Raw genomic sequence first — 288,358 nt, 5'->3', positions numbered from 1 at the left:
GCCATGGCCGCTGAGCCTGCGTGTCCGGGGCCTGTGCTCCGCAACGGGAGAGGCCACAACAGTGAGAGGCCCATGTACCGCAAAAAAAAAAAAAGAAGTGTGGGTCCTCTAGTTTTGTTCTTTCTTTTCTTTTCTTTCTTTTTTTTTTTTTAATACAGCAGGTTCTTATTTAGTTTTGTTATTTTTCAAGATTGTTTTGGCTATTTGGGGTGCCTTGAAATTCCATGTGAATTTTAAGTTGGGTTTTTATATTTCTGCGAAAAAAAATGTCATTGAGATTTTGATAGGGATTGCACTGAATCTGTAGCTAGCTTTCAGTAGTATTGACATTTTAACAATATTAAGTCTTCAAGTTCATGAACATGGGATGTGTTTCCATTAATTTATGTCTTCTTTAATTCAGCAGTGTTTTGTAGTTTTCATTGTACAGGTCTTTTACCTCCTTGGTTAAGTTAATTCCTAAGCATTTTATTCTTTTTGATGTTATTGTGAATGGAATCGTTTCTGTGATGTCCTTTTCAGGTTGTTCATTGTTCATGTATAGAAATGAAGGTGAATTTTGTGTGTTGACTTTGTATCCTGCTACTTTGATGAATTCACTTATTAGTTCTAACAGTTGTTTTGTGGAATCTTTAGGATTTTCTGCATAAAAAATCATATCTGCAAACAGATGATTTTACTTCTCCCTTTCCAATTTGGATGACTTTTCTGTGTGGCCTTTTATGGCCACATAATTTTCCACTGTATAACTTGGCCATAATAATTTTACCAATCTTCTTTGGATAGAAATTTTGTTTTTTCCCCTTCAGTTTCTTTTTCTTACCTAATTGCTCTGGCTAGAACTTCCAGTACTATGTTGAATAGAAGTGGTGAAAGCAGGCATCCTTATCTTGTTCCCAATGTTAGAGGAATCACTATCAGTCTTTCATCATTGAGTATGATGTTTGCTGCAGGTTTTTATTATGTGGAGATAGATTCCTTCTATTCCTAGCTTACTGAGTATTTTTTTTTTTGAAAATGTTGGGGGTAGGAGTTTATTAATTAATTTATTTATTTTTGCTGTGTTGGGTCTTCATTTCTGTGCGAGGGCTTTCTCTAGTTGTGGCAAGGGGGGGCTACTCTTCATCGCGGTGCGCAGGCCTCTCACTATCGCGGCCTCTCTTGTTGCGGAGCACAGGCTCCAGACGCGCAGGCTCAGTAGTTGTGGCTCACGGGCCCAGTTGCTCCGCGGCATGTGGGATCTTCCCAGACCAGGACTCGAACCCGTGTCCCCTGCATTAGCAGGCAGATTCTCAACCACTGCGCCACCAGGGAAGCCCCTGAGTGTTTTTATAATGAAGGGATGTTCAATTTTGTCAAATGCTTTTTCTGTGTCAGTTGAGATGTTCATGTGGGTTTTTTCCTTCCTTTTGTTTATGTGGCGTATTACATTGGTTGATTTTCCTATGTCGAACCATCCTTGTATTCCATGAATAAATTCCATTTGGTTTTTGTTGAAGATTTTTGCATCAGTGTTCATAAGGGATATCTATATTTTTCTTTTCTTATAGTGTCTTTGTTTGGCTCTGGTATCAGGGTAATGCTGGCCTCATAGAATGGGTTGGGAAATGTTCTCTCCTTTTCAACTCTAGAAAATTTTGAGAAGGATTGGTATTACTTCTTTAAATGTTTGGTAGAATTCACTAGTGAATATATATATATATATATATATATATATATATATATATATATATATATATATATATAATTTTTTTTTTTTGGCTGCACCACATGGCATGTGGAATCTTAGGTCCTTGACCAGGGATTGAACCCACGCCCCCTGCATTGGAAGCACAGAGTCTTAACCACTGGACTGCCAGAGAAGTCCCTCTTTTCTAGTTTTAGTAATTTGAGTTGTCTCTCTTTTTCCTTAGTCCATCTAGCAAAAAATGTGTCAATTTTATTAATCTTTTTGAAGATTTTTGGTGTCATTGATTTTTCTCTATCGTTTTTCTATTCTCTGTTTTATTTTTATTATTTCCTTCCTTATGCTAGGTTTGCATTTAGTTTGTTCTTTTTTTCTAGTTTCTTAAGTTGTAAAGTTAGGTTGTTGATTTGAGATCTTTCCCATTTTTTAATATAAATATTTATAGCTATCAGTTTCCTCCCTTAGCACCACTTTCACTGTGTCCCATAAGTTTGGCATGTTGTGTTTTCATTTTTATTCATCTCTGAGTATTTTTAAATTCTCCTTGTGAATTCTTCCTTAATACATTAGTGATTTAAAAGTGTGTTGTTTGGGCTCCCCTGGTGGCGCAGTGGTTGGGAGTTCACCTGCCAATGCGGGGGACATGGGTTCGGGCCCTGGTCCGGGAGGATCCCACATGCTGTGGAGCGACTGGACCTGTGCGCCACAGCTGCTGAGCCTGTGCTCTGGGGCCTGTGAGCCATGGCTGCTGAGCCCGCACGCCGCAATTACCGAAGCCCGAGTGCCTGGAGCCTGTGCTCTGTGACGGGAGAGGCCACCGCCGTGAGAGGCCAGTGCACTTCAGTGAAGAGTGGCCCCCGCTTGCCGGAACTGGAGGGAGCCCATGCTCCACAGTGAGGACCCAACACAGCCAAAAATAAATAAAAACTAAAAGAAAAGTTTTTAAATAGTGTGTTATTTAATTTCTGCAATTTCATGAATTTTCCAGTTTTCCTTCTGTTATTTATTTCTAACTTCATCCCACTGTGGTTAGAGAAGATACTTTGTATAGTGTCTATCTTTTAAAATCTCTAAAGACCTAATTTGTAGCCTAACATATGGTCAGTTCTGTTAAAATCCCATGTGCAGTTGAAAAGAATATTCTCTTGTTGGGTAGAGTATTCTGTATGTTTCTGTTAGATCTAATTGTGTTAAGACTTCTATTTCGTTATTTGTCTTCTGTCTGGTTGTTCTATGCATTATTGTGAGTGGGTTATTAAAGTATCCAACTATTATTGTGGAACTATTTCTCCCTTCAGTCCTGTCAGTTTTTGTTTCATATGTTTTAATGGTCTTTCATTAGGTATATAATGTTTATAATTGTTATAGCTTCTTGCTGTTTCGAATCTTTTATTAATATAAAATGTCCTGCTTTGTCTCTTGTAACCTTTTTTGATTTAAAGCCTTTTTTGTCTGATATCAATATAGCTTCCCCTGCTCTCTTTTCGTTACTATTGTCATGAAATGTAGTTTTTAGTTTTTTTGGGTGGAGCCATGCTGCACGGCTTGTGGGATCTCAGTTCCCCAACTAGGGATTGAACCTGAGCCACAGCAGTGAAAGCCCGGAATCCTAACCACTAGGCCACCGGGGAACTCCCCATGGAATATCTTTTTTTTGTTCTTTCATTTTCAACCTATTTTTGTCTTTGGATCTAAAGTTAGTCTCTCATAGACATCATGTAGTTGGATCACATGGTTTTCTCCATTCTGCCAATCTCTGTCTTTTGATTAGAGAGTTTAACCCATTTACGTTTAAAGTAATTGCTGATAAGAAGGGCCTTACTTCTGTCATTGTGCTATTTGTTTTTATTCTGCCTTATTACTTTCCCCCCTCATTTCTTGCATTACCGTCTCCTTTTGTATTTAGTTGATTTTTTGTACTGAAATGTTAAAATTCCTTTTGTGTATATATTTTAGTTATTTTCTTTGTGGCTACCATGGGTTACATTTAATATCCTAAAGTTATAATACTCTAATTTAAATTTATACCAGCTTAACTTCAATAACAAACAAAAACTTTGCTCCTTTACAGCTCTGTCCCCACCCCTTTTGTTTGTTGATGTCACAGTATTACACCTTTTTTTTTTTTTTTTTTTTTTTTTTTTTTCTTTTCTTTCTCTTTGCGGTATGTGGGCCTCTCACTGTTGTGGCCTCTCCCGCTGCGGAGCACAGGCTCCGGACGTGCAGGCCCAGCGGCCATGGCTCACGGGCCCAGCCGCTCCGCGGCACGTGGGATCCTCCCGGACCGGGGCACGAACCCATGTCCCCTGCATCGGCAGGCAGACGCTCAACCACTGCGCCACCAGGGAAGCCCTATTACACCTTTATACATTGTGTGCCCCCCAAACATAAACTAATAATTTAAAAAAATTCTTTAGTCTCTTATATTATGTAGAAAACAAAATTTGAAGTTACAAACCAAAGATATAGTAATATTAGCTTGTACACTAATAATTGGTTTTTTTCTCTAAATATATTAGTATCTTAAATCATGTAGAAAACAAAAAGTGCAGTTATAAACCATTGTTACTAGCGTTTATAATTGCCCATGTGTTGACTTTTGTTGAGATCTTTATTTCTTCATATGACTTTGAGTTACTACTGTCTAGTGCTCAGGACTCCCCTGAGCATTTCTTGCAGGGAAGGTCATGGTCATGAACTCCCTCAGCTTTTGTTTATCTGGGAATGTCTTAATTTCTCCCTTAATTTTTTTTAATACATTTATTTATTTTTATTATTTTCTTTTATTTATTTATTGTTTCTGGCTGCATTGGGTCTTCGTTGCTGTGCGTGGGCTTTTCTCTTTTTGCGGCGAGTGGGGCCTACTCTTCTTTGCGGTTCGCAGGCTTCTCATTGTGGTGGCTTCTCTTGTTGAGGAGCACGGGCTCTAGGCGCACGGGCTTCAGTAGTTGTGGCCCATGGGCTCAGTAGTTGTGGCTCGTGGTCTCTAGAGTGCAGGCTCAGTAGTTGTGGCTCACGGGCCTAGCTGCTTCGCGGCATGTGGGATCTTCCTGGACCAGGGATCAAACCCATGTCCCCTGCACTGGCAGGCGGATTCTCAACCACTGCGCTACCAGGGAAGCCCCTCCCTTAATTTTGAAGGGCAGTTTTGCTGGATATAAGACTCTTGGTTGATAGGTTTTTTTCTTTGAGCAATTTGAATATGTCAGCCTACTCTTTTCTGGCCTCCAAAGTTTCTGATGAGAAGTCTGGTGATAATCTTATTGAGGATCCCTTGTGTGTGATGATTTTCTTCTCTCTTGTGGATTTCAAGATTGTCTTTGTTTTTTGAAGGTTTGATTATAATGTGTCTTGGTGTGGGTCTTTTTGAACTAATCTTACTTGGAGTTTGTTGAACTTCCTGTATGGTTTACAATGTATTTTTTAAATTTTTTTTAATTCATTAATTTTATTTACTTTTGGCTGCATTGGGTCTTCATTGCTGCGAGTGGGCTTTCTCTAGTTGCAGTGAGCGGGGGCTACTCTTCGTTGCGGTGCACGGGCTTCTTATTGTGGTGGCTTCTCTTGTTGCAGAGCCCGGGCTCTAGGCATGCAGGCTTCAGTAGTTGTGGCACGTGGGCTCAGTAGTTGCAGCATGCAGGCTTAGTAGTTGTGTCTCGTGGGCTCTAGAGCGCAGGCTCAGTAGTTGTGGTGCACGGGCTTAGTTGCTCCGCGGCATGTGGGATCTTCCCAGACCAGGGCTCGAACCCGTGTCCCCTGCATTGTCAGGCGGATTCTTAACCACTACACCACCAGGGAAGCCCTACGATGTGTCTTTATGTGGGAAAAACTCAATGTGCAGAGGAGAATTATGATGGGATACCTTTATGTTTTAAAAAGAAAATGGATACTGCTTTTGTCTGGCTAGAGATTAGCTGGAAATATTTGACAGTGGGATTAAGGAATTGTTTCTTATTTTGTGAATTTTGATTGCTTAGATTTTGCTAACTAATGTGTATTGCTTCCCCTCATTTAAATAGATTGCTTATAGAATTATAAAAGTAAAACATTAAAATCATTTAAATAATACAAAAGTAAGTAAAGTATATACCTCACTTCCACTCCCCAGGGGTGACCTCTTCTAGTTGATGATTTTTTTTTTTAAGTAGGTGCTAGTGCAATAGGGCAAATGAAAGAAATAAAAGACATCAATATTGGAAAAGGAAAGAATAAAACTGTCACTATTCACAGTTGACCTGACTGTATACTTTGAAAATCCAAAAGAATCTACAATAGAACTATTAGAACTAATACATGAACTTAACAAGGTTTCTGGACACAAGATCAATACACAAAAAGATCAGTTATATTTCTACTTACTAGCAACACTCAAGTCAAAAGTAAAAATTTTAAATACCATTTTAAAAATCAAATATATAAGAATAAATCTAGGGACTTCCCTGGTGGTCCAGTGGCTAAGACTCCACGCTCCCAATGCAGGGGGCCTGGGTTTGATCCCTGGTCAGGGAACTAGATCCCACATGCTGCAACTAAGAGTTCACATGCCACAAATAAAGATCCCACATGCTGCAACAAAGATCCTGCGTGCTGCACCTAAGACCCAGCATAGCCAAATAAATAAATAAATATTAAAAAAAGAATAAATCTAGCAAAAAAATTTGCATGACCTCCACATTGAAAACTATAAAACAATACTAAGAGAAATTAAAGAAGACCTAAAGTAGGGATTTGCCATATTCATGGATTGAAAGACTCAGTATTATTAAGATGATCTATAGATTGACATACCAATCAAAATCCCAGCAGGCTTTTTGGAGGGGGGTGGAGTGGGTGGAAATTGGTAAGCTGATTCTAAAACATAAACAAAAGACCCTGAAATAGACAAAATGATCTTGAAGAAGAAGAACAAAGCTGAGGACTTACACTACACAATATCAAGACTTAGTATAGAGCTATAGGTATTGGTCAAAGGGCAGACAAATAGACCAGTGCACTAGAATAGAAGGTCCAGAAACAGACCCACACATATATGGGCACCTGATTTATAACAAGGCCTCCACTGCAATTCAATGGGCATTAAATTGTGCTGGCTAATGGGATATTCATATGGGAAAAGTGAACCTTGACTTCTACCTCACACCGTACACAAAACATTAATTCAAGCTGGGTCATAGATCTAAATGTGAATGCTAACACAGTCAAGCCTTAGAAAAAATACAGGATCAAAATATCTTTTTAGGGCTTCCCTGGTGGCGCAGTGGTTGAGAGTCCGCCTGCCGATACAGGGGACATGGGTTCGTGCCCCAGTCCGGGAAGGTCCCACGTGCCGCGGACCGGCTGGGCCCGTGAGCCATGGCCGCTGAGCCTGCGCGTCTGGAGCCTGTGCTCTGCAACGGGAGAGGCCACAACAGTGAGAGGCCCGCATACCGCAAAAAAAAAAAAAAAAAAAATCTTTTTGAACTTGGTCTAGGTAAAGATTAAACAGAACACAAAAAGCACTAACCATGAAAGAAAAGAACAGTATATTGAGATTCATTAAAATTAGGAATATCTGTTCATTAGAAGACAGCATTAAAAGGTGAAAAAGCAAACCATTGACTAGGAGACAACATCCCCAACACATTAATCAATCAGTAAGAAACAGACACCTGATGATAAACTGAGCCAAAAATTGAAAGAATGTCACTGCAGAGAATATCATTAATAATCAGAAAATGAAAATTAAGATCACTCTGGAAAAATGTTTGGTAATGATAAGACTAAATATGCATATTTCTGTGATCCAGTAATTTCCCTCCTGGGTATATACCCAACAGAAACGAGTGTTTATGTCCACCAAAACCCAGATCAGAATATTTATAGCAGCTTTATTCATAAACTCCAGAAGAGTGGAAACAACCAGTGTCCATCAACAAAAGATTGAGATTTTTGGGGGAATGTTCATACAATCAAATCCTACATCATAAAGAAACAGAATAAGCTACTAATATCCTCAACACTATGGCTGACTCTCTCAGACATTGTGAGTGAAAGAAGTCTGACGCAAAAGAGACACACTCTTGTGATTCCATTTGTAGAGAGTTTAAAGTCAGGCCAAACCAATCTGAAAAGATAGAAGGCAAAGTAGTGGTTACACTTGGAGGCGGTTCTGACTGGACGGGGCATGAGGGAGCCTTCTAGGGTGCTGTAAACTTCTATCTACTAATCTGGATGGTGTACACACAGGCGTACACATATATAAACATCCACTGAGCTCACTTTACTGTCTAAGTTACACCTCAATTTAGAGAACGTGATGCTAGCAGCTATCTAAAAGTTCAAATGTGTGTAAACCAAAATGAAGCACTGTTACTGCAGCCTCTTAGTGCATGAGCTGGGACACTCAGGCCTCTGTCCTGCTCTCAGGGCGATGTCAGGGTGTGGCCCAGGGCTGGACACAGCCTCCTGCATTGGATGTCCAGGTACACCCACCAGGTAATAGACTATGCTTTGGTGGGGGTGGGGTGCTGGCCAGGAGTACACAGGACCATGTTGAAGAAGGGCCAGGCTCAGTGCCTCTCAGCTCTGGCAGGACACTGTCTGGAGCACTATATATTTTTTTAATTTAAAATTTTTATTGTGGTAAAGTATACATAACATAAAATTTACTATTTTAACTATTTTTAAGCATTCAATTCAGTGACATTAAGTACATTTATAGTGTTGTGCAACCATCATCACCATCCACCTCTAGAACTTTTTCATCCTCCCAAATGGAAACTGTGTACTCATTAAGCACTGACTCCCCAGCCCCTGGTAACCACTTTCTGTTTATATGAATCTGACAACTCTAGGTACCTCATGTAAGTGGGATCACACAGTATTTGTCCCTTTGCATCTGGCCTCTTTGAGCATGTTTTCCAGGCTCATCCAAGTTGTAACAGGTATTAGAATTTCATTCCTTTCTAAGGCTAAATCATATTCCAGTTTATGGATGGACCACATTTTGTTTGTTCATCCATTCGTCAATAGATATTGTACTTAGGTTGTTTCCACCTTTTGGCTCTAGTGAATAATGCTGCTGTGAATGTGGGAGTACAAATAGCAGTTCAAGGCCCTGCTTTCAACTCTTTTGGGTATATACCCAGAAGTGGAATTGCTGGATTTTATGGTCATTCTATGGAGCACTATTTTTATTTTTTAATTTTTTTAATTTTTAATTTTTTTGCAGTATGTGGGCCTCTCACTCTTGTGGCCTCTCCCGTTGTGGAGCACAGGCTCCGGACGCGCAGGCCCAGCAGCCATGGCTCATGGGCCCAGCTGCTCCGCGGCATGTGGGATCTTCCCGGACCGGGGCACGAACCCGTGTCCCCTGCATCGGCAGGCGGACTCTCAACCACTGTGCCACCAGGGAAGCCCTGGAGCACTATTTTTAAAAAGCCACTGCTTAGCCCAACTGTGCAGAGATTTCACTGGTCTGGGGTAGAGCCCGTACACAGTTGCATTTTAAAGCTACCCAGGTGATTCTAATGAGCAGCCAGAGTTGAGAACCACTGGGCCAGAGAGAGGCTAGGAAAGTGACAAAGAAGCGACAGCAGAAGGCAAGAGTGAGCAGGAGGAAGAGGCTGGCCTGCGGGTGCCTGGGAAGGTGGGAGGGCGAGCTCCTTGCCTCTGGGTCCCATCAGCCACTCAGCAGTGGGGCCAACATTCCCTCCTGATCAGACACCCATCTTTCTTGCCCCACTGACCTCGCCTAGGGTTGCCAGATTTAGCAAATTAAGATACAGGACACCCAGTGAAATTTGAATTTCAGACAAACAACAAATAATTCTTTTAGTATATCTTATGTACTACTTGGGACATACTTATACTTAAAAAAAAACCTCATTCTTTATCTGAGATTCAGTATTAACAGGGTGTTCTGTTATCTGGCACCCCTACTCAGGCCCCACTAGATAAGAGCCCCCCCCCAGCCTGGCCTTCACCTTTGGACACCTTGTTCTAACAAGAACAGAAGAGGAGACCCCAGCAGTTGGCCCAGGAGCCACACCATTACCATGACCTCCCAGGGCCAGCAGCGGCTGAGGGTGGCTACCTGGCCACCTGTGTGGACAGCCCTGCTTACAGCCCCAGATGCCACCCTCACAGGGTGGAACCTACCACAGACTTCTGAGCAGGGTGACGTCTGGTGGCCACACATGCCACCAGGGACAGCCAGGTAGACTGTGCCCAGTGTAGACAGTCTCTGGTGAGCAGCAGGAGGCCTGAGAGCCCAGCTTAAAGGGAAGAAGACTGAGGGAGGGTGGGCCTTGGATCGCCTTGGGGGCTTTTAGGGCCAGAGGGCGGTCAGTCTGCAAAGGGTCTGTGCTGTAGTGGGCAGGGCAAGGCCAGACGCAGGGCCAGGGGTCCACGGCCACCTCCCTGGAGTAGGGCTTCCCCGCTCCCATGCATCCTCCAGTGCTTCATCCATGGGGCAGGACACAGCTAAGGGCTTGCGTGCCCTTGTGCTGGAATCACTCAGACCCTGTCCCTCAGGCTCCACAGCTGGGCTTCTGTCTCATCCCTGAGGCCCAGGCCCCGATTTCCTCATTGTCTCTGCCAACGAGGCCTGGCTTGTCCTACGCTTTCCTTCCACGGGCCCCAGTCCCATCTGCCAGGCCTGTGTGAGAGCAGCTGGCCTCTGCTCTGCCCACCTGCACTTGGTGACTGTGGGGCCTGCAGTGCTGCCCTCCCTCCTGGGCTGCCTGTGTCCCAGGCCACAGCTTCTCGGATGTTCCTGTCTCCTGACTCCTGCCCCCACCCCTGCCCCCCAGGGCCCGAGACTTCAGTTCTCAGCCCTCTTAGGTGGCCCCCCTGACCATGACCGCTGACCACCTGAGACCAAACCGCCTTCCCCAGAGGAGGGAGGAAGCAGTGCCTTCACCGTGAGACACGGCTCTCCTAACTTCACTGCCCTGGAACCCTCTTGGGGACCGCAACAGGCTCAACCCTGGGGATCCTGGCACCCCTGGGACAGAGGAGGAGGTGCCCAGCCTGCACCCCCACGTGGGAGCCAGCTGCAGGTTTCCCTGTAATGGCCAAGGGTGAGCCCTAGGGCTCAGGGAAAGCATGTGTGTCCTTTGAGGGGACGGGGAAAAACCCTGGGACCCAGGAGCCTGGCCGCAGGGGAGGGCCCTATGACCAATAGCCACCCTGGACCAGCTCTATGGCGCCTCTTCTGAGAAAGCCTCTGTGGTTACCATCCCTCTCAGAATGATGAACCTCACCTCCATCCGAGGGCGCAGCTGGGAGAGCACCCTGGGGACTGCTCACCCAACATGAGGGCGACATTTATGGAGCAGGCACTGGGTGATAGACCCAACCCCACCTGCACCACCTCCCTTGGTCCTCAGGACCCTGAGCAGGTCTGGTATTGTCCCCTCCATCTTAAGGGAGGAAGGGGGATGCTAGGATGGTGCCCAGGTCTGCTGATTCCAAGTTTAACCACTGGGCTGCACTGCTCAACATCACCTCTGCCTGCCTGCAGCACTTTCCAGCTACTTCCTGCTCCTCCTGTCCCATCATTGGTACCTGGGGTGCTGGGCTTTGTCGCCTTGGCCCATTGTGGGCTGTCCTTAGGCATCTGTTTGCTTATTTCACACCGTTATCTAGTCATTCCCAGCAGCTCCCGGCACCCATGGGGACACCTTCCTGAAGTTGCCCCAACCACCACTCCACAGAGGGGCTCAGGCCTTCAGAGTCATGGTCCTTTCTGCCAGCTGTCTCCTCTTCCTCCTCCATCCTGCACTGAGGCAGTCTGGACTCGACTTACCTCCTGGGCCTCATTGCTCCAGGGATGCCAACGCTGGGGGGCTGGGGGGGTCCATCCCAGCGCTCCTGGGCTCAGCCCTGCTCCAGTGGACAGAGGCAGCTGGGTGGGTGTGAGGATGTCCTGGGAATCTCTGTGACTGGTCAGCTGGTCCCCGAGCCGTCAGGATCTGTCCAGGGCAGGAGTGAAGCCCTGTCTGGAGGGATCAGGAGGTGCTTACCGTGCAGGGCAGCAGGGGCGCGGCCTGCCAGCTCCTGAACTCCCCCGAGCCCACCGGCTGTCACGGCAGCCGGGGCTCCTCACCTCTTCCTGTGCCGGGCTCCACCTCAACCCTCCTTCCTGTCTGATTTCAAAAGCCAACAGCCTTACAGACAAATCAGTGAGCTGCAGCTGCCTCGGGCCAGCTCTCTGGCTTTGTCACCACCCTGTAAGTCAGAGGCAGGGGTGATGCCAGAGTCTTGTTTCAAGGACTGAGTGTCCCTGCAGACCTGATGCTCAGGGGAAAGTGGTCCAACCAAGGCCACAAAGGAAAAGAGACTCACCATCAGCAGACCTTTGCTTTTTGGGGGGTGGTAGGGAAACCAGACAAACGTGGGGGCATTCAGTGACTTCCTCAAGGCCACACAGCAGGCAGCTGACCTCGCTGGGGCTGGAACTGCGTCCTGCCACTCTAGGCTGGCACGCTCTGATACAGTGTGTGGCCCTCCTCACCCCTTCTTCTAACCGCCCTTGCTTTCCTTCTCTCTAGCACCCAACAGGCACCTTTACCCCGGCTGTACCCCACAGTGTCTTCCTGAGTCAAGGGCCCTCAAGGCAGTCAGCTGCACCTGAAACAGCAGAATGTGGCAGTTCGCTCAGGCCCCTGGAGGTGGACCTCAGCACGTGTGCTGCATTGATGGGGAAGGACACAGCCCAGAGTGAACAACATGAGAAAAGTTACAACAGAGGAAAAATACAGGACAGACTCTGGTGACAGGGAGCAAACCACCTCATGTGAAGCCACTGAGAGAAGCAGATGACGAGCTGGGAGCAAAGTGATGGGGCCTCAGATTTTCTCAGTGAGCAGGTGGGAGCCAGCAATGGTTGTAGAGCAGGAGAGTAGTAGGTTCAAGTGCATGTAGCAGCTTGTGTGTGAGGGGAGTTGGGAGGGGGTGGGGTATGTGCTTGTATTAGCCTGTCCTCAAGAGCCGCGTGGGTGATGGAGGGGAGGGTACCAAGGCGGCAGATCAGAAGTGCTTCATAGAATGCCATCCTCCCATTCCCCCCTCACTCCCTCTGTCCCTTCCATCAGTGCTCGCCAGGTGCTGGGGGGACACATGGTGGCTACCCTGGAGAAGCCTGCTGAGGCTTCATGCAGGCAGAGTGAAGACTGGCGGCTGCAGCCCTGGCCAGAGGTGCAGCGAAGGCGTTTGAGAGCAGGCCGCCCACAGGATGTTGGAAACCACAGGGGCTGGGTGGGTATGTGTCACACAACAGAGGCCAGGAGGCCCCTCTGCTCCTCCCTCCACGGCTCAGGGTCGACGGATCCTGAGCACAAAAGGAAACAGCATCCTCTGTGGGGAATCTCGGGGCACCCCTGAGTCAGCACTGCCCCCCACCTTTCCTCCCCACCTAGAAGGGATGTCCCATGGCTGGGTAGGGCTGGGCCCCAGGCTCCCTCTGTCGGCTCCTCTAAGAAGTTCGGGGCCTTCTCCTGACTCTCCTGGGGGTTTTCGTACGTTTGGGGTGAGGTCTCCTGTGCTCGTTCTCACTCTGGGCCTTTCTGTCCACCCAGAGTTGTGGTCAGCTGGGCAGGCCCTTCCCAGCTCAGCGAAAACCTGAGGCTTCCTGCCTGCATGGGCCTCTCTGGGGTTGTGCAGGCTGCAAGGCCCCCTTGCTGGGGCCCTGCTCAAGCTGGGCTGTGGCTGTCCTTTGATTGCCTTGAGTGACCATGTCCAGGCCGAGGCCAGGCCACAGGAAGTGGGACCGGCCCAGGAGGTCACATCACAGTGAAGCGTGGGTGTCTCATCGTTTTCGCTGATGGGTGAATGTTCCGCTGCCCTGGAGTTCAGTGCATGTTCTTCCTATGCTGAGTCCCCGTGGCCACTGGCAGAGCTTCTGCACAGGAACGCCTGTGCCCGCTGCCCACCACGAGGCCATGGCCACTGGCTCCTCCAGGCTCCCTGTGGGTGCTGGGAGAGGGCAGCTCATCATCGGCTCCTTTTCAACCAGTTAGCTGGACCTAATTCTCTAGTTCCTGAGTCAGGTTTAAATCCTCTGTAAAGGTCATGCTTTCCAGGGTGCCGCCGATTCTCTGGCTGTGGTGGTTTCTTTTCTTAGTGGCTGGTTTAACCCTCTTTCCTTGCTTTTGCACTGGCCGAGCCATGGCCAGACCCACTGCTGACCCCTGCTGGCTCCTGGGGACACGCTGCACAGACCCAATGGGCCAAGGTCTTCAGTCCCCAGGCCCACCTTCCCTCCCTTTACCTGCTGGTGGCTTTTTATCCACTTTAACCCCTCCCCCAAAACCTCCTTTTCCACCTGGAGTTGGTAGCGTTCTTGGAGTCAGGACACTGTCCGAGGAGTGAGGCTCCCAGGCCTCCCCCCAGGGAGTGCACCCGAAGCTGTATGGTCTCCCCCGCGAGCCAGTGAGCAGGGTAAGGACCCTGGGTCGGCTCCCTCCTTCCTAACTCCACTTCATTTCCCTGACACAGCCCATACTCGGGAGGGGGCGTCAAGCCCTTCATAGAAGAAACGCATGGTAGCTTCTAGAACAGGCCAGGCTCCATCTTCAGTCTGATCAAAGCGGTGTGATCTGAGCCGAGGCTTCCCTCTAGCCGTCTGCTCTTGGGCAGCAGACACGGGGAAGGCTGGGTCCCCTCCACCTGGTCACAAATCAGGAAACACGGTATGTGTTCAAGAAGCCCCATTTCGCCTCCATGAATGCTGCACACCGCTGAGGCCCAGTTCACAAACCCCCTCTTCCAGGAAGCTGTCCCTTTGGGCCATCTGAGCACTGCTGGCACAGAGGAGAGGCCAGTCTGTCTCCTCCACTAGATGACCCGAAGTGCCGGCCTATTCCCTTTTCTCCACAGGGCCCAGCACACAGGCCAGAGCAGGCTTCATAAACTCATCCTGTTAAAATGCAGATTCTGACCCAGTGGGTATGGGCGGCCCAAGCCTGCATGTAACAAACCCCGGGCAATGCTGCTGGGCCTTGGCCTCTCCTGGATCATCGAGGGTGGGAGCTCAGCGCCTGCTGAGGGCTCTTAACTGTAGGTGTGCGGGGTTTGGGGTGGGGTCGCAAATGTGTAGATGAATGAGTACCTAAGAACCAGGGGAATGAGCAGCAGCAGGCCTGGGCTCCCCCTTGAGATGGAGAACAGGCACAGGCCTTCGGCAGACATGGGTGTGGGGGCAGCAGGGGCACTGTGGGTGCCCTCCCCACGGCCTGTTTCCCTCTTTATTTTCCAGAGTACAGCATCCAGAAGGTTTCTATAAAGACTTTTTGTTTTTATTGCACATCATATAAAATGAACTGCACTGTATTTAAAACAGACAAGACGTTCGCAAGGACGCAGAGACCCAAACAACTTTTCTTCTTTTCCAGCCCTCACCTGCACTCCACAGGCGGCTACAACACATACTGGTGGAACCAGTTAACAAAGAACATGCTTATTTTGGGGGCTTCAGAGCTGTACTGGGCCTTCTGTACTGTCCAATTCAAAGACTGCTGGTGACAATGACAGGTGTCTGGGCAGAACAGCTGGGCCAGCAGAGCACCTGGGGCCTGGCAGTGCAGGGCCTGTGGACAGCTGGTCTGCTGGTGGAGGCTGGGATTACAGCCCAAGTGCTGAGAAGGAAGACATGGGCAGGGGCAGCCTGGACCCAGACATCCACCTCAGGACACGGACACCTGTGACTGGTGGGCAAAGAGAGTGGAAGATGCGGCTGAATCAGGCCTTGCCCTGGCCAGCTGGCAGTGGCCCACCCCCTCCTGAAACACATGGGGTCCAAGGGGGTTAAAGGGAGACCAACTGTGGGCACCAATGGAGGGAGAGGCCAGGGCCCCTAAATCCAGCAGATGACACACTCCAAAGGCCACTCTAGGGTATGAGGTCAAGAGGAAGCTGATCTGGGTTGGTGCTGCCGTTATTCACAGGGGGAGCGGTGTGGTCAGAAAGCTCAGAAACACTGTGGGGGCCTGGCTGGCTGACGGAGGCCGCAGACCCTCACAGGCTGCTGATGGCCAGGGTTTGGGGGCGGGGGACAGGCCCACCGGTTCTGACCCCCGTCTTCTTGCCCACGGGCTGCCGTCTCTTCCTCTCAAGCTTCTCCTTGCGGGCGGCAGCTGTGGTGAAGGTGATGCACTGGGTGTCTAGAAAGTCCAACAGCTTCCCCGTGGCCACGTGGATGCCTTGATGCTTCAGCTCAGCCTGTAGCTCTGCCAGCTCCAAGGGCTGGTACAGCAGGACCTTGCGGTAGAGGGCTGGCTTGGAGCAGATGTAACGCCTCACGGCCTCCTCTGTGGCCGCTACCTGGATGGCTGCCTGTGAAGCACTGACACCCTCCTCGTCCTCCTCATCTTCTCCTGCAGACTCCAAGGCTGCTCCAAAGTCACAGGAAGAACTGAAAAGAACCAGACAATAACATCTAGCAACACCCCTTCTTTCCGGCCTCCACCCCGAGACCAGGAGCCTCTTTGAGGGAAGGAGTGTGTTTCTTTGTCCCCTGTGGAGCCCAGCCCGTGGACAACCCCCAGGGCAGTAGGAAGCCCCAGGCTGCTGTGTCCCTGGCACTCTAGCCGCCGGCCTGAGTGGGATCGCACCCTCAGCCAGAATCTAATGCCGAAGGCAGCTGTGCTAGGCTGGCCCTGCTTGTGAGCGAGGACGTGGGAGCCCCAGAGGTCTGCCCAGGAGGCCCACAGGGGGCTGACCTTTAACCCCACCTGGGTCCCCGGTCGTTCAGACCCAGAGACAGCTGGGATTTCTGAATGTTGGCCATCAGGCCTCGCTTATGCCAATTCTCAAAACTCACTTGTCAGAGGACCTACAAAGCCACTGGCCCTGTCCTTCCATCTGGTTACCTTTGTGAGCTGCAGGAGCTGTCACTGCTGTCTACAGAGGTGGCCACGGATTCCTGGGAGGCCGGTAGCTGGGTGTCACCATCAGGGCCTGGAGGGCCCTCCTTGGCTGGTGACGTGCTCAGGGCAGGGACGCTTCTACCAGGCTGCGTCTTTTGATGTTGGGGGCCCTTGGTCTTAGCAGGTCCCTTGGACCTTTGGGAAACGGGGCCAGAAGTGGCCTCCAGCTGGGTGCGGCCAGCTGCCCTTGAAGCCTTAGAGGTCTTGGTGGTGTAAGTCTGGCTGCGAGGAGCCTCCAAGGGCACCTGTGAGGACTGGATCTCTTCCTCGGAATCTGACTCCAGTGTCTGGTGAGTGTACTGGAATATCTCCTTCAGTTTCAGGACCATTTGGCGTTTGGGCAGAGGGCGGACCCCAAACCTGAATGGGAAAACAGGTGAATGTCAGCAAAGAGCAAACAGGTATCAACTAATTAAACGAGTGGCTTTATGTAACTGAATCTTAAATGCCTGACTTATGAGCATTCAGAGGTCGGTGTCTATCCTGCATACCCACTGAGCTGACTCAGGAATATTCCAGAAGGACCATTCCCCCTGAGTTCTGAGTGGTGGTGGTAGCAGTGACCTCCCCAGTGTCCAAGGCAAACAGGAGAATTCATTGGAATGTGAGTTTTGATATTCTTTTAAAAAATCAGGTCTCCCTCCTCAGACTGTTAAGGCAAGGGTCCCATTCCCATCCACATGGCACATGGAGGCCTGCCACCTGATGGGTGACCTGGAGGAGTGTCATTTCTTGGCCCTGAGTCACCTGGGGAACAGTATGTGGACAGCTGGGAGTCATGCACGCCCCCCCACCAGCCAGAGGCTCCTGCCACCAGAGCCTAGGGTGCCGTTCTGCTCCCCGCTTCACTAAGCCTGGACAGAGGCGCAGGAGGGAGGGTCTGCTCAGAGCAAGCTTTCCAGAACAACACCAACCTGTCCAGTTCTTTCTTCAGCACCGGGGTCTCCATGATGGAATACCTTGGCATTGGGGTTATGGGCACTTCGGGGGGCAAGTTCTTCTTCCGGTTAGCACCTTCTGGGTAGAACAAAAGAAACACGTTTCAGCACGAGGGCCCTGGATTTGCCTGTTCTGACCCTGATAGTGTCACTTAGAGAAATGCTGCCCTCGCTCCAGGACAGCAGTGATGTCCATCCTTCACTGTTTGACTCTGGAGTCACGTCTTCCCATTGGAAAGCATCACACAGCACACGGTGAGGGCCACGGGCTTACACGGTGCTGATGCTGTGAAGGGCTTGAAAGCAGGTAGGCGGTTGCCAGGGGCTGGGGTGAAGGGGCAGTGGGGCGACTGCTAATGGGATGGGATTTATTTTGGGGTGATGAAAACATCCTGGAATTCGACAATTGTAGAATACTGTACTAAAAAGCCATTGAATAGTACATTTGAAAGGGTGAATTTTATGATATGTGAATAACATCTCAATAATGCTGTTATTTAAAAAAAATCAGTATTTTAAAGGCAACTTAGGGACAACTTAAGTACATCTGGACTTTGGTTCTTATCCTTTTTATGAGCATGGAGTCCTTTGAGATGCCAATGAAAACAACAGGATCTGTCTTGTGAAAAATGCACAAGATTCTTTATTTCATTTCAGAGTCTGTCACCCTCATGAATCTCCCCTCAGATTCTGACTAAGGTCCCCTGGTCTCAGGTCTCCTGCAGTGGTTCTCACACACCACCTGGGAACCTGTTAGAAATGCAAATTCTTGGTCACACAGCAGACCTCCTGAAGCAGCAGCTCTGGGGTAGAGCCCGGCCACGTGTGTTTTAAGAAGCTCTGCAGGCAATTCTGACGCCCACTCAAGGCTGAAAGCACTGGTTAGTGATGCCCAGCTGGTCTAAGATTTTAGGGGGACATGAAATGGCAGGACACAGGCAGATGCTCCGCCCATAGGCTCTGCTTCCCTGTCACCAGTCACGGCTCAGTGTCGCCTGGTCCCTTCCCAGACTCTCCCTGGATCAGTCCAGCTGGGGGGTAGCAGTGGGGCAGCAGCACCTCAAGGGGCCGACACCAACACCGGGGGCCTTGATTTTCCCCTGTGACTGAAATGAGGTGGGAAGTGGGGTCCCTCCACCAGTGGGGCCAATAGGGCTCACAGCAGACCTCCCACACTCACCCCATCTGGTCTTTTAATTGAGATGAAATTCACATAACAAAATTTTAAAGTGAACAGTAGCACTTAGCACATTCAGTGTTGTGCAAACACCACTCTTTCTAGTTCTGAAACATTTCATCCCCCAAAGAAAATGCCATGCTCGTCACTCCCTGTTCTCCTCCCCCCCCAGCCCCTGGTGATCACTCATCTACTTTCTGTCTCTATGGCTTTGTCCATCTGACAATGTTTCATATAAAAGGAATCATATAATACGTGGTGGCCTTTTGTGTCTGGCTTCTTTCACTGAGCAGCATGTTTTCAAGGTTCATTCTGCTGTATCAGTGTCAGTGCTTTATTCCTTCATATGGCTGAATAATATTCCACTGTATGTGTGGATGGGCCACATTTATTTATCCACTTATCAGCTGATGGACATTTGGGTTGTTTCCACCTTTTGGCTGTTGTGAATATTGCTGCTGTGAACATTTGTGTACAGGAGTCCTGATCTCAAATCCTTTGAATGTATATGTAGGAGTGGAATTGCCTGGTGGTAATGGCAATTCTGTGTTTGACTACTTGAGGAACCACATGTTTGCTCTTAAGGTGCACCTGAGGTGCCTGTCACAGCCTCTCGGAGGTGCTGGTCCACTATTCTGGAGCAGAGCCACAGACAGGGATCTTTAACAAGTACCCAGGCGAGCCACAGGATGCAGGCAGGTTTAGGAAGCCCTGACTTACTGGCTAAGGAGTACATGTTTGACAGCAGGCCGATCCTCCCCAACTGCGGAGTGGGGTCAGGCAGGCAAGGGGAGGGCTGGCCACGGGTCAGCAGGCCCTTTAGCATCACTGCCCCGCGCTGTCGTTACAACCCTCCACACCCCTTAGTGTAAAACAGTGTAAAAGGCAACACCCTCCCACTACTCACTTGGCGTCTGTAACTCTTGCAACTTCTGGGCTCCATGCAAGCTCGGTGTCTGGGGCAGAGGAAGAGCCTCTGGCGACTTCTGTTCTTCTCCATCCCAATCATCCCACAGATCTGAGTTCAGAAAGCTCAGCCTGCTGCTCCCAGGGGAGCCAGCCCCAGGGGATTTCTCTTGAGCCTTCCTCTGGCCAGTGCAGCTTCCTCGGATGGGGGTGGTGCCCAGCAGTGCTGGGGGGCGGCAGTCACCGCTGTCTGGGGCCCCCTCCACCCTACTGCCAGGGCTACTGGTGCTCAGGGGACCGGTCCACTCGAGGTTCAGGTGGTCGATCGGAATTGGTGAGAGGGGCTCCACGTGCCAACACCAATCGTCGGCTGGAATCGGGGGGTCACTATCCGGCAGGGGGATGTTGCTCGCCTTCCGGGAGGCCACCTCCTGCTCCTCCTCACTGTCCTCAACCTCCACCACTTCACTCGCAGTGGCCTGAACCCCTGGGCTCGGCGCAGGCGGCGGGTGCCTCTGGAACTGCCCAATGAGATCAGCGAGGCCTCCTGAGCCGGGACGGGGAGCCAGAGGAGAAAAGTACTGGTGGCATCTGGGGTGGGGACTGGATGGGCTTCTGCAGACCTGCCTTCTGCTGTCAGGGCTTCCGGGAGCGACGGGGCTCAGGAGTGAGGATGATGTCTGAGGCACGATGACCGAAAACTTACTCATGGCTTCCGGTTCGTCCCTGGTCTCTAACAGGGCCCTGGGCTTGGGCTGAGCCAGTGGGTCTGCTGAAGGCCTGGACCTGAGGCCTGTGATTTGGGTCTGCGATGAACAGTCGCGGCTTCTGCTAGCCAGTGGGGTGGCAGGCACCAGCCACGAGGTATCTGTCGTGCTGTCCTCGTCGCCACTGATCTTGGGGTTGCAGAACAGCTGGGGGGTCCCTCTGCCCCCGACAGAGCCCCGGTTCCCCAGCGGTCCCTCCACCTCCTGCTGTAGCGTGGGTTCTCTTCCTGGTGGGCTTTGGGAAGGTTCCTGCTCCGCATCGAGGTCGATGATGGAAAACAGCTCAGAGGACTTGGTGCTAACTTCAAGAACTTTCCTTTCTTCCGAGGGACCGTTCAAAACTGACTTTATTTTGATTTGTTCCAGCTCCAGCTCTTCATCTGAATCCAATAAAAGGATAACCTCATCTTCTCTGTTCACGCTGGATGGGGAGTTCTGAGACCTGGCACTCAAGCAGCCAGGTTCTGACTGGGTTAGATCCATGGGTGGCGACTTTTCTGGGGAGATCAGTACCCCTTTACCTCTGTGTTCCAACACAGAACTACATTCCTTGTCTTTCTGGCCTGGATCCTTATGTGACATGGGAAGGCTTCTGGCCCTCTTTGGCTTCAGTGATGAGTTCTGAGAGGCCACCCTGGAAGCCATGCCCTGCAACTGGGGTGTTGGCAGGGACAGGTCACTGGTGTGACGAGAACGAAGATGTGGCCGGCAGGGACTCCTGCCTTGATGGGGCTGTGATGGGAAGAAGGGTGAGTGTGAGGGAGGTGCCTGCTGGTGAGCAGGGGGATGGGAACTCTCTATCTCCCTTTCCCATACGGTGCAGTTTCCTTCCTTGCGATCACTTGTCATCTGGGAGGGTTCAGGGTATCCGGCTTGAGGCAATGAAAAGGACTGTTCATCATCATCATCAACTGAGCACAAAATGGTACTTTCCTGCTTCTCTGCCCGACCCCGGGCAGGGCTGGAAGAGTAGGGAAGAGCCAGTGCTTCCTCTGGGGACTCTGCTTTCTCCTCCCTGTCCAAACCCTGGTCCCCGGGGGGCAGGAGCGTGGACTGTCTCATGTTTTTCCATTTGTCTGGGGCCTCATCTCTTCCTTGCCCAGATGATTCCATCTGCTCTGCATTTTCTGACTGTTCTTTATTGCGAACACTTGTGAGGATTCCCTCAGAAACTGGACCGTCCTCCCTGAGCTGGTCAGCTTCTTCCTCCATCGCTGGAGGTTTCTCCCACTGGAGCAGCTTTCGCTGAGTAGCTGCAAATTCATAAATTTCTTCCATCTCTGCCTCATTCACCTTTTCTCTGTCTTCTTCTCGGCCCTCGGATTTCAGCAGAGCCTCTGCTTCCTCCTCCTCACCCCGCCACACTGACCGCAGGAGTTCTTGGAAAGTCTCCACTCTGCTTTCACAATCCTCGTCTTCCTGCTCCTTCTGCTGTCCACCCTCTGCATCCATCAGGACGGGCACCTGTTCGCACAGGTGAACAAGCTCAGTCACGCCAAACCTGCAATGGGAAAGCCATGCATCACCCCACCCTGCGCAGAGGCGGCAGCTGGGTGTCCAGGTGCGGAAGGCTCAGGGCAGGAGCCCTCAACGGGGAGGACGGCGGTGACTCACCCTGGCCTTTCCCCTGCTGCCCTACGGAGACGGTTCCCGTGCTCATGCCCAGCTATGCCCCAGGCTGCTCAGTTCTAGAAACAGAGCCTTCAAGGAGGGCCAATAACCCTGCTGTGCAGGCCCAAGTGCAGGCTGAGGGGAGATGGCAGGGATGGGTGGTGCTGTGACCGGGAGAGCATCCAAAGTGCTGTGACTGATGCAAACCGGGACACCCAAACCTGTCACAGGTCAGCCAGGGCCACACCAGCCTGCCACCTGCTTGACGGCTCTGTGGTCTAATCGGTACCTTTGAAACTCCAGAGGCTGAGCCCATCCTTCCCAATAATGCACCTGAGAGGTGAACAAGGTTTCATCCCAGAGGCCCTCGAGCCTTATCAGGAAGTAAAACACCTATTTTTGCTGAGCTACCTGCCACCTCTCCTGAGATACTGGTGTGGACAAACCAGGTAGGTGCAAATTCATGGGAGTTAGATCAAGCATCCTACTCACTTCCATTTTCTGGGACTTGGGAAAGGACAGCTGTTGTTCAGCTTTGGTGGCAGAACCACCAAGGAGTGGCAGTGTTTGGGGGCTGAGGTTGGGACCACCCTCTCATCATGCCCAGGGATCGAAAGCCACACGGCCCTCCTCAGCCAGCACTTGGCTCTCCTGCAAGTGTTCATTCTGGCCAGACTTCCAGTCAATACACCCTGTTCAAGGTCACCACCGGGTATAAACTGGGGATTAAAAGGTACAGGAAGGACTCAGCCCTGACCTTCCCACGGGCCATCAACCAGATAATCCTTGTCAGTTAATGTCAAAAGCTGTGAAGTAAATGGGAAGAACAATCCGGACCTGTGGGCCAGAGAGCTCAGGTCAGGGGCCAGTTGGGGAGTAAGGGCAGTGTCCGCAGCATAGAGATAACGCAGGAACACCCGGGCGGCCTCAGCGCTGACGTCACTCAGCAGAACGCGCTGGGTCCTCATGTCACCATCTTCTATTGCAAAGAAGCCTTCACTGTTTACCTGAGGGAGAAACGCATGCAGAAGAGTTACCGATCGGACAGTCGCGACTTGGGGCGAAACAGACTTCAGGGAGGTTCTGGGAGCCTCTGAGCTTGTCCCAGGACAGGTATTAGCCAGTGTCGCTCCATTTAGTTGGCCAGGAATTCTGCAGGTTAGGCCACAAAACTTGTCTGCTTCCAAAATCAAGTCAGTGATAGATGCTCAAGAACCCAGTCAGTCCCCTCTTGACAGGCATATCAAAGGCGCTAGAACTTTCTGAGGAGACTGACAGCAGTTTCTGGGATTCCTGCAATGTGATGTTCAAGTCAAATGCACAAAGGCACAGAAATGTCGCAGTAGCTCGACCTTAACAAGGTTGATTATAAGACTTTACAATTATGCAAAAAGAGGAAAAGGAAACAATTCTGGGGAGAAAAGGATTTTTATTCAACAGAACAAGAAATCTGATGTTTCCCAAAGCTTATCTCCTCATAGAGCTTCCTGACCTCAAACCTGTCTTCTCCATAGAAGCATAACCTTGATGGCAACAGAGGAACAACATTCCAGGACAGTGGGAGGAGAGCCAGGGTTGGGGGAGGAAAGGGGGCAGGAAGACAGAGGGAGAGGCAGGGCACAGAGGGCAGAAGAGGGGAGGAGGGAGAGGAGGGGGGAGGGAAGGGGGTGGGGAGTCAGCTTGACTGCACACTTACGTGCTGCATGAGAAGTGGGCATCGGGCATAGAGCACAAACTTGTGGGCATAAAGCACCTCCCCGCTGTCCATCTGAAACTGGATGTCGCTGAGGTGTGGGTTGTTGACCATGGCCCCGAAGTCGGCCACCAGCAAGCCGAGGGCGAGCTGAAATGAGAGGGGGAGAGCGGCCACTGCCACCTGTCGCCCGCCTAACTGTGCAGGCCCAACTGATGGGGTGCGGGTGGCCAGTCAGGGCCTCGTGCTGCTCCCCACAAGGTCCAATGTTGGGCTCCACCTTTAAGTTACCTTTAGGCCCTTAGGGACACGGAACAGCAAAACCCAGTCCTTTCTAAACATCTCCATCACACCCAATTCCCTGGCCTAAATGGGAGCCCCAGCCCATGGAGAGGTGTGCTTGACAGCCTCACCAGGACGCGGCGGCAGCATCAGCACCGTGGGCCAGGCAGTGTGTGGCCCCACAGGAAGCTACCAGCCCAGCCTGCCGTGACAGATGGGACCTGAGCCCAAGCAGTTACGGGGCCGGCCGAGGAGCTCCGTGTCCCTCTCTGACACGTGCCATGTCTCCAGGGAGACCTTGGCGAGAAGTGCTTGGCTGATACCAATGCACTCACGGGATGACACCCACCCTAAGGAAAACCCAGCTTCTAACCCAATTCGTCAACAACACAGAACACAAACTATTAGCTGGAGGCCTCCAGGACTCACACATGAGGGCACAGCAAGTCCTGAATGAGTGAATGGAACTTTGACAGATGGATGCACAGAGCCGTCGGCTGAAGTGAGGCACCCTCACTGAGCAGGCCCTCACCCCAGGCCCCAGGACAGAGCAGGCTCCCAGGGCCAGGCTACTGAGGTGCCCCAGGGTTCAGCAACAAAAGGGACAACAGCCTCACGGCAAAGCCCCGCTCAGTTCAAAGGCTGTCAAGGGGATCAGTGGACTCAAGCAGGGGCCTGGAGGCTGGCAGTGAGCTGGCAGCACTGAACACACAAGCCCTTGGGCCAAGGCCATGGATGGAGCCAGGACAGGGCCAGACATTCTTACCGAAGCCTGGCCGCTCCTCTCCAGGCACTTCTCCTTGGCTGGCAGGACAAACCCAGTCAGTGGAAGGCTGCTGGGCGACAAGTCCATTCCTGAGAGGAGGATTCGCAGGTTAAAAGAACAGCACCTCCTGGCAACATCAACCACCAGGGAAAGAGCATCACCTGGGCTGACCCGAGGACATCTTCATGGAAAGCAAACTGCCCACAGACCACCCGCCCCACCACCCCCTCCCAACAGAGAGGGACTTGGGAGATAAAGAGCCCTCATGACCACTCGTTCTGGCAAAAGGCTCTGTCCTTAGTCAAAGTTGAAGGAAGACTGTGACAAACTCACCTAAATCACATTCACCTTTGAGGAAAAATGAAAGCACCTAGTGAGACTACATTCTCCCTGTCACATGGGGATGAGCCTGGCAACATCGGATCTGAGCAGCTGTCACGGCCCTGGTCCCAGGGAGGAGAGGCCCCGATGGCCAGTGTCTCACCTGTGGCCCCTCCTGAGCCGGCCGGGCCCCCGCTGCAGGGCCACGGGCTGGCACTCAGCCCCTCTCCTGCCAGGTCCAGGAGGTCCTGCAGGGCCTGATGCTCCCTCTGGCTGGCGGAGGGCGCTGGGCTCAGGGGTCTGTGGCCCACAGGGCGGGTGCCATGGATGGCCAGGGGTGTTTGCATGCCAGGCTCTGGCTTCTCAGGCAGCTCCAGTGGCAGCGTGGGCTCCTGTGTGAGGCCCTGAAAGAAGTGGGAGAGCCAGAGTGAGCGTGTGGACTCCACAGCAGGCTCCCCAAGGGTGTGAGCCCCAGCCCAGAGCGACCCTGGGAAGCTTGTCACCATTACCACCTGTCAACAGGCTCGTCTGTCACGGCAGAGGCCATGCCTGTGGCCTCCACATCGGCAGAAGGGTTCCCAGGGCCCCCGCCCTCCTAGTATCGTCTGAATTGCTTCTAGCGGGTGAGTACCAATTCCAGACATCTGCACAGACCAGTCTGGTTCCTGCCCCCCAATCACAAGCAGGTCATACCCGGCCCGGGAGAAGGCCCTGGGACCCTGCATTTTAAACTCTCCAGGAACATAACACACTTGGGAACCAGTGGTCTCCCTGTTCCTACCAGGGGAACCATCTGGTTGCTGCAAAGAAAACACACTAGACCACACACAACGCTCCTTGGCTTCCCCCCCACTCCCATCTTCCTCCAACTTTCTGCCACCACCCTCTCTCCTGAGCCCACCCGTGCCAGCTCGGAAGGGAGCACACCTCGGCGGGCCGCTGGGGCACCAGGGGAGGGACCAGGCTGGCCGTGTAGAAGGATTCCAGAGCCCAGGCCCCGGTCAGGGCACTGCCCTCCCACAGAAATTTCTGCTTTCCTCCAGGTGGTCGAAGACCCCGCCTGCCCTTTTCCAGCTCTTCCTTAAAAATTCTGCTCGCAGGAAGCGGTGGCGTGCCAGACAGCTCCAGCTCCTCTGCCAAGAGCTGGGCCACGCGATCCTCCATCTGTCTCCCTGTGGTCTCCGCGTCCTGGACTAACAACTGCGGGGGCGTAACGGGGGCTTTCTTCTTGCGACTTTTCTTCTCTAGAGCTAAACAGAAGCAACACGGAGTCATCCTCCCCCCGAGGCCCCCAGCTGCTCCTTTAGCGGCTGCCGTGCAGCGAGGCTCCCCCGGCACCACCCTTGACCACACGTACCTGCTCCCGGTCTCGTCCTCTCAGAAAAAGCGTTTCCCAGCCTGAGTGCCGCCGGCACAGCCTCCTGCTCCATCTCGGACCGGGACAGAGCCATGGCCACCAGCAGGTCCTCGGACGGCGCCTCGGGCTTGGCGACCTTCCGCCTCTTCTGCGGCTCCTTCTTGGCAGTGGCTCTCTTCCGCTTCAGACCTCCAGTGTGATCCCTGAGGCTTAAAAGGCAGCCACACCGAAAGGTTAGTGAGGCTAGAGGTGCGAGCACTTCCTGTTCTGAGGTGGTCCCCACTGGACCCGAGAGGGGTCACCCTTTCTCCTTGGCAGGGGGGGCAAGAGAAAAGGGATTAATGTGCAGACAGAAGCATCAACGGCTTCTGTACTCAGTCACTGCGCTCACTCTGTGCCTCACGTGAGCTCGTCTGATCCTGGGCCATGAGTTCAGCACAGTCCAGACACGGGAGGGTCTAGGTCCTTCCAGGTGATGCTGCCCAGCAGGGTTCTTGGCAGACACACAAAGCCGACAGCAGCAGCCGCATACCCCAGATGTGGCCAAACCCTGCCGGTGGAGTCAGCTCTCCGGATTCCACCCACTTCTGCTCATCCATACCTCAGATGCCCTGAGGCGGACCCAGCCACATTGGCCGTGAAAAGATCCCTTCCCTCCTGCGGGGGCCCTAGGGCGGCACCTCTGCCCAAGGCCTGAAAGGCCTCCCAGGTTAGGCCACCAATATGGTCAGCTGACTCAGAGGTCAACGTGCAGCATGTCATTTGGGTTGGAGGATATTTATTTAAAGGACTTTCTGGCTGGAGAGAACCTACACTGCCTGGTGAATTCCAACAGTCTGGGCGAGAGGTGGGAGGTAAAGGTGAGACAGATGGAGATTGCAGACCCAGGACCACCTTCCCTGCACCTCAGGGCAGTGTGCGGGAAGCACCTCTGGTTTGGGTAAAAGCTCGTGCTCTCCACCGGGCCAGGGATGGCTCCGGAATCTCAGGTATCACCTCAGAGATCTCAGCGAGCCCTAATTCAGTTCCAACCTCCTGGGAACCCTGCACGATAACCACAGCCTCCAAGATGGGAAGGAGCCACCCTAACCTCCAGGCCCTGCTGGCAGCTGCTGCAGACTGTACCTCGGCCCAGTGGGCAGGGCCTGGGCTGAGCTGAAAGCACGCAAGGGGTGCAGGAGCAAGTGGGGTGCTCTCACCAGCATGTGTGCCCTGGCTGGGGAGCTCTGACTACCCCGGAGTCAAAATGCCCTGGGCTTGGCCGTATGGCAGGCAAGGCTCTTCGTTTGCTGTGGTTTTCTACTCTAACAACCTTCCAGAAGGACCCACACACATCTTGTCTCACTTCTTGGACGTATTTAAAAAGCAGATATATTTTATCTGAGTAGGTAGCTTCAGTCTAGTCCTGCCAAAAGGCAAGCAATGGCTTAGATGACATCTATTCTAAGGACATAAGGCTTCTGAATCTGTGATGCTAGTGTTGATGTGCTAAAATACGGACAGGCTTGCAGCTAAGAATCGACCACCCAGTCTCAGCACTGGCCCCCTTCAGAGGCCCATCACCTGTGTGCAGGCAATGGCTGGAACAAACAGAGAGCCACTGCCCTTGGCCTTCCCTTTGCCCTCAAGAGCTGCCGAGGGAAAGAAGTCCTGAACCTACAGAAGTCCAGGGCCCGCGCTACTCTGTTCCCTGTAACACTGGGACCTACCCAGGCATCCACAGCGGCAGAGGCGATGTGGAGGGAAGCAACCCTCTGCCACTTGTTTGCCTGTCAAGCACTTGTTTCTGGGTATCAGCAAGGCCTCCTATTCAAACACTTAAGCATTTAATTCATGCAAAAAAATAGGCCTATGGTCCTGTCTCATCAACTTGTTGAGCTATGCTGAGTAATCTTACATTAATAGTATGAAAATCGGACTACACTGAGCTGGAAGCCATGCTGTACCCCACACGAAATGGATGAGGTGAAGAGAATGATTGAATTCTTAGCTGCTCAGGATGGTGGGGATGGGAAAATCTCAGGAAGGCCCTCGTGGAAACCAGTCCAATCCAACTGGTCCATTTCAAAGCCTCCGACGATAGAGATCTGTCCCCTCCTCAGTCCCTGTGGAGACTATGCCCAATCTCCTCCCAAAATATTTCATCTCCAGAATCAGAGAGGGCTCTGTTGTCCTCCAACACTACGAAAGGCCTTTTTTCTTTTTTTTTTTTTTAAACAAATCAGAGTACTTTGATTTTTCTTCCTTTTCATCTGACTCACCTCGATGCCAGTGTGCCAGAGGCCCCCTCGGGCTCAGCTGTCTGCAGCCGCACGGCCTGGAGCAGGAGCTGCGGGCCGACCTCCATCTTCACCGCACACTGTTTCAAGTGACTGATTCTGCTCTTTGGGGTGAGAAATGGCTTGCCGCAAATTGGGCATTCAGGGATCTGAGGCACAGAAGGTTTCAGTGCCTTTTCAGCCTCGTCCAGGCACCTGGAGGAAGACAGCAAAGGTAGAAGAACCATCCTCCCTGGTAATATGATCGTAGATAGGGATTCATGTCAGCGTGGACGTGCTGTGGGACAAAGCCTGTTCCCCCTGAGCTGATCTCTCCACACAGCCTACAGTCAGCCTCCAGACATTGAATTCAGGTTTCTGTTAGCAAAGGTGTCTGAAGAAAGCAAGGATACACTAAACATAGAGTCATGGGAGTAACCATATGGCACAGTGATCCTACTCCTAAGTATATGCCCCAAAGAGCTGAAAGCAGATACTCAAAGGACTTCCCTGGTGGTCCCAATGCAGGGGGCCTGGGTTCCATCCCGGGCTGGGGAACTAAGATCCCGCATGCCGCAACTAAGCCCGCGTGCCACAACGAAGAGCCCACACGGCCAAAATAAATAAATACATTTAAAAAAACAAAAAAACAACAGATACTTAAGCAAATACATGGAAAGCATGTTCACAGCAGCTCTATTCATAAGACCCAAAAGGTGGAGACAAATGTCCACTAATGGATGAATGAATAAACGAGATGTGGTCCATCCATACAGTGGAATATTATCTAACCTTAAAAAGGAGAAAAGCACTGACACAGCTACAATATGGATGACCCTTGCCAACACTCTGCTGAGTGAAGGAAGCCAGACACAAAAAGCCATATATTGTGTGAGTCCACTTATGTCCTGAATGGGCAAATCCACAGAGACATAAGGCAGATCAGTGGTTGCCAGGGGCTGAAGAAAAGAGGGAAATGGGGGTGCCTGCTTAATGGGTCCGGGGTTTATTTTGGGGGTGACGAGATGTTATAAAATTGACCGTGGGGACTTCCTTGGTGGCACAGTGGTTAAGAATCCGCCTGCCAATGCAGGGGACACGGGTTCGAGCCCTGCCGCGGAGCAACTAAGCCCGTGTGCCGCAACTACTGAGCCTGCGCTCTAGAGCCCGCGAGCCACAACTACTGAGCCCATATGCCACAACTACTGAAGCCCGCGTGTCCAGAGCTCGTGCTCTGCAACAAGAGAAGCCACCGCAATGAGAAGCCCGTGCACCACAACGAAGAGTAGCCCCTGCTCACTGCAACTGGAGAAAGCCCGTGCAGAGCAATAACGACCCAACGCAGCCAAAATAAATAAATAAATAAATTTACAGGGAAAAAAATTGTGGTGATGGCTGCACAACTCTGTCAATGTATTAAGTAAACACGATTTTATTGTTCACTTTAAATGGGTGAATTGTATGGTATACGAATTATATCTCAATAAAGCTGTTTAAAAAGAAAAGCAAGGATAGATTGACACCGATACTGAGGTACTATCTCAAGATTCCCACCATGGCCACAGGAGCCCTGGAGCTGGTCACACCCACGGGAGAGGTGACTGCAGACAGGTGACGGCCAAGCTGCTCCTACCGGTTCACATGCTGCTCCCTCCGTGTCACAGTCATAGCCGAGAGGTTCTTTTGACAGATCTGGCAAAAGAACAACCCCTTCTCCTCCAGGCTGTCGTTGTGTGTGGATGCCTGTTCTGGCCCAAACTCATGCTGGAGGGCCAAGGCCACTGCAGCGTCGCTCTCTGTGGCAGGGAGCCTGGGCCCAGACCCTGTGGAGGCACAAGGACCCATGAGGACCAGCTTATCCTCAGAGGTCAAGGAGCACAGACACTGGGCGTATCGTGAGGAATCCAGACCTGGCACCACTTGGCTCATGCGTGGCCCCATCCAGGGAGACTGGACACCTAGTGGGTCCCTGAGAAGGGCACTCCTTAAACTTTAACAGGTACAGGGACCCCCAGAAAGCTGGTTAAAATGCAGGTCTGGAGGCTGGCACTCTGGGGGCCCAAGTGGAGCCTGAGATTCTGCATTTCTGACAACTCCAAGGCGAGGCTGATGCTGCTGGTCCAGGACCATTCTCTGAGCATCAAGGTACTAAAGAACTTGCCTTTCTTTTCCCATCTCTGCTAAAGTCGGCAACTCTGGGCATTCCAGGTTCATAAGGCTTCTATTCCAAAAAATCTAAGTTTTCTCTTCAAAGCTCAACCTTTCCTACTACTCTGACTTTTTCTTGCCCATCCTAGAAGAACCAGGTCAGAGTGAAATGCCATTCTCGGTTTTTCTCAGCATCAGACCAGAGGATGGACTGACTCTAATCTTGAGATGGCTCTCAAGGTGGTCATGCCCACTGCTGCAGCCCTCTGTCACATCTGACGTTGCTGGAGCAGACCCTCGGCACTCATGAGGGATATGCCCTGAGAACAAAGCCAGAAAGCATCATACTTCATTTTGGTCAATGTTTTTCTTAAACAAAGAAATGGTTTATCTCTCCTGAGTATTCCTGGGTATGATGGGATGATTTATGGAAACAACTGAGTCGCATGTACGGTAGGTGCTGGGCTTACGCAGTGGCTGAGTGACTCCTCTGCACCCCTTGGTGCCACGTGGACCAAGGACCAACGCCACAGCAGATGTCACATCACTATGTCACCTGCATGGACCTTCGGGGTAGCCTGAGAATCCTCAGTAATCCTGAGGTGAAATCTGCAGGTAGAGTACCAGGAGACTATGTATTTACTAGCCGTCTGTCAATATAGTTTTTTCCTATTTCTTTTCCTTTTGTATATTTTCACCAGGGATGAAAATTCCTATTGTTTAGGGGATAAAGTGCAGTACCACCTGACATTACAAGCCTCAAGAGGTGGTGTAACATGCAGTGCACGGCGCTTCCCTGCAGGAAAAGGTTAAATGACAGCAGGAGGAAACAAGCAAATCCAGAAAGGGGGGAATTTTAAAAGACAATTGTCCTGGACTTTTCAAGAAGTTAGTATCGTGAAAAAACAAGGACAAGACAAGGGGACTGGTCTAGAGTCTAGACCAGAGAGACTACTGAGCCACAGCCACACGTGTGTGACAAATCCTCATTCAGAAAGAGAAGGAGTCCAGCTACAGAAGCTATCCTTGGGACAACCAGGGAAATCTGAATGTGAACTGATACCAGGCAGTGTTATGGAATCATTTGTGTTTATGGTATTGTGATTATATAGGAGAATCTAGGAGTGAAGCGTCATGATGTCTATAACTTGCTTTCATATGGTACAGAAGAAACGTATATTTATAGAGACAAAAAAATGTATGGCAAAATGCTGACAATTGTTAAATATAGGTTGAGGGCATAGGGACTTCATTGTAATATATTTTTCTGACTTTTATGAATGGGAAAATTTTGTAACAAAAAGTCAAAATAAAAAAAAGAGGAAGCTGTACCTTGTCAAAGAAGCTAAATGAGAAATGACCCAAGGGACCCTCTGTTCTCTGGCCAGACAGAGTGGCAAAGGTAGAGCGCCACCCCCAGCAGAGACACAATGAACATGGGCTCCTTCCTGACTCCCTTCCCCGAAAGTCAACCCTGTTGGGAAGACAGAGGACTCCCATCATACCGTTCCCCGCCATCATCTCTTGAGGGCCCTCTGGGACGTTTTCTTCAAGTGCAGCCTCTAGGGAGGACCCTTCTGAACCATGTTTCAGACGCTCGGGGTCTGCTCTCTTGAACTGCTGCATTCGCTGTAGCACCAGCTCTGCCGCCCGGGGTTTGGAGGGACTGGGCACCATCGCAGTCAGACAGGAAGGAGGGGGCTGGGAGCGGCTGTCAGGAGTGCCCTCTGGCAAGGAGGAAAACATTCACATGCATCAGTTCTAGCCGGAGGAACCAAAGACTCTTCCAAAGTTTCAAACACCTCAAGTTTCAAAGGGGTCCTCTACTGACTAGTTTAGGTTTAAGTCTTAAGTGTGAATAGTACTGATTGTTTTTTGGTAACCTCACTGTTTGTGGTAATATAAATACCCCTGTCATAAATATCTATGACAGGAGGGGGCATGGGGAGTGACTGCTATTGAACATGGGGTTTATTTCTGAGGTGGTGAACATGTTCTAAAATTAAGTAGGGGGGATGGTTGCACGACTCTGTGAATATACTAAAATCACTGAGCCATACACTTTAAAAGGGTAAATTTTATAGAACGTGAATTGTATCCCTATAAAGCTGTTATTAAAGAAATATTAATGACAAACACTTATATCTTTCTAGGTCAGAAGTTCTCCTTTAACTTGGTGTCTGTAGATGACCTCCGGGTGGGGGGGATCCACGAAGCCCCTGAATTTATATGTCAATTTTGCAGGTGTGTTCGGGGGTGCAGTGTTCTGGGGGAAATCAAGCATAGCTTTCACTAGACTCTCAAAGGGAGCATGAAGACCAGTAATGTTTCAGCAACATTAACGAAGCCTTACAACGGTTTCTTTACCACCACTGCACTGGGAGGTCATGCTGACCACATATTATTTAAGATCAGGAAGTGAAGGTGAGAAAAATTTAGAAACAGAACTCAGGAGCCCAAAGATCTTGTGCTGTATTATATATGCAAGGCTGGTTTTCAGTTCTGCATGAAGAATGTATGCTAACCATATGGTTTAGTACACCAAGGGCAGCAGGATAAGAAAGCTGCTTTAAACGAACAAACCAAAAAAAAAAAAAAAAAAAAGAAGAAGAAGAAAAAGAAAAGAATAAAAGGTGTTTGGAGGAGAAAGGAAGGACCAGAATATTCTCCTGGGACTCAAACCCACACGGCACCCTTGTTCTACCTTTCAGCAGCCTAACCAAATTGGCTGGCCCACTGCAACTTAACCACTTTGGAATGAACTCAAGAAAGTGAGAGAAAAAAAAAAAAAAAGAAAGTGAGAGAAGCAGCATTATTTTCATGTTCATGTAACTCATGTCAACTGAGTGATGTAAACATTAATAGGAAACTGAAAGAGAAAAGGGTCCCAAATATATCATGTAGAAAATTCACACAGGTTATATTTTTTATGACTATAGTTTAAGACAGGAGTTGGCAAACTACGGTCCTCGGGCTGGCTGCTTGTTTTTGTAAGTGAAGTTTTGCTGGAACACAGCCCATTCTATTACATACCGTCATAGGGAGTTGAGTAGTTTGCGACAGAGACTGTACAGCCTGCAAAGCCAAAAAAATTTACTAGCTGGCCCTTTTCAGAAAGTTTTCCGACCCTGGTTTAAAATAGTACAAATCACTTCTGGTTTCCTCTCTGGAAAAGTTTTGGCAGCTATTTCAGCTGGTTACCTGTCTGGGTGCTCCATGCACTGTCTTGGAGCACAGCAGAAGCATGCACGCCTCCCTCTCCATTTTCAGGGGGAGCAGGTTCACTCTCTGGCCACTTGGGTGCCCCTTGCTTTTGAGTCCGCAGGACCTGGCTGCCAGAGCGAGTTTTCCTCTCAGCGGGGCCTTGAAGGGTTTTGCTCTTGGAAGCAGTTGGTTTGGTCCTTTTCAGTTTGCTTCTTATCTGGGTGCTGTTTGAGGCCTTTTGTGTCTTCCTTTCCCCCGACACTTCCTTGGGGCCATTCTTTTTCACCCTTTGGAAAAAGCTGGCACAGAGTTCCTTAAAGTCATCGTCTGACTCATCCATCATCTGACAGGTTTGAAGGCTTTCAGGCTGGTCTTCGGAGGAGTGAGGGTCAATCTGGGGGCATGTGGACAGATGAGAAAGTGAACCCGAGTGTGAGCCTAGCCAGGCCTCGTTCGCACTCGCAGCTTCATTATGGTTCCTCCCTACTTCTCACTGAGGTACCTGGAGAGTTTGCACAATTGAGCAGGAAGTACTGCTCCCCCCTCCATAATGATTTAAAATGTCTTTCTTCAAATTGAACCTGTGTTAAACAGCACGTTTAAAGCTTACCTTTATTAAAGTTCACAGATGAGAGCTTCTGAGAGTACATGTGACCTTGGTGCTCAGGTGATTCTCCAAGATCTCCACGGTGATAAAGCACATTTGATTCATTTAATTTTTCACTCGTGGAAAACCAAAAGCATCTAAGTGTAATTAGACAGATATTGTCATTTTATGCCATTTCTTCCAGGAAGGTACAAGAGCATGTGGGGTATGAGAAAAGTCTCCAGAGGAACAATACTCCTGTCAAATAATCAGCTATAGCCTGGTTAGCACAAACTAACTGTCCTACAGGCTACCACAACACAACAGGGGAGAGGGATCTAAAAACCTGTCAAAGCATGTTCTTCCACAGGCAGAAAAATGTGTGCATCTTGGAAGAGTATAATTTTATTGAAGCCTAGGGAATAAATCCCATGAAGAGCAGTCACCACAGAAGCAAGATGGCCCCGGAATCCAGCAAAACTCTCTCTTAGGCCTGTGCTGGTCCAAGGCCTCCAGCTCTCAGAGGCTCTATCAGCAAGCAATGTAATGAGAGAGAGAAAGAGAGAATATGTACTTGAACGCTCACGAAGAAACAAAAGATAGGAACATAGCAGGCTCTCTTTCACTGATACAACCAATTTTTCCAAATCAGAAATAGGTCACTTTTCTCCATTCTCTCACCCCAGCAACTCTCCTAACTCAGGTGACTAGAATGCTGCTCATATGCAAAGGTTGGGCCTTATGGGCATGATTATTTATATTGGCACAGTTTAGTGGAATTCAGAAATCAAAACTGAATAACCCAGTGGTAGAAAGTTCATTTCAAATACCATAATTAAATCTCCACTGTCTAAGTAATCCAATTAATCACCTAGTTTTCCAAAGCTGGGCAGACACACATACCTAAAATCTGCTTTGCATGGCTGGCTCATTCTCATCTTACATCTCCTTAGAGAAGCTTGCTCTCCGTTTTTATCTAAGCGAACCCTCTCCACTCCCATTATTTTCTATCATTACACACTGTTTTCACAATGGCACTTATCACAAGTTATAATCACATGTAATAGGTTTATTGAATGCTTACTGTATGCAGGCAGTGGTCCCAAGTGCTTTACAAGTCTAACTCGTTTAATACTTACAACAACTCTACTGGGTACAATCTATTGACGCCCTTTCTTTACAGCAAGGAACCAGGCACAAGAATGAGGAACTGACTCACATTGACACAGCTTTTCAAGTGGCAGGGCTGGGATCAAATCCAGGCAGTGTGGTTCCAGGGCATCAGCTCTTATATTTTTATTCATTTACTTGTTATCTGTCGCCTACTAAGCTCAAAACTTCAGGAGGGCACACACTCATCTCTATTTTGTATTCTCGTTGGCTGACAAGGTGCATGACTTGTAATAAGTGCTCGATAGTTATCTGTTGAATTAATTAACTGCAAAGAGTTTGGTACAATAGGGAGCGAAGAGGAAAGTGGTGGGAGAGAAGGCTGCAGGGAGAATCCGTGGCCTGGGACGTTAGGCCAAGCAAACTGTTGGATGTGGGAGCTAGAGCAAACTCCACCCTCCACATTGCCTTGAGTCGCCACATCTCTGCCCATACTACTTTAAAACGGTGCATCTCCTATACGTGCTCAATCAGTATCTGCTGAAGGAAGTAATGGATCCTACGAGACGGCAAGTTTCCAGAGGGCTGGGGACTGTGCCTACTCAGCTTTGTACCTACCGCGGCCGGGCTCACCGCAGACGCTGAAAAAAAGAATGGGCAGATGCGGGGCTGACCCCCCGCCTCGCCCAACCCGGTGACACACGGGTTGTCACCTGGGGAAGGGCTGCCAAGGACTCTGGCGGCTATAAAGACAGACGGCGAATTCCGATCGCTAGTCAGACCCCCGGGCTATGACCCGTGGGTATCCGGATCCCCCCAACCCCCCTTCCGTTCAGACAGCCCTGGGCTCCTCCACCCAAGCCCGGGTCCTGGCTCTAACCGCGGCTGGCGGCGGGCGAGAAAGCCTCTTCGCCCTCAGAAGAGCGAGAAAGGCCCGAGGTGGCTGTACCTCCTCTCCCGGGTGCAGACTCCCGGCCCCGAAGCCCGGCCCCTCCTACCTCCGGCACCGCCGCAGCACCTTCTCAATGGAGACCAACGCGCCTGCGCATGCGCCGCTTGGCGCCCCGGCGGCGAATTGCGTCTGCGCAGGCGCAGAGCGTTCCACAAGGCTCGCTTCCCATACTCCTCCGCGGCCCGGGCGAAAAGCAGAGAGCCTGCGGACATCGCGCAGGGCGGGACTAGGTGGAGCGCGGCGCACGAGAGCCATGTGGCTGCGTTTCTAGACGGCGCCCGGCAAAGTCTATTAAGTGTTGAGGAAGAGTTGGGGTGAGTTTAGGGCTCCGCCGCAGTTTTAAGTTGAAAGTTGGGTGCACCACGGTTCACACAGGAAATGTATGCGGATTCATTGGCGGCCCCTCAGAGCGTACCTGCCTGAGGAGCCGACGGGTAAACGGAGGCGCCAGAGCTGGGGGCGGGGGGTGGGGGGTGAGGGAAGATCTTTCTTCCCGAGACGCTTGCGAGCAGGTTGAGGCCTGGAGGGCGGGTCGCCCAATGCGGGCCGGGGCCGCCCAATGCGGGCCGGGGCCGAGGCGATACCCACCCTCTTTAGGCTGCCAGGTGCAGGCTGTCCGGGCGTGAGGGGAACGTGAAGCCGGAGAGGTTCGCCGCGGGCTGAAGTCTGAGAGACTTTATAAATCTCCTAAAGGTTCTAACTTCAACCTGGGGTCATTGGGAACCGGTAAAGATTTTGTTTTTAAAGGAGGTTCTAGTTGCAATGTAAAAATTGATCTGGAGAGGCAAGCCCGGAGGCCAGGAGACCCATTAGGAAGCTGCTGTAATGAAGGCGAGAAATGAGCGCGGCCTGAATTAGGAGTTGGAATGGGGGAAGGGAGAGATATTAAGACGTTTGAATGCCGTGACCTAATTAGTTGTTAACATTTGTAGGTTTTTGGGGAAAAAAATAGGTTTCTGGCCCGAGCATCTGAGTAGAACGTGGTCCTAGTTACTGAAATAATGAACATAGGAGAAAGAGTAGTTTTGGAAGGGAGCTAATACCTTTAGCTTTTTTCCTTAAGATATAATTTACATATTTTAAAATTCACTCTCGAAGTGTTGGTTATTAGTATATTCACAAGGTTTTGCAACCATCATCACAATCTAATTCCAGAACATTTTATAACCCCAAGTAGAAATCTCTGTACCCCTGAGCAGTTACTCCTCATTCCTCCTTACTCCCTCTGGCAACCACCAATCTACTTTCTGTTTCTATGGATTTGCCTAATCTGTATATTTTATATAAATGGTATCGTACAATATGTCACCTCCTGTCTGGCTTTTACTTAATGTAATGTTTTTAAGTAATGTAATGTTTTTAAATGTCATCCATGTAGCATGAATCAATTCTTCAGTTCTTTTAATGATGGGATAATATTCCCCTTTCTGGATATACAACATTTTATTTATCCATTTATCAGTTGATGGTCATTTGGACTGTTTCCACGTTTTAGCTATCACAGCTAATGGTCGTGTGAACGTTCGTGTATGAGTGTTTGTGTTTTTGTTCTCTTGGGTATATACCTAAGAGTGATTGCTGGGTCATACAGCATTTAGTTCTGAGTGTTGAGTTTCAAACGCTAATAGGACTTCGAAGAACTTTCTGTGTATGAAGGTGCTAGGAGGTGTTACTTGCTCTCTGGTTTTGGAAACCTAAGTTAGTTTGTAATATGGTTTCCAACTGGATTAGCTAAGTAGACAGCACAAGAGTGGTAGGAGTGGAGTGTCTCATCTGTACCAGTGGGATATTAATTTATAAGAGGTGACTGTGTGAGAACACAGAGAAGCCAGTGCCATTGAGAGAAAAATGTATTACATTTCCAGAGAGAAGAGGGCATGCCATGCCACACAGGGAAGGTTTTGGTCAGGAGGCAGAAGCAGGAATGAGGGGAAAACCTAGGTTGGAGTCTTATTCACTGAAAAAGGCAAGGCAGGGCAGGGTAAATAGTTTAGGACTAGCTAGTTTGAGTAATTACGGTGGGCTTTGGGCTACAGGGATGGTCCCTAGTTGCCTGGTACCTGGCCTGGGATGATTCAGGGCAGGGGCAATATTGACTTCATCTGTGGGAGATAAAGGAATTGATGAGTGTGCATATGAGAGGCTGCTCCCAAGTAAATTGATTACTATCTTTGGGAATTAGCTAGTCCTGGGAAGGTTAGTCTCTCCCCACCAGCGAGATTTTTTAAGATGTCAAAATATCATACAGTGCAGGGGAAAAAATTGATTAATGCATGGGGACATGGCTGGGATGATGTGAAGGACAGTTGTGAAGGTGATGCATATTCTTCTCTAATTTAGGATTTATATCTCTTAGAAGCCTGGGGAAGAAAACTCTGCTCCCTTTCTCCCCTCTGTCACCTGTTCAATCTGGCCATTTTAAGCAAAATGAATTATTGAAGTGTAGTTTAGAGAGGGGAGTGTTCCTTAAACCTTAGCTTCTTAACTGATTTACCTGTGGAATATTTTAAACTGGAATACTTGGACACCACCCTTAGACCTGCTAAATAAATCTTGGGTAGGGTTCCCAGCCTGTGTCTTTTGAAAGTTTCACAGATGATTCTGATGGTCTCTAAGTTAGAGGCTAATGGTCACTACATTTAGCCATTACCTACTGAGCAAATCCTATAGGCTAAAAGAGATGCCAAAAGCTGAGTGAGGGGTGATTAGAATTTAGAGTTAGACATGATTCCTCCCTTCAAGGAACAAAGTTCTTGGGCAGCTTTCTCTTTGACCAAAGGTGAACCATGGGAGCCCCCTTGACCTGGACCCAATTGTGACTTAGCTCCAGCAGAAGCTCTGAGGTTCACACTCTTCCACTGGAATTACAGGAGTCACCCAGTGTGACTAAGCTGAGGGACAGTATCCAAAACCAATGTTATCGAGTCCATGTTATTTCAGTGGGAACACTGCATGTTTGCTCCCCGCCAGCATTTGTGGCAGAACTTCCCTGCCAAAACACTAAAGCCAGGGACATGAAGGAACATTTAATATATTAAAAGGTCAGAATTGTCCTTATGTTTAATAAACTTTACATGGTTTTTCAGAAAGAGAATAGATGCAGAAGTGTGGAAAAATTGAGACACAATGTAAAGAGTGTTATTCCAAGTAGAGGCTCTGTTTTCCAAGCCCATATAAGCCCATAGGAGTAGATTTGGGGTCCAGGGGAAACAGGCAAAGGTTGAATATGCTATGATTATCACTTCATTACCCTCCTGGAATATTTCCTTTTTGGAAACTTCTGGCATCTTCCACAGAGTTAATGTTTTAAACAGTTCTGTGGAAGAAGTGAAAGGCCCTTTTCCCAGGTCTGTGGTTTGGTTATAAATCACAAAACCAAAACCTGCCCAGCTGCCTCTCATTTATCTTGGCAGGGGTTGGGGAGAAGGCAGATTGAACAAGGGAAGATTTGTCTGTATTCTCAGTTCTTTGGTCATGTAAGCTTTTATTTACTGTTGTATAATCCTGTTTCCTACACTGCCAAAATTGTTGAAATCCAAAGGGGAAATGACTGTTTCACATGTCAAAGTGTACAAAAGTCATTCTAGGTTATGCTGCATTTCTGTCTACCACTGCTGCCATTTGTGTGATATGTACTTCTGTTAATTTTGCTAGATGAGTTTGAGGGGAGATTGCATGCAGACATACTGACCTCAACTGCAGAACAGCATTCTCCTTAATAAAGTTGATAATGCCACTCATAATTTTGATGTTAAAATTAAGTCATCTTCCACTTAATGTTGTTAAGATAGCAATACTCCCCCCAAGCAATCTACAGATCAGTGTAATACCTGTCAAAATCCCAATAGCCTTTTTTGCAGAAATGGAAAAACTTGAAGTTCATATGGAATTGCAGGGGGTCCTAAATAGCCAATCTTGAAAAAGAACAAAGTTGGAGGATGCACACTTCTGATTTCAAAACTTACTTACAGAGCTACAGTAATCTAGACTGTGCTACTGGCATAAGAATAGACATTCAGATCAGTGGAATAGAATTAAGTGCCCAGAAATAAACCCATACATTCATGGGCAATTGATTTTTCACAAGAATGCCAAGACCATTCGATGGGGAAACAGTAATTTCTTGAACGAATGATGCTGGGACAACAGAATATACACATGCAAAAGAATGAAGTTGGATTCTTACCTCATACCATATAGAAAAATTAACTCAAAATGGATCAAAGACCTAAATGTAAGAGTAAAACCATAAAACTCATAGAAGAGAGCAGGTAAATCTTCATGACCTTGGATTTGACAGTGGTTTCTAGATAGAGCACCAAAAGCACAAGCAAGCAACAAAAGAATTCAGTAGATAAACTGGACTTCATCAAAATTTAAAGCTTTTGTGCATCAAAGAGGACTATCAAGAGGGGAAAGAAAACCCACAGAATGGGAGGAAACATTTTAAAATCATATATCTTATAAGGGTCTGGTATCCACAATATACAAAGAGCTCTTACCACTTAACAACAAAAAGGAACAACCCAATTAGAAAATGGGCAAAGGGACTTCCCTGGTGGTGCAGTGGTTAAGAATCTGCCTACCAATTCAGGGGACACGGGTTCGATCCCTGGCCGGGAAGATCCCACATGCCACAGAGCAACTAAGCCCATGCACCGCAACTACTGAGCCTGTGCTCTAGAGCCTCTGAGCCCTAGAGCCCGTGTGCCACGACTACTGAGCCCATGCGCTACAACTGCCGAAGCCCGCGCGCCTAGAGCCTGTGCTCTGCAACAAGAGAAGCCACCGCAATGAGAAGCCCACCCACCACAGTGAAGAGTAGTCCCCACTCGCAGCAACTAGAGAAAGCCCGTGTGCAGCAGTGAAGACCCAACACAGCCAACAAATAAAATTTTAAAAAATAATAATCTTTAAAAAAAAAATGGGCAAAGGGCTTGAATAGACATTTCTCCAAAGAAGATATATAAATGGCTAACAAGCACATAAAAAGATGCTTAACATCATTAGTCATTAGAGAAATACAAATCAAAACCACCATGAGATACCATCTCTCACCCATTAGGACAGCCATTAAAAAAAAAGCCAAAACCCCCAAAACAGAAAATAAGTGTTGGTGAGGATGTGGAGAAATTGGAACCCTCATACATTCCTAGAGGTGCAAAATGGTGCAGCTGCTGTGGAAACCAGTTTGGTGGTTCCTTAACAGGGTAAACATAGAATTACCATATGACCCAATAATTCTCTTCCTAGGTATTTGCTCAGAAGAGTTGAAAAAAAAGGTGTTCAGGACAGAGTGGTGACTTCCAGGCTCCTCACATGTGGAACTAGAAACCAGAAGTCCTGTTGCTGGTAGATAAGAAAGCAACTGACCCTTGTATATTAACCTTTTTAAAAATAAATTTATTTATTTTTGGCTGTGTTGGGTCTTCGTTGCTGCATGCGGGCTTTCTCTGGTTGTGACGAGTGGGGGCTACTCTGTTGCGGTGCACGGGCATCTCACTGCGTTGGCTTCTCTTGTTGCGGAGCACAGGCTCTAGGCGTGCAGGCTTCAGTAGTTGTGGCTCGTGGGCTCTAGAGCGCAGGCTCAGTAGTTGTGGCGCGTGGGCTCCAGAGTGCAGGCTCAGTAATTGCTCCGCAGCATGTGAGATCTTCCCGGATCAGGGCTTGAACCTGTGTCCCCTGCATTGGCAGGTGGATTCTTAGCCACTGTGCCACCAGGGAAGCCCCTTGTATATTAATCTTGTATTGTCCAACTTTGACATAGTCATTTATTCTAGGAGGTTTTTTTTTTATTGATTCGTTGGGATTTTCTACATAGAGAATCATGTCGTCTACGTACAAAGACTATTTTATTTCTTCCCTCTCAATCTGTATAATTGTTATCTCCTTTTCTTGTTGTATTACCTAGGACTTCCAGTAATGGGAGTGGTAAAAATAAGGCATTCTCAGTAAGAAAGCATTCTGATCTTAGTAAGAAAGCATCTAATTTCTCACTGTTAAGTATGCTGTTAGCTGAATGGTGTTTCATCGTGATAAAATACATGTAACATAAAATTTACAATTTTAACTATTTTTAAGTATACAACTCAGTGGCATTAAATGCTTTCCACACTGTTGTACAACCATCACCACTATCCACACACTATCCATCTCCAGAGCTTTTTCATCATTCCATTCTTTTGGGTACCTAGAAGTGAAGTTGCTAGATCATGGTAATTCTATGTTTAATTTTTTTCCACTGTGGCTGCAACATTTTGCATCCCTATCAGCAGTGCACAAGGATTCCAATTTCTCCATGTACTCATAAAAACTTGTAATTTTTTTTAATGATAGCCATTCTAATGGGTGGATAGTGATAGTTCATCACGGTTTTGATTTGCATTTCCCTGCTAATTAATGATAATGAGCATTTTTTCATGTGCTTATTGGCCATTTTGCATATCTTCTTTGGAGAAATGTCTATTCAAGTCCTTTGCCCATTTTTTTTTCTTTGCCCATTTTTAAATTTGGTTGTTTGGGTTTTGTTGTTTAGTTGTAGGAGTTCTCTATATATTCTGAATACCAGACTGTAATAAGATAAATGATTTCCAGATATTTTCTCCCACTTCATGGTTGTCTTTTCAGTTTCCTGATAGTGTCCTTTGATGCACAAAAGCTTTTCATTTTTTTTTTTTTTTTTTTTTTTTTTTTTGCGGTATGCGGGCCTCTCACTGCAGTGGCCTCTCCCGTTGTGGAGCACAGGCTCCGGACGCGCAGGCTCAGCGGCCATGGCACACGGGCCCAGCCGCTCCGCGGCATGTGGGATCCTCCCGGACCGGGGCACGAACCCGCGTCCCCCGCATCGGCAGGCGGACTCTCAACCACTGCGCCACCAGGGAAGCCCAAAGCTTTTCATTTTAACAAAGTCCAGTTTACCTATATTTTCTTTTGTTGGTGATTTTGGTGTAATATCCAAGAAATCACTGCCAAATCCAATGTTGTGCAGTTTTACCCTATGTTTGCTTCTAGGAGTTTTATAGTTTTAGCTCTTACATTTAGACCTTTGTCCATTTTGATTTATTTTTTGTTATAAAATGAGGCAAGGGACTAAGTTTGTTCTTTTGCATGTGGACATCCAGTTTTCCCAGTACCATTTGTTGAAAAGACTGTTCTTTCCCTGTTGAATAGTCTTGGCACTGTTGTTGAAAATCACTTGACCTTATGCATGTGTTTATTTTGGGGCTCTTTATTATATTGGCTTATATGTCTGTCATTATGCTAGTATCACACCGTTTTGATTACTTTAGCTTTGTACTAAGTTTCGAAATCAGGAAGTTTGAGACACACCTCCAACTTTGTCCTACTTTTTCAAGGTAGTTTTGGATATTTGGGGGTCCCTTGAGATTCCATATGAATTTTAAGACGGGTTTTTCTATTTCTGTGAAAAGAAAAGTCATTGAGGTTTTGATAGGGATTGCTTAAATAGGTAGATAGTTTCAGGTAGTACTAACATCTTATTAACAATATTAAGGACTTCCCTGGTGGTGCAGTGGTTAAGAATCTGCCTGCCAATTCAGGGGACACGGGTTCGAACCCTGGTCTGGGAAGATCCCACAAGCCACAGAGCAACTAAGCCCGTGTGCCACAACTACTGAGCCTGTGCTCTAGAGCCCACAAGCCACAACTACTGAGCCCATGCACCTACAGCCTGTGCTCCACAACAAGAGAAGCCACCATGATGAGAAGCCCGCGCACTACAACGAAGGGTAGCCCCTGCTCGCTGCAACTAGAGAAAGCCTGTGCACAACAACGAAGACCCAATGCAGCCAAAATAAATAAATAAGTTTATTTTTTAAAAAAAAATTGTCTTCCAATGCATGAATATGAGATGTCTTTCCACGTATTTATGTCTTTTCTTAATTCCTTTCAGCAATGATTTATATTTTTCAGTTTATAAGTCTTTCACTTCCTTGATTAAGTTTATTCCCAAGTATTTTTTTAAATTTATTTATTTTATTTACTTGTTTTTGACTGCATTGGGTCTTCGTTGCTATGTGTGGGCTTTTTCTAGTTGTGGCGACTGGGGGCTACTCTTCGTTCCGGTGCATGGGCTTCTCATTGTGGTGGCTTCTCTTGTTGTGGAACACAGGCTCTAGGTGCGTGGGCTTCAGTAGTTGTGGCACATGGGCTCAGTAGTTGTGTCTTGTGGGCTCTAGAGCACGGGCTCAGTAGTTGTGGCGCACGAGCTCAGTTGCTCCGCGGCATGTGGGATCTTCCTGGACCAGGGACCAAACCCATATCTCCTGCATTGGCAGGCAGATTCTTAACCACTGTGCCACCAGGGAAGTCCCCATATTCCCAAGTATTTTAAATCTTTTTGATGCTATTGTAAATGGGATTGTTTTCTTAATTTCATTTTAGGATTGTTCATTGTTAGTGTATAGAAGTGCAACTGGTCTCTGTTGTTTTGTTTTTCTCTATTACCACTGTACTTTTTATTTCCTTCCTCCAGCTAGCTTTGGGTTTAGTTTGCTTTTCTTATTTCCTTAAGGTGTAAAGTTAGTCTATTGCTCTGATATCTTTCTCTTTTTTTATGAACTTATTTATTTATTTTTGGCTGCGTTGGGTTTTCGTTGCTGCGCACGGGCTTTCTCTAGTTGTGGCGAGCGAGGGACACTCTTTGTTGCAGTGCACGGGATTCTCATTGCAGTGGCTTCTCTTGTTACAGAGCACCGGCTCTAGGCGCATGGGCTTCAGTAGTTGCGGCATGAGGGCCCTAGAGTGCGTGGGGCTTCAGTAGTTGCAAGCATGGGCTCAGTAGTTGTGGTGTGCAGGCTCTAGGGTGCTCGGGCTTCAGTAGTTGTGGTTCACAGGCTCTAGAGTGCAGGCTCAGTAGTTGTGGCGCACAGGCTTAGTTGCTCCGCGGCATGTGGGATCTTCCCAGACCAGGGATTTAACCCGTGTCCCCTGCATTGGCAGGCGGATTCTTAACCACTGCGCCACTAGGGAAGTCCATCTGTTTACTTTCCTTCGTTCTTTTTTCTTTCTGATCTGCAAACTCAATAATTTCATGTGTCTTCAATTTCTCTAATTCTTTCGTCAGCCTGCTCAAATCTGCTGTTGAACCTCTCTCTGAATTTTCTCATTCGTTTATTACATTTTTCAGCTCCAGAATTTTGTTTGGTTCTTTCTTATAATTTCTCTCTTTGTAGATATTCTCATTTTGTTCATAATATCATTTTCCAGATTTGCTTTCCCTCTTTGTGTTTTCCTTTAGCTCTTTGAGCATATTTAAGACAGCTGTTAGAAAGTCTTTATCTGGTAAATCTGATGTTTGTGCTTCCTCAGGGATAGTTTTTGCCAGTGTATATTGTTCTTTGGATGAACCATGTTATCCTGTTTCTTTGTTTGCCTTTTATTGCTTTTGTTGAAAATTAGATACTTGAAAAAAACAGCCACCTTTCCCTGTCCTTGCAGACTGGCTCTGTTGTGCCTGGGCAGTCCTTCACTGATTGACTGGACTTGCTTTGAGCGTAGGGATCAGCCCAGGTGAAAGCTTAAGGTCGTCTCTGAGGATTTGTTTTGCCTGGGTCTGTGTGTGGCTTTTTTCATTTCCTCTTTATACACAGCTGTTTTTGAATGTCTTAACTTCCCAAGAGTCTCATCTCCAGCTTCTGTTTGTGGCCTTAGGTTATCTACTATATGTCTTCACTCATAAGCTCTTGCTCAAGGCATCTCAGAGTCTGAAATCCTTGTAGCCTTCATGATTAGTGCCTGTTGATTTTCTCTGCCTGAGATTCAAGTTAGGTGGACAGAGATCAGTCCTTCAGACAGTCCCAAGACTGGTTAGAACATTACAAATAAGGTCAGTTCTGCTTCCTCTGATTTGAGGGAGGGAACTGGGAACTGGTCTGCTGCCTCCTCTAGACACTGCCATGCCAAGGCGGGTGGGCATTGATTGCACATTCATTTGGCTGCTATAGACATTTGACTGTTCTCCAGATCTCCTGTAAAGTTAGTTCAGCCAGTTTTGGATTGTTTTTTGTTGTCTCTGTGGGAACAAGGGCTTAGAGCTTCCTAGTCCTCCATTTTGCTGATGTCACTCCTTACCTGTAGGTTTTTTGTTTTTGTTTTTTTAATATTTATTCATTTATTTGGCTGCTCCGGGTCTTCGTTGCGGCGTGCAGGATCTTTAGTTGCGACATGCAAACTCTTAGTTGTGGCATGTGGGATCTAGTTCCCTGACCAGGGATCGAACCCGGGCCCCCTGCGTTGGGAGCACGGAGTCTTAGCCCCTGGACCACCAGGGAAGTCCCAACCTGTAGGTTTTTTTGTGCATAATCTTTATCATATTAAGGAAGTTCCTCTCTATTCTTAGTTTGCTGAGTTTTTATGGTTTTTTTAAAAGTATTGAATTTTGTGAAATACTTTTTTTTAATGTGTGTTGTTATAATCATGTGATTTTTCTTCTTTGACCTGTCAGTGTGAGAATTTATCTTAATTGATTATTGAATGTTGAGCGAGCCTTTCATACCTGGAGTAAATTCCATTTGGTCATGATGTGTAATTCTTTTTATACAGTGTTTGGATTTTATTTTATTTTCCTTTTTAAAATTTATTTTTGGCTGCGTTGGGTCTTTGTTGCTGCTCATGGGCTTTTCTCTAGTTGTGGCGAGCGGGGGCTATTCTTTGTTGCGGTGTGCAGGCTTCTCTTGTTGCGGAGCACAGGCTCTAGGTGCACAGGCTTCAGTAGTTGTGGCACGCAGGCTCTAGAGCTTAGGCTTAGTAGTTGTGGTGCACGGGCTTAGTTGCTCCGCGGCATGTGGGATCTTCCCGAACCAGGGATTGAACACGTGTCCCCTGCATTGGCAGGTGGATTTTTAATCACTGCGCCACCAGGGAAGTCCCTGGATTTTAATTGTTTATATTTTGTTGAACGTTTTTGTATCTATGTTCTTGAGAGAGATTAATTTGTACTTTCTTTTCTTGTAATGTGTTTTGGTATTAGAGTGATGCTGATGTCACAGCATAAGTTAGCAAGTATTCCCTCTGCTTCTACCTTCTGAAAGAGACTGTGGAAAATTGGTATAATTTCTTGTTAAATATTTGGTAGAATTTACCAGTGAACCCATCTGGGCCTGATGCTTTCTGTTTTGGAAGGTTATTTGTTCATTTCTTTGGTAGATCTAGGCCTACTCAGATTGTCTCTTTCTGTTTGTGTGAGTTTTGGCAGATTGTGCTTTCAAGGATTGGTTCATTTCCTGTTAAGTCAGCAGTCCCCAACCTTTTTGGCACCAGGGACCAGTTTTGTGGAAGACAGTTTTTCCACGGGACAGGGTGGGGAGGGAGGGTTGGTTCAGGTGGTAATGCAAGCGATGGGGAGCGATGGGGAGCGATGCAGAGCAGCAGATGAAGCTTCGCTTGCTCGCTAACCCACCTGCCTGCCTGCCCACCTGCCTGCCAGCCGCTCACCTCCTACTGTGCAGCCCGGTTCCTAACAGGCCGCAGACCAGTACTGGTCCGTGGCCTGGGGGTTGGGGACCCCTGCTCTAAGTTATTACATTTGTGGGCATAGAGTTGTTCATAGTATTCCTTTATTATCTTTTTAATGCCCATGGGATCTGCAGTCATGTCCCCTTTTCATTTTGGATATTAGTAATATGTGTCCTCTCTTTTTTTCTTAGCTCAGCTAGTGGTTTACTGATGATCTTTTCAAAGAACTGTCTTTTGGTTTCTTGATTTTCTCTATTTCTTGTTTTCAACTTCATTGATTTCTCCTGATTTTCATTATTTCTTTTCTTCTGCTTTCTTTGGAACTAATATGCTCTTCTTTTTTTAGTTTCCTGAAGTGGATGCTTAGATTATTGAGTTCAGATATTTTTTCTTTTCTAATACATGCATTCAATGCCATTGATTTCCTTCTAAACACTGTTTTCACTGCATCTCACAAATTTTGATAAGTTGTATTTTCATTTTCATTTAGTTCAAAACATTTCTTAATTTCTCCTTTGATCTATGTGTTATTTGGGAATGTTTTATATAATCTCCAGGTGTTTGGAGATTTTCCAGCTCCTTTTCTGTTACTGATTTCTGATTTAATTCTGTTGTGGACTGAGAGCATACATTGTATGATGTCTGTTCTTTTAAATGTGTTAACATATATTTTATGGCCCAGAATGTTGTCTATCTTGGTGAATATTCCATGTGAACTTGAGAAGAATGAATATTCTTCTGCATGGAATAGTCTATAGATGTCTATTATATCCAGTTGATTGATGGTTTTGTTGAGTTCAGCTATGTCGTTTTCTGCCTTTTGGATGTGTCCATTTCTGTCATGGGGTGTTGAAGTCTGCAGCTATAATAGTGGATTCATCTGTCTCTTTTTGCAGTTCTGTCAGTTTTTCCTTCATGTATTTTGAAGCTCTGTTATTAGGTACATACACATTAAGGATTATTATGTCTTCTTGAAGAGTTGGCCCATTTATTATTATGTAATGCCCCTCTTTTTTAAAAAAATAAATTTATTTATTTATTTTTGGCTGCATTAGGTCGTCTTCGTTGCTGTGTGCAGGCTTTCTCTAGTTGTGGCGAGCGGGGGCTACTCTTCGTTGCGGTGCACGGGCTTCTCACTGCAGTGGCTTCTCTTGTTGCGGAGCATGGGCTCTAGGCACATGGGCTTCAGTAGTTGTGGCGCGTGGGCTTAGTTGCTCCATGGCATGTGGCATCTTCCTGGACCTGGGCTCGAACCTGTGTTCCCTGCATTGGTAGGCGGATTCTTAACCACTGCACCACCATGGAAGTCCTGAGTTGTGTGATCTTTTTCAGTGTTGATCTGATGTTCATCCCATACTGTGTGTTTTTGCATTTCAGATATCTATACCATCTCTAAAAGTTCCATTTCAGTCTTTTTATAGCTTCCATTTCTCTCATTATGCTCTTGTTTCCCTCTACTTTCCTGAATTTACGAAGCATGTTTATAATATCTGTTTTATTGTCCTTGTTTGATAATTCCTTTATATCTGTCACTTCTAAGTCAGTTGCTATTGATTGCTTTTTCTTATGGTCATAAGTCATATTTTCTTCTTTTTCACATGCCTAGTATAGCAGTTGTCAATCCACCCTTCATCGCTGGCTTGTGACACTGGAACATTCCTCCCTTGCCAGCTAGCCTGATACTAACCTTTGTCAGTGGAGGGCGCTGGAGGAGAAAGGGCCTGTCATCCTGGTTCTTTGTGCTTTGCTCATTCCTGTTTTGTGACATTAGCTCACCCCCAGTGAATTTCTGTGGCACCTTCTCAGGCAGCTTCCTAGCTGCAAATTCAGCAACACTTGCCTGGGTGCTGACGATGAGGCGCTTTATATATTTGGAAGGGGGTAGGCACTTGCATGGAACCCAGGCAATTTCCATGGGTACCCCAGCTGGCCTCCTGGCAACTCTCTAGTGAGTTCATCAGCACCTCCACCCTGGTGACTTCCCAGCACTCTCTGCAGACAGCTTCCCAGCTAATTCTGTTGGCACCCTCTCAGGTGGCTTTCAGCCCCCAGCCTTGGCCTGGGACAGCCCAGTAAACTTCACCATCCAGTGAGCTGTGATCTCGCAGCTCTGAGTCGTTCTCTTGTATACTTCCCTTCCCCCTAGGGTATTCTATAGAGTTCTCTTTTGGTTCCTTTTAGTTAATTCCCTATAAATAGTTAATTCTTTATACTAAACTTCCCTTGTTTAAAATACCATGTGATATCTGTCCCCTGGCTGTACCCTGATCGATAGACCTGGCAATTTCCTTATTGGCTACTAGACATTGTAAATTTATGTTGTCGGTTACTGGGTTTTGTTGTATTCCTTCAAATAGTATTAATCTTGGTATGGCACCCAGTTAAGTTCCTTGGCATCAGTTGATCCTTTAGAGGATTGCTCCCGAGCTGAGTTAGGGTGGCCCAGAGCTGCCTTTGGTCTATAGCTAATTTAGCCTCATTACTAAGGGTGATGCCCTTCTGAGGATTCTACCCAATACCCTGTGAATGAGGAAGTCTTTCCATGGTGGCTTGTGGGAACACAGTTTATTCCCTTCCTGTGTGAGCTCTGGGGATTGTTCTGTCTGCTCCTTTCCAGGGGTTCTTGCCCCAGCCTCCTCACATAGTTTTTCTTACACAGGTACAGACTTGTCCTTAGCTGAAGACACGAGGGAATCCTCTTTGGATCCTGGAGCTCTGCTTTCTGTACAGCCCCCTGCTCCCCAACATTTTGCTGTACGCATTCTAACCACCTGGGCCTCCCTGACCTCCTCAGTGTGTCGTCCACTCAGGAGACAGCCAGGTCTGAGTTTCCCTTCCCTGCACTGTAGCCTAGAAACTGCCTCAGCTATGGCTGGTCAGTCATAGGGCCCAGAGTTCCCTGGCGGTCCAGTGGTTAGGACTTGGCGCTTTCATTGCTGTGGGCCCGGGTTCAATCCTGGTCAGGGAACTAAGATCCGACAAGCCACACGGTGCAACACCACCACCACCCCGCCCCCTCCACAAACACGCAGAAATCATAGGGCCCAGTGTGTTGGCGTCCCTTCTCCCTGGGATCACTGTCCTGTATTTATCCAGTGACTGAAAACCATCACATCATCTCTTGTCCAGCTTTCTTGTTGTTTAGGGCCCCTGTTACTCCATCTTGAATGAGTGAATAAACACACAAACAAATGAAACAGCCTGATGAAATTTCAGGACAAGTTGGTACCCTGTAGCTAAGTTGACTGACATTATTAACGCTCCCTTTTTTCTTCTTTTTAAACCAGTCACGTGTGAATGGGAGCAGCAAGATGGCACAGGCTGCGAGGGAGTGACATGGTGGCAGTCTGGTGTTGGCTCCCCAGCAAATTTGCATTTTACCAGCTTTCCCCACTGTGTCATTTGTGGACTGAGGCACCTGCGAAGATCAGTGCCTCCTCACAGGAGCCCAAGTGAGGAAACAGCCAATTACCAATGCATTTGCGTAGGCCTCCTCTATGGCCTCCTACGACTTCAGCAGTCTTTGGACGATGGGGAGCCAGACCAACAAGGCACCCGCCTCAAGCCACTCTGGCCTTGGCCAGAGGACCAGGTGGGAGGGCGCTGGACTGGGCTCATTCCTGGCATCCTGAGGTCATCGCTGCTCCTGCCTGAGGCCCTGTCCCTTGACTGGCAGCTGTGCTTTTATGCAGGCCCTGGGGAAGAGAGTCTGGAAAGCCAGCCTCACAGGTAAGTGGACATGTTTTCTAAACTGGTATAGAAGTGGGGTGACATCCAGTGCCATTCCCCAGAGCCCAGAGCCCTACTATTCCTGAGGAGGCAGAGGTCTCTGTGGCTGCCTTTCCTGTTCTCCTGTTCTCTTCTAGTAGCCGGGAATCTACATGCCTCAGGCCCCCTCACTGGGGCAGTGTCTGGACCTTTGGGTAGAGAATTGGGGGCAGGGCCCTATGTCTGCCCACATTTGGCAGGCCCTTTGGGGAGCCCTCACTCTTGTGGGGGGCCTGGGCAGGACAAGCGCAGCACCCTTCCCTCACAGCAGGCCCAATGAGGTGACTGCCCTGGAGGCTAGGTAGGGGGAAGCTGAGGTGCGGGGGAAGAATGGTTCAGTGGGAGCCTTTCTCCTCACATGACTGAGCCCCCCACAGGCTCTCACTGCACGTGTCCCCAGCCCCAAGAGAAGCTGAGTTATAGGAACATTACAGCTCACAGCTTCCCGTGGTAGTGGTGGGCAGGGAGAAGTACCCAGGAGAGCTCAGGGACTGTGGTCTTCTCCTCACTGGTGGGGCCACATTGCTCAATGTCGTATACTCTGAGGTCTAGAGATGCTTAGATAATGGAGGGTGAGCAGAGGCTGATGACTAGTAGGCACGGTGACCAGGGATGGTGGGAAAGACATGGTACCAGCCTTCCCTAGCTGCTCATCCAGGAAGGAGTAGGCAGAGTTGGAAAGACACACTGCACTTGGGACTCAGGTCTGAGGGTCTGTGGTGGGAGCTGCGGTGGCTACTACATTGTGGGGCTGTACCGTACACGGGCATCGGCCCCTGGGGCCATAGATCCTCGTGAGTCCTGCTGGGCTCCAGCTCAGGCATGGGCAGCCCCCTCCTCTCCATGGAGACGGGCCCGTACCACCTCCTCTCTAGAGTCAGTCCTCAGCTTTTGCCTGGGACTTCCATGACAGGGCGGAGTTGTTCTGAGCTCTCTGCTGTCTGGCTGTGCTTTACCTGAGTATCGTTCTGACAGCCACTTAACCCACGGGAAGCCTCCCTCCCCTCTGCTCCCCTCCTGTTAGGAGCTGTAACTTTGGTGCTCCCTTATCACTCTTGGTTACGTGTCTCCATCCCACCAGGATTTGGGATGTGGAGGCTGAGGAGCCTGGGCCAGTGGCAGAAGCCTGTTCTTTTAGTCATCAGGGAGGACCAAGTCGGGCTCCTCTTGTGTTAGATGCTCACCCTTAAATGGGCACAACCAGAGCAGCTGAAGAGGTTGGAGCATCTAAAGACATTGTTCTGTCAAGGAAGTCCCTGCCCGACATTCATTTTTTCATTCAGCAAGTAGTTGGTGAGCACCTGCTATGGGTCAGGCCTTGTTTAGGTGCTGCTACATAAGCCCCAGCTCTTGTGGGACTTATGTCCAGTAGGATGAGACTGACCATACATTGTATGTTAGATGTGATTGTTGGGCAAGAAAAAATAAGCAGGGTAAAGGAGATAGAACAGTGGGGCAAAACTTGCTACTAAGTAGGATGCTATGGTAGGGTGACATCTGGGCAGAGGCTCAAGTCAAGGGAGGGACAAACCATGTAGCTATCTGGAGGCAGAGTGCTCAGGTAGAACAGTGCAAAGGCCCCGAGGCAGGATCCCCTTTGGGAAACATTGTTGAAACTGTCAATGTGAAATAAACTATAGTGTCTATAGATAAACCCCGTGGCTGGTCCTGGGCAGGAAGCACAGCAGGTACTTCCAGTTCTCAGAAACCAGCATTGCCCATCTGGCTAAGGGTGCAGAGTCCCCAGAAAGGAAACAGACCCGGAGCTGGCAGTCTGCAGGCCCCAAGCCTTCTTCTCTAGGAGTGAGGTAGTAAATCTGAGCTGAGGACAGCTGCTCCATTCTCTGAGGAGCTATAGAACAAGCTTATGGAATATAGAATTGCTGTGTCCTGGCACTACGCCATCTTCACTTTTAGGAGTGAGCTGATGAGAATAAATGCTGTGGGTTTCAGACAGGATATGGAGATCTTCAGTCCCAGAGACTCTTGGTCGGGCAGGAAGGGATGTTCGGTTTCCCTTCTGGCTGCCTCTTATTGGGTGGCATACCTCTGCACAGGACATTTATAGCTCAGAGATGTCCACGCGGCCTGCTAGTTGGACCAGCTTGCCTAGTTATCAACCATATCCTCTCCAGCTCTCTACTTCAGTGACTCATTCCAGGTAATGAAAACAGACTGCTTCTGGCAATGGAGTAGCTTACGGCAGACCAGTGCCTGATGAGGACTCAAGGAACTGGCCATAATTCAGAAAGCATCTGCTTGTAGGACTGGAGCACTACCCCAGCACCCGCAACTCAGAGGGGAGCTTGAAGAGGTGAGTCCTATTTCCTGCACTGGCTTCTCCCTTTGGGGCTGGGCAAGGGCAGCTGCTCAGAGGCAGAGAAGCCAGAGGAGCTCCGCGTAATCTTGCGGGACTGGGGAGACTGAGCTGGGGGTTTGGGCCTGCTGAGGCAGTGGGACCTGAGGGCCAAGATCCCTGAGAGGAAGGAGGCCAGAGAAGCAGAAAGTGGCTAAAAAAGCAGAGCTGGCTTTTTGGCAGTTTCATGATGCTAGGGAAGAGTTCAGAGCCTGCCAAGGAGGAATGGCCCTAAGAAATACCAGGCTCTCAGCTTGGACCTTTGGGGACCACAGGTAGATTGGACTTTACAAGGACTGTGGAATGAGTTTAGCATTAGCTGAGCCCTGGAGTGGCTTGAGGTGGCCTTCCCCTCTGCTGCCCACCCTGGAGGGAGACACCATCCTAATCCTCAACCATCTGTCACACACAGTGCCTGACACTCTGTCAAGTTACTAGGTACACTGAGAAACAGGATGGGGGAGTCGGGGGGGAAGAGTGACAGACCCACAGGAGATAAGATATTGGAGTTAGCAGACATGGACTTTAAAATAACTGACTAACAGGGCTTCCCTGGTGGCTCAGTGGTTGAGAGTCCGCCTGCTGATGCAGGGGACACAGGATCGTGCCCCAGTCCGGGAAGATCCCACATGCCGCGGAGCGGCTGGGCCCGTGGGCCATGGCTGCTGAGCCTGCATGTCCAGAGCCTGTGCTCCGCAACGGGAGAGGCCACAACAGTGAGAGGCCTGCGTTCCGCAGGAAAAAAAAACAAAAAACAAGGCTTTCTAAAATAACTGACTAACATATTGAAATAGGTAAGGTGGAGAGTTTCACAGAGAATTAGAATTCATAAAAGATTAAATGAAAATTCAAAGTGCAATAACTGAAATTTAAAATTCAGTAGGTGGATTTAAAAGTAGATGAGAGACAGCTGAAGAAAGGACTAGTGAACTGGAAGATAGATCAATAGAAAATATCTCTGCAAACCCCACCATGACCAGCTCACACTATCCTGTGAGCTTCCTTGTCCTGGGCCCTCTGAGCCCTTCTGTAGACCCGTTGGGCAGTGGCAGGGGGGCCTGCTGAGGAGCCTGTTTGTGCTTGGGAGAGACTGAGGGGGCTTGGGAATTTGGAGATCGCTCTCCATTGCAGCCTTGTTGGAAACATTACCAGCACACTGGGAGTCTAGTCATTGAGCTCCATGACTCTAGTGAAATCTTTAAGGGTCTCAGGCAACAGGAACTTTGTGCTCATGGGCTCAGGCTAAAGGTATGCTAATCTCTCCAACATACACCTTAGAAAATGCCTTTGGTGGGACAGGGAACCAAGGGAGGCTTGTCTGTGATTTGCAAGGGGCGTGCACATTGTTACTCAGGCTTGTGGACCATGGAACCTGAGTGCTGCCTGTTCCACTGACATGATGGGCACTGGTATAGCTGGGGGTGAGGGAGCAGGGTCGGGGCTGTGCTGAGCTTGACCTTGAAACTGTTGTGGATTGTAGCAGTTCACATACATGTTCTGAGAAATTTCCCATCCTGGGTTAATGATTTCCTTATAATGAACAGAAATAAATTCAAGAGGGATGGTGAGCTAAGGTGGGGTCATGGGCCCAAGGCCAGTGGCTGTGCTGAGAGATGACTGCTGACCTGCACGGGCTATCTAACATGGATTAAAGCAATGTCACAGCAAAGACATCGGCCTTTTATCTCAAGTAAAAGATGAAAGCCCCTTTGTCCTCTAAAATGCTCTGTCTTGGGGCCAGCAAACACCCCTTTTGAGGGGAAAGGAGGAATCCAGGTCAAATCTGGGTGAGGGAGGACACAACAGCCACTGGCTCCTGGGAGCTTCTGGACAGCTCAGACCAAGTGCCCAGAAGACACCTGGACACCCTGCAGTGTCTCCTGTGCTTCAGGAGAGGAAACCATGCTGGGTTCTCTCTGGAGGGTCCATGAGGAGGGGACGTTCCTCTCACATGGGAGGTTGCGGGACAGGAGGTGAGGAACAGGTGAGCACAGAGCCTTCTACCTTCCAGGCATTGTTTTAGGCCTGGTCAGTTTCATGGACGAGATAGACAAGGTCCCTGCTCCTGTGCAGATTGTGTTCTAGTCCAGAGGCCGCCTTCAACCGGTGTCAGCTAGTAAGAGCAAACACTAAAACAAGGAAAACAAGTGATAAGGGTCATGGAAAAGATGACATTGGGACCACGCTGGTGGCAGGGTTGGGTTGGGGAGAGTGCAACCTCCCTGAAGAGGTGATGGTGAGCTGACCTGGAATGATAGGGTGGGTAGCTCTGCGTGCAGAACGGCGCCCTGAGCTGGCAGCGCACAAGTCCTGGTAGGCCCTGGCTTTCCTCGTAAGGACAATGAGAAACCGATGACAGATTTTTTTTAAATTGTTTATTTGTTTGTTTGGCTGCATTGGGTCTTAGCTGCAGCACACAAGAACTTCATTGCGGCATGTGGGATCTAGCTCCCTGACCAGGGATCGAACCCAGGCCCCTTGCGTTGGGAGCATGGAGTCTTAGCCACTAGACCACCAGGGAAGTCCCCTGATGACAGATTTTTAAGCAGGAGAAAAAGGTGATCCGATTGCACATTTACAAGATGTGCTGCGTGCTGTGTGGATACTGGGATTGTGGGGAGAGTTTCTGGGAGCAGGGAGACCAATGGGCAGATTTGCTTGTGTTCAGCAAAGGACAGGTGTCGCAGCTGCAGAGCCAGAGGGGATTGTAGACTCAGGATGCATTTGGGGTGGGGCTGAGAGAAAGCAGGGACCCAAATGAGCCTCAGGTATCTGAGCATCTGGGTGGAGGCAGGGCCATAGTGGGAGGGGGGCATACCCACTGTGTATGTCAGATCTAGAGGTCCCCAAACTTGCAGTTCAGAGCACCTCTAGTTAAGGTTCAGTAATTATTTTAAGGGACTTATAGGCCAAAAGAAGTACCTAACAGTTCCATTTTTAAATACATAAGTCCAAACAAGTTAAGTATTGACATCCTAGCAACTTACAGTAGATATTTGGAAAATAATGTAAACTTAAATTTTTTTTCATTTCATTTTTAAGTAACTAATTATTTATGGGTGGAACGTGTGCCTGTCGGCTCTTCTTGAATCTTGGAATCAGATTGGACACTGCCACCCTTGTTGCTTTTTCCACATTTATTCTTACACAGTAATTGCTTTTTCAATAACTGCCAGAAACCTAGCTTTGCAGACATGAAATAGTGGAAAGGAGTGTAGCAAGATAGATGTTGAAACCATGAAGTGTTCAGAGATGTTTAGTATCACCATTTTCCTCAAAAGTAAAAGGCATCCTGCTGTGCCTGCAACTTCACTGTGGGCTGGGGGTTCTTCAGTGCATTGTTTAGAAACTGCAGCTCTGTGCCCTTCCCTTTTCCCTCTGGGTCTGTGGGCATCCTCTCTCCTGGGCCACATGTTGGTGTGCAAGTCACCCCCCACCCCCCCAGCAATTCTTTGGGATGACTCACTGGGTCTTGTGGCACTCACTGTTGCCCTCACAGCCCAACAGCCTGCACATGGCAAATGTCCCTTTGAAGCTATTGTGTTCCCAGCTTCAGTGCTTAGAGGATTTTTTCTTTATCCTTTGATTTTTATTTATTTATTACTTACTTATTTATTTATTTATTTATGGCTGAGTTGGGTCTTTGTTGCTGTGCGCTGGCTTTCTCTAGTTGCAGCTAGTGGGGGCTACTCTTTGTTGTGGTGTGTGGACTTCTCATTGCGGTGGCTTCTCGTTGCGGAGCATGGGCTCTAAGCGTGTGGGCTTCAGTAGTTGTGGCTCGTGGGGTCTAGAGCACAGGCTCAGTAGTTGTGGCGCACGGGCTTAGTTGCTCCGTGGCACGTGGAATCTTCCTGAACCAGGGCTCAAACCCGTGTCGTCTGCATTGGCAGGCGGATTCTTAACCACTGTGCCACCAGGGAAGCCCTATCCTTTGATTTAAAACGCAGAACTCAAGACCTGACTCCAACTTAATTACTGCAGTGTGATGCATCATTTCCCCTTCCTGTATCTGAACAGGTTTAGTTTAACTAAAGAGGGTGGCAGACTCTCAGGGTTGATGTAAAAATAGCTCACCCTGATCAGAGAAAGCGGTCTGCTGTCTGCACCCATTTCCCTGCTGATGTGACATTGAAAAATGCCAGCAGCACTGGGCTTCCTCCCTTCCCTGGCACCCATTCTGTCTCCACTGTGGAGCCTGGCGTGGGAGGAGTGTACCCCTGATTCTGCCACTGGTGTTGGGTTTGGCCCTGTCACTTGCTAAGACCAAAAGAATGTGGGCAGAAGCGGCAACATGCAGATTTTGAGCCTAGGCTTCTGGAGGCATCATGTATTTCTGTTCACCTCTCTGGAAGTTTCCACCATCCACCATGTTAGAAGAGCATATATGCTAGCTGCAGCCCCTTCAGCCCAGTGCCTCCCTGCCCCAGAGGGAGGCCTAGGGAGCAGAGCCCTCCCAGCTCACCTACAGACCTGTGAGCATGAGAAAAAAAATGCATACTGCCATACATGTTGAATTCTGGGGTTGCTTGTTACACAGCAACAGCTGACTTATACAAATGGAAAAGAGGTCCATGAGGGAAAGTTAAAAGGGTGATGGAAATATAACAGCTGAGAAGGTTACTGGTCTTAGGGATAAGATGAATTTTTAAGATGTGAAATGATTCTTCTGTAGAATAATGTTATGTCTGTTGATCCTTAAGACAAACCCAAGAGGAAAGCAGTGACAGTTTTATCCCCATTTTATAGATGAAGATATTGAGGTTCAAAGTGGTTGAAGGTGCACTGGGTGAGCCTGGTCTGGGCCCCAAATCCCTGACTCCTGGGCCAGGCTCCTCCCGGCTGTGCTGCCTGCCTCTCTTGTGGGCCTGACTTAGAGCAGCCAATATGGCAGCAGAGCTTGGCACTTCGTGCAGATGAGGCCACCGTTGGGACCTTTCTTCTGACAGGTTGGGGAGGGAGGACACCTCCCAGAGAAGGGGCAGCATTTGGTTGAGAGGGGGACAGGGGTGCCAATAGACAGGTGCCTGTGTCCCACATGCTGAAAACTGGGGGCTCTGGGTGTCTTCTTTGTGAGCCATGGCTCTGCCGCCTACTGGTTTGCTCTCATGCTCCCCTCAAAAGGTCTGGCAACTGTGTGTCCAGGAAAGATACCTATGGAAGAAAAGTGTCAAGGCACCTACACTGAGTACATTGATGGTCTTGCCTGGTGGTTGGGGTCTGGATTTTGACACACTTGAAGCCTCGGGGGTTTTAAACAGGAGAGTCAGCAATCAAACCTTTGCAAAAGGCTGCAGTGGGGCTTCTGGCAGCTTGAGGGCCAGGCCGTGACCCCATGTTGTAGATGCCATATCAGGGTACACATGAGCTGACTGGCATTCCTACTGACTGCTGGAGCTGTCTGTCAGCACGTTCTCATTACTTCAGGGGGTTCTGGTCTTGTTGAAGTTGGTTTACTTTCTGAGTTGTTTTTAATCCCTCTGTATCCTCCTACTTCATGACCAGCTGACCACATCCATGGCACTTTGATTTTGACCTTGGCTCCTGCTGACTGCTCCCCTCAGGCCCCTCCTGCTCCCTGACCCCCAGTCCCCCATAGCCCTACACTCCCCTTTATACTGCAAGACCCTTCCTTTCCAGGGAGCGACCCAGCCTTCCCAGTTGCAAAGCTGTCCTTGGAGACCACAACCCCCAACCCCGAAATGGGGCAGAGCCCCCATGGATGGGGTGATGGGCTGAATAATACCCCCCAAAATATATCCATGTCTTAATCCCTGCAAACTATTAACTTCACACGGCAAAAAAGGATCTCAAGATGGAGAGACGGTCCTGGATTATCCGGGACCCTAAACTCAATAACCTGTATCTTTGAGGGAGGAGAATCGACACAGAAGAGAAGGCAATGTAATGATGGAGGCAGAGACTGAAGTGATGCAGCCATAAGCCAAGGAACACCAGGAGCCTCCAGAAGCTGAAGAGGCAGGAAGGGTCTCCCCCAGCGCCTCCAGAGCATGTGCAGCCCTGCCACACCTTGTTTCAGCTCAGTGAAATGGATTTTGGACTCTGAGCTCTAAGATTATTAGAGAATAAGTTTCTGTAGTTTCAAGCCACCAAGTTTGTGCTGACTTGTTACAGCAGCCACAGGTAATGAATACAAATGGGAAAGCCAGGGATTCCAAATGAAATGACTGGACCCAAGGCCTGGCATGGACCCTCAGCTGCTGCCTGACAGTGTCCTTATGACCCGGCCACTCCTGTCACCTGTGCGTGAAATGCACAGGCTCTCCACAGGAAGGTTTCCTGCTGCCTTGCTGGCAAGTGAGGTGGACTCTGCGGCCCCTGCCCCTCCCTGGTGCCCACAGCCCTGCAGCCCCCGATACTGCATCTCAATGTGTGCCCAGTTGAGAGCCCCAACTCCTGGCCAGGGTGCTTGCAGCCGTCACGACTGAAGGATTAGGAAGCAGGGGTTGGAGTTGGTGAGAGATGGGGTCCTGGGAGAGCAGCCACCATGGGCTCTATTTGCAACATGGAATGTCTGGCTTTGGCTGCTGGCTCCAAGGTCACCTCAAGTCCTGCAGCCAGGAGTAGCCAGGGCCCTGCCCTCCAGTGCATCTGCTCCCCACCCCTGGGAGAGCAACTTGGGCAAAGGACACAGAGCCTTTGGCTGTTTTTTTTTTTTTTTTTTTTTTTTTTGACTTTTTAAAACCAAGTGCAAATATCAGGTGCTCTTTACAGCAACAAGGACCTGTATGTACCTTTTGAAATAAACACATGCCAGCTACCCACCTGCTGGGAAAGCCACACAGGCAGCGCTATTGTTCTGTGTCCTCCAGGTGGTGCCCTGGGAAAGGTCACAGCTGCCTAAACCTTTAAAACCCCAGGTGGGACGAACATTCCCTGTGTGAGGATTTGGAGCTGCAGCAGCTCACAGCTGTGTTTCTTAACACTTTGTGAATTTTTTTCTTAAAGCAGCGAAAGGAGAAAATTGGTACCGAAGAGTATCAATTCTTGATTCTTGGCAGAATTCCTGTCTTTGTGAAAGTCAAGTTTCAGGTGAGTGTGCCTGGTGCCCCAAGGGCTGTGTGACCCGTGGCCTATGGAAGGTGGGTACCAGCCCAGAAGCCCCGTGGAGTCCCTCTTGGTGACCGTGGCCACCCTGGGAAGAGCCCTGGCCAATCCCAGAGGGGAGGGTGGCTGGAGTGGGGAGGGCGGTGAGCTGGTGCCCCACCCACAGTGCCAGGGGCTTCCTAGGCTGGCGACCCTCTCGGGCTCATCTGCTGGCAGGTGAGGAGTGAGAAGATCCAGCGTCTGTTACTTGGCGCTTGGTGTCTGGCTCTCTGCACGCTGGTGAGAGGGCTCAGAGGCTCACCCTGGCCTGCTCGGCATAGCCCACAAAGACAGGGTTTACTCAGCCTTGGGCTCTACTAGCTCTGCCCAGCTGGACTCAGGGAGGCCAGAGTGCTGAGTCTGCCACCCTCAGGCCCACATGTGAACATTTCTCCTGATCCAGAATGAGGGGTGTCAGGCTGATGGGGGTGCTGCTCACCCTGGGTGACCTGCTGCAGCAGGCCCTGTCCCTGAGAATAGCAGCCTTCAACATCCGGACTTTTGGGGAGACCAAGATGTCCAATGCTACCCTCTCCAACTACATTGTGCAGGTAAATCCAGGCTGGCCTGTCCCCAGGGGACTCAGGGTTGGGGAAGGGGAGGGCCCTGGGAACCCTGGGCCAGTGGTCAGTCCTGAGGGTGATCAGCAGTGGTGGTGATCGGGGGAGAGGATTGAAAGCCTCTGGTCTCAGTCCACCTGTCTGTCAAGGGGACAGGTCCTTGTCACTGCTGTGCCGTCCACCACGGCTGGAGGTGGTGGGATGTCTGGCACGTCCCAGACAAGTCACAAGCCAAGCTGTGACGGGAAGGTGTCTGGGAGGAACAGGTCAGCCTTGTGACTCACAGCAGGCAGGCTCAGATGCCTCAGTCTCCACCCAGCCTGCCCCACTTAGCAGTACTGTGGCCTTGTCCCCAGATCCTGAGTCGCTATGATATCGCCCTCGTCCAGGAGGTCAGAGACAACCACCTGATGGCCGTAGGGAGGCTGCTGGACAAACTCAACCAGTGGGTGACAGTGGGGTCCTGGGGGCGTGGATGGGAGAGGGTATGCCACTTCAGCCAGGCCCCAGAGATAGGGGTGTGGGCAGGAGCCCTGCTATAGATGTATAGGTGGCAGGAGGGTCCCCACGGACTGCCCCCGCCCCAACTGGGACATTTGTTTCCTCAATCCAGGGATGACCCAAACACCTATCACTATGTGGTCAGTGAGCCGCTGGGACGCAACAGCTATAAGGAGCGCTACCTCTTCCTGTTCAGGTAGATTGGGTCACCTCCTCAGAGGGTGCTGACAGGAGGCTGGGGTGTGGTCTAGAGAGCCTGTGAGCCCCTCCCCCCTGGGTGTGGGGGCGAGAACTGGGGCCACAGAACAGGGTCCTGAGCTGGCCTCACAGCCTGTGCAGAGGCAGGGGGACATGGCAGGAGCTCCGGGCCAGTGGGTCTGTGCGGTGCTAAGGCCGGGCCCCCTGCCCACCTGGACATGGCAGAAAGTGACTTTACCAAGACAAGGTGGCGCCCTGGCCCAAGGCCAACTGCCCTCTGGCCTGGCCTTCTGCAGACCCGACCAGGTTTCCGTGCTGGACAGCTACCAGTACGATGATGGCTGTGAGCCCTGTGGGAATGACAGCTTCAGCCGAGAGCCAGCTGTGGTCAAGTTCTCCTCCCCCTTCACACGTGAGTGCCCTGCCCAGCCCTTCCCAAGACACCTGGAAAGCTGTCTCGTGCTGCAGCCCCACACTCCGTGCTTTGGTCTTACATTGGAGTTACTCAGGAAAACATCCACCCTCGAAGACTGGCTCATGTGTCCTCCACCCCAGCCCGACTCCTGACTGAGCCCAGCCCACACCAGCTCAGTACGACTCCTGTTTCCACAGAGATCAAGGAGTTTGCCATTGTTCCCCTGCACGCGGCCCCATTGGGTGCAGTGGCTGAGATCGACTCTCTCTACGATGTCTACCTGGATGTCTGGCAGAAGTGGGACTTAGAGGTGAGGCAACCACCCCCCCACCCCTAGGCTCTGGGGCCCCCACTCTGCCCCGGGCCAATCAGTGTGTGTCTCCTGGTAGGACATCATGTTGATGGGTGATTTCAATGCTGGCTGCAGCTACGTGACTCCCTCGCAATGGTCATCCATCCGCCTGCACAGGAGCCCCCCCTTCCAGTGGCTAATTCCTGACACTGCCGACACCACTGTTACATCCACGCACTGTGCCTACGACAGGTGAGCGGGGCCCGGGCCCACACTGAGCCCCCAGGCAGGGATGAGGGAGCCTCCATGACCAGCTTCAGAAGTGTTCCCAAGCCCTGTGACATGCACCCTCCTGAGCTTCACTCAGTCCACTTAGGAAATGGAATGAAAGGAGCAGCATTTCTTAGTTTGGGGGTGAAGCACATTTAGGGATAACACTACACTTGCGGGTATGTACGTTGGTCAGTGGTGTGCATTTTGGGGCGACAGTGAGCCAGGACCCGACTGGCTCTATGGGAGCATTTGAGAGCAGTTGGGGAACAGTGGAACTGTGTGACATTTACCATACCAAGAGGAGCTGGGGGCGCATGCTGGGATCCGAGGTGTAAGTGCACAGAGCTAGACAGTGGGCTGAAGGGGACCTTCTCGTGTCTGATGCTGCAGGATCGTGGTTGCAGGACCTCTGCTCCAAGGTGCTGTGGTTCCCAACTCGGCTGCTCCCTTTGACTTCCAAGCTGCATACGGATTGAGTGACCAGATGGTAAGTTTCTAATAGGGGCCTGGGACACAGGAACATAGGCCTGGACCCACTGCTTTTCTTCATTGACTTGAAAGAGCCACTTGCCTATGGCCCTGGGCGCCTCTTGGTCTCCTTTTCCCAGGCCCAAATCCCGACTGGCCTCAGGAGCATGAGTGCAGAGTACTAGATGTCTGGGTGTCCCTGTACTCATGGCTGTCTCCCCACAGGCCCTAGCCATCAGCGACCATTACCCGGTGGAGGTGACGCTGATGTGAGTGGGGCCTGGCCGGCGACCCCCGCTCTGCAGCCTGTCACCAAGAACTGAGATGACACAGCCAAAGGCTGGGACAGAGTTTAGGAAACCAGTGCCTGGTCCTGAGTGCCCCTGCCCGTCACCACCACCATGGCAGCTGGAATTAGAGGAAGGTAGGCTTTTCCTCACTGTACCTGCTTCCATTGTAAGCTTGGAGGTAGTGTCACCAGAGCACCCCACCTTCTCAGTCTGGACAAAAAGTCTAAGAAATACATTTTAAGTAAATAAAAAGCAGGTGCTCTTATCGGCAGCATCCAGTCCTTCCTGTGTCATCGTCCCCATCCCCCCCTTCCCCCCCCGGCCATGACTGGTCTCAGGCTGCCTTGTCCCACGGTTCCATCTGTCCCCTCTCCTGCAGCCCTAACACTGCAGGAGGACCTGGGGCTTTCACAGCTGTCAGTGTCGGTCCAGGGCCTTGATGAGTAGGTGGTTCAGGCGGCTGACCATGGGTCGGAGGTCGTCGACAAGCCCCGCTGTGACCATGGCATTCTCGTAGATCTGAAAGGCAAAGGCAGCATCTCGTTGTTAGTGGGAGGGTGAGCAAGGCCTGATCCCAACCCAGGGACCTCAAAGAGAGAAGAAAGGAAGAGCGCTGTTCTGTTTAAAACAGGGTTTTAGAGAAAACCTCAAAGGAAGAGGCAGCCTCCTGAAGCTGACAGCCCAGTTTACTCTTCGCATTCCTCCAGGAGACTCACCTGATCCACCAGCAGCTGGGCCAGGTCAGGCTCGCTATCTCTCAGCTGACTGAGCTTCTTGATGAGTGTGTGCCTGAACACAGAAACCACCAGAAGTTATTAGCTCAGGGCTGGGGGTGCACACACAGCCTGACAGCCTCTAACTTTGTGTTCAGTGACTTTTCTGAAATGTTGGGGTTATCAGGACATGCAAAAAAGGGTAATAGAAAGGTCCAGTATAAAAAATAAAGCACATAAAAAATTTAAGAATGATCAATTATAGATTATATACCCAGAAAACCCAGCAAAAATTTTGATACTAAATTGATATAAATGAAACACTACTAAGGTAAAGAAAGATGAGTTTAATATATGAAAAGACATGTTAGTTCTTGGATAAGTGGACCATAAATAGAAGTGAAACTTTCCTTAAATTAATCCATGTTTAATAGGATTCCTTTAATCTAAAACTAGTATAAAATGTATAAAGAAAAGTAAACATGGAAGAGCAGTTAGAGGAGGAAGTCCCAGTTAAAACATAAAGCTCCAGTAATTAAACAGTTCTGGAAAATGAAAAGGTAACAACAGCTCAGTGCAACAAAGTGGACAATATATAAATGGCCCAATTCATATAGGAATTCCGTTAGTACCTCATAAAGACAGGATAACTGGGCCGCACCCAGGAAACAAGTTGGATTCCTACGTGATTCCTTGGACCAAAATAATTTCCAAAGGGATCAAAGATTAAATATAAAAATTAAAAGCAAAAAAGTATAATACTAGGAGAAAACAGGAAAGAAGTATTTTATAATCTCGGAAGGGGAAAGCCTTTTTAAACAAAATACGAAGTCAGAAAGAAAAGAATAACTGACTACAAAAAAACTTTCTGCACGGGAAAAAATACAATGGGAAACACATCAAAATTATAAGGTATAATTTTAAGAGAATGGCAAAAATTGATAAGTTAGATAAAACTGAAGGCACTGGGGAAAGGTTCAGAGGACTGCAGGAGTGTCTTTGGTCCCTGTCTGAGACGAGATGATTCCCCCCCCTCACAGCGCTGTTAAGAGTATCAAACACTTTACAAAGCAAGGTGAGCACACTGCACAGCAAGTGTACCAGAGGAGGCCCCGCACAGTGTCTCCGAAGATACGTGAGGAAACTGGGGATGGGCTGGGGGGGTTTCACCATGAACTCCCTTAGTTCTTTCGAATTCTCAACCGTATGAACTTATTAACAAATTTTAAAGCAAATCTGTAAAATAAGAGTCTTTTGGCAACAGAAACGAGCACTCTGCACAGCTATCTTACAAAACCGCTTTTGTGTCAGAAATAGTTAAGGCAACGGGGTGTCCAGTCAGCGTTCATCTCTGTTGGGGACTCACAGCTGGGAACTGTGTGCCCATTACATAGGCCTGCACCCATTATGCCAACCTGCCAACCAGGACAGCTCCTTTGAGAGGCGTCCAACGCTCTTTGTGGCCAGCCATGAGCCAATTCAGATCTTTCACCCGGTAATTGTGTCACTAGTATTTTGGCTCAGAAACTGGAAAAGGCACTTCCCCCTACTCCCCAGTAGTTTTAGGTAAATTAATGGTTCTAAAGCAACATGGAAAAATATTTATAGATGATGAATAAAAAAATTGGACATGTACTATATAAAAAAACCAAAACCCACAATAAGACAAAAGTCCAAAAGAAAACATACCAAATAGGGTACAGTGACTGTGGTGGGGGTGAGACTATGGACTTTTCTAGCGTTTTTGGTAACTTGTTTAGGTAACTTCATGTAAAAAATTACTGCTGTATACAAAGTCAATTTCCAAAAAAGAAACTGTCTCCATATACAACAGTTAGAAAATGAAATTTCAAAATATCCAATAAAAAAGACACATCAAATAACTATAAAAAATGTACAAACTCTAAAGAAAACAAACATACGTTTCCAAGAGATACTTATCTGAGAAGGCAGCACAGTTAACGGTGTGGGCAACAGGGTGTTCACATGGAATAAGAGGAGACTAGAACCCCCCTTAGCCCCCAATCCCAGACAGGCCAGTTAGAGATGGGCTCAACCAACATGAAAGGCCAGAACTATACAGCTTTTAGGACATGCAGGAGAAGAAACTCATGTCTAGAACAGATGCTTTTTGGGGTCTTAAGAAATCTCTAACAAATGTATATACATTTGATTACATTAAAATTAAGAACCTCTCTTCAAAAGACACCTTTAGACAGGTGAAAAGACAGAGTGAGAAAAGATATTTGCAGCTGATAAAGTATATAAAGAACTACCAATCGATTTTTTTTTTAAAGCCCAACGGAAAAAAGAACAGTAGCCTTCTACCTTGCAGGGACCGGGGTTCCCATGCTCTGCCCTCTGGAAGCAGTGGGCCTTACTCAGCCCAGCTGAGGATAAGGTGCTTTCATGCCTGGGCACACATCCCGGAGAAACACATGTGCAGCACCAGACGGGGGACAAGAATGTTCAGAGCAATGTGTTCCCAACAGCCTCCAAATGGAAACTACCCAAATGTCTATCAAAATAGAATAAATAATTGTGCTGAGTAGATTCATACCCTGTGATTCAGCTGCGAACAAGAACAAACTATAGTCACCCCCACAGATGAATGCATCTGATCACACGCCGAGGGAAGAAAGTAAGGCTTCAAAGGGAACCCGTGCACAGGGGTCCATTCACGTGAAGTTCAGAAACAAGCAGAACTGAGCTTGTGTGTAATGACGCACAAGTAGCCGAAAAACCATAAAGCACAGTGAGGAAGTGACTGACGCAGAAGTCAGGACTGTGGTTCTCCCTGGAGAGCAGGACAGAATTCACGTGGGAGGAAAATAGGAGCGTCTGGGCACCGGCAAGGTTCAGTTTTTTTAAACGTCACATAGGTATAGTTTAATACAGTTCAATTACACGGGTGTTTATAAACATTTATCAAACTGTCCAAAAGCTTTATGCACTTTTTATGTGTTAAATAAAAGAACACCCACTCACATACAATTTTAAAAGATTACCTGGCAGGTCAGAAATGAGCATGCCCATCCCCTGGGCATCAAGGGCCCTGGGCCCAAGAGGCCTGGAGCCAGCAGCCTCACCTGGGGTTGATCTCCAGCGTGGGCTGCAGCAGCTGAGCACGCTCCTCCTGGGTCTTGGCCAGCTGCTGCATGCGCAGGAAGTGCCTGGCGGCCCCCATCTCCAGCACCGTGATCATAGCAGGGTGGGTGTCCAGCCGAAGAGTCACCTGCAAGCAAAGCCGGGGGTGACGGGGGCCCTGGCAGGGTCTTGACCAGGTATAAAGCTTCCCCAAATGACAAGACAGGAGAACGCAGGTCTCCAGGGACGTACCCTCAACCAGCAGTGCTCCTCCCTCCTTACCTCCCAATCACCTGCTAATGAATCGTACCCTGCTTGGGAACTCCCTCCTCTTCTACACCCCAAAGCTACCAATTTCTAACCTATCAGTTACCATCCAAGGTCCATCTTGCCTGGTGTTATCTGCACTTCTCTGCTTCACAGGGTCCACTTCCAAGTCCTACAACAAACTGTCTTAAGATCCACCAGGACTGGCCACCCCATTTCCCCTGGCCCAGCATCTCTTCCTCAATCTTGTGTCCATCTTTCCTGCAGACGGTGCTCTCACCGAGCCCCACAGGCTTTAGGCCTCCTGACTTAGGCCAGAGACTCTCCTGGGCCCATGGCCGCCCCCTTCCAGGCAGCACAGTAAGGATCCAGCTCCACGACTTACTGACCTGCGGAAGCGCTCTGCCTGTTTCCCTCATGGGATACAGATGAGAATTCTACCTACCTCCTAAGCCATCTTAAAATTTTGAGTCACCACTGTAAAGCATGGACACAATATGTGTGTTACATAAAGAAACCCCAGCCACACGCCTTGCTCCCTGCCAGGAAGCCCCCGCCTCCCTCAGAGACCCACTGCTACCTCCCGTGGAGCCCTCAGGTCTGCCCTCCTCGGCTCTCAGCCTTCCCTACCCTGCACACCTGCCTGTCCCTTTGGGGCCCCTCCTGAACATGTCCCTCAGCCAGTGACACCTGTTCCTGGTGACCGTCTTTTCTCTTGCAGCTCAGAGCTGGATCAGTGGGTTCCTAGCTCATTAAAGCCTACCCAGAACCCCCACTGAGAACCCAAGCTGGACCGTACGCCCTTGTGTCCTCAGCCACTGCAGCTCCTCTAGGCCTGGACGAGGATGGCCCTGGGGAGGCCAACTGGGAACACCTCTTCTCTGCTTCTGCCTGCCCACCAGGCCCTCAGCTGCTCACCTTCCACTTTCTTGGTTCCAACTGCTCTACAAAGTGGAGGCGAAGCCAAGCTTGCCCGCCCCGCCTCAGCAACTCCCCAGGCACATGTGGCTACATGTGCTGCTCACGAGCGCACACATGCAGGAGCGGCAGCAACCAGAGCCAGCAGGCTGGCCAGCTGTGCAGTCACCAAGGGCCATGGTAGCTGGGTGGTGGCCCGACTTTGGGAGGCCTCACCTTCACATTGGTGACACGGGACCCTAGCGCGTTTCTCATCCAGGCCATCAGGTCCTCTGTCTCCTTCTCTGACAGACGGTCGCCAGCTACAGGAGAGCAGAAGGGTGAACTCAGAGGCCGTCTCCACAACTCCCTCCCCATAGGCTCCCATCAGCAGGCTCCCACCACCCTGCCAGCCACTGGCACAATGACAGAAGCTACCAAAACACTCATCTAAAATTAAGCAGATAAATTTGGACCCCATAAAGGATACTTTTGATTGCCTGAGGCCCACATAATTTTGTTAGGGCTTTAAAATGTCTGATTCTCTTAAGCTTTATCAATTTTAGGGCGGCAAGCTGTGAAAAGAAAACCCCATATAGGCCCACTGTTGCAGAACGGAAGAGGCCGTGTAGCAAACAGTGCCAGCTCCCTGGGCCTGCCTGGCCTCACCTGCACCCCAGGCCACCATCCACACCTGTGCCCAGAGAGAAGGGAAGCAAGCCGACCTGGGGAGCCATCCTCAAACTTCTCCTCCTTGTAGTGGTCAACAACGATGTCCGTTTCCACAGACATCAGCTTCTTCTTGTCAAACTCACGAAGGTGGAGCAAGGTCAGCTCATCGAACTGCTCGTAGCAGAAGAGAACCTGTGAGGACCCGAAATGGCTTCCATCAGGCCCAGGGAACCCTCTGCCAGTGACAGGAGAGGGACACGGAGCAGGGGCTGGGGCTGCGGGCTGGGCCCAGCATCTGAGGGCCATGCAGGGGGTGCTGGGGTTCCTGGGCCTTGCGGATGCAGTGGTTTACAGACGGCTGGCTCTCAGGGAGGCTCTGGCTATTATCTTAGAAGCAGTGATGCTATTTATAGAGAAATCCCTGTGTCACCTCCTATAAAGACCCAAACTAGAAGGCAGGCTTGGGCCCGGCCTCTGTGACCCTGGATGCTGACTCTCACTGCTCAGCTCTCCCAAATCGTGGGCACATTCAGCCATTCCCCAGTGAGCATGGGGACCCTCCTTCAGTGCTCAGACCCCCTCGCCCTCTGACCTGGCCCCCAGGGAAGGACAAGTGCAGGGAGGCCCGGTCGGGGCCAAGGCCTGCCCCTCGGCTCACCCACCTCGGTGTTTTTCCACTTCATGGCCTCATAGTAGGGCGAGTGCTCCGCCAGGTGCCGGTTGGGGGCACACAGGTAGTAGATGCTGCGGGTGCCGGCCTGCATGCGGCTGGCGTAGTCTGGGAGGCTGGTCAGCTGCCCAGCAGGCAGTGCCGACGACTCGTACCGCAGCAGCTTTGCGATATCCTCCTGTAGAGAGACAGAGGCCAGGTCACTGCTCATTCCAGGTCCTGGCTCTGAAAGCCTCCCGACAGCGGGGCACAGACTTCGGGAGCCTTCAGCTAAGGGAGGTAAGGCTCTGGCTGGCCTCACACCCGCCTGGTGACCGTGTCCTGCAGCCAAGGCAGCTCCATTGGGAGCCTGGCCCAGGGATGGCGCCCTGGGCTTGCTTGGGCCCTGGGGAGCTCTGGGGGACCCCAGTGCTGTCCATTGGGCCCCATGTCAGAAGTTCAGGGGACCTCGGAGAGCACATTCCACCACAGGTGGCCCAGGGCCTTGCTGAGAGGGCCTTTCCAGGTGAGCTGCACAAACGGTCCCAGGAGTGGCTAGGCCCTGTCCGTGGCAGAGCCCACTCTGGACCCAGCATCCTCCCTCTGTCTCGAGTCACAGACCCTGTCTCTCGCCAAGCAGGGGACACGGGTGTGAAGTCCACACTTCCCAGCCCTCCTCACAGCCAGGGGATGAGTCCTGGCCCAGGGGGTACAAGCCAAAGTGGGGTGTGTGACTCGGAGACCAGGCCCTGAAAGGAGGGGCTTGTCCATCTGCTCCTGTCGGCTGAGATGTGTGTGTGACTGCTGATGGCATCTAGACTCCATGAGGGAGTCGCCTGTAAGGACAGAAGCAGCAACAGGCTGGGGCCCAGCTCCCTGACACACCAGCCTGGACGTGACCTGACAGTAAACTGCCTCGTCTATGCCACCGACTCATCTCCAACAACCCACGGTGCCCAGAGGGGAGGTCCAGATGAGAGAGTGATGTGGTGGGGATGAAAGGGGGACGAACAGGCAAAACCAGGGATCTGGGAGCCCATCCGGCGAGCCAGGCTCTAGGTTTATAGGTTAAGCTCATGCTCTTGTGCATGTTACAGATCCTCATTAACTGAGTCAGGGGCTTCCCTGGTGGTGCAGTGGTTAAGAATCCGCCTGCCAATGCAGGGGACATGGGTTCGAGCCCTGGTCTGGGAAGATCCCATGCGCCGCGGAGCAACTAAGCCCGTGTGCCACAACTACTGAGCCTGCTCTCTACAGCCCGTGTGCCACAACTACTTAAGCCCATGTGCCTAGAGCCTGTGACCTGCAACGAGAAGCCACCACAACGAGAAGCCCGTGCACCACAACAAAGAGTAGCTCCCGCTTGCCACAACTAGAGAAAAGCCCGCGTGCAGCAACGAAGACCCAACTCAGCCGAAAATTAAATTTATTTATTTATTTATTTATTAAAAAAAAAAAAAAACCCTGAGTCAGTCAGTGTTTATAAAGCACTTAGAGGGCTTCCCTGGTGGCGCAGCGGTTGAGAGTCTGCCTGCTAATGCAGGGGACACGGGTTCGAGCCCTGGTCTGGGAAGATCCCACATGCCACAGAGCAGCTAGGCCCGTGAGCCACAACTACTGAGCCTGCGCGTCTGGAGCCTGTGCTCTGCAACAAGAGAGGCCACGACAGTGAGAGGCCCGCGCACCGCGATGAAGAGTGGACCCCGCTTGCCACAACTGCAGAAAGCCCTCGCACAGAAACGAAGACCCAACACAGCCAAAAATAAATAAATAAAAATTTAAAAAGAAGGCTCAACATTTTAAAAAAAAATAAAAAATAAAAAAAATAAAGCACTTAGAAAAGCCTCTGGCACCACCTGGGTCCTGCTACCTACAAACATGGAGAGGAATGAGTGGAGAGTCTGAGCAGGCAGCACTTGGAGCCACTGGAGTCCTTGTGCCAACAACCGGGGTTAGGAGGGCCCGGGCCTGGGGGGAGCAGGCTGGTAGCCTCAGCGCCTAGCCCCCATCCCACCCTCCCTCACGGCCTGCAGAACAAACCCTGGGACCCCAGACGGTTGGTCACCCTCCTTCCCTGCTGCTTTTCTGGAGCAAAAGATGAAACACTGGCGCTAGGAGTGACTAATGGGGACAGGTGTCTTTTGGGAGTGATGGAAATGTTCCAGAACCAGGTGGTGGTGGACATACAACCTGTGAAGGTACTAAATGAACTGTTCACTTTAAGAGAGTGAATTTTATTGTACGGGAACTGTATCACAACTTAAAAATGGCCAATAAATGTTTATGGAACAATCTCATCAATTTTTAAGTAATTGCACAATTAACTGACTCCTGGCCCCAGTGGTACAGTGTTGATGGATTTCTACGGATCACATGATGAACTGCCCTGACTACACACACCTCACCTGCCCTCCCCACCCCGTGAACCAGGCACACCTCTCCTGTCCTGACTTCTGTGACCTCCCCAAGCCCCCCAGGCACTTGGGGGAAGAGACACTAAATGCCCACTCCCCTCCACTGAGGGGACTGGAGCTGGACATGTGCTCAAGTGCACGCCAGGCCTGCTCGGACCACCCAGGGAGTCCAGAGGCCAAAGGCTGCACTTCCTGACCCCTGGGAGCAGTGACTGGGGTGCCTGGCTATGCCATCATCATGTCCTGGGAAGCTCAGGTTTCTGATCTCCAGCAGCTTCCTCCACAGCCCAAGGCAGCCCAGAGAAAGGCCCAGAAACCCAGACCCTACCTTGACCTCCTGCTCAGCCGTGGTCACAATGCCCTCCCTCATGAACAAGCCGTAATCTTCAAAAAACTTGGCATATTTCTCAGCATCTTTTTTACTCTGGTCAATGAAGAATTTTATCAGCCTCTGCTGTAGAATGCCCTGGAGTTTCCTATGAACAGAAAAGCATTTATCACAAAAGAGCAACTTTCATGAAATACAAACAGCCAGAAGGATATGAAAACATGTTCAATCCCACTAATAATTAGAGAAGTGAAGACAACATACCAGAAAGTTACCCTTGGCCAACACCAGTTAAGGAGACACGCGCCCCCTAGAGTCAGGGGTGCTAGCTGACACACACACCACGCCCAACCTTGTGGAGAGTGACAAACTATGGTTCTGAGATTACTCCTTCATGAGTCACCAAGATTTATGGACCAGGAATTTCACTGTAGCACATAAAATAGAAAACAATTATGGGACTTTGCTGGTGGTGCAGTGGTTAAGAATCCGCCTGCCAATGCAGGGGACACGGGTCCGAGCCCTGGTCCGGGAAGATCCCACGTGCCGTAGAGCAACTAAGCCCGTGCGCCACAACTACTGAGCCTGTGCTCTAGAGCCCGCAAGCCACGACTACTGAGCCCACATGCCACAACTACTGAGCCCACAATGCCGCAACTACTGAAGCCCACATGCCCAGAGCCTGGGCTCTGCAACAAGAGAAGCCACCGCAACGAGAAGCCCGCGCACCGCAACTAAGAGTAGTCCCCAGTCACCACAACTAGAGAAAGCCCACGCACAGCCAAAAATAAATAAATAAGCTCTGAAGCAAGTTTAATTACAGAAAAGAAAAAAAGAAAACAATTATGAACAAGCTCAGTGTTCAACTGCAGAGAACAGGTTGAAATGAATGATGGAAAGCTACACGGCCATTAAAGATCAACATCCTCTAATGATATGATCCTTAATAACATGAGAAAGTGCCTAGGTTGAAAGAAAAAGCAGAAAAATCCCAATATGGATAAATTACAGGGTACATATAGTATATAAGTACGCAAAGACTATACATACTACTTGCTGTGCATTATATTTTTCATAATTAGGATCAATGCTGTATAAACAATGCATACACTTTAACTTGGGTTTATACTGGATATACGATATGTGCACTACAGTTTTGTAAAATTGGGATCTTCTGTATCAGGGTGTTTACCAGAGCACTACATAATGGCATAGAATCGTGAGCAACACTATTAGTGGTATTAGGGAGTATTTCTTTGTATTTCCTTAATATCCTGCCTTTCCTTTAAAAAAGGTGAAATTACCATTTGTTTCCTTAATAATCCAGGGTAGGGGAACAATAATGTTTAACGTTCATTTAAACTTATCCTCTTCCACTCCCATCCTGAATAACTCAGTCCTTCAGCCAAAGGGCAGCACCCGCATCTATGGTGGGGCAGCCACAGCAGCTAGGATGAAACGAAGAGGGTGTCCATGCAGGGTGAGGGTTGGAGGAGCCTGGTGTGGAATGTCAGAGCCCAAGGACCCCAGAAGAGGACATCCAGACTGGGGACAGCGAGCAGCTGGCAGAACGGCTGGCAGACACCCCCTTAGCCCACCGTGTGGCATTGGCATCAGGGCCCAAGCAGGTGAAGGAGCAGGGAGCTGGTGGGGCAGGGGGGGCAGCAGCGATGGCAGACTGGTAACATGGAGGGGACTGGTCAGAGGTAAACACATTAGGGATAATCAGAGGCAGATTCCTCACTGTCAAGGGAAGCAAAGGCCAAGACCACGGCAGTGCTGGTTGGTATTGGGTGAACTCAATACAGAAGTGCTCAAAGCACAATGGGAATAGGTCAAAGGGCAAAGGAGTCAGCCTGAGTAGGTTCCTGCTAAATCAGGGACAGTTTGGGCATCAAAATAAACAATGACAGTAACAGATTATAGCCCTTGAATAAAACAGGAAATCAAGTCATGCAAATCAGTTATTCAGATATGAAGAAAAGCACATGCATATTGTAAGAAATGAACACATAGCTGCCAAATACCATCCCTTTACATAACATCATTACTAATCACAGAAGGAAAAAGAGTAACTTCACGTGAGCAGGCTGGCAGACACCCCCTTAATCAAGTGTCAACATGAACATCACCAGTAAGGGGACAACTCTTAAGTCGTGCACCACCTGACAGGATGCATCACTTTGTGCTACTCCCGCGCCTAAGCATGAAGGAGCATCACAATCCGAGCAGAGGGCCATTCTGTAGAATCACTGGCCTGAAATCTTCAGAAGCATCCAGGTCGTGAAAGTCGGGGAGACTGTGGAATTCGGCCAACCTCCAGGAGACTGGAGAAACATGACAACTAAAGGCTTGTGTGACTCTGGACTGGACCCTCCTACTCTAGAGGACGTGACGGGCACAAGTGTGCAACGTGGATTGGTCTGAGGATGAGACGTGGCAGCTGCACCACGTCAACTCCAACTGACGGCTGTGCTGGCTGGGAGGAGACCGTCCTTGTTCTCTGGAAACACACCCTGAGATACCTGGGGACGATGGGCATAGAGTGGACAACTTACTCTCCCAGGTTCAGGGGAAAAACATACTTTGCATCAAGTTTCTACTTTTTCTTTCAGTTTCTTTAAAAAATTTCATTTAAGTCTGACTCTGCTGGTCAAGATGAGTGCTCAGACTGACAACCTAGCCCTAGAAAACCACCAGCAGTGACCAAGTGGCCGGACACACCCCCGCCTTCAGCCTTGCATCCTGCCAGCGTCTGGGTCAGCCCAGTCCCAGCTGCTAGGGCCAGAGCACATGCCTGAGATCAGAAAACGTGGGTTCAAATACAGGTTCACTCACTGGCGGGTGTGACCTCCCTGTAACTCAGTTTCCACAACTATGACATGGAGACCTAGTGGCTCCCACCTGCAAGGATGACACAGGCTGCACAGGAAGGGCTTGGTACAGTCTGGGTGAGAATAAATGCTCAGTAAATAGCAGCTGCTGCCATGATCAGGATGGGGGAGGAGAAATTCGGCCACCCCAGCTCACGAGGATTCCAAGAGCGATGTCTCCAGAAGAGAGTTCAGTGTCCAGCCCTTGTCTCCTTCACACCATTAGTGACCTTCCTGGACCGAGGTCAGACGTTCTCCTGGCTCTGGGGCCGTCCTTTGCCTCGTCCACCCAGAGACAGCCCTGCATGAAACTTCCCCTGCCGCAGCTGCCCCGGGAATGAGTGACAGGGATTGGCCAAGGGAGGGAACATCTCCTGGAACTGGCAGCAATTCTCCTCCGTGTCAGTCTCCAAACCCCTCTTACAAAAGTGTGAAGTAAAACATGGGGCAAAGCACGCGTGACCTGTTCATATTCTCCAGGCCCATAGCTCCCTTGGGCACCTTCAGCTCCACCCTCTGCTCTCAGCAGCTTCAAGCCCGCCTGGGCCTTCCGTGGCAAAGGCGAACCCGGTGAGGTGCCCACTGTGTCCTGCAGCTGCTCACCTGACCAGCGCGCTCTCCTGGAGGAGCTCCCGGCTGAGGTTCAGGGGGATGTCCTCGCTGTCCACCACACCTGTGAGACACAGGCCGAGTGCGGGTAAGAAGGGAGGACGCTCGGGGGCTCCTCCTCCCAAGTCCCTTGTCTTCCTAGAATTCAGGCAGAGCCCAGGTCACAACCATGGGGTCGATAGGAAAGCAAGCAAGGCCGGTGAGCCTTTGCTGGGACAGTTTCTACGATTTCAGCATCAACTGGACCCTCTTTCAAAACTACCTCCTGGGTTTTCTGTTCAAAATCATAGTATATCATGGATAAATCAACCAAGACTAGTGTTTGGAGACAGGAAGCTCCCTGGGAGGTGCCACACTGTGAGGACTCGGCTCACCAGCCAGCAGCTGTGGTGACTCGCCCTGACCCGGCACTCATCAAAGATGAGCCCTTTCTGATGGTGTTGGCATCTGGAGCAGGCAGCTGCTCCTGGGCCTCAGCCCACACAGCTGGGCACACACACTGGCACCGAACCTCGAATGAAGCGCAGCCACGTGGGCAGGATGTTGGTGGCCTTGGTCTGGATGAGGACCTTGCGGCTGTACAGCGAGACACTGGAGCCCAACTCCCGGCTCACGTCAAACATGGTTGGTTTCTGGAGGCAAGGAAAGGGCAGCGTCAGGTGGCAAGAGCAGAAATCCGCGGCAGCCCTGCCAGGAGGCAGAGCCTGCAAGGCCACGGGGAACCCCTTCCTAAGGCTGCCTGGGCTGGGAGATCTGAGGCAGATGTGCGGTGTCCTGCCTGTGTCTGTCTGTTCAAAAGCCCAGAGGGGCCCGGGGAGGCCGCTCCCACCATGGCTCCGGGTGGGGTAGGGGGCCCTCTCTGGGCAGCTGCCGCCCTCCCCATAAAAACAATGACTTACATGTCCCTGCGAACAGAGCCAAGCCTGCTAGGGGTCAGGGGTCAGCAATCTAGAGCACACAGGCCAAATCACCTGTTTGTATAGCTTAGGATGGCTTTTCCATTTTTAAATGGTTGAGGAAAAAGGCAAAAAATTACATTTCATGATACGTGAAAAATACATGTAATCCAAATTCCCATGTCTACAGTTTTCGGAACCCAGCCACACGTGCCCATCTCAGTGTGGCCCGTGAGCCTCCGCCACAAGGGCAGAGTCCTTGGTAGTACAAGGCTGCAAAGCCCAAAGTGGCTGCTGTCTGCCAACCCTGCTCTAAACCAGCGCCTCCCAAGCTGCCGTTGGCACACACACCACGTTGGGATCTTGTTAAGGTGGGAACTGACTTGGGGGGTCCTGGGCCCAAGCCTCTGCACTCCTCATGGGCCCAGGGGAGGCTGGGGCTGCTGGTCTGCAGAGCACACTCAGCGGGAGGGTAGAACAGCTCTTTCCAAGATGGGTAACAGGCGTGGGGCTCTAGTCAGTTAAAGCCAGGAAAGCAGGGTTCAACCCAAGCAGGTTTCCCAGCTGCAGGATTTGGTGGGGCCTTCATGGTGCTGCCCTAAGCCATGCAGAAGTAGGGAGAGCACACTGCATGGAGACAGGACACCTGCACCCGTCCACAAAGCCCAGGCCTGCCGGGCCAAACATCTCTCTGTTCAGCACCCCTCACTTCAACTTCTGTTCATCCGCTCAGACGCATAGGATTTTCTTTCGTCCTGATGCTGCTAAGGCAATTTTTGTGATGTCTGTGCTGAGCTGTCACCATTCAGGGGAAGTGCTGCTGGTGTGTAAACCCAGGGAGCAGCGGACAAGTCCCTGGCAGCCCGCATGGCAGGTCTGCGCCCGGCTCACCGTTTCCGGCACGTAGAAGAGGCTGCGGATGTTGAGAGGTGCGTCCGTCTTGTAGTGCAGGGTGTAGCGGGGCTTGTCATGGGCCTGAGCGATGTAGCGGTAGAATTCCTCGTGCTGACCCTCGCCCACATCCTTGGGGTCCATCATCCAGATGGCCTGGAAATGGAATGAACAGGGACGTTATGTTTCAGATGCATCCTCCCAACAACGCGTGGAGCTGACCTGGTGGAGCTCGCGGGGCCCGGGTGCTGGCAAAGGAGCCCTCAGCATGACTGAGGGTCGGCCTCCCGGGCCCTCTGTCTCCAGCCCCACCCTCTCCAGTGCTGGTCAGAGAGACACACAAAAGGCTCTGGGAACAAGCACCCTGTCCCCAGCACAGTGTCAGGAAGAGCAAAGCAGGAGGCAGGGTCTGGACGAGCCTGCATGACGTCATGACGCTAGCCACCAACAGGTGAGCAGCTCGAGAAACACGGTTGAGCCACGCGCCGGACAGTTACTGAGCCGTGAAAAGGAACAGAGCCCTGATACACCCCACAACCAGCGTAAAAGCCCTGAACACAGTAAGAAGCTGGACACAAAAGGCCACACAGTGGTCGACTCCATTTTTAGGAAACGCCCAGAATAAGCCAATCCAGTGGACTGGTTGCCAGGGGCCAGGGGCGGGGAGTGGGAGTGACTGCTGATGGGCATGGGGTCTCTTTCTGGGGGTGAAATGTTCTGGAACCGACCACGGTGATGACAGCATGACTGAATACACTCAGGAGCACGAAGCGTGTGCTGTGAAGGGTGACCCCCTGGTGCACATGGACCTGCCTGCACCCACAGATCTCGCCTCCCCCAGAACACCCAGTCCTGGGGCTCTGACAGCAACGCCCAGTCCCACCTCTGCCCCGCCAGCCTGACGTGGAGCAGCTCATCTCCACAGCCACCTGAGCCTGCAGGCAACCAGGCCTCACCTGCAGGGTATTAAGGCGCCTTCCGTTCAGGTACAAGGGGAAGCTGACAAATTTGCTGTACTTTGTCACCACATCTGGAAGAGACAGAAAAAAGCAATGAACACAGGAAGCTTCTGTAGTTGAAAGCTCTGGAAGGTGCTGCAGGGGTCACACAGCTCTGGGAGGCCTCGGCCCTGCCCTCCCCGCACACAGGGAGCAGAACTCACTCCCAAACCAGATCTCGAGGCCCAGGCCACCATGAGACACGATGCCTTCTTGGCGGCATAAACAGGGTTTCACGGGCTAACGTGACCCCTTGAAGAGCGCTGGGCACCTTCAGTAGCATCCAGTGAGACCTGGACAGAGAGGAGCGCCTCGCAACTGCACCCGCTCTGGTTATCCGGAAGCCTGGACTCAGGCTGGGTGGGCGGGCTGGCAACATCTTACAGCACAGGCAGGACGAGCACAGGACCCTGCGCCACCAGCAAGCGCAGTGGAGACAGTGCTGCTCGAAAGGAGGGCAAACCTGACCCTGCCCCAACCCACGGCCAGCCCTGCGCCTGCGACCCCCGCCCCAAAATGTCCTAAAACGCAGTGGCAGGAGGTACCGCACTGACCCACGCACACGTCCCCAGAGGCCCAGGCTCCTGCTCACCTCGAACCCGAGCCTCGCTGGTGAACTCTCTGCTGTCTGCCCTGAGGTGGATGATGATTTTGGTCCCGGTTCTAACTCCTGAGGCTTCGGCGATTTCAAACACCCCAGAGCTAAGACACGCGGGAGAAGGAAGGCGAGTTCCACCTGTCAGTGCTGACAAGTCCCACGTGGCAGGCAGGACTTGCATAGAAAGGAAGCTGGAGTGTCCCCCAGGCCATCACACCTCCGCCAGGGACAGTGGCCGCTGGGGTTGGGGCGCGGGGCTCCCCGCTCCTGAACACAACCTCTCAGTCTCACATTCCCCTGAAGCAGCCAGGTGAGCGCCAGACTCTGGGAAGAGACCCCCGTCCTGTGCTAACTCCAAGCGCTCCGGACCCCTGGCCAGGTGCCTCCTCCCAAGAGTAGAAGCACACGAGGGGCACCTTGTCGATTCCTCGGCCCTGGTGACTGTGGGCCCCACTTTCACTTTTCCTGCGGGAAAGCAGGATTCAGAAATGAAGTTTGGCGGCCTGTGAGATACACACTTAACCTTGGCTATGGTGGGTGCCATCCTCCACGAACAGTCAAGGTGTTCCTGGACATCGCAGGCCCAGGACACGGTGGAGACGGCGGGAGGTGGGGCAGCCAGGGAGCCAAACCCTGACCCTGACAAGGAGTCAGGGACACGCCCTCAGAACAAAGGCACCCGTCCCGGAGCACAGAGCGGGGACCCACCCGGCAAAAGAGTAACGGCTTCCCGAGTGTGGGGCTCAGGCCTCCCATGAAAAGCCCAGAACAGCGCGCTGGCGCTTTCCAAGGAGCCTAGCTTCCCAGACCAGGCTGCAAGCTCCAGCTGAGTCCCACTCTGCATGGCAGGCGACACTTGCCTCGATGGCCCCAAGGCCTGGGGACACTCCGTGTGTGACGTGGGACCTGCTCACTTACCCGTCTGAAAGCCACTGGTACCCGGGGCTGCCTGCGTCCACCGAGCGAGAATAGACCTCGACTCTGTCAGCCACCATGAAGGCCGAGTAGAAACCCACTCCAAACTGGCCGATGATCTTGCTGCTGGCCCCCGCCTGGCTCTGGAGCGCATCCAGAAAGGCCTGTGGGGCAAGACTGGTCAGAGGGGGGCAGCCCTGCCCCGGAGACCTGCCGACACAGTGAAATCCTGTGATAAAGGGTCCCCAATGCCAACAAGCTCGTGCCTGAGGACATTCCTCTGAAGCTGGTGTCCAGAGCATCTGGGACCTACCCTCTCTGGTCAGAACTGCCCTTTGAGGGGAGACCCTCGAACCTGAGAGGGGGAACAGCTGCAGCACCTGAGGAAAGGGCAGCGGGTGGCTTACCTTCGACCCCGACCTGGCAATGGTTCCCAGGTTGGACACCAGCTCCTCCTGTGTCATCCCGATGCCAGTGTCCTGAGGAGAGAGACAAGCTAAGCACCCAAGCGAATGCACCAGGGAGCCAGGATGGACGTGTGGGGACACCCAGCACGAGCACATCAGTTACACTTGCCAGGTGGGCCCAGCAAAGTAAGAACACTGTCACCAGAAAAGGCGAATTCCAGCCACGTCAGCCAGGCCTCACTGGAGAAAACCTCACTAGAGGATAGACACATAGATTAAAGGGACAAAACAGAGTCCAGGAAGAGCTGCACAGACATTGTCACGTTATTTTTGACAAAGGTTCCAAGACAAATCACTGGGGAAAGGAAAAACAAATGGTGCAGAAACAATGGGACAGCCACAGGCGAAAAACAACTCTTAGCCCTTCCCTTACATAAACACAAAATGATCACAGATCTAAGTGTAAGAGCCAAGGCTGTAAAACTTGTAGAAGAAAAGATAGGAGAAAATCTTTATCACTTTGGAATAGGAAGACTTTTTCGATAGGTCACTAAAAGCATGAAGCATAAAAGGAAAAAGTGATAAACTGGATTTCATTAAAAACTTCTGCTTTTCAAAAGCCACTACTAAGAAAATAAAAAGGCAAGCCACAGACTAGGGGAAAATATTTGCAAAAGTACATCTGATACAGGACTCGTATCTAGAATATACAAAGAACTCTTACAACGCAATAAAAAGACAAACAACCTGATTAAAAATGAGCAAAAATCTGAAAGACATTTCACAAGGAAGATACACGAATGGGAAACACATGAAAAGATACTCAACACCATTAATCATTAGGGAAATGAAAATCAAAACCACAACGAAATACACTGCTCACGCACCAGAATGGCTAAAATTAAAAAGACTGACAGTGACAAGTGTTGACAAGGATGTGCAGCCACTGGCATCCCAAATGCTGCCAGGAGTTACGCAGAATGGGACACCTGCTGTGGGAACATTTGGCAGTTTCTCATAAAGTTAAACAGACACTTTGCTTACAACCCAGCAATCCTATTCCTAGGTATTTACCCAAGAGAAATGAAAATATATGCCCACTCGAAGACTTAAATGTTCACAGTGGCTTATTCCTAACATCCCCAAGTGCTCACCAACTCGTGAATGGATACGTAAAACTGTGATGCCTCCACACAGCTGAGCACTTCTCAGTGACAGAAAAGAACAAACTACTGATACATGCAACAGCGTAGAAGAATCTCAAAAGCAACTGTGACAAGTGAAAGAAGTCAGACTCAAAAGACTACCTCCTGTGTAACTCTGTTTACATGAAATTTTAGAAAACAGAAAACCATAGTGACAGAAAGCATATCAGTGGTTGACAAGGGCTGAGAAGGGCAGGGAATACTGGGGTGATGACATCAGTGGTGTGGGTGGTCCCATGACCGTATATGTTGGTCCAAACACACTGTACACTTGAACTTAGGGAACTCGATTATATGTAAAAATCATATCTCAATAAAGCTTCTCAAAACAACAGCAGCAGCAAGCAAGGCACACACATGCACAGAGCAGAGCAAAGGAGTGAACAAGAGATCACCAGACACCAGCAGCAATTCTGAGAAGCGAAACCAGGCCTGCTGGGAAGAGGCAGAGTCCACGGAGGCAGGCCCTCCACCCCGTAGGATGCGCCCACAAGCCCCCTGCCGCCCCATACGCCCAGCCAGCAGGTCCTAGAGCAGCTGTCTCGGGAATGTGGTGGTCCTCAGGCCCACTGCCTGATGAACCCCACTTCTGCCTTTCTAACTCTTTGACTTTAAACTGCTCAAAGGTTACAACAGCCGCCAAAACTATTGCTGCGTCTAAAGTAAGACTGTTAATCCAAATACTGGGCTGTGATTAAAATATAGTACCACAAGGCTTCCCTGGTGGCGCACTGGTTGAGAGTCCGCCTGCCGATACAGGCGAAACGGGTTCGTGCCCTGGTCCGGGAAGATCCCACATGCCACGGAGCGGCTGGGCCCGTGAGTCATGGCCGCTGAGCCTGCGCGTCCGGAGCCTGTGCTCCGCAACGGGAGAGGCCACAACAGTGAGAGGCCTGTGTACCGCAAAAAATAAATAAATTAATTAATAAATTAAAATAAAATAAAAAATATAGTACCACATAATATTCAATAACATGGGGAAATATGCATCACAAGAGTATAAGTATAGTTAAAAGTGTGGGGCTTCCCTGGTGGCGCAGTGGTTGAGAATCCACCTGCTAATACAGGGGACACGGGTTCGGGCCCTGGTCCGGGAAGATCCCACATGCCACAGAGCAACTAAGCCTGTGTGCCACAACTACTGAAGCATGCCTTCCTAGAGCCCGTGCTCCGCAATGAGAGAAGCCACCGCAATGAGAAGCCCGCGCACCGCATCGAAGAGTAGCCCCTACTCGCCTCAACTAGAAAAAGCCTGTGTGCAGCGACAAAGATCCAACACAGCCAAAAATAAATAAATAAAATAAATAAATTTTTTAAAAATGTGAAGAGTTACAGCTGACTCTTGAATAACACAGATTTGAACTGTTCGGGTCCACCTATTTACAGATATTTTTCCAATAGCAAGTACTACCTACAGTACCACACGACCCACAGTCGGTTGAATCCGTGGATGTGGAACAGTGGGTACAGAGGAACTGCACAGGGAGACCTGCAAATGTGGAGAAACCGGGTATACAGAGGACAGACTAGAAGTTATATGTGGATTTCTGACTGTGGGGAGAGTCTGTCCCCGCCTCCCCAGTGTTATTCAGGGTCACCTGTATATTAAAAAATAATATATCATTTAAAAATCTGTTTAGGGGCTTCCCTGGTGGCGCAGTGGTTGAGAGTCCGCCTGCCGATGCAGGGGACACGGGTTCGTGCCCCGGTCCGGGAAGATTCCACATGCCGCGGAGCGGCTGGGCCCGTGAGCCATGGCCGCTGAGCCTGTGCGTCCGGAGCCTGTGCTCCGCAACGGGAGAGGCCACAACAGTGAGAGGCCCGCGTACCGCAAAAAAAAAAAATAAATTAAAAATCTGTTTAGGGATTCCCTGGCAGTCCAGTGGTTAGGACTCCGTGCTCTCACTGCCAAGGGCGCGGGTTTGATCCCTGGTCAGGGAACTAAGATCCCACAAGCCTTGTGGCATGGCCAAAAAATTTTTTAAAAATCTGTTTAGATATGTAGACTAATGCATAGGTCAAAACCCTAAATAGACACATACTAAAATGTCAACAGTATTTATTTTTGAATGATGCGGTGATTTTAAATTTTCTCCTCTTCGAAAAGGGAACCCTCTTACACTGTTGGTGGGAATGTAAACTGGTGCAGCCACTATGAAAAAGAGTATGGAGGTCCCTCAGAAAACTAGAGTTGCCATGTGATCCATCAAACCCACTCCCAGGCACATACCCGGACAAAACTATAATTCGAAAAGACACATGCGCCCCTATGTTCACAGCAGCACTATTTACAATAGCCAAGACATGGAGACAACCTAAATGTCCGTCGACAGGTGAATGGATAAAGATGTGGTGGATATATATATATATAGAGAGAGAGAGAGAGAGTATACAATGGAATATTACTCGGCCATAAAAAAATAATGAAATAAAGCCATCTGTAGCAACATGGATGGACCTAGAGATTATCATACTAAGTGAAGTTAAATCAGAAAGAGAAAGACAAATACTATATGATATCACTTACATGTGGCATGTAAAATACAACACAAATGAACCTATCTATGAAACAGAAACAGAATCACGGACATAGGGAACAGACCTGTGGTTGCGGGGCAGGTTGTGGGGAGGGATGGAGTGGGAGTTTGGGATTAGCAGATGAAAACTATTATACACAGGATGGATAAACAACAAGGTCCTGCCATATAGCACAGGAAATATATTTAATATCCTGTGATAAACCAAAATGGAAAAGAATATGAAAAAGAATATATATGTATAACAGTCACTTCATTGTACAGCAGCAATTAACATTGTAAATCAACTATACTTCAATAAAATTTAACAATAAATAAATAAAACGTCTCCTCTTCTGCTTATCTGTATTTTCTAAATTTCTAAATTTTCTAAATATTGAATGAGTGTTTTTATAGTAAATTAATAGTAAAGGTGGTCAGCAGGTCACCAGGAGCCTAGAGCCATGACGAAAAGGCAGCCCAGCCCGTCCCCCATCCCAGTGGGTGGAGAGGCCCTGGCGGTCGCCAGCATGGGAGGCAAGGTGGCGTGCCCCGCGTCGGGACACTTGGATGAAGTACCTGGATCGTGATGGTGCCTTTCTCGGCATCAGTCTGCAAGTGAATCTCCATTTCCGGTAGCGTCTGGCCTTCAGACACCAGCTTATGACGCAGCTTTTCCAAGGCGTCGCTAGCATTGGAGATCAGCTCCCGTATGAACACCTATGGAAATGGAAAGAAGATGCCAACGCTGCAGGACCTATTTGGTTATAGCAGCATCTGCAGCAACTGGTACAGGCTGAGAGAGAAATGCTACAGAACTGTTTAACCAGAAAGACGTCCTGCTCTCCTCAAAGGCAGTTTCTCCAGGGCAGCTCACAGAACGCTTGAAGTTAGATCACACTGCCGTGACCCAACTTTATGTCGACTCTGACTCTACTGCTCCTTCCTCAACATCAAACCTGGAGTTAGGTGTCAATCTGTTAATTCTAAACAGGACCCTGTGAGACAACTTCTTTCTCAACTCTTGCCCAGGATGTCAAAATATCCTCAAAACATATTTTTTCTACTCCACAAAGGACTCACTGACTTCATTTAATCTCATCACAAACCAGACCTACCATGTTCAGGAGAAAAAAGGGCCACAGACCCAACTACCAACCCGTGTTTGTAAAGCCCTTTACCTGCGGCAGACCTTCCACTTACAGTCAGACGCAGCACATGGGGAGAGGGAAGGAGGTGTGACCTGACCCCAAGAGAACAGAAGCCGGATGTCACGGGGACATCTGAATATAGAATTTAACAGGACGAGACCTGGAAATACTCCCTGGAAAGTCCTTTCATTTTGGAAAATTGTGCTTTACCCTTCTCAAATTCTTTGCATTTTAGCAAAAATGAGCATGGAAACGATGGTTCACCATGGCTGTCACCCTTGGGCTTCATCATTTCGAGCTTCATCTCCTCCAAAAGGTCTGCTCTGCTCCACACTGGGCCGGGGTCTTCCTCCTCCAGCCCCGACACCCCCACAGACCACAGGTGGCGATGCCAAGTGACGAGGGGCGTGAACCCAGGGCCTCTGCGCACATCGACAACACCACAGAGATGGACCTCAGCAGGACCCCACGGCAACACCTGAGGGACTTCTAAATTATCAGCAAAATTCATTAATTCCCAGGTTCAATCTGGCTCAAAGAATCACCTGCATATAGTTATCCATAAAACCCAACAGATTTTGGTAAAAATACTCTCACTGGTAGCCAAGATGAGGACCTGTCCAAATTTAATGCATTTTCACAGCTAATGTACTAGCTGGCACCTCCCCAGAATAGCATAGAAACAGTCTCGCCAAAAGAAACCTTGCGAGCGCTGGGAGTGATTAGCAGGTACCGCACCTCTTTTTCTGAGTACAAGGAACGGGCAACGATGTCCAGAAGCTTCTTTGTCTCAGCCTGGAACTCATGTTTGGAAACAGAACCTAGTAATGAATCGCAGACACAACCAATAAAGTTTAATGTCTTTTTTCGTGGAAGAATATGCTACGTAAAACATTCAAAAAAATCTTTAAGGTAAGGAGTTTTAAACATGTTTCAAAACAGCGAACAAAAAAGAAAGAAAGAAACCAAGTGTCTGGGGCTCAGGCAGGGGGTCTTGGGAGCGGAACAAACCAGTGGTTCTCTCTCCCCGCAGAAAGGGGCATAAGGGCACAAGCCCTCACCTGCCTCCCTCCCCGCAGCCCGCAGGCCTCAGGTCGGGCTACCTCCAGGGGCTGTCGAGGCTGGCACTCTACCCAGTCGTGAGGCGAGCTGGCTCTAACAACCAGACCCTGGATTCTATTCCTGAATACAGTGGTTTCCAAATTGATCATTTAGAGAGCAAAATAACAAGAAAACCTCACTTCTCCTCTTAACCCAAACATCAAATATTCTGTTGTCGTCTCATTTGAAAGCCAGAAATGGACCCACTGCAGGACTGGCTCTGGAGATTGCCTTTCACACTTGCCAGGAATGAAGGACAACCCGGAGTGCAGTCCTTCACCGGCGGGGCCAACACTGAGTTTACGTCCTGCTTCCATGATTATTAGCAGATGTGCCGTGAATCACCACTTTAAAGGGGCCCCGTGCGAACTCACGGGTGACCACCAGAGGGGGCAAGATACGCCAGGATGGAAGTCAGAAGTTCCTGAGAAGCCGGAAACGCAGGAGGCATTGTTTTGGGGAACCCTCCCTCCAACCAAGACCTTCCATCGTCTGAAGCGAGTGGGTGGCTCTATCAATCATTGCTTCTGCCTCAAAATCTTCCCCTCATGAGCCAGCAACGAGCCAACAAAGACTTCCTGGACCCAAACGCAGCTACACACAGTACCCTGCACGGTCTCCGAGCTGCTGATGATGGAGTGCAGGGGCTCCTCCTTCCGGTCCTCAGCAGCATGGGAGCTGAACGGCTGTCCAACGTGGGAGCTTGAAGCCAGGCTTTGCCTGAGACTCCAGGACTGGGCTGGGGGCCTCCAAGGACACAGAACTGGTTTTCCTGAAAAGACAAACGTGAGAAAGAATGAGAGTTAATAAGACTTCAGAAACAGAAAATCCTAATTTGTTCACGTCTGGCAGATGCTAACGTGGAATTCTTTAAGGTAGGCTGTTGCTGGAAAGACCCAGTGAAACCCAGGAGAAATCAGAAGTGACAAATGCTGTGCAGTTAGCTGGTATTTTGGCACGTAGTTCTGGTAACATATCCTCACACGTGGCAAATACCAAGAACATATGAGAACTTGGGGCAGAATCGCGGGAACGAGCAGGGGACTTTTGACATCACTTAGCACTTACGTCCCCCAGTGAGATCGTGCACAAACCCATCAAACCCACACATGCCTCAGTGCTCACAGCCCCTCCCGGAGCCGGAAATAACGACAGGCTGGCCAGTCTTCTTACGGTGTAACTAACATGGAAAAAGGGAGAAAAAATACCCCTAAGAGGGAGCCAAATTTTAAAATGTTGATGTTCTCAAACAGTCTCATCATCTTCTAAAGAATCTTCACTGATTCTTTTCCTTTCCTTTTTTGTCCAAAACTGTCAAAGAGTTTTTTTAATTAGTGTATTTAAAAACTGCAAACCAGGGAATGATCCCCTCTACTTTGCAATCAGGAAGGGGATTCACAATGTCTCTTGAGTTGCTTTTCTGTAACTTCCTGCTCAGCACAGTGGACCAAGAAACCACTGCAAGGGAAGAAGGAAAACCCTTCCATTTGACACTGCTGGCCCCAGCCTGGTATGGTTGACAGACGCTACAGAAACACATGCAGAGGGACGTCCCTGGTGGCGCAGTGGTTAAGACTCTGCGCTCCCAATGCAGGGGGCCCAGGGTTTGATCCCTGCTCCGGGAACTAGATCCCACATGCATGCTGCAACTAAGAGTTCACATGCTACAACTAAGGAGTTGCCTACCACAACTAAAACCCGGCGCAACCAAATAAATTTAAATAAATATTAAAAAAAAAAAAAGAAACACGTGCAGATACCTCCACTCTAACGGGCAGGATGGAGCCAGTCCTCACCAGCAGCCCCTGAAGACACTTGCCGGGGACTGGCATTGTTCAGTAGGTACTTAAGGCCCGACCTTTTCAAGGATACAGGTCAGACATGCAAGACACTCCATGTGAAAGTCTAGGCCATAACAAACTGCAGCTGCCTGTTATGTAACTACATACGTGTGACAGTCAGAAAGGAATGATTTAGAATGTCCAGAAATAACTTGTAGGTTTAAAAATCAACATATTGACTTCCACATTCCTACAAGGTATAAAAATCTGCCTTTTCTTTAAGCTTATTCTTGGATTTATAAATAACACGATGTTAGCCTTTACCTCTATGCAGAATACCTTTAAAACTACCCCATTTCAGAAAATATTCAATTTCCAAACAATCTAAATATTGATATTTAATTCTCTGGCCTAACTGTATTGTTCACCTTATCCATACAGCTTTAAAAACAAAAACAAAAACAAAAAACCCACAACTGGGGTATTTCTTCTGGAATTAAATGGTATTTGGTTAGAGGGTTTAACAAACAGTCTGCACCAGGCCAGGCAGGGGTGCTGGGGTCCCTGTGATCCCAGCTGGTGCCCTGATGCAGGGCGAGCGATGCCAGTGGACTGTGGGCAACCCCACGCTGCCTCCCCTCCCAGGGACAGCGCTCCTGGCCACATTTAGAGACATAAACAGGTTCCCCACAAAAGCTGGGAACCCTCTGCTCTAAAGTACGGTAGAACTTCAGAATGAAATCAGTGAGACTGGGATAAAGGAGAGATGTTTGAGGGATGCAAGACCCGGGTTGGGCCTCAGGACGGATTCTGGATTCTAGTTCTCCATTGAACACTATTCTGGACGTGAAAGTGTTTGGGCCACCAGAACTCAGAGTGATGGGGGAGGTCCCCCAGAAGAAGAGGGGCAGAAAGCTCGGTAAGCACGGATTGGTGGTGTTCCTGACCATGCCTCCACATAAGCCCGAAGATGCTGAAAGCATTTTAGAAATTCTTACATCTAATACTCCTCTTACCATGTCTCATCGGCAACCACTCCCTATCACGTGGCCTCAGGAAAGGACACAGTGGGGAGGAGGGGATCATACTGAGGCTTCTTCCAACGGTGATATGCACGAAGCACTTATCCTTGTCCCCCCAGACCTCCCCCAGCTCTCCCGGTCCAAGGCCTTTGAGCAGGTCTTCCTGCCTGCAGCACTGTTCCCTGCAACCCATCCCTTAAATTTCAACATGTTATTCTTCTGACACCAATTCCATCTTGTTGTTTCTGATTTCTGAGGACTTATTCCTGAACGCAACCTCATCAATTCCAAATGCTTCAGGCTGGTCTTCCAGGCCCTCCACTAAGCAACACCCCAAACCTCCGGAACCTCACCTCCTTCCTCCCCAGTCCAGCAGGCCTGCTGACGCCCCATGCCCTGGAAGAAGGACTCCTGACCCGCTCCACTTGCATACATTTGTTGAACTGACCCCTATCCCCACTTCCTGTCCTGCCCTTCTGCTCATGGTCCTTTCCTCGCCATCTGCCTTTCAGTCCCATCAGGGAAGAACAGGTTGCGCTTCCTCATGGTTAGCTGTAAACCATCCCTGCCCCAAAGGAAACCAGAAATCACACAAAATAGAACAATTCAGAGGCTAAGGGCTCCTCTCATTTTCAGACTCCTTGAACTAACTGTTCTAAACTTGCTCTCATATGGGGGGGAGGGTTTACTGGATTATGGCTGGCACACTTTTTTATTTCCAGTCTTCTGTGTATAAATATTTTAATCAACAACACATCTTAGGGACTTCCCTGGCAGTCCAGTGGTTAAGACTCCACACTCCCAATGCAGGGGGCCTGGGTTCGATCCCTGGTCAGGGAACTATATCCGTCATACCGCAACTAAAAAAGAAGCTGCATGCCACAACTAAGACCCGGCACGACCAAATAAATAAATAAATAAATAAATAAATAAAAACCACATCTTAGAGATCACTCTGTTTTAGTACATATAAAGCTGCTTATTCTTTTTAGTGAACAAATAATATTCCACTGTAATGGATAAGTATTTAACTAGTGCTCAACTGATGGATGTTTAAACTGTTTCCAGTCTTGTGCTGTTAAAAATAATGCTCCAAAGTGATAAAGAGTTATCTATTGATTGCATGCTTACCCTTCATGGAAGAAAGGAGATACAGGAAAATATCCATGTTTCCACTATTTTGTGCAAAAGAAACAGGAAGGATAAATGAGAAACTAATGAGATTGTGTATTCATTTGCTAAGGCTGCCGTAACAAAGTACCACGGACAAGGTGGTTTACAACACAGAAACTTAATCTCTCACGGTTCTGGAGGCCAGAAGTGGAAAACCGAGGTGTTGGCAGGGCTGATTCCTTCTGAAGGCTCTGAGGGACAGTCTGTCCACGCCTCTCTCCCGGCTCCTGGTGTTGCCAGCAGCCCTGGGCTTGGGGCTGCTTCACTCCAGTCTCTGCCCCTGTCATCACATGGTCCTCTGTTCCCCATGTGTGTCTCCTCTGTGCCCAAATTTCCCTCTTCTTAAGGTCATCAGTTATACCGGATTTGGGGCTCACTCTAATCCAATATGACCTCATCTTATTATACCTGCAAAGACCCTACTTCCAAATAAGGTCGCATTCACAGGTGAGGGTTTGAACGTATCTTTTGGGGGCACACAATTTAAGCCATGAGAAATTGGTTACAAGGGCTGTTAAGTTCCTGGGACTGCTGTGGCAAAGCACCACAGGCTGGGCAGCTTAAACAACAGAAACTTATCATCTCACAGTTTTGGAGGATAGAAGTGTAAAATCAAAGTGTTGGCAGGGCTGGTTCCTTCTGAGGCTGTGAAGGAGAATCTGTTCTATTCCTCTCTCCCAGCTTTGGGAGCCTCAGGCATTCTTTGGCTTAGAAGTGACCACCTTCTCCCTGTGTCTTCACATCGTCTCCCCTCTGCTCGTGTCTGCCCCTGCGTCCAGATTTCCCCTTTTTATAAGGACACAGTCATATTGGATTAGGGCCCACCCTAACGACCTCATCTTAACTTGATCTTCTGCAAAGACCCTATTTCCAAATAAGATCGCATTCACAGGTCCTGGGGGTTAGAATTTCGGCATCTTTTGGGGGACACATGATTCGACCCATAACAGATGTGTGGGAAAAGAATGGAGAAAGAAGGCTGGGAATGGCGTAGCAGAGCTGAGGGGAACGTGCATTTCTGAGTATCTCTTTTCCCTCTGACTCTTAGAACCATGGTAATGTTTCACATACCCAAAAAGTAAATAGTTAAGAGCAACCAGGGTGTGTGGAGAACATAAAACTAAATACAAACAGTAACAAATGTGCACAACTATATTATGAATAACATAACTGCCCTGAAAGAACCTAAGTGACTTTAGAAAAGAGCACTTGGGGAAAAAAAAAGGGTCACCTTTGCACAGGTGACCCTTGAACAACGGGGGTGTTGGGGCACAGAACCCTCTGCCCCACCCCCCGTGAAGTTGAAAATCCAGGTATAACTCTGCAGTTGGCCCTCCAACACAAGCATATCCACATCTGTGGATTCCAACCAACTGCAAATTGTGTAGTACTGCAGTACCTACCTAGAGAAAAAAATCCACGAATAAGTGGACCCTCACAGTTCAGACTGTATTGTTCAAAGGTCAACTGTATATTGTAAAGCTGGGCTCAAAAAGGACAGCATACTATTACTGTAGCAGAAGCAGTAGCAATTCTCAAACTGCTCTGTGTATATACTAAGATCAAGCAAGTGAGTACACTGTGACTCAAGTCAGGAGAAAGGAGTCAGGAAAGGGCAGGGGGAGGCCAGGGTGAACTGTGCTGTGCTGCAAATGGAGGCATCAGTGTCAGTGTAGAAATAAACACCGAGGTGCATACACGTGTGTGACAGTGCACACACATGCATACTTCCTGGCTCTGTCCGGGCACACCTGGCACCAGGGAGAGCACCCGTCTCGGACCTGCCACTCCAAAGTCCCACATCCCAGGAAACGCCTTCATCCTGGGCAAACTGGGTTGTGTGGTCACCCTCCCTGGCACCCAGATCTTTGGTTTGTAAATACCATTCTCCAATAAAAGGAATCGAGGCCACTGGAGAACACACCAGATGAGCCCAGAATACCTGTGGTGCTAGAAAGTGAAGGACTCACAGATGATGGGACGTGCCGAGAGGGCACAGGCTCTGAGCGGAAGGCGCTCCTGGTGGCAAAATCTAGGACAACCTGAGCAACAACATAATGACAGTGGGGGACTGTCAGCTGGTGAACAAAATAAATATAAGTCCACACCTACATAAATAATACATAAATGGAGGAGAAAGGACCTCTTCCTTGTAGTAGAATTACAATTAGTAAATGTATAAGGAATGATGGAAATAGACAATCACCATCAGGCAAGCACAGTAATAGCTGTGACAGGTACAGATTGTTGACTGGACGTTCACCAGAAACAGAACATCTGCAGAATCTCAAAGAATCCCCTCTCTTGGTTTCAAAGAGAGAAACAGTACTTTACGGTGAAGTAAGTGGCAGATAACCTTTAACTAAGCGACTGCAGTCACCATCATCAGGAATGAGATGTGTCCACATCCTGCAACTCCTGGTGCACATCCTGGTGGGGTGAGAGGGCACAGCCTGTTTTCTGTTGTGTTCTCGCCAAAACCACATCTTGATCTAATCATAAGAAAACACCAGACAAACCCAAATATATATACACAAAAGTGTCAAGGTGCTGAAAGACAAACACAAACTGAAGAGACACAAGTACAGGATGGAGGATCCTGGGCCAGCAAAGGACATGGATGGGAAACCCAGCTAAAGTCAGGTAAGACCGGCATATTACCTAGTACTACTGTGTCACTGTTATTACAGTTTTCAATAATTATACCATGGCCACGAAAGATAGTAATATTAGGGGAAATTAAGGAAAGGGGAAGGGAAGACTGAGTACTATTTTTATAACATCTCTGAAAAGTAAAAAGTATTTCAAAATAAAAAACAGGACCCTAAGGAATATTCCTATACACGTGTCATTTCATTTATGCACAAGTATACATTTGAGTACACATCGAGAAGTGGAATCATCAGGTCCAAGGTTATGTCCAATTTAAACTGTGGTCAACACAGCCAACTCACCCTCCAGAAACTTAATCAGTTTACATTCCCACCATCAATATTATGAGAGTGTGCATCACCCCACACTCTTGCCAAGATGGTAATGTTATAAAACTTTTGGATCTTAGCTTATCAGTCAGGTAAAAATTTTACTGTAGTTTTCATTTATATTTTTCTTATTATAAGCAAGATGGAGCACCTATCCACATTTTAAAATATTTTCTATTTCCTTTTACGTTAATGGCTGTTGATATCCTCTGATCATTTTCTATTTTCTTATTGATTTGTAAGAACTCTTTATATATTAAGGAAATTAGTCTTCTGTTTGTAAAGGACTTCCTTGCTCCAAGATTAAACACAATTTTCCCGTGTCTTATTTTTCCTATTCCTTTTGCTTTTTTCCCCACTTAATACTCACAATACTTTTGAAAGGATTTAATATGTTGTTTATTATGGGAATAATATAAGTCCTCAGAGTTGGGAAAAGGGAAAAAATAAGCAATCCATATTTTCAACCACAATTTTAAGACTTTCCATTACATTCCAAGATTATATTAATCAACAGCACTATCAAGAGCAGATTTGATTTCAGGTTAACTGAACTTTCTACAGTAATTTTAAGAATAAACAAATAGTGCAGGAAGTCTGCCTGAACCAGATACAAACACACTATCTGCACAGTATCTGTCCTCATGTTCCCCCTACACCCTAAAGGAAAAACCACAAACCTCAGTGTCAAGCTACAATGTCTTAGTATTAATCTGTTTGGTGGTTTGGGGTCACAGAATGGGAAGCACTGATAGTTTGAATCTGACAACACACACACCTGCCAGTGCTCATGCTGCTTCCTCTACCTGCAACTTCTTTCCATCTGACCTGCTTCAGGATCCAGTGTAAGGTCCGCTCTGCCACCAGGCCTTCCCACCCCCCACCACAGTACACAATAATCTCTCCCTACTATGAATTCAGAGCACTTGTTTTCCATGCTACTAAATTAAAACTGCTGTTACAAGCCAGCTTGTGGCATTTCTTCTACTATTAACTTTTTCTTAATATATAACATCTCACCAAAGTAGGGCAGGAACAAGCTTATATTTCTTAGCATCAAACTCTCTGAAGGCAAGAACAAACATATTTCTCTGTATGCCAAAGCATCTGAGGCAGAAGCAGCCTTTTTTTTTTTTTTTTTACAATCATGAAACTTTTTATCAGCATAAATATCACTATACTCAATCAGAAGCCCATTCAATCAGCCAACAGATGGCAGTAGTGATCCACAAGGCCATTTTAACTAGTAAGCATAAATTAAAAATGCAACTGCCAATAGGGGCCTGCTAAGGAAGGCACATGAGTCAAAACACAATGGGTGGGCTTCCCTGGGTGGGCTTCCCTGGTGGCGCAGTGGTTGAGAGTCCACCTGCCGATGCAGGGGACACAGGTTTGTGCCCCGGTCCGGGAAGATGCCACATACCGTGGAGCAGCTAGGCCCCTGAGCCATGGCTGCTGAGCCTGCATGTGCCGAGACTGTGCTCCGCAACAGGAGAGGCCACAGCAGAGAGAGGCCCGCGTACCGCAAAAAAAAAAACAAAAAAAAAAAAACAAAAAAAACACAATGGGTATGTTCTTTTGCTTTGTTTTCTTAAGAAAAAAAAAATCTTTCTTATCTATCAGCCATAGTTCTTACTATGGTTTTGCTTCATAATGGCATCCTAAGTTATGTACCTTAGATACAGACACATTATTTTAAGCTATGAGAAATATGCTGATTGTTTCTCTGGAATTACATATTCCAAATGGGCAATCTTCCATTTTCTCAAGTGTGATATGGATAACAGCAATTTCACTTTTCGTCTTTATTATACAGAGTGCCACTTCCTGTATGGCTGAGGTGTATCCTACCAACCAAACCTGATAACAACCATGAACACAGGAACAACAACAAAAAGACTACCTGAAGGCTCTGGAAAATCAACAAAAGCAGGCAGATTCTGGAGAGAAGATATTTGGAAGAAAGGAACAGCACAGAATGAGGGTGGGTTCAATGAGGGGTGGCTAAAACTCTAAGAGAAAACACACACAATGTGCACTTTTCTGGCCTGAAGAACCAGAGGAGAGATTTGGAAAACCACAGAATATGAAAAGTGAAGGGAGGAAATCCCAGAAACGCGAGTCAGAGATAGGGAGCCCCCAATTTGGGGAATAAATTCTTCTAAGTCTCTGGCTGACCTCCTGAACCATGCATATGTGGGGCCAACTGCAAGCAGCCCAGTTAAGGAAAAAAGTCAAACTGCTGCCTAAGAGAAAGTGTTTGCAGCTGGGGGCCAACCAGGTCAATACCCACCTTTAAAACAACAACTACTCTTCAGAGGAATATAACAGAATCCAGAGGTTCCACAAGGCAACATCCACAATGTCCAGGATGCAATAAAAAGTTACTCAATATACAGAGAATCAGGAAAATGCAACCCCTGCTAAAGAGAAGTGTCAATCAATGGAGACTGGTGCCAAGAAGATCCAGATGTTGGTATCAGAAGACAAGAGTTTTAAAACAGCCATTATAACAATACTATATGACATAAAGTAAAATATGCTCAAAATAAAAGATGAGAAATCTCAGAGACTGGCTATAATAGAAGAACCAAGTGGAAATCCTACATACAGAAAATACCATGTCTGTACTGGGCATATACCCTCAGAAAACCATAATTCAAAAAGAGTCATGTACCACAATGTTCATTGCAGCTCTATTTACAATAGCCAGGACATGGAAGCAACCTAAGTGTCCACCGACAGATGAATGGATAAAGAAGATGTGGCACATATATACAATGGAATATTACTCAGCCATAAAAGAAACAAAACTGAGTTATTTGTAGTGAGGTGGATGGACCTAGAGACTGTCATACAGAGTGAAGTAAGTCAGAAAGAGAAAAACAAATATTTTATGCTAACACATATATATGGAATCTAAAAAAAAAAGAAAAAAAATGGTTCCAAAGATCTACGGGCAGGACAGGAATAAAGATGCAGACGTACAGAATGGACTTGAGGAAACAGGGAGGGGGAAGGGTAAGCTGGGACGAGCGAGAAAGCGGCATGGACATTATACACTACCAAATGTAAAATAGGTAGCTAGCAGGAAGCAGCCGCATAGCACAGGGAGATCAGCTCGGTTCTTTGTGTCCACCTAGAGGGGTGGGATAGGGAGAGTGGGAGGGAGACGCAAGAGGGAGGAGGTATTGGGGTATATGTACACATACAGCTGATTCACTTTGTTATACAGCAGAAACTAACAGACCACTGTAAAGTAATTATACTCCAATAAAGAAGTTAAAAAAAAAATACCATGTCTGAAACTTACAAATTAACTAGAAGGCTTAAAAACCAAATGGAGACAACAGAGGAGTCTATGGACTTCAAAATAAATTGACAGAAATTATTCAATGCGAAACAGATTAAAAACAAATGAACAGGGTGTCAGATATATGTGGGACAACAGAAATAAGTTTAACATACATGTAATTGGAGTCCCAGAAGGAGTGGAGAAAGAGAATAGGGCAGAAAAAACATTGGAAGAAATAATAACTGGAAAATTCCCCCAAAGCTGGTCAAAGACATATATTTACAGATTCAAAAGTTCAATGAACCACTAGCAAGATAATATCAAAGAAAAACACCTAGGCACATCATAATCAAACTGCTGAAAACCAAATAAAAAGAGAAAATCTTGGAAGCAACCAGAGAAAAACAACACATTACATGCAGGAACAATAACTTGAATGACAGCTAACTTTTCATCAGAAATAATGGAAGCTGAAAGACAATGGTACAACATCTTAAGTATTAAACAGCATATCTGCACTAAAAGAAACGCTACGGGCTTCCCTGGTGGCGCAGTGGTTGAGAGTCCGCCTGCCGATGCAGGGGACTCGGGTTCGTGCCCCAGTCCGGGAAGATCCCACATGCCGCAGAGCGGCTGGGCCCGTGAGCCATGGCCGCTGAGCCTGCGCTCCAGAGCCTGTGCTCCGCAACGGGAGAGGCCACAACAGTGAGAGGCCCGCATACCGCAAAAAAAAAAAAAAGAAATGCTACAGTTCTTCAGGCTGAAAGTAAATGATATGAAATGGAAACTTGGATCTTCAAAAAGGAATGCAGAGCATCAGAAATGATAACCTAGGTAAACACAAAAGAATTTTTCTCTAATTTCCTTAAAATATATACAGCAATTTAAACCAAAAATTAAAACATTATCTTGTGGGGTTTACAACATATGTACAGGCAATACATAAGACAAATGTAACATAAAGGATGGTGTGGAGGGAGTAAATGCACCTATATAGTTGCAAGGCTTTTAGTTTATATGGTATATTACAATACTAATTCTAAACAGACTATGAAAAGTTAAAGATGAACATTACACTCTCCAGAGTAACCAATAAAAAATGATGCAAAGAGGTATAGCTAAAAAAGCATTAGTAAACTAAAATGGAATTCTAAAAACTATTTACTTGATCCAAAAGAATACAAGAAAGCTAGAAGACAGGGAAAAATGAGAGGGGACAAATAACATAATGGTAGAGATAAATCTGACTATATCAATAATTACATTTTAGGTCAATGGACTAAACACTTTGATTATAAAGGCAAAGACTGTCAGAATTGATAAAGCAAGACCTAATTATATGCTGTCTATAAAACAATCACTTTAAATATAAAAGCACAGATACACTGAAAGTAAATGAATGGAAAAAGATATGCCACATAAAAAGTAAGCATAAAAAGGCTGACAGGACCAGATTAGATCAGACAAAGTACACTGCAAAATAAAAAGTATTACCAGAGAGGACTCCCCTGGTGGCACAGTGGTTAAGAATCCACCTGCTAATGCAGGGGACACAGGTTCCATTCCTGGCCCAGGAAGATCCCACATGCTGCAGAGCAACTAAGCCCAGGTGCCACAACTATTGAGCCTGCACTTTAGAGCCCACAAGCCACAACTACTGAAGCCTGCATGTCTACAGCCCGTGCTCTGAAACAAGAGGCCACTACAATGAGAAGCCCATGCACTGCAACGAAGAGTGGCCCCCGCTCACCGCCAACTAGAGAAAGGCTGTGCGCCACAACAAAGAGCGAACACAGCCAAAAATAAATAAATAATAGGGAAACATGAACAAATTTATGCCAAGAAATTTGACAACTTATATGAAATAGACAAATTCCTTGAAAAAAATTATCCAAAATGACAGATGAAACAGAAATTTTGAATTGCTTTATATGTAATAAAGAAATTGAATTTATTTGCAAAAGTATTTCTGTAAATAAAATTCCAGGCCCAGAATTTCTACTGAATTCTATCAATCACATGAGGAAGAAGTAACATCAATCTTACACAGTTTCAGAAAGTAGAAAAAGAAGGAATTATTTCCATTCAAGTTTTATGATGACAGCACAACCCTAACATCAAAAGCTGACAAGGACATCATGCACACACAATAAAAATACTACACCAATATCAATCATGGACACAGACATGGAGGTCCTTAATAAAATATTAGCAAGTAAAATCCATTAACATATAAAAATGATACTACATCACAACCAAGCAGGTTTATCTGAAGGATGTAAGGCTAGTTTAGCACTAGGCAGACCTTGGAGATATTGCAGGTTCAGTTCCAGACCACTACAATAAAGCGAGTACCACAATAATAAAATCACACAAATTTTTTTGGTTTCCCAGTGCATATAAAAGTTATATTTACATGATACTATAGTCTATTAAGTGTACAACAGCATTATGTCTAAAAAAGCAATGTATACACCTTAATTCAAAAATACTTTATTGCTAAAAAATGCTAACCATCATCTGAGACTTCAGCAAGTCATAATCTCTTTGCTGGTGGAGCGTCTTGCCCTGATGTTGGTGGCTGCTGACTGATAAAGGTGGTGGTTTCTGAAAGTTGGAGTACCTGTAGCAATTTCTTAAAATAAGACAATGATGAAGCCTGCCACATCAATCTCCTCCTTTCACAAAGGTTCCTCTGTAGCATGCAATGCTATTTGATAGCACTTTACCCACAGCAGAACTTTCAAAACAAGAGTCAGTTCTCTCAAACCCAGCCACTGCTTTATCAACCGAGTTTATGTAATATTCTAAATTCTTTGTTGTATTTCAGCAATCTGCACCAGGGTACATTCCATCTGAAAAAAACACTTTCTTTGCTCATCCATAAGAAGCAACTCCTCATTCGTTAAAAGTTTTATCATGAGATTTCGGCAATTCAGTCACAACTTCAGGCTCCAATTCTAATTCTGGTTTTCTTGCTAATTCTACCACATCTGCAATTACTTCCTCCACTGAAGTCCTGAGCCCTTCAAAGTCATAGATGAGGGTTGGAATCAACTTTCTCCAAACTTCTGTTAACGGTGATACTCTGACCTCTTTCCATGAATCATCAATGTTCTTAATGGCATCTAGAATGGTGAATCCTTTCCAGAAGGTTTTCAATTTACTTTGCCCATATCCATCAGAGGAATCACTATCTATGGCAGCTACAGCCTTACAAAATGTACTTCTTAAATTAAAAGACTTGAAAGTCAAAATTATTCCTTGATCCATGGGCTGCAAATGGATGATGTGTTAGCAGGCATAAAAACATTAATCTCACTGTACGTCTCCATCAGAGCTCCTGGGTGACCAGGTGCATTATCAATGAACAGTAATATTTTTAATCTTTTTTTTCCCCAAGCAGGTTTCAACAGTGGGCTTAAAATATTCAGTAAACCATGCTTGGGACTTCCCTGGTGATGCAGTGGTTAAGAATCCACCTGCCAATGCAGGGGACACGGGTTCGATCCCTGGTCTGGGAAGATCCCACGTGCCGTGGAACAACTAAGCCTGTGTGCCACAACTACTGAGCCTGAGCTCTAGAGCCCGTGAGCCACAACTACTGAGCCTGCGTGCCACAACTACTGAAGCCCATGCACCTAGAGCCCGTGCTCCGCAACGAGAAGCCACTGCAATGAGAAGCCCGCATGCTGCAATGAGGAGTAGCCCCTGCTTGCCGCAACTAGAGAAAGCCCATGTGCAGCAACAAAGACCCAACGCAGCCAAAAATAAATAAATAAAAAATTAACTTATATATTAAAAAAAAACATGCTGTAAACAGATGTGTTACCATCCAGGCTTTGTTGTTCCATTTATATAGCACAGGCAGAGCAGATTTAGCATAATTCTTAAGGGCCCTAGGATGGTAAATGAGCACTGGCTTCATTTTAAAGTCACCAGCTGCATTAGCCCCTAACAAGAGAATCACCCTGTCCTTTGACATTTTGAAGCCAGGCATTGACTTCTCTCTAGCTATCAAAGTCCCAGATGGCATCTTCCGATAGAAGGCTGTTTCATTTACACTGAAAATCTGTTGTTTAGTATGGCCACCTTCATGAATGATCTTGGCTAGATCTTCTGGGTAACTTGCTGCTTCACCTTGCACTTGGATGTCATGGAGACAGCTTCTTTCCTTCAGCCTCATGAATCAACCTCTGCTAGCTTCAAACTTTTCCTCTGCGGCTTCCCCACTTCTCAGCCTTCATAGAACTGAAGAAAGGTAGGGTCTTCCTCTGGATTAGGCTTTGGCTTACAGGAATGTTGTGGCTGGTTAGATCTTCTATCCAGACCACTAAAACTGTCTCCATATCAGCAATAAGGCTGTTTTGCTTCCTCTTCACTCATGTGTTCACTGGAAGAGCACTTTAACTTCCCACAAGAACTTTTCCTTTGCATTCACTTGGCCAACTGGCACAAGTGGCCTAGCTTTTGGCCTGTCTCGGCTCTGGACATGCTTTCCTCACTAAGCTTAATCATTTCTAGCTTTTGATTTAAAGTGAGAGACATGCGACTCTTCGTTTCACTTGAACATTTAGAAGTCATTGCAGGTTTATTAATTGGGCTAATTTCGATATTGTTATGTCTCAGGGAATAGGGAGGCCCGAGAAGAGGGAGAGGAATGGGGGAATGGCCGGTCAGTGGAACACACAACACCGATCAAATAAGTCTGCCACCTTATATGGGTGTGGTTTGTGGTGAGCAACATCAAAGATCACTGATCAAAGATCACCATAACAAATATAAGAATAATGAAAAGGTCTGAAATACTGGGAGACACAGAGAGAGGAAGTGACCAGATGCTGCTGGTAAAATGATGCTGATAGGCTTGCTCAACGCAGGGTGGCCACAAACCTTCAATTTGTAAAGAAAAGCAATATCTGCAAAGTGCAATGAACCAAAGCACTATAAAGTAAAGTAGGCCTGTAGACAGTCAATCAATATAATTAACTATACAGTACAAAAAAATAACAACAGCAAAAGAAATGGTACTAACGGGCTTGGAATGAAGGAGTAGTTGACAGCATGCGTACTACAGCAACCTGTAGAGGGCCAGCCTACCTGCAGGAGGAGGAAGCAGATGCTATAATATTCTAAGAGATTGTCACCACTGTGGAATGCAGGCCAAGATTCTCAGAACTTTTAATTTTTCAAAAGAAATAAGAAACTCAAATATTTATGTCAAATCTGACTTCAAATGCTTGCAATTACTCTTTTTTTTTTTTTTTTGGCTGTATTGGGTCTTCGTTGCTGCTCATGGGCTTTCTCTAGTTGTGGTGAGCGGGGGCTACTCTTTGTTGCATTGTACAGGCTTCTCATTGCAGTGGCTTCTCTGGTTGCGGAGCATGATCTCTAAGCGCATAGGCTTCAGTAGTTGTGGCACACAGGCTCAGTAGTTGTGGCACACGGGCTTAGGTGCTCCTCAGCATGTGGGATCTTCTCAGACCAGGGTTCAAACCCATGTCTCCTGTATTGGCAGGCAGATTCTTAACCATTGCGCCACCAGGAAAGTCCCCCCTTTTTTTCTTTTTTAATTAATTAATTAATTAATTAATTAATTAACTTTTGGCTGCATTGGGTCTTCATTGCTGTGTGCAGGCTTTCTCTAGTTGCAGCGAGCGGGAGCTACTCTTCATTGTGGTGCACGGGCTTCTCATTGTGCTGGCTTCTCTTGTTGCAGAGCACGGGCTCTAGGGGCACGGGCTCAGTAGTTGTGGCATGCGGGCTCAGTAGTTGCGGCTCGTAGGCTTAGTTGCTCCGCAGCATGTGAGATCTTCCCAGACCAGGGCTCGAACCTGTTTTCCCTGCACTGGCATGGAGATTCTTAACCACTGCACCACCGGGGAAGTCCTGCAATTACTTTTAAATATGTTTGGACCAATCAAAATTTTTTTATAGCCAGAATTAGTCTGTGGTTGCCAGTCTGCAACTCTTTTCTAATCTGAAAAATGAAACCCATAAGAAAGTTCACCAACAAAGAGAGAAATATTAAAGCTTCGAAGAAGAGGCTCCCACTCTCATTTGGTAGAAATGAGTCAGGGAACAACTCTCATATAAAAAGTAGATGATCTTTATGACCTTGGGGTAAACGGCCAGACAGTAAATATTTTCAGTTTTTCGAGCCATGTTGTGCAACTCTGCTGTTGCAGCAGGAAAGTGATCACAGACAATATGGGCATATCTATGTTCCCATAAAACTTACAAAAACAGGCAGTAAGGGAATTCCCTGGAAGTCCAGTGGTTAGGACTCTGCGCTCTCACTGCCAATGGCCCGGGTTCAATCCCTGGTTGGCGAACTAAAGATCCCACAAGCCGCGTGGTACGGCCAAAAAAAAAAAGGCAGTAAGTCTGGTTTGACCCATGGGTCTTAGTTTGCAGAACCCTGAGGTAATTCACAAAGGAAAAGATTGGTATGTGACGAAATTAAAATTAAGAACTTCTGTTCATCAAAACAAACAAACACTTCAGCCCCCCAGACAGACACCAAGCCGAGAGCGAAACAGTGAGCCACAAACACATCTGCAGTAATTAACTGACAAAGGATTAACTGATGAAAGATTAGTACCTATAAAAAATACATACAAAAGTACATAATAAGGGACTTTCCTGGTGGCACAATAGTTAAGAATCTGCCTGCCAATGCAGGGGACACAGGTTCAAGCCCTGGTCCAGGAAGATCCCACATGCCACGGAGCAACTAAGCCCGTGTGCCACAAATACTGAGCCTGTGCTCTAGAGCCCACGAGCCACAACTACTGAGCCCACGTGCCACAACTACTGAGCCCATGCGCCTAGAGCCTGTGCTCCGCAACAAGAGAAGCAACCACAATGGGAAGCCCGCACACCACAATGAAGAGTAATCCCTGCTCACCACAACTAGAGAAAGCCCGCGTGCAGCAACAAAGACCCAATGCAGCCAAAAATTAAATAAACAAATAAATAAATTTTTAAAAAAGAAAAAAATACATAATAAGGTCAATGAATCAAGAAGAAAAAATTGGGGCAAAGAAAACAAAAATAGCACTTCACAGAAAAAGAAACATGGCCAATAAACCATGGAAAAAACTATCAGCAATCAATTAAAATCATAATTGAAACATCATTTTGTAACCATCAAATTGACAAACACTTAAAAAGCCTGAAAATCCCAAGTGTCGGTGAGGATACAGCACAGTGGCAACTCTCACAGAGTTGGTGGAATGTAAATCCAGGCCCACTCTGAAAAAGTCAATTCTGGAATCAAAACACATACCCTAAAACCAGCAACTCCACACCAGTTACACACCCTACAGAAATGCATCCATGCCCCTGTGGGCAAGATGCCTGCCCAAAGAGGTGCCCAGTGCATCTATAAAAGCCCCATACTAGAAATAACTCAGATGTCTATGCCTGGGGTGGAGGAATAAGCTGCAGCACATTCCCCCAGTGGAATATTATAGAACAATGACATGGGTAAATCCTAAGATCATACTGCTTCACTTAACTGAACATGTCGCTTAGGTACTCTCCGATGTGTATCTTATAATGAAAGACACACAAGATACCATTTAACACTCACTGGACTTGCAAACATTAAAAAGTCTGAGAACACCAAGCACTGGATGTGAATGTGGAGTTAAGGGGACTTTCGTTGTCTGCTGGTGGGGTACTTACAGAGAAATACAATTCTTCTTGGGAAATAATTTTGCATTACTTAGTAAGTTGGAGCATACCAAATGACCCAACAGTACGTATATTTAGGGCTACGTCAGGAATCATCACAAAGAAATGAAAGCATATTAACACAATGGAATAAGCAGGGACAACTAATGAACATTACCACGGATAAAGCTAAGAAAACAATGTTGACCCAAGAAAGCAAAGTCACAGCAGAAAATACACAGTATGATTTCAATAAACTGTGTGTATACATATACATACATGTGTATATACATATACACACACATGCAGCAATAAAAAGAAAAGCAAAGGAATAAAAACCAGAAAATTCAAGTCAGTAGTCACCTCTCAGAGAGACAGAAGGGGACCCATCATGGAGGGGCACACAGTGCCTTCGAGGGACTGGTCATTTCTATTTCTTAAACTGGGCAATGGGTATTCATTTTATGCTTCTTTTAGAAACTGCACATATGTATTATATGCATTCCTTTCTGGATGGGATGTATTTCACCAAAAGAAGAATGAAGCAAGGAAGGAAGGAGGGAGGGAAGAAGGGAGAAAGGAAAGAAGGAAGGAGGGAGGGAGGGAGGCAAGCTTTGGTGGGGGCGGGGGGAGGTGCGGGGCTAGCCGCCAGCTTCAAACCTTCTGTGTCACTTTGAACTTGCAAACAGAGAGATGTACACAGAGGCTCTAGTAACCAGGCCTGACTAAGCAGAGGAGCTCCCCACAATGTGGCCTGGGGGACGTAACATAGCCAGGGGGCTGGGTCTCCTTGAAGCCCACCTAGGGTCGTATAAGCCTGAGATATAGCCCAGCCTGCAGGTCTGAAGTGAAGGCAGCTGAAGGAAAAGGGACTCAGGCAGGGCCTGGCAGGCCTAGCACAACTCAGTCAATACTCCCTGAGCAAAAGCCCCCACTTTGGCATTTTGCTCCAATTCAAACCACGGTTAATCTTCACCAGCTCAGATGAAGAGAGGGATGTCAGCAGAGCTGCACTGGATTACTTTCAGAAGCAACTTTCATACAGTATTTCTGGTAACCCTGTGGGGAAAGCACTCAGGGCAGCAGAAAATGGCCTAAGTCCAGTGGAAGGTGATTTGGCCACATCGGTCAAGATTACAAATGCATATACCTTCTAATCTGGCAATTCCATTTTGGGACTTTATTCTATGGATACAGCTGAACCTGAACATAAAGACAGAGATGAAAGGCCATACATTATAGCAAATGCCTGGAAACTACCTAAATGTCCATCAACAGAGGGTTAGTAAATAAACTATGGTGCCTCCTGACATGGGACCACTACTATGATGTGGCTATTTAAAGAAAAAAAGAAAAAAAGAATGAGAAAACTCTCTATGTACTGATACAGAAAGCTCTCCAATATCTATTAATTGAGTAACAGAATACAGAGAAGTGTATATCCCAGCAGAAGAAAGATGTGTATCTATACATACTGTATGCATATAAACAGTGGCAGAATATACAAACAATAACTGTTTTGACCTATGAAGGGGGGGAGGGGAACGGTGGAGAAGGGGACAAAGCTGAGAGCAAGACTTCTCAGTGTATACCTTTTTAACCAAATAAATATTTAATTACTCAAAACAGTAAACTCTAAAAAAAAATGTGGCTGTCGCAAAAGGGCTAGCTCCTTCCCACCAAATGTCAGTGTCAGGGCCATGAGAAGGCCTATAAAAGACACACCAGGGGGCTTCCCTGGTGGCGCGGTGGTTGAGAGTCCGCCTGCCGATGCAGGGGACACGGGTTCGTCCCCCGGTCCGGGAGGATCCCACGTGCCGCGGAGCGGCTGGGCCTGTGGGCCATGGCCGCTGGGCCTGCGCGTCCGGAGCCTGTGCTCCGCAACGGGAGAGGCCATGGCAGTGGGAGGCCCGCGTACCGCAAAAAAAAAAAAAAAAAAAAAAAGACACACCAGATGAGGTTCCAGTGTAGGCGTCCCCCCAGGAGTCAGGGACCAGTGACCAGGCAGAGGGTCATCAGTAAAGGATTAGTAAATAAATTACATATAGGGGCTTCCCTGGTGGCGCAGTGGTTGAGAGTCCACCTGCCGATGCAGGGGACACAGGTTCGTGCCCTGGTCCAGGAAGATCCCACATGCCACGGAGCGGCTGGGCCCGTGAGCCATGGCCGCTGATCCTGCGCGTCTGGAGCCTGTGCTCCGCAACGGGAGAGGCCACAACAGTGAGAGGCCCTCGTACAATCAATCAATCAATAAACAAACAAACAAACAAATAAATAAATATAAATAAACAAATATAAATATAAATAAATAAATAAATAAAATATATAGAATGGAATACTCTGAAACAGAAAAATGAGGCAACTGTGGGTGTAAAGTGTCCTTATGCTGAATTATCTCTAGGATACATCAAGAAAAAACCTGGTCCAGAACAGTGGTTTGCATATGTTACCGTGGTGTTTAAATACACATACATATGTGTGCCCTTGTTCTCATAAGCCAAGTGTATCTCTGTGAGGACACCCAAGAAACTGGCTAAGGGGGCTGCCCCCAGGAGGGGAACTGGTGGCTGAGGGTAGCAGTTGAAGAGATGTGCTTTTCACTGCACACATCTCTGTATCTTTTGAATTGTGCTATGTGTGTATCAATAACTTATTTACAAAACTATTTCTAAAAATTATCCAGGGCTTCCCTGGTGGCACAGTGGTTAAGAATCCGCCTGCTAATGCAGGGGACACGGGTTCGAGCCCTGGTTCGGGAAGATCCCACATGCCGCAGAGCAACTAAGCCTGTGTGCCACAACTACTGAGCCTGTGCTCTAGAGCCCACGAGCCACAACTACTGAAGCCCGTGTGCCACAAGTACTGAGCCTGCGTGCCACAATTACTGAGCCCGCATGCCACAACTACTGAAGCCCGAGTGTCTAGAGCCCATGCTCTGCAAAAAGAGAAGCCACCGCAATGAGAAGCCCACACACCTCAACGAAGAGTAGCCTCCGCTCTCAGCAACTAGAGAAAACCTGCGTGCAGCCGCGAAGACCCAATGCTGACAAAAATTAAATAAATGAATAAATAAATTAAAAATAAATAAATAAATAAAAATAAAAATTACCCAATTACAAAAAACATTTTAAAAAATTTACTAGGGACATAAAACACATTTACAAAGGTATATAAAAAGCCTGGGGAAATGTCATTGAATAGTAAGAGTAAATATTTAAAGGTGCCAGTTCTCTAAATTATTCTATATTTTTAACATGATCCCAATGAAAATTCAAACAGGATTTTTTTTCACTATTCAAGCTAATTGTAAAATTCATATGGAAAAATAAAAGTGCATATATAGCCAAGACATTTTTGAAAAACATGAGGAAATACTATTATAAAATACTAAAGCACATTAATTTAAAGCTACAGTTTTAAAATTAATTTCTTCCCTCATTTAATCAAAACAAATTCCGGATGGACTAAAAGTGAAAATAAAAGCTAAAAGTACAAAAAAAAAAAAAAAAGCTTAAAAGTACTAAAAGAAATTATAAGAGATATTTTAAAAACAGCTTTGAGATATAATTCACCCAGTTAAAATGTACCATTCAATGGTTTTTAGTATATTTACAAAACCAACCTCATTATCTAATTGAGAATATTTTTAACACTCCAGAAAGAAACTCCATACCCATCAGTAGTCACTCCCCATTCCCCCTGCCCGCAGCTCCTGGTAACCACTTTCTGTCTCTATAGATTTGCCTATTCTGGACATTTGCCTATTCTGGACATACTACACATGGTCTTTTGTCTATGGCTTCTTTCACTTAACATAATGTTTTCAAGGTTCATCCACATTGTAGCACATAGCATACTTCATTCCTTGTTATGGCTGCATAACATCAATTATATGGATAGGCCACATGATGTTTATCCACTTATCAGTTGATGGACAGTTGGGTTGTTTCTGCTTTTTGGCTAATATTACGAATAATGCTGCTATAAACGTTGTACAAGTTTCTGTGTTTTAAATTCTCTTGGACGTAAACCTAGGAGTGGAATTGCTGGGTCAAACGGTAAGTCTATACCATTTGTCTATATCAAAGTCTGTACCATTTAAGAACTGCCAGACTGTTTTCCAAAGTACTGCACCATTTTACATTCCTGCCAGCAGTGGGTGAAGGTTCCAATTTCACCACATCGTCACAGATGTTTGTTACTGCCTGTGTTTTTTTTATTATAGCCACCCCGGTGGGGGTGAAGTGCTACCTCATCATGGTTTTGATGTGCATTTGGCTGCCTAACGTCTAATGATATTGATCACTTGAGATCGTTTTCCTTAATGACTTAAAAATAAGGGAACTCTGCCCAAACAAGACACGTAACCCAAGAACCATAAATTTATGGACCACATAAAAGTTAAAGTCAATAAAGTAGACCCCTAAACAAACAAAAAAAATTGTAACTATGTGATGTGATGGACGTTAACTAAACTTATTGTGGTGATCATTTTGCAATATATACAAATATTGAATCATTATGTTGTACAGCTAAAACTATTATAATGTTATATGCCAATTATATCTCAATAAAAAATTAAAATTAAAAAATTTTAATGAATAAATAAAGACAATGAGGGACTTCCCTGGTGGTCCAGTGGTTAAGACTCCACGCTTCCACTGCAGGGGGCACAGGTTCGATCCCTGGTCGGGGAACTAAGATCCCGCATGTCACAGGGCACAGCCAAAAAACACAAAAAGGTAAAAAAATAAAAATAAAAACAACAGGACTTCCCTGGTGGCGCAGTGGTTAAGAATCCGCCTGCCAATGCAGGGAACACGGGTTCGATCCCTGGTCCAGGAAGATCCCACATGCCACGGAGCAACTAAGCCCATGCGCCACTACTGAGCCTGTGCTCTAGAGCCCGCGAGCCACAGCTACTGAAGCCTGCACGCCTAGAGCCCGTGCTCCGCAACAAGAGAAGCCACCGCAATGAGAAGCCTACACACCGCAACGAAGAGTAGCCCCCACTTACTGCAACTAGAGAAAGCCCACGCGCAGCAACGAAGACTCAATGCAGCCAAAAATAAAATAAAATAAATTTATTAAAAAAAATAAAAACAATGAGCAATAACCACACTTAAAAATATTAAAGTCAATGGGCAAACACACTAGAGGAAAAACAAACTCTGAAACATGTGGCAGAGGGCTAGTTTCCTTAATACAGCAAGATCACTCACAGATCTACAAGAAAAAGACCAACAGTGCAAGAAGAAAATGGCAATTCACAGAAAAGAGAAACATCAACGACTGTGAATCACAGAAAAAGATGCATTACCGCATTCATAGCTAAAGAACTGCATTTTAAAACAAGATAGCGGGGGCTTCCCTGGTGGCGCAGTGGTTGAGAATCTGCCTGCTAATGCAGGGGACACGGGTTCGAGCCCTGGTATGGGAAGATCCCACATGCCGCGGAGCAACTGGGCCCGTGAGCCACAACTACTGAGCCTGTGCATCTGGAGCCTGTGCTCCGCGACAAGAGAGGCCGCAATAATGAGAGGCCTGCGCACCGCGATGAAGAGTGGCCCCCACTTGCCACAACTAGAGAAAGCCCTCACACAGAAATGAAGACCCAACACAGACAAGAATAAATAAATAAATTTAAAAAATAAATAAATAAAATAAAATAAAACAAGATAGCGGGCTTCCCTGGTGGCGCAGTGGTTGAGAGTCCGCCTGCCGATGCAGGGGACACGGGTTCGTGCCCCGGTCCGGTAAGATCCCACATGCCGCAGAGTGGCTGGGCCTGTGAGCCATGGCCACTGGGCCTGCACGTCTGGAGCCTGTGCTCCGCAGCGGGAGAGGCCACAACAGTGAGGGGCCCGCGTAGCGCAAAAAAAAAAAAAAAGAAGATAGCATTTTCACTGTCAGATTAACAAACATTTTTAAAATAGTTATGCGAGCACTGGTGAAGGTGTAAAAAACTGTTGGTGGCACTGCCTGTGATTTTTAAAAAAACGAAGCCTGCTAACAACCTAAAGGTCCCTCAGGAGAGGGTTAAGTGAAGGAAGGGGCACCATACTGTGGCTCCAGGGCTCTGGACGTCTAGATACAGCATGTGCAAAGTGTGAGGGGCAGACTGCGCACAGCCCATGACCAGGGCAGCCCTTCTTCATTCCCAAGGGAAGGATGGTGTGGACACCCGTCGCTGCAGAGGCTTTTTCTGGAGCCACTGGGCAGTGAGCTGAGACAGGGTGGAAGTTTTTTCACTGTATCAGTCTGTTCGGGAAAACACCACTACCTTCTCACTAATAAAAATGTAGAAATAATTGTTCTCAGGAAACTCCTATGAAGTTAACTTTAACTCTAACTCCCCATCTTAACACCAGCTGCCCACATCTCCCCATGAAGTCACACGTAGAGGAAAGCAGCGTGACTCTAACCCGACTCCACTCAAGAGCCCCCCCAGCGCGGCCCCCGCCTCCTTGCTGTCCCTCCAATATGCCAGCCCGTTCCTGCCTCAGGACCCTGGCACCTACCACTCCCTCTGCTTGAAACGTCCTGCCTCGGACACCTTCACCTCCTTCCAGGCTTTGCTTAAATGCCACCCTGCACGTGAGGCCTCCCCTGACCGCCCCACTTCTACTGCGATCCTCTTCCTGCTTTGGTTTCTTCACATGACGTACTTGTCTGCATCGACTCCACTCCACGTCAGAGCCACAGAGGGCCGGGACTCCTGTCCGTCTCATCCCACAGCAGGCACTGCAGATGTTCGTTTAAGGCACTGCTGCTGCCACACTATGGAGCTCCAGTGGCCTTGACCGTCTCATGTCTTTATTTTTCCCACGATCACCCTAGAGTTGGAGCAGGCCCTCGATAAACACATGGTCATTTTCTCAGAAGGTACAGCCACAGGACACAGTGTTTCTCAGAATGCAGGTCAAGACTGTTGGTTATGAAAGCAATTCAGTGAACTAAGCAATTCAGTGAGCTAAGTCAGAATTTTTTTTTTTTTTAATGAAACGGAAAGTAAAAGAATGCATAGCATGGGACTTCCCTGGTGGCACAGTGGTTAAGACTCCGTGCTCCCAATGCAGAGGGCCAGGGTTCAATCCCTGGTCAGGGAACTAGATCCCACATGCATACTGCAACTAAGAGTTCACATGTCACAACTAAGGAGCCCGTGAGCCGCAACTAAGGAGCCCGCCTGCCACAACTAAGAGCTGGTGCAACCAAATAAATAAATAAATATTAAAAAAAACGACAACACATAGCATAATACATGTAAGTATTTACACAACTCTTTCAGCTAAGTATGTACACATATTTGTACAGTATACGCATACTTGCATAGCAGGTCACAATGTGAATGCATTTCTTAACGGGAGTACATGACAAAAAATGCTTGAAATTCACTCATCTAATATCAACCTAAACATTTCTAAGTTAAAGCTTCAGGTTCTACAAAAAGTAAAATTTTTAATAAGTTTACTTATAAAGTTTAAAATTCTGTAAAGGTACTTTCAGATCAATGAAAAGGAGAATTAAGCCTCTCCCCAAAAGGGAAAATACAATACTGGAAAAACTGTCGTTCTTTGGAATGTAGCCTCTAGCTTTTTTTCCAGAACACCTCCAACTATTTTACCATAGTTTTATGCTTGTAAGCACGAAATTCTCTGCTTTTCAGTATAAGTCAACTCGGATGGTTTCATTATCTCTCAAATTTCACTAGATACCACAGGTTAGCTATTCGCATCTGAAATTTCTCCAAACGTTTTGTTTCTTAAGTTCTGTAATCATTTGAGGTAAGATTTAAGTATATCAATATTCTAGACAGAAAGTTCTTCACTTTCTATTTATATATCAAATAAAGATTTGGGGACTTCCCTGGTGGTCCAGTGGCTAAGACTCTGCACTCCCAATGCAGGGGCCCTGGGTTTGATCCCTGGTCAGGGAACTAGATCCCACAAGCCACAACTAAGAGTTCGCATGCCACAACTAAAGATCCCACATGCCGCAAAGAAAACCAGGCTCAGCCTGTATTCCCTCAAAATTTTCTACGTGCGTTCCTCTGGAATTCTTGAACATTTTCACTATTTCTTAAACCTTACTGTGTTTCACAGCCTGTTTGTTTGTTTGTTTGTTTGTTTTATTTTTGGCTGTTTGGTCTTTGTTGCTGCACAAGGGCTTTCTCTAGTTGTGGCGAGCGGGGGCTACTCTTCGTTGCGGTGCGTGGGCTTCTCATTGCAGTGGCTTCTCTTGTTGCAGAGCAAGGGCTCTAGGCATATGGGCTTCAGTAGTTGCGGCTCACGGGCTCAGTAGTTGTGGCTCGCGGGCTCAGTAGTTGTGGCTCACAGGCTCTAGAGCACAGGCTCGGTAGTTGTGGTACATGGACTTAGTTGCTCCACAGCATGTAGGATCTTCCCAGACCACGGCTCGAACCCGTGTGCCCTGCATTGGCAGGTGGATTCTTAATCAGTGTGCCACCTGGGAAGTGCCTTCACAGCCTGTTTTAATCGTTCTCTACTAAGCAATACTGACATTCTATCAAGAAACATCAACTCCCTGAATACAGAGAAACACAGCAAAACCAAAAGGGAGGGGCATCTCTGAAGAGTCAAAATACAGGACACAAAATCCACATGCCGAGCTTCCGTTAAACAAGAATATTCTGTCCCCATCCAGAATTCTCCTCTCCTTTAAAAAAAGTTGCTAACAAGTTTTATGATCCAGTTTCCCAACCCTCAACTGAAAACAGAAAGGAGGAGGGAACCTGGCGTCAGAGGCCTGGTAAGTTAAAATGAGAGTAACAGAAGCTAAAAACACAGAAATACTCAGGATGCAGTTTCAGTTTGGGACATTTTATAGACAAAGGAGCCGTCACATCCTAGTGGTCCTGCAGAGGCCTGTGTATTACAACAGAAGACCATAAGTTAACATTCATAATGACCCTGAAAAACATCAAAGAAAGGTTCTGTCATGTTTCACCTGATGATTAAGTCTTTTAGAAAGACCGTCTAAGCATAATGGTTGAAATGAAATGTTTCACTACTTTGCAAGTAAGTTTCATGGAAAGTCCCTCCAGGCACTCCATTTCCTGCAAATGCTGGAATATCGGTATGTGTGAACTTCAGTGCTTTGCTCACTCCTCTTTCACAGCACACATCGGTTCCCTCACTGCCCCGGTCCTTTAGGAAGACTTGTACCCTTCTATTTTGTTCTTAACGGTATTGCTATATAGGTTGTTCTTTTAAAATATGGCATTCATTTTGCCTATCTCAAAATTAATTTCTAATATTCTAATCACATTTCTTGATTATATAGCTGCTAAATAACAGCCATTCTTTCAAAATTAGTTATATCCATGACTCAGCTACACCTGTATTCAATTTACCTATACTTTGGGCATCAAAAAGCAGATGGAAATAATGCCCCCAAGTAGACACTGGTTCTCCAAGCTACAACGTTCATCGTAATTCCTAGTGGCTTTAGCAGAAATAACCAGCCATTCCAGAAATATCCTGGAATCCACCTTTACTAAATGCTACAGAACTATAGGTAAGTCTCCTTGTGGACGAAGCAAACAGCAGCTTCCTAGTAAAAAAGGCTAGTGTTCTGTATCAAGGCTGAGCAGAATGGTATTTAAGAAAAATTCTATTTGATGCAATGAAGGCACCAAGAACCCAAACCAAGAAAATCCTCTGGCTTTGAACTTAAAGTATCTCACTTGAGAGTGAAGTGGATACATTTTCATTGATCCTGAGTCAGTACTTTGGTTTGAGACAGACAAGCAAACACCACCAATGGCCTCTGTAATAGTCTCCTTTGTCCTGTTACAACCTGGTATTTGACATCTGGGAGTGAGAACTGTCATTTTCCTTCAGTGTTTACTCATAGCCTGTTTTCCCTCCTCTTCATGCATCTTGAAGCTGCATGCCAGAGGGGAGCAAAACACCTGGGGATCTTTCTTTTGTCTTAGTTCTGATCAATTACTCAGCCAGTAACTGATAAGGTCTTTACTAACCTATTACATTTGGGTTGATCTTTTGCAGACAGCACAGATAGCTCAGGCCCCTCATCCTAATCAAGTGTCCCATTGCCTCCTGGACAGCTGGCCACACATCCCTGCTCTGTCCATATGCTTCTCTGGTGCTAGCCCTAAGCCCCAGGACCATGGTTTACATAGCCGGCACTGCCATTCAGGGTCTAAGCAGTTAACCATTGAAATCTTTGTCCTCACGTTAAATTAGCAACACCCACAGCTGCTTTACTGAGACTGAAATCTGACCAGCAAGTGCTACTCCTTGCATCCCCAAAACAGCCCGGAACACCAGAAATTTGCCTGAATTCTTGTGAAGGTTGCAGCACAAGAGGTGGAAGGGCAGAAATTAAATAGTATGGGCCCCACAGTGAGAGCAGAGGGAGGAAGCAAAATAAATCAACAAAATAATAAGTACTAAATGGGCGTTTGCAGTTGACAGGGTTCAGGTGGGGCTCGTTTTGGAGAATGACACAAACCTGCAATGATTTAGCCCTACAACAGAGAAAGCTCACTCTTGTGAACTTTCTGGTGCTTGGAGCAGACTGCCCACCCCTTACAACTCCCCAAGGCAGAAAATTCCAGCAAAGGCTCCAGCTTATAGAGAACAGAAAAGTCGTAAGATGTTAACTTAAGCACCAACCAGTCCTACTGTGGCTGCCTCATGCTCTCGTTCTTGCAATGCCAACCGTGAAAGTAAGAATGGTACAAAGAATGAATTACAAACACACATGGTCAGAACATCTCAGCACATGGGAAAAGAATCTTAACCTGCAGAGAGCAGGGGAAAAAACAAGTTGGCTACAAAAAAACCCACAAGAATCAAACTGATATGACTGCTCACCTTTAACGAAGTTTTTGGAAGACAAAATTATTTTGACCTGGAATGCAACACCCAGCCCAACTAGTTTACAAGTATGAGGTCAAAATAAGAATCTTTTTAAACACGGTGGGGCTCAGAAAATTTACAACCCATTGACTTTTTCTGCAAAACAAACACAAGGGTATATATATACTCTGCTAAAACAGGAAATAAATCCCAAAAGGAAGATATTGAGTACAAGAAACAGTAATAAAACCTACAGTTGTCCTATTTGCTAATGCATGATATTTTAAAAAATCATTGTTTAAAAAGAGACTACACCGAAATTTAAAACTCAGGTAACAGAAAAAGCCGTAGAAGACATGAAGAGGAAATTCACAGAAGATATACAAATGGCCATTAAACAAATGAAAACATTCTCACTGGTCTCATTCCCTGCTAATGAGAATATAAGTTGATAAAACCTTTTTGTACAGCAATTTGGCAATATCAGCTAACATTTCAAATACGCACAGGCTCTGAACCATCAATTATAAAACTCTAATTCTGTAATTCTAAAGAAATGCCACACATGGACACAAAGATTAAACACTCGCCCATTCTACACAGTACTGTAATGACCCTCCCCCCCCAAAAAAAAACCAAAAAAAAAAAATCTGGAAATAACCTTTATTACGTCCGCTAATAGGGCAATGTTAAGTAAATGATGATTCGTCCTAACACAGAATACTATGCGTCCATTGTAAAGCCGTAAACCCGTGCGTACTGACAGGAAAACATATGTAAGCCATTCTGGAGCTTAAAAAAAAAATCTGTAGCACAATGTACATATGGTTTAGGCTTTTTACGTAAAAAGAGACGTGTGTATTTATATGTGTGTAACTAAGTGTACAGAGCCTGGAAGCAACGCCAAGACGTTCACCCGTGGTTGCTTCCGAGTGGGGAGTGAGAGCAGAGACTGCGGTCATTCTTTTTTTTCAACACTGATTTGAGCACCTACCTACCAATTCTAGGCCCTGGGGATACGGCGGGCAACAACCCAGGGTCCACGGGCTGCACGAGAGCCCAGCGTGCCCGTTCTCTGGTTTGCTGCCGCGCGCCGGACCGAGTGGGCACTCAGGTGTGTGTCGAATGAACGAGTGACCAAGTGGCTTATACGTTATTCGTGTAGAAATCAACTTGGGGGAGGGGAAGAATAAAAACACAACTAAGGGACTGAAGTAATCACCCTGGTGAAGCCCCTTCCCAGCGCACACGCGCCCTTCGATTTCAACTCCCCGGAAGTGCCTTCGGCTCCAGGAACGAGGAGCCCGCGACCCCTCCGCCTCAACCCGGCCCGAGGAGCTCGCTGGAGAGAAGCCTCTGCTGCAGTCACGCGGGCCCGGGCTCAACCCCGTCATCTCCGGGGAAACCCGGCAGCCCGGCGCGGGGCCGAGCCAGGGGACACCAGAACGCACCGAGGGCTCAGCGTTCGCCGCTCGCGGCGCATTGGACGCGTAAACCTCACAAAATCTCCCACGCCGAGCAAGGAAGAGCCGTCACCGCGCCTCCCACGGAGAAAAGGGGCTCGGGACCCCGAGGGCTCCGCGCGTCCCCGTCCCCGCTCGCTTTCCACCCGTCCTGCCCGGCCGCCCTCACCTCCCCGGGCGACCGCCAGCGCCGGGGCCCGCAGGCGGCAGCCCCACAGCAGCAGCGTCCGCAGCTCGCGAGCCATGTATCTCCTCCTGGGCACCCAGAGAAGCCAAGCTTGCCGGGAGCGAGGCCGGGGCGGGGCCTTCTTCGGGCGCGGCGTGGTGACGTCACGGCGCGCGCCCGGCTGCCCGGCCCGCTGCCTGCGCCGGCGGGTGGGCGGGGCCCTCTGTGGCTCGGGCTCGGGCGCGGTCTGGCCGCGGTCCGGCCGCGCGGGGGCAGCCGGACCTGGGGGCGGGACCTCCGCGACCTTGTGTCGCGTTGTCAAGGGCGACGGCCGTGCGCGCCGAGCCGCCGGGGCACTCGTTCGCCGCCAGCTGGGCCTCGGCTTGTGCATCCCAGAAATGGGGCAGATGTTAACATCCACCTAGCAGCGTGTGAAAAGGCGGCGCCGGGGCAGAAGCAGTTAACATCTCCGGGGTCTTTATATAAGTCTCGGACCAACGGTCCAGACCGCTGGAAGTCAGTCTCTCCAAACCAAGACAAGCCAAATAGCTAAAAGTAGTAAAAGGGAGAATTTCAGGCTTGACTTGTCTACACCAAAACTTGGGAGCCAACGCCCACCAGCAAGACTGGGCTTATTCATCATTCCAATTCTCTCGCCCTCCTGGAGTTAAGAGTCTGGTTGGAGATTCGGACTATCAACTTCCTTTCTCACAGAGAGTTCCAAACCACGTAAAATGCAGATTCTCCGGCACCGCCTGAAGTGAGGCTCAGGCAGCCCCCTAGATGATTATGAGGCACACTGAAGACTTGCTGCCACGATCAAATAATTGCACACAAACGGGTTACTCGAGATTGTGACAGGATCTGCTAAGGACAGGAGCCAGGAGAGTGTCCCCCAGTGGGGCCTGGACATAGCTGGTGCCACGGGAGGGGGTGTGACAGGGAACACTTGCAGGTGGAAAGTGGCATGGATGATCCCCAAATTCCAGGCTTAAGTAACGTAAAAGAGGTGGGCAGATTTGGATGGAAGAGCAGGAGTTCTCTCACCTGGAAGACTCCGTCAGCCTCCTAACTGGCTCCCCATTCTCTGCACAGCAGCTGATCATACACACTCCTCAGTCAGGGTCCTCCAGTGGTTTCCCTGCACATCAACAATTCCAAACCCCTTCTGCCTCGGCCTCCAAACCCTGCATAACCTGACCCCTACATCACTCCCTCCCTCATGACACTCCAGACACATGAGCTAGTCCCAGATATAGTGTTCCCAGGATACCGCTGAATTGAGGGGTCTCAGCCTCACGTTTCATGTGTTGTTCACTCCACTCAGGAAATCATCTCTTTTGTAAGAGCTGACACTTTGGTCTATGGGGCAATAGATCTAGCTTGGGGAGCCCTCTTATTACAGGAAGAGGAAGTGGTATTTGGCAAAGGGAGGAGGGAAACCTAGGCTTCAGTGAAGGACGGCGGTGGGTGGGGGCTACTAGGGCCCTTCTGTCCTCTCTAAGCCTGTGGTCTTCAGAGACATAACCTCAGCCACAGATCTTTGTGATATTGGGTCCTCTGGTAGCCCAAGGAACTGTGGCTTTTTAAAGTGCCCAGGGATCCAAGCCAGTCTTGAGGGGGTCATGAGAAGATTTCAGGCCCTATGCAGACAAGGAAAATGGAAGAAGGGAAAGAATGAATAGAGTACTTGAGTTGAATTAATCGAGAATGGCAGGGAGTTGCTTGGGGAGAGCAGAGAGAGAAACAGAGGAGGGGAAGGGAGGGGGAGACCCCCTGGATCTCCCAACCACCACTGTGGCCACTATGAAGCTGCCCATTCCTTTTGAAGAAGTCACTGCCTTCCCCTGGGGGTAAGCTAACGGCCATGAAAAATGCCCACTGCGTTATCCACAATAGCCAGAAGGTAGAAGCAACCCAAGTGTCCATTGATGGATGAATGGATAAACAAAACATGGGATATACATACAATGGAATATTATTCAGACTTAGAAAGGAAGGAAATTCTGACACATGCTACAACATGGATGAACCTTGAGGACATCATGCTAAGTAAAATAAGCCAATCACAAAAAGACAGATAGTGTATGATTCCACTGACATCAGGTAGTTAGAGTAGTCAAATTCATAGAGACAGAAAGTAGCATGGTGGGTGCCAGGGGCTGAGGGAGGGGGACTGAGAAGTTAGTATTTAATGGGGACAGAGTTTCAGTTTTGCAAAATGAATAGCGTTCTGGAGAGGATGATGGTGATGGCTGCACAACAATATGAATGTATTTGATATACTTAAAAATGATTGAGGAACTTCCCTGGTGGCATAGTAGTAAAGAATCCACCTGCCAATGCAGGGGACACGGGTTAGATCCCTGGCCCGGGAAGATCCCACATGCCACGGAGCAACTAAGCCTGTGCGCCACAACTACTGAGCCTGCACTCTAGAGCCTGAGAGCCACAACTACTGAGCCCACGCGCCTAGAGCCTGTGCTCCACAACAAGAGAAGCCACCACAATGAGAAGCCCGCGCACCGCAGTGAAGTGTAGCCCCCGCTCACCACAACTAGAGAAAGCCAGAAAACCCATGTACAGCAACAAAGACCTAACGCAGCCCCCCAAAAAAGAAAAGATTGAAATTTTGTGTATATTTTACCACAATTTTAAAAAAAATGCCTACTGCAAAGAAAAATCAAATTTGACTGCCTCCCTTTTTCTTCATTTCTTTGTTCAAAGCACCAACTTCTGGGCAAGCTTCTCCCTTCATCAGGCAACACGCTGGGAGTTCCCAGAGGAGGAAAGGCTCATGGCTGTAGGATACTTCTTGGTCCGGAAAGGTCTCAGCGATGATGAAATTTTTTTCTCAATTTCATGGATCCTTTTATAAGGCAGATTCCTTTTTGAAGGTAGAATATGGGAGTGGGAGGTGAGAAGAGGAACTCCCAGACAGTCCTGCAGACCCCGGGTGTAGTCTGAAAGCTATTCTATAATTGTCTTAGTGTTCGGGCCTTAGGGGCAAGGATTTCCTCCAGCAGACACAGACCTGTACAGCCCCGTCCGGGACAAGGGCAGCTGCAGCTTGGAGGCCTCTGACAGAAGCCTCAGACGCAGTACCTCTCCCTGGGTTTCTGAGGCATCAAAACGTTCAAATTCAGAGAAGCACTAATGGCCCTGTGGTACCTGCACAGGGATTTGTGCATCCCTTAAAGTCCTTTTCATCATTTGCAGTACTTTCATGCCAACTCAGCATGGGTTGGAACTCAGAAACCTAGTATTTTGCTGATTTGCTTGACAGCTATCTCAGTGTGTTTGACAAAGGTCAGTCCTGCCAACTTGAGAGACCCGCCCAAGGCAGCACGGCTCCATTTGACCCCCACTGGCACACATGCTGATGGTGGGATTCCACCAGAAGCAAGACCTGTGGTCCTTCATGGAGGCAGGTGCAGCCACTTAGCAGGATCTGGCCTAGAACTCACTAGGACATTTCTAATTTCACTGGATGACTCTCAGGCTTTTTCTCCAAAGGGCTCATTCTACTTTGCCAGTGGCCACTTTAAATTTTACCATCAAGGACACTGGGAACATCACAGGCTGATTCCACAAACCCCCACAACTTTGAGGGGTGAATGGACCCGAGGACTTCTCCTTTTTCTTCCCCTACAGCATCAGCAGTCGGTCCAGCCCCCTCTATGGGGTTCCATGGCCACCCACTAGGTGGGTGGCCCTTGGCAATCCCGTCCTATGGGACCCTCCCACCACGAACACTGCCTGTGCCCCTGCAGGAGGGGCCATCCCGGTGGGCTCCCAGTCTCCCTGTCCAGCGTGATGAACCTAAGACAGTTGAATCTGGACAACCACGAAGTATTATTGGTGGGGCCTCCTCTGAGTGACTGGCTCTGGGGAAGACAGCAACCTCCACTCTTGCATTTCTTCCTGGAAACTTCCGCTGGGAGATACCACCGGGCGAACTAGCCCTGAAGGCATGTGTTCAAAGGTGCATTCTGTCCTGGCAAAGAGCTGAGATCACAATTTTTCCCCAGCTTGTGGATGACATCATTTTAGGAATAAAAAATGTCCACCAAACCTCAAGTCTACCGCGTCTATTGCTTACGAGAAAGACAAGTGAGAATGAGTTTGCTCGAGAGACTCCACAGGGTGAAAGACGGCTCTGTTCTATGCGTTCTGGCATGCACGTGCACGTGTGTGCCTGGGCCAAGCCGATGGCCCTGTACTTCCTAGAGCTGCTATTCTCATGCGACGCTTGGAGGAAACGGAGTGGCTGTGTGGGAGGCTTTGCCTGCTGGGAGGCCTCTTTCTCTGCTTGGCATGGCTTCCTGGTGGCTGCAGGGTCCCCTCCTTCAATGCCTGCTCTGTGCTGACAAGGCCCTGCCTCCCTGAAGGACTGGCCCTTTGCCTGGGCACCCTGGGCCTCTACTCCAGACAGAGCCCTGCCCAGATGGTGTCCTGAGCAACACCTGATATCAGGCCCCACCCGGCAGGTGGGCAGCTTTTGCAAAATTCTCCTCGCAGAGACTGCATCTCCTCAGGTGTGAAGGGGGTTCCCTCAGTCAGGATTTTCTGGTCCAACGGGGGATCAGAGGACAGGTGGAGATGCAGACCTCTGGGCATTTTCCCTGACTCCTAGGGCAGCCTCTCTTGGCCCAGGCACAGGGCGGAGGAGGCTGTTGTCCATCAGCATCACCGGGGCTCGTCTGAGTGGCGAGTGCTGTGCCTGCAGTTCAGGAAACAGGAGGGACAGACTGACCCTGGCACTCACTCCCCAGGAGCCAAAGAACAGGCCTCAGTGTGTTCACATGGCCTAGAAACTGGCTGGGGGGCAAGGCACCCCTCCTGCTTCTTTGTTCGCTTCACAATCCGCATTTTTTTACAAATGCACTTCACAGCCAGGATGCCTCCCTGCACCAGACAAAATGGTGGGGATGCCCTTTCCAGGTAACTCAGGGCTTTCAGCACACTGGGGCTGCCCACAGCCTCGGTTCTGCCTGGACTCCTGTCCTGTCTAGGGGACCCCAGGCGAGAACCACTCGCCCAAACCCCCTCTCCCCACACCCATGTTTTATCGTGAACATTAAGACTAAGGCACTTTTCCGGTCAAGATGGTCTGCTCTTGGTCCCATGCAGCCTGGCTACTCAAAGCAGATGAGGGCCGGCAGCAGCAGCCTCGCCTGGGAGCTTGTTAGAAACACGGAATCTCGGCGCATCACCCCTGCCCTCACCCCCGGTGGCCTCAGTTCTACAGAATCAGGATGTTGGCAAGATCCCAGCTAATCAATCCACATGCACGTTAAGCTTGAGAAGGAAGCACTGTCCTGAGGTCACGTGGCGGTGGAGGATCGTGTGCTTCCTGAACCGTGGAGCAGCCTGTGATCCTCGGCCTGACGAAGAGACGCTTCGTTTCCCGCACCAACAGGGCACAGTGCCCGGCTTTGAGCCCCAGCACCTTCCTCCAGGACGTGCCTCTGTCGATGGAGTTCTCCCAGGGCTGCATGTCACTGCCCAGGAGCTGATCGATAAACACTTGCTGAGGGGACAGGCTCCGTGCTTCTCTGAACATCAGCTGGAAGCAGCAGGTGTGCATCAGGAGACCTGAAGCTGCTCGTTCCAGACAGAAAGGGGCCGCAGCTTGGTGCCACTCACGTCTTTCCTGCCACTTCTGCCACTCAGTGCCCTCTTCCCACATGAGGACCCCTGCTCCTCACCCAGGAAACCACAGCTCAGAACTCAAGCGTCTGGAGGGTGGGGAACCCGAGGGTGCCCTGTGCTCTTGCCTGCGGAGGCCTCGCTCTCACTGGTGACCCCAGTTCTGGCTGCTGAGCTCCTGTCAGCTCTGAGTGCCTCCTGCATGGCCCCTGGGACCCCTTGCTTCCCTGGCCCTCTCTACATCTGACTTTGGGAGCACAGCTGCGATGTCAGCATTTGGTCCCCAAGGCTCTCCCTCTGTCAGTAGACACCCCTCCCGGTGCAGCAGCACAGAAAGCAATCGTCCCTCTTCTGTGGGCCTCGGACCCTGTGCCCAGATGTGAGGGGCCCAGGGTGGGCTCAGAGAGGACAAGGAAGGGTCCAGGCACAGGGACCCCGGCACACCCCTTGCCATCCTTTCCAAGGGTGTCCTCTCTGGACATTTTCCTGAGGGACTTGTGGATGCAGGGTACTCACCCTCGCTTGCAACATTCCCTAAACGTCACCACCTCCCTTGAGGATCAGTTATTGGATCCGTATCATTGTTAAGCCTATGTATCATTTAAAAAAATTTAGTGAATTCCCTGGCAGTCCAGTGGTTAGAAATCTGTGCTCTCACTGCTGAGGGCCCGGGGTTCAATCCCTGGTTAGGGGAACTAAGATCCCACCAGCCATGCGGTGTGGCCAAAAAAAAGAAAACGTTAATAAGAGCATTTCTTGTTGCTGGCCCAGAGCTGTGGGACCCATGATCAGACGATAAACCCCATTTCCATCACTAAGCGCTCTCTAGGAATTGGGTGGGATGGGTTAGGGTCATCTACACTGGGAGCTGGAAGCTGTGGCCACTACAGTTGACCGACACTGTCAACATTTCTTCTCTGACGCCGAAGTGAGCCAGTGGGCACCAGACACAGGCAAGCTCAGGCCCACACAGTCCTTTGTGAGGACCTGGTTACCACATACCACTGTCTGCCGTGTTCAAGGGGCTACAATGTACTGCAACGCCCCTGCTTTGCCAGGGTACCCCAAAGTGGGCTCAAGGGGAACCTGTGGAATAGGAGGGGAGGCAGGCGTGTGGGAGGGTTTTCAGGGCTGGAGGAAAAGCTCCTCTCGAACGAAAGGGGAGAGTGTGGCTGGGGCCAGCGGCCCATGTCAGCCCTTGGTGCTCATGAATTCAGGTAAGTCGGTCCCTCTGTTCTCCCACCTCATGGCTGGGCAGAGGGGTGGACACGCGTTTAAACAGCACTTGTTACCTGGTATCACTACCTTTCACGAGGCCAGGAAGGCAGAAGAGCTCGCTCACAGCCAAGGCCAAGGCCCTGATGCCGCCACTGACTCCACCTCACAGGCACCTCCGGCCCACACTTGCTATGACCTGTCTCCCACTCCGAGGTCTCTTCCTGACCCCCTGACTTTTATACCACTTCCTAAGGTGTTGTAAGCTGTCAGCGCCCTTTGAATCTTTCAGTTTAGTGAAGTAACTTCCGTCATATCACAGTCAGTGGATCTGAGTCTATCCTCTATGGAGAGGCGCGAGCTCGTTGGAAGCATCATTTGCATCCTCAGCTCCTCATCAGGGTCCCTCAGCCTTGTCTTTGTCAGCCTGGGTGCTACATTCACTTATGTTAGTATCTCATGACTGACCTGATTCCCTGCTCTTGATTTTGCAGTGAACACGGGATGCCCTGGGAAGGTGCCGTGTGGCTTTATGATCCCAGGTGGACACTGGCCCCAGCCCCACGGGCTCCGGCACCATCCACCTGCTGAGGTGGCACCACCACAGTGTCTACTTCCCAGCACTGGCCTTGTGTCAAGGACTTCCTGGCTTCCCCCCGTCTGCCACCCACATTCAGCTCCTTTCCTTTTTCAGAGTAGCTTATTTTCTCACGCAGTTCTAAAGCACATTTTGGCTCAAATGAAATCTTTTGGTTCCACTTTACAGCAATCAAAAGTTCTGTGTCTTCAGCCTGAGATCTTAGAAGCCTCTTCACCTCGTGTTACGCAGCCATTGCAGCCGACTCCTATTTTTAACACACTGAATTCTCAAAAACATAAACACACGCACTAGACAAAATCAGCTGAACCCCTTTATCTTATGACTGGCTGCTAAGCTAATTCTACGGGTTGTTAGCCAACTGGAACCATCTTTGAATCCAAGCAGTTTTACCAGCTTTTATTATAAACACCAGCACATTTCAAGTTTCCTCTTTTTTCTCCCCCGGGATTTCAGGCAACTTTATTCATGACAGACGTTGCTTTTTTTTTTTTTTTTTAATAAGTTTATTTATTTTTGGCTGCATTGGGTCTTCGTTGCTGCACGTGGGCTTTCTCTAGTTGTGGTGAGCGGGAGCTACTCTTCGTTGTGGTAAGTGGGCTTCTCATTGTGGTGGCTTCTTTTTGTTGCGGAGCATGGGTTCTAGGAATGCGGGCTCAGTAGTTGTGGCTCACGGGCTCTAGAGCGCAGGCTCAGTAGTTGCAGCACCTGGGCTTAGCTGCCCTGCAGCATGTGGGATCTTCCCGGACCAGGGCTTGATACTGTGTGCCCTGCATTGGCAGGCGGATTTTTTTTTTTTTTAATTTTTAAAAAAATATTTAAATTTTATTTATTTTTGGCTGCATTGGGTCTTCATTGCTGCGCAAGGGCTTTCTCTAGTTGCGGCAAGTGGGGGCTACTCCTCGTTGTGGTGTGTGGGCTTCTCATTGTGGTGGCTTCTCTTGTTGTGGAGCACAGGCTCTAGGTGTGTGGGCTTCAGTAGTTGTAGCACGTGGGCTCAGTAGTTGTGGCACACGGGCTTAGCTGCTCTGCGGCATGTGGGATCTTCCCAGACCAGGGCTTGAACCCGTGTCCCCTGCATTGGCAGGTGGATTCTTAACCACTGCACCACGAGGGAAGCACCAGAAGTTTCTTTTTGATCACAAATATAGGACTTTTTTCTCCTCCTAAGTAGACAGCATGTGAGACACCACGTCGGGGCTTTCCAGCTCTCACAGAAACTTCCTTACGTCAAGTGCCAGGTTAACATCCAGTCCACACCCTTGGCCTCATCCTTTGGCAACAAGATTGCGTGGGACTCCAAGAGAATGAGGTCGGCAGTTTTGGATTCTGGGATGACCTGAAAGAGACTCCCCGTTGGCAGGTTAAAAGGACTGCACATATGAAGTGTGGGCCTGGAGCTGCTTCTCCAGGGCCCAGACGGCTCACATTTCTTGTCTGAACAGACTCAGTCCAGGGCTTTCCCATCAGTGCAGAAGGCGACCGGGAAGGGGGTCACGGACATGGGACTTGAGCACGTGAAGTGAGGATGGCACGTGGGCGTGGAGGGCCTGGCCCCGCTTCCCTTTGGGGATGGGCGGGGGTGGGGGTTGGTTGGTGGCGAGATGGTGGTCTTTGTCTTACCTGGTTAAATCTACATTAGAACAAGATTCAAAGCCCTGTGTTAAAACTAATTTCTTAAGAGTTTCCTCAAATTTAGATTCCCAGTTCAAGTGTTTTGAAAAGATTTCTGTGAATACAGGGCCAAAAGGAAAGCTATTTGGGTTGTGGTTTTTTTTTTTTTTTTGGGTTGTGATTTCTAAGTCTGACATCACAACCCCTCGGTTGAGACCACCCTTGGTTGGGGGACAGGGGAATGAGACAGGACTCCACTGGCCTGTGCCCTGGGAGGGGGTGCACAGACCAAAGAATAAATGTCAGCTCTCCTGGTGGTGGTCTTCCTCATAGATGTCATTTTTACAGCATTCAGGACCTCGAGTGTCACCCCCTCCGTTAAGGGCCCCTGGAATTGGACTCAGAGAGGAGGGGTGGACCAGGTGGCCGAGTGCAGGTGTTGCTCGAAGCTGGAGGCCTCTTCTCACCCCAGCAGGGCTGGTGGCCAGTGTTCCACATCGTTCCCCAAGCGGCCCCCAGGGCAGCACCTCGCTGTTTCTAGAGGAAGTTGGAGAAGGCAGGGCTGGAGCTGCATTTGCCCAGCCCAGCGTCAGAGGCCTTGGCGGCATCCTCCCTCACTGAACCAGGATTTGGGGGCAGGCCAGGAACCCCCTCTAGTCCCCGGAACACCCTTTGCATCAATTCTGAGACTGGCATGTAGGAGTGGGGGTGGGGTGGGGGTGGCTAAGGTGGGGAGTGTGGACAGGCGACGAAGTGCTGTTTCAGGGCCACTTGTGTCCCCGGCTCTGGGTGAGGTTCTTCCATGAGCAGCAAAGGAGGGCCCTCCAGGCCTTGGCTGAGCCCAGCAGCCACCCCCACACCCCGCCACCAGGACCGCGGCCCCCACCTCTCCTCTGTGAGCAAACAATCAGAATCATGTCTTACAAAGAACAGACTCCAAAAATATATATAAATAAATAAAAACCTTAAACATTCTTACAGGGATCTTAAAGAACAGAATACATGTTAAAAACTTCAGTAATTTATATCAATTTTAAGCGGTACTTTATATACAATGGGGAAAAAAACACATGCATAGTCCAAATACAATGTTGAAAACAGCATTTTCATAACAAAAGAGCTGGAACACGAAGTGTTAACACCATGTACATGAATTCAAGGACCACCCTTTTTGTCTGTTGCACACAGTTTATTTAACAATATGATATAAGAAATGAGTTGGTACTTTACCGTTCTATACAGTGATTGAATCTTCTTGAATTTTCTTATAGTAATTATAGCGCTTGCATGATTTACACTAGAATTGCTTTTCCTCATTTCAAGTTTCACATAGAAGAAAGAAAAGAATGCTTCTTCTCTATTAACATTAGCATGGTCTAAGAGAGTGATCATCCCTATTTTTTGTCTAAAACCAGTTTTATCAGAGAAACAAAGCAACAATTTCTACATCTGCAAGACAAGAGTTTGGCTTAAGCCAGTATGTATAGATAGATGTGTGTGTGTGGGTGTGTATGTGTGTGCGCTCAGGAGCCAATTCCTATCATCCAGGGGTAATACTTGGAGACGCCCACAGAGTTCACTATAGAAAAAATCTTCCCGCAACGTCAGAAAGTTATCGGGATACATTATAAGCTTGCATGATTTCAGGAATCAGTTTCTGAATATTATTTTTCTTCTCACTTTTAAACATAAATGTTTAAAGTCTTGAAAATACAAATAAAAAATATGAATATAATGAACTTGTTTTTCCCGTTAAAAAAAGGCATGAGTCACCAGCAATGACGACAAAAAGAATCCAAACAAAACCCCCCTCCCCCCAAAACAAAAAACAAAAAACAAACAAACAAAAAAAAACAAAAAGAGAGAGAGAGACCAGATATTTAAATCAACTGGTTTTTAACAAAAAAATATATTCTTTGTATTGTTTCTTTAAACAGCAATCTACCCTTCCATGGCTTGGAAGTAGCAGTTCCATCTAGGAATAAAAAGAGCCCAGATGCCTGGATTTCAGTACAAAAGGTCCAAGAACATGAAAGGGAAAAAAAAACAAGTGATGCTCTCACAATGCTACAAACCCTCCACAAACTTTTCTAGGGTGTCTCCCGTGGTGTCGCCGACCAGGGACAGCTCATTGGACAATGCACTCCTGTTGGGGGTGTTCAGCTGGGGGAGCATTGCACTCTGTTCGGGGTTCCCCAAGTGTCCCTGATCTATGGAGCTGGCCATGGTGACTGCGAGTCCTGGGTGGGGGGAACCAGTCTGGGGCGAGACGTGGTGTGGTGAAGGCTGGGGCTGTATCCGTGGCGACGGGCTGGAATGTGGAGGCTGGGACTGGGGCCGTGGAGACTGGACAGGGGCCGGAGACCGCACCTGGCTACTGAGGGATGTGGCCATCTGCTGGCCGGGGAGGTGCGAGGCCTGCGGCTGTCCTGAGAGCATGTGCTGCTGGGGGCTCATGGGGTTCGGCTGGCCCGGGGACCCGATCTGCTGCTTCATCTGCTGCTGCTGCAGAATCCGCTGCTGCAGGGCCTGCTGGATGTTGGGGGTGCTGTCTGCGCCCAGCCCAGGCTGCCCCATCTGGCTGAGCTGTCCCATCTGGGCCGCCATCTGGCCCATGGAACTGCCCTGGATGGGGAGGTGCTGCTGCATCCGCTGCTGTTGCATGGCTGCGGGGTAGCCTCCGGGTCCCTGAGGCTGCTGGAACTGGCCGTGCCCCGCCATGCCCCCGGCCATGCCGGCACTGCCCTGCTGCTGCTGCTGCTGCTGCTGTTGCTGCTGCTGCTGCTGCTGCTGCAGGAGCTGCCTTCGCAGCATCTCTCTGTACTGTGGGTTCATACTTGCCATGCTGGGGTTGTGCCCCGGGTTCATGATGTTCAGGGCCTGGCCCTGGGGGTTCAGGCCGCCCATTGCCGGCTGCTGTGGAGGCACGCCGGGTCGCGGCCCGCCGGCTTGCATGGCATTCAGGTTCTGCAGGCTGGGCTGCTGGTGCAGGCCGGGCTGGGGCTGCAGGCCGGGCTGGGGCTGCAGGCCGGGCTGACTGGCCACGTACTTGGCCGTGCGCTGTTTAATGAAAGCTGCCATCAGCTGAGGGTTGGACTTGAGGATGTTGAGCACCTGCTGCTGCTGCTGTGGGGAGCTGGGGGACTTCAGGGTCCGAAGCAGGTCCTGCAGGGCGCCGGGCGAGATGCTCCGGGGCGGTTGCACGCTGGGTATCCGTGGCCCGGCCACGGCCGGCTGGGCCTGCATGGACATCACGGGTCTGGGCATGCCTGGCATCGGCTGCTGCTGGGGGATGGGCGCCTGCTGCCACTGCCCAGGTGGCAGGTTGGGCACGACGGGCCCGCTGACCTGGTTGGGTCGGGGCACGTTCAGGCCCACGGGGGCCATCTGGCTCACCGGGGTCACCATGCCCGTGCGCCCCGGGGGCATGCCGTTGTTGATGTTTACCCGGTACAGGTGCTGCTGCTGCTGGGCCTCCCGCTCAATCTGCCGGGCCGCCTCCACTGCCGCGGGTGGGGGCTGGGCAGGGGGCGGTGGGGCCGGCACCTGGTTGGTGGGCTTCCCGGTGGACACCGTTGTTGGGGGCTGAGTCCGGGCCACACTGGGGAAGCCGGCTGGTGACATGTTCACGGGCGAGGGCTGTGGCTGGGCGGGGGGCTGTGGCGTCTGGGGCGTGCTGGGCTGCTGCGTGGGGGTCCCGGGTGGTGCTGAGGTAGGGGAAGGCAGGCTCTGCTGAGGCACGTTGCGGGTGTTCATGGTGGCCATCCGCCGGCGCATGAGCTGGGCCTGCTGCAGGCGGTGCTGGATCTGCTGCTGGCGGAGCTTGTGTTTGATGTTGAGGCAGAAGGGCACGGGGCACTTGTTTTCTTGGCAGTGTTTGGCGTGGTAGCAGCAGAGGGCGATGAGCTGCTTGCACACTGGGCAGCCGCCGTTGGTCTTGCGCTTGCAGCCCTTGGTGTGCTGCACCACCCGCTTCATCTTCTGGCAGGACGGCAGTGAGCAGTTGGCGTTGCGGCACTGGCAGGCGTGCACCAGGGACTGGATGCAGCGCTGGATGCTCAGGCGCCGCGACTCCTGGGGGCTCTTGGACTGTGGCTCACCCTGGCTGCTGCCCTCGTCGTCCAGGCCCAGCCCCCACTTCACCATCTTGTGGGTGTGGCTCTTCGTGTTGTAGCAGTTGATGCAGAGGTCGTAGTCCTGCAGGTGAGGACAAGGGACAAGCCAGCGTCAGCACGCGGCCCCGACCACCAGCTCCCCCCCATCCCCACGAGGCTCACAGATGCCAAATATGTCTGCTCCCCGGAACCTTCACTCCCGGGAACACTCCACAGCCCAGAAATACCAGAGACCACCGGTCCACCTACTCGCCCTCTTCTGGGGGCCCCTCTGCCTTCTCCCAACCTGCTAGCGGCTGGGGTTGGGAATGTGTGCGGCTTCGTGAGCACCCCGAGGCTGGGGCCCCTACACCCTGGGGCTGCTGCAGGTGCCCTCGGTGCATCCCCAGAGCTCTGCCGGGCAGCCGGTGGGCGGGCATTGGGGCTGAGAGGCCTTTACCAGGAGGAAGGCCCTGGGCTCGCACCATGGCAACATAATGCCCCCTCCCCAGGTTTCTAAAAGCTGCACCTGGAGACGGAGACCACAAAGCACTAGATCTGGAGGATGAGCCCTGTGACCAGGACTGCTAACCTTCTCACAACAAGGACGTGAAAATCCTTGGGAAATTAGAGTGGGAAATAAGAGAGGACAAAAGGAAGCTGGAGAGAGTGGCAGAGAGACAAGAGCATTATAGAGGCCCCCTCTGCCCCCAGAGAGCACAGAGCTGCTGTTGTGGAGCGCTCGCCTATGGGGACTATCTAGGCGTTGACACCAGCAAGGTGAGGACTGGGCAGGAGGGGGATCTGACTATCTGCGGGGGTAGGCAGAGCATGTGATAGCCCGTGCGAGTGACCCATCTGTCTGCGGCAGGGACAGGCCGAGACCCCCGCAGAGGGGGCGCCGGTGTGGTTTGACCACGGGATCCACCAGGACAAGGGAGGAGGGGCTCAAGACCCGACCAAAGGGACCCAGCCTGACAACAGCAGGAAATCCCGACCTCTTGGCAAGCCTAGACTGGGAGCACCAGAAGAGGAAACAGTCAGAATCCCAATGGAACCAAAGCACCACCGTGCTCTTTTCTCTCTGCCCTCCCACCCTGCACCGAGAGGCCTGTGCACGTGCCTGACACAGAGCTGGTGTTAGCGAAACACAACAAATAAAATAACAAAGTGCCTTGTGACCATCTCCGCATCCTGAAAAGGTCAGCACAAATGTTGCCTCCCAGGGAAGCTCACTGGCTTCCCTCCATCCCCTGAAGACCAGCTCCCCCCGCACCCCGGACACATGCCGTTGGGACCAGGCTGCCCCGTGAGCAGACACCGGCTGCTCCTTGCCCTGGACGGCTGGCGCTAAGCCCCAGAACAGGCACAGGGCAGGAACCCCACCAACATCGAGAGAAACCCTCTCATTCGTGAACCCCAAAACACAATCTTAAAACCAACAGTGGACTAGTGGAGTGGACAGATGAGCATTCATCTGGTCATTTTCTCCCTAGAAAATGCCAACTGTCTAACAGTTGCCCTGAAATACACATGCACAGCCCGAGAGTGCCATGGGCTCGCCAGCTCTGCCGGCAGTTCTGCGCAGCAGGAGCCCCGCGCTCACCTCGCACACTGTGCAGTGCCAGCGCGTCTCCACGTGGTGCTTGCACTCGTTGCAGGTGTAGACGAAGCGGTCCTGGCCCTGGGTGTGCAGCTCCACCAGCATGCACAGCGTGGACCACTTGGAGCGCCGCAGGGAGGAGAACTCCCAATGCTTGTCCCGGGCCAGCGTGAGGAAGGCGTCCCGCCCGTCCATGAGGTCACAGCTGAGCAGGGGGTCGGGGTCGACGATGGGGGGCAGTGTGTTGATGACGGGCCCAGCGTGGAGGTGGATCACAAAGAAGACCTGGGGGATGGCAGGGAGGAGCAGCGTCAGCCCCGCAGAGAGAAGGACCAAGCCGACTCCTGCTGTCCCCGGGGCTGAACTGCACTGGTGACAAGCAGTGTAGTGTCGCCAGGCCGGGCCTCCTCCCTCTGCACTTGGTCCGCCCCCACCCCACCCCACCCACCCCCACCTCTTTGTGCTTCTCCATCGTGGCATAGAGCTTCTGGGACAAGTCGTTGGACACGTTGGGCATGTTGGGCTTTTTCTTGTTGGCTCGGCTGATGCTGCTCTTATTCTTGTTGGTTTTCTTGTTGTTCTTTTTCTTGGCGTTCTTGCTGTCGCCCTGGCTGCCCTGCAATAAGACTCAGAGCTGTCGGCCCTGCCTAGCCTCCTGCTCCAATGTCCAGCAGGGAGGCCACCAGTTCCTGCTGCGGGGGCTCCAGGGAGCTGGGGCTGAGGCAGGAGACCGCCGAGCAGACCCCTACCTGCCTGCGCACAGGCCGTGTGAGTGGCTGTCAACACTGCTGCCTTCAGAGGAAACCGCTGAGGGGAAGCAGATGAGTATGGAAGCAGGGCCCGGATTTGGCCAGGACCGAATGGGTACAGTGGTGACAAACATAAAGCAAGCACTGCCTGTGCCATAACAGCCGCACATCACGTGGAGGCTGGAGGGAAGAACACACCTGGGATGCTAGTTGGGATCTAACCACTGAGCAGGTGGAAGCCGTCTCTCCTGGTCCTGTGTTTTCTACTGGCTGGAGGCAGGCACTCCTCCTCGACGGGCACACAGCTAGGGCTGTGTCCCCTTCAGAGCCCCTCTGTGGCAGCTCGGCCGGCAGCACAAACTCTCCTCCCAGCACTCCCTGAACCCTGGATGCCAGTGCTGACTCAGGCCACCTCCTGTGCCTGGGTGTCCGTCCGGCAGAGGCAGAGGAACCTGGGTTCACTAATTGGCTGTGGTCTTTCTCCCACAGGCACTCCAAGTTTCCACTGAAATCCAGCCCAACTTTCCAGGTCAGCTTGAGGGAGGGACCTGCCGGCATCTCTCCAGTCCCTGAGGAGCAGCATCTCCAGCCCTAAATCACCCAATGTTCCAGGGGATGATGGGTCCTGCCTCCAGGGAGGTCCAGCAAAAGGCAGGCAGAGAACGATGACCCCAGCCCTCGACCTCTCCTCGGGACCCACCTGTGACATGAGTACTTGTCACATCCTCACCCACGCTTTCTCCATTTTGGAAGGGGCTAGGGATGCTGTCTTGCAAAAAGGACACACCCTAAAGCACATGCTGCCTGGCACGAAGCAGCCATGCAGACATTCAATCCTAGACCCCTGGCTCCGGATGCTGGCTCCACATGCAGCCCCAAGCCCTCCTGGGGGCCCCAGGTTTGCACGGCTGGTAACAGGCATCTCGAGATTAACACATCTGCAGCCAATTCTTGACTTCTTCCCCCAAGTGTGCTCTCCCTTCCTTCTCCCCTTCAGGGAGACGCAGCAACACTGACTCAATTCTAAGGCCCCAGACCCAGCAGGCAGCCTCGATCCAGGATCTTCCTCATGTGCCACAAAGATGCGCCCTAAGTTCTGAGGTTGTTACTCTCAAAACACATCATACGCTGCTCACTGCCGACAGCTACGAATCCAACTAAACCACCATCATCTCTTACTTGAACATGTGAAACACGGCACGCTCGCTCCCGACCCGGACTCTGACACCCTCCTCCTCCTGCTGGAGGCTCCTCCGCCTGGATCTTCTGGGTTCCTCTCACCAGTCAGTCTCTGCTCAGATGCCACCTCCCCAGACAGGCCCTCCCAAAGGTGCTGCATCTGCCCTCTTCCCTCGTGTCTGCTCTACACCATCTCAGCACGCACCACACACTAGGACACACATCCCTTGAGGGCAGGGATGGAGATCTCTTTAATTCCCCCTGCACCCCTCAGGACGGTGCCTGCACATGGTGGGGGCTCAGTGACCAGAGTGAGTGCACAGACGCATGAACACCCAGTGAAGAGTGGGGGAAAGTTTACAACAAGGAGAGAGAATGAGGCCTGGCAAACAAGAGTCTCCTCCTCAAGTCCTTTCTAACGTGAACTGACTGGTTCCTGATCATGACACCCGCCTCCATCTCCATCTCCAGCACCTCTTCTGGGCTCCCTGGCAGGGCACCCTCCTCTCTCATCTTGCCGTGTCTCAGCCCCGCTGTCCTGCCCAGAGATGCCAGAGCAAGCCCCTCTGTCCACCTAGTAGGTGAGGTGTCTCCAGTTCGCCCAGCACCCAGTGTGAGCTGTGCCCCCAGGCCCAGGCCTGCCCTGTGGTGGGCAGTAACACAGTGAGGTTATGTATGAAAACACCACCACAGACAAAGGAGGCCATGTCTTGATAACCGAGCAGCCCCCACTCACTTGCTGACCTGCTGGAGCACAGCCTTTAGCACACGTGCCGGGGCCCTTGGGCTTTACCTCCGGGGTCTCACTGGCCGCGGTGCTCTCCTCCTTCTTCCTCTCTTCTTCCTCCTGTTCCAGCTCCTTAATGCTCTCCTCCAACACGTTAGGCCAGAAGTCACCCTCGAAATAGGGCAGTTCCTTGGCACTGGTGAGCCTGTCTTCAGTTGCTTGTTTGAAAATGTCCTGGAAAGTGAACAAGCACAGCGGTGAGACAAGGGGGGCTGGGTGACACTCTGGGGAGGGGGCCACGACATGGAGAGGGGACCGCGCACTCCTGAGGCGCATGGTTTCACAGGATCTGCCGCCACTTCTCTTGGACTGCCGACTGCAAATCTTGACAGACAGCAGAGAAGTTGCTTCTTAGTTTATGATTTTAAAATTTTTTAATTTTTACTTTCCAATACTCATAAGTAGATATAATTCTAACCCATGTGAGCACAGAGGGAGACACGTGAAGATGTGGGAGTCAGTGGTGAGGAGCGCCCCCCACCCCCAGCGGTGTGGGCACCTTATAGTCATGGATGATGCGCTCGGCAAAGGCCTTGTCCAGCATCTTCTTGTACCACTCCTGCAGGCGCTTTGGCTTGGGGATTTTTTGATCCGGGGGGTGGCAATGGAAGATGTAGTCGTCTCCTTCACTTGGGGGACAGGCCCAGATGTGTCCTGTTACATACCTGCAGGACATACACACAATTCAGATGGAAGCAGTGAGCGAAATCATCCCTGCCTTTGAGGAGTAACAGCTGAGGAACACGGACCAAAGCAAGGACAGAAATAACTATGAAGAAAAACAACAAAAAAGAAATTACAAAATGCTTCTGGAAGAACATGTGAGAGGCCTAAGAGAGGTTCTAAACCACTGTGCTGGGGAAGGGGGTTAAGGTAAAGCCAAATCTCTACAGAGTGCAAATGCAGCCTGGAAATTGGCCCAACAGTACCTCCCTCTTGGGTGTGCGTGTCAGGCAGGGGCTAAGGCTGCAAGGGAACCTGTGACACAGGAGAGAGCCTGGGAAAATGGCAACGTGTCAGGCGTATCAGACGGCTTGTCCCCAGGGTGGATGCACTGAATTTCCTATCTACTTTTCTCTTGCACATTGGAAAGGAAGTTGAGTATTTTTTTCTAAGGGGTTAAAGACAAACTAGATCTCATTCATTCTGCTCAAGACACTTCAATCAAACATCTCTTTTCCAAATTTGGGAAAGAAATGTGATCTAGAACGTAAGAAGAGAGACAGGAAAAGAAGTCAGACACAAGAGACCACATCTGGTAGGATTCCGCTTCTATGAACCGTCCAGAAAAGGCACATTTATGGAGACAAAAAAGGAGATTAGTAGTCCCTGGGGGCAGGGGTCCAAAAGGGATGAACAGCAAATGGGTGCAGGGACTTAACGGGGGTGGGGGGGATGAGAATGTTCTGAAACTGATTTACCGTGACAGCTTCATTACTTGGTAAAGTTACTAAAAATCACTGAATGTACACCTGAAGCAGGTGAATTGCATGATACATAAAATATGCCTCAATAAAGCTTTAAAAAAACAGACTAGAATGTGAGAAAAACACAGAAGGCAGGGAAAGCACATGAGCTATGCTGGGAGCCCCAGACCCAAGTGGCCCAACAGAGCATCTGGCTTGAAGGGTGCTCTGGAGACCCCTGAATCCATTTAAGGACATCAAAATAAAAACACAAAAAACCTTAAGAAATACTTGTGTTATTTCACAAAATACACAGTGAAAATTAAAAACAGTTTTTATTAGTTCTGAATAATTTGAATTAAACTCACCCCAATTTCTTCACATACTCTAAATATCCAATAAGGATCTCATGGTAAACAGCTGTTCGGAGGCATCGGGGTCGGAAGAAATGAATACTGTCCAGATAAGATATGTACACACGCCTGGGGGGCAGGGTGAGAAAGAAATTAATTGAAAGTTCAGATTATCTCCCAAACTTGAAACCAAACGCCAGCATCTAAAAAAAGCTCCAGAAATAAATTCTGTTTTGATAGCATTTACACTGGCCACAAACAGGACATAAGAAATCTGCCATCACCAAGCTCTGCTACCAATCAATAAAACAGAATTCAATTTCATCACTGAACTACGAGGCAATGCCATCACTCACCATGGGGAACCGTGGAGAGATCAGGGCAAATTAGGAAAAGCCACTTCTAATTCCTTCTCACCCAGATTCTTGACTGAACATGAAATAACTCTCAGGAGAGGTGTGACATTTTCATAGGTGCATCAAAGAGAAGCCCGGCCTGTGCAGCAGTCCCCACCCCCTTCTCCATAGGTTTACCTGCCCCAGGTAAGACAGGGGCAACAGCAAGACCAGGATCAAAACCCATGTGTGCTTACAACACAAAGCACTCTACAGTCATCAAAACTCTTCACTTCCCACTGGCTTAGCAGAAAACGAACTAACGAAACTAACTAGTAGTTCTCTAAGATGTTTAGAGCCTCGGTCGCTAGCACAACACGCGACACGCACCCCAAAGGATTACCTTGTGTTTGGAGGGGGGCAATCAGAGCCATACTCTTGAACGTGCATCCCAAAGAAGCACACGTCCACTCCATCAATTTCCTCAAAGGCAAAGAGTGCTTTGGTTCGATACGGGAAAGATTCAGACATTTCCCCAGAATCCACAAAGCTGAAATAAAAGAGCCTGATGTTTGCATGCATTACTACCACTTACAAAGTGCTTTACAGACGAGACCTGCTGCCGTAAACCCGCTCACTGCAGAGAAGCTGGAGGCGAGGTCGCCCTTTCTGACCAATGGCCCAGAGCTCCTCCACGGGCCCAGGCAGCTCGGAGCCTTGACCCCATTCTTTGTGACACTGCTTCACTCAGACAGGAATTCCACCTCCCCTGATGAACATGGGATACTGACAGAAGGGTGGCTACATGCTAACTGATGAAAAGCTTTCAAATTATGCAAACTCTAAAGCTTTGCCAGAAAGCAAGGCTCTGGTTAACCACATGGGGTGCCCAGTGGAAAGTCTGCACACAAACCGTGACTTCATCCCGGGCTTGACCTCCACCGTCTTGTCTGAGCTGGCCACTACGCGGACAAACACCTCCCCGGCTTCAGGATGATTCTGTCGCCGCAAAAACTTGTTGACTCGGTCTTCCAAGTGGTTTCCCAACCGTGTGGTCTGCAGTCCTGCAAAGTCCAGCACAAGCAGATGAGAGGGCTTCGGGAGGGTTGAGGTCACAGAATCCACCTCTTTCAGTCTAGTCTGGTATTTTAAGGAGTAACATTCTCCAAATACAGAAGAGATCTAATGTGTCCTATGAGGTAATAAGCATTTTATAAAAGAAAGGTGGAACCTGGAATCTCAGGCATTCCACACATTGAAAACTGCTGTCAAATGCCCAATATTTCCATCTTTTTCTAACTGTAAGGGGCAGAAGAGATACAAAGGTGGACCCAAATCTGAAAGAAGATGGGCTCTGGGGTGAAGCAGGGGAGCAGGCATGACGAGGGAGCCACACTGGGTCCACTCTGCCTCCTGCCCCACATGCCCAGCCCCTAGTGAGACAGAGATCTGGTCCTGGCTGTGCCCACACAGCTGTGCCCCAAGGGTGGAACGCACACTTGAAGAACTCTTAACAGAAATGGGGAGCCTGCCACTGCTTTCCATGGAAGGCAGGGCTGGCACAGCCTCAGAGACAGGATGGCACAAATGCCCCTTCCTGCCCAGCTCCGATGAGAGTCCTAGTGCAGAGTCTGAGACAGCTAAGCTAGCAGGCAGCCAAGGGCTACCTCGCTCTGTGAGCATTCTAATCCTGGGCGGCAAGGGACACTGCCCCAAGATGCAGACCTGCCCAGCACCATTGCTGGTGGGCTCCTCCTCCCCGCCCCTCTGTATCCTCCCTCTCCCAGGGACGGGCCAGGAGTTACACAGCATATAAATACACATACAGTCATAGCATAGAAAAACTCTGTGCATATGGGGATAAAAGACTAGACAGGAAAGCTGCAAAAGGTTAACAGTGACTACAGATGATAGGATTTTAGAAGATTCCTTACTGAGGTTAAGAAATATCTGCAAAATTTAGGCTTTTTAGTTTCTCTGCAATAAACATACCAATGGTGGAGTTTTTTTGGTATATAAATTATACCTCAATAAAAGTGATAAAAAAACTTACAATGGCAATGAAATAAAGACCCCATTAAAAAATAAAAACTTTAAAAGCTATAAAAATGAGAAGTAGAATTATGTTTCACACTCTGATACACGTGCACACTTTCCACAGCTATTTAGTCATGCTCTGGATCCCCTTATTTCAACCTCCCACAGCTGAGATAACCATCCTGAGAAGAAAGAGGATCAGGCACAAAGGACTTAGGACCACCTCATCTACTCTTTGTGAAGCCCAGAAGAAAATCCTCACGTTCTCGCCCCCCTGTACTCCCACCCATGCCGCTGCTGAGCAAGTTTTGTCCCCTCATGAGGTGGCTTCCAATCCAGAAAGGGAGGACACAGCTAAGAAGGGCCACCCTGTGCTGGTGCAGGGAGCTCCCCCTTCCCTTGTGAAACTACGATTACACACACTATTGATTTTCACATAATGAATAGGAGTAAACCTTCAAAATTAGGTCTTTACATTTTTTCCCCAAATTACCTGAATTACCTGTACTAAAAATAGTTTTGAATTTTATTTTATACAGCAGGTTCTTATTAGTTATCTATTTTATACATATTAGTGTGTATATGTCAACCCCAATCTCCCAATTCATCCCCCCCACCCCCCCGCCGCTTTCTCCCCTTGATGTCCATATGTTTGTTCTCTACATCTGTGTCTCTATTTCTACCCTGCAAACCTGTCATCTGTACCATTTCTCTGGGTTCCACATATATGCATTAATATACGATATTTGTTTTTCTGACTTACTTCACTCTGAAAATACAGTTATTTTATTTTTTAAAATACATTTATTTATTTATTTTTGGCTGAGTTGGGTCTTCACTGCTGCAAGTGGGCTTTCTCTAGTTGTGCCGAGTGGGGGCTACTCTTCATTGCAGTGTGTGGGCTTCTCACTGTCGTGGCTTCTCTTGTTGCAGAGCACGGGCTCTAGGTGCACAGGCTTTGGTAGTTGTGGCTCGCAGGCTCTAGAGCGCAGGCTCAGTAGTTGTGGCACACGGGCTTAGCTGCTCCACGGCATGTGGGATCTTCCCGGACCAGGGCTCGATCCCGTGTCCCCTGCATTGGCAGGTGGATGCTTAACCACTGTGCCACCAGGGAAGCCCAAAGTAGTTTTTAAATGAGACAATTATGACAGTCTGGTCACAAGCACCAAACTGAACGCCGTGAAGAGGGCTGGAGAGGTGCTCTGCTATGTCCCCTGAGAGAAGAGCCATGGGCTTTACACACGGGACGGCACCGTGAAAAACCTGGAGAGCAGCCAGCATGTGCTCAGAGACTCAGTACTGGGGAAAGAAGGGCTGTTCTCATGCTGCGGTGCCATGCAGAGGTGTCCTCCAGACCAGCAAGTTCAGGCACTGAGGGCAGACATTTCTGCAGCAGCCCCTCCCACTGGACAGCAGGGCCCAGGCCACCCTCACTGTGATGGTGCCTCGGGCTTCCCACAGGGTGGCCATGTGCTTTAGTTTAGGTTCCCGTTTCCACTCCCCACAGCCCATCGTGCTGCAGCGGACGGCCCTGTACATGCCTTTAGGCACATGAGCAAATATCTTTGTAGGAGACATGCGTCAAAGTGGAACTGCTGAGTCTAAAAATGGACATTTTAAATTGTACCCCACCATGTATATTTTTGGCCATGGTGCATGATGGGAGCCTTATATTTCCCTTTATGTGATCAAATCCTTCAGCCTTTTGCTTTCTGACCTCTGGGCTCTATCTTTTTTAGGAAGGTTGTTCATAACTGAACACAGTAAAAACACTCTCTTATTCTGACCTCCAAAGCATTTGTAGTTGTTACTTTTCGCCCCTTTAGCCACCCGAGTTGCGTTGTGCATGTGGCGTTAATGGGGAGGTGGTTTTAGGTGGAGAGTCAGTTGTTTAGTATCACTCTCTAACCAGCAGCTGGAAGATATTTTCAATGCAGTCGTCCCTCTGCACCCACAGGGGACTGGTTCCAGGAACCCCTCAGACACCAAAATCCAAGGATGCTGAAGTTCCTGACATACAATGGTGCAGTACAGAAGGCCCTCTGTACCCACAGGTCCCACATGCGTGGACACGAAGGGCCCACTGCACTAAGTCAGTGCAAATGAAGCAACCTCTCTTTTGTGACCGACAGACACTTGCAAAGATGATGCTAATACACATTCAAATCAAAAACCCGGGGGAGACACACCACCTCTAAGGTCCTTTTCTGTAAGTGAAGGTTCTACATCTTTGAAGCTCATTTGCCAAAGGTCCACATATCCCTCTCCACCATTCTCTGGACACTAGGGGAGGGTGGGGGCTGAGCCAGCTCTCAGGTTCTCCTACCCCGCCCCCCCACCTCTACCCCTCTCTCTTCTGGCTGCAACTGCTCTTCTCTTGAAGCCTAGCTCTCCTGGCAACTTCTGTTTTGGTCACCAAAGCTCTGGCCCAGGAGATTGATTCTAAGTAGCTGACTGCTTTAGTGACATCACTCAGAATGGATCCTTTAAAGTAGGGGTTCTCACCTGCACGCCCCCAACCCAGGACATCTGGTAATGTATGAAGACATTTCTGACGGCCACCATTCATGGGGGGGGTGGGGGTGGCGGGGAGTGTTACCAGCATTTAGTGGGCAGCAGCCTGCTGCTAAAATTCTAATTAAGCACAAGAGAGCCCCCATAACAAAGACGTTTCTGGCCCAAATGTCAGTATAGAAACCCTGACCTAAAGAGAAATATTATAATAGCTGGTGAATTCATCAATATTTCAAAAGATTTTATAAGAGTGAGTTTAAGTGATAGGATAACTGTGGATTTTGGTAATGACACAGTTTGAACGTGAACTAACGCTGACTTGGAAGGCTTCAGAGGGGCTTCTTCCTTACCTGCCACCCTTCCCTCCTGCCCACAGACCTCTCCCTCCATCCCATCTCTCTTCTACTCCAGCTCCTCAGGTGGCCCGGCTCTTGCTGGGGAGCCCTAAGTGGTGTGCCTAGTTGCCTGTCCTACTGGAGAGAAGTGAGAGCAGCAGCCGAGTTGACAAAGACGACACACTGTACACTTCTGAAACGTGTCATCTCTAACAAAGGGAAGACTACCTATGAGAAGTCACTCCTGTAGCAAGAGGGCGCTCTCTGCTCCTCGCAGACACGAGCAGCCGCTCCCAATGCGGCAGCGACACACCCAACCAGCCCTCGTGCAGACCAGGCTCCTGCCAGTCCTGGTGATGTTGGCTGATTCCCAGAGGGCCCCAGAGGGTCACTCTTCACAACAGCAGGGCCCACACCTATTGATGGGCAAACAGCCGCCCCCGCAGGTGCCCAGGGCTGAGCATGCCCAGGATGTGTGTGTGTTATTTCTAAGCTACTTGAGAAAGATCTGCTGACAGATTTTCTCTCCCAGAATTCACAAAGTTTACTATATGTGTTTTAGATGAAAGTTTCTAGACTTTCATCTAAAACACAGACTGATCATAAAGCTGACTTTCATATAAAGATCAAGGCAAATGATTCTCTTCAAGGGTAAGACAAAAAAATACAAAAACCCTTCCACAACTTACTCTTAGCACTGAATTTGTTTTCTTTACGAGTTCTGCCCGTTTTCTTCAAGCAGTTGTCGCACACAAAGCTGCAAAAAAAATAATGGGTGTGATCAGATTATATAAAACAGTATATGTTGCCAAACCAGTGAAATGCAGCATTAAAATACTTCGTTGGCAATTAAAATCGCATCATTATACAAAAGTGAAGAGGCAGACTGCTTTGATTCTACAATTCCCAAAGCGGGCAAACACTTAAGACTTAAATTTAGAACAAACTGCCATCCATCTAATTGCCGGATTCTTGCTGACAACAATGAATGAAACGCAGTAGCAGCCAGCATCCTCCCCTCTACTCTGTGCCTAACTGCTTTCCCTTTCCCGAGATCACAGGAAATCACCAGGAAATTACTCACCCTGAAGGCCAAATGATATCATAGTGGAGAACACAAATCTGATGCATCTTCCGGCCACACTCCTTGCAATCAACAAAACTAGAAGACAAAGAAAGTGCACTGTGACACACGGAGCCACATACATAATGGAGCGTCTACAGAGCCCGTGTGGTGTGCTCACACCTCGTCCCCTTGATGACTTCAAGAATCTGCAGCATTAATGCATCTCTTGACTAATTGAGTCATTTTTTTTTTTTTTTTTGCTGTACGCGGGCCTCTCACTGTTGTGGCCTCCCCCATTGCGGAGCACAGGCTCCGGACGCGCAGGCCCAGCGGCCATGGCTCACGGGCCCAGCCTCTCCGCGGCATGTGGGATCTTCCCAGACCGGGGCACGAACCCGTATCCCCTGCATCGGCAGGCGGACTCTCAACCACTGCGCCACCAGGGAAGCCCAGTCATATTTTTTAAAATGCATCAGTATGATATTTTCTGTAGGAAAGACTGACTTTCTCCCTTTCTTTGCACAAATGCCTCTTTCCTCTCTTCTCCCAATCTGCTTTGTAACCGGAAGTGAAAATTTATTTCTAAAAATTGTTATGACGAAGGCCTATTTTGCAGGTCAGTATTTCTGATATTACTACAGATTTTCAAGACCAGTGCTTGCTCTAGATGACTGCACATGACTAAATGGACTTAAATAACAGAGAACAATACCGTCAGTGTTACAAACCCTTGTTCTTAAGCCCAGGCGCAGGAAACGTCTGCTGAGTCAGTTACAAGGGTGGGAAATGACGGCCTTTCTTAAAGTAAACACTAGAGAAGTTGGGATGCACCACGCCACCTGCCCTCTGCACAGCTTCCGCCATAGCTCACCTGGGCCCTGTCACCTCACCTAGGAAACTTAATCGCCAACATGCTTGAAGGTCAAAACCTATTTTTTCAGCCATGCCCTCAAAGCTACCACAACTTATACCCTGTGGAAGGCTGAGGGGCTAGAAAGTACCACATTTCTCCAAACGGTCCTGGGTCCTGGCTCTTCCTGTCATGCTACATGCCGGTCCCTGTAACCTGACGCCTGCTCTCATTACTGCTGCTCGAGTCCCCGGCCCCTGACCATCCTACTGCCCTTGCTGAGCAAGCCTTCCACCACAGATCGAGCCCAATCCAGCTTCTCTGTCCCTGCTCTGTCGGAGGAGAAAAGAACACACACAGGCAGACTGTGCAGAATGGCAGCAACCCTCGTCGGCCATCCTCAGTGCTCTCTGCTGTCCTGCCCCAGCTGCTGCCCTTCCCAGCACACACAGGAGGGAATCCAGCACCCTCTGCCCCCTTGTCCTATGGGGCTCCATCCACGCTCCCTACATGCCCTGCACTTGAGCTCACCTGCAGTGCTACTGAACATCCCATGTCCTTTTATGTCTTTGTGTCTAGAATGCTCTGCCCACCACCCCCAACACCTGCTTCCAAATGAGTGTCACCTTCTCCACTGGGCCAGGGTCCCCCACTCTGGACTACCTTACTGCCTCCTGCTGCCTGTGCTATGATCCGTCTGTCCTACTGGAAGACAAACGGCTGGAGGACAGGCCCCCTTTATTCATCTGTGTCTTCCCCACTGCCTGGCAACTACTGCTTCAATGTAACGTATTCTGAAACTGAAAAGTGAGTATAGCAACTAACATAACATTGTAAATACTCCAGTATAAAACAAAAATTTGGGGGGACTTCCCTGGTTGCTCAGTGGTTAAGACTCCACACTCCCAATGCAGGCGGCCCGGGTTCAATCCCTGGTCAGGAAACTAGATCCCACACGCATGCTGCAACTAAGAGTTTGCATGCCACAAATAAGGAGCCCACGAGCTGCAACTAAGGAGTCCGCAAGCCACAAACTAAGGCGATCACCTGCCACAACTAAGACCCAGCACGACTAAATAAATAAATAAATATTTAAAAACAAAATAAATAAAATTTAAAAAATTTAAAAACTGAATATAAATCACAGGGAAACGGGAAAACTGTCAGGGAGCACACAATGTGAACAGGGAGACGGCTAGTCAGGACAAACAATCCACTGACACTAAAGAGACTAAAGAGACAGGGAGCAGCCTCCTCATGCACCAGGCGCTTTGCTAAGTAATCAACGTGCTCCCCCTGCAACCCCACCCGGGCACAGCTGGCAGGAGAGACTAAGTCAGCTCTCAATGGGAAGTGGAGTCTGTGTCTTCCGCTGGAAGCTGGGAAGTTGAGCCAAGGGAGGGGAGAATGTGTTTCTCAGCTCTGGATGCACCACAGCCACATTTACCAAACTCCCAACAGTGCTGGAGCCTGTGCTCACCAAGCAACCCTGGACGGGCGTTCACCACAGTGACAGAACAAAATGGGCATCTCCACACACTGGGGTGCCTTCAGGACTCGGCTTTGAGGACCGGGGAGGAGCCACATGGAAGGCGCTCTGAGGCCTCTTTAAGGGGTTATTACAAAGCAAAATTTACATACTGAGTATTCTCACTGATCACTGGAGGAAAGCAAAGTATCTGACAACAACCTTTGAAAATATACCATACCAAAGATGGTGACAAGAACATACAACACTGGGCTTCTCATTATTTATTTTTAAAAAGTGGTTTTTAAGACTTTTTCTTTCTGAAATTTCCCTTTAAATGATACTAGCACCCCTCCACCAAATATTCCTACCTTTAGTCTCTAAAGATTCACACTAAATGGCTTCTTAAAGACAACAATGACAAACTTATTACAGAGATTCTAATAGAGCCAAAACATCCATCTAATCTTACATTAAAGGGTGTTAAAATTCAGTAGCTGGACAGCATGCTACAGAGACATACATCTTTTGTGTGAGTTAAAACAGAATCCACATCTGAAATAACTTCACACAAAAAATTCCACCCAGGGTAGTATATTTATTTCCAGTGTCTTCTCCCACAACCCAACAATAAGGAGGAACTTTCCTCATCTGAAACTAAAACCTAAAAGTCAGAAAGAAAATAGCTGTATACTCACGGTTCAGGATCTAAGGTATCATTTTTCTTCTTTTCAAACTGATCCTTTGAAATTGTCCTTGTTTTTTTGGGGAGGGGGGGAAAGGAAAAATGTTAATTAACTAAATTTATCTGTTGAGTATAAACTATAGGGTCTCTGGGATATTATTCTGTAACTAGTTCTTCACATAAAAAGTAAAATGATGGTCAGCTGAAATCTCAAGTAGATGTACTAATGGCATGAACATACAACATTTAATTCTATAGAAAGCACTACCTTTTATTTTTCTCTGCCTTCCTTGGAATATTTCCTCCAAACTATCATCAGCACTTATTACAAGATTTAATTTAAGGCTAGTCAAAATACAGTGGCAAAATTATGTTGAGATTAAAACCTGTTAATTTCCAATCAAATCTATACGGTGAATGACTGCTGAATTTGACCAACACTGGTATTATCAATTCTTCTAATTACAATATTCCTTCACTGACACAAGTCAGCATGTACTTGGGGATATTTTATATTTTACTTATTCTTAAAGGGCTGAGTATTTCATTTTTGTGGTACTTTTATATATGTATATGTGAATTACTTGATTCACAGAATTATACAATCCAATTATTAATCACACAATTGGACTAAAGAATTAAATTGACAGGGGATAGAAAAATTGAATATGTAAAATTTCTGTCATTTTGGTTTATGTATCTTACAGGTGGGTATGGCTTGTTGTGCGATTGAATAAAGTAAACTTGAGTTGCAGAGTAAGTGTCCCACAGTGCTGGAAACTGCTTCGGTGGGAAGCCTTTTTGCCTTTGGGGGGATAGTCACACAGTAGACTTCCCAGAGTGGCAGGAATCATGGCAGAGTCAGGAGAAAAGAAAGACCACAAAACGCTGGTAGTCCTAGGCAGCTATGGTGGCTGGCAGGTTTTTAGGTATCTCCAGCATGTAAATGAGTTGACCATCCAATCTGTGGATTTGCTTTTGCTTTTTTCTCACCACATTCTGGCCATTTGCCTATCAAAAGTAACTCCATCAGAGGATAAGCATCAGGGAGGAAATGGTGAACTCAGTGAGGGAATGAACGAACTAACTCATGCCTGTCCATGCTGGAGCTGTGAGCAAGAGTCCAACCTCCAGAGAGGAAGGAGATACAGGTACTCGCTGGGGTCTCACCACCTGGGTTCTGTTACCTCTGCAACTTAAAGGACAGAGGTTTCAGTGGAAGATCAACTAAATGCTACAGACGGGGTATACACGCAAGACTCATTTTTGCTACTGCCAGTTAGTTCTGTGACTAGGGTTACCTGGTTTCTTAGGTGTAACTGAAAATTTACAATCTTCCCAAATGGAAGTTGACAGCCACTAGGAAAAAGCAAGTGTTTTAGAAGAAGAGATAGAGCAAGGTCAAGAGAGACCACTGAACTGCAGTGGGGGCTACAGCATCACGGTCTCAAGCAGAGGGAAGAATGTGCAAGTGGCGCTGGGATTCAGCTACAACAGCTACATTGTAAAATATGAATGTGGGTATAAGTAATATGAAAGATACACTACAGAAAAGTCACAGTGGGTGGCAGTGGTGCTTCCCTTTTAATCACGGATGAGAACAAAACAACAATTCAGAGTCACCCCCGAGAGAAATGACAGGATGGTACTTACGTCTGGGGTTGTGAAGGGTCGTCACCCAGGGTAACATTCTCCCCCTGGATCTCTGTGAAACACTTCTCACAGAAATGATACCTGTCAGCAAGAAGGCCATACTTGGGTGAACTGGTCCATCATAACACACAGCCACCCAAGCAACGAAGCCACCAATCAGAGCAGGGCAGATCACCACGACGAAGGGGGGGCGTTGTTGGTTGATTGATGGGTCAGTGAGGACAATGAAAGGAACAGGGGCAGGTGGGGAAGGGCAGGATTAGAGAACAGGGGAGGGAACAAATAGCACAGACATAAAGGTAAGACGCAAACACCAAGACAACACAGAGCAGAAAGCCAAGGCAAAGCATTGATTAGCATTCGGTCTCATTGCACACATCCCAGGCCATCATCACTAACAACGGGTTCGTCCAGCTCCAAGATGCAAATGTTTTCAAGCAGTTGTTAATACTAGAATTGCAAGGAGCCTAATTTTAGGAGTTTGGATTTTGTTATTACTTAGAGAAAACCAAATATAACTACAGGTTTTGAGATGGAAAAAATTTACTTTGAATAAAACAATCTGACAAAAGGCCTTAAAAAAGCAATTTAAACTGAAATAGCTTTTTTTCAAAATGGAAAATTTATGCTTGACAGCAATTCATAGATTTTATTTCCGGTATTAAGCCAGATCTTTAAAGGTATGAAAATGTTGAGCACTCAGAACTGGTTTTAATTTTCTCCTGTTGTTTTTCACATGTTAATCACTCAGTTAATTGGGTTACAATAGAAATGAAACCAAATCCATATTCTAGACAAACATTTAACAGAAATGCAATCGGGGTCAAAGACTTTCCAGCCATTTATCAGTAAGAATATACAGAGAAAAACTGTGATATATTGTATGAACAATACAATATATGTAAATCCATGAACAGTCTTAAAATTCAATTCTAAGCTTCAATTTAAACTTTTTGGTATTGGGACCAATCATTCACCAATCTGAGATACTCAGTGATTTCTCTAACTTGGGGACAATCCAAGTTAAGCAAATTTAGAGACTTAATATTTAAAGCACAATCTGCATTTGAGAAATTATCCATCACCCCAATTTCTTATAGTATAGAGCCTGGGCTCAAGCTATCAAATAAGAACAGTTAAAATGTTTGGAAAGGACATAAATGAGAAATCAACAAAAATGCAGGCTGATGCTGCATAAACAAGATGGGCACAAAGGAATACTGTAGAAGTAAACAAGCCGAATGAGGTGAATTACACAAGCAAAAGGGATGAGTATAAGGTACGACGGCAGCACAACAAAATGCGGTTTTAGTGCTCAAAACTACATCTACAAGATGCCAAGAGGATTAGTGTTAAAGACACTGTGACGAGACTTGGAGCGCCACACTGAACCACATGGGCAGAAGGAGATGCGGCAGCTTGCAGCTACACACAGACACAGACACACACGCACACAAACACACATGCACGCACGGCTACAAACAACTGAGATTCAGGCCACTGCCTGGCCAGTTTGTCTTCATTACCACTAAAATAGGTCCCCACAAGTTCTAATTCTAATCTTAATTAAACACATTGAGCATTCTGTCTGCTATATTTCACTGACTAAACACACATAGTGAATTAAAAGTATAAAACTTTAGAGCATGCACACATCTCAAGATTATTCAATTTTTCAGATCTGTTGATGAGGAACACGACAGATTCACTGTGTGTAGCAACTGGATTAATAAGAGTTTCTTGCTGGGACCAGTTTATTTAGACTTAATTCAATCAACAAAGTCTGCCAAGATTAAAAACGACCAGGAACAAACAGGTTAACACTGCTGTTTTTAAAAATACTTATCTCTTTCTCTGAATGAACTAGAGTAATATTCTGGCTATTCACTATTTTGTAAATATTTTTATGGAGGCTTGAAATCATGTACTAAAAGGAATTTCCATGTGTAGAAGGGCATGATCATCACTGGCAAGAAAGAATTATACTATACAAACTATAAACCAATTAAGCAGCAATCAGAACAATATGCAAAAAAAAGATACCCCTTCAACGCCAAATTGCTTCCTTTTAAAAAATGAATGAAAGTGTTCCAATTTATTATGATCAAACTCAGCCACTGTGGGCTAGCTCAAAGAGGACTACGGAACACACTGTGAAATGAAATTGCCACGGTAATTACATGTGAGTCTAAACCGTTTTAAAATCCTGGAAAAACTAAACTCTTAGCTTTTATTCAAGCAGGACATCAAGCCTAGCAACATCTGGGGAACAAGAATCATAAACCCATCATTTTCCACTGGAGGAAACTGGCCCAGAGTGAAGCACTGATGGCTGAATGGCAGCCCCTGGGGTGGCTGCGGAAACCTACGCCCTCTGTGTATAACTAACTTCCATTCCCAAGAACCTCAGGGTCAGAAACTGGGAGGGACAGTATGTCTGTCCCAGAGCAAGGCCAGAGATGTCAGAGAATCGAACCTGTTTAGGTGTAAGGGGAAAGGGAGGGGCCCCGGCCTCCCTTTAGCTCCCTTCTGATATGATGACAGCCCACCCATCTAGTCAAGTAGGCTGAAACCACTCTGGTAATCAATCAGTGGGTGACAGATGTTAATGTGAGACTTGCCCCTACCTTATACCTAGTCCAAACTTTATTCATCTTGGAAATGCACAATGGTTCAGAGATTCACTTTTCAACCATAAGAGCCTAGATGACCTTCTGCCTTACGTGAAGGAAGCAGTTTGATGAATATGGAATTATAAAGGAGAAACACTTCACATAATCTGATGATGATGTACATCTGGGTACCTAAAGTTAGCACAATGTAGCTGCAGAGTTCATCTGTAAGGGTAATTTAATGTATGGAGTAAATTTTCAAATGCAGATTGTTGTAAGTACCATATCAGTATATATAAATAACTCGGATAATAGATAATATCTATTCTTATCTATCGATAATAAACTGTTAAAGTTATAGAACAGTTTTGCCAACATGACTTACTTTCAAAATTTCAAAGTGTGGAAACAAGTGAAAATGTAACCATATACTAGCTTATCTATTAGTTTCACTTGTTTAAACGGTCTGTAGAATTTCCTATTCTAAGTGCCCAGTTTAGGACTATAACTACCAAAACAATTATTCAAAAGAACACCATGGTGTTCATAAACAGTCAAGGTTGAGAATGAAAATGTAAGTTGAAATGTCCATTGCAGAATTAGACCACTGCTTTCACAGACTCACAACGTGGTACCTCTTCCAGTTCTGTATTCCAGGAAGCACACCTTGTGAGATTCGGTTGAGCAGTATATGCTCACACTCTTAAAATGTATTATGCATAAAAGAGAACTCCTTTATTTACGTTTCTACTCTTAAGGAAAATATATTACTTTTGCTCAATAAAAATTAAGTCCTATATATAAGTAATATTGGACATTTCAGAACTTTCAAAACAATCCTTTGTTTGCACCCTATCAACAACCTCCTCTTGAGGAGGCAGTAGTGCACACTGATGCCATCCATTCTATCGAACTTGAATTGCTCTCAAGTGCAATACAGCCAAAATCTATGCAAATCAGCCGAGGCAGGGTCCAAAGGACCCAGGAACAGTGAAAAGCAACAATGAAAAGGCCCCCAAACTTAAGAGATGATGGCAAGCAATCTGCTGTCTGCTCTTCCTTCTAGACCCAAACTGTGTTGGGCACTTAGCAGTGGGGGCATTTTTCAGGGTATAGTTAATTTTAACCTGTTCTCTTAAAATTTCATAGCTGTATTTTGCACCTAACAGTTTCCAAAGCATTGTCTTATTGGAGACTGACAACTAAGGGTGTCAGGAAAGGTGTTACTATGCCCATGTCATGGACAAGAAGGTTAAGCTTGATACATTACAGAATGTGCAAAAGATCATGGGGCTAAAACTGTAAATGGAGGGGCCAGAACCTCCAGAACAACACTTGTCACTATAGGAAAGATTCCATTTGGGCCACAGTATCATTTCAAACTTTTAGTTTTAAAATGCTTCTATCAATAGAAGAGCATGCTAAGACAGAAAATGAATTCCAAATGTTAAAATATTTTCAGCAGGACAGTTGTGCTGGCTGCACTTCCAGTAGAGGTGCCTGTCCAGGGACACCCATCTTTCCCCTCAAACCAGCATTTCACTAGGATAAGTGAGCTGGACAAGGCTTAGAAATCTTGTCTTAAGATATTTTTAGGTCAACAGTTCTTTTTTTTAAAAAATAGGATTTTGATGGGAGTCGTTAATTACCTTGAATATGTTTTTTTTAAATTATTTTTTTAATTTTAATTTTTTTGGCCACACTGCATGGCTTGCAGGATTTTAGTTCCCCAACCAGGGATTGAACCCAGGCCATCGCAGTGAAAGTGCTGAGTCCTAACCACTGGACCGCCAGGGAATTCCCTAGATATTTTTTAAAAATTAAAATAATTAAAAAAAACATAATTGGAAGAAAAGTAACTGCAAAATTCCAAATTATTCAGGCCTCTGCATGTACCTTTGAAAAAATAAAAACCTATCTTCTTCAAAGTATTAGAACTTATGTAATTACTATAAGCAAACAAGATAAAAATAATCAAAACATCAAACCCTAAAGCTGACATTTAATACTTGAACCTAGAAACAAAGAACAGGCATGAAGCCTCATCTTGGTCACATAAAGAATTTAGTTGCCAATTCATAGAATGGAGGCAGTGTAACTGAACTTGACAAAGAATTACAACCTATGTTTCAAGGTAGGATGCCCTCATGCTATGGCAACATGTAGTCACTTAAAGCAATGGATACAAAATAGCTTAATTTTCAAAACAACCCCCCAAACCAGGAAGTTGTAATTAGGTAAGGGAATCAACAACAAAAATTATTTTCATTCTTCCTCTACTTAAGATAGGAGATCTATTCTTTAGCCATCTCCACATTTCAAGAGAATAGCAAATACTTCAAAAGCATACCCACCACTCACTAACTCCAAAAAGGCCACCTCATGAAGGGAGTCATTCTTAAACTCAATGAAAATACCAATCTCATTCTTACTGTGCTACCGATTAAAAAGAAAAAGTCTATGGTTTAAAATTTTTAAATGAATTAGAGCAAACACAAGTCTTTCCATCAGACTGTCCAGGCCAAATTAGCTAGGCAAATATTTACACACACATTGGTAAAATACAATGTTTCAACTTTATTATCTTAAAAAAGGCAGTCAACCTTTGTTAGAGTTACTCTCCACTTCAGACTCTTTCTCATATGGGTTACATTTTGGCTTAACACATGTACCTGATCTAACTAGTGCAGCAAGCAGTTTTGAGCTTAAAATTTTATACTATACAAGCATGCTTTTAAGTTAAGACACCATGGGCCTACCTGAGTGAGAAACAATGAAATTTTAGCCCTTTTAACGGAAACTTCAGGAGAGAAATAATGAAATGTACCCAAGCTACAATCAGACGAGCATGCCTCGTCCTAAGACCTTCTTTTTGTCCCATGATTCAAGAAACTGCTCAAGGCTTACCTATTCTGATAGCTGTAGTAGGCAGCATCGCGAGGAATTGTACACAGCTGCTTCCCGTAGCAGCACAAAGTCTGTGGGGAAAACTCATACTGCAAAAACAAAGGAGAAAATACTAAAAATATATCCCATTTACTGCCATGCAATGTTCTGTCCAATATGGAGTTAGATTTAGCTAGTAAATTATTTGTTAGTATACTGGATAGTCTTCTAATGATTCTCACATCTATTTAAAGACATTTCTGGATACAATAGGATAGAATTAGTGTCTGAGAGACTTTTTTAAAAAAAATTAATTTATTTATTTATGGCTGCCTTGGGTTTTTCGTTGCTGCGTGTGGGCTTTTTCTCTGGTTGCGGCGAGTGGGGCCTACTCTTCATTGAGTTGTGCGGGCTTCTCACTGCAGTGGCTTCTCTTGTTATGGAGCACGGGTTCTAGGCGCGCAGGCTTCAGTAGTTGTGGCACACGGGCTCAGTAGTTGTGGTTCATGGGCTCTAGAACGCAGGCTCAGTAGTTGTGGTGCACGGGCATAATTGCTCTGCGGCATGTGGGATCTTCCCAGACCAGGGCTCGAACCCGTGTCCCCTGCACTGGCAGGCGGATTCTTAACCACTGCGCCACCAGGGAAGTCCCTAGTGTCTGAGAGACATTTATTACAGATAGATGAATGGACACTGGGGCAGCCAGGAATGCTTAATCCAAGGCCTTCCCCCATAAGCACCTCTAGCTTCAATCAACTGTTTTACAAGAGACCAGACTCCATCTGGGTTCTTCTCAGTACACAGGTGTGGCCAAAATATTGAGTTTATCGTATCATCATAATACTCTTTTTGGCTGGATTAACAAGGGTAGTTCATTTTCCAGAAAAAGTTTCAACTGTACCTTGCGTCCACAGCAATATCCAAGGGATTGCATAACAGGGTCAATTTCTTGCTCAAAGACCTCTGCGAGCTTACTGCAGAACTTATAGACCCGGGATGTCTTCCGATTGTAGAGCCAGGCATTGTTGAACATGAGCCAGACGTCATCCACATACTGCCAGGGTTCCTGGTACTGCCCTGTATCCAGCTTCCGCTTGATGGTGGAAAGGTCCATGGGATTCTTCACAATGTCAAAATAATCCTGAAAGACAAAACGGTCTCAGTCTAGCATATCCCCCAAATTCCAAATGCCCATCTTATCTGGCAGCTTTATCTTAAAATAAAATTGAAGAAAGTACCAGTATAACTTCCATTTCTAATAGTGAAAAATGGGACTTGAAAAGAAAACTTCTGATCTTCCTCTGATTTTATTATCTAAAATTATAATAAATATTGTCAAGTGTGATCAAATTACTTCAAAAGCAAAGTTAAAGAAAAAATAATATTAAAAAACTTATTTAATAAAACATGTCTTATAATGTCAGATTTTAAAAATAAGATTTTGATCCACCGAATTAAAATGGTGAACATATTTATCAGACAATATGTTTTTCTAGAGATTCATTCTTGGTCCTAGCAACCAAAATGAAATTCCAAGACAAACACAAACACAAAAGCAAAAATAGTAATACTGCTAAACAGAATCTGTTGGGTCACCATGGCCTTTGCAAGAGCACCCAGGGTTTCAAAGTGAGAGGCCCATGTGTTTTATAAGTGATGTTCACCAATTACTTAAATCCATTCCTGTAGACAAAGTCTTACCCAAATATAAAGCAAGGCTACAGAGGCTGTGCGCCCCAGGGTGTGCTCCCCCCATCTCACTGCACCCCTTCCATGGACCCTGGGGCTTAACGGAACAGGGGGGAAACACATTTCAGTCAGTAAGATAAAGGTGCATTATTGTTTTGACAGAATTTTTTTTTTTTTTTCTTTGCGGTATGCGGGCCTCTCACTGCTGTGGCCTCTCCCGTTGCAGAGCACAGGCTCCGGACGTGCAGGTCCAGAGGCCATGGCCCACAGGCCCAGCCGCTCCGCGGCATGTGGGATCCCCCTGGACCGGGGCACGAACCCGTGTCCCCTGCATCGGCAGGCGGACTCTCAACCACTGCGCCACCAGGGAAGCCCCAGAAAATATTTTTTTATATTCGGGAAAAAATCTTATTTTACCCAATTTTAAGAGGTAAAATGAGTACCATGGATACTCATGAATTACAGTGGTAAAGTTATAATGTTTTTATGATATCAACTTACTGGAATTCCTAGGAGCTGGGGATCTACAGGCTGCCGAAAAGGTAGGGACTCTGGATCCTGTCGATACAGCGCTTCTAGGGTTGGCATCAGAGCCTGGCGCAACTCCTCCGGCTTAAAGACTGCAGTTAAAAAGCACAGGAAACGACGCTATTGACAAGGCACCCAGACTCTTCCTCCGTCACTTTTCAAATGGAAGCCTGGCTACTTCTGAGAAGGCCCGTATCATTTCCCTCCCAGCCATGAAGCTTCCAGGAGTCCATGGACATTCTAAAGCTACGATTCAGGGATTCTGAAAACACAGTCACACTAGAGTTTTTAAAAACTGCATTCACATCATGAGGCAGATATACCATATTGAGAAGTTTGCTTGTTCAACAAAAAGATTTCCAATGCCAAAACTTGGTTGGAACAGAAAAAACGAAGCTAACTTTCTAATCTGCCTCATTGATCAAATGGGTGGGTACAGAGCCATTTTCACAGGAAGGGGCTTTTCCTCGCCTGAGGAAACTTTTGCGTCCTTGGCTGAAGTAAACTCAAATCACCTGAAAGGCATGGTTTTGTATTACAACCTCACAAATAAATGTATACAGTAAGAGAGCCACAAAAATAAGTAGCTCTCTTATTTTCCCCAGAAGTTCTGTACTGTGTACTGTCCCCTTGCACATGTACTAGTGCCCATGTCTCCAACCTCTTGGCCCACCCATTTCCTACAATGCCTTCTGCTGTCACCAATGTAAGAACATGCACTGGCTGCCAAATACATTCAGGACAGTCACTCATACAAACCCCTCCTGAGTTCTAAGGACATTGGAAACATGCCTGTGAAGGTGACACTGAGTGTCACACACCCACTCGCTCACATACGCTCCTGCCCACAGAAAAATGAGCAGAGGCAAACACTGCAAAGAGGTTTTGATGACTTAGGTTCTAAGTGATGTGAGGTTTCCACTTTGTGGTTTTTTGAATTTTCAAAAAATTTTCTACAACAGATACGTAACAAACTGTAATTTTTAAATCAGACTAAAATACCATAAAAACCTAAAGTTCCCGTCGGGAAGTGGTATGCATTGAGTATATAGAGAGATGAAAACACTGGCTGAGAAGTTTCCAGAAACTTTATTGACATCAGAGCCAGGGAATACCCAGGTATCCTGACTGACCTCCTGAGGAAACGGCCTCCTGTGCTCCAGGACACATGGCGGTCAGCAAGCATGGGAGACACCCAGTGTAGACACTCCCATGCAGGTGCAAAGGCCTGGTCTAAGGAACAGATGTGCCCTGTGGAGCCTTGTGAAACACACACAAATCCTGCCTTCAGCTAACCCCCTTTTCTTCCAGTCTGTTTTTACAGAGATGAAGCAGCATTTGGTTTTCTTTGAATAACTCTTTATAAGAAGACAATTCTAATGCACAGAAATCTCTGGCATTCCTATATACTAATGATGAAAAATCTGAAAGTGAAATCAAGGAAACACTCCCATTTACCATTGCAACAAAAAGAATAAAATATCTAGGAATAAACCTACCTAAGGAGACAAAAGACCTGTATGCAGAAAATTATAAGACACTGAGGAAAGAAATTACAGATGATACAAATAGATGGAGAGATGTACCATGTTCTTGGATTGGAAGAATCAACATTGTGAAAATGACTCTACTACCCAAAGCAATCTACAGATTCAATGCAATCCCTATCAAACTACCACTGGCATTTTTCACAGAACTAGAACAAAAAATCTCACAATTTGTATGGAAACACAAAAGACCCCGAATAGCCAAAGCAATCTTGAGAACGAAAAATGGAGCTGAAGAATCAGGCTCCCTGACTTCAGACTATACTACAAAGCTACAGTAATCAACACAGTGTGGTACTGGCACAAAAACAGAAAGATAGATCAATGGAACAGGATAGAAAGCCCAGAGATAAACCCACGGACATATGGTCACCTTATCTTTGATAAAGGAGGCAGGAATGTACAGTGGAGAAAGGACAGTCTCTTCAATAAGTGGTGCTGGGAAAATTGGACAGGGACATGTAAAAGTATGAGATTAGATCACTCCCTAGCACCACACACAAAAATAAGCTCAAAATGGATTAAAGATCTAAATGTAAGGCCAGACACTATCACACTCTTAGAGGAAAACATAGGCAGAACACTCTGACATAAATCACAGCAAGATCCTTTTTGACCCACCTCCTAGAGGAATGGAAATAAAGACAAAAATAAACACATGGGATCTAATGAAACTTAAAAGCTTTTGCACAGCAAAGGAAACCATAAACAAGACCAAAAGACAACCCTCAGAATGGGAGAGAATATTTGCAAATGAAGCAACTGACAAAGGATTAATCTCCAAAATTTATAAGCAGCTCATGCAGCTCAATAACAAAAAAACAAACAACCCAATCCAAAAATGGGCAGAAGACCTAAATAGACATTTCTCCACAGAAGATATACAGACTGCCAACAAACACATGAAAGGATGCTCAACATCTTTACTCATTAGAGAAATGCAAATCAAAACTACAATGAGATATCATCTCACACCAGTCAGAATGGCCATCATCAAAAAATCTAGAAACAATAAATGCTGGAGAGGGTGTGGAAAAAAGGGAACACTCTTGCACTGCTGGTGGAAATGTGAATTGGTACAGCCACCATGGAGAACGGTATGGAGGTTCCTTAAAAAACTACAAATAGAACTACCATATGACCCAGCAATCCCACTACTGGGCATATACCCTGAGAAAACCATAATTCAAAAAGAGTCATGTACCAAAATGTTCATAGCAGCCCTATTTACAATAGCCCGGAGATGGAAACAACCTAAGTGTCCATCATCAGATGAATGGATAAAGAAGATGTGGCACATATATACAATGGAATATTACTCAGCCATAAAAAGAAACGAAATTGAGCTATTTGTAATGAGGTGGATGGACCTAGAGTCTGTCATACAGAGTGAAGTAAGTCAGAAAGAGAAAGACAAATACTGTATGCTGACACATATATATGGAATTTAAGAAAAAAAAAAGGCATGAAGAACATAGGGGTAAGACAGGAATAAAGACACAGACCTACTAGAGAATGGACTTGAGGATATGGGGAGGGGGAAGGGTAAGCTGTGACAAAGCGAAAGAGCGGCATGGACATATATACACTACCAAATGTAAGGTAGATAGCTAGTGGGAAGCAGCTGCATAGCACAGGGAGATCAGCTCGGTGCTTTGTGACCGCCTGGAGGGGTGGGATAGGGAGGGCGGGAGGGAGACGCAAAAGGGAGGGGATATGGGAACATATGTATATGTATAACTGATTAAATTTGTTAAATAAAAAAAAAAAGAAGAAGAAAATTCGTTAGTTAATCAACAGCTTTTTTATTCTTCTAGACCAGGGGTCGCAAACCACAACCCACAGGCCCAATCTGGCCAGCTGCCTGCCTTTGTATGGGCCTGAGAGCTAACAATGGTTTTTAAGGTTTTTAATGGTTAGGGGAAAAAAAGAATGCTATTTCATGATACGTGAATTATACAAAATCACTTTTTAGTCTGACAAAATAAAGCTTTATTAGAACACAACCGTCCTTGTTGTGCAGGTGTCCATGGCTGCTTTTGCACCACAAGGCAGGGCTCAGCAGCTGCAACAGAAACCTTATGACACACAAAGCCTAAAAGATGCACTACCTGGTGGCCCTAGACAGCCTTCTGATGCCCTACTCCAGACCATCTTGTCTTCCAGTGCTGATCAAAACTAACATGGCCTTACATGTATCTCACTTTGGATGACCGTTCATTCATTCACTAAACAGTTAATACCTATGCCAAGGAGAAGTCATTTTCAAACTCCTGTCTTTAACAACCACACTGATGTAATAAGACTCCAAGTGAGTGGAAGTAGCAGTCAGAAGCTGTATTTGAAACAAGTTCTCTGCCACTGATTAGTGTGGTGTGCTATGAGCAAGTCACTCCACTTCTCTGGCTCAAAACCTTCTCAGGACCATCAGGTGGGGACCACATCAGCAGTCCCCAAAGCATGGCCCACAGATACCTTAGGGACCCTCATGCAGTCTAATATGGTAGCCACCAGCCATATGTGGCTACTTGAATCAAAATGAATTAATATTAAATAAAATTTAAAATTCACTTCCTCAGGCACACTTGTCACATGCCAAGTACTTAGGAGCCACATGTGGCTGGTGACTGCCATAACAAGAAAGTGCAGATATACAACATTTCCATCGCTGCAGAAAGTGCAGATATACAACATTTCCATCTAGCACTGCCCTAGGTCTTTTCTAGGGGTCTGTGAAATCTATTTCCATGATATAAAACAATTTTCATGATACACTAAATTGTCATTTACCTTTTGCACTGTGTGCTGACATTCACACAGATGGGGCAAAAACAAACAGTGAATAAAATCACTAGCACTGCAGCATGACCAGGCAACAGCTCCAAACTCGACTTCATGGTCACCCTGTTCTTTGCTGCTGCTGTGCATACACAGGAAAAAACGTCACCTGCACTTACAAGTGTCCTTGATGAACGAGTCAAAATTCTTACTTTTATTAAATCTCAGCCCTTGGCTACACGTCTTTTATTCTGTACGACAAATTGGGAAGCTGTCATAAAGCACTTCTGCTGCATGCAGTGGTTGTCTTGAGAGAAAGCACTTGTGTGAGTGTTGAGTTGAGAGCTGAAGTAACTGCTTTTCTTCATGAAACACACAAAACTAGAAAGAATGGCTGATAGACAAGTTACCGTTACTCAGATCTGGGTATGAGACAGACATTTGCTCAAAAATGAACGAAGTATGCCAGTTATAGTTACTTCCAGGACAACTGACGCTATTTGTTACCAACGATAAAATTTTGACTTGCATCAAAAATTAGAATTTTGAAAAAAAAAAAATTAGAATTTTGAAAAACCTGTATCATGACACATGAGCTTGACAGCTTGTCAGAGTTTACACGACTTTCTGAAGAGACTCATAGTGATATTAATAAATGTGATTTTTAAAAATATCACATAATGAAGCATGTCAACATTTGGAAGATGAGCATAACTCAGTGAGCCAAATTCCCAGATGACCAAAGGATAGTGTTACAAAAAAATCATGCAATGGCAAAAGATCCATTCAAAGTACAAGACGGACAATGGATTCTAACGCCACAGAGTATGAGAAATTCAGGGCTATGGATTCACATTTCCCACTGCAACTAGCCTTTAAGAAACTTCTACTTGTTGAGTTTTGGTGTAGTATCAAAAAAGAAAATTTCCACAATGACCTGAAAAGACTACTAAAATACTCTTCTCTTTATTAACTACTAATCTGAGTGGGTCTGGATTCTCTTCATGTACTTCAACCAAACAGAATACAACAGCAAAGGCAGAGGCAGATATGAGAATCCAGCTGTGTTCACTTAACTCTCCGAGTAACAAAATTGTAAAACACAATGTGATCACTCCAACTATTTCTGTTTGGGAAATTATTTTTCATTAAAATGTGTTATTTATGGGTGCCATGTAACAGATTTATTTTTAAATAAATATTTAAAAAGACATCTAATAGAGTAAATAGTGATAGATGATCCATACAAACAAAAACTTCTCTGGGATCCTCGACTTTTAGGAGTATAAAGAGGTCTGAGACCAAAACCTTAAGGCCTGCTGTCCTCTATGATCTCCAGGGTCTCTTCCAGCAGCAAAACTATACGGTATCAGCCTTTCTAACACTCTTCTGCCGTCTTTCCTAACTGGATCACCTGCAGCCCTGAACTACCTGAGCCCCATCTCACATTCCTAACGGTCACCTGACAATTTGCTGACACCCTTACCTCCGTACTTTGGACACATCTCAAATAGATTCTATCCAACCTCCACCGTGAGCCTGACTCATCCTGCTTATTTCAGAACCCAAAGTATCTTCACTTACCTGCCGCCCTCCCTCTTCCTGCTGCACTAGTCACTGGGTTCTACTCTCCCACCCCCTGACTTTGGGTACTTACTTTCCTATCTGTATCAGCAGAAACCTACAAACTTCAGCGCATAGGGTTGCCATAGTGATAATTTCCCTAACATCAAGCTTCCGGTCATCTTCCTGCTGGAGCCCATCAGTGGTTGTCCACGGCATGCCGAGTAAAGCCAGCACCACCCCAGACAGGCGGCTCATGGGCTGCCCCTCAGAGCCCTGGTCGCTTCTTGTTCCTACCACAGACTCCTGTGGGCTCACACCATGGAGTTCAGCTCACTGTCACCATTTCTAAAACTTGCGGAATGGCAGGCAAGAAGGATAAAAGAAGGGATGGAATTCTTTTTCTGCTTTAGCTTTTAATCCACAGAATGCAATCCCAACACAATGGAAAAGCAGCACCATCCGGTAAGTTTATGAGAACATGACCTACTTTTTTTGCGAGGCTGAGAAGGAGAAGTGGACTGCGAGGCTGTCCCGTTGGTGCTATTCTCTTCTTCCTCTTTAGCTTCGATTTTCACTTCAGGTTTCTTTTCATCCACTTCCATTGGCTCCGACTTCTGCTCTGTTGTGTCTGTTTCTTCTTTAACTTGAGAAGATCCTTGTAAGTCCTCTTCCATCATCTTGAGAAAAACAAAATTACAGACAATGATAATATGAATATGAAAGACCTTTATTCTAACTCAGCCTTATTGGAAGGCTCTTAAAAATCTCTATGGGCTTGTTAAAACCTTTCCCAAGTCAGAGCTGCATTGATCATTCCTTTTCTCTCCCACAAGAAGGGGTGGAGTGCCTGTTCAGTCACTTCAGTACAGCACCAGTGCATTACAGTCCTAAAAATTTTTAAATTTTTACATGCTAGAGTGCTTAAAAAACTTGTATACACATTGTATACACCATTAACTGCTCAATAGTTTTACATATATTTCTACTTTGGAACAAGAAGTGCCTCGAAAATTGTGGGAAGGATCAGAAATTCAACTGCTCAGAGGGCGAGGCAGGTGAAGCTAATGACAACAGCAGGAGCTGTGGTGTGAGGCCGCGGGGAGCAGTGGACACTCTTGGCAAACTAGAGAGCTCACGACCCATGTAAGAGCCACAGCTGGTGCTCCCACCTAGACCGCTGCCCCACAGGAACGGAAGCACAGTGCTGGCAGAGCTTCTCATTTTTCAAGAAAAGCCAGAAATCTAGAGTTTTATTTGTAATTTCCCATTTTAAAAATAATTGTGTGGGCCAAACAAAACACATTTATAGGCTGGATTCAGCCCACGGTCTGTCAGTTTCCAACTTCTGCTACAGGTTAATTAGTAAAAGAACACACCTTTTGTGCAGTCTAACTCTGCAGAAATATAAATGAATGAAGGATGGCAATGAAAAAGTTGCTGGATGATTTAAACATTTAAAATACAAGCCAGTGCTCTTCACTTCTGGCAAAATAAAATAAACCCATACCTCGTATCTAAAAATAAATAACCAATCTGTTTTTAATCTCTTTCCAACTTGAACCACAATCGAACAGGATACTGAAACGGAAAGCAGGGGCATCCACGGTGGACGCCTGGTGCCTCCCCCGAGGACACCTCAGTGATGCTCCTGTGCGCAGTACATCTATTCACTCCCAGGAATGGCACCTACCGCAGCCCCAGGCTCTGCCTTGGGTTCACTGGCATCGGGCTCGGTGTCCTCGGTCTTGACCTCAGCCTTCATTTCCAGCATTGGTACATCGGGTCCTGGCTGCTGGGAGTTGGTTTCGGCGCTGGCCACTGAGGATGGAGTGGGGACCCTGTTATCAATGCTGGCTGCTGCCTGGGAAAGCTGTGGAGAAACCAAAATCATTTATCTCTGTAAACAATATAAATGATCTTAAACCCTGATGGTCACCCAACACACAGTTTCGCATTAATCTTTCTCAATACTAATCTAATAGGCACCCCTATTTGAGAGAACTGAAGAATAAGCATTAAAATGGGAGTTCCAGAGAAGTCAAAATCAGGCAGAAACACAACTGACTTCTTGCCAACAATGCAGAGATGGAAGAGCAGAGCTTCCTACCTTTTGACAGAAAGTTCTTTTCTGGGAATTCTCTACCTAAGTCACAGAACCTCCTATTTTAAATTTAATTCCTTCCAACAATGACGTTAATGGTTATGGTAAAGGCTGAATAATAAGTATATAAGTATATATGCTGTAGAAAGGGGAATAAAGTATCTATATGGAATAAGAATGTATAACTAGCCTGTTAATTATAGGAACAGTGGTGGAGGAGTAAACAAACATTAAGAGAAGGAATCCCAGAAAGAATTCTAAATTTTCAAAGATTTACCCAATGGAGTTTTAAGTAAACAAACAAAAGAAAACATAAAATTACAAAGGGATCTTACTTAGAGATAAGAAATATAAAGTAAGGATCAATAAGCACAGTCCCTATGGAGAAATACAAACAGTAATGTCATCTTGGGGTTTCTGTTGGGGTTAATTTTGACATTTTATAAATAAATATCCTCAGTTCCCACAAATAAAAGATAATGTATTTTAGGGGGAAGAAGGTTTTTAAGTTAGACTGATAAGAAAACAGACACTAAGATTCTGGTGAGAACTGGGAGAAGAATGTGGAGGTGAACAGAAGCAGCCTCAGGCCCCTGTGTCAGTGGGGACAGCCCAGTCTAGGAGAGCACTGGACTGGGTGCTGCCAGCAGAGCATGAGACATGGGACACAGGACGTGGTGTGACCCTGCCACCTTCACCTCCCAGGAAGAATGGGTAAATCTAAGCCACAGAAGTGTTAACCTGAGCATGCCATTTTGTCATGAAAAAGAAAGGGCTTCCAGCTGGAAAACAAGGCTGATGGGCAAGGTCAAAGTACATACAACTAGGAACTTGACTTGTTTACCAAATCCTCATCACCACTAAAACTCAGAAGATGTCAATCTAGGACAGATAATGGGGGACAATACTGCTCCTATGGACAGACAGCTTAAAAATTCTACGGAGGACCCATGTATGAGTTCTTTTAGTTGTTGATTTCTACAAACTGATTTAATTGGGGAAGATAATCATAAATCATGTCCTGCCTAACAGCCTTTGGAGCCAATGCTGGAAACAAAACAGATACTTTTTGCAACTGCACCAAGACCTGCAGTGATTTCATGACAGATTTTTTTTTTTTATGGGCAAGTTCTCATCTAAGAGTCTTGGCCAGAAGACGACAGGCCGAGGGGCTCACCGGTGTGCCAGGAGGCTGGGTGTGCACAGGTGTCGGCTGCTGCTGTGACGACTGAGGGGTGGCCACGGACGGAGGCTGGACTGGGGTCTGAGGCTGTGGGGTCACCTGGGCCTGGGCTGCCGCCTGGACTGTAGGGGTGCTCTGGGTTTGGCTGGCACTGGGCACTGAGCCGGGAGTCGGGGTGGGAGTCTGCCCGGAAGACGACACAGGAGTTGATGGCTGGGTGGGAGCTGCTGGCTGGGGAGGAGTCATCCCAGGTGCCGCCGGATGCTGAAGAGACGGCATGCCTGCGGCCGTGGAAGCAGGAGGTGGAGTCTGGTGTAACGGTGACTGTGTCACTGGTGGGCAAGGCAGCTGGCTGGCCTGGGGCCCAAGCATGTTCAGAGGGTTAGGAAGAGCAGCACCAGGCACCTGTCCCTAACAGATGGAACAGAGTACATTAAAATTATTTCCCCCATTTGAAAATGTGGCAATAGACTTCAAAGACTTAAATGTATGAAAATCTAATCATGGTTTCTTGATGAGGTCTGCTGACTGCACAGGAATATTCCATTTGTAAAAAGTCATCGATCTGCACATTTATAGTAATGTGCACTTGTTTCTCATGCTTTGATTTATTAAGTGTGGAAATCTCTGGCTTAAACAAACACATATACACTCCACTTACTACCTTCGTGCTCCATAATATCCACCCACAGCTTAGACCACTGGAAAAGGTATTCGTCTTTTTTAAAAAAATGAGTTATGGAAACACTGAAATGTTTCACTACAGTGGTTCTCAACTAGATACATGTTTCAGAATTATTTGTGGACCAATTAAAAATCTATTCTGAATCACTGGTCTAGAGCAGGGATCTGCAAACTATGTAGAGTCCATGACCAAATCCAGCTAGCTACTGGTTTCTGTCAATAAAGTTTTACTGGCAGGCAGCTTCGCCCATTCACTCATATGTGAATGTGCACGTCTACCATTGCCTTGGCGCCACAACAGTGGAGCAGAGCAGTTCAAACAGAGACCCCATGACCCACCAAGCTGAAAATATTTACAGGACAAACCTGATAACCCCCGTCTGGAGCAACGAAATTTATGGAAATTAATAATTAATTAATAAGTATTTAGTGAGTGAATCTAATGTAGTCACTGCCTTTTATTCAATGTTACTTCATGTTAAAAAATTAAATAATGAAGTTTATCTTTTGGGGGAAGACTTGGCCTGTTTTAAACACATGTACATTTGTATACAGCAGCAATCTGGTGTACTCTAGCAATTAACAAAAGGGGGGAAAAGGCAGTAAAATGAATGGAAAATAGTTCTCACCAGCATTAGACTGAATAATTAAAAACACATTCAATAAGAAGAGAACTACTCAAATGATCCAGTTAGTCGGACTTCACCTGGGCAGTTCAGACAGACAGACAACAAGATACAAAGACCAAATCATTAAGAGTGAACTCATGGGACCTTTCCTCACTCCCTCTTTAAAATCCAGTGTCTCTCAGGATCACACGTGAAACTCAGAATTTACAATGCACGAACAAAAACCAAGAAAATGACAACTAAAAACCCCAAAACCAAAACAAAAGCACACAAACCAAAAAACCATAATCCATTCCATTTTTGTATGAATTTCACCCCAAGATGGTATGACTAATTCCAAACAAGGTAACAATAACGGAACAGAACAGGGAAAAAAGAAAAATCAAGAGATGCTATAGCACATGAAATGCTTTGTCTAGAATTCTAATTTCTGTGAACTGGGACATGCTGAGGTCAGTGGGAAGCTGGGGCTATATCACTGTAGGTGGCTCACAGCCCCAACGTGAACAGTACCTGTGACACGCTGGCCTGGGCCGCTGGCTGCCCCATGCCCACGCTGTTCACATTCAGCGCCCCGCTGGAGGATGGGAACTGGTTCTGTGGCAGAAACTGGTTCTGGGCAGGCGCCTGGGCCATCATGTTGTTGGCGTGTGTACCCATCATGTTCGGAGGCTGAGGCATTCGGGAAGGAGAAATGGCCATCTAAAAGACAATAAGCGTTACTGAGAGTTCAGAGGGCTTCAAGGGCCTGAGTCTTCAAGGTAAACTAGAAGAGGCAGAAATCTTCAAATCCTCCTCCCTTGCAGGAAGGGACCCACCACTCACTAAGACCTTCTGGCTCCCAGGCACTCTGCATGCTTTTCATGCAAGGTCTCTAATCAGCCAGCTTCACACTGTCCTCTGAACAGAAACCAATAGTATGCTATAGTTTAAAGTTCAGAATATGCCTTTTATGAGTTCTCTGAAGCGTTTAGAAGGCAGCCGCAGGAGAGGAAGTTCTGAGAGTCAACAGACACTGACAAATCCCTCTCAGCCACATATGTGAGGCTGCCAACCCCATCTTCCAACAAGGTCACAGGTGCCTATGATTTGTCATTTCAATAAAAGTAAGTAATGGTCAAATAATTCTTGTGGTAATAAGGACACAGAGAGAGAAAGAGAAATATGAAGAAAATAAAGCATAATTCAAATCCAAAGGAACAAGTACCACAGGATTCCCAGACGATCTACAAGTTTCCTGCTGAGAGAATTTTCCTTATTCGAGCAAGGCCTTATCAGCACAGCTGAGGCAAACAAAAAAAGCACTTACCCCTGGAACGGAGCCCATGCTGTTCATCGGGACAGAGTGGTTCATGGGGGACGATGCGCGAGGTCCCATGGGAGCTTGTGGCAACTGTACATTCCCCAAGGATATTGGGTTAAATGAATTCATCCCTGTAAATGTACCCACAACGGTTCATTAGGAAAATCACTCACAGGAAAACAGAATGACAACTCACCAAATAAAACTCTAAGCCAAATAAGATGGAACACACACACAACATATACAACTGAAAGGAAATCACTCAGTTAATCAGAAAAGATGGTTAAATAACAGACTCTTCATATCCAGAAAAGATGGCACCAATGCAGTGGTGGTGAGGGTGACAGGATGGGGTGGGTGGCAGGGCAGCATGAGCACAGGAAGGCAGAAAGTCAGGTAAGCCATGAGCACACAAGGCTGGGGCAGTGCTCGGCACTGAAGCATCCAAGCGACAAAGTAGATGGGGGGAGCGTGGGAAGGCGCTCCCACCATCTACAGAGGAGGTCAGCTAAGGCCAGGGCACCCGTTTGAGCCAACCCCTCAGAGCCTTCTGGAGCACCTGACTCCCATCTCCTCTCCTGCAGGAAGCCTGTTCCCATCACTCCAGGCCTCCCAGCCCTTTGGCTGGGTTTACATTTATTGTTAGAATCTGGGGTAAGACTCAAAATATGGTTTTAATTTTGCAAGCACATTAAGCATTTAGAAAGTGCCCAAGGGTTGGTAGTTCTCAACCTCAGCCTCCTCTCCATAGACTGGAAAGATCTCACTTTCACAGCTACCTTGGCCTTTCCAGAGGTGCCACAGAATGAATGACACCTCACTAGCTGCCACGCGTCTCCAGACCACGAGTCTCTCTCTTTGTAATTTCCCACAATATTCTGTAAACTCTGAGCTCAACATAAATGCTGGTTCAATAAGTCTTAGGCCCGACACTGGCACTTAACAGAATCCTTGAGGCGCTGCCTTAACACTGTGTAGCATGAGAGGCCATCAAACAACATGTGCCTCCCTCAGCACCACTAAAAAATGTCACCCTAAGTAACCAGCACAGGCCCAGGGCTTTCCAGGAAGCCTATAATACAAAAATGTTCCACTCTCCTTGAGGGTTTTATTAAAAAGAGAAGATTTTATTAAATAAAAGATGTACAAAGAAATGGCACCATAGAAAGTCCCTCTTTACAGACCCAGACAGGTCGGTAAGCGGGGCATGTGAGCACGTCCCTAGAAAACGCCTTCCACTCTGCTCAACAGCCACCTCCTCAGATCCCAAAGCAGCAGAGCCTTCCAAGTCATCCCCGACACAGCACTCAGCCACTTTCCTAAGGCTCCATTTCTCTGACTTCGTGATTTCTTTCACCCTTCATATCTAGTCCACCTAAACAAGTCCCTGAAAAGTTTCCTCCACATCAGTTTATCTCTCAGGTCTTTTTTAGTACGCAGTACGATCACCATGGCTTTTAAAATCACCTCTTCTCCCCTCTTAAACTACTCTACACACAGCAGCAAGGCCTTGCTTTGGAATCTTCTGGATAATGTCACCACCTATTTCACAACCTGTAAAAACATCCTACTGTTCAAGTCTCAATTTGACAAGAGCCGTAAAAGCTTTGAAATGACCCTCACCCCCAAACTCCCAAACTAAAATGACTGCTTCAACAACCACCAATAAAAAGACTGCCAGTAGCACAGCCTGATGAGGGTTCTCTGAGCACAAACCCTCCTCGGCCAGCCGCAAGCCATGGCACCTGTGCTCACAGGGCCCAGAGCAGTCCCCACTTTCCTCACCTCACCACCACCCCCACAGTGCTCCTGCCCCAGGATGGGCATGATGCTCAGAAATGTTCTGAAATGTTTCTTTCCCCAACCTACAATACAATGCTTTTTTTTTGGAGACTCTTCCTAAGAATAATGTCTTCTCTTGCCCATCAAAAAAAAAAAAAAAAAAGGGCTTCCCTGGTGGCGCAGTGGTTGAGAGTCCGCCTGCCGATGCAGGGGACACGGGTTCGTGCCCCGGTCCAGGAAGATCCCACATGCCACGGAGCGGCTAGGCCCGTGAGCCATGGCTGCTGAGCCTGCATGTCCGGAGCCTGTGCTCTGCAACGGGAGAGGCCACAACAGTGAGAGGCCCGTGTACCGCCAAAAAAAAAAAAAAAAAAAAAAGTTAACTCCTACTTCTGGTCTCCTTGGAGAGCTTTCCTATGATCTTCAAACTTTCAAATGCAACAGATATTCATACTACCTGTGGACATGAACTCTGCTCATCAGCAAAAATGAATGGAAGGAATAAGAGGAGGAGCTACAAAGAAATACAGAGGGAAGAGGACAAACCAATAAACTTTGTGGATGTAGAATATTAAACCAAAATATGATTCACAACAACAGTTAAATACCTTGAGAAACCTGCATGCGATTCACTGGCAGAGGCATGGGCCCATCTATAATGGCAGGAAAAAAAATGGGTTATTTAAAATAATCCTTGGGACTTCCCTGGTGGTCCAGTGGTTAAGAATCCACCTTCCAACGCAGGGGACGGGACGCGGGTTTGATCCTCGGTTGGGGAACTAAATTCCCACACGCCGCAGGGCAACTAAGCCCGCACACTTTAACTACTGAACACGCGGGCCACAACTAGAGAGCCCACGCACCACAACTAGAGAGAAGCTCGCGCGCTGCAACAAGGAGCCCACATGCCGCAGCAGAGGATCCCGCATGCTACAATGAAGATCCCAACGAAGATTCCGTGTGCCGCAACTACGCAGCCAAAAATAAAATAAATAAATAATAATAATAAAAAGTTTAACTTAATAAAATAATCTTTCAAACTTAAAGAGAAAACCAGGTCCAAAAGTGCTGTGCATTCTGATGCCAGCACACCCGCCTTTCCATGAGAAAGACTCATTGTCTGAACACAGGCCACTGCAGAAGGTCACAGCCACTACCACAGTTTTTCACAGCATAGGCTTCTGGAGAATATAATTCTATATGCTTAGAAATACACACCAAATGCAGAAGGAAAAACAAGGAAACAGACTAAGGGCTGGAAATAAAGTCCTTACTTGGAGGTCTCACAGGCTGTGCCTGTGGTATCCCAGGAGGCTGTGTCCCGGGGGCTGGTAAGGCTGGCTGGTTACCCAAGATGCCTTGTTTGTGTAAACGCGATCTCCGTTTTTCTTCTAGTTCTTTTTGTATCTTGTAGATTTTCTCTGCTAGTAAGTGATAGTACTCATCCTAAAAAGCAGTAACATTCAACACTAGTTATTTGTAAATAAAAAAATGATCTGGTTTTGTATGTTCTAACAAACTAATGAACTTTAAATTAAGTACATTGGCACAGGTAAACATTCAGCACTCCTGATAAACCAGTGCCCAGTGATGTTACAGGAGTTATCAGATAGGAGGTACTGAGTGCTCATTACATTCATTCCACAGCTGAACCTCTTCTTGGACACTCACTGACACTGGCAATAACACAGACAAGCGCTGTGAACACTGCCACTATAAAGAACACCCACGGATTAAAAAAATTTTATATACCTCATTTACCGCTGTAGTGGAGACATCTGTACTCTGTAGTTACAGAACAAGAGAGTTGTACAGGGACCTCATGTCTTAACTGGGAAGTCTCCCTGGTCAGTGCCCTCAAGTGATGAGTCTACCACACTAACAGATGTCCCCATTTCCAGACAATAAGGCAGACAGATGCAGTTACAGCTCCCATAGGTGCTGTGCATGGCTAGAACACAAATGGCAACCTACCCTGCTGTTGGCAGACTCATACATGTCCCCTTCCACTTTCTTAGCATAGGCCACCAGGTTCTCCATGCGGCGATCCTTCAGGGCTGCAGGGTCAGGTGTTGGGAAGATGGCTTGGACACTGAAAAGACAACACACACTCTCAATCTACTTTCAATACAATGTCTGTCCTGCCACTTTATAGGTGACACGGAAAGAGAAGAAACAATCGTCTACCTATGGGCGCAATACACTGCTGATAGAAACCCCCAATCTCTCTCGCCTAGTTCATGAATACACAAATGAAGTCGCTCTCTGGAGATAATACTGACCTGTCAATTTATCTACAAGTGAAACACACCCATATTTTGCTATTAACAATAAGTGCTGGACCATTCAAAATTCTCATTTTGAATTCCTAATTTTTAAACTACTTATTATAAAAACTTTTGATTAAAATAATGAAGGAGAAAACAAATCTCCAAGGGAATCAAGTTAACCTCACCTTCAGTTTAACCTAAATAGCTGGAGAAAGTCAACTATTAATTTCCTGTACGTTAAACTGTATGACGGTAGTGTCATGCCATCTGTATTTACTAGGCCCAAATTCCTCCAATTCTCAGGGGTCTCCACAAGTATAACCTTGAGCCACAAAATAAGGCTAAGCTTCTGAGCTAATCCCAGGTCCTGGTGCATCCCAGAGCTTAGAAAGCAGGTCTGGCCCCCTGCAACATGGGTCACAGTTCATGTCCCTCTGTAGGACCCACTGGGGATGCAGTGTCTGGGATCCTCTGGCCTCCCTAAACAAGCATGTGACCCCCGTCAGCTGCTAGGGTACAATCACCTGGGGCCCAAGAGAACACTTAGGAATTAAATCAGACATCGATGAAACTGCAAAACTGTCACATCGCCATCAGTCACAAAATGTTTCCATCACATGTGAATAATGAGCGAGGTGGCCACGTACAGTTTATGCACTAGATGGCTCCGCAGGTCCTGAGTGACATGTTCGTGCCAGCCTTTCCGAACGCCAGTGCTGGAAGGAGGTGCTGCTGTGGGTATAGTGCTGAGGGTTCCAATGTTTCCAGAGTTTGAGCCGTCATTGATCAGTGGGCTAAGAAAAGAGTAAGATTTATCCAACTAAGGTTCATCCACCATATGGAACTTTAAACTGTATTGGAAGGAAGGAAGGAGGGAGGGAGGGAGGGAGGGAGGAAGGGCGAGCATCACACATTTAGAAAGAATCAAGAGCTTCCCGTGGTTACCAGCCCACTTTCACGTGCAACTGTCACTCAGATAGGAGCCAGATGAAACACGGGTCTTACTTTGCGGCCCCAAGGGAACTTGGAAGAGCTGATTCTGAAATCAAGTTTGGTGGCTGCTGATCTGTTGTTATTCCTCCTGCTGGAATGTTCATTGGGTTATTTCCTTGAAAGGCAGAAAGAAAAGAAATCAACCAACTCCTGAACTATAATACACACTTTAAAGTCCTGACAACAGATAAATAAAAAGTCACATATAAATAAATGATTCTTAGAAGTTATAATAATAAACGCTATGGCAGGAACTCTGGGAGTTATATTTTCAACAACGGTGATCAAATTATATAAATTCAGTTGCAGTCTCCTTCCCACTGCACTTTATAACCAAAGAAAGGCATTTCTATGGAGGCTGGCTGGCATCATGAGTGTTCTGTGGCTGCAGAAAAAAACCAGAAATGATCCATCTGCAGATCCAGATTTTGATTCTGGCTTCATTAATATCATGACCTAAATAAGTAAGCTAACCTGTCACATACATGTTCATCATCCTTTTTTTTTTGCATATCAGAAGGTAAAAATCATAGAAATTTAAGTGCAGGTGAAGAAGATAAAAGGTCAACTTATCTACAGTATTCATTCTAAAGTAAGAAAAAGGTGAGATACAGAGAAGTTAATAGTCTTGTTCCAGATTATATCACCAACAGGAGTAGAGTTAGATTATAATGCAGGTTTCAGGGCTCCAACCCAGGCTCCTAGCCAGTAGGAGTTAGAGATGCATTAGGGTGATTATTTCCCAAAACGCAACAGATGAGATGTCTTTAACTGGACATTTTTAAGGTTAAAATATTTTATTAGGAAAAGAACAAAACTAGCACAACAACCTTGATTTAATTTGCTGACATAACTGTTTGGCATAAGTCTGAGTTTAAAAGGACTATGCCAATTTGAAGAGAAGCATTAAGGAGACACTATGCAGAGATGGCAAAAACTGTGGAGAGATGTGACTGAATGATGAAACACTGGCAATTAATGGGTTGAGATGACACTAGGAAACACTAATCCATGGAGAAGTCTGAGACAGAAGAGATTTTCTGAGATTCCTGTTAACCTCCCCATGTCCAGGCTGGTCACCTCCACCCATGAGGTAGCCCATAACCAAGAAGTGCTAAGAGCTGTACCCACCTTCAGGTTCTTTGTCAAATAAATGGTCTACTCAGAGTCAGTGCAAGTGGTACAACCCTAATTCTAACTTGTGAGATTCTGTATTCTGAGCCATATGAAATGCCCTTATGAAAACTGTCCAGACAGAAGCAACAAAAATATTGGTTCATCTGTAAATGCTATTCATTTTACAAGCCTGTAACATCCTCTGTGCACCCTACACTTTAGCCTTTTCCTGGAAGTTTTTTTATTTCAATCATTTAAAAGATACCATCACCATAATATATACATATATTAACTTGAATTTAAAGTAAAAACAGTAATTGAAAACAGCCTTGGGTTCCAGGAAGACTTGTCATTACCAACGCTGCATGTGGACAAAGAAATTCTTGGGAGTTCTTTCACCTACCCAGGGGGTTGAGAGTCCTCATCTGCTGGTGAGTTTGAGGCTGTGCTGGTTGCTGGCCAGGAACCTGAGGCTGCAGCTGCGTCTGGGGCTGGTTCAGGTAGGGGAGTCCAAGAGCAGCATACGCTCGTTGCATGGAGCTGGGGTCTATGGGATTTGGGTTACTTAAAGAAGTGGCATTCTGTTGGCCTGTGCCAACAGAACCAATTGTGTTTTGAATTCCACTAGCTGGAGACCCCAGGATGGCTATAACAACAAAGAGACAAACAAAAAAGATAAGTAAAAGGGAGAAGTCCACAAATGATTGAAAAACTACTGAAAAGCAAGTAAAATTTTATCAGAAGACCACCTATGTATGTCATGAAGCACTGGAAAAAGGCTACCAAGAAAGGAACTGTGCAGAGAGAAGGATCCCATTCTATTCATCTATTCTGCACAGCACTAGTTGAAGAGCAAAAAGCTGAAGAAAAATTCAAGCTTCTATGTTAGAAAACAACAGACCACAAAATCAGTGATTACCTAATCAAAGTCCTCATGTATTAAATCTAGAGACTCATAAGAAGTCGGTTCTGGGGAAATAGCAAACGTGTAACAACAGAAAGTTTCTGATTCTTTGGGGGTCATCAGCCACCACTGAGATGAGCTAAGGAGCCCCCTCCTGCTGCCGCTCCCCCAAGTCCTTTACTTCTCACCTGCATAGGTACAGAAGGGTTAACAGAAGGAGCAGAGGTGATACCTAGTTGGTCAGTTTTGTTACTTATTAACAACTTGAGATCTATGATATGACCTTCCAAAAAACAAAAGTGCACTTCCTTGAAACTGTGGCATACAGTGACCAGGTAACACCACACCTTTCTCTCCTACGAGTTTCCTATGCAGGAGGGCACCATGCTGAGCTCTCTGCTATGTGAAGCTGTTCGAGAAATGCTGTACTTGACAGAGTGACTATCTAGCTGAAATGAGTGATGGACCGAGGCTTGGTGTCCCCTCAGCACCGCTGATACTCAGAACTGAGTATCAAGATGCTCAGCCTTGGGCTTCCCTGGTGGCGCAGTGGTTGAGAGTCCGCCTGCCGATGCAGGGGACACAGGTTCGTGCCCCGGTACGGGAGGATCCCACATGCCTCCCACATGCCACGGAGCAGCTGGGCCCGTGAGCCATGGCCGCTGAGCCTGCGCGTCCCCGCCCCCACAAAAATAAATAAATAAATAAATAAAATAAAAGGGAATGTACTTAAAAAAAAAAAAAAAAAAGATGCTCGGCCTCGGCAGCCAACCTTGGCTCCCATGGCCTGGCCTGCGGCTGGCTCACAGGGTGTTCTCTCCAGCTACCCTTCTTCCTGCCTGATCCCCGGAGACTAAAGGAAAAATCTGTGGCAACATAAAGAGCCCCATTCCCAAGGGCTTCAAAGTTAACAGAGATGGCCCCAAACATCCATCCGTCTGTCCATCCATCCATCCAACCAAATGTCCCCATTTGCTGAGCACTCAACATATGTCAGAAGTTTTATGTCATACCATTTATTCTTATTCTTAAGAGCTCCTTTCTTTCCAACTTCCCAAAACTTTATAGTCATGTCATAAACAGCAGCTTATAAAACTGATACTATAACATATGATCTCTGATACATAAAAAAACACTATCACAAAGCCTTTCTTTAAAATTCAATTACCTTATGTGTAATAACAATATTCTCACATTACCATCAGTGCAACTATAACATAAACAACTCAAATACTTATCAGAGTAACTTAATTAAACCGAAATGTGTTAAAAAAAATAAAACGATAATTATACATTCCATACTATTAATTTTTCTAATAAGGATAGTCAGATCTCAAACTCATTAATGCTCATTAGACACAATTACACACACCAAGCACCTTGTTATTATAAATGAAAATCAATTCCCAAGGTACACTTTATGACAAGCATGTAGCTGAAATAAGTCATGTATAATACCTTATAAAAGTGTTTTTTTCCTAATAGCTAATACTCCACAAAACTTTAAACACATGACACTGTACTCCTGAAACTGACATGCTAAATTTTCTAAAAGAACTATGATGTAAAAAGGAAAGTGATAATGGTAGGATGACTTATTTTTCTATCACCTTGTGGTATAAGAAAGAACAGACACAGACTACGTTGATACACATATTGATCAACTGTGGAGGCAGAGGAATTTAAAGAAACAAGGTGTACGTGGCCTTCCGCTTCTGGGTGAAGATGCACTAGCGACCACTTCTTCCTACTATTATCCATTCGAGTCCACACTTCCCCAAATGCCATCCTTTTAGCCAAAATTCCCCATCCTAGGACAAATGCCATTCCCAAGCCCAAGGCCACTTATGGGGCAGCCAGCACGTCTCACGGAAGCTGCTGACATGGTCAATGCATTTTTTGTTTGTGTTAAAAGCACTTATGTCCTAAATGTAAACATTACAATATTTTTTATTTTAAAAGAAAACACATCTATCTGAAGGCAAGCAAGCATTTGGTAATTGACATTTCTAACAATTTAGAGACAAAGGAAAACAAAATACAAACAAATAAAAAGCGTCTCTAACATATACGCATGGCCCAATTTGCTATGAGATAACACAAATTATCTCATAAGGGCAAGGGAACACAGGCATTTCCTATAGGGGTGACAGCTGATTGAAAGGGGTAAAAGCGCTAGATGCTCTAGCTCTCCGTGAACATCCTGCTGGTGTCTTGGGCAGCAGTTAGTCTTCCCTGAATTCCCCCAGCGCCTCCTGGGCCTCTGCTTCTCTTTGGGCATCTGAGCTTCCTGCACTCTCTCGCTCACTCATTCACTCAACTTGCTGCACAGACTGCGTGCAGACTGGATGTTGGGGACTCTGCGAGGCTCCAGGATATGCACTCACCGAGCAGAGGGTCTGATGGGAGAGCAACACATTTATCTGATAATACTGACAAATGTAAGGCTGCAGCTCTGGACCCCATATCAAATTCAATGGTGCTCATCTCCTCTTCCCTGCACGTTCCCTAAAGGGTGGACCAGTGTGCAACGCATCTGGATTCCTCCCATGTTGTGGTGCCCAGCACAGGGAAACGAGGTGCAGGTGAGCTGCGGCAGTATAGCAGGCACCCTCCCAGCAGTGAGGGCTTTAGGGCCGAACAAAAATGAAAGGAGTGCTAAAACAGCAAGGCTTCATTTATCTGGTATCATTGAGAATACAGCCTGCTGTACTGATGTTTACCCTTTTTTTTTTTTTTTTTGGCCGTGCTGCAAGGCTTGTGCAATATCAGTTCCCTGACCAGGGTGGGATCGAACCTGGGCCCCCACAGTGAAAGTGCAGACTCCTAACCACTGGACCACCAGGGAATTCCCATTTACCTCTTTAAATGTCAAAACCTCTTGTTCTTTTTACCATCTTTACATCATTTTCTTTCTCAAGAGCTCAATGCTATGTTTCATACACAACCAATCCTTAGAATATCACATCACACAGTGTCTCAATACATCTCAATACAGTGTGGGTTCCTCTCCCTTGAGTATCAGTCGGCATTCCTGCTACGTCAAAACACCCCCAACCCCTCCACTGACCCACCGTTCCCCTTCTGTTGCAGCTATACCAGGAGCCCATGACTTAGGAAATAAAAGGCCAAGTTTCATAGTTGGCTCTGCCCAGGACTCACCCACCACTTTTCAAGGCAGTCCTTCCCCAGTGAGCACAAAGCCTCACGGATAGGGTCCATGTACGCTATACACTGCTGCTTTGCAACATTCAATTCACCAGAAGTTCCAGTCCCCCCAGTCATTCTCAATAAAACTGTGCTCAATTTGGAAATCCAATGAAAACGGACACACTGAACTCTAAAGCTTTGTGAGGTTGGTGGGGAACATGCCACGGAGCAGGCAAAGCATCTACTACCTGGTCATCACTTAGATTTCCACTGAAAAAGCCAAGCTGAAATTTACTCAGACCCGCAGACGTCTCTGCAGAGCTGCTCCCACAGCACGGGGCTTCACACGCACTGTGCACCAGGACCCCCCTTCCTCTCCAGCATCTTCATGTGCACAGCACAGGGCACAATGACAAAGGGGAACACCTGAGCCCCAGGGCCAGGCCTCCCATCACAGCCACCAACAAGCAATAATGCACGCCCTGCAGCAGGTTTTCCTCAGAAGCCAAAGACTCAGAAGTGGCAACCCTGTGTCTCCCAGAAGAGCAAGGACAAAGCTATTCTGATGAAGTCTATCACCAGCGAACGTTTGGTACTTAAATCAGGGCAAACAAGCCCAATGCTCTGTCCCTACAGTCAGAGGCGGCCCTGCCCCCTCCGCTCCCCACCCCTACCCGAGTGAGGGCTGTCAGAGGTGGCTGAGGGTCTCTGGGGAGCCCTCAGGTGGAACAGGCGGCCATCCCACAAGTGCTTGCTGACCACCAGGCAGGCGTCTTGAGGGCACGTTTTAAGAAAGACTCAACACCCTGAAGGAATGCATTTCAAACAATCAGAGGGGTCTAAAGTTGGAACACACAGCAGGGCCAGGTAGTGAGCATCAAGCCAGTAGAGGTATTCAAGTCACAGGTCTGGGGACTGCCGACTGAGACCCTGTGGAGGCTCACGTGAGGTGCAGCCCAGGGCCCAGGCAGCCCTGGGCAGTGAGTGGGCTGGTGTGGCTCTGGGGCTGACCTTGGGGCACCCATTCTGACAGTCCTTCTGGTCTGAGTTGGGAAACCTGTGGTTTCCCCCAGAGAACCACTCACACCTTCTCAAAGGTTCCAGAACAGACACTCTGCCCTTCAAGGCATTCAGAGCAGCATGTCCCTATCACCTGGGAATTTGTTAAAATGTAGTCTAGGGCTTCCCTGGTGGCACAGTGGTTGAGAGTCCGCCTGCCGATGCAGGGGACGTGGGTTCATGCCCCGGTCTGGGAGGATCCCACATGCCGCGGAGCGGCTGGGCCCGTGAGCCATGGCCGCTGAGCCTGCGCGTCCGGAGCCTGTGCTCCGCAACGGGAGAGGCCACAACAGTGAGAGGCCCGTGTACTGCAAAAAAAAAAAAAAAAAAAAATGTAGTCTAGTAACACAGGAGGTCTGGGATGAGGTCCAATTTTCTGCATTTCTAACACACAACCTGGGGGTGCCCGTGCAGTTGGTCTGAGGACCACATGCTGAGTAGCAATAACCCCACTGATGAGGCAACATGAATTCAAATAGGGAATTCGGTCATGTGTTCCCACAGCCCCTGTCCCCGTTACTACCCTGTACAGTACTGGAATTTACTGGGAGCCAGATGCCAGGACTGACATTAGGTATATACCTTGCAAAGTCCTAATTATTCAATAAAATCTGATTATCTCTATAAGGGATGGATAACTCAAGATCAGTGATTGCAGAATCTCTTGAAAACAACTCAAGGAAAAATTAAACAAAATCTCAACACAGGCCAAAGAGGTCTGAGTTTCCTTTCAATGACCACTGTGTAGGCTCCACAGGTGATTCTGGCAGGTTCTCTCAATAGAGACATCAGTGAGAGAAGTTAGATAAGTAGGATGTGTGCACCAGGTAGGGTGAGCATCTGTGGGAAAACCCGCCTGGAAAGCACAGCCTCGGTGGACACAGGTGTGTCTCAGTCCCCAGGGGTCCTTACCACCCACTACAAACCTTACTATAGCACAGGAACCTCTGAATCCAGTCAGATCTGTGCCCTTGCAGGCATATCAGCTGTGCTGTCTAAAATGCTCTTCCATTGTCGTTTTATTGAAATTGGGCTTTGCCCAGCCCCACCCTCCAGCACACTCTGAGCCTCCCTGCCAGGACTGCTGATAATACTGACTTGCCTCTACCTCACTCCTCTGACTGATGCCATCATCACATCTTTTTTTTTTTTTTTTTTTTTGCTGTATGTGGGCCTCTCACTGTTGTGGCCTCTCCCGTTGCAGAGCACAGGCTCCGGACGTGCAGGCTCAGCGGCCATGGCTCACGGGCCCAGCCGCTCCGCGGCATGTGGGACCTTCCCAGACCGGGGCATGAACCCGTGTCCCCTGCATCGGCAGGCGGACTCTCAACCACTGCGCCACCAGGGAAGCCCTTCACATCATTTTTAAAGTACAGCTGACCCTTAAACAATACGGGTTTGAAGAGCATAGGTCCACGTACACACAGATGTTCTTCAACAGCAAATATGACACCCACACATTGTCACCTGCAGATGCAGAACCAAAGACAGGGAAGAACCAAACTGCCAATGCAGTGGGAAGGCCGTGGTTTGATTGACTGATTTATGCTGCGCTGGGTATTACCTGTGACGCGTGGGATCTTTTAGTTGCGGCATGCGGACTTCTTTGTCTCGGCATGTGAACTCTTAGTCGCTGCATGCATGTGGGATCTAGTTCCCTGACCAGGAATCGAACCCAGGCCCCCTTCACTGAGAGCGCAGAGTCTTACCCACTAGACCACCAGGGAAGTCCCGGGCCATGGATTTTTGACTGTGCAGAGGTTTGGTGCCCCTAACCCCTGAGCTGTTCAAGGGTCAACTGGATGTATTCTAACAGTGGAGCTGACTCTCAGCTGCTAGAGCGTCAGATCCACAGTTCCTCTCTATTGCCTAAACCCCGTTTCACACATGATAAGCACAACTTGCTTCAGGAGAGGAGTAACAGCAACAAACATTTACAGAAAAGATATTGCTGCAACTTTCTCGCTCAGTCTATCAAAGTCCTTTGTACCCACAAAACTATAGTGCTAGAGCCAAAGGAACAGACTCAGAGCAGAAACGTAATTTGAGAAGCATGTAAAAAAACAAAAACAAACAAACAAAAAGAAAGCACTTTCATTTCTTTCATGAAAATTTGCCAAAACCTTGCACAAAGTTAGTCTACACCTTCTCCGTGACTTTATATTATAAAATCACCCTGGTAACACCTTACATTATGACTAGGAGAAACACTGTGGTTTACCACTTCTGAGAGCACGCACTGGATCAATTGTCACAATAGTCAGGCAGTTATAAGGAGTTAAAAAAAAAAAAACCCACATTCATTTTTCTTTTTTTTTTTAAACAAAAACCACACAAAGTGTTTCTAAAAAGAGAAATCTTTACAATTGTCATGGCAATACATATTAAAAACCAAAAGAGCTCAGAAAATCCACAGCCCCAAATTAAAAGTTAAGAACAATGTCTTAATTCACTACTCACAGAATTAATACTGTACAACCACAAACTCGACAAATGAATATTTTGGCACTTAAAACGCCTATTGGGCTTCCCTGGTGGCGCAGTGGTTGAGAGTCTGCCTGCCAATGCAGGGGACACGGGTTCGAGCCCTGGTCTGGGAGGATCCCACATGCTGCAGAGCAACTGGGCCCGTGAGCCACAACTACTGAGCCTGCGCTCCGCAACGAGAGGCCGCAACAGTGAGAGGCCCGTGCACCGCGATGAAGAGCGGCCCCTGCTCGCCGCAACTGGAGAAAGCCCTCGCACAGAAACGAAGACCCAACACAGCCAAAAATAAAAAAACAAAAAAAAAACAAAAAAAACACGTCTATTACTGAAATACATCCTAAAACACAAGAAACTAGCCATCACAACATACTACTTAAAAAAAATGTTTTACACTAACTTGAAGGAAAACCAGACTGCATTCCACTAGAACTACTGTCCCAAATATCTGGTTCTAGAAGACCCAGACTCCTAGATCTTCACTTTATATAAGAGATGTCCTGGAAAGTTGTGTATTAATTCAATTTTTGGTGAATCAAAGTATAATTTAACTGATTTAGGAACATGACTTTTAAAGGAAGCTTAGTATGACTGCTTCTGCAGGGAGGGAGGGAGGATGACAGGCCTGTGGCCCTGGACCATCTCTCCTGTGCCATGGACACCCAGCCATGTGGGGCAGGCTCGTGAGGGACCCTCTTGGAAGGGAGGAGCTGGGCTTGTTGAGAGGAAAGCCTGTGGCCTGCACAGTGCTCTGAGGAACGGTGTGCTTGTCCATCTTTCCTTGTGCCACATGGAAACAACCAGAAAGAAAAGCAGCACATGTTCTGCAGGCAGTAGTGGGGTCTGAGGCAGGTGATCAAGAAGAATGAGAGTAATGAACACATAACGACAAACAGGGGAGGGTGGCAAGACGGCACAGATGAGGTGGAGGAAGACGAAGACGACGGACGGTGCTGTAGTCATGGGGAGCAGCTCCAGCCCAAGGGGTGACACAAGATTCAAGGGCACGGCCTATCTGCCCAAACTGAGGGATACACCCAAAGACCACAGTTTCACCTCGGAAATGACAGGAAGGGACTGAAAATTTGGGAGAGATGCTCATCCTTTCCCTGCTCTGATGCCTACAGGGAGCCCCTGGGAGCCACACGCAGGCCTCCTAAGCAGGGCGCTGATTAGCCGATCAGCTAAAGGCTACAAAGATCGACTGGAAAGATGACAAAACGACGGGAATGATCAGGATGCTGCCAGTCCTGGTGCAGAGACTCTCAATTTGTGCTGAATAAACTGTTAGTTATGCAACTAGGTCTGGGAACTGCATCTCCAAGGAGGAAAATCTCCTAAACGTCTGCACGTGGGATTTTACCCTGACCCCCTGACTCTTCTAGAACACGGAGTCCTCAAAACTTACTTTAGAGTAATTCCAAGAGAAGTGTCCAGTCTACTCCACCCCTCACCCCAAAGTCGCCGCCATTACAGTGACATGACACTCAAATCCTCAGATACTGAGTATCTGTCAAGAAACATGAAGAGTCATCATGTTGGCTCTCGGCTCTCTGAACAAAGTGACGCCCCTCTTTTGCACTCACTGCTCTGCTGTGACCAATTCTAGTGCTAGGGGTGGAGGGTGGGGGGGATTCCAAAGCGACCATGTCACTGAGCACATGGAGGACCTGTCTACTCGCTAAGCTGAGCTTCGCCCTCAGGTCTCCACCTTGGTACCTCTGCTCCCACTATACTTTGCGGTTAGTAGTTTCTGCCCTGCTTCCTACCTACTCCTCTGTATTCTCTTTAGAAAGAGCTTATCATCTCATCGCCAAGCTTCTCTACCCCCAATGCTCACTTACTTTGTTGGTTTCGCTTGTCACTGGCATTTTTCAAAGGGAGGCAAACAGGACAGTCATGTCGTGTGCAGTTCTTCCAATGAGAGATGATTTGTCGTGAAGATGCACAATGGGCAACTATGACCAGAAAAACAACGAGATGTTATTTTTCTATCCAGATCGTCACGCTTTCAATTACACCTAAATTATAATGCCAGCTTCCATAAAAAAATGGTAACAAGTGTAACCACAGCACAGTGCAGGCAGTCCTCAACTTACAAACAGGCTATTTTCCAAGAAGTTTGTAAGTCAACTACTGAGAGTTCCAAACAAAAACTTCCCATAGAAGCAATGTTATGAATGATGGTGAATAAGGTTCAGCCCACAAATCAAAAACAAAACAAAAACTACTCGACATGAAATACTGCACAACTGGAATGAAAGGCAGAACAAATAATAATTCTGCAATGTCACTATTTACAATACAAATTTTACATTATGTTTAAGGATGAAGCCATCTAAATACTATAGCTGAAGAAATATAGACAGAAGCAAATGCGAGGTCTGTGGAGACTCTGAAGGGGACGCTGGGCACTTCTCAAAGTACTTGAGAGGGCAGCTGTGCCTGGTCCCTCTGTCTTTAGTTTTGCTTCCATGTGAAGGTGCTGTCACTCCTTTCTAAAGGTCTAGCATGACCCTCCTCTGCTTTTCCATCAGGATCAGGGTTACACCTGGGACTCACAAATGACACAAGGGAAAGAGGGAGATCAGGGAGAGACTCTCCCCAAGGTTCAGGAGCACAAGTTTGAAGAGAAGGAAAGAGAATAAAGATTAAAGGGAAGTAGAGTTGTTAGTAAGAAACAGTCTCTTCGGGAGAACTGGGGTGTCTGCTATAGAAGAGCAGGCGGGGGGGGAGGGGCACGTGACTCGCCTGAGTCCCCCCCTCCTGGATGGGAAGGAAGGAGTGGCAGGGATGATACGGTGCACAGTTTCCCACGTCACAGACAGTCACCCAGGACAACTTCACCAGTATGCCAATGAGCCTCAAGACGAAAGGGCAGAGGAGCAAGGCAGTGGGCCCCTGGAAGTGTGGGCACACAAAACGACTGCAAGACAGATGCTCCAGGTTCTGGGAAGGGTGTGTGCATGTGTGTATGTGTGTGAGCTACACTGTCCAAAAGAAAACCATGATCTAGACAGTTATGACGAAGACAGCGTCAAGAAGGGACAAAGGTCTTCCGTGACACAGGAAGGCAGAAAAGAACAAACGCAGGGCACAGCCCCAGCCAGCAGAAGTTCACAGAATATTATAAAACCAAATCGCCTTTCTCCTCAGCAGGTCAGTGTCCAGAGGCATCTGACTGGTCGGCGTGTGGGGACGTAGGTGGTGGGAACCTTATTAACAAGAGAGGTGCCTGAGAATAATAGACAAATTTCGTCCTAAGCTCTGCCCCCAGGACTTCAGAAAATGGCACTTACCTTGACAGGCTTTCCCAGCCTGACAATGTGTCATGTGATTCAAAACATTTTTCATGGTTCGACAATGTGGGAGAGAGCAGGCCCGAACCTCTCCATTTGCTTGTTCTCGCCTCTGACATTTATGAGCGTGAAGCAGTAGAACCAGCTGCTGCTGTATCAGTTTGCGTTTTTCAGGATCTGCAGTAGGGCCCGTTGCAATTGCCTGTGAGGGTCCAATTCCCACTGATGTTTGCATCTGAGACTAAAATAAAACAAATAAAAATATTTTAATAAGCTTTCAGAGTTCCAATTCACGTTCATTAATTATTTTTCAAACTAATGTTAAAGCTGATGGATAGTATCAGCCACAGAGAGAAGGCAGCTGGTGAGGTTCTCTTTAGCTCATTGGCAACTTTAAGGAAGATCCAGAGGCACAGAAATAAACCAACTCAGAAGCAAGGCTGGTTAAAGTTCACTTTTGTATGATCATCTGAGAGCAAGAAAGCAATGCTTATTCTAAACTGTAGTAACAAAAACCCAATTCACTCTACAATACATACAAGTGCACGAAAAGCTGTTACTATATTAGGTTCAACCATATGAAACTGTTGTTTCTCTAGGCCCAAATGACCAAACATTGGCAATTTCATATGATTCAACCTAATTAAAAAGATTGCCAAGGCCTGACCAATCACAACCCACTGTGAATATCTGATGGAGCATAAGAATCAGAGCCACCCTTTGGATTTCATAATCTTGTGACCAGAGGGACAATACTTGCAGCATTCATTACCTCTCCTAAAAGAATAAGACAGGACTTCCCGGGTGGCACAGTGGTTGAGAATCTGCCTGCTAGTGCAGGGGACACAGGTTCGATCCCTGGTCTGGGAAGATTCCATGTGCCATGGAGCAACTAAGCCTGTACGCCACAACTACTGAGCCTGTACTCTAGAGCCCGCGAGCCACAACTACTGAGCCTGTACCCCACAACTACTGAAGCCCACGCACCCTAGAGCCTGTGCACTGCAACTACTGAGCCCATGTGCCACAACTACTGAAGCCCGAGCACTTAGAGCCCGTGCTCTGCAACAAGAGAAGCCACCACAATGAGAAGCCTGCACACCGCAATGAAGAGTAGCCCCCGCTCGCCACAACTAGAGAAAGCCCACGTGCAGCAATGAAGACCCAAAGCAGCCAAAAAATAAATAAATAAAATAAAGTTAAAAAAGAAAAAAAAAGAATAAGACAACACTTATCTTGAATACAACCACCCAGTACAATGGTTAATGCTTATGAAATGCTTTGCCTTCCATTAAAGTTACTATGCAGACATCTGACAATATTTTTTCTAAAAGTATTCGATGATCTGCTAAAGATTCAAAAATAGAGTTTAGCTGTTCTCAGCCTTTCAAAGTAATAGGCCAGACCAACCGTATCTCTTAACTGCAAAGAAAATGGAAAAGGTGACCTGTGGAGACCACCTTCTTACTCTTTACCAACTACCAACATTCTTCACACAAATTTACTAAAGAAACTTGTGAAATCAGCGAGATTTAATGTTCCTGATATGTAACAATATAATCCACAGTTCAGGGACTTCTAATCTTCTGCTCTGACAGTCACACTCCTGGCCTGATTTCACAACACTCAGTGCCTCCCATGAAGTACACCACCACTCTGATTTTCCAAATTAAGAATCAAAATTATACACCTGCAATTAGGGGAAAACCAAGTATAAAAATATTTCTTAATGAACCAAATCTCATTTTTTAAAAGTTACAGGGTTTTGTGCTTTGGTTTTATCTTGATGAGAACTCAGAAAATAAGTGTGTAGAAAAACCGCCTGGCTTTGCTCAGGAGCACAACCCCTGGAAGCCTAACCAGGATCCAAAGCAAAAACAAAGTTCAAGCTGAGAGGTCGAGCTTCCTGACTGGTAGAGAAAACAGCCTCTTTTCCTTATGTCTATTTTTTCCCTGATTATAAAAGCAATATATGCACCCGGTAGAAAATGTGGAAAGCAAAAGAACTAAGGAAATAATTAACATGTGAAATCCTGACAGTCAGGAGTCCACTACTGAAGCGTAGACAGGTTTTTCTTCTTCCAGTCTTTTTTCCTATGCACATGTGTACGTATGAACCATCTGGCTTCATATTTACTCCAGGTTCTGTCCCATACCATTAAGTTGCAGTATGATGTGTAGTGAACATGTGGCTATACACTTGTTTATCCAATCTCCCATGATTAGGCATAAACTGTACCCTCTCCTTTTTTTCTGGTACTTTAAAATAAAGCTCCAACAGCCTGTGACTATGCCCCCAGCAGCATTCAGTATCAATGTTAAATGTTTCAGAATGATTAACTTATTCCCATGGACTAGAAAGTCCAAGCGGAAATCAAAAGGAATAGAAGAATATGGGAAATGTAAGATGATCCTTGTTTAGGTCTCTTCTGCATTTATAAAAATTTCAAACATATGGATAAGCAGAGAGGAAATGATACTATTATCACATCTAACAAAGGATTCTATTTTTTAAAAATAAATTTATTTATTTATTTGTTTTTATTTTTGGCTGTGTTGGGTCTTCGTTGCTGTGCCTGGGCTTTCTCTAGTTGCAGCGAGCGGGGTCTACTCTTCATTGCGGTGCACGGGCTTCTCATTGCTGTGGCTTCTCTAGTTGCGGAGCATGGGCTCTAGGCACGTGGGCTTCAGTAGTTGTGGCACTCGGGCTCAGTAGTTGTGGGTCACGGGCTCTAGAGCACAGGCTCAGTAGTTGTGGCACATGGGCTTAGTTGCTCTGCGTCATGTGGGATCTTCCCGGACCAGGGCTCGAACCCGTGTCCCCTGCATTGGCAGGCAGATTCTTAACCACTGTGCCAGCAGGGAAGCCCGAAATGAAGGATTCTTTAATACCTGCTAATATCTAGTCCCTATATAAATTTCTCTACTTGCCCCCAAAATGTCTTTTAGAGCTGGTCTGCACAAATCAAGACCCAATTCAGACCCAAACCCTACCTCTGGTTATTGTCTTTAAGGTTCTTCATCTCCTGCCACCCTCCCCCATTTTCTCATGGCACTGACTTGAAGAATCCAGCCAGTCGTCCTCCTCCCATTTCTTAAAATACAGAAATGCTACATACAAAACAAACATACCATACAAAAATCGGGTAAAAATCTCAACCTTATGATTAAATTATAAAAGACTTTTTAAAGTTATTAAAAATTAACACATTGCTTCTCATCTGGGATGTTCTTAATATAGCATATTTTGAGCTATACGTGACAGTATATTGAAACCTCAACATGTAGAAATAGCATGGCTGGAAACTATACAGCACATTCAAACCCTGGTCTTTACTTCTATCTGTAGATGCTTAATAAGCTCTACACACTGCTTACATGTGTCTCAAAAAACATAATGGATGGTGAAGCTGAGTCTGCAGCAAAATGGAAGAGAAGACATGTCTCGTGTCCCTGTGTTTGGCCTTCCCCATATAACTCCACGTACTTGCTCAAGGCTATTCCAGTTTGCAAAGTGCTTACAAACTTAGGGTGCATTTAAGTTCCTCCTCTCTCAGACTGGTGTTCAACAAGACAGAAGAGGTGTATGAACTCCTGCAGTAATCTGTCAGAAGCAGCCTTCAGACTACCAACTTCCCTGCTCAGTCCCCACTGTCCAGGCGGGCATGGAGAATGGAAAAAAAGCGCTTAGGCAAGAACCTCCCTTTAAACATATAGAACAAAACCTGCATATTCCCCCCAAAGTAATTTATAATTTTATGCAACTTTATTTTTGCAATAGCCAAGAAAATTTTGAAAAACAGTAAGAATGAAGGAGGAATCTATCCTGCCAGATACCAAAACTATAAAGCTATAGATTTCTTTACATAAGTCTAGAAAAGGATACATGTACATATAAAATTAGTGTATTATACAGGTGGTATTTTAAACTGGAGGGCTGTGGCGGCAATCTTTGATCCTTGTACCACCTTAAAATATAAAATAAATTCCAGGTGAATTAAAGTAGATTAAAATGGACAAAAATACTGGAAAAAATATTTTTAGTATGACAATAAGAAAAACTTAACATAAAGAAAATCAGAGCAAAATTTAAAAAGTGAAAAACAGGGAAAATGGTTGTTTCGGGGAAGTGGAAACAGTGAGTCAAAAGATAGGGCCATAATTAAAGCTCCTTATATATGTTGCTAAATTGTTTTCCAGAAAGGTTGTGGCACTTTTTATTATATAAAGAACTCAGGGGAAAAAAAAAAAAAAGATACTACTCCATTAAAAAGTACAGATACCTCACAAAATAAATAAACAGCAAACATAAAAAACGTTCTACACCTCGGTGCCAAGACAACTCAATGGAGAGAAGAATAGTCTTTCCAACCAACAGTGATAAAAAGGATAGGACAACCGGATATCCACATGCTAAAGAATGAAGGTGGACCCCTTCTTCACATCATACTCAAAAATTAACTCAAAATGGGGCTTCCCCGGTGGCGCAGTGGTTGAGAGTCCGTCTGCCGATGCAGGGGACACGGATTCGTGCCCCAGTCTGGGAAGATCCCACATGCCGCGGAGCGGCTGGGCCCGTGAGCCACGGCCGCTGAGCCTGCGTGTCCAGAGCCTGTGCTCCGCAATGGGAGAGGCCACAACAGTGAGAGGCCCGCGTACCGCAAAAAAAAAAAAAAAAAAAAAAGGATAAGACAACTGGATATCCACATGCTAAAGAATGAAGGTGGACCCCTTTTTCACATCATACTCAAAAATTAACTCAAAATGGGGCTTCCCTGGTGGTACGGTGGTTGAGAGTCCGCCTGCCGATGCAGAGGACACGGGTTTGTGCCCCAGTCCGGGAAGATCCCACATGCTGCAGAGCGGCTGGGCCCGTGAGCCATGGCCGCTGGGCCTGCGCGTCCAGAGCCTGTGCTCCGCAACGGGAGAGGCCACAACAGTGAGAGGCCCACGTAGTGCAAAAAAAACCCCCACAAAACTCAAAACTAATCAAAGGCCTAAATATGAGAGCTAAAACTATAAAACTTTTAGAAAAAAATCATAGGAGTAAACCTTCATGACCTTGGATTAGGTAATGGATTCTTAGATATGTCACCAAAAGCACAAACCACATCAATGAAAAAAATAAACTGGACCTCATTAAAATTAAAAGTTGTTATGCTTTGAAAGATACCATCAAGAAAGTGAAAGACAGCCCAAAGAATGGGAGAAAACATCTGCAAATCATAGATTTGATAAGGAACTTGTATTAAAAAAAACCTTTAAAACTAATGATTAAAAAAAAAAGAACCTAATTTTTTAAATGGACAAAGGATACGAACAGACATTTTCCCAAAGAAGATATACAAATGGTCAATAAGCACATGAAAAGACGCTCAGCACTATTAGCCATCATCAGAACCACACTGAGGTACCATTTTACACCCACTAGGGTAGCTACAATTTAAAAAACAAGACAGTAACAAGTGTTGGTGAGCATGTGGAAAAACTGGACTCTCACACACTCAACTGGTGAGAACATCAAATGGAACAGCAACTTTGGAAAACACTCTGGCAGTTCCTCAAAAGGTTAAACCTGGAGTTACCATATGACCCAGCAATTCCCCTCCTAAGCATATACACCCAAGAGAATTGAAAACATATGTTCACATAAAAACATGTACACAAATGTTTGTAGCAGCACTATTCCTAACAGCCAAAAAAGTGGAATGAACTTAAATGCCCATCAACTGATGAATGGAAAAAAGTGATATATCCAAAATGGAATATAATCCAACCACAAAAAGGGAAGTACCAATACATGCTACAACATGAATGAACTTCGAAAACATCGTGCTAAGTGAAAAGAGCCAGTCACAAATGACCACATATTGTATAATTCCATTTCTATGAAATGTCCAGAATAGGTAAATCCATAGAGGCAGAAAATAGATTAGCGGTTGCATCTGGCTGAAGGTCTGGGGGAAATGGAAGGAACTTGCTAAAAGTACAGAGTTTTTTTCTGGGATATGAAAATGTTCTCAAATTGTGGTTGGTGGACTTCCCCGGTAGCACAGTGGTTAAGAATCTGCCTGCCAATGCAGGGGACACGGGTTCGAGCCCTGGTCTGGGAAGATCCCACATACCGCGGAACAACTAAGCCCGTGTGCCACAACTACTGAGCCCGCGCTCTACAGCCTGAGAGCCACAACTACTGAGCCCATGCGCCTCAACTACTGAAGCCCGGGCGTCTAGAGCCCGTGCTCCACAACGAGAAACCACTGCAATGAGAAGCCCACGCACTGCAACGAAGAGTAGCGTCCACTGATTGCAACTAGAGAAAGCCCGTGTGCAGCAATGAAGACCCAACGCAGCCAAAAAATAAATTAATCAAAAAAGAAAAAATTTTAAAAATAAAATTGTGGTTTGTGATGGTCACACAATACACTGAATGCCATTGAACTGTGCACTTTAAAAGGGGGAAGGAACACTGTATGGGACATGAATTATATCTCAGTAAAGCTGTTTTAAAATGAAACAGATGTATATGTATGACTGATTCACTTTGTTATAAAGCAGAAACTAATAAAAAAAATAATATTTAAAAAAATAAAAATAATAAAATAAAATAAAATAAAATGAGTTCTATCTCACTAATCATCAAAGAAATGAAATTAGAACAAAGAGGCATCTTTCACCTATCAATATGACCACGATAAAAAAAAAATGGTATCAATGAGGGTATAGAGACAGCAATTTTCAGAGATTTTGGTGATAATGCAATTTAGTATGATTCTGGAAAGCAACATGTATCAAAAAGAAAAATGTGCATTTCTTTTGATCCAGTAGTTCTACTTCTTATAATTTATTATTAGGGAAGTAACTGGACTAGTGTGCTAAAATGTATGTACAAAGACAGCCACCACGCCTTGATTACTTGATTACTGGAAAACTCCTAAATGCCTATCAAAGGTGGACTAATTAAAAAATTATGGCTACAGACCTCATGAAATCATATGCAGTTATGAAAAGTAAGGTGGACCTCAAGTGACCCCAGTCAAAGCCACATGGAACATAAGGGCCCAAAGCCAAGCCCTATCCAAATCCTTGACCCACCAAAAATTGTGAGATATAGCAAAATGATTATTTGAGGCAAACAAAATTAGTAACAATAATGTAGACCTTCATGCTTTCATGAAAAGCTGTCTATAACATATTAAGCTACAAAGGAAAGTTATAAAATAGTACCATAAGGTCATTTGGTTTTTCTTTATTAACTTTATATTTTTTACCTGTTCTTAGAAAAACTTTGTTCTTCTAAGATTATTTGGTGGTTATCTCTGGGCAGGGGTGCGATCGTGTTTATAATTATGTATTGTTTGAACGTTTTACAAGTGTCCACTATTTTTATAAACAAAAAACATTCCACTTTGGGGGGGGATCAGAAGAATCAGTAGAAAACAATGAACAATTAAATATAAAAAATAAAATTGTAAAGGTACTAGAAAGTATTAAATGAATATTTTGTAATGCAAAAGTGGTAAAGGCCTTCATAAAAATATGTAAAGCAGTGGTTCCTAACCAATCCCCAGTAAAACCTCTTCAAATACAGATTCCCCATTTGTCCCTCCCAGAGACTATGATTCACAAATCTGGGGCGGAGCCAGAGGCATTTCTATTTGTTAAAGTTCCACAGGGGGTGCTTTATTATATTTAGCTTTCTACTTTTTAAAGATTTTCCAAAATGAACATGTATGTACCTTTACAGTTAGAATAAAACAAAACATTTAAGAGCAAAAGGGCCACAGGTGATTCTGATGTAGCGGCAGCCATGCATAATGGAAAAGCACCAGGGCCAGGCCACTGTAATGGCAACCAACAAACTAGGAAAAATATCTGAAACACACAAGACAAAGCAAATAACACTGCAGGTACTATTCTTTTTCCTCTCCTTGGCAAGTCTTTATTTCTCAAGGACTTTGTGCCAGGTTCTGTATTCAGTGCCCAACAGCATCAGCTCATTTAATACCCCCCCGCCAAGGGAGGACTAACTCAGGGCCCAAAGTGGCACTGGGCAGTGGTGGAGAGGGGGATCTAGCAGTAGAGTGCCCACCTTTTAACCCTCCTGCTGCCCACCTTGTCAGAGGGTTGCCCACCTTGCTTTATAAAGCATTCTAAGAGAATCTAACAAAAAAACTGGCCAAGGACAGGAACTAAGCAACTCAAAAAATAAAAGCATACTAAACATAAGTACTTTAATTCTTACCAGTAATCAAGAAATGCAAATCAAAATAATAAGACACCGTTTCCTCCTATCAAAGGACAGAGTGATAATCCCCAGCCTTGGGAGCATTGTGCGATATTAGTGACCTGGTTTGTGGCTTTTGTTGGAAGGCAATATAAAAGTATCCATTAAAGGCCATAAAATATGTGAAATTTGCATTTCAGTAATTCCCATCAGATCACATGCAATTCCTAATCATGGAAGGGGGAGGTTACCACGGCGTAGGAGTCACATTGGTGCAATCGTGACCCCCCCCACCCCTGCCTGTCAACATTTTGAACGATGAGTAACAGCAGGTGAACACAAAGCACATGATCTAAGGGCTGTGGAGGGTACAGCCCACTTACCCCTTTTCAGTCTTTGCTAGATCTTTGCTCTTTGCATGTGTCACTTGTCACCATAACTCAACCATCATTTACACCCCTGTCCATCACACGACCTTGAAACACAAACATTTTATATTTATTGTGGTGTATTCCTTAATTTTTAAAGGAGTTTGATGTATTTTTATTAGGGTTATGCTATTGTTACACAGGTTTGAGTAATCAGCACCCACCCCATTTTTTAAAATGCCCTTTATTCTATCCTGAGGATAGAATCACAGATATGCACAAGGAGTATGTATAATGAAGTTTATTCTGGCATTCTTTCTAGAAAAGGAAGTTATTTTCCATGAAGTGTCGAGGAACAGATTATAATGTCTGCAAAGGACTCTGTAATGCAAACAGTAAGAAGCAGACACTGACCAAGACAGAAGAGGGAATGAAAGTGCTTCCTCCTGCCACACAACCACTGCCCCCAATTCATGTCAGGCTGGGATTCCTAGAGATGGCCCTTCAGGATCAACCTGACCCAGACCTTCTACATTACTGATGGAGTCCAGACCCACACTCCTCTTGACATACTCCCCTGGCCCACCTGGAAACTTTACTTCTTCCCAACCTCCACTTAAAAGTCAGAAAATGACAAGAAAGCAAATACCAGGTGGGACAAAGCGTTGTTCTGCAATATTTACTTGTTCTGATTCCCCCAGAAGGACCCTAGAACAGCTGGGTACACAAAGCTTTGCAGTCATAAAATAAAGAATATGCTCATTAAATGCAGAGCTATCAAACTAGGAAGAAGTGATAATCACCTGAGATGATAAAGATCAATTGGTAAGAAACAGAACATAGTTGTTTAGACAGAAGGAATAATGTTTCTTGTGTTTTCTCCTTTTTGCTTGGTGTTTGTTGATTTTTAAAAAAATAAGATTACCTTACAATTTAAGATTTAAATTCAACAGGGAAATAATTTAAAATGAGCAAGGTGGACCAGAATGATTTCTAAGCAATCTTCCAAATCAGAAACGCGGTGATTTCACAGCAGAAAACAAATGGCTAAGTCAAGAAAAAAAACTCGATGGGTGAGCCAGAGGGCAAAGGCACAGGACTGACAACTGGACAGACCCACTCTCTCCTCTGCCCTAAGGTCACTCCTTCCGACCCAGAGAGTCGGTCTGCCGTGGAGGGCTGAGTGGTCAAATGCACCTGTGCAAAGAAACCCTAAAAGGTAAAAGCTGCTGAATCTATTCCAACAGCCAAGGTGACAGGCCAACCAGACCAGCAGGTCTTAACTGAGTTAAGGGGTCTTCACAGCATCAGGCCCATTCGCCAAATGAGAATTACCAATCTACTAAACTTTTAAGGAATAATCTTCTTGACCATCAACATATACGAACATATTCTTCAAGAACATTTATGACAGTAAGTTTTTGATAACTTGGCAAATTAATCATTTGACTGAAAAATTAGTTTTTGGTGACTTGAGCCTTAGGGCCATTTCAGATAATTGTGGAAAAAAGTAAAAAGAAGTTAGGGTAATTAGGGCTGCAAAAAGACTGCTGTGGTTCTTCAGACACAGTATTGCACTTACATCTTTGGTAGCTACGACTATCTCCTTCCAGATCCATTAAATGTGCTATCTACTGAGTTCTTCTTCCTTTTAAAAATATATATTTTATTTTTTATTAAAAATTTTTTTAAATTTATTTTTCATTTTTTAATACAATCTTTTAAGGTGTCTACTGAGGTCTTCTTAAAATGGTCACTTCATTTTCCAGAAACACCTGTATTTGCTGCTATCGAGCAGGCAGAAATTCCAACACTAGTATGTGGTGGGCGCAGCTTGTTTAGACATGAAGAACCTTCCTACCGAGTCTCTTCTTTACGTGAAGTGAGAGGGCTGAATGTCTCTGGAGATAATTTATGTTGTTTTACCCAGAAAGTTTCATTGAAGAAAAGGCTACATTAATTAGACCCTAGAAAAGACACTGTTGGTTAATGGAAACTCATCTTGGAAAGAAGTTAAATGATCTTGATTGAGTACTTGCAATACGTACAGTTGGTTCCTAATATCAAAGAATACTGTTAATTTTTCTCCATTTATAGTTTCCTGATATTTGCAACGCATCATATTTTGTGCTTAGGCTATGTTTCCCAGCTGATATTTATTACCAAAACAAAAGAGAATGAGTTAAAACAGTAGAAAGGATTTATACAGGTACTAATAAGAATTTTAGAACTAAAAGCTATTCTTCTAAGGCCTCACACATTTTCTCAGAGATCTTCAAGTTACAGGTGAAGGCAGTAAGTTGAGAATACGAAAGGTAAACTCCTAAAATTACAAAAACACTTGGGTGGCTAATAATTACAGGCAAGCGCTCACTTCCCAACCTTGTCCCCTGTTTTCCAGTTCAATTACTGAGGCATAATTCATAGCCACAGAGTGATTTTATACAGAAACTGCTCTCATGGTGAAGAGCTGACAAGACTCTTCACTCGTTTCCAGAGAAGGACGAGAGTACGGGGAAGCACTCTCCCCAGTCCTAGGGTAGAGGAAAATACTAGACCACCAGTGATTTTAAATTCACGCTTGTGAAGTACAAGGAGCTAGCGGACAATGGTATGCGAACATCAGCATCTCCGCAGGGCAACTAAAACTGTGAGATGAGCCAATCAAAGACAACAACAAAGAGGAGACCCTTGGGTCCACAAAGTTCAATCAGTTCAAGTCTTGCTCCCTCAGTGATCAGAAACTGGACATGGGAGGACAGAAAATCATAAGAGAATAAGACAGAAAAGGTGGAGGGAGACAGGGAAGCCTTCTGAAGTACTGAAGTGGACTCAAGACTAACAAAGTAGCCCACTCCACAGTGGGGCAGCCGGGCATCAGGTCACTGACACTGCAGGGAACAGTGGCTCTCAAAGACTAATCTACATCAAAATCACCGGAGGAGCTTATTTAAAGCAGCAGTTCCAGTGCAAAAGAAAGAACAAGTCCATCTATTTGGCAATTATCCTGAACCACCTTACAGGGAAGTAGGTGGCACACCCTGGAAAACTGAGAAAGAAAAAAACTAAAGTTTCACAAATAACAGTGACAGACAAGAACACAGATTCCTCACCCTCTTCTAAGAGATTCTGAACCAGGAGGACAGGGTGGGGCCCAAGAACCAGTCCCACTGATGCACTGGGTCCACTGACATGCTGAGAAACAGAAAGAACTAACCCCAAAACACACAGCTTGCCTTGGAAGAGCCGTAGCTAATGGCACTACCCCATATCTTTGTTATTCTGGCAGGACACAGAACACAGTTCTACAACCCTCCTCTGCATGGATAGTCAGTACCAGCGACACTTTCCTTCACTTTAGAGACATGAATCAGCAGCTGCCTGGGGGCCTCATCCAAAGCCTCCAAGTTCAAATTCTCTGACGCATGACCAAAATCCTAACACCATTCTCATGAGCTATTTTATTTTATTCTTCTGTGAGCAATTTTAAATAAGCAGCACTACTGATGATTTTCCTCCATTGCAACTTTAAGAATGGCAAAGTCTCCATAATACAGTCCTTAGTTTTTCTCAAAACAACATAACAAAAAACCCCAACACGTATGAACTTTCTATTAGAAATAACCCTTGTAAAATAAACTCAAAATGGATTAAAGACCTAAATGTAAGGCGAGACACTATAAAACTCTTAGAGGAAAACATGGGCAGAACGCTCTTTGACATAAATAACAGCAAGATCCTTTTTGACCCATCTCCTAGAGAAATGGAAATAAAAACAAAAATAAACAAATGGGACTTCATGAAACTTAAAAGCTTTCGCACAGCAAAGGAAACCATAAACAAGACGAAAAGACAACACTCAGAATGGGAGAAAATATTTGCAAACGAAGCAACTGACAAAGGATTAATCTCCAAAATTTACAAGCAGCTCATGCAGTTCAACATCAAAAAAACAAACAACCCAATCCAAAAATGGGCAGAAGACCTAAACAGACATTTCTCCAAAGAAGATATACAGATTGCCAACAAACACATGAAAGGATGCTCAACATCACTAATCATTAGCGAAATGCAAATCAAAGCTACAATGAGGTATCACCTCACACCGGTCAGAATGGCCATCATCAAAACATCTACAAACAATAAATGCTGGAGAGGGTGTGGAGAAAAGCGAACCCTCTTGTACTGTTGGTGGGAATGTAAATTGATACAGTCACTGTGGAGAACAGTATGGAGGTTCCTTAAAAAACTAAAAATAGAACTACCATATGACCCAGCAATCCCACTATTGGGCATATATCCTGATAAAACCATAATTCAAAAAGATTCATGTACCACAGTGTTCACTGCAGCTCTATTTACAATAGCCAGGACATGGAAGCAACTTAAGTGTCCATCAACAGATGAATGGATAAAGATGACGTGGCACATATATACAATGGAGTATCAGCCATAAAAAGAAATGAAATTGAGTTATTTGTAGTGAGGTGGATGGACCTAGAGTCTGTCATACAGAGTGAAGTAAGTCAGAAAGAGAAAAACAAATACTGCATGCTAACACATATATATGGAATCTGAAAAACAACAAAAAAAAAAGGTTTTGAAGAACCTAGGGGCAGGACAGGAATAAGGACACAGACGTAGAGAATGGACTCGGGAACACGGAGAGGGGGAAGGGTAAGCTGGGACGAAGTGAGAGAGTGACATGATATATACACTACCAAATGTAAAATCGATAGCTAGTGGGAAGCAGCCACAGGGCACAGGGAGATCAGCTCAGTGCTTTGTGACCACCTAGAGGGATGGAATAGGGAGGGTGGGAGGAAGACGCAAGAGGGAGGAGATCTGAGGATATATGTGTATGTATGGCTGATTCACTTTGTTATAAAGCAGAAACTAACACACCATTGTAGAGCAATTATATTCCAATAAAGATGTTAAAAAAAAAAAGAAAGAAAGAACCCTTGTAGGAGACCGCACTGGGGAGCCCCACAGAAGACTGTGAGAGAAACTAATGATGAGGCCCCTTTGGTCACCAAACTTTCTTAGATTAGATAAACCCAAGATGTGTCCCACTTCGAAACACTGCTCCTTTAAAACAATCTCAGACCCATCATGAAGGTCAGCAATGACCTAATTGACAAATCCAGTGCCAACTGATGTCTGTATTTCCCTCCTTCCTGCAAATGCTCCCTTGCTTTCCGTGTTATGACTTTTTCAGGTGAAAACGGCAAGAAGGGTAATGTCACCAAGGAATCAGGTGGCCTCCTCTTCCAGAGGACTGCCCTGGAACAACTCTCCCCCACCCCACGCACTCTCAAGCAAATCTCTCCTTCGAGAAGGCCCACATGGACCTTGAAGTCAGGCCACAGAAAGACAACCCAACCTATACCCCTGCCCAAACCTGTTCTTCTTTGTCAGTAAAATTTACATAATTTTGAAATTTTTATATCCATGTGAGCTATCCTAGAAAACTGGATAGTGAATATATATTTAATAGTTGTCACTCTTATTAATTCCAATTATGAACAAGTAACGTAGTTGGTACACATACTGTGTCTTATTAGACCTAAAACTTGTTTCTAAAATACATCCTGATTTCAAAGATGCTACAAATGTGAAAAAAATTTGCATCTTAGAATCATGAAATACAATGTAATAATATGGTAAAAGTTCTAAGAAGCTTCAAAAATCTGTAGAAAGTTAAGAAATTACAAATAAAATGGCCAAAGACAGAGCTGCAATGAAATCCATGTGAAAATTTAGGGAGATGTGGTATTTGCTTTTGAATATTGGCCTGGGGATATATATGCCCTCAAAAGGACCCCATTTGCAATAGGGTCTCTGAACCTTTTGGAGCTCCAGGCAGCACATCCCAGAGGCAGCCCATAGACCGTGGTGATCAACAGGTCTCCATGACTACAGGCCACACTTAAGTATCACGGAAGATGTTCCACACTTCCTGACTGTCCCACAGATCCCCTGCATATTCCAGCGACGCTCTCTGGCCTTCATCTCACTCACCATCTCAGCAGCCACCATCTCTGCCTGTCCAAACGATCTCCTCTCTCGGCTTCAGTGACATCAGTCCCTTGCTGCCCCCTTTGCCAGCTCCTCCTTGGCCTGGTCTCTCTTACTGTGCTCCCCTCTGAGCCACGGCATCCACTCCACAGCCCTTCTACCACAGCATGCTTATTGCCAGCTCCCAATGGACAGTGGCTGCCCTACTTGTATGTCCACCCATCTGCCTGGCCTCTTCACCTAGACATCTCACAAGCATCTCAAGAGGAGCATGTCTAAAGTGCAATTACGAATGCCCTCCCCTTCATCACCCTTCTCCCAGTCTGTTCCTCTGCTAGCTCTGTAAATGGTCCTGCCTCCCACCAAGTCATCTCACACAGTGACCCCACACATCCACTCTAGTGGCAAATCTCATCTGGTCTCCTGTCCCCTCTGTAATCTATGGCCTCCAGGCCCCCATCTCCGCTAGCCTAGAGCACTGCAGTGGCCATTGCCACCCATGGCCCTCCTTAAGACGGCTCCCGCCCAGCCCCCAATATCCACTTCACACCGCTTTCCTCTCACCCTTCCCACTGGACTTCTGCTGGCTCCTACACAAGCCAACGCTCTCCCAGTGCCCTGGGGTCTCCGTGGCTTCTGCTCATCCTTCCAATCTTGCCCTTAAAACCCCCTACTTGGTGCGGCCTTCTCTCTGACGGCTCCACCTAAGGAGGTCCCTGTGTCAACCTCAACCTCTCCGTGCTACTCAGACCTGTTGGGGCAGTTTGCATTGTAATTATTTGTTTTCCATCACCACCTCCCCCAATTTCACAAAAGAGGGGTGAGCTCTACGTAACTCACACCCGCACTCCAGATGCACCTGGGCTCAGAGAAGGTACTCAACAAATGAGATGAGTTAAAGGAATGGTCACATCTCCTCGCTTCCTGAGCACCACCAGTGCTGCGGGAATCCTCTAGGAGAGGAGACAAGCATGAGTCCCTTGGCCAGTGACCAAGTGTCAATCGTCCCACAGAGAGCTCAACCAGGGCACCAGGTGATTCGGTGTCAGAGTCCTGAGCTCAACTGTTTGGCACACTGAACCTAGCTGGGCTTTAAAAGACCACTCCCCAAAGCATGACAAAAAACACAAATATGTTCAAGGCTCCAAATTTTTCTTTTTTTTTAATTAAAGAAATCTAGATCTTTGGTAACGGCTCTCCCTCACTGTACAAAAACCTCTGGGCTCCAAGGGGCCAGAAACAATTTCGAAAACTCAAGGAAGACAACAAAACATGTTTGAGGAACTGCAAATAAGCAATGTAAACACACCCCAAAGGGCTCGGAGACACTAAAACATGACACCAGGACATACTGAAGGAGCTTTGGGCCTTGCAGACAAGAAGTTACATAGCCCTGAACGAACCTAAAGCCCTCAGACCCTCAGCCTCTTCATCTGTAAAATCGGAGGCGTAATGACGTCTTTCAAGAGGCTGTCGAAAGAATAAGGTAAAACACAGGGTGCGAAAGCACTTAGAAAGATATTAGGCAAATTATGTGCACTTGCTGCCCTGCTTCTCTGTCAGTCCCCTCTGGTTCCTGTGCTGCGCCCAATAGCGTGAAGGCCGTGGCTGGGTCACCTGGCCTGGGGAAGCCTGCCCCGAGCCCCGCGGTAAACGTCTGAGGACTTCACTCCAAAGGCACCAGCTGTGGATCTCTCCAAGAGTCCACCCGTGCCCCTGTGGGAAAGTGGTGGCTAGGCTCCCATACACCAAGATACTTCCCCAGTTCACCATGCGGGTAGCCTGATAAGGCCAAGGCCGGGGGAGAGGGGGAGAGAACTGGTTTTATCTGTTAGATGTCACAGACAGAAGGATGAGATGTTACTGCTACTGCCTCCCGCAACCATTCCCCGGAGCAGGGGCTTTCAACTGGGGCCAACTATAGGGGGGTCGGGGTGGAGGGCTGTGAGCATTGAGTGGGTGAAGGCCAGGGATATTGCTAAACATCCCACAATACACAGGATGGTCCCCACAACAGAGAAAGATCCCACCCCAAACGTCAACAGTGCCAAGGGAGAGAGAAGCCTTCCCTAGCCCAAAGGGCTCCAGCCCAGGCACAGGTGGAGGCAACCAGAAGCCTCTTTCCAGTCTGGTCCGAACCTGCCCTTGACAAGCACACCACTCTCAGGAGGAATTCAGTCCCCTGGAGCCGCAGAGGTAGGCAGAGGAACCTGCAGTGAAAGGATTCTGCCACTAAGTTGGGGGTAAAGGAGAAAGGATAAAAAAGTGGGCCTGGAGAAGATTTAAAAGAAGAAAAGGGAAGAAAATGTTAGGTCAGGGTTTCTCAGACTACAAAACACAGAATGTCTGTGAAAAGCAAACACTCTTACTCTGAAGCCAAAATGTGCTCCAGGTCACTGACCAAACCCAGGTGACAATCAACAGTACTGAAGTCCACGCTACTGCCCTCCCAGTGAGGACTGGAAAAGGAAAGGTAGGCGAGAACAGGAAGAGCAGGGCTGGGAATCCTGGCCTGCCGCCCCCAGGGCTGAGAGGAGCCGCGTGAAGGGAGCAGTGGGCTTTGTTCTAAGTTCTGGGTCTGTATGGCCGGGAACAAGGCAATCCTGGCAACAAAAAGTTACTGGAAGGAGAGAAGCAGATCCAGGCAAGTTACAGGGGGATGATCAGAAGAAGAAATAAAGAAGTAAAAACTTGAAGCAGCTTGAAAACAGATCTCATTGCTTGTGCCCTTGAAGGAAGAACGTAGCAAACTGAGACCGAATCTGATTAGGATACCTCGGGAATCTGATTAGGATACCTCAGTATCACTCCCTTTTCTGATTTTTTTTTGTTTTTTTGGCTGTGTTGGGTCTTCGATGCTGTGCACAGGCCTTCTCTTGTTGTGGTGAGTGGCGGCTACTCTTCGTTGTGGTGCACGGGCTTCTCATTGCAGTGATTTCTCTTGTTGCAGAGCACAGGCTCTAGGTGCATGGGCTTCAGTTGTTTTGGCTCGCGGGCTCTAGAGCGCAGGCTCAGCAGTTGTGGCACACGGGCTTAGTTGCTCCGCGGCATGTGGGATCTTCTTGGACCAGGGCTCGAACCCGTGTCCCCTGCATTGGCAGTCAGATTCTTTTTTTTTTAATTTTTTAAAAAATTTTTAATTAGTTTCTGCTTTATAACAAAGTGAATCAGTTATACATATACATCTGTTCCCATATCCCTTCCCTCTTGCGTCTCCCTCCCTCCCACCCTCCTTATCCCACCCTCCAGGCGGTCACAAAGCACCGAGCTGATCTCCCTGTGCTATGCGGCTGCTTCCCACTAGCTATCTACCTTACGTTTGGTAGTGTATATATGTCCATGCCTCTCTCTCGCTTTGTCACAGCTTACCCTTCCCCCTCCCCATATCCTCAAGTCCATTCTCAAGTAGGTCTGTGTCTTTATTCCTGTTTTACCCCTAGGTTCTTCATGACATTTTTTTTCTTAAATTCCATATATATGTGTTAGCATATGGTGTTTGTCTTTCTCTTTCTGACTTACTTCACTCTGTATGACAGACTCTAGGTCTATCCACCTCATTACAAACAGCTCAATTTCGTTTCTTTTTATGGCTGAGTAATATTCCATTGTATATATGTGCCACATCTTCTTTATCCATTCACCCAATGATGGACACTTAGGTTGTTTCCATCTCCGGGCTATTGTAAATAGAGCTGCAATGAACATTTTGGTACATGACTCTCTTTGAATTATGGTTTTCTCAGGGTATATGCCCAGGAGTGGGATTGCTGGGTCATATGGTAGTTTTATTTGTAGTTTTTTAAGGAACCGCCATACTGTTCTCCATAGTGGCTGTACCAATTCACATTCCCACCAGCAGTGCAAGAGTGTTCCCTTTTCTCCACACCCTCTCCAGCATTTATTGTTTCTAGATTTTTTGATGATGGCGGCAGGCAGATTCTTAACCACTGAGCCACCAGGGAAGCCCCTTTTTCTGATTTTTAACGAAAACAAAGAGAAAGAGGCCCAACTCTTCCTGCTTCCAGCAGCCTCAAAACTTCTAAGTACTGTAAGCAGTCAATTCCTTAGTTTTGGCAAATGTACCAAGGTTACAGAAGATGTTAACATCAAGGGAAGCAGGTGATGGAGATAACAGGAATTCTTGGCTGTATCTTTACAACAAATACTTCAAATTAAAGTTTTTTAAAAATCGAAAGACAAAAAGCAACTTTTTCTGAACATAATCCCCCAGCTTGCTTCTGAGCCTTCCCAAATCACTCTGCACAACTATGTGGATGGCAGCCCTGGCAGGGCAGGCCCAGGGGAGAGGAGAGTGGCTGCTCCAGGCCCTGACCCATCGCTAAAGGCACATCAGAGACGCAGAAGCCATGTATGCACGGTGAGGTCCGACAAAAGAACACACTTCCCCTTAGCGGCCAGAATCAAGAGATGCCATTTTGTGGCACAAAAGGAGCTATTTTCTCATTAATATCTGGGTTAGTTAGGATGAGAGTTCCAAGGGTAGTTTCTATTTTATAGGTAGGAAATCTCAGGGAGAATGAAGACATGTGAAACCATCTGTCAAGTCAGACAGGACACACACATCTCACAGACAAGGTACAGTTCTCTGAAGATAAATGTCCTTCGTAACAGAAATGGATGGACTTCTACTGACAGCTTCAACCACTAACAGACGGGAAGTGTAAAAAAGCCCATCTCCCCAATTCTCTTGACTCTACTGCTGAACCAAGAGGGTGACTGGAGGAAAGTCAAAATGACTAATGGACATGAACCCTCTCCCTCCACACAGGGACCTCGGGAGGACTAGCTGAATCACCTTAACTATTAACTAGCCCCTTACGGGCAGCTCATCACAGAAAATTAAACTCACTGAGAGAGCGTTCGCATAAGAAATACAGGTTATTTTCCTTTCACCCATGACGCACTTTTAGTTGCAGATCTTCACTGTTAGCACGATAAAATCCACACAGCAAAGCACCCACTGGAGACCCACAGCTCTCAGACCAAGGGCAACTTACCATGTTTGGCACATTGGTGACTGAAGCATTCTTGATGTCTGCAGCGAAGGGAGGCAAGCTGTTGACCATGCTCTGCTTGCTGGGCAGCTGAGGGTTCACTCCAGGGGCTCCCATCTGCTGCCCTCCAGTTTGACTAAAGGGTTGTCCAAATGGACTTGTGTTACCAGTCATTCCCATCTGAAACAAAAAGAGCAACGTCAGCCATCCCGACGCGACCACATATGAAAGAAGAGCCTCAGAAATGCTCACTTTGACCCACTGAAGCAAAAATCATTACTTCCTGTAAAATCTTCATTTCAATTATAAATTAAAGGCTCATTCTCAGGGTTCACAATTAGGATTATGAACAGAGCAACTTGCTCAAACAGCTACAGACTAAAGGCAGGAGACTAGTGAAGCTGCTCCCAACAACCCCATCTGTCCCCTCCTCCTAAATATCATCCCAAGAGCCAGCACTTTTCCACCCTTACCCCTCAGCCATACTCCTCACGCCAAGTCCCCTACCCTGAGAGTGGCACGGACCCATTAAGATCATTTGGAAAACAAAACCTTCCAGAATAACTGACAAAGGGGAGCTCCTTCAGTTTAATCCTTAATTACTCTATAAGTAATTAGTTTCTTTCAGCTACCACCCCCCAATCAGATTTAAGTTTCCATTAGTTTATAATGTCTGGGATCTGCTTTAAAACCTAGTGAGGCAAGGGGTGTAGCGTCGATGAAAAACGACTGGACAAGCGTCGGTGACTCCTCACCAGGGGGCGGGTGTGTGGGGGTGTTATACTAGCCCTCTAATATTATACGTATTTGAAGTTTTCCATAATAAAGTCTTCTTTTAATTACAGTGAAATAAAAGAAACTGTATAGTAGATAAAGCCAAGAATGGAAAGGAGGAACCCCACCTATGCCGCAGGGTGGGGCAGCAACGAACCACAGAAGTCAGAGATCCCCTCCAGTCAAAGAGACCCCGGCGAGGTTCCCGCCAGACCCCTCAGCTCTAACCTCCACATGCATGAATCCGGGAATCCCCACAGTGATACCCTGCTGCTCAGCCGCCCCCTCTGGAGAAGCAGAGTCTCATTACTAAGACAGTGGCTTTTCTAGTCTGCCTGCTTTGCTCTCTCACGAAGTTGCAACAATCCATCTGCTGCCTACTGCCTGCTCTACTTTTCTGGTGTCCTGGTGCATTTGATGTTTGGAAACTGGGAGGAAGGAGTCTCCTGAAGGGAAGACCCCCCTTCCCTAGGGGAGAGAGTTTCCATCCAAGAAATCACAGCTCGGGCTTCCCTGGTGGCGCAGTGGCTGATAGTCCGCCTGCCAATGCAGGGGACATGGGTTCGTGCCCCGGTCTGGGAAGATCCCACATGCCGCGGAGCGGCTAGGCCCGTGAGCCATGGCTGCTGAGCCTGCGCGTCCGGAGCCTGTGCTCCGCAATGGGAGAGGCCACAACAGTGAGAGGCCCACGTACCACGAAAAAAAAATCACAGCTCAGTTCTCTCCACCAACCTCACATGGTGACTGCACCAGCCCGTTCACGATGGTTAACTCACGTTCCTTCTATGGACCTTTATCTCACCTGAAAGATGAGCATCTTGCACAAGACAACTGCATTACTTCTTTCAGCTCTAAAATTCTAGGCTGCAAACAAACAGATGCTCAACACAATCAACCCTTTCCTGCTGAAATGTCCGCATAAAAACACAAATAAAACCAAACTACTGTAACCCAAAAGGTCTTGTTCTGGCATTTTCATATGTACTGGTGGTTTCCACATGTAGCCCTCACAGCGGTACTTCTCAATTTTTTGAAAGTGAACACATTCTAGCTGCCACTTTTGCCTTATTTGCTTTACTCAAGTAAACTGAAACAAATTTAAATTCAACTGAAATTCAAAGTCAACTTGAGAAAACGGAAACAAAAACAAATTCTTTACGAAGCCCACCAAGTAGGCTCAACTCTGAATTCAGATGATTTAATCAAGGCGAGACTTAATCAGCAAACTTTTAACATAAAGGACATTTCTGATTTTCAACTAGGTTCCTTCAGTTGTTATCTGAAACTCAGAAGAACTGAAGCAAAAATCTATATTTTCAGGGAGTGTCACACTAAATTAACTCCCCGTAATGATTACTTCTTGTAGAATTCTGCATAAACTCAAACACTGCTCTCTCAGAGCCCCAAGAATCTGGGGAAAAAACATGGTTATAATTTCCATTTCCTAAATTTCATTTAAAATTTCTCTGCTTAGGACCAAACATGTCAGAAGACACTTGCATCAATTTACCCTCCATGAATCTGTGCTCACAGTCAGCCAGCGTTTACCTAGCACCTGCTATGAACCAAGCCCGGTTCAGAACACATTCGGATGCAATTTTCCTACTTGTCATAGAGCTCGCTCCATGTAACCACCAATCTGATAAACAAGAAAAATCAATGTTGTTTTGGAAGTTTCTAGTACTGATGAATCAAAGTGGATGGCAGCTGGGGGGTGGGAAAGGAGAGGCAACTGTCCTTCCACTGACGCCAGTAGTCCAAGGCAGTCAGCCCTTTGGTGTAAAGAGGGACATAAATACCAAGAGGTCAACGAGCTTCCAAAGGGGACCTGTGCGGCTCAAAGTTCACCAGCCCTGTTAAAAACGTCTAAGGCTCTGAGAATACTGGGACGGTGTTCACACGATCACCTTGCCAGGGTGAAAACTGGGTGGGTGTGTGGTCTGGTCAGTTCACTACTACTTGCCTGGTGAGCCTCTGGGACAAAGCACCAAAGTGCTGTGGACACTGACAGATTTCATCAGGAAATCTGTTCTCACCTTTTCTTCTTGGCCAGTCCATAGTGAAGGAAACCTCTCAACATGGTTTCAATCCTCATGGGGCAAGAACCAAGGTAAAGTCAAAGATCACAGACAGCAGGTAAGGAATGGCCAGCTCACAGGAGGCTATGTTGTCTAAAAAAAAAATTAGGGAAAATCCCACCCTCAGCCTATGACAACACACTCCAAGGATGAACCAAAGCAAGGCACAGCCACCTTCAGGATCAGGCTCCAAGGTCACGGCTCGGCTCCCTGGTCCAGGGCCAGTCCCTCCTTAACATCAGAGCTAACAGAGGCCCAGGTAAGGACAGTCCTCTAACAGGCCACCCAGCCACATCAGCCAACTAGGCCCTGTGGTCCCAACTATCCCCTGGCAGAGCCTGGTAGAACCAGAAGGCTGCTCCAGTCCTAGCCTGCAGTTTTGAGTAAAAGCCCTTCACTTCTAGAGACTTCTAGATTTCTGATTTCCTGTATCTCTTCTCCTTTGATCATATCGAATATTCCCAAGTCTAGCTAACACATGTTTTTTTAGCACCAACATGTTCTTTAGCTCATGATGAAACAGTATAAATCGAGATGTTTGTCTAACTCCAATTAATAAAATCAACGTATTTCTTTTAATTTCCCAACAGTTACTTGATAGCAATATAGTAAACTTTATTTTCAACCGAAGTTTATCAGATTTTGGTTTAAGGCTGCTACAGAACCAGCACACAATCTTTTCTATAATATTCAAAAGTAGAACAGCAGAAATAGGCAACTGTTCAGTTGATGGTGCAGTTTATATAATATATGAACAAATTAAAGCCTACAGAATAAATATTTATATTCTGCCTCATTCAGCAACAGCCCATACATGTTAAAATATCCTTTCACTCTATTCTTCCAGAGCCCTTTTAAGCATTTAATTCAAGTTCAATCTTAGAAAATAGGAAAAGTTAACTATGGTAAGTACTGAAAAAAAGGCAAGCTCTCCCATAAGGAAATCTAAATTAAATAATGCTTTATAGGTCTACCAAGTATTCCCATGAAAACGCATTCTTGTAACCAAGTGTATCAATCAATCATTTGAGAATCTACTTACTCTGTTGTTTGTCTACCACTTCAATGAGACAATAAAGACATGTAAACTACAGTCCCTCTGTACCAGGGAAGAACAAACTAGATAAGAAGGTAAAAAACACAACCTCCCCCAAACCCCCCAAAAGTAGCGCCAGATCCTGAGGCCTACCCCCTGCCCCAGGATGGGATTAGGTATTAATTAGCCTTGGCATGACTCTAAAGCATGAGACCAGATGAGGAAACCTGTCTTTAGGGTTTAGTTCAAACAAACCTGAACAATGCCTACACAAGCCTCATTATGAAACAAAGATAGTGTCCGCAGCAAATTCTGTTGACAGCACCTGGCCCATCGTCAAAAACTGCTGAAGTTCTGAGCTGTCAGGCAAGAAGGTGAATGACAGACATCACAGAAGAGGGACAGAGTAGACGATGCTTCTCTACTCTGACAGACACATACTACAGATATGCTATGGAAGGTTCAAAACAGGGCATGACTCTGTAGCAGCATTTGTCATGATAATTTATGGCAACCCATCCTAAATCTATCTTTGGCACAAAACCAGGATGAAACTTCTTGCCTTCCTGGAACATACGTCTCCTCTGTGTCCTTGGGCGCCAGTACATACTGGGTTATCAATTAGTATTTGGGGAAAGAACCAAATAAATGAACACTCCAAGAGACCCACTGCATCATGCAGCCCACCCCTCGGAACAACAGAAACCCCAACATCAGCCCTGAGGGCAGGGGGGGAATCAAAGAACCGTGCCCCAGTCACAGAAACCAAGCACAGATAAGGGTCACCACTGGGTGAAGCGGGCACTGGGAGAGGCAGCAGAACAGGCTCCTTTCTGTTTTCTAAACAGTCACTACAAATCTCAGTGACTAGCTGCAATGGACAGGCTGTCAGTCGACTGGCCTGTGCTCAAAGGTTGAGTACAAAGAGCATATGCGCTCGGAGTTGGTTTTACAGGACAAATACGATTTTGTGCCCCAAGACAGCACAGACAGGAGCCCGGCCTGGCTGTACAACAGGCACTCTGTGCTTACGTGCACTAGGCCAGCAAACCTTTGGCTTTGGTGCAAGGCCTCAGCCAGGCCCCAGTCCAGAGCTTCCCACTGGTGCACTGCGATAATGGTCCATCAGCCTCCATGGTCACCTGTGGGTGAAAACGGCCTCCTCTGCTGACCTCAGTGTGGGACACATATTTCATTTTCTACTTGTGTCATGATATGACAACTATTAACATAATAAGAAAACAAGCCATGGGCTGCAAAAGAGCAGGGAGATTCTCTCCACCACACTGCACTAACCTGGAGAAGATCTCTACTACTTACCTAACTCATCTAATCAAATAAGGTAGTAACTGAAAACCCAAAGAACGAACTCGGGGTGTTAAGCAGAAGTAACAATGATCATGTAAGTTTCTCCCCAGAATAGGTTTCTACAATAGTAGCAAGCCAAGTATTCCTTTTCTTGCTCTTTCGTAGGAAAGTGGGACAGAGAAACACTTTCTTTGCAGTTAGGGCCACCACAGGTTGTAGCTCCTCTACCATCATCAGCAGCCCAAACTCCCTTGGGATGAGACAGGAGGCCTGGGCCTGCCTGGGCAGTCCACGGCAGGCAGGGGTGCCTGGGCAGAAACATCTGTACACTTTTTGTGTCATGTGCATTTTTGAGAGAAAAGGTCCATTATTAGATTCTCAAAAGGAGTCCTAAGATCCCCTAAAGATTAAGGATGCCTGCCCTCGGGGAAGGCAACTCCCTCTTCCTAGACCTCACACACCCCTGCCACATATGGGCCTTTCCCGGTAGCAGACTCCCGTCCAGAGACGTCAACCACTCACGTAACAACCACCCTCACAAATGAACTCTCCCCAATTTCCATCTCCAAACATCCTCTTGAAATGCACACTCACAGGAAGGATCAGATCATAACTATTTTTGAGATAAAAGCTTGATGGGGGACACACTGTGTGACCATTTGAGAATATCGGGAAAGGGAGGTAAGAGGGAAGATGCTCGGGACTGGAGCAGGACAGCCAGAAACACGCTTCCACTTCATGATTTTACTTAGAGTCCACCAGGGCTTCAGAAATGCTTCAAGTGGCAACAAATGATGAGTTTGATGTGGTTTCAATGAGCCCACTAAACACACTTTTTCAAAAGCTGAATTCTTCAGCAGTTTTCCTCACACCTTGATATACACTTAAAACCACACTACACAGCAGAGCAATCAGAGGAAGTACCACCGGTGTGTGTGTGTGTGTGTGTGTGTGTGTGCGCGCGCGCACAGCAATCAGAGGAAGTACTGCTGTGTGTGTATATGTGTGTGTGTGTGTAACTTGTGATGCTGGTCAGGAAACAGACAGAAAGAAAACAAAATACGGCCTTCAGCGATAAGCTTAGTAGGGACAATAAGACAGGTTAGAACTGTCAGCTGGAAGCCCTCAGAGAGTTATCTAGTTAAAATTTACATTCCATTGGGCTTCCCTGGTGGCGCAGTGGTTGAGAGTCCGCCTGCCGATGCAGGGGACACGGGTTCGTGCCCCGGTCCGGGAAGATCCCACGTGCCGCAGAGCGGCTGGGCCCGTGAGCCATGGCCGCTGAGCCTGCGCGTCCGGAGCCTGTGCTCCGCAACGGGAGAGTCCACAGCAGTGAGAGGCCCGCGTACCGCAAAAAAAAAAAAAAAATTTATACTCTGTGGATGAAGAAAGGGTGGCCCAGAAAGCTGAGGAACAAAACAAATCAGCTGGTGAACCTGCCGTGATGCTGGCCCTGCCCTGCCCCTCCTAGAGACGCCACCGCTGCTGCAGGCTCATTGCCCCCTCGCTTAGGCAGAGCCTCAGCTCCTCCAGGCGCACCTGGAATTGCACTGCCCAGACTCGCACTGCCGAAAGGGACAGGCTCAGTCCACCAAGACCAGGCGTCAGCAAACTATGGCCCCAGGGCCAAAGCAGCCCAATGCCTGTTTTTGAAAAAACAAAACAAAACAAAGTTTTATTGGAACATAGCCACAAATAAGATTTCATTCTAAGAGACAGTAGGACATTGTGCGTAAGTACAGAGGACCTGGTCTGCGGGTGGCTCTGCCACTTGCCAGCTGTGTGACCTTTGGCAATTTACTTAACTTCTCTGTGCTTGAGCTTTATCACCTGTAAAGTGGAGATGACAGCACCTCCTCTCCTAGGGTTGTGTTAGAATTAAGTGGATTCACGAACATGAAGCACCAAGGAGAGTGACTGACATGCAGCAGGTGCTACTGGTGCTGGCTAGTATGTTATTATTTGGCTTTGGGGGGAGTCATTTTACACTAGATGTAGTTTCTTTCCTAAGTATGCTTAGGATACTAATTTAAAAACTGAACATTTTTCAGAGACTGTGTGATGGTGGAGTGGTTCAAACAGGTAGGATCAGAGGGAGAAGCCAGCTGGGATTACTGGCATTTGATTATGAGACATTTGCAGAGAAACATGAAATAAACTTGTGACAAAAACAATCTTGTGCATTCACCAGTTGTAGAAATACTTTTAACAGACAACTATGTTCAAATTGTCCTAGTAAATCACAAAATTTCCAGTTTCACTCTAGATTGTTTTCCAGCTTAAAAAATAATTAATACTCAGAATGTTCACTTGGAACTTAAAATAGATGATAAGCTGTAACAATATATGATCAAAATACCCTAGCCTACCCTTCCTGGGTTGAAATTTAAATCAAAACCTCGAAGAATTGAACAAGAAAGAACATTTTCACAAAAAAAGAGATTGATGTGACTCCCACTTGCAAGCCGGCCACGACAAAGCAACGAATGTTCCATCTGATGTGGCTTCAACCTAACCTGACAGGTTTATTAACCTGAAGTTTTTAGCATCTTTCTTCACATGTTGGTACACACGTAAAACCACAAATTCATATAAAGTATGTAAAAACAACACAATTTAGGATGCCATGAGCAAAAAGCTGCCAAATAATTTGAGTCACAAGTATTCACTCTTTTCAATGACCAAAAAAACCAAAAAACAAACAAACAAGAAAAACAAAGCCAAAAAAAAAAAAAACCCCAAAAAACCCAGAACTACCCCAGAGTATGGCCATATCATTTGTAAAGCCAAAAGCATTTTCTCCTGGCAACCTAACATTGTTGGGAGAAAGCCAAGAAAAGCAGTTTTCATGGAAAGACATGGCTGTGTTCAGCTGTCTGCTATCACCCGCTTGCTCTTGGAATCCTTCCAGTACCTCAACTTGGCAGATAAAGAGTAAGTAGAAATATGCAACAAATCGCAATGCCAAAGCCATCCCCTGGCTGTCCAGTGTCACCTGGAGTAAGAGAACTGGGAATGAGGACCCTGGGCATGTGAGCAGCCCCCCTCGCTGAACTCAACTCTCAGAAGGATGCCAGCTTTGAAAGCATTCAAGGAAATGCACAGCCCCCAAGTCTGAACACTCTCCTTAGACTAATAAATTGCAATTGGAAGATGGGCAGAAGTATTTACTGACTCTCATGGTACTGCCTTTGGATGATATGTGGGCAGAATGTGACTTACAACGGTGGAAACTCCTAAAAGGAAGGTGACAGGACAGCAGATCACTGCCAAGGTCTCAGGCCTCATATGTAGTTGCCCAATTGTTCTAGAAACTTCTAGCAACAAAGGTGGTGCCCTAACACTGTTGGTATCCCTCACAGGTCACAAAAGTTAGACACACCAGCTCTCCAGGGTACAGTCTGCATTAATTCACAAGCAAAAGCACCAGGCCAAGGTCAGTGGGGTAACTAATCCTGACTCTGTGGCTAATCAGCTGTGTGACTGAGTGAGACAAACCTCTTGTTCCCTCTAAGTTTTAGTTCTCCTCAGCCATGAGACGAAGCATTTAGATGACCACTAGGTGATCTTTAAAGTTCCCTGTGATCCTGGACTTCCCTGGTGGCCCAATGGTTAAGAATTCACCTGCCAATGCAGGGGATATATAGGTTCGAGCCCTGGTCCAGGAAGACTCTACATGCCACAGAGCAACTAAGCCCGCGCGCCACAACTATTGAACCTGTGCTCTAGAGCCTACGAGCCACAACTTCTGAGCCCACGTGCCACAACTACTAAAGCCCGTGCATTTAGAGCCCGTGCTCCACAACAAGAGAAGCCACCACAATGAGAAGCCCACTTGCTGCAACTAAAGCCCGTGTGCAGCAACGGAGACCCAACGCAGCCAAAAATAAATAAATAAATAAATAAATATTTTTAAAGTTCTTTGTGATCCAAAAAGCTGGTGACTTTCTTGGTTTTAAAGAATCAGTCCTTGAATTGTATGATGTCTGTACTCCTGGAAGGCCCAGCTACCCGTAATGAGGCAGATGGGGACTCGGATTCTGTGTGGCCAAGTGCCGGCCCCTGGACTGGGAGGACCTCATTAAGTCTAGGCTCCCTGTGGGGTGGCCAGCGGCCTGTCCAGGAGACTGGGATTTTGTAGGGCGCTCCCTGCCACCCGCACTGCACAGGCCCCCACGCTTTCCACAGCTTCACATCCTCCACGCCATTCCCCAGATCGTGTTACAGGAAGTACCGCCAAGCCAAGGTGAGGGTGATAAAACTTAAATTGATTGCCTTCCCTAATTCTTCAAGTCCTAACATTTTTTAGGTGGGAAAGCAGCCTCTTTAGGATTGCATCAAAGCCAAGTCAAGCCAAGCCCACAGTGGCTATGGAGAAAGAGGAGGAAAGAGGAAAAGATGGTAAAAGAGTAGGAGAGAAAAGGGAAAAAGATAAGAAAAAAGCATTTTATTTTATAAGGAATGAATCTGTAGAAAGATGAATTTTAATTTACACTGCAGCTCAGCTACAGCACCATGGAACAGAAAGCCAAGTTTTTTTTTTTTTTTGCACTACGCGGGCCTCTCCCGTTGCAGAGCACAGGCTCCAGACGCGCAGGCTCAACGGCCATAGCTCACGGGCCCAGCCGCTCCGCTCCGCGGCATGTGGGATCTTCCCGGACCGGGGTACAAACCCGTGTCCTCTGCATCGGTAGGTGGACTCTCAACCACTGCGCCACCAGGGAAGCCCTGAAAGCCAAGTTTTTAATAAACCTTACCCCAACCCTCTACAGGGCAGCTCTCTCCTGTTAGGCCAAGAAGTACCCTACTCCATGGATTTACAATCCACTTGAAAAATGATGAAACAGAGCAGGCAGAGGAGACATCAGAGGAACAAGGTGACATCCACACAGATAATGCGGGAATTCAGGGAAGGAAAGGTAAAGATGGGACCGAACAGGCAAAGAAGGCTGTAGGGAAGAGAGCCCATGATTATTTCTAGCAAAATTTAAAAGAGAAAGAAAGCTGACATTTAAGAGAATTTTATTCTTCTTCTCCATTGGGGCAGGAAAACTAAACAAGTTCTTGTAACAGACAGGCGATCAGCTTCACTGCTGGGGCAGGAGGTGAGTCCCAGGATGCAGGGTGAGGACACAAACCCAGTGTTTTCTGGGGCCTCCTCGGCTGCAAGAAAAGGAATGGAGAGGATAAAGTAAAGTCCTACCCAGCTTATTAAATGCCATAAATCTCAAACCATAAAACACACTCAAAGACGTATCACTGTTTCAAATACATGTGGCTCTACTTCTAACCAAAAACTGAGTTGTGTAAAGTCCTAACAAAAATATACTTGGTATAGTAAAGTGTTCTTAGTCATGTCCACTGGTGCAGAGACATGGCTTTGAGGACACACAGAGGTACCTTAACACTCTACAGACACTGCACCTCACTCCTGAAGATAATGTTAAGTGAAAGCACTTGGAAAATGAAAGTGAAAAATCAATGTAAGGCAGTAGCGGTGGCATTAAAAGTAAAACAGTTCTTTTACTATAAAAACTCACCCATTACTGACAAGGGGAAAATGTTCCTTGTACAACACTAACTTCTAAAAAAAGGATTAAAAAAAATATAATCCCCGTAACACACACACGTGTGCACACACATACACACAGAGCAAGGAAGACAGAACACCAAAATATTTATTAAAGGGTTTAGAGGTGGTTTTTACTTTTTAAACATTTTCTGTATTATTCAAATTCTCTGCACGAAACATTATTTTATCTAAGGAGGAAAAATTATTATTTTTTTTAATTTTATTTATTTATTTATTCTTGGCTGCGTTGGGTCTTTGTTGCTGCACGCAGGCTTTCTCTAGTTGTAGAGAGCAGGGGCTACCCTTCGTTGCAGTGCGTGGGGTTCTCACTGCGGTGGCTTCTCTTGTTGCAGAGCACCGGCTCTAGGCACGCAGGCTTCAGTAGTTGTGGCTTGCAGGCTCTAGAGCACAGGCTCACTAGTTGTGGTGCACGGACTTAGTTGCTCCGTGGCATGTGGGATCTTCCTGGACCAGGACTCGAACCCGTGTCCCCTGCACTGGCAGGTGGATTCTTAACCACTGTGCCACCAGGGAAGTCCCTATTATTATTTTTTAAATAAATTTATTTATTTATTTTTGGCTGCGTTGGGTCTTCGTTGCTGTGCGCGGGCTTTCTCTAGTTGCGGCGAGTGGAGGCTACTCTTCGTTGCGGTACGTGTGCTTCTTCTGTTGCAGAGCATGGGCTCCAGGAGTGCAGGCTCAGTAGTTGTGGTGCACGGGTTTAGTTGCTCCGTGGCATGTGGGATCTTCCTGGACCAGGGCTTGAACCCATGCCCCCCTGCATTGGCAGGTGGATTCTTAACCGCTTCGCTACCAGGGAAGTCCCGAAAAGTTATTTTTAAAAGCCATTCTCTGCTCAAACATTATGACTGCCCACAATGACAAGATGACACACTGTTGGGCTGCACACCTGTACTTAAAATATTAACTGCTTTTTCTTTTTAAATTAAATTTAATTAATTTATTTATTTTGGGGGCTGCGTTGGGTCTTCGTTGCTGTGCGCGGCTTTCTCTAGTTCCAGTAAGCAGGGGATACTCTTCATTGTGGTACGCAGGCTTCTCATCACAGTGGCTTCTCTTGTTGCAGAGCATGGGCTCTAGGTGCGCGGGCTTCAGTAGTTGCAGCACACAGGCTCAGTAGTTGTGGCACGCAGGTCCTAGAGCACGCAGGCTTCAGCAGTTGCAGCGCGTGGGCTCAGTAGTTGTGGCACACAGGCTCTAGGGTGCGCGGGCTTCAGTAATGTGGTGCGTAGGCTCAGTAGTTATGGCACAAGGCTCAGTAGTTGTGGCTCGTGGGCTGTAGAGTGAAGGCTCAGTAGTTGTGGCACACGGGCTTAGTTGCTCCGTGGCATGTGGGATCTTCCTGGACCAGGGCTCCAACCTGTGTCCCCTGCATTGGCAGGCGGATTCTTAACCACTGCACCACCAGGGAAATCCCTAAAATATTAATTTTAACCTGTCATCAGACACTGAATAAAACTAGGTAGATCAAACTGATTATGACTGTCAAGAGATTACTCTTGGGTGGTAATTTAAATCAAATTCACCCTGGTTATAACATGGTTGTAAGTTGTCACACTTTGCTCTAATGTATTATACATGTGACCAGAAAAAAAGCCTGAATGAGGCTCAGCCACTCAGACATCTACCACTACTATTGGCAAAGAAGGCTGGAAGCAGGGAAAAGAGAAGCAAAACATAGTCAACAGCCAATCAGGATATAAAACGCTGTATGTTGCTTTAGTAGCTTATGTTCATCAACTTGGAAATTTCGTGAGTGACTCCTGATACAACAAAGGCACAATTATCCTGCTACCTTAATCTTGGTTCATATTTCAGGGAGCAGGGATACCATTTCATCTGAATCTATCTGGTACCTGAGCTTTGGAGAGCAACAGGCAAGAGACTGGATCATGAGGGATTTACCAGACTGTGTTTGGCTCTCGGGTTTCGATAGTGAGGTACTTTTACAGTTGGAAAGTACCTATTTCAGGAGTAGCACCTACTCCAGCAAGGAGATGATCCAGCTGCTATCACATCTGCCCAACTCTCACTAAAGCCCACCTGCCTCCTAGCTCTCAGCTGTTAGCAATGATGCTCTGATCTTTGGCACAGTGGAAGCTGAAAAGGCAGTGGTAATATACACGTTATCAATTATTAGAATGATGTCTATTAAGCATCTTCCAGAAGGGAGATACTACGGGGTGGTGGAGGTGCATAGCATGCAGGGCTACGTCCTCTCGAGCCCAAGGCAAGAGACACAAGCTACAAGGAAAACATATGTGCGCTGTCAGCAGGTGGCAACAACACTGACTGCTAAATGGAGTCTGAAGGGGGGAGGGGGGGCCCTGGCCCTATGGGCAAACAGCTCAGGTGGTCTAACTTGAGGTGGGTCTTGAGAAGTGGGCTAAATAGTAACTGTAATATTCATCAGTGACGGGTGCTGTTCGGCATCATCACCGTGAATGAGAATACGGTAAGACATCTCAAGAAGGGGCCTGGGTATCCACTAGGCCTAGAGAAGTTACTCTTGCAGTTTCAAAGTCTCTCTCTACTCAGATACCCACAAAAATCGGACTAGATGACCAGCCATCTGGCTGGGAGTTGACTGATAGATCGAAGGTATTAATTAAAATGAACATCAATACTGGGAACAGCAGAAGTAAGCTGGTTATTAATTTGATTATTACTTGTAAGAGGTAAGCTCTGTCTCTGAAGAGCAACACTTGCAAAATCGACAGACAGGAATGAAAGCTGCTATGATGTCTCCAATCAGATTCTGACAGACTGACCTGAGAGTCACCACCTTCCATCTTCCGGCCACTCCCATCTCCGCACACCTTTCCTTTAATGAATCCACATGCGGCAGTCGCACAGCTAGGTGCAGCCACACCCTGACAACTTTAAAAGTACAACTGCCAAGCAGGCCAGCACCTCCCATTCTACAGCCAATCTCCAAGCAAAATGTGCCAAGTTCTCAGGGGAGAAAACAACGCTCCGAACCTCCCCTTGGTCTGTCCCTTATCTCCATGCCCCAGTGCTTTCCCCCATAGCCCTATCAGCATGGCCGCTCACCAATGAGACCATACACTCCTGTACACCATGCACAAAGGGCTGCTCAGACTTCCTGTTTCCAACTTAAATGTAACAGCACATAGGAAAATGCTCTGAAAACCACAAAGCACTGTGCAATCTTGAGGTGCCTTTAAGATCTCTTTCCAAAAATAGAGCACAGAAAATCTCTAACATCAGACAGGATTCTCTAAAGTGAATAAATTTTCTACAATACTGAAAACAGACGGGCATGCGTTGTAACTTGTAATTTACAAGGTCAGTAATTCCAATACGATGTATGAAGTTGGCATTTCCCAGTATTACCTATCTCTTGCCTTGTTCTAGGACTTAAGATGGCTTGTTTTCCAGTTCATTCTTCAAACACTGGGCAGAAAAACAGATTTAAACGACTCATTATTGAGGGCATGAAGTTTCCACTTGGTAATAACAAAGCAACCCCTGCAATCATGCCATTTTTCAAAAGCTACAAACCCAAGTGCCACATTCGTACGCTAAAATATACAATAATATGCACAGATGTAATTATACAGAACTATGGCTTTGGAATTACAATCCACTGATAATTACTTGCATCTCCTGAACAGAAAATGTCATCAACAACCAATTCATAGCTCTGATCTGGTGTTGTTTAGAGCACTCTGGACACTTGTTCATTAGAACATTCAGGAAAGGTGCTCACTCCTCAGCAGATAACAAAAGGGGGAAGAAAAGGAATTTTTGCACAGAATGCATTTTACCAACTGTAGCAAAGATGATCAAAGAAAAATAAAAAATGTTTGAGGGAAACTCCATTTGTGAGTAATTTTTATTTTAACAATTATTAAGACAAAAACCTCGGGCTTCCCTGGTGGCGCAGTGGTTGAGAGTCTGCCTGCCGATGCAAGGGACATGGGTTCGTGCCCCGGTCCAGGAAGATCGCACATGCCGCGGAGCGGCTGGGCCCGTGAGCCATGGCTGCTGAGCCTGCACATCCGGAGCCTGTGCTCCGCAACGGGAGAGGCCACAACAGTGAGAGGCCCGCGTACCACAAAAAAAAAAAAAAAAAAAAAAAAGACAAAAACCTCTTGTTTCTGAGATTCAGCTACACCCCACTGCTTTAAGTTCTTGTAAAAGGCAAAGTTTTTAGAGTGTTATGTGTATACTCAAAAATCTGCACAAATACAGAAAAATTTTAATACAAAAAAATTAAAGAAGAATTTTAAGTCATATGAACAGATGTTAAAAATAAATGAATCAGGGTTTTCCTGGTGGCGCAGTGGTTGAGAGTCCGCCTGCCAATGCAGGGGACACGGGTTTGTGCCCTGGTCCAGGAAGATCCCACATGCCACGGAGCGGCTAGACCCATGAGCCATGGCCGCTGAGGCTGAGCGTCGGGAGCCAGTGCTCCGCAATGGGAGAGGCCACAACAGTGAGAGGCCCGCGTACCACACACAAAAAAAAGAATCAAATCTATATGTATCAATTTTAATAACACCAAGTTTTTTTTAATGAGATGAGTATGTATAGCGTACCATGTATATCGTGTATAACACACTTAGATTTTTAATCTGTTAGATTTGATTTCATTTATTTTAAAAAACTATGAAAAAGAGACAAATCTCCCCTGCAGAAGCGTTCCAAATAAGTTACACAGACACCCCACCACGAGGGAGATAGAGCCCAACCCCACTCTTTAAGTGTGGGCTGTGCATGGTGACTTCTTTCCAAGAGGACAGGCTAGAAGGGGGAGGGAATGGAACAGTACAGCAGAAACACGAACTCAGCCAGGTGAGCTACACAACCATGTGATCAGCCATGATGACAATATGCACCCTTTGCCATGTGATAAAAATGGCACTTTAGGACTTCCCTGGTGGCGCAGTGGTTAAGAATCCACCTACCAATGCTAGGGACACAGGTTCGATCCCTGGTCCCAAAGATCCCACGTGCCTTGGAGCAACTAAGCCCGTGCACCACAACTACTGATGCCCATGCACCTAGAGCCCGTGCTCTGAAACAAGAGAAGCCACCACAATGAGAAGTGCGCAGCGCAATGAAGAGTAGCCCCTGCTCGCCACAACTAGAGAGAGCCCGTGCGCAACGAAGACCCAATGCAGCCAAAATAAATTAATTAATTAAAAAATAATGACACTTTATGATCTTCCTTCCATAACCCCGTAAGTCTAAAACCCCAGTCTTACCACAATAAACACATAAGACAAATCCCAATAATGGGGCATCCTAAATACACCTGACCAGTCCTCCTCAAAACTGTCAAAGTCATCAAAAACAAGGAAAGTCTGAGAAAATGTCACAGCCAAGAAGAGCCTAAGAAAACATAACAAATGTAATGTGGTATCCTGGATGAAATCTTAAAAAAAGAAGGAGGACATTAGGGGAACATTAAGGAAATCTGTATGGATTTCAGTTAATAATAATGTATCAATATTGGCTCATTAATTGTGACAAATATACAAATATAATAATATGGGAAATAGTAATGGGGGGAGGAAGAAATATAGGAATCCTCAATACTGTCTTCCAATTCTTCTAAAAATCTAAAACTTTCCAAAAAAGTGTCTACTTTAAAAGTGAAAAGGGAATTCCCTTGGTGGTCCAGTGGTTAAGACTTGGCACTTTCACTGCCATGGGCCCAGGTTCGATCCCTGGTCGGGGAACTAAGATCCCACAAGCCATGTGGTGTGGCGAAAATAAAAATAAAAATTAAGAAAAAAAAAAAAACTGTGAAGAAAATCTGAAAAATATCAACATGTGTTAATTCTGACTAACAGAAACATAGATGTTGATTATATCGTTCTTTGGTGTGTTTTGAAAATTTTAAAAACCCAGAAAGTCACAAATGAAACCTTTCTTTGCTACAGTAGTAGTATTGTTTTAAAAAAAATTTTTAAGAGACAAGATCACTTTAAAAAATCACATAAAAAGTAATTATAACTATGCTGGCCTCCCACATGGGAGGTAAACACTTTTTCACTAGCCAGAAAAATCAACTTCTTTATGGGTCTCGCAAAACTTGCTTGGCTGAATTACTATTTCAGATTGAGAGCCACAGCCCAATGAGACCACAGGCAAGGCCCACAGTATACATGTGTGTTTCTAGAAGGGTGTAAGCAGCAAATCCTTCTGTACAACAAAAAATACTCCTGGGAAATTAGACTCACTCTCCAAGTTATCTATTCTATAAATTTTGTAGATGGAGGTAAAACCTGATCCATACACAGAAAATTAGGTATTATGCACTTCTCCATCTTATGTTGAATCCTGGTATATTACAGACAAAATGGTGTAGTAGAAAAAATACAGACCTTGGAGTCAGACATGGATGGGTTGTAAGTCAAGTCTGCCACTTTCTAACATGTGTCATCTTGAATAATTTCCTGGGAGACAGAAAAGTGGCTCAGAATATTTTATTCCATGTGCAAAACAGATATGGCATGTACCTCACAGGATTATTAAACATGAGGTGAATTGAGATTGTGTTGCAAAGCACCCAGCACAGAGCCCAGTACAATCAGCACCCCAGCCCAGAAGTGTCATTCCTTGCCTGCTCTTCTCTTACCATAATTCAGAAAGAGTAAATACAGTAATTGTTATCCTTGTTCATAAAAGGATCATACTGAAATTTTATGTTATAGTCATTATGTAATTCTGAAAAATGCCATAAGTATTATGCGGTAATCAACATAAAAACCCTAAATGTTTTAACTTGGTGACAGATGGACAGCAAATTACTGTCTACAGTAAACGTAACTCTTTCCAAAATATTGCAGAAACATTTTGGAGAAGTCGGTCCTTGAAGTCATGCTTTGGACCCATTTACATAAAGAATGTTAGGTTTAGTACTTCCCAACTTTCTACACTGAACAAGGAAAGAAACAACAGATAACTTTTGAAGTGTGATATATCCAATCACCAATGGGCACCTATTACATACCCTAACTTACGCTCACACCATCAAGATGGGGAGACCTCCCAGTGCCTGGAGGGTACAGCCACAACAACTGCCCCTCCTAGAGCTGGTGAGAAAAGCAGATTCAAAGCACCCCGCTCCCAAGACCTCCCAAAGCAGAATTTGCACCTTAACAAGATCCCCAGGTGATCTGCAAATCATTAAAGTTTAAGAAGCCCTGCCCAAGTCTGTGTTAAAGTCTGAGAGACATGTTAATGGCTGGGATTGAGAATGGTTCCTAAAATGTTTGCAGTGACGGAAAAACACCCAAGAGGAATACAAAGAGTGGAGTCAAATGTCTCCCAGAACAAATCCAACACTCCCTAAAGGAAGACAACAAAACTTATTCAACAACATATCCACAATATCCACTACATAATCAAAAATTACTAAACATGCAAAGAGGCAGGAAAATGTGACCCGTAACTGGAATTATATATTTAAACAAACGAACAAAAGACTGAAAATGGAACAAACAGAGAGATGACAAAGATGTTAAAATCAGCCTTCAAAAGAAGAGCAGGAAAGGAACAAAGAGAAAAAAAGAGAACAATATGCAGAAGGGACAAATAGAAAACAAATGGCAAGATGTGGACCTAAGTCTAACTGTATCAACATTTCATGATAATAAACTAAACCTTCCATTTAAAGACAAAGATTGTCAGAATAAATTAAAAACAAGTTCCAACTATATGTTCGTTCCAAGAGACACACTTTAAATATAAAGACATAGACAAAAGGGTAAAAAAGATATCCTTTGCAAATATTAATAAGAGTGGGAGCAGCTATGTTAATGAGACAAAGAATATTAATAGAAATAAAGAGAAACATGTAGAATGATAAAAAGTTCATCAGGAAGACATAGTAATCCAAAATGTATATTCACTTAATAAAAGGGCATCAAAATACATGAAATAAGTAATCAAATTTCATTCTAGTTAAAGTAAAAATAGAAAAATCTATAAATTATAGTTGGATTTTTTTTTTTTTTTTTTTTTTGCAGTACACGGGCCTCTCTCTGTTGTGGCCTCTCCCGTTGCGGAGCACAGGCTCCGGACGCGCAGGCTCAGTGGCCATGGCTCACGGGCCCAGCCACTCCCGCGGCATGTGGGATCTTCCGGGACCGGGGCATGAACCCATGTCCCCTGCATCGGCAGGCGGATTCTCAACCACTGTGCCACCAGGGAAGCCCAGTTGGATATTTTTAATATTCTCTCAGTAACTGATAGAAGAGACAGAAAAAACATCAGTAAGGAGACGTTGCTGATTTGAATACAATCAACTTACTCTAATTGACATTTACAAATGCTACACCCTACAACTGTAGGAGGCACATTCTTTTCCAGCATATGCAGAACATTCATCAAGACAGACCATATGCTGGGCCATAAAACAAGTCTCGGTAAATTTCAAAGGACAAAAATCATATAGAGCATGTTCTCTGACCACAACAAAATTAGAAATCAATAACAAAATAATATCTGCAAAAATCCCCAATATTTGAAAATTAAGCAACACACTTCTACATAGAAACATGAGTCAGGGCTTCCCTGGTGGCGCAGTGGTTAAGAATCTGCCTGCCAATACAGGGAACACAGGTTCAAGCCCTGGTCTGGGAAGATTCCACATGCTGCAGAGCAACTAAGCCCGTGCGCCACAACTACTGGGCCTGTGCTCTAGAGCCCGCAAGCCACAACTACTGAGCCCACGTGCCACAACTATGGAAGCTCGCGCCTCTAGAGCCTGTGCTCCACAACAAGAGAAGCCACCGCAATGAGAAGCCTGCGCACCACAACAAAGAGTAGACCCGGCTCGCCACAACTAGAGAAAGCCCACGTGCAGCAATGAAGACCCAACACAGCCAAAAATAAATAAATTTAAAAAAAAGAAACATGAGTCAGAGAAGAAATCACAAGTAAAATATAAAAATATTCTGAACTAAATGATAATAAAAACCTATCAAACTTTATGAAACGCAGTACAGACCAATATTTATTGCTCAAATGTTAATATTGGAAAAGTCTAAAATCAATGATCTAAGCATTTACCCCAAGAGGTTAGAAAGAGCAAAGAAAACCCAAAGTAGAAAAGAGAAAATAACAAAAAGAGAATCAATGATCTATAAAAATGAGAATATTAACAAGTCAAAAGTTGGTTGTCTGAAAATACCAATAAAGTTGACAAATCCCTACCCAGACTGATCAGGGAAAAAGGAGAGAAACATAAAATTATAAATATGAGATTGAAAGAGGGGGCAATGGACATTATTACAGAGTCTGTAGAAATTAAAAGGAAATTAGGGGAATATTATGAATCCTTTTATGCCAAATAAGTTCAAGACCTTAGATGAAATGGATAAATTCCTTGAAAAACACAAATTATCAAAATTAACACAAGAAGAAATGAAAAATATGAATAATTCTGTACCTATTAAACTAATCAAATTATAGTTTAAAACCTTATCACAAGGAAAACTCCAGACCCAGATGGTCTCACTGGTGAATTTTATCAAACATTTTAAGAAAAAATACTGAACTCAGAAAAGAAAGGAAGAGGGAACAAACCAGTGTAGTCTTGATACCAAAACCATATCAGGACACTGCAAGAAAATTATAGACCCATATCCCTCATGAATATAGATGCATAAATCCTAAACAATATTCTAATAAATCAGATCTGGGACTTGCCTGGTGGCCCAGTGGTTAAGACTCTTAGCTCCCAACACAGGGGGCCTGGGTTCGATCCCTGGTCAGGGAACTAGATCCCGTGCGCCACAACTAAGACCCAGCACAGCCAAATAAAAATGGGAGGTTGGGAGGGAGGGAGGAAGGAAGGAAAATTCTAACTCGGTTTAAAAAATAAATAAATAAAATAAATCAGATGCAGTAGAACGTAAAAAGGTTAATACATCACGATCGAGGGAGGTTATCCCAGGACTGTAAGGTTGGTTCAACATTCAGAAAGATGTACTTTACCACATTAATAGAATAAAGAAAATCCACCTGATCCTCTAAATAGATACAGAAAAAGTATTTGATGAAATTCAGCAATCATCTATGATAAAATGACTCAGCAGACTACGTAGAGTAGGGGGCTTCTTCATCCTGACAAAGGATACCTTTAAAAGCCTACAACTAACACCATGCTTAATAAATGACTGAATGTCTTCCTCCACAGATCCAGAGTAAGACAGGGGATGTATGCTCTCCACACTTTTATTAAACACTGAAGGTCTCAGGCAGAGCAGTAAAGCCAGAAAAATAAAAAGCATACCGATTAGAAAGGAAGAAGTAAAACTGTCTTTATTTTACAAGGACAACATGACCTAGAAAATTCTAAGGCATCTACCAAATAAGTAGAACTAACAAGTGAGTTTAGCAAAGTTACAGGATATAATGTTAATAAAGAAAAACCAATTATATTTCTCCATATTAGCAACAAACAAGTCAAACAATGACACAAAATCTAGAAATTAAACAGAAATGAAAATGAGAAATTAAGCAACCCGATTTTTTTTTTTTTTTTGGCGGTACGCAGGCCTCTCACTGTTGTGGCCTCTCCCGTTGCGGAGCACAGGCTCCGGACGCGCAGGCTCAGCGGCCATGGCTCACGGGCCCAGCCGCTCCACGGCATGTGGGATCTTCCCTGACCGGGGCACGAACCCGTGTCCCCTGCATCGGCAGGCAGGCCGGCCCTCAACCACTGCGCCACCAGGGAAGCCCAAGCAACCCGATTTTAATACTTACTATAAAGCTAAAGAAATAAACAGATCAATGGAATGGACTAGAACAGGGGTGGCAGACTTTTTCTGTAAAGGTCCAGTTAGTAAATACTTTAGTCTTAGCAGGTGACCTATGGTTTCCATCCCTCATTCTTTTATTTACTTGTTTGTTAGTTTGTTTTTTAACCAATCGTTTAAAAACATAAAAACCATTCTTAGGCTGTGGGCCAGATCTGGCCCATGGGCTATAGTTTGCTGACTCCCCGACTAGAGTCCAGAAACAGACCCCTCCTTATCCAGTCAATTCCATTCCTAGTTATTTATCTAAGAGAACTGAAAATTTATATGTCCACACAAAGACTTATACAAGAAGCTTTATTCTTAACAGCTCCAAACCGGAAACTACCACAACGTCCATGAATAGGAGACTAGATAAGCAGATCATGGTATATTAATACAACAGAATACTAATTAGCAATAAAAAGAACTACTAAATTCAGGCAATAACATGGATGAATCTCAAAAACACACCGGGAGCAAAAGAAGCCTCACCAGAAACAAAAAAACCCACATTACCGAATTCCATTTCTATGAAGTTTGAGAACAGGTAAAACTCATCCATGGTGAAAGAAATCAGTAGTGACAGCAGACATGGGGGTGGAGAGAACAGGAAAAGGGAGGAATACAAAGAGACTTTCTGGGGTAATGAATATGCCCTGTATCTTAATAAGGGTACGGGTTACATGGGCATGAGTTTTGACAAATCAAACTGTAACACTTAAGATCTGTCTGTGCATTTCACTCTATGTAAATTATACCTTTAAAAATATTAATAATGAAAGTAAAACAATAAAATATTTTAAAAATTAATACATGTAGGTCTTTAACCCCAGATCCTAACTGTTGACCTTTAGTTAGAAAGTAACAAAGCTGATTGGTTTTTCTTACAAGTATACTCTTCAAAGTAGTCATCCTGGAGACTTATCCAAGTACTCAATGTTGCTATTACGCAAAACATTCATTCAATTTGTGCTACAGAAAATAATCAGTTACAAAGTTAACTGGAAAAAAAAGAAATATAACTCCAACTTTGACTTTAAAAAGAGATACATAATTAATAGATAAAAGACCGCTAGGGAAAACATCAAAAAGTTAACACCAATTATGAACTGGGTGATAAGATTATGGTTTCTTCTCTAAACTTTCAGTTTTTGTACAATCAACTATTTTTATTACTAGAAAATAATTCTCTGAAAACAGTAGAAAAGCAGTCTCATCACTTCAAATGTGATTATCTCAAATCCTTTATGTAAGAAAGCATAACTAACCAGCTAACTAACCAATCTTCTCTGAAAGTTTTACAGTAAACGCAGACACTGTGCTAAGAACTATACATACACCATCTCATTTAATTAGCACAATTCTATGAGGTAGATATTATTACTATCCCCTCTTAATCTATACAATTCTCAAAGGCAGATACTATTATTATCCTCATTTAAAAGACAAACAGGGCTTCCCTGGTGGCGCAGTGGTTGAGAGTCCGCCTGCTGATGCAGGGGACGCCGGTTCGTGCCCCGGTCCGGGAAGATCTCACATGCCGCGGAGCGGCTGGGCCTGTGGGCCATAGTTGCTGAGCCTGCGCGTCCGGAGCCTGTGCTCCGCAACGGGAGAGGCCACAACAGTGAGAGACCCGCATACCGCAAAAAAAAAAAAAAGACAAACAGCTAAGACCCAGAGTGATTATATTATTTTCCCACAGCTAATAATTAGTGGAGCCTGAACTTGAACTGAGGCAGCTTACTCCAGATCCCAACCTCTGCTCTTAAGCACTTGGCCGTACTGCATCTGGGGAAGGCAGTTTGAGCTGCTGAAGCTGCTGCTGCTGCTACTAACGATGATGATGATGACAACAACAATGACAGGAGCAGCAGCAGGTCAGTACAATCTGTGGGTAAAGCCATTAAATATACATATACAACCTCATTTAATTAAAAAAATTTAAAAATAAATTCATGGATAATTATCATGGGAAGTTCAGTACATCCTGAATCACATATTCTCCATTAAAGTCATGACACAATTATTGAGCCAGTACAAGACTGCTTAATATTTCTACCAAAAACCTGTGCCTACAGGAGCTATATAATTATCACACAGCACACTGTATTAATTCAAAGCTTTCAACCTTTTCATTCTATAAACTGACCATTTACTTCCATTGTGATCTTTTTCAAAAAGGCCAAATTAGGATTTACTTAATAAAAAACTTCCTTGTTTCCTTTGCATTATTTCAAGGATCAGATGACATTACATGAGAAAGAGAAAAGGATCAGACAAATGTACAGTATTATTTCTCTTGCTATTAAATGTTAGAAATTTCCAATTATCATTCCAAAATAGAGAAGGTGAGTCACTTATTCTGAACAGCCAATTTGGCCCTACTCCTGTCTTACTGACCATATGCAGCTAATCTATCCCTTCAGCATGCCAATTCTCGGAGTGTGGTCGCTGATCAGCACAACCATGGTCACCTGGGAGCTGGCAAGAATAGCAGATTCTCAGGCCCCACCCCAAACCTACTGAATCAGGAACTCTGGGGAGGCCCAGCACTCTGGGTTAACAAGCCTACAGTGCCCGTGCTGGACACCAAGTCTGAGAACGACCACTTTATCTTATCTGACCAAAATGTTGGTTGACTGGATCTAAAAATCAAAACCTTCACCCCAGAACTTCCCTGGTGGCGCAGTGGTTAAGAATCCGCCTGCCAATGCAGGAGACACGGGTTCGAGCCCTGGGCTGGGAAGATGCCACATGCCGTGGAGCAACTAAGCCCATGTGCCACAACTACTGAGCCTGTGCTCTAGAGCCCATGAGCCACAACTACTGAGCCCTCGTGCCACAACTACTGAAGCCCGCACGCCTAGAGCCCATGCTCCGCAACAAGAGAAGCCACCGCAACGAGAAGCCCATGCACCACAACAAAGAGTAGCCCCCGCTCGCCGCAACTAGAAAAAGCCCACACGCAGCAACGAAGACCCAACACAGCCATAAATAAATAAATAAATAAATTTATTTTTTTAAAAAAAACAACCACCCTTCACTCCTCAGGGAGAGCTCTACAGAAAGCTAGCTCCCCGTTTTCTGACCACTTTCTAAAAAAAAGAACAATATTCCAAAAATCTTATAAAAAAATAAGCCCTAATCTAACCCCCTGTGAAGAAGCCTTACCACACAAACTATTTTGGTCCCTTATTTCCAATACATTACTTATAAGAAAGGACTGAAAGGATTTCTAAGGCTGTAAAAGCATTTATCAACCTCAGAACTATAAAGAGTCTGGACCCCTTGCCCAGATACATCAAAATACCTTCCTCTTTCAACCAGTGTCTGGCTTCCCTCTGCCACCTTCTCTGTGCAGAGCAACAACTCTCAATACCCCTAGCCAGGAGAAGAACGTGAGTGTATGGCTTCCAATTCCCACTTAAATTTATCTTTATTTATTTTTTTTAGAGATTTATTATTTATTTATTTATTTAATTTCTTTTTGGCTGCGCTGGGTCTTAGTTGTGGCACATGGGATTTTTTTTTCTTTTTTTGCAGTACGCGGGCCTCTCACCGCTGTGTTCTCTCCCGTTGCGGAGCACAGGCTCTGGACGCACAGGCTCAGCGGCCGTGGCTCAGGGGCCTAGCTGCTCTGCGGCATGTGGGATCTTCCCGGACCGGGGCACGAACCCGTGTCCCCTGTATCAGCAGGCGGACTCTCAACCACTGCGCCACCAGGGAAGCCCCCTGCACATGGGATCTTCATTGAGGCATGCGGGATCTTTCATTGTGGTGCGCGGCTCCTCTCTAGTTGTGGCATGCAGGTTTTCTCTTCTCTAGTTGTGGCACGTGGGCTCCAATTGAGGCGCACGAGCTCAGTGGTTGTGGCATGTGGGCTTAGTTACCCTGCGGCATGTGGGATCTTAGTTCCTGACCAGGGATTGAACCCGAGTCCCCTGCACTGTAAGGCGGATTCTTTACCACTTGACCACCAGGGAAGTCCCCTTAAATTTATCTTTAAATATCTTTTTTGCTTTCCTCCTAAAAGACAAGTGTTTGGGTTATTTTCTGTAGAAAACTAGAGCATGCTACCGAAAAGATAACATATGAGGTTTCCTACTGTTGTAATGGAGGCACACAGAATGAAGGGAATAGAGGGAAGCTGAGTAACTTTCCACGATCACACAGCACAGCCAGGATCGGATCCCACGAAGTCTGGCTAAGGGTCTCTTAAATCACTAACCTGTGCAGCCTGTTCTTGGATCAGTTTTACAATCTATATTTTAATTAAAATTCTTTTTATCCAGGCTTTACAATTAATTAAGAGTTATACAAAAATTCTTACAATTTTGGACTTTCCTGTTGTTTGTGATTATTTCTACTTTCTCATTCCTAATTTTGTGTGACTCTTAAAGAAAACATTTAAAATAGAAAACATAAGCCATTTCAGCAACATGGCAATAATGTTAACATGGCATGATATGTTTTTTTTTTAATGAAATAATTTCTCCTCTCCATTCTGTGTGCCTCCATTTCTAATCTGTAACATGGGAATGGTACCCACACTTTATATTTTTTAATGAGTAGAAGTTAAACATTTTGAGGTTTTCTTAAGAATAAAAATATATTTAGACTTTTCTAAAAGAAAAATATATTGACTCAAGAGACCAATAGTCTAATGGAGTATTGTCAAAGATCTTAAGTCACCCTCGAGGAAAAAAGCTTCAAGCCCATACAGTTGTACAGATGGTTTCTCAATTCTTCAAGGAACAGATCATTCAAATTCGAAACTGTTCCAGAAAACAGATGTGAACAGCTTCCAAACTCTTTCCGACCAAATTAACACAACCCTGATATCAAAACCTGACAAAACACAAAAAAGAACTACAGATCAATCTCACTGTTGATTAGTGAGAAGCAAAAATTCTAAATGAATGCTAGCCAATAAAATTCAGCAAAACATTAACTTTCAATTTCACAATTACAGAGATGGTTCAGTTGGACAGTAGGAAACCTACTGAGATAATCTGTCACATAAATAAAACAAAGGAGAAAAAAAATCACAGGGTAACCACTATAGATGTCAAAAGGGAATTGATAAAATCCAGCATCCAATAAATGAGTAATAGATTACACCCCAATTTTAAAAGATTGAAAACCAAAGCTCACATTATACTTAATAAAAAAACACTACGTACATCTCTATTTAAGTCAGATACAAGACAGGGATTCCCAAGAGCATGAACACTGGTAGAAATACTGCCAAGAAGACAAAAGTATCAGTAATGCAAAAGATGACTGCCTACTAGGAAAACCCAAGAGAATCACCTGAAGAAGTACTAGAATAAACAAGAGAACTCCATAAAGTGGCCAGATTACCAAATTGACATGTATACATCAACATCTTTCCTATATTAAAACAACAGTCAATTGTAATGAAATAGAACAGCTCATCTCTAATAGCAATGATAAACCCATTAATATATCCAGAAACAAACGTAATAAAAAAGATGTATTACCTATATAAAGAAAACTATAGTATGCTTCTGAGCAACATAAGACTCCATAAAAAGACAAACCTTGTATGTACAGGATAAGATAACTTGGAAAGCCACAAAACTGTTAGAATGTCAAAATCCCCCTTAAACAGTTTATAAAATTCAATATAATCCCAATCAAGTCCCAAGACTTTTGTTTGATTTTTAGGAATCTGAAAAACAGTCCTAAAGTTTATCTGAAACAGAGGTTCTCAACCCTGGCTGCCATGAAAATCATCTGATGAACTATGAACTATATCAATGCTCATGCCATGCCCCAGAGATTCTAACTTAATTGGTCTGCAGTAGGGATGAGGCATCACATTAAAAAAAAAAAAACCCAGGTAATTCTGATGCGCAGACAGGGTTGAGAACCATACATCTAGAAGAGTATCTTATAAGGACAGCAAAGAAAATACTGGATTCTTGAAAAAGAGTGAAAGGCAACTGGCTCCATCATATGTTAAAATTCATTACACAGCTAGGATAATAAGTTTCTGGCACAGAATAAATAAAGATCTGTGAAACAAAAGAAAAAGTCCAGAAATAGACCTAAACTCTGTATATTTGAAAGTTGAATAAAATATACCAAAAATGATGTCACTGCAGTGGGGGGGGGGGAAGCTGGATTAGTAGTATCTAAATAAATGGTACTGGGATGACTATAATTTGGAAAAATGTATATAGCTAGATTTCTGTATCTCACTCAAGTCAAAATAAAGTCTGAGTTAAAGATCCAAGATATAGGGGCTTCCCTGGTGGCGCAGTGGTTGAGAGTCCGCCTGTCGATGCAGGGGACACGGGTTCGTGCCCCGGTCCGGGAAGATCCCACATGCCGCGGAGCAGCTAGGCCCGTGAGCCATGGCCGCTGAGCCTGCGCGTCCGGAGCCTGTGCTCTGCAACGGGAGAGGCCACAACACTGAGAGGCCCGCGTACCGCAAAGAAAAAAAAAAAAAAAAAAAGATCCAAGATATAACGGGAAAAAATACAGAATATTTCATAATTTTGGAACAGAAATGCATTTCCAAACATGACATAAAACCCAAAAGCCATAAAGAAAAAAAATGGATAAATCTGTTTCTATAAAAACTGAAAACATCCATTTGGTAAAAATTCAGAACTATCATATTGTAAACCTATGTGGCCATTCTCTTGGTAAAACAGACTTTAGCAAATAAAAAAGGGGGAGAAACTTTCACTCATTAAAAGACTTTAGCTTTTTTTAAAATTATAATATTTTCAGTCAAAAAATTGAACCATTTCATATTTTTAAATTATTATGCTTGATTTTGCTTCTCCCATCCTGCTTTATGCTTTCTGTTTCTATTTTTTTTTTGTCTTTAGACTTTAGCTTTTAATATACAAAGAATATAAAGAATACAAACCAACAAGAATTAATGGGAAACCGTGCAACAGAAAAGTTGACAGAGAATATAAGCAACAGCAAAATACAATGCCCATGAATTTATGAAAAGACATTCTGCCTAAGAGACAATCTGCCTAAGAGAATGGCAGATCAGTAAAAGAATCTCAGTGTTGGTGAGAATTTGGGGCACAGGGACTCATTCACTTTGGTGAGGGTGTAATTTGCATAATGTTTTTGGAGAGAACCTGGCAATATCTATGCTTATTAAAAATGTCAATATCCTTTAATCCAGAAATCTCACCCCCAAGAATTCATCCAGCTGTTACACTCAGCTGTACAAAGATATATATACAAGTCAAAAATTGTGAAAGTAGCATAACACTGGAAACAATCTAAATGTACAGATATTGGGGCACTAGTCCTATAAATTAAGATATAGCCAAATCAGGGACTTCCCTGGTGGTGCAGTGGTTAAGAATCCGCTTGCCAATGCAGGGATACAGGTTCGAGCCCTGGTCCGGGAAGATCCCACGTCACGGAGCAACTAAGCAAGCTGTGCACAACTACTGAGCCTGCGCTCTAGAGCCTGCGAGCTGCAACTACTGAGCCCGCACGCCTAGAGCCCGTGCTCTGCAACAAGAAGCCACCGCAATGAGAAGCCCGTGCACCGCAACGAAGAGTAGCCCCCGCTCACCACAACTAGAGGAAGCCCGTGCGCAGCAACGAAGACCCAATGCAGCCAAAAATAAATAAATAAATAAATTTATTAAAAAGAAAAAATATATATATAGCCAAATCAGGGACTACTACTGTACCATAGCTAGTAAGAAGGACTGAGAGCTCTATCTAACATGGAACAACTTCCAACTTACGTTGTTCAGGGGTGGAAAGGAGGTGTATGTCTACATTTATACATGGTGGGGGCTGGGGGTGGAGACAGAGAGAGAGATGTTATACCATACTACTCTTCATGTTTAGAAGAGATATCTACACACACACACACACACACACACACACACACACACACACGCATGCGCACACAAACACACCCCCTTTCTATACCTCTATATATACAGACCATCTCTGGCAGGATAGATAAGAAATAGTAGTTGGCTTTGGTGAGAGAATTTGGGAGAACCAAGGGTCAAAAATTAAGGGAGACTACCTTTTCAGTTCTTATCTTTAGTGCTATTTTTAAAAAATTTGGCTGTTAGTTGTTAAACCATGTGCATGATTACTTCTAAAAACAAAACGTTTAACAAAGTCTTTGACCCAGTAACCTCACTTTTCAGAATTTATCCCATGATGCGTGTGGATATGCCTACACAAGGATATATTCACTGCAGCAGTTTGTACTAATGAAAAGTCAGAAACAATCCAAATGTTCATCATCAGAGGAGTACATAAATTATGGTGCATCACAAAATGCAATACCTTGCTATCAGTAGAAAAAAAAGGAAAAATCTGCACACACTAGCATGGAAAGGCATCCAGGGTATATAGTTATGTAAAACAGCAAGGTGCTTATGTACCGGGTTGGCCAAAAGGTTTGTTCAGTTTTTTCCTTTTTTTCCCTGTAAGATGGCTCTAGGAGTGCTTAATTGTCTTTAACTTCATTTTTTTTTTTTTTTTTTTTTTGTGGTACGCGGGCCTCTCACTGTTGTGGCCTCTCCCATTGCGGAGCACAGGCTCCGGACGCGCAGGCTCAGCGGCCATGGCCCATGGGCCCAGCCGCTCCGCGGCATGTGGGATCCTCCCGGACCGGGGCACGAACCCGTGTCCCCTGCATCGGCAGACGGACTCTCAACCACTGCGCCACCAGGGAAGCCCGTCTTTAACTTCATTTGAAACAATTTTGTTAGATTGTATTGTAAAAGCTGTCATGTCAGCGTGCATTTAAAAAAAAACAACATTAAAATTGGTGAATTTTTGTGTAGCCATTTTAATACTGAGGATGAAAGGAAAAAAGCAAAATTTTTGGCATATTATGCTTTATTATTTCAAGAAAGGTAAAAGCGCAACTTAAACGCAAAAATAAGATTTGTGCAGTGTATGGAGAAGGGAAGGTGGTGTGACTTGATAGAATGTGTCAAACGTGTTTTGCAAAGTTTCATGTTGGAGATTTCTTACTGGATGATGCTCCAGAGTTAGGTAGACCAGTTGAAGGTGATAGCGATCAAATCGAGACTGAGAACAATCAACGTTATATACCACACGGGAGACAGCTGACACACTCAAAATATTCAAATCAAGTGCTGCAAATCATTTGCACCAGCTTGGTTATGTTAATCGTTTTGATGTTTGGGTTCCACATAAGTTAAGCAAAAAAACCCTTCTTGATCATATTTCTGCATGTGATTCTCTACTGAGACATAACAAAAACGTTTCATTTTTAGAACAAATTGTGGCGGGCAATGAAAAGTGGATACTGTACAATAATATGGAGCGGAAGAGATCACAGGGCAAGCGAAATGAACCACCACCAACCACACCAAAGACTGGTCTTCGTCCAGAGAAGGTGATGTTGTGTATATCTCCCTTGGGATTGGGAGTCCTCTATTATGAGCTCCTTCTGGAAAACGAAACGATTAATTCCAACAAGTGCTGCTCCCAATTAGACCAACTGAAAGCAGCAGTCAACAAAAAGTGTCCAGAATTAGTCAACAGAAAATGCATAATCTTCCATCGAGATACCACAAGACCACATGTTTCTTTGATGACCAGGCAAAAACTATTACAGCTTGGCCGGGAAGTTCTGATTCATCTGCTGTATTCACCAGACATTGCACCTTTGGATTTCCATTTATTTCGGTCTTTACAAAATTCTCTTAATGGAAAAAATTTCAATTCCCTGGAAGGCTGTAAAAGGCACCTGGAACAGTTCTTTGCTCAAAAAAAAGTTTTTGAAGATGGAATTATGAAGTTGCCTGAAAAATGGCAGAAGGTAGTCGAACAAAACGGTGAATACGTTGTTCAATAAAGTTCTTGGTGAAAATGAAAAACGTGCCTTTTATTTTTACTTTAAAACCGAAGGAACTTTTTGGCCAACCCAATAGTTTGGTTCCATTTCATACTAAAAAAGAATCTGTGTTAATATATCTGTATAGATAGAAGTGGTTATCTGTAAGGAGAGAGGGGCTGCTCTTTTTTACTATTTAAATTATTTTATAGGAAATCTGCATTTCCTTTGTAACAATAATTTTGAAAACAAAATTACCTTTTTAAAAAAGTTTCTTTTCCCCTGAGTGCATTTTAAAATCTTATTCCGCTTAAAATGAACTTGTCTCTTACTCCTACTATTTGTCCACCACTATTAGTTCTTTTGTCCCAACCAAAGGCCATGACAACCTTTCAAAAATGCCAGTTCCCACTCCTCCTTTGCCATCAGCCTCTTTAGGTACCTACAGGGGACAGAGATGGCTGCCCCCAAAGCACTAATGTGGCTCACTTTCCACATAGTGAGCACTAGCTAAGTGTCGTTTGAAAGAAAGGTCACTCTGTACAAAGGAATGAAAAGTTGGCAGAGGAACATGGAGTGAAGCAGACATTATCAGCAAAGCCCAGACTATAGGAAACCCCCAGAGCAAAAAAATAAACAAGCAAAACAACTAGATTCTCCTATAAATACATTGTAAGACTCCTAGAGGTTAATAAATTCTTAAGAGCCATATCAACTGAATAAAATATAGGTTATTCAGAGCTGGGGGGAAAAAGTCTGTAATAACAAATCATGACATATGCAACCATTGGAAATTTGAATATTTAGTGGACATTGATGACATGAGGAAATCATTTATTTACATGTGAGAGTGGCACTGTGCTCAGGTATGCCAAGTCTAACTTCTAGGAATATATATATATTCTATCAATGGCTCTCCAAGTGTGGTCGAGGGACTCAGTCCCTTTCAGGGGTCAAAACTATTTTCATATAAACTAAGACATTATTTGCCTTTTTTGCTCTCATTCCCTTACAAGAACACAGAGGAGTTTTCCAGAGGCTCTGTGACATGTGATATCACTATACTTACCGGCTAATGGAATGTGTGCTTGTGTTTTAAAATTCTGTTTTAGTATCTAATGTGGCTAATATGGACAGATATATCCACGTTTTAAAGAAGTCTCCTTGGGACCCTCAATAATTTTTAAGATTACTCAGGAGTCCTATGTCTACTTTTGCATGTGACTTAAATTCTCCAAAATAGTTTTTTGTAACTGGGCAGTGTGGACAAGAGTGATGAGTGAATTAGGAAGGAACAAACATCAATCTATCCATGAACCCTAAGCCCACAGAAATCTTTTCTTAACCCAACTCCAAAAGGCACATTCACACACAGATCCCTCTGCAAATGCCAGGGACAACTAAAAATTAAGTTCATATTCCCCCTTAATAACACTTCAAAAGAGATAAATGCAATTTTAACGTTTGGCATTACTTCACCTTTACTTAAGTGAAAAAAAATTCCTCTTCTTACCTAAGCCAGTCACAGGGCTCACAGCTGTCACCTAATGCTCGCATCAACCTTGTGGGGAAACTGTGCTCTACTATGATTTCTCCCTTTCCCTCATTTGGGACTAATCAAATCCAAAGAACAGCCCAAACTGTTTTACTGTTCTGGAATCTGCTGTACCAAATACTGCCTGAAACAGGTGCACTGGTGGCTGTAGCTGAGAAGACTTTTCTCAGTGCATCTCGGTGTTTGGCGCTCCAGTGGGATCAGCCCGCACTCTTTCCCTTGTCAGCTCTCGCTTTCCCAGTGGTCTCCTATCTACCCTAGCATCTGCCTTCCCTGTTCTCCACATTCAGTTCCTACACTACACACCAGTTGCAAGGCCCTTCCCTGGAGCAGAGCTCTCAACCCTGCACAGGCGTCACACCATCTGGAGTCGGTAGCTTTGCACTTCTAACAAGCTCCCAGGTGATACTGATGCTGCTGGTTCAGGGACCCCACTTTGAAAACCTGAGTTTCTTCTGGGACCCGAGGCCCCATGCTGCCCCCTGGCTCTGCCATGTTATCTCTTCCCGGTTAACCACGGCAGGTAGCTGACCAGCTTGGAACCTAGCTTCTTTGTTGGTAAAACGGAGACTGTGACAAAAGACACTTCACCAGTTGGTTGTAAAAAGGGAAGGGCATGAAGAGTAACAACTTGCTCAGCTGCGTGAAGTGAAGGTAAAGAGCCTTTACTGGATTCACTGATGCAACAAAAAGCTGATTCCCAGCAGAAGCTGCCTCTTTCAACCATGTGGTTCTATTTCCACACATTCTCCTCAGGGGCTGAAAACTGGTTATCAGTCCAAACTCATTCCCTAAGTTTCAACTGTCTGATGTGCAAGCTAGCCTATTGCTGGCTTCTTCAACAATTTCCAATTTAAAGGCATGGGGCAGGGATCTGTATCCTGGAAAGAAGGGCATTAAATACCAAATCTGTCTCTTCCATGGGGAGGGGCAGGAGGAAAGCCTAAAGGAGGACAGGAATGTGCCCCTGGTTAGTAGAAAGAATTCAAAGCACCGAAGCTCACTTACCTTGCTCATGCCTCCAGCTTGCGCTGTGTTCAGTCCTGCATGACCGGCCATTTGCGGTGAAACTTGAGTTAACGTCTCAGCCAGCACGCTGCTCGCGGCCCCCTGCATGGCCGGAGTAGCGTATGGCATTCCAGCTCCCCTTCCTCTGCCAGCAGCCCCAAGAGATCCATTCATGACTTGCGCCTGCCCTTGCTGGGCCGGGTTCATTAAACTATGGCCAGAGTTACTATTGAGGAGGCCTGGGTGGGTCTGGTTAAAATTAGCATTCATGCAGATCCCAGGTCCCGTCTGTGACGTGGCAGGGCTGCTGGTCACCAGCCCCACTTGCTTTTGTGCTTGAGGATTCAGTGCTTGGGAAGCAGGGGGAGTGGGCCCAGAGGTGCTGGCTGCCTGTTTGGGCAGGCTGGGGGCTGTAGAATCTCCCTGGTTCAGAGGGCTCTTGCCCATGGCACCCAGACTGGCCATGTTCGCACTGTTCGGCTGCCCCTGGGACTGGCCTCCGAGGCCTTGTTGCACGGGGCTGCTGGCGCTCACATTTCCTATTCCTGGGTTGATACTAGAGCTGCTGCCTCCTCGCAGAAGCTCTGACAGTTGTTTATGTTTGGAAGCAGCATCTGGAACAAGGTTCCCACTGTTTAAAAGGCCTAATTCTCCTCCATTGGGGATCAGCTCATCGGGAAGATCATTTTCCAAGTCAAACAATGATCCAAAATCTAGAAATTAAACAGAAACGGAAATGAGAAACTAAGCAACCGTAAGAGCTCTCCAACTGTCATATGTTACTGTGATCTTAACCTAAAGGGACGTTTAACATGGAACACTAGCACGTCTTAACAGTAACGTCAAAATGATCCGAAAGTTCATTTGGGAAAATAAAACAGGAAGAATATTTTTCAAATTCTGAAGGAGGGAAAGTTAAACAGAGATATGAGGAAGGCTATCTAAAATGATAGATTTTATCATACATTCTAAAACAGTAATTAAATAGTGGAGTATATGGCAAATGCAGATATACAAATTAAAGGAAAACAATGGAAATTTAACTAGTTCACTGAATTATGATGTTAAAATGCTTTATAAGAACGTATGTGTGTAAAATAGTAATTGGGCATCAGGTTAGACAAATAGTAATTTGAGGAAATTAAAGCCTAGTCTTAAGTGATTACATATTTAAAAGGTAAATTATCAAAAAACCCCAACCTTAACAGAAAATGAGATTTCTCAAAGTGCTGAAGCTACAGGAAATGAAAATAAAGACATATATAGAAACTAAAAATAATTGAAAGTAAAAGAAAATAGGAGCTTAAAAAATACTTGAATTATACAGAAAGGGTTAAGGGTCAATTTTACACAAAGATTCTAAGCACACTGAATCCCAAGAATAAATGCACAAGGGACATAAGCAGGTAAGTATCACAAAGGAAGATAAAAAACAGTAAACAAAATAGACCATCCTTCCTAGTAATCAAGCATGAAAATGAAAGCAACTCCTTTTTTCCAGTCCCTCTCAAAGTAACACTTCTCTGATGTGGCCTATATACGTCATCTCTAGTTCCTCACTGACCACACACTGTCCAACCCACAACAACCTGGCTATACATGCAAGTACAAAGGACAAGATATGTACAGATACATTCATCATAGAATTACCTGTAACATCAAAACAAATGCAAACAATACCCAGAGGTAGTTTAACTTCGTGGTTATTACAACTCTAGACCCATACTGCCACCATTTGAATGCCAGCTCTGCTTCTTGCTCCCCACTTACTAGCTGTGTGACCTTGGTTAAGTTAGAGTTTCTGTGCCTCAGTTTCCCTATCTAGAAACTGGGAATGATAATGGCTACTACACCTCATAGGGCTGTTGTGAGGACTAAATGAATTAATAAATGTAAAGCACTTAAACAGTGCCTGTGGATGCTAAGTGTTCAGAAAGTATTAGCTATTATTATTACTGTTATCCAATAACAGAGGTTTGATAAATTGCTGTATAATACTGTAAAACACTATACATCTATTAAAATAATTATGAAGACTATACAAATACAGGAAAATGTATGTTAGGTAAAAACATGCAAATGGAAATTGTACGCAAAATAGCACACAGAGTAAGATTAGAACTAAAGTACGTGCATGTAGGCAGTAGCTGGAAAGTAATATGCCAAAAATAGAGTCGTAATGGTAAAATGGTGAGGTGATGTGTCCATGTGGCTTTTAAAAAAAATTTTAAAAGCCACTCCCCCTCCCACCACCCACTTTAAGAAAACTGAAAATCTTTTTCTCCATGGCACAAACCCTTCTGACTGCTTCCCCCAACAACCTCCTCGGCTGGCTGGCCGGGATGTTCCTTTTAGGAAGGGCAACACCTTCTCAGGCAAGGAGCAAGAACCACCACAATCACCTCCCCTTCCAGGTGACACAATCCCAGCTAAGGGAACTGAAGGCAAGTCAGCCAAGACAGTTCTGGAAAAGGTTTTCCTTCCTAATGGTAAGGGATGCTCAGAAAAAGATCTCTCTTTTCCTCACCGGATTTCGTCATGGGACTGTGGCAACCCTCTTCAACCAGGAGAGGAGACACTGTTCAAACACTAAGGATGGCTGCAGAAAAAATACAAGCACCTGGGTTCATGAAGCCATCTCTAGGCTAAATTATCCAACTCTGGAAGCCTCCCCATCTTCAGACTTCTCGTCATGAGAGAAAATACATTTCCTATCATTTAAGCCATTCTAGCTGGAGTTTAAGGTAACTTGCAGCTGAAGGCATCTTATCTCCATCATGTCTGTGAAGTTCAAACTCCTTCACACGGCACATCAGTAGGTGGCCCCTGCCCACTTTCCAGCCCTTCTTTGCCAGGCACCTCCTGATGCACCTCCTACCTTGCTGGCACAATACCGTGAGCCAGCACGTGTATTAGCAATCTTTCTTCTGGGTGTGCTCTCTCTCAGTCTAGAACACCCCACGTCCAGCCCTCCCTCAGACTGAACAGTGACTATGAAGACTTTCTGTAGGTTGCCCCTGTAGAACTGACCAGTTCCTTTTCAGCCTCCTGAGTTCTCTGTACATACATGCCTCATAAACCACCTCGAACACATACCCATTTCTTCCTGCCTGACTGTAAGGGACTAGATACTCCTTGCAAGTGGATATATACATACTCTGTTTTGTAGAACCTGTGAGAGTAGCTGCAGACACCATGAGCCCTTCCTCTCAAGTACTTTACTGTGTGCCTCCTAAGAACACCCTTTACACAGCACAGTACATTTATAAAATTCAGGAAATTTAACATTGATACAACACTTAATATACTCATTGCCCTTACTCAAATCTGGCCAGTTGTTTCCCAAAATGCCCTTTATCACACTTATTTTTCCTGATCCAAAATCTGATTCTGGATCCCAGCGCACTTAGTTGTCATGTCTTTGTCTTCTCCTTTATTCTAGAAAGGTTCCTCACACTTTGTCTTTCATAATTCTGAGATTTCTGAGGAGGGTAGGTCAGTTGTTTTGTAGAATGCCCCTGAATTTGGGGTTGCTTCCTCACGATTACAGGACACTTAACTATGAAGAGACAACAGGACTCGACTCCTGGATACAGCAGACACCTCTGAGAGAACCACTGACCGGGGCACGCTGCTAGCGACAACCCAGCTCCTGTGTTTCCAGGTGGCTTTGTGGGTTCCATTCCACAGCTTTTATGCTATTGTATTGCTCTGAACCTGGAGATTCCCTAAGGTCTCCAGACACAAAGACCACATGAAATAAAGTAAGAACAAATGAAAACAACACTCCAACATAACTAACATTTCTGTTTGTTGCCTTCCAGGTTCTGTCCACACGTACACACATTTTTACTCAGTAATCTCATAAAAAAAAGAAAAAGAAATCAGTGACCTCCCTGGTGGCGCAGTGGTTAAGAATCCGCCTGCCAATGCAGAGGACGTGCGCTCGGGCCCTGGTCTGGGAAGATCCCACGTGCCATGGAGCAACATGAGCCTGTGCATCACAACTACTGAGCCTGCACTCTAGAGCCCACGTGCCACAACTACTGAAGCCCGTGTGCCTAGAGTCTGTGCTCTGCAACAAGAAAAGCCACCACGAGAAGCCCGCACACCACAACGAAGAGTAGTCCCCGCTCACTGCAACTAGAGAAAAGCCCATGCGCAGCAACAAAGACCCAACGCAGCCAAAAATAAATTAATTAAAAAAAAAGAAATCAATGTATGTGTGTGTTTAATGTAATGTTTCTTAATCTATGAACGTGAAAATGAAACTCATTTAAACTAGAAAATGGAAGCCGTTATGATAGAGATCATGTTTCCTCCCTATCTGCCGGGGAGGAAATTAGGTGTCAAGCACTATAAACCAGAAGGGACTGGGCTACTAATATTGCACACGTAAAGCTTGGAACAATCTGCTGACGCTCCCCTGACTGATTCTTCCAAGAGTGCCAAAGCACTTTTCCTAGGAGAGGGCAGACAGGCCAGGCCAAGAGCAGGTAAACGCAGAAGAACATGGTCTCTAGTCCAGTGTAGGAATTGGAATCGGAAATGGAAATGCAAAAACAACACTCGCAAGTGGAACACAGGAGTTCAAATCCTGTCTGAATCAATTAGCCCTGTGTCTTTGGTCAAACTGCTTAATCTCTGTGCCTTAATTCCCTCAACTGTAAAACAGGGACAATGGTACCCAGGGCTACACGACGAAAGCAGGAAAGGAGTGCTCTGTGCCACAGATACTGGTTATTTTCTTCTATCCTGCACAAAAACTTTCTTACCTGCAAAAATTCACCCAGCGTGCTGCCATTCTCAAATTGACTGATTTTCTTTAATGGTTTAGTCTTGTTCTAGTCCAAATGCACATGCACCTTTTACGGCTGTAGCAGGCATTATGTCTGCTTGTGCTCACTGTTGGTTTTGGTTTTTATTGGTCTGCCACAATTTGTCCACCTTAACCACTCTTTCTCATCCTGCTTCAGTCCAAGCACATCTCACAGCTGTTTGGGCTCAGAAAGGGTTGACAAATTCTACTATGTCCTCACCTGTGCAGTCCAAACACGTATGAACCTGTCTACAACCACATATATGACGTATGGCTTTTTTAACAGACAAAGGGGTTGTGTAGGGCTTGAGGAAGGCACATCCATACCCACACCATCACCCTTTTCTCACCATTACTTTCTCCTGTTCTCTAGTTCAAAACAAAACACTGATAAAAGAGAGCGAAGCAGGAAAGCCAGGCTGTTGCAACATAACACAGCTGTGCTTTCTACACACCAAGTGTCCCAACACACAGGTTGGGTAATACCAATCTGAATCATCGGAAGTTCCTAAAATTCAAGATAGAGCACCACCACTTCCAATCCCAGGCAAATTCCTTTCTTTCCACCAAGTCACCAGGGGACGGGCCAAGGAGAGAGCAAAGCTGAGGCTGAACGAGATTCAAGGACACCCCACTTTCCAGGGGTTCACCCTTAGCAGAAGACGAGCTCTGCCACACAGCGAACGGCAGACAGCCTGTCACACTGCCACCGCTGGGAACAGGAATTCTCTCTCTTCGGGGGCTTCCTGGCTGCATCCAGGAACTCGAGATAGAACATACACATTTGGGGGAGTCACCCTCCAGTCACCAGCTCCCTGAGGAACCACAAATGACTCTTCTTGGCTTGAAGGCACTTGGGGGGGGCGGGGTTGAACCTCTTCCCTCCCCTGGTCTCTGTCACGTCTCACAGAGGCCTGCCCGAGAGCCCCTTTCAATTAAGTTGACCTGAGAAAAGAAGCTACGAGCTCCCCAGCCTCTATCACACTGAGGCAAGGATGGGGTGCCCACAGCAGCAGCTTAGGAAGGAGAAAGTCAACCAAACTTGGCCCGCCTCAGGAACTGAAAGTCTTCATCACGCGCGACCACGAGGGGCCTTTCCCTCCTAGACCACACACAGAGACCTTGGTCCAGGGGACGGTCACACCAAACACTGACAGACATGCTGCAAGACCCATTCTTATGCATCACGATCAGAAGTCAGCATTTCACCTTAAACAAGGAATGAACTGCTATCAAGTAGGCTGAAAAACACTTTTCATTTTACAAAATCAAATACCAGGCAAGTGACTGACTCAATCTGTCCAGCCAATAACATCCGAAAACAGTTTTGTTTGAAAGACTTTTTTCAAATGCAACAGCTAAACAAACCATCTAGAAAACACATCTTCCCTCAGGTTTTCTACATTCTCCTCTTTCTGTCATAATACCTTATTTTCTCTTTCGAATTGCATTTGGAGCCCCAAATTCTCTGTATTGGCAGAACTGATTTTTCTCTCAAAATGTGTACAAACCAGTTTATCACCCCTCGTATTAGCCAGAAGTATGAACCTTTCCACACTCTACAGACATAATGAATGAGTCTTAAAATCATATGATCAACTTCTTGTTACAACTCATGAGGCTGTAAGTACCTGGAAAGCAGGGATCCTGTCTACCCAGCGCCTGTCATACAATGCTTAGCATATAGAAGGCCCTCAACAAACATCTGCATGCTGAATGAGAGAATGAATTACAGAGAAGAGTGCCAGTTACAGATGATACACAATATCAATTTTAACAAGTTACTTGTCTAGCCAAAGGTATCAAGTAGTAATCTTAGCATCTATTACTAGTTTCCTAAAATAGAAACAAAGAACAAAATTCAACAATGAATTTTCTTGAAATGTTACATTGTTCTACTCATCCTTCTCTTTACACCTCTTTCCTGCTGCCCCTCTATCTTCCAGAAAACCAGCCAAGTCTATTTCACTCTCTGGCTACACCTCAGCATCAATGACCCTCTATCCTATGGTTGATGCAAGGATTAAATGGCATGATGGAGAACGAGAGATGGTAGTGTTAGAAATAAACTACGTAAGAGTTTAGATGCTGTTTTGTATTCATGCTTCTCTACTTCTGAGCATGAAACTCCCCTCCCACAGAGATCTTCTCTTCCCCACTCACACCTATTTCTATCTGCAGTCCTTATTCCCTGTGAAAAACGTCTGCTTTCTTTAAAGTTTTTTCAGAATTTCTCTACATTTTCTTTGGCATTACTTGTACTATAACCATGACTACTTAAATGCTTCTCTTAGATCTTTCAAAAGCTGAGCACTTTTACTTATCAACCCTGGAAAATTTTACAAGAAGAATTTTTAATTCCTGAGTCAAAACTGGATACAAAAAAACTTGACCCCAAAAGGGTAATGCATCCTGAAAAAGCTCACATCTAAAGATGAGGAATCCATAGAATGGTAGAGATTTTCACAGGGTTATAAGTCTTAGATGACCTGGAGACCATTCTAGGTCTCTTCAGTGCATTTATTAATATATTACTAATTAGATACTGACAACACAGGAAGAACAGTCTGGGGTAGTGAGAAAAGTACCCTGCCAGAGCTTAATTCAGGTCGATCTCTGTCACTCACTCCTCCCTCCTATGTGTGCTTCCTCAGATCTAAACTGGAAATGAAAACAGTACCTGCTTCTAGGATCACTGATGCAGGAATTAAATCACACAATGTGTATACAGCACTTAGCCTGTCATGCAGTAAGGGCTCAGTAAGTATTAGTCATTATTATCACTATCACTGTCCCATCTTCCAAAGTTGCTATGAGGACTGAATGATACACACACATCAAGGACTGGCACCCTATGCCTGGTACAGGGTTCGTGCCAACAATCATCTTTTCTGTAAGGTAAAGCCCTAATAATCTGATGATTCTACTAGAATTAAAGCTTACTTTGCTTTGAAAATCTTGGAGATTATGCAAATAAATAATGGAACAACTCTCCAACAATGGAGAATTAAATTTTTTTAAAGGAAAAGGAAAAGAAAAAAAAAAGGCCTGTTTTATTGGCATTTATACCATTACAAATAAACTTTATCTAGGCATTTAATCAAGTTCCTAAAAGACATCTTTTATTTTTTTTTACAACAATTATTAGGAAATAATTAACAGCAAATTCTTTCTAAAACCTTCTGTGATTAAGGCTTCTTTTATGCAGATACATAAATTAGTACAGAATGGGGTTTTACTTTATTTTGAACAGTGATTTTACACTGAACAAAAAAATATGCCCTTCCTCAAGATCACTATCTGCTTAAGAGTCAAAGTGGGGTTGGCTGGGCAACCCACCTCCTCCCAGGCCTTCCTCAGTGGGAGCAAGTCCCGGCTCTCAGGCCTTCGTTCTGTGCACCACGGCGGACTAGGCTCACTTGAAACTTGAATAAAAGGATTTTAAGACAGCCCTGAGTGGAAGTTCTCTGTCACACTGGATCCTAAATCAGGAGAGTCCTGGAATTGCAGCCAGCCTCCTATCCTCACCTGACTCACTTAGAGGTTCCCAGGAGATGCCATTCTCAGACAGCTAGGACAATTTAAAGTTTCCTAAGTGGTTTGTGTGCTGCCTCCCTCAGCCTTGAAGGGAGGAGACAAGCTTTCCTGGGACAAAAGTGGGAAAGAAGGTACTGTCACAGCAGCAACCACCACTAAACCAACCATAAACCACCCAGCAGCCCCGAAACGCAACCAGGTGGTTTGGAGTAGAAAGGGGCTCACTGTTCTCCATCATCATGGCTGAGAAGGGCACTGGGACCCAGGGGAGGCACTGCCTAGCCACCCTGCAACCCAATTAAAAGTCCTAGAGGAGGAGGAATGTGGGGGCTGAGCTAGGATTCAACCTCTGCACCCTAACCCCAGGTGCTGGGCCACCTTAGACTACCTGGCCACAGTGTAAGTACAGGCAAGCAGACAGCCAGAGACCAGGTCCCCTGGCCCAAATTCTGGGAGCTGTAGCTGGCAGGCAGCAACACCAAGTCAGGAAGAAGGGGAAAGACCTTCTTCTGGACACAGAGGTGTCAGTGTACAACATATGGAAGTGTGTGGGCTATCAGAGAGCCCACAACAGAAAATGAATGCATGAAGTCCAGAAAGTACACCAACATCCAGACAATGGAATATTATTCAGCACTAAAAAGAAATGAGTATCAGGCCATGAAAAGACATGGAGGAACCTGAAATACACGTTACTAAGTGAAAGAAGGCAATCTGAAAAGACTAAATACTACATGATTTCAATTATATGACATTCTGGTAAAGGCAAAACTATGGAGACAGTAAAAATAATCAACGATTGCCAGGAGTCTGCTTTTTTTGGGGGGGGATCAGGGAGCTGGGGGAGAAATAGGAGGAATACAGGGGATTTTTAGGGCAGTGAAAATACACTGTGTGGTATTATATGATGGATAAATGCCATTGTACATTTGTCCAAACACACAGAATGTAACAAACCAACAGTGAACCCTAAGGTAAACTATGCACTCGGGATAACTGCACTCGGGATAATTACGATGCATCAATGTAGGTTTATCAACCGTGTCAAATGTACCACTCTGGTGGGGGATGCTGATAATGGGGAGGCTGTGCATGTGTGGGGACAAGGAGTATAGATGGGAAATCTCTGTACCTTCCCTTCAGTTTTGCTGTGAACCTGAAAGTGCTCTAAGAAAATTAAGTCTTAAAGGAAAAATAAAAAAAGTATGCCATTAGATTACAGATAAATCACAAGCAACTGAGAGGTACAAAATGACAGAGAATCACAAGCTGAAGAATAACTTGAGTATTTATCAACTATATTAATAACTAACATACAAAATATCCAGTGATGTCTATGCTGGGTTTAAGTGTGCTGCTTTTAAAGCTTTAAGGATCCACCAACACACAAGCTCTTGGAGGACAGTTTGATGATATGATCAAAATTACAAATGCATATTCCTTTTAATCATTAATTCCATTTTTAGGAATCTGTTCTATAGATATACACATAACTGTGCAGAGCTATTCATTAAAGCACTGTTTGTGAGGCGTCAAGACTGGAAACAGATTAAATCAATCACGGCACATCTCACATAACAAAACTAGCAACTACAGGGCTTCCCTGGCGGCGCAGTGGTTGAGAGTCCGCCTGCCGGTGCAGGGGACATGGGTTCGGGCCCTGGTCTGGGAGGATCCCACATGCCGCGGAGCGGCTAGGCCCGTGGGCCACAAATGCTGAGCCTGCGCGTCTGGAGCCTGTGCTCCACAACGGGAGAGGCCACAACAGTGAGAGGCCCACTTGCCGCAACTGGAGAAAGCCCTCGCACAGAAACGAAGACCCAACACAGCCATAAATCAATCAATCAATCAATAAATACTCCCAATTTCTGACATTAAAAAAAAACAAAAAACTAGCAACCACAAAAAGAGATAATAAGGAAGCTCTCCATGTGCTGCTGTGTACAGGTATGTAACCACGTGGACAGTATGCTGCCTCCAGTAAGAAGAAGGCAGGAAGGGGGCAAGGGAGCTAAGAATAGGCTGTCTGCTTGAAGAGATAAACCATGGAGGAGAGCACAGGGAAGGAGGGGGGCTCTCACTCTACAGCTTTGTGTCCTCTGATTGTTGAACCATGTGAGTGAACTTCCTGTTTAAGTAATTAAAGAAATTGATTTTTAAAAGGCAGCCCCTGGGGTGTCCAGGCCCAGGTGATTAGCTTCAGCCCAGGTGATGATACCTGGAATGTTTCCAGATGCTCCTGGTTCCAGTTGGAGTGTTTAACGTTTGAGGATGAAATCTGAAATGGGTTCAATACTAGTTTAAAATATTTTTAGTATTCAATAAGCTTAAAAGGCAGGAAAATAAAAAGCACTTTAAAGAAGGATTTTTCAAAAATACTACTTTTTTCCTAAAGAAATGTGACAATCTACATATCATATTTTGTACCCAACGCAGTAGTAAGGTACACGTTGCTCACGTCAGGAAAGCTGACATTATTTCAATGTACTTGAAGAAACATTAGTTGGCTGTCAGGTCTTATAGCTTCCAGCACATCAATGAAGAAACCTCTAATAAAAGGATTCTGTTACCCACTACTGGGCATATACCCTGAGAAAACCATAATTCAAAAAGAGACATGTAGGGCTTCCCTAGTGGTGCAGTGGTTGAGGGTCCGCCTGCCAATGCAGAGGACACGGGTTCATGCCCCGGTCTGGGAGGATCCCACATGTCGTGGAGCGGCTGGGCCCGTGAGCCATGGCCGCTGAGCCCGCGCGTCCGGAGCCTGTGCTCCGCAAGGGGAGAGACCACAGCGGTGAGAGGCCAGTGTACCACAAAAAAAAAAAAAAAAAAAAAAAAAAAAAAAGAGAGACATGTACCACAATGTTCACTGCAGCACTATTTACAATAGCTAGGACATGGAACCCACCTAAATGTCCATCAACAGATGAATGGATACAGAAGATGTGGCACATATATACAATGGAATATTACTCAGCCATAAAAAGAAACGAAATTGAGTTATTTGTAGTGAGGTGGATGGACCTAGAGTCTGTCATACAGAGTGAAGTAAGTCAGAAAGAGAAAACAAATACCATATGCTAACACATATATATGGAATCTAAAACAAAAATGGTTCTGATGAACCTAGGCGCAGGACAGGAATAAAGACGCAGACGTAGAGAATGGACTTGAGGACACAGGGAGGGGGAAGGGTAAGCTGGGATGAAGTGAGAGAGTAGCACTGACATATACACTACCAAATGTAAATAGCTAGCTAGTGGGAAGCAGGTGCATGGCACAGGGAGATCAGCTCGGTGCTCTGTGACCACCTAGAGGCGTGGGAGAGCGAGGATGGGAGGGAGGTGCAAGAGGGAGGGGATATGGTGATATATGTATACATATAACTGATTCACTTTGTTATACAGCAGAAACTAACACAACATTGTAAAGCAATTATACTCCAATAAAGATGTTTCCAAAAAAAAAAGATGGTTAAAAATCAGAGCTTGTGACAAAGGAAGTGATGATTGGACACCAACTAACACAATCATATTTTCCCGTCTTTGGACGGGATTAACTCTAAGTTAATTTACACTTTGTTCAGATCATTCTTGCTAGAGGTCTAAAGATTTTGCAATAGGAATTAACCAAAACTCCAGTTCTCACCATTTAACAGATTCCTCTAACCACAAATACTAAAGATGTTTTGCTTTGGATCTGATTTACTTTTAAACTAGTTTTTCTTTTATGTTTTAAATTTATTATTTATTTATAAATTTATTTATTTAATTTATCTTTGGCTGCACTGGGTCTTCGTTGCTGCACTTGGGCCTTCCCTAGTTGCGGCGAGCGGGGGACACTCTTCATTGCGGTGTGTGGGCCCCTCACTGTGGTGGCCTCTCTTGTTGCAGAGCATGGGCTCCAGGCGCACGGGCCTCAGCAGTTGTGATGCGCAGGCTCAGGAGTTGTGGCACGTGGACTCAGCAGTTGTGGCACACAGGCCCAGCTGCTCCACGGCATGTGGGATCCTCCCGGACCAGGGCTCGAACCCATGTCCCCTGCATTGGCAGGCAAACTCTCAACCACTGTGCCATCAGGGAAGCCCAGTTTTTTGTTTTAAAAATAATATATTTATGTTTTTTTAAAAAGCATTTGGAAGACTATAAAGTGAAAGTGGACAGCCCCCAGCCCCCCACTCCCAAGGAAAACAATTTTCAGGGATTTCCTTCTGAAAATACCCTATGGACACATTAGTATATATCTTTTTACATCTAAAAAGGATCTAATTATCATTTCTGTTCTCCATCCTGACTTTTTATTTAACGATTCTCAAACTTATCTCCCATCTTAAATACCCACCACTCTCCCTCCCCAGATTTACAATGGCAAAGGACTCAGCTACTCCTCTTCCGAAGGACTTCTGGGTCACCTTTAGTGTTCTGCAATATCTAGATTAATTAACTAAATTAATAAAAAGGTCTGGAATTAACATGAATATTCTTAGAAGTCCTACCGAGCAAGAAATTGATTTTTACCTTATCTATTATACTTGGCGTACAAGTAGGTTGTTAAGCTACAGACATTTGTATGTCAACTAATAACGTGGTTAATAAAAACAACAGGTTTAAAGAATCTTTTCCAGAAGCTGGGAAACCATAAACAGAACTTCGGTGTGAACCATGGTCGCATGATGTGCAACATGATGACAGTAACAAAACCTCTAATACTCTTCAAGATGAAATTACTTTTTAGAACTTCAATTCTTCCTATTTACAAAGTGTAGAAAAGACACAAAAATCATTCTGTTTTATTTAAGTACAGCACCAAAACATTTTACCATTTTAAAAAAAAGGATTTTTAGAATGAAGCCTGCTCTTCAAATATTAATACTTCCTACAGCTCTGATATATTTATCAGTCTGAAATGCACCTATAGTGGAACAACATATATAACATGTCACTTTGGGAAGGAGTAAAAAGAGATGGCATGTGCTTACATACACAGCATATGTCTAGCATGATATACAAGAAACACTAGTTGCCTGTGGGGAGGGGAACTGGGTGACTCCGTAAACAGGAAAGGAAGTCTTTTGTACTTTTTGGAACCCTTTGAACACATCACCCAGTCAAAAGAATTAAAAAAAAAAAAAAAAACTTTTTAAAGAAGAATCACCTGTTGATACAAAAATTTCCTAATATCTTAAATAAGAACACTACATCTGACCCTTGAACAAGGGTTTGAACTGCACAGGTCCACCTATACACAGATTTTTTTTTCAATAGTAAATACCATAGTACTACACGATCTGTGGTTAGTTGAATCTGAGGATGTGGAACTGTGGATACAGAGGAACCGCATAGGGAGGTCCCACGAATATGGAGAAACCGGTATACAGAGGGCAAGTTATATGTGGATTTTTGACTGCAGGGAGGGTTGGCGCCCCTAACCCCCACATTGTTCAAGGATCAACTGTAGTTCTGATTCTTAAGCTGCTTTTTGTGGGGTCTTTTTCCTCCCACAAATAGGGTTTGGGGAGAGAGAAGGCAGTTGTCAACTCTCCCTGCAGGTATGAACTTAGATGGAAAAATATACCTTGGAAAAAGATGATATAGCCTCTGGAGAACAAATCACAGTCACTTCCTCCAATTACCCTGGATGTGATGGGCTTCTAAAATTTTGTATTGTTTTTTAAGCTCTAAAAGGATGGTCTGGACTCCCTGGTCAGACACTGCAGGCTCTCCATGACTTTACCTTGCCTTCAGACACCCAGCCTGACTCCCCCTGCTAGTATGTCCTGCAATGAGCTCCAGTGCCCTTCCTCTAAGAAGTTTCCCTGACCACCCAGCCTGAAGCATCTGGTTCCTTCCCATCACAACACTGATTTCAGTTCGCAAATAGACAGGCATTGGTGGGGCTGCTGGACTGCCTGCCCACACCACTGCACTCTGAGTTCCAAGAACACAGGGCCCCCACTGATATCACCACAGCCTAGGAGTGTCCCACACATAATAAGCACATATAAATAGTTTGAATTATATAAGCGTTTTAATATTTGTTGAATAAAAGAATAGATAAATAGTAATACAGTTGAGACTAGAGCTCAGGCCCACCCAACTTCTCAGCACAGGACAACACCAGCAGTGTCCACATCTAAGAGGCAAGACCACACTGCCTCTAAATGGTAGCCTGTTGAATGTAAAACAAAAACAAAACTGACGTTTTGCAAAAAGTTTACACGCTCTGAAGTGTATACCTCCAGACCTCCACACTTGCTGTTTATGCTGTTCCCTATGCCTGGAATAGCACCTCACCCTGACTCCTGTTCATCCTCAGGTCTCAGTCACCTCCCCCAGAAGGCCTTTCAAGACCCTTAAGAAAAGACTCTGTCCTATGCCCCAATCATGGACCTCCTCTCCAAGGTACTCGGTCACAGCTGACTATAGCTGTCTCCCATGAAAGCAGACCCTGGACCTGCTGTGTCCCCACCACTAGATCTCCAGGACTGACATCACAGTGGAACAAATATTTTCTACATGACTGAAAAATCCTGTATCTAAACCAATGAGTATTTTTGAAAATGCTTTCCATCTTTACAAGTTGGTCCCTTTAAAGGGACTTTGCCCTTTAGGTCATAAATATCTTAAAGAACACTCTAGACAAATGAAGTAAGTAAATATACTCAGGGCTGTGCTGTCCGACACAGCAGCCAATAGCCACATGTGGCTATTAACATTTACATTAATTACAATTAAATCAAATTTAAAATGTAGCTCCTGACTCACATTAGTAACAGTTCAAGTACTCACTAGCCACAAGAGCCTAGAGGATGCAGTACTGGGAGTGTGGGTCTAGAACATGGCCATCATCACAGAAAGTTCAGCTGGACTTAGTGTCAGGAGAACACTAGCGTTTCAAACAAAGGAAATGTCCAAACTCCTCTTACCATTGAGAAGGAACCCGTTTTTCCTTAACTTTCAAAGATTGAGAAAGTCACCAGTGTGAGCTAAAACACTGAATTATCACTAAAATAATTTTTAGCTCACCAGTGTGAGCTAAAAATCACTGAATACGATTTTCTCAGAGATCTTTAAAAGAGAAGTTCAACTCTGGGCAGGCTGTGCTCTTCAAACAAAAACCAATCCCAGAGCAGTAAAGGCACAACCAAAATAACACAAAAATCTATCAATACTTTATGCCTTGTTACTTTCAATAAAAATTACTGATTAAATAAAATGTAAATAAGATTTAATGTTAGGGGCAAAAATTCTTTGTCCGCCATGGGGCGATTTTTACTAGCAAAATCCATAAATCACCACACCTAAAATATCTAGGAGACTGGAAAAACAGTAAACTCCAACTGAAGCAACTTCCTATTATAGAATCTGTAGAAAGAGAAAATCCCCACAATACAGGGAGGAGCTGAATCCATTCCTTTCAAGGTCAGTGGTAGCTGAATCAAAGAGGAAATTAAATTTCACTGCTCTTTCTTTCAACCAATTAACCTGACTAAACTGGATAGTGATTCAAAGGCCATTTTCTCCCCTAACTCTGTTTGCTAAAAAAGAAAGACCGTTTTTATAGCTTCTCCACGTTCACTTTTCCTTTTTCACTAAGTCCTAACCTAAATCAAGTCCCTGTTCTGAAACAATACGGGAAAAAACAGTTCCGTTTACACTTCGATTTTCCAATAAAGAACAGTTTTTAACTTCAAACACAGACTGAGTAAAGTGTGTCAAACTCCTACCCGTTTTGTGGGATTCCTGAATCTCAGCCTCTAATTCATTCCTTTGCAAGCTGGTATTGAGACTGCACCAGCCCTGATGCTCTACGTGGAACAGGAAGGGGAATCATCTTCCTGTGTACTCAGCAAGAAACGTCCATGGATCTGGTTCTGGGTCAGACCCCTCACCTACATCAGCCCCATCCTCACCAGACCAAGGGTAGGTGACGTCTAGTACTTTCCCACACAATGATACAATAATAATAGCCGCTGCAACCGGCTATATGCCAGGAACCACAGGAGCCCAATATGCAAAGCTAACCAAAGTGAGAAGAAATGGAAAATTCTAGGGGGGAAAAATCCCTTTTAGAGATGAGACCCACCCTTCCCAGTGAAGTTCTAATGTAAAGTCATTGGCCCAAGGCACAGAGCTGATGAGCTGGAAGCTGAGATCCAGTGTCCACTGAGTGGAGGCCAGGCTCCTTCCTCACTACCTGTATCCCAGTATAAAAAGCTCTGACATTTCCTTCAACTCTGAGTCATGGTTAGAAGGTTCTACTTTTAATCAAGTGACAAACACTCAAAATATTTTAATCCAAAGGAACTGGGTCAAACGCATACAGTCCATAACTGTCAAAGAAAACCCCAATTATTTGATATATTTCTATAGTTCCTGAGTGTTATCATTTAGTTTGTTATCAAACACCAAAATCCACTTTATTCAAATATTGTTCAAGCCTCACTCTACAGGCTATCAGAAGAAACAGTAGCTTATTTTCCTTGCTATTTCATTGGTTATTCTAAGTACAAAATTAAAACACATATAGATGGTACAGTTTTTATAAGGAAAATTCAAAATATTTGGGAGCAGTGCAAAGGGAAGCTTTTGAAATATAAAAATATTTTGCGGGACTTCCCTGGTGGCGCAGTGGTTAAGAATCCACCTGCCAATGCAGGGTAGATGGGTTCGAGCCCTGGTCTGGGAAGATCCCACATGCCACAGAGCAACTGAACCCAGGCACCACAACTACTGAGCCTGCGAGCCACAACTACTGAAGCCCACGCGCCTAGAGCCCGTGCTCCACAACAGGAGAAGCTACCGCAATGAGAAGCCTGCACACCACAACAAAGAGTAGCCCCTGCTTACCGCAACTAGAGAAAGTCTGCGCACAGCAACAATGACCCATGCAGCCAAAAATAAATTAATTAATTAAAATAAATCTAAAAAAAAAGGTTTTGCTTTACAACAGAATTGTATAATCCCGTTCAACAGCTACAACTATTAAGAAACACCTACTATATACACAGGTGTATTAGAAAGACTGGCAAATTAAGAGATCTTCAAAGAGCAGCAGACGGGACAGCTAGAAATAGGAAAGTCGGGTTTAACCAAGTGAAAATTTCTTCAGCATTAGATTTTACTATTCTTAGTGATGGTTCAACTAAACATTCTTTTGATTAATGGAAATGAAACATGGGGGAAAACGTTACACGGGATGATATCCAAGGTCTTTCTAAGGGTAAGGTTTTAAAAGAAAGGAATTTGACTTCTAGACATAGAGCTCAAAAATAGCCTTACTTCCCAAATTTAGAACAAGAAAACACCCTGAAGGCAGATTTTTCAAAGTCAGCAACATTCTGCATATTGTCTAAGAACTTGGGGTGGGGGGGGGAAGCCACTTTTGCTTACTTCCATGCCTTTCCTAAAGATACCCTCCCACCCCAATCTGTGATTCACATCTCTTCAAGTCAAAGCTCGAGCTGGGCAACCTTGCACATGGCTCTTTTCCGGCACTACTGTCAGCAAATCACAGCCCCCACAGAAAGGTGAACACGCAAAACCCCCCAAGAGACACTGGTGCAAGCGCTGACTTCCTGCCTCAATGACTTGCTGCAACGTGACAATCCTGAAAGCTAAGCTTAGACTGAATTGGGAAAGTATGGCATCCCTTCCCCCAATTTATGCAAGAGCTGTGGATGCCACAGCAGACCAGGGGAGCCCATCAGGCATTGGACAATCTTCTGATGAGGGACGCGCCAATAAGGAAAGGCCTCAGAGTGGGCTCAGGGAACACTGGGCACACGTGCTGGAAACCAGAGGGCATGGCCAGGAGTCTGAGAGCTTCTGAGACACCATCTTGGACAACCTGAGAGGACTAGATGCAAGCCATGGGCTGAGATCACACCCACGGAGATGAAACTCTCTGAGTGGCCAGAGTGCTTTTCCCAACACACAGAAGGCACAAAAACCCAGCAGACCTCCCCAACTGCCTGGCTCCTTGCTCTGGCTCAGTGAGAGAAGCCCAGGGGGCACCACAGAAGAGGAGCACTAAGGCCCTGCCTCAGGTGCCACCCCCACTTGGACACCCAGCCCTGGGCTTATGCACATGGGGCATTCAGTAAACACTGGGTGAATAAATGAAGCCTTCTTCAATTGCCCTTTCTGACTCATGCATTTGGGCACTTGACTGCATTTTATATTCTTTTCTCAAGTTTTGCCTCTATGTCTTATCTTTGTCAACACAGTTCTAAGCTACTTGAAGGCATCACCAGAATCCTTTGTACACTGCTACTGCATAAGGGGTACCTCAGACTGAACTGTAATATACACAGTAAAGAAAGAGTCACATATTTGTTTGCTGCTTAAACAGTCCATGAAATACACTTCAAAATTAGTAAGAATTTTCAGAACATATCATACTGCTTAAGTTTTTGCAATTTTAAAATTTCACGGCCATCGTGTTCCTACAAAAAAAACAATTGAAAATGGAGGCAAAAATCAATAGTATTGATTAAAGAACTCCTGGCTATATACTGAATGTGCTACACTACAAAAAGATCTGCCTGCTTGTGCGCCTGTGTGGACACGTATACATGGCTACTACTGTTTCTAGAACCATCAGCAAACGTGGCTACCAGGGTGCACCCACTCTCCCCTGTCAGGACGGTGCTGGCACCACGCACTGAGCACTCACTCCAGACCAGGCACTTCTCACCCAGCATCTCATTCCACCTTCACCATCACCCTTGGGGATGGGGATGGTCATCCTCTCTTTTTCACAGATGAGGAAACTGAGGATCCTCAGAGCACCAGTCCCACATTACATCAGGGTCACAAACTGCAGCATGAGGGCCAAACCACCTGGCTGTCAGTTTTTGTAATGAGAGTTTTGCTAGTTTTACTGGCACACAGCTGCACACATCCGTGTACATAGTGTCCAGAGCTGCTTTCACGTCAAAATGGCAGCACTGAGTTAGCTGCAGCAGAGACCTTGTGGCCTGCAAATCTGAAATTATGTCCTCTGACCCTTTACAGAAAAAGCTTGCTGACCCATGTATTTGGGAATGGTACAAACTGCAAGCCCCTCTCTCCAAGCCTCACAGCCCATCAGCAAACTAAGGCTGGGAGGGCCCGCAAGAAAGTGCCTTGGCTATGCCCAATTTCTTCTGAGCACAAAACCTCTGTTGAGCACCATCTCTTCACGTACCCTTGGAATATACTTGAAATGCTGGTTTGAATGAGATAAAGAGGTAGTGCCCTGACTAATGTTACCCCAAGAACTAAAATGGCTTAAAGCAAGCTTTTCTAATCTTCAAAACTCACAATAAGGAACATTTCATCTTAACCCAGGAAAGCATACTTCGGCAAAATCATTTTAAACTATTTTGTTCTCAAACACATTAAGTAAAAACACAAAGCTGGCACTTATGTAGCCCCAAATAATCACTTTGTCACACAACTATCAATACAATGGCACAAGTTAGAAGTTGTAAAACTACAGGCTAACAATGTAAGCATCAACTTCCAATAGTAGGATTAAGCCTAAGTCCCTTTACAAGCCATTCTCAATATGTTTGAGAATTACAGAATCAAATTCAAGCTTTAAACAGCAGTGATTCTCAATCTTTTGCTCTACTGTGAAGGCTCCCTTGGTGGGATTCATACTTACCTGCCATCCCCAAGGAACTTCAAATGAGGCCACTGTTCTCACTGCTCTCACAGTTATTCAAAAATCCCTACTTTTCTACTAAGTAAAAGCTAAGCAAAGTCATGAAAAGCCCTAGAAGTCTCTACAAAAAACTCACATTTCCTAGTTAGCCAGAACTTAGTAAAGAGATGAAATAACCTAACTGGTCCTCAATTACCCACTGCAATAAACAAGAACGTAAGACCAGTATAGGCCGTGGATAACACCCTGCTGCACCAGAATGAGAGGGAGGGGGGAGCTCCTACCCCAGGCCCCTAATAGGAAGAACACTCTCCTGTTCCATAGCTGCTGACAAACTTTCCCTACAGGGACTTAATTCACTTGCTGGAGTTATGCTACTGAAACTTGCTAAGTACTATAGTCTCCCAGGTCCATGAATGAAGTAAATTCCATGTTTATGGATGTAGATTTATAAGATGAATTTATCAATTTACTTTAACGATCTAGGTTTGATTCTGGTTTTTACCCTTTATGTTATTTTGGGCAGATCACCTCTCTTAAGTCTGGTTCCTCACCAGGAATTGGCAGGAACAGTATCTTCCCTTCCTGCCTCACAGGTTGCTGTGAGGACCAAACTGAGGTGATGGGGAGAAAAGCACTCCGATACGTAAACCTAAAAGCTCATCATTTTGCCCTAAAAGGTATTTTGGTTGGTAACGGTATTTACACCAAGTTTCTTTAAATATAGTTTTCTCTTGCACTTAAAGGGATTCACAGTATAAAATGTAACCACAACTGCTTAGGGACATTTATACAGCACAGGATGAAACATACCTGTGTTCAACTTTCAAAAGGCAGTCCTACAAAACTTTTTTATAGTATATCTGTTGAATGTAAATTTGGCTGCAATAAAGCTGACCAAAAAAAAGTCTACTGCTTGCCTAGATATTTATTTGTTCCACACTGTTAAATCATGAATCCTTGCTGCTGAAAGACACTAATATGCTGATTTAATTTGGACATATTAAATAAAAGTTTGCAAAACACACAACTAAATACACACTGGTAACACAAAGTCCTACTTCTCATAAAGGGTGCCAAGTAAAGGAAGATGACATTTGTAAAAAAGTGTTTACGCCTTCAATGTAAAACAAGAAAATGCTACTTCAACAACATCTGATACCATCAAATTCTGTGCCACTCCAGAAAAAAGGCTGGGGTTGGGTGAAAAGTACTGCTTTTCCTTCTTCCTCTTGTTACCTTCCTTTGGGGTACATTCCCGATTTCTGCATCAGGTCTGCACTCTCTCCTCAGAAACCTTCCCTGACCTCCCCAGCCTGCACTGATCTCTCCCATCTGTCTCTGGTGGCAATGACATTTATCAGAGATGCCGCCTTACCTCACTGGAGTGCACGCACATACACGCTCCCCCTGCAGGCAGCATCCTGGCTGGTAACTGCCTTACCTTACTGGAGTGTACGCACATACAAGCGCCCTGCAGGCAGCATCCTGGCTGGTAAGCGCCCCAGCATCAGGTGTACTATTCTGCCCCTCCCGCACACCCGCCCTGGGACTCAGCTGACACTGATGGCTCCACAGGCCAGTCCCCAGAGACATGCACTGCATCGTGACAGTCCAAGTCACTCTTATTTCTCAGGCCACCAAGGCCTCCTCCTTCTCCTCCTAACCCTTCAGCTCTTCCCATGCAGAGCTCCCCTCCCTCAAATTTTATCACATAAGCATGGAACATACCTTGCTCTGCCTGGCCCAATTTTATCCTAGAAGCCACAAACACACATCCCCTCACTAAAATGACGCTGTCTCTCTCAAGAATGTTATTCCCAGGTCTCTCCCCACTTTTCCACCTAACCAAATGCTTTCACTCCTTTGACTGGTGTAATGTAATTGCTTTAGTCCTTTATTGGCTTTAATATACATCCTTAAGATCTCTGTTTTAGACTAGTAGTTATAGGAGACAAGGTTTTATCTTTTTTAATATGCTCAATTATGACCCCTTCCGTGGCCCACCACGCTAACAGACCCTCTCACAATAATGTGATGGTGATGATGTGCAACCAAGGACCCAACATAAATATGATGGTGAACTTATTCTTTGGATTATTTAAACAGAACTGTTAAAAACTGACTTTTTTGTTCCACATTTATAAAAGAGCCCCAATGTCTTACAAGGATCAAAGTTGGAAAAGAAGGGGAAAAAAGTGGTCAAGAGTAGAAAATCCTTTCTGATAAACTTTGTTGTGATTAGCAGCACATTAAGTAAATATGTGACCATCCAGTAAGAGAACTACCCAAAAGCCAATCCTTTGGGCACCATCTTGGAAACAGCTGAAAGTATATAGTGGGACAAGCCTTTTTGTTAAGTGTCATGTTACTAATTTGTCCTTCTTCATAAAACAAAGTCTACAATAACCTCATTCAACAACAGAAAAGCTGTAAAGCCATTCAAAAGTTACCAGTTTCAAAGGACAAGCTTCAAGGCTGAACTTGTCTGGTACGATCTACATTTCATATGATTAAAGATTTTTCACTCAAACATGCCAAGATTAATGAAGCAAAGGAGATCTATTCTGCAGTAAAATCATAGTTTTTTTCAGGCAGTAAAATCAGAGCATTTAAATCTTGGTTGTTCCCACATTTCTCACTTCAGATAAGCCAATTTTACAAAATTAACATCAAACTCAACTCCTTATCAGTTTTTAGAAAGAGTATTATTAGTGACTTATATATCGTGAGACTTACTGATTCTTCCCCACTGTTTAACAAATTTATTTCAACCAGACAAGAATCTTCTTATGACTGATTTGTTTTAAAAAAAATTGTTTCCCTCACTTCTACTTTAACAGTCTAGGAATTGTATTAAAACTGAAGCCACAAAATTCAAGTTTTGTTTCAACAGTAGAAATAGATTTTTAGACCACTAGTATAAAAACACTAGTGGTCAGTCCCAGAAATATTTGCACAAGCTGAACAGCTGTGTCTACTGCAAATCTGAAGGCATTGCTGCAGCAATATAATTCAATTTGGACCCATTCATTATAAACTGATTTTCAGATGCTGCTACTGCAAGACCGTAGTGGAGAAACGCAAGCTGCGCTGGGAATCAAATCATTCACAGCGGCGCACAAGTTTTTATTTTACTGCAAAGGAGAGTTCTGAAAGAGGAAATACAACTAGTTCATAATGCTACCGTAAACCAGCCCAGAAGAAGCTAGCATTATTAAATGAACAGAAAACTAAAATACTTCTCTTAGGTAACTGATATGATTACCTAAGGAAGTTTCCAGGGAAGCTGCTTAAAAGAATGATTTATTCAGTACCCTGCCAAAAATTTTTTTGGGAAAAAATGTAATTCCTACATTCCTGAACATAATTTTTAAATATATATCTACACTGTAAAAACAACACAAGCGCCCTTGGAGACTGCAGCCCAGGTGAATCTGCTATTTAACTTTCTTCCGAAGTCATACACGTGAAATTAAACACTCCACAGCAACTTTCATGACATCTTGCTAACGAAGTTTGGGGTTGTGAAAAATGGAATGACTTAGGTGACCAGCAACAGGAGTTTTCAAAATAACTACTAAGCATTTTCCCAAGGAGCACATTCCAAGTAACTTCTAAGTCGTAACTCACAGGCTGGCTGCTGCTATGAGTGTCTTCTGGTCGCAGCCTTGTGAATGTGTTACCAATTCAGAAAACACTTCGGGTCCCCTTTCGGCTGCACTATTTCCTTTTCTCACTAGCAAACCTACCCTCCGCTGACATCCCTCCAGACAGCCACGCGTGTGTCGACACACGGCGGCAGAGAGAGGCGTACGGAATCACCACGCAGAATAGACACGCTCCACTTTACTTTTTCTCCCTGGAAGTACCCCTCGGTCTCCACGCGAGGAGGGTTCACCAACTCCGGGCGATCCGAGCGCACCCGGGCATGTGTCGCCCTACTCGGGCCCCATGACAGTCTTCCGACAAACTTCCCCCTCTGCGGCGCGGGTCCCGGGGAAGGGGCTGCGCGGTCCTCCGCTGAGTTCGGGTCCCCCGGGGGCACTCACCTCCAGGTGGGGCTGACAGCGACCCCCGGGGCCTCTACCCCCGGCCCGGCGCCCTCCTCACCTGTGCTGTCATTCGCCGAGAAGCCTGGCGAGCTGAGTTTGGCTCGTTTGGGGTTGGGCGGTCCGTCCAGCAAGTTTTCGGCCATTTTCACCTGCTCGCGAAAACAGCCCCGAGCGCGGGCCGCGGGGTCGGAGAGGGCTCCGGGGCGGGGGTAGGCGCCAGCCCCGACGGGCTGCGAGGGGAGAGGAGCGAGCCGCGAGCCGCGCGAGCCGCGAGCCGCGAGCGAGCGCCGAGGGAGAGGGAGGGCGCAGGGCCGGGTGGGGGAGGCGGCGGCCAAATCTCAGCCACAGCAACAGCGCCCCGCAGCGCTCACCGCCCGCCCCCGGCCGCCGCCGCCGCCGCCGCTGCCGCCGCCGCCGCCGGCCGCGGCCCCCTCATCCCCTGCCCGCCTCCCGAGCGCGACACTCCGCGGCGGGGGCGCCCCGGCGGCCTGGCGGTGCCCCCGGGCCCGGCTGGCAGCGACGGCGCCCGGCCGGGCGGCTCAGGCAGTCCCCGGGAACATGGTGCCGCCGCCGCGCCTCCGCCTCGCTCCCCCCCCCGCGCCCCACTTAATTAATTCGCTCGCGGCCCGACGACCGGGGGGCTCCGGGCTCCGCTCCCCGCCCGCGGCCCGCCGCCGCCGCCGCCGTGAGGAAAAACAATGCGCGAAGCGGGGCCGCCGCCGCCGCCGCCGCCGCGGCCCCCCCACCCCCCGTTCCGCCGCCGCCGCCGCCGCCGCTGCCGCCGCCGCCGCCGCCGCCGCCGCGACTCCGGGAGGCCGAGCCGAGAGGCGAGCGGGGCCGCCGGAGCGGGCGCCGAGGGCCGGGCGGAGCGGGCCGGCCGGGCGGAGCGGGGTACGCGGGCGGTTGTGGGGCCCGGGACCGGCGGGGCCGAGTAGATCGCGCTCGAAGCCCCGGTCGGGTCCGCGACAAGATGGCGGCTGTTGATTCCTCAATTAAAAAAAAAAGAAAGTTTTTTTTCTTCTCTTTCCAGAGCCTGAACGGGGAGGGGGAGGGGGCGGGGCACGCCGGTGCGTCACCCCCCCCGAGGCGTCACCACGCACGGCCCCCGCCCCGCCCCCTCCACCTGCGCCTGCCGCAGCGGAAAGAGCCGAGCGCGCTCGGACGGAAAGGGCCGAAGACGCGGCCGCTGTGCGTCGTGCCGCCGGGCGGCGGGGCTACTGGGCTGCCTGGCGGGGGCCGGGCCTGCGGGACGCCGGGCGCCGGGCACCGCCGCCACTTTTGTTCTGACGGCGACTGGGCGGCGAGGGCTCTGGCTACGGCCTCGCCGCGAGCCGGGCCCCCAGGCGCGGAGTCGGCGCCGGCCGGGCCCGCCTGTCCCGCAGGGCGACTCTGCCAGGTCCCGGCTCCTCACGCCCCTGCCCCGCGACCCTCCTCCGCGACCAGGCCTGGCCACTTCCCCTCGCCGGATGCCAGCGATGTGTCGTGGCCTCTGCAGGTTACATACTGCTCTCGGGTCCGCCTGCGAGCGGGTGCAGATGGGGAAACTGAGGCAGGAAGTGGCAGGACCGGAATTCGAACTCCCCCACGTGAAGTGAGGGGGGCGCAAGACTCCTGAGCCCCTATTCCCCAGCCCGATGAGATGGGGGCCCCAGGTCCGACACCTTCACCTGCATCGGGAGTTGGTGAGCGCTGCCTCCCAGCCGGACGCGCTCAGCCTGCGCCCGGCCCAGAATGTCCCATTACATTAGGGCTTAGGGCCTCGACGACCGGGGCGCGCCCCCCACCCCCACCCCAGGACAACCACCTGGACCCCACAGGTGTTCCAGACAGGTGTGGGGTCCCAGGGAGACCGGCCCGCGTGGCCACTCCCCGCAGGACAGTTCCACAAAAATCTAAGGTGTTCACACATCTCAGCTCCTTATCTGCTTCTCACAACTTGCCAGCGCTTCATCCGAAGTCCTTATCCGAAAGGTATCACCAGCAACCTGTTTCCTAAGCTAGAATCCTGTGAGTCAGCGCCGACTCCTCCCTCTCTCCCACCCACCAAGCAACCTGCCTTCCCAGGTCCTTTACCTGGACAAACCGCTCTTCCTCCCCATCCCACTGCCCCAGAGGCGTCTCGCATCTCCCGAGTGGCTACGATGGCAGCTTCCCACTTCAGTGTCCCTTGCAAACCGTATTTCTCCCCACGCAGCATCAGAGTTAACTTCTTGGAAAAACAGAGAAAGAACTCTGCTTGAAACAAATAGCTCCTACACATAGGAAAAAAAAAAAAAAAAAAAGCCCATATATATATATATATATATATATATATATATATATATGGTCTGGGGAAAAAAAGAACATACGTATAGTTGTTTTAAACAAATATATATGTGCAAAAAAGTGATTGTCTTCAAGTGTCAAGACTGAGTGATCTTTCTACTTTTTCCTCTTTATATTGTTCAAAATCTTGACTGCCCCCCCATCCCTCCCTTCCACTTTCCATTCTTCACTCCACCCTCACTCCCTGACACCCACGCAGCCACTAGGAAGTTCTTACCATTCCGACCTTTTTATATTTTTGCAAATGCTGTTCCCTGTGCTGAGAATACATATACCCGGCAAACTCTAACTAATCCCAAGACCCAGTTCAAATATCACCTACTCCAGGAAGCCCCCCCCAGCTCAGTTTTGGGCTCCCACAGCACTTGTGGGCATACTTCTGTGAAGGCATACCACACACTTTCATTTTTCATCCTTCATGTTTTTATTTATCCATCAAATATCCCCTGAGAATCTCCTGAGAGCACTGCCACTGTGCTAATCTCTTGGGCAAAGAATAAAGAAAGAAATCTCTATATATTTGACGAGGCCAAAGAGCAAGGCCTGGAAATCAGAAACAGAAACATTCAGGAAGTCAATTTACACAAGAGGGCAGAAGGTGTTTAGAGTCACAGAGTAACACAAAGCCAGGGGCATCCTATATCTGAATGTGCCTTGTGTGTGCCTCTCATCCCAAGTCTGTGGGCCCCTTGAGGGCAAGAGCCAGGTCTTAGTCATAGTACAGTGCCCTGCAAGAGGTAGGTTTGTAAAATTTGATGAATGAATGAACACTGTCAGGTTCCCCTGAGTCCTAGAGGCCTCCAGGACACCGAGAAGGAAGGGCTCCAGCCTGAGGCAGCTCCAGGCCACTCACCCACAGAGGGGACAACATGTCAGGTCACTGAGAGGCCACAGCCAGGACTTGCTTGGATCAGTAGGGACACCACCTGGCCTTCAGAGTCCCTGGGTAAATGGTTTACACAACAGTGGCCCCATGAGCTCATGCCACCCCCTCACCCCCAGAGGGGGAAATTGAGGGCACCCGTCCCTGTGACCCAGAGGTAAGTGACCTGGATGTGTCAGGGCTGGGGCTGAAACACAGGTCTTCAAACCTTCAAACCCCATGTTCTTCCTACCTCACCACGCTCAACCCTGAAACATACCTGCTCTACAGAACTTTTTCTATCTCATTTGTATCCTTTTGTTACATTCCTCTGCTTTTTCTTTCCTTTCTATGTCTTGTCTCCTTAGTCTGACTCCCGTCAAAGAACACTGCACTCAGACATCGACAGCGGAATAGCAAGAAAGGAAATATGGTTCCTGTCTGCCCACCCTTAGCTTGGGATCAAGGTCGACACAGACAAAAGGGACCCAGCACTACTGAGTGCCTTCTGTATGCCAGGCCACTCTGCCACATGCTCCACTTGGATCAGGACTTCCCACAATTCTGGAGGGAAATATCATTGTCCACACTTTATTGAGGAGGAAATAAGGCCCCAAGGAGGGCCAGTCACTCAGCCACTAAGGGGCTCTGCTAGGTTGCAAACATAAGGTTGCCTCCTGCTCTCTCCATTCTCAGAGGCCGTGTCACCAAGGAATCCCCATTTACAGAATGCTTCGGGCCCGGGAGAGGAGGAGTAGGTAGAAATAAATCAGGAGAGATTTCCTGAGACAAGTCCATTTGAATCCATCAACTGATGAATGGGTAAATGCAATGTGTTATAGCCACACAATGGAATATTATTCAGCCAGACAAGGAATAAAGCACTGACACAGCTACAACATGGATGAACCTTGAAAATACAATGTTTAGTGAAAGAAGACAGTCACTAAAGACCATATATTTTATGATTCCACTTACATGAAATGTCCAGAATAGGCAAATCCATGGAGACAGAAAGTAGATTAGTGGTTTCGGGGGGCTGGGGAGAGGGGGAGACAGTGGATGGTCGCCAAAGGTTATGAGGTTTCTGTTTGGGGAGATGAACATGTTCCAAAATTAAGGGTGATGATGATTCACAACTCTGAGCTGAAAAACCATTGAAATCTACACTTTGGGTGAATTGTATGGTACGGGAACTCTCTGTCAATCAAACTGGTTCTTAACATGTCGGTTTGGGAAGAAGGAAGAGAGACAAGGAAAGACAGAGGGAGCCTGGTGCTCCCAGCAGAAGGACACAAGTCAGGACCAGTTGGGAGAGCAAAAAAGGGATCTGCATGGTGGCACCAAGTGAAAGCTTCCGGGGGGAGGGGAGGGGCGGTGTTGGATTTGATGTGATTGGGATTTCCCAGTTGGGGGCCGAGGGATGAACTCAGCAGAAAGAAAACAGAGACCCAGATTCACAGACCGAACTGGAGAGAGAGGACGTTGATGAGGGAGAGTTGAGGAATGTGCAGCTCAGGCTCCTGCCTCGGACCCCAGTGGACGGACATTCATGCTCAGTGGGCCCCAAACAGAGGCCGCAACCTTGTCTCCACTCCAGCTCTGCCTCACGTGCTCCCCTTCCGGGGAATGGCTCCTGACTCTCTTCTGGGGGCCTCAGGGTAACTTCCCACTGTCCCCTTGCCTGAACCTTTAATCTCCCCCCTACCCCAAGGGCTTCTTTTTGTTTGTTTTGGTTTGGTTTTGGTTTTTAATTAATTAATTTATTTATTTATTTTTGGCTGCGTTGGGTCTTTGTTGCTATGCACATGCTTTCTCTAGTTGTGGCGAGTGGGGGCTACTCTTCTTTACGGTGCGTGGGCTTCTCATTGCGGTGGCTTCTCTTGTTGCAGAGCACGGGCTCTAGGCACGTGGGCTTCAGTAGTTGTGGCAGTTGGGCTCAGTAGTTGTGGCACATGGGCTTAGTTGTACCGTGGCATGTGGGATCTTCCCAGACCAGGGATCAAACCTGTGTCCCCTGCACTGACAGGCAGATTCTTAACCACTGCGCCACCAGGGAAGTCCCCTCCCCATCCCGGGGCTGCTTTTCCTCAATAAACGGGCAGCCTTCACAGTCAACCCTGATCCTGCCCCATCTCCTCCATTCCCAGTCAAGCTGCTTGACCCAGTTGTCTACACTGGCCTGACTCACTTCTCTTCTCCCAGCCACGATTTTTATTTTTATTCATGAAAAATTTCAAACCAGTTACAGAAAGTAATGTATAGACACTTCTGTCTATATTGTTAAAGTAGACAACGTTAACATTTTGCCACATCAGCTTCAGACCTTTATTTTACTTATTTATTTAAGGAATCACATGTCAGAGACAGAGCTAAAGCCCCCATTTCCTGCCCCTCTCCCCCAAAGTCACCGCTTTCCTAAAGTTGGTGTATATGGTTACCATGTAAGATGTTTATTTTTACTAAGTCAAACCAAGTGGAATTGCCAATACTTGACTGTTTTTGATCCCCACCCCCGAACAAATTAATATGGTTGATCTAAATATGACATGTGCATACAAGTTTTTCATCCTGCCAAATTGAAACTGTATTCATTAAACAATAACTCACTATTCCCTGCTCTTCCCAGCCCCTGGCAACCACTGTTCTACTTCAAGGTTCATCTGTGTTGTAGCACATGTCAGAAATTCTTTCCTGGGCTTCCCTGGTGGCGCAGTGGTTAAGAATCCGCCTGCCAATGCAGGGGACATGGGTTTGAGCCCTGGTCCGGGAAGATCCCACATGCCGTGGAGCAACTAAGCCCGTGAGTCACAATTACTGAGTCTGCGCTCTAGAGCCCACGTGCCACAACTACTGAGCCCGTGTGCCTCAACTACTGAAGCCCGCACGCCTAGAGCCCGTGCTCTGCAACAAGAGAAGCCACCTCAATGAGAGGCCCGTGCACTGCCACGAAGAGTAGCCCCGCTCGATGCAACTAAAGAAAGCCCAAACAGCAACAAAGACCCAACACAGCCAATAAATAAATTTTTAAAAAAAGAAAGAAATTCTTTCCTTTTTAAGGCTGAATAATAATCCATTGTATTTATATGCTGCACTTTGTTTATCTCTTCATCCATTGATGGACGTCTAAGTTGCTTCCACCTTTTGGCTATTGTGAATAATGCTGAGTGTACAAATGTCTCAAGACCCTGCTCTGTCTTACTCCTTACTCCGTTCAGGCTGCTAAAACAAAATACCATAGACTGGATGATTTATAAACAACAGAAATTTATTTCTTACAGTTCCGCAGGCTGGAAACCCAAGATCAAGGTGCCAGCAGATTTGGTGTCTGGTGAGAGCATGCTTCCTGATTCATAGACGGCTGTTTTCTCTCTGTGTCCACACATAGTGGAAGGGGTGAGGGAGCTCTCTGAGGTCTCTTTTATAGGGGGCACCCCTAAACTCCTGAGCTTTTCAAGGGTCAACTGAAAGGTTCCCCCACCTCTATTACAGTGTTTCAAATTTAGAGATATCTAGTAAGGAGAGTTCCACCACCCCCTCTTCCTTTTCAAAGCTGTCTTGACTATTCTTAGCCCTTTACTCTTCTAGATGAATTTTAAGGTAAGTTTTTCTAGGACCATAAAAAAAAATTGGATTTTTTATTGAAACTGCACTGAATGTGTGGATTAATTTGAGGAGAATTGCTATTTAAAATATAGTGAGTCTTCCAGATGAACATGTCATCCCAACACTATGGGATGTAATCTGCAAAATCCAAACTCTGGGAAGCTCTGCAGGAAACGCAACTTGGACTTCTTTAACAAATAAATTTCAAAGAAAAAAAACATAAAGTAGATGAAGGGAGATCCTGCATATAAGGGGACTTAAGAAACATAACAACCCTGATTCCAACAAGTTAAAATAATGAAACAATTGGAAATTGAAACACTGACTGGCATGAAATGATATTAAGAAATTAATGTTACATTTTTGTGTGTGATAATGATACTGTGATTATATATTTTTAAATAGTCCTTATATTTTAGAGGGATAGGCTGAAAAATTTGTAGGTAGAATAATAGGATGCCTGGGAGGAGTAGATGGGAAAAGAGATGAAACAAGATTGGCCAGGAACTGATAGTTATGAAGGTTGAGTGATGGGCACTTGAGAATTCATTATATGATTCTGTATATTTTTGTGTATTTTGAAATTTTCATAATAAAATGTTTCTCAAATATTGAAATATTGAGTCTTTCCATCCACAGACATGCTCCATTTATTTAAATTTTCTTCTGTCATTTTTTTTTTTTTTTTTGCGGTACATGGGCCTCTCACTGTTGTGGCCTCTCCCGTTGCAGAGCACAGCCTCCAGACAAACAGGCTCAGCGGCCATGGCTCACGGGCCTAGCCGCTCCACGGCATGTGGGATCTTCCCGGACCGGGGCACGAACCCGCGTCTCCTGCATCAGCAGGCGGACTCTCAACCACTGCGCACCAGGGAAGCCCTCTTCTGTCATTTTTTAAAAATATTTATTTATTTATTTTTGGCTGTGTCCGGTCTTAGTTGCAGCATGCAGGATCTTTCGTTGAAGAGCGCAGGCTCTTGTTGCGGCACGCAGGCTGCCCTCTAGTTGTGGCACATGGGCTCCAGAGCATGCAGGCTCAGTAGTTGCCCTGTGCGGGCTCTCTAGTTGTGGCATGTGGTCTCAGTAGTTGCAGCGCATGGGCTTAGTTTCCCCACGGCATGTGGGATCTCAGTTCTCCAACCAGGGATCAAACCCATGTCCCCTGCATTGGAAGGCAGATTCTTAACCACTGGACCACCAGGAAAGTCCTTAAATTTTCTTCTGTCTTGCAAAGTTTTATAACTTTTTCCATAAAGTCCTGCATATCTTTGGCTGATTCAACAAATTTGCCAATTACTTATTTACTAGTTCTAATCACACTAATAATTTTTCTCTAGAGTCTTTTGGATTTTCTATTTAGGCCATCAGATCACATGAAATGAAAACAATGAAATTTTGTTTCTCCTGTCCAATACTCATAACTTCCATTTATTTATCTTGTATACACTGCCAGTTAGGTCTTTCAGAATAATGTTGAATTTAAACAGTGATAGATGCATCTATGTCTTGTTACCAACCTGAGTAAAAATAATGTTCTTGGTAGGTTTATTCATTCATTCCATAAGTACTCATTGACCAACTATTATGTGCCAGGCACTGTAGTTGGAATACAACAGCAAACAAATCAAAGGTCCTTGCCCTCACAGACCTTACATTCTAGTAGGCAGAGAGAGAAGATGAATATAATTAATGATTAAATTCTACAGCATATGTTAGAAGGTGATAAACACTATGCAGAAAATTAATAAGATAGGTTAAGGATGATCCAGAGTGTCAATGTGGGACAGGTGCAATTTAAAATAAGGTGATGGGGCTTCCCTGGTGGCGCAGTGGTTGAGAGTCCGCCTGCCGATGCAGGGGACACGGGTTCGTGCCCCGGTCCGGGAAGATCCCACATGACGCGGAGCGGCTGGGCCTGTGAGCCATGGTCGCTAAGCCTGCGCGTCCGGAGCCTGTGCTCCACAATGGGAGAGGCCACAACAGTGAGAGGCCCGCGTACCACAAAAAAAAAAAAAAAAAAGGAACTCATAAGCTGTGTAAAAAATGTATATGGAAAAGTAAGGGGATCTAGTATCACCAAAATGTCACTCTGGCCACTGGGCATAGAAGGGATGGGAGGGACAAGAGAAGAAGGAAGGCCAGTTAGGAGACAATTGCTAACAACCCAGGCTAGAAACTATGGGAACAGTGGAAATGAAGATGGAGAAACATGGGCAGTTTTGAGAGAGCTTAAGGAGATAAATACCAAGAGATTTTGGAGATTAAGCATGGAAGTAGGGGGGATCAAGAATGGCTCCCAGATCTCTTATGCGGGAAAATGAGTGGATGTGGAGATATTCATTATGATCAGGGACACAAGAAAACTAGTTTTGAGAAGGGAAATAATGATGTCAGTTTAGGGCATAATAAGTTAAAGGATCCTTTGACATCAATAAAAGGACACATCCAGCAGGAAGCTGCATACATAGGAGATACTCTGGGCTGGATGTGCACATTCAGGAGTTATCAGCAAAGAGATGGCAACTGAATACAGAAGTGGATGAAATATCCCAGGAGGTGTGTAGAGCAGGAACAGGAGACCCAAGGTCAACGCACGGAAGTGTTCTAAGCATGTGAAGAATGAGCTTAATGGGGATAAAGTATTAGGAGAAACTAGTCTGGAAGTTACAGCTTTAGTCTTGGTGCTATGGTGGCTTAAGACTAAGGCAGAGGGAGTGAAGCACAGACACTTGTATTGATTCCAGTGATATTTAGGACTTCTATTCAGGTATGGGCAAGGAGCTCCTATTGGATCAACCCTTCTGCAGATCACTACTGCAAATTCTGGACCAAACATTTTAAAAAAGCACCTACTTAAAGGCCCTGGAAGGAAACCAAAAACAATACTGGAGGGGCATCAACACTTCAAAGAATGGAACTGCATTAGATATTTCACATTTTTATGGTTTCTAGCCTGAGGGAAGGCTGCAGTAACCACCATTCCAGATGGTTAAAATTCCAATAGAAAACTCATAGCTCTATTGGTTTGAGGAACCAGGGGATGATTTGTGACAAGCACAGCTGCTGGAAAGGAGGGAGAGAAAACTTGGAAAGAACAGAAATAGAGATGAAGTGCTCCAAATTCTGTGTATAAACTGCCCAAATCTTTGGCTGACTCATAAATAATGCATACATTGGCACCAAGCTAAGGCTAAAGGAACTGACCTGAGGTTTCAGCTGCTGCCCACTATGGGGAAGACAGAGTTTGCAAACAGGATCCAGCCAAGTAAAATGCTGCCTTAAAAAAAATCAACACTGTTCAGAGGAAGATAACAGGATTCAGAGTCTCTGTAATATACCATTCACAAACCAATCTTACTAGGCATACAAAGACATAGGAAAATGTGGCCCACTCTCAAAAGAAAAGACAATCAATGGAGGCTGACCCCCAAGATAAACAAGACATTAGAACTAGAAGACAAGGATGCCATAGCAATTATTATAACTTGTATTGGCCATATAGGGCTGCTGTAACAACATACCACAGACTGGATGATTTTACTATTGAAATTTATTTTCTTACAGTTCCAGAGGCTGGAAGTCCAAGATCAAGGTGCCAGTGGGGTTGGTTTCTCATGAAGCCTCTCTCTTTGGCTTGCAGATAGCCACTTTATCTTTGCTGTGTCCTCACAAGTCCTTTTCCCTGTTCATGCACATACCTGATGTCTCTTTCTTTTCTTGGAAGGACTCCAGTCCTATGGGATTAGGGCCTCATTTAACCTTAATTACCTCTTTAAAGGTCCTATCTCTAAACACAGTCAGAGTTGGGAGTTAGGGCTTTAACATATGAATTAGGGGGCAAAATTCAGTCCATAAAATAATTGTTCTCAAGGACAATATGTATATAAAGACATATAGATATAGATATAGATAGATACTTATAGTATATATAGATATATAAACACACACATTTAGGATATAGGATATCTCAGGACAGACGACAGGTACAGAAACCAATAAAAAGAACCAAATAGAAATTCTAAATATAATTTAATTAAAAATTCATTGGATGGGCTTGAGAGCAGATCAAACACTGTAGAAGAAAAGATCAGTAAACTAGAAGATGGGACAATAAAATTACCCAAACTGAAGCTTAGAGAGAAAAAAAAAAAAAAGCATGAAAAATAGCCTCAGTGACTTGTGGGACAAGATCAAATGGTCTAACATGAGTAATTGGAGTCCTAGAAGGAAAGGAAAGAGAAGATGGACAGATAAAATTTTTGAAGAAATAATGAATGGAACTTTCCCATATTTGGTGACATACTCATAGATTCAAGAAACTCAGAAAAACCCAAGCTGTATAAACACAAAGAAAACTACATCCAGGCATTTCAAACTGCTGAAAACCAAAGATAAAGAGACAGTCTTGAAAGCAGACAAAGAAAAGTGACACAATAGATACAGGGCAACAAGAATCTGGATGATACTGACTTCTCATCAGAAACAATGGAGGCCAGAGTGCAATGGAACAACATCTTTAAATTTTTAAGAGGAAAAAAAAATCAATCAACTCCAATTCTGTACCCAGTGAAAATCTCCTTCAACATTTAAGGTGAAATAAAGACATTTTCAGATACAACTAAGAGAATCTATTGCCAGCAAAACTTTGCTATAGAAATGCTAAAGGACTATCTTCAGACTAAAGAGAAACTATATCTCCTGGAAAATTGAATTTTCAGGAAGAAATGAATGACATTGAAAATGGTATATATATGGGCAAATATAAAAGAATATTTTTCCTCTTAATTCCAATAAAATACATATAAATGTTTGAAGCAAAATTTAAAGGGTTGGCTTGATTGTAAAGTTTACAATGGGTGAAGATATAGCATATACGAAAACTATAGCATAAAGGATGGGGGAAGGGAGTAAATGGACCTGTATAGCTACAGGGTTTCTACATTTTGGGAGCAGTAGCATAAGATTAACTTTAAATAGATTGGGAAAAATTAAGGATGCACATTGCAATCCCTAGAGCAATTACTAAAGAAATATGGCACACAGATATTGCTAAAAATATTCAATTAATACCAAAAAGGCAGGAAAGGAGAAACACTGGAACAAAAATAGAAAGGGAAAACATAAATCAAATGGTAAAATGATAAACCTAAATCCAACCATAGAAACATATAATGTATGTTTACATTATATGTAAATGTAAATGTAATGTAAACGTATAATGTATTATATGTCAATGAACTGAATACTCCAATTAAAAGGCAAAAATGGTCAGAGATTATCTATCATACTAAGTGAAGTAAGTCAGACAGAGAAAGATAAATATCATGATCTCACTCATATGTAGAATCTAAAAAATGATACAAATGAACTTATTTACAAAACAGAAACATACTCACAGACATAGAAAACAAACTTATGGTTATCAAATGGAAAAGGGGGTGGGATAAATTAGGAGGTTGGGATTAACATATACACACTACTATATACAAAACAGATAACAAGGACCTACTGTATAGCACAGGGAACTCTACTCAGTATTCTGTAATAACCTATATGAGAAAAGAATCTGAAAAAGAATAGATATATGTATATGTATAACTAAATCACCTTGCTGCACATCTGAAACTAACACAACATTGTAAATCAAGTCTACTCCAATATAAAATAAAAATGAAAAAAAAATTCTACAGTTTATAAATTTTAAAAAAGAGGTAGGGGGCTTCCGTGGCGGCGCAGTGGTTGAGAGTCCACCTGCCAATGCAGGGGACATGGGTTCGTGCCCTGGTCCGGGAAGATCCCACATGCCGTGGAGCGGCTAGGCCCGTGAGCCATGGCCGCTGAGCCTGTGCATCCGGAGCCTGTGCTCCGCAACGGGAGAGTCCACAGCAGTGAGAGGCCCGTGTAACGCAAAAAAAAAAATTTTTTTAATAAAAATAAATAAAAATAAAGAGGCAAAAGTGATCAGAATGGCTTTTTTAAAAAAGCAAAACCCAATTATATGCTGTCTGCAAAAGCCTGACTTTAAATAAAAAGACACAGGTTGAAATTAAGTGGATGGAAAAAGATATATCGTACAAGCAAAGAGACATAGGCTGCAGCAGTTACATTAATATCAGATAAAACTGACTTCAAGATACAAATATTACCAGAAAAAAAAAGGACACTTCATAATGATTAAAGGGTCAACTCATTAGGAAGGCATAAAAATCATAAATACGTGAACATCCACTTAAGACTTCCATTTGAGGATGGAAAACCAAACATATGCATTTAGCTCCACTCCCTCAAACACCCTACTAAAATACTAAAATATATATTGAATTATTAAAGAAAACCCCATACCTACAAAAGGTATAATGATTTCCTACTCACCCATTACCTAGATTTAACATTTATTCACGTCATTCTATATTCGTTTCTCCCCCCACCACAAAGTATCTTAAAATAAATTTAGTTTTTAAAAATTTTAAGTGGTTGCATTTTACCCAATAAAAGAATTTGTAAAAAATTAAAAATGTATAAATTCAATAAAATTTTTAGAAGAAAAATAGGAGAAAATGTTTGTGATCTTGGGTTAGTCAAAGAGTTCTTATATATGACAACAAAAGCACAATACATAAAAGAAAAAAATGATCAACTGGACCTCATTAAAATGCAAATCTTTTGTTCTTCAAAAGACACCATAAAGAAAACAGACAGGTAGATAATACACTGGGAGAAAATATATCCAAAATACATTAATGTTAAAGAACTTATATTCAAATTAAAAAAATTAAAAATAAAATAAGATAAAAACAAAAGAAAAAAAGGAAAATAAAGAAGAACTTGTATCCAGAATATACAAAGAATTCTCACAACTAAATAAGAAGACAAACAGTACAATTAAAACTGGGAAAAAGATTTAATTAAATATTTTACCAAAGAAAATATACAAATAACAAGTGAGTATATGAAAAAATGCTCAAAACCATTAATCATTAGGGAAATGCAAATTAAGGCCACAATGAGATAAAACTTCATACCCACTACTGATGTCTATAGTAGAAAACAAACAAAAAACCCAAACAATAACAAATGTTGGCAAGGATGTAGAGAAATAAGACTCATGCATGGCTGGTGTGAATATAAAGTGGTGCAGCCACCTTGGAAAAACAGTTTGGCAATTTCATATAAAATTAAACATATTCTTAGATGTGAAGCACAAGCAACAAAAGAAAAAAAACAGGTAAATTTGACTTCATCAAAATGCAAAACTTTTATGTACAAAGAACACTATCAACAGAGTGAAAGGCAACCTGCAGATTAGGAGAAAATACGTGCAAATCATTTATCTGATAAGTGATTAATATCCAGAATATATAAAGAAATCCTGAAACTCAACAGCAACAAAACAGACAACCCAATTAAGAAATAGGCAAGGGATTGGAAAAGACATTTCTCCAAAGAAAATATACAAATAGCCAATAAACACATGAAAATATGCTCACTAGCATTAGAAATTAGGGAAATGCAAATCAAAACCACAATAAAATACGTCACAACCCTTACGATGAAATATATATATATATATATTTCACACAACAGTGTATATACACAGTCAAATAAACTAAAAAGTAAATATGTTCTATCCTCCTACCTTAACAAGCATACCTTCAGAACTACCTGGAAGGCCAGGTTCTGATATAAAATACTCAGGCTCTCTGGAGTTCTTCTCCAGAACGTGGAGGTGTGGGGATTTCTGGCCCCTGCTGACATCCCCTCACCCACTCTCTTTTTCTTCCAGCTCCTGATTCATCCCACACCACAAGGGGCCTCATGTGCATGCATGTGGGCACTCCAAGCTCCAACCCTGTCTCCCACAAAAGGGTGTTTCTGGGCCACTCTATAGGCATGAAGTTGTGAACAATTTGTAGTGTGCTCTGTCCCCAGGACAGATCTAGAGAAGATGCCTGCATGGGTCCTGGAAATGCACTTTGAGCTATTTGGGCAAGGAATTCCAGGTTTACAGGTATGTACCTAGGTTACTATCAGGGCATGGGCTCTGAGTTGCCCAGTGTGACTTCAGAGTGTAAGGTGAAGGCCAATCAGAGTAAGAGTGGATACTGATGGGATCACAGCATCCCTTGATGGAGAGCAGGCCAGCCCCATAAAGACATTCCTATGACCAGCACCGTGTTGCCCATGTACGAAGTGGCGCCACCGCTCTGAATGGTGATGATGAATTCAGACAGCTGATGCCCACTGAGCACTTACTACATGCCAAGACAGAGCCTAGCGCTTTCCACACCTTATCTGGTTTAATCCTCTCAACAGCCCTGGGAAGTAGATGCTATTCCCATTGTTCCCATTTTACAAACAGAGCACCCAAAGCTTGGAAACTTATTCAAGGGCAGGCCCAACTGACCCGAAGTCAGAGCATCTGGTCCCATTACTGCAGAGAGACAGCTCCTCAGGGGTGTGAATCTGATCTTAATTGCAGAGCTGGGAGTGACCAAACAAGTTCTATCACATACCATCCCCCACCCCCCCACCCCACAATGTCATCTGGCTCTTGGAAGACTCCACAAGCCCCTCCTGCTGCTGGACGGAGGGCAGGAAGAGGAAGAGCCCAGCCCCAAGCTGCTGAGCACCTGAGGTCCGCTGGGTGGGTTGGCCCCTGCGGCCTTTTGCCAGTCCTGATCCAGACCACGCTGCTGGGCAGCATCTGGACTCGTGCTTCTGTTTGAAGCTGGGTGTTTCCCTGCCCCAGTAGGGAAATCTTAGCCTGGGGCCTAGGCTGGGCCCATGGCTGGACTGAGACATTTTTGGAAGCATAAGTTCGAGCTAATGGGTCTGGCCCCACCAGAAGGTAGTTGCAGAGTCCAAGAAACTTCTGGAAAAGTCCCCCTCGGCAGCATGGCACCAGAGGAAGAACTCAGGCTCTGAAGACTTAGCTTCTAATCCCACACCTGCCACTTCCTGTAGCGTGACACAAGGAAAGTCCATTAAAGATTCCCAATCTGGGAATGTAAGTTGGTGCAGCCACTATGGAAAACAGTATGGAGGTTCCTCAGAAAACTAAAAATAGAAGTACCATATAGTCCAGCAATCCCTTCCTGGGCATATACTGGACAAAACTATAATTCAAAAAGATAAATGCACCCCTATGTTCGGAGCAGCTCTATTCACAATAGCCAAGACATGGAAACAACCTAAATGTCCATTGACAGATAAATGGATAAAGAAGATGTCGTACATATATACAATGGAATATTACTCAGCCATAAAACAGAACAAAATAATGCCAATTGCAGCAACATGGATACAACCTAGAGATTATCATACTAAATGACGTTAAGTCAGAAAGAGAAAGACAAATACCATATGATATCACTTATATGTGGAATCTAAAATATGGCACAAATGAACCTATCTACAAAACAGAAACAGACTCACAGACACAGAGAACAGACTTGTGGTTGCCAAGGAGGAGGGGGGTGGGGAGAGGGAAGGATTGGGAGTTTGGGATTAGCAGATGTAAACTATTATATATAGGATGGATAAACAACAAGGTTCTACTATATAGCATAGGGAACTATATTCAAAATCCTGTGATTAAACCATAATGGAAAATAATATTTGTAAAAAAAGAATGTCTCTATGAGTATAACTGAGTCACTTTGCTGTACAGCAGAGATTGGCACAACACTGTAAATCAACTATACTTCAATTAAAAAAAAAAAAAAAAAGATTCCCAACCTGGGACGGGAGTGAACATGTCTACTGTGGTGGTTTTAAAATATGTCTTCAGGGCTTCCCTGGTGCTGCAGTGGTCAAGAATTTGCCTGCCAATGCAGGGGACACATGTTCAATCCCTGGTCCAGGAAGATCCCACATGCCGTGGAGCAACTAAGCCCGTGCGCCACAACTACTGAGCCTGCGCTCTAGAGCCCGCGAACCACAACTACTGAGCCCATGTGCCACAACTACTGAGCCCATGTACTGAAGTCCATGTGCCTAGAGCCCATGCTCCATAACAAGAGAAGCCACTGCAATGAGAAGCCTGTGCACCACAATGAAGAGTAGCCCCCACTCTCTGCAACTAGAGAAAGCCTGCACACAGCAACTAAGACCCAATGCAGCCAAAAATAAATAAATAAATTTAAAAACTAAAAATAAAATAAAATATGTCTGCAAATCCCTTGACATTCTTCCCTTCAAGAGGTGGACCCTAGTTCCCCTCCCCTTGAGTGTGGGCTGGACTTAGTGACTGGCTTCCAACTAATAAAATGAAGCAGAAGTACTGGTGCATGACCTCGGAGACCTGGTCTTAAAAGGCACCATGGCTTCCTGCCTGCTCCCTCTCTTGCCCTTGCATCTCTCCCTCTAGTGGAAGCCAGCTGCCATGTCAGGAAGAGAGGCACAGTGGTGAAGGACTGAGGTCTCCAGCCAACAGCCATATGAGGGTACCATCTTGGAAGAGGACCCTCCCGCCCCAGTCCAGCCTTCAGATGGCAGCAGCCCCGGACAACATCTTGACCACAACCTCATGAAAGACCCTGAGCCAGAACCACCTAATGAAGCTGCTCCTGAATTTCTGACCTGTGGAGATGGTGACATAATCAAGGTTTGGTGCTTTTAGCCAGTACATTGGGGGTATTTTGTTACACAGCAGGAGATTACAGATATATACATTCATCTCAAGTATTTGTCAGGATTCACTGGGATAACAGACACAAAGTGCCAGATGCCTGATGGATGCTGAGTCTGATTAGCTCCTTTCCACTCTGTGGTCTTGGCAGTCCCTTCCCCGTGGGGCTAAGGTTTGGACTGTGGGTTATGCCCACTCAGGGGCCAACCCTCCAGCAGGTTCCTGGCTTCTTTCCCTCCCCCCACCCCGAGCAGGCCTCCTGGCCATGCCCACCAGAGACACTGTCATCCTGGGGGAGGACTGCTCTCTCTTTTATACAGAGGATCAAATAAATTGGTTGGCATCCAGTTCAGTCCAAATCCTGCATCAGTACTATGTACCAGCCTCGCCCGCCAGGTTCACCTTCCGCACAATAGCACAAGTGGGATGCCCAAACTATAAATCAGTTCACACCACTTTTTGCTTTAAACCCTCCAGCAGCTTCCCTTTACCCTTAGAGTAAAAATCCCAGCTTGTTACCATAGCTACAAGACTCCTGTGATAGGCCCCACCCCTACTGTATGATCGATTATTATGCTCCAGTTTCTCATATTCCAAATGCCATTCAAACGTGCCCAACCTCTGCATGTGGAACATTCTTCCACCAGACCTTCACAAGGCTACCCCCTCCCCATTAGTTTCAGCTCCACTCAGTGTCACCTCCTTAGAGCCCCACCCCAGGCCATGTCCACCACATTATCTCATTTCATCCTTTTTATCACCAGCTAAAATGACCAGTTGCCTTGTTTATTGCCTGAAGCCCACCTACTGCTGGAGAGCAGAACTTTGCTCTGATTATTCTAGGGCTTGGAATGGTGCCCAGAGCCCAAGAGACACTGGATGAAGGCTTGTGGGCCAAATGGCTTCTTGAACATCAATCAAATTCCCTTTTGAAAGCTTTGGAGGCATCTTTCTTCATGAGGAACCCTCTGGAAAATCCTTCCATAAAGGGAATGAATCACCTCCAGACATTCTAACAGTGGGTCATACCTGCATCATAATCATCTTAATCCAGGAAGGCCCTTGTTAGGGATTTTGAAATGCCAGTGTTCTGAGAGGCAGTAAATCTTTTTCTGATTTGGTTCCAAGTAACGTACAGGGACTGGAACACCCTGATTTTTTCCCCTTGGCTGGATTTTCATGTGGATCTGCCTGGCTAGCCGTCCTTTGCAGGGAGCAGAGGTCCAAAGACCGTGTGGCTCTGTGATGCAAACCTTTTCTCCACCCCCCCAGGAGGGCAGGGACTGAGTAAGGGGCCACCTGAAGAAGCCAGAATGTTCTGAGGTCCTGGAGGTTGGAAGAAGGGAGGGCACCCAGCATGGGGCTGAACGGGGCGTGGCTCAGGTATAAGGACCGACTACAGGGCCACCCTCCAGCAGGTGAGATGGCCGTGGCCAACCAGCAGAGGACTCTGCTTGTTCCTGCTTCCTTCCAGGACCTAGGGGAGCTGAGGGGCTCACGGAGGACCCTGATGCTAACTGGTCTCCTTGCTTCTCTTGGTACCAACCACAAACAGTCGTCTTCTACAAATAAGATCGCATCATTCCTCTGCTTGAAGGAATCACTCCCCTTATTCTCAAGACGCAGACCCATCTATATGCTGAATCTCCACCTCCAGCCCCAGCCCCTGCTGCTGGCCACAGTCACACTATTCCCAACCCTGGCCGTCTCTGTTCCCTGAGCTACAAGGCTGTGCCCGCCACGTCATCTCCTGAAAGAGACCATGCAGCCCTCCTGCCCAGTCCAATCCCTACCCACTTCACCGTCTCCCACTTCTGTCCTGTGGGGGGGCACAGCACTGCCACGGCCTCAGCTCTTATGTGTGGGTTTCATTACTGCAGTCCCAGGGGGGCGGGGATGCTGCCTGTCCTCCTCACCCCTGCACCTGCAGGGAAGTGGCCCTGGCACTCAGCAGACACTCAGACCACACTGAGTGAAAGAAAGAATAGGAAGCTCTAAGGGCCAGGCCAGCATTGTTGGAAATGCAGGAAAATGACGGACGGGGCTGGAGAGATGGGTGAAGAGCATTCAGGCGAGTCTCGGGCTCTGCCTCCAGGGGCTGGATGTGTGTGGATGGAGCAGGGTGTGTCCAGGTGTGTCCCACTGGCCAGCATCTGGGGAAGCCACATCCCCCGTCTCCCTTCACCCAGACAGCGTGCGGGGTGATCACGGCACTCTGATGTCCCCGGCTTTGCCCAGGGGAGGGGAAGAGCTGGGGAGAATGGAGAGGATGAAGGGGTCAGGAGGAAACGGTTTGACCCGACAGGTGCCCTGGGAAAGCGGCCGAATGCAGCTGCTTGGACTTGAGGTTTTCTGCCACTTTGTGTGGCTGAGCATGGGGCACCCTGTGTGTCCCCACTTCTGGGTATAGAGCCAGGGAGGGAGCAGTAGCTTCAGCTAAGAGGCATGAGGTCACCGCTGCTGCAGGGTGAGGGCAGGACACTCGGTGTCAACCACACCGGTACCCAAGGGGGCAGGTGGGACCTGGGTAGGTAAGGCGTGGGCAGGACCAACCAGAAGGGGCGCAGCCGTGGCAGGGGAACAGGGTTCTGGAGACTCCCTCTGGACCACGCATGCCCTTTATTGCCTGGATTTAGGGAAGTCCAGCGAGTGCCTGGGGAGGGGGTGGGGTGTCTGGGAGGCCATGAGAGCATTCAGATGTTAATGCCTGAACCAGCCCTGCCAGTGCGAGCCAGCTGAAGTCAGACCCCACCTCAGCAGGTCAGGCCCGGCCCTAAGTGGCCACAGGTCTTCTCTGTGTCCAGCCACCCCGGCCTTCCATCAGTCCCTGGAAGACACTGTGCTCCCTGGGGCTCTGGTCCCCAGTCTCTGCTCTCTCTAGAGCCTCCATGACCCCCAAAACTCCTCCTTATCCTTCCAAGATCAGCTCAGCCATCTCATCCTCAGGGGCCTTCCCTGGCCCTGAGGCCAGTCCAGGTCCCTTGGTCCCCACCGAACATTCATCCTTCCCAGGGCCTGACTTTGCTGACACGCATCTCTGTTCCTATTTCCACAGGGATGAGAGTTTCCCACGGACTCAGTCCAGAGGCTCGGGATCAGAACTACTGTTGCTCACTTCTCTATCATCGACATCTCATGAAACATCCGCTGAATAGATGAGCAAAGGAATGAGTGGACCCAAGATGCCACCCTCATGTGGATCTCATCACTCCCTTCTTGGCTATGAACTCAGGTAGTGGGTTCCACTCGTGTGGTCAGGAAAACATGGCTTCTCTGAGGAGGCTGGGATCTTAGGGTGCCCTCCCACTCTAGCAAAGAGAACCCACATGGTCTGGCTGCGAGGGACACAAGATCCTGCCTGAAAATACAAGAGGCAAAGTTGCACCCCCAGGGGCCAGACCTTTGAAGTGGAGACTGAGCGTAGTGGAAGGTTGCCCAGGCTGTGCACTGCTGCACTGATGGGACCTTTTCAGCACAGACATCTCCTCCTGTGGCTCACCTTTGAGCTCCTGTCTCGCAGCACATGGGAGAAATCCATGTCTTTGTAACACAGTTGGCATTGCCACGGACCAAACAACCAGCTATTTGATTTTTCTCTCTATTCTGTTTGACTATTTTACCAGGATTTTTCCCCCTCTAGAAATACTTAATCTTTCCCAACTGGCTGGAAAGGTGGTCAAACAAACAAAAAGACTGATAAACAGGGATTTAATTAAAGGCATGGGCTACATCAAAAAGCAGTGACATTTCATCCTTTCCTTAGCCCCATACTAAGACTAGAGAGCTTCTCTTATTCAGCTCTTCAGTTGCCTAAACTGGGAAGGCTTGAGCCAGGTATTTCCCAGGATGTACCCCCATCCCCCACCCCCGGGAGCTAAACGCAAGTCTGGAGGGGGTGGAAGCACAGAGACTAGCATTCCCCCCCTGAATTGTCGCAAAGGGCGATCCTCACCTGCCACGAACAGCCTTGGGCAGAGCCAGCGGGTCCACGCGCTGCCAATCATCGCACAGGAAATAAGCCTGCTGGCCGACCCCTGTGCACATGCCCGGGAGCAGCGCCAGAGCCCACAGAGCGGAGAGGACTGGGAGGAAGCGGGCTCGCAGAACGAGGAAAACCTGTTCTGTGTGGGAGAGGCTGTGTAGCAGGGAACCCTGCGCAGAGGAGGAGGGGACTCCAGTGGAGGATTAAGGTAGTCTTTGCTCACCTGATCCCATAACTCTACAGCAGGGAGATGGCTAAAAGCACATGCAAATTGGCTGAGATGCACGCGTTTCACCGGGAAAGGCAGGGAGAGACTCTTAAGTGTTAAAGCACCACCTGTGAAAACTGCCCCTTAATGGGAAAGCTGAAAGGGAGAGCAAATTCTAACAAGGATGGAATTGAGCGTTTGCCAGTCTTGCCGACGATTCGGAAACGTCTTTATTTCTGCAGAACGAGCTCAGTGGGTTCCCCTCCGTCTGGGTGGATGAGGGTGATGCAGGGAAACCGAAAGTAGAACCAGAAGGAGAAACAAAAGGCAGCATTGTTCTTGCAGTAGGTCACTTGTCATCAGGAAACACAAATCGGAGCCACAGTGAGACACACTTCACACCCACTAGGGTGACCGTAATGAAAAACACAGGTAATAACAAATGCTGGTGTGGGTGTAGAGATACTGGAACCATCACACACTCCTGGTGGAATGTAAAATGGTGCAGCTGTCTTGGGAAACAGTCAGGTGATTCCTCAGAAGGTTAAACATAGAGTCACCATATGACCCAGCAATTCCACTCCTAGGTATAGTCCCAAGAAAATTAAAAACATTTGTCCACAGGACAACGTGCATCTGAAGGTTCACAGCAGCATTATTCGCAATAGCTCAAAGTGGAAACAACTCAAATGTCCGTAGGCTGGTGAATGGATAAACACAGTGTGGTCTAACCACACAGTGGAATATTATTCAGCCATAAAACAGGAATGAAGCACTGACACAGGCTATAACCTGGAAGATCCTTGAAAACATAATGCTCAGTGAAAGATGCCAGACACAAAGGACCACATATTGTAGGACTCCATTTATATCAAATGTCCAGAACAGGTAAACCATGGAGACAGGAAGCAGATTAGTAGTTGCCTAGAGCTGGGATTGGGGAAAGGGTGGATTAGGGAAATGATGTATTAAGGGGTATACAGTTTCTTTTTGGGGTGATGAAAATGTCCTAAAGATAACTGTGGTGATGGATGCACAACTCTATGGATATACTAAACACCACTGAACTGCACACACAAATGGGTGAATAGTACAGCATATGAATGACATCTCAATAAAGCCGTTGAAAGGAAAAGGATTTTGATGAGCCAGAGAGTCTCTTGTCATCAGTGTGGGGGGATCTCCTGTAATCCCTCCAGCCACCACTAGGTCTGTTGAATGACTGACCTAAGCCAGACCGGGTGAACAATAAAGGATTTTCTTATCGTTCAAAGTGCAGGAGATAAAGGTACAGATTCCACCCTGAGGCACCCATAGAATGTGAGGATTAGAAAAGAAAATGGGGGACTTCCCTGGTGGTCCAGTGGGTAAGACTCCATGCTCCCAATGCAGGGGGCCCAGGTTGGATCCCTGGTCAGGGAACTAGATCCCACATGCTACAACTAAGACCTGGTGCAGCCAAATAAATAAATGAATAAATAAATATTAAAAAAGAAAAGAAAAGAAAACGGCACCTGAAAGTTCAGAACTAACAAGAATCCACACATAGCGAGAGTGTGGTGACCTTCAGTAATGTGAGATCCTGGCTTGTCCTGCAAGGCTCTGTCCAGTGGGCTGCGTCTTTCCTGCAGCTCTCTAGGTTCCCGTGTTCCCAGTGTACTCATTACAGCATCACTGCATGTCTTGTTCTCTGGCTGGTGGATAAGCTGAATAAGGGCATCTTCCCCAGGAGGCTCTAAACTCCTTCAGGACAGAGATCTCTTATTTATTTATCTTTCAATACTTGGTGTCTCTAAAAAATAGTAAATTACATACAGTAGGCACACAATACTTGCTTAAAAAAAAAGTGAGGCGGGTACTTCTACTTCCACTAACAATGGTCTAGGTAATTGGTACAATCCTGCCCAATAGAAACAATCAAAAAGGCTGCACAAAATATAGAAAACAGTGAAGAGCGAGCAAGACTGTGAGGACACTGGGCCAACATTCAGGAAGACGAGACATCTAGAGAGGCAAGCCTGGCATCATGGCTGCTCTCATCCAGGGCTGTTTGCTTATCTGAAGATGTGGCTGAGAAGTTGTGCTGTGTGTTTTCCAACTTCATGGGGCTGTGGGGAAAACGTCAGAATCCAGGGCCCGTCACTGGTGGAGGCCATGGGAAAACAGCCCCCTGCTTTGGACTGATTTCAAAGAGCAGCGCATTAGGAGAGAGGGTGACCTGGAAGTGACACAGCTGCTGCATGACTGTAGTCCAATGGCAAGTCACCAGATAGCACAGACAAGGAGGTCCCACATTGCTAATGTCCCCAGGCACCCGGCAAAAGAAAAAGCCTCTCTGGAGTAAGGTAGCATCATCCCAGGCCCCAGAATATCCTACAAGTAACTTTTCAAATACAAAATCCAGGGACTTTCCTGGTGGTCCAGTGGGTAAGACCCGCGCTCCCAATGCAGGGGACCTGGGTTCGATCTCTGGTCGGGGAACTAGATCCCGCATGCATGCTGCAACTAAGAAGTCTGCATGCCACAGCTAAGAAATCTGCATGCCGCAACAAAGATCCCACAAGCCTCAGCTAAGACCTGGCGCAGCCAAAAAAAAAAAGTCATAAATGTGTTTATGTGAAACTTGTTTTTGAACATGATGCTCTTGAGAAAACTTTTTAAGAGAGGAAAATATGTTTACATGAAGAGAAAATGGTTTGCGCTGACAAAAGCCTAAGGAGGAAAAAAAAACTATGCTAAAGTTCTTGTTAATATAACCTCTAACATCCCAGTAGAAATTTTAGCATAAAACCTAGGTTCAGTCTAATGCCACTGGGCACTGAACAATGGATTTCCTTGCATCTCTCTGGAGAGCACTAACTGGGTTTTTTGTAGGTCACAACATACAAACCAGGAGGAGACTCAAACTCATGGCTGGAGGAAGGAAGTATTGCTAGCAGAAGTCATTGATGAATCAGCTGAGAGTCAGCATTGGCTGAAAGAGAAAACTGAGGGATTCGGATAAGGTCATGTGTGCCTGCCTGATACCCCAACTTACTCCCCACTGACTTGCTCCCTGCTTAGGTGAAGGGGTGTGTGTGTGTGTGTGTGTGTGTGTGTGTGTGTGTGCGTGCATGTGTGATCGGTAACTTCTCTCAGTACATACTGAGTTTGAGTTCCTATGATCAACCTTGAGTTAATACTCAGATAAAACAATCTAGAGTGAAGTATGAAGAGAAAAAAGAAAAGAGAATATAGTGGAAGAGCAAAGGCATCCCTTATATGGAAAGAATATCTAACATAAGTTTTATTGGGGTTTTAGGAAGAGAGGAGGAAGAATGAAGCAATATCTTGATAAAATAAGCCTGTAATTTTCCAAAATTGATGGAACACGTCAATCCGTAAATTCAAGGAGCCAAATAAATCTCAAGTAGGATAATTAAAAAGAAATCCATACCTAGTACAGAAACCCCCAAATGAAGAATTTTAAAAGTAGCCAAAGAAAAACAAAAGATGACTTTCAAAAGTGCAAGTTTTGCTGAGTTTTTAGCAGCAACAGGAGAAGCAGAAGTAGTAGAATTATATTGTCAGTGTTGGAAGTAAAATTAACAACACAATAACAGCAACCTGGCCAACACAGCTTCCTACCTGGTGAAAAAATATTTCAGTAAAGGGAATTCTAGGGTGTTTTTCAGGCAGAAGAAAAATTTGTCCTAGAGGGGAGGTTGGGGATAGAAGAAGGAATAAAATGTCAAATGTGAGATTAAGTCCAAATGAACATTAACTTTATAAGACAATGTCTTTTTTGGCTTATGACACAGAGAGAATGAAAATTCAAAACAATAAAATCATCTAGCTCAATAGAAAACAAACAACCCAATCAAAAAATGGGCAGAAGACCTAAATAGACATTTCTCCAAAGAAGACATACAGATGGCCAAGAAGCACCTGAAAAGCTGCTCAACATCACAAATTATTAGAGAAATACAAATCAAAACTACAATGAGGTATCACCTCACACCAGTCAGAATGGCCATCATCAAAAAGTCTACAAATAATAAATGCTGGAGAGGGTGTGGAGAAAAGGGAACCCTCCTGCACTGTTGGTGGGAATGTAAATTGGTGCAGCCACTATGGAGAACAGTATGGAGGTTCCTTAAAAAACGAAAACTAGAGTTACCATATGACCCAGCAATCCCGCTCCTTGGCATATATCTGGAAAAAATGAAAACCCTAATTCAAAAAAGATACACGCACTCCAGTGTATCATAGCGTAATGTCATTTGCAGCAACATAGATGGACCTGAAGATTATCATACTAAGTGAAGTAAGTCAGACAGAGAGATACAAATATCGTACGATA

The 288,358-nt window shown here is 46.2% G+C and overlaps 4 protein-coding genes across 9 annotated transcripts; 1 reads left to right on the top strand and 3 right to left on the bottom strand.

Moving 5' to 3' along the window:
• Nucleotides 1-14,945: 14,945 nt before the first annotated feature.
• Nucleotides 14,946-36,785, bottom strand: SLX4 (SLX4 structure-specific endonuclease subunit). 5 transcript variants are annotated; one of them, XM_081255420.1, is made up of 16 exons: nucleotides 36,719-36,785; nucleotides 34,635-34,768; nucleotides 34,022-34,418; nucleotides 32,326-32,547; nucleotides 30,306-30,495; nucleotides 28,676-28,888; nucleotides 26,415-26,623; nucleotides 25,985-26,307; nucleotides 25,221-25,461; nucleotides 24,737-24,825; nucleotides 23,692-23,838; nucleotides 22,833-23,002; nucleotides 19,619-21,885; nucleotides 17,511-17,613; nucleotides 16,540-16,956; nucleotides 14,946-16,082 (listed from the first exon to the last, which is right to left on the bottom strand). In XM_081255420.1, exons 3-16 carry the CDS (start codon nucleotides 34,365-34,367, stop codon nucleotides 15,686-15,688), a joined length of 5,334 nt encoding a protein of 1,777 aa, XP_081111546.1. In that variant the 5' UTR covers nucleotides 34,368-34,418; nucleotides 34,635-34,768; nucleotides 36,719-36,785; the 3' UTR covers nucleotides 14,946-15,685. The 5 variants fall into 5 exon arrangements, with proteins under 5 accessions (XP_081111546.1, XP_081111547.1, XP_081111548.1 ...); XM_081255421.1 differs by lacking the exon at nucleotides 36,719-36,785 and adding an exon at nucleotides 36,339-36,649; XM_081255422.1 differs by lacking the exon at nucleotides 36,719-36,785 and having other exon boundaries at nucleotides 34,022-34,526; nucleotides 34,635-36,649.
• A 94-nt stretch (nucleotides 36,786-36,879) lies between these two features.
• DNASE1 (deoxyribonuclease 1) lies at nucleotides 36,880-64,533 on the top strand. The gene is made up of 10 exons (XM_081255278.1): nucleotides 36,880-36,986; nucleotides 51,435-51,876; nucleotides 54,077-61,926; nucleotides 62,292-62,380; nucleotides 62,549-62,632; nucleotides 62,931-63,046; nucleotides 63,247-63,359; nucleotides 63,439-63,593; nucleotides 64,005-64,101; nucleotides 64,308-64,533. The coding sequence occupies exons 3-10, from the start codon at nucleotides 61,780-61,782 to the stop codon at nucleotides 64,353-64,355; spliced, it is 849 nt and encodes a 282-aa protein (XP_081111404.1). The 5' UTR covers nucleotides 36,880-36,986; nucleotides 51,435-51,876; nucleotides 54,077-61,779; the 3' UTR covers nucleotides 64,356-64,533.
• A 158-nt stretch (nucleotides 64,534-64,691) lies between these two features.
• Nucleotides 64,692-118,113, bottom strand: TRAP1 (TNF receptor associated protein 1). Of its 2 annotated transcripts, none has more exons than XM_081255277.1 (18): nucleotides 117,974-118,113; nucleotides 88,167-88,331; nucleotides 87,197-87,279; nucleotides 85,887-86,027; nucleotides 81,587-81,658; nucleotides 81,183-81,343; nucleotides 80,259-80,368; nucleotides 79,625-79,698; nucleotides 78,669-78,824; nucleotides 77,393-77,513; nucleotides 76,876-76,945; nucleotides 73,400-73,547; nucleotides 70,671-70,856; nucleotides 70,062-70,200; nucleotides 69,574-69,659; nucleotides 68,175-68,320; nucleotides 65,089-65,161; nucleotides 64,692-64,891 (listed from the first exon to the last, which is right to left on the bottom strand). In XM_081255277.1, the coding sequence occupies exons 1-18, from the start codon at nucleotides 118,047-118,049 to the stop codon at nucleotides 64,790-64,792; spliced, it is 2,109 nt and encodes a 702-aa protein (XP_081111403.1). In that variant the 5' UTR covers nucleotides 118,050-118,113; the 3' UTR covers nucleotides 64,692-64,789. The 2 variants fall into 2 exon arrangements, with proteins under 2 accessions (XP_081111403.1, XP_081111402.1); XM_081255276.1 differs by having other exon boundaries at nucleotides 64,750-64,891; nucleotides 70,031-70,200; nucleotides 117,974-118,112.
• A 9,941-nt stretch (nucleotides 118,114-128,054) lies between these two features.
• Nucleotides 128,055-263,097, bottom strand: CREBBP (CREB binding lysine acetyltransferase). The gene is made up of 31 exons (XM_081257023.1): nucleotides 262,462-263,097; nucleotides 238,341-239,053; nucleotides 204,361-204,537; nucleotides 184,727-184,967; nucleotides 183,272-183,385; nucleotides 174,234-174,476; nucleotides 172,727-172,829; nucleotides 172,369-172,515; nucleotides 171,426-171,543; nucleotides 170,726-170,897; nucleotides 170,060-170,104; nucleotides 167,676-167,800; nucleotides 166,880-167,068; nucleotides 165,048-165,464; nucleotides 163,460-163,639; nucleotides 162,257-162,446; nucleotides 155,852-155,970; nucleotides 154,563-154,802; nucleotides 153,683-153,771; nucleotides 148,164-148,244; nucleotides 146,524-146,580; nucleotides 143,526-143,603; nucleotides 143,131-143,198; nucleotides 138,469-138,619; nucleotides 137,959-138,105; nucleotides 137,236-137,349; nucleotides 135,961-136,126; nucleotides 135,468-135,635; nucleotides 133,201-133,362; nucleotides 132,750-133,031; nucleotides 128,055-131,246 (listed from the first exon to the last, which is right to left on the bottom strand). The coding sequence occupies exons 1-31, from the start codon at nucleotides 262,544-262,546 to the stop codon at nucleotides 129,117-129,119; spliced, it is 7,311 nt and encodes a 2,436-aa protein (XP_081113149.1). The 5' UTR covers nucleotides 262,547-263,097; the 3' UTR covers nucleotides 128,055-129,116.
• Between the last annotated feature and the right edge of the window lie 25,261 nt (nucleotides 263,098-288,358).

Source organism: Mesoplodon bidens (assembly GCF_964165515.1).
Source record: "Mesoplodon bidens genome assembly, chromosome: 15".
Taxonomy (NCBI): Eukaryota; Metazoa; Chordata; class Mammalia; order Artiodactyla; family Ziphiidae; genus Mesoplodon; species Mesoplodon bidens.
This window is presented reverse-complemented; position numbering and strand designations above follow the sequence as displayed.

Coding starts and splice junctions, on each gene's coding strand:
- CREBBP (XM_081257023.1), bottom strand. CDS start 262,546: ATGGCCGAAAACTTGCTGGACGGACCGCCCAACCCCAAACGAGCCAAA. Junction 170,898..171,425: donor ATGAGTCTGCCAACAGCAGG/GTAGGTTGCCAT, acceptor ACTGCTTTTTAG/GATGAGTACTATCACTTACT. Junction 133,032..133,200: donor CGATGGAGAAGCACAAAGAG/GTGGGGGTGGGT, acceptor GCCATCCCCCAG/GTCTTCTTTGTGATCCACCT.
- TRAP1 (XM_081255277.1), bottom strand. CDS start 118,049: ATGGCTCGCGAGCTGCGGACGCTGCTGCTGTGGGGCTGCCGCCTGCGG. Junction 76,946..77,392: donor GTGGCTGCGCTTCATTCGAG/GTTCGGTGCCAG, acceptor TGTGTCTCACAG/GTGTGGTGGACAGCGAGGAC. Junction 73,548..76,875: donor CAGGAGAGCGCGCTGGTCAG/GTGAGCAGCTGC, acceptor TTCTGTTCATAG/GAAACTCCAGGGCATTCTAC.
- SLX4 (XM_081255420.1), bottom strand. CDS start 34,367: ATGATGGATGAGTCAGACGATGACTTTAAGGAACTCTGTGCCAGCTTT. Junction 26,308..26,414: donor GAGGACGAGACCGGGAGCAG/GTACGTGTGGTC, acceptor GCTTCTGTTTAG/CTCTAGAGAAGAAAAGTCGC. Junction 16,957..17,510: donor CTGAAGAAAGAACTGGACAG/GTTGGTGTTGTT, acceptor TTTCCCATTCAG/GTTTGGGGTCCGCCCTCTGC.
- DNASE1 (XM_081255278.1), top strand. CDS start 61,780: ATGAGGGGTGTCAGGCTGATGGGGGTGCTGCTCACCCTGGGTGACCTG. Junction 62,633..62,930: donor CGCTACCTCTTCCTGTTCAG/GTAGATTGGGTC, acceptor GGCCTTCTGCAG/ACCCGACCAGGTTTCCGTGC. Junction 63,360..63,438: donor GGCAGAAGTGGGACTTAGAG/GTGAGGCAACCA, acceptor GTCTCCTGGTAG/GACATCATGTTGATGGGTGA.